The sequence below is a fragment of the Ranitomeya imitator genome, chromosome 1 (assembly GCF_032444005.1).
Source record: "Ranitomeya imitator isolate aRanImi1 chromosome 1, aRanImi1.pri, whole genome shotgun sequence".
Lineage (NCBI taxonomy): Eukaryota > Metazoa > Chordata > Amphibia > Anura > Dendrobatidae > Ranitomeya > Ranitomeya imitator.
In genome coordinates, this window is record NC_091282.1 from 977467812 (window position 1) to 977756169 (window position 288358).

Here is a 288358-nt window from a genome sequence, read left to right on the forward strand (position 1 = left end):
TCTCTATGCAACTCGACACAGCCTAAGAAACTAGCTAGCCCTAAAGAGGAAAATAAAGCCTACCTTGCCTAAGAGAAATTCCCCAAAGGAAAAGGCAGCCCCCACATATATTGACTGTGAGTAAGATGAAATCACAAACACAGAGATGAAATAGATATAGCAAAGTGAGGCCCGACTTACTGAACAGACAGAGGATAGGAAAGGCAACTTTGCAGTCAGCACAAAAACCTACAAAAAGCCACGCAGAGAGTGCAGGGAAAAAAAAACCTTCCGCACCGACTCACGGTGCGGAGGCGCCTCTCTGCGTCCCAGAGCTTCCAGCAAGCAAGGCAATATTCACAATAGCAAGCTGGACAGAAAAAATAGCAAACAAGAAAATAGCAAAGAGGAACTTAGCTTCTGCTGGAAATAACAGGTAACCAGAACGATCCAGGAGCGAACTAGACCAATAGTACAACATTGACAGCTGGCATGGGGCAAAGATCCAAGTGGAGTTAAATAGAGCAGCCCACTAACGACTTAGCCTCGTCACCTGTGGAAGGAAACTCAGAAACACCCACAGCCACCAGAGGAAGTCCATGGACAGAACCAGCCGAAGTACCATTCATGACCACAGGAGGGAGCCCGACAACAGAATTCACAACAGCTGGCATTGTACGGAGTCTGCATTATTACCTGTACACTGATACTGTATACAGAGTTACTGTGTATAATGTCACTGGTAATCATTGTATTACTTGTACACTATACATGATATACAGAGCTCCTGTGTATGATGTCATCGGTAATCAATGTATTACCTATACCAGGACACTGCATACTGAGTACAGATCTCCTGTGTATAATGGCACTTATGGTGATATTAGTATTGTTTTTTATTAATGATCAGTAGTTTAGCATTCAGTCACTATGTGGTGGTAATATGTTGTCCGGCCGTGGTGTGGCGGTATTTGTTCCTTGTATGTGCTGTTATTTGGTCACTATGTGGTGGTAATAAGTTGTCCGGTCGTGGTGTGGCGGTATTTGTTCCTTGTATGTGCTGTTATTTCTTCACTATGTGGTGGTAGTATGTAGTATGGTCATGGTGTGGTGGTATTTGTTCCTTGTATGTGGTATTATTGGTCACCATGTGGTAGTAATATGTGGTCTGGACATGGTGAGGTGGTATTTTTCCCTTGTATGTGATATTTTCCAGTCATTGTAGTGGTAATATGTGGTCTGGACATGGTGTGGCGGTATTTGATCCTTGTATGTGGTATTATAGGTCACTATATGGTGGTAACCTGGTGTCTGGTCATGGTGCAATGGTATTTTGTATTTGTATGTGATATTATTGGTCATTTTAAAAATTGAAAAATAGATTAAAATATACCTAAATTGTATTGCATATTTTAACAAATGTTTAATAGGTTAGAGTAGAGTAGGGCCCGGCCCAAAGAGTTTGCCTTGATGTGGCGGCGTCTTAAAAAATCTTTTGGCCAAAGCAAAAGCTGCTGGCTATATGTGTGATCTGGTGATGGGAACTGTTAATGTGTGATTGGTGAGGATGTGGTGCAGATGTGGAGTTTTTCTATGAGTGAGCGGTGGGACTGTGTAATGTTTGAGGGGTGGAGGCGGGACTGGGGTGGAGCCTGGGTGGAGTCTCAATGAGGCCCTGAAAATGTTGCCAGTATGGGGCTCCGAAATTCCTAGTGGCAGCCCTGTGTGCCACCCTCCACCAGGGCACATAGTCCGGTATTACAGTGGCGGCATTGTATGGAGCCTGCAGTGTGCCACCCTCACACCAGGGCACATAGTCCGTTATTATATTGGTGGCATTGTGCGGTGTAAGGCTGTGACTGGTGTTACATGTGAGGGTCACTGTATGTTCCCCTCAGGATGGGCACGGAGGCTTATTGAGGCCATGAGAGTGCATTGCAGTCACAGGCGTAGCTGTGGTTGCAATGCAGACTAAAGTGAGTATACTTGTCCCTGCAACTCCCCCTGAAGTCCCCCTGGGCCTCCGGCATTTTCTTCCAGGAGAAAGTGGCAGGCGCATGCTCAGTGCACCCGCTGAGATCTGCCGGCTAGCACCCGGCAACAATAGGAACTTTTTCCTATTAGTTCATTCTGATCACTTTGATAGAACCTATCACAGTGATCAAATAAAAAAAAAAAGTAAATAAAAGCCCCTTTATCACTCCCTTAGTTAGGGAAAAATAATAAAATAAAAAAATGTATTTATTTCCATTAGGGATAGGGTTGAGTTAAAGTTAGGGTTGAGGTTATGGTTGGAATTACGGTTAGGGTTGGAATTACGGTTAGGGGTGTGTTGGGGTTATGGTTAGGGTTGAGATTAGGGATAGGGGTGTGTTAGAATTATTGTTGTGGTTAGGGTTATGGTTAGGGTTGGCATTAGAGTTAGGGGTGTGTAGGGGTTAGGGTTGGAGTTTGAATTGTAGGGGGTTCCACTGCTTAGGCTGGGTTCACATTTCTTCTGTGGCGTCCGTTAGATGGACTACGTTACACCGCGGCATAACGCGGTGTAACGCAGTCCGTTAACGGCGCCATTAAGTCCTATGGTGGACACATCGCTAGTGGGCGTGCGCTAGCGATGTGCCATCATTGAGTGACGGACCCTGGGACAGGGGCTGCAGCGTTTCCGGGTCCGTCACTTCTAGCGCAGAAAGAGCATCTGCTAGCTCTATCTGCGCTAGGGCGCTGACATATCGGCACTTGCGTTAACAGCAGCCCGTTAATGCATGTGTTGAACGGGCTGCTGTTAATGCAATGTGAACCCGGCCTTAAATACATCAGGGGGTCTCCAAACGCGACATGGCGCCACCATTGATTCCAGCCAATTTTGTGTTCAAAAAGTCAAAACGTTGATCCCTCCCTTCTGAGCCCTGCCATGCGCCCAAACAGTGGCTTTCCCCAACATACGGGGCATTGTCGTACTCAGGAGAAATTGCACAACAAATTTTGTGGTTCATTTTCTCCTGATGCTCTTGTGAAAATAAAAAAATTGGGTCCAAAGTAATTTTTTGGGTGAAAAAAGTAAAATGTTAATTTTTTTCCTTCCACATTGCTTTAGTACTCGGGACACACCTGAAGAGTTAATAAATGTCTTGAATGTGGTTTTGCACATCTCGAGGGGTGCAGTTTTTAAAATGGTGTCACTTTTGGGCATTTTCTGTTATATTGACCTTAAGTTTGGGGACTCATTTCAAAAATGGTTTTGTAAATTTTGTTGGAAAAATGAGAAATCGCTGGTCAACTTTTAACCCTTATAACGTCGTAACAAAAAAATGATGTTTCCAAAATTGTGCTGATGTAAAGTAGACATGTGGGAAATGTTATTTATTAACTATTTAGTGTGACGCCACTCTCTGATTTAAGTGTACAAAAATTAAAAGTTTGAAAATTGCTAAATTTTCAAAATTCTTTGCCAAATTTCCATTTTTTTCATAAATAAACACAAGTCATAGCGAAGAAATTTTACCACTAACATGAAGAATAATATTTCACGAAAAAAACAATCTCAAAATCAGTGGGATCCGTTGAAGCGTTCCAGAGCTATAACCTCATAAAGTGACAGTGGTCAGAATTGTAAAAATTGGCCTGGTCATTAAGTACCAAATTGGCTCTGTCACTAAGGGGTTAATTGGAATGAACAAGAGGAAGCGGTTACAAATACTGACAAGCAGATAGTGACATAAGATAATACATTTAGCAGGTAACAAACAAATGCAGAACTTACATAGTTAGTAAGGCCGAAAAAAGACATTTGTCCATCCAGTTCAGCCTATATTCCATCATAATAAATCCCCAGATCTACATCCTTCTACAGAACCTAATAATTGTATGATACAATATTGTTCTGCTCCAGGAAGACATCCAGGCCTCTCTTGAACCCCTCGACTGAGTTCGCCATCACCACCTCCTCAGGCAAGCAATTCCAGATTCTCACTGCCCTAACAGTAAAGAATCCTCTTCTATGTTGGTGGAAAAACCTTCTCTCCTCCAGACGCAAAGAATGCCCCCTTGTGCCCGTCACCTTCCTTGGTATAAACAGATCCTCAGCGAGATATTTGTATTGTCCCCTTATATACTTATACATGGTTATTAGATCGCCCCTCAGTCGTCTTTTTTCTAGACTAAATAATCCTAATTTCGCTAATCTATCTGGGTATTGTAGTTCTCCCATCCCTTTTATTAATTTTGTTGCCCTCCTTTGTACTCTCTCTAGTTCCATTATATCCTTCCTGAGCACCGGTGCCCAAAACTGGACACAGTACTCCATGTGCGGTCTAACTAGGGATTTGTACAGAGGCAGTATAATGCTCTCATCATGTGTATCCAGACCTCTTTTAATGCACCCCATGATCCTGTTTGCCTTGGCAGCTGCTGCCTGGCACTGGCTGCTCCAGGTAAGTTTATCATTAACTAGGATCCCCAAGTCCTTCTCCCTGTCAGATTTACCCAGTGGTTTCCCGTTCAGTGTGTAATGGTGATATTGATTCCTTCCTCCCATGTGTATAACCTTACATTTATCATTGTTAAACCTCATCTGCCACCTTTCAGCCCGTTTCCAACTTATCCAGATCCATCTGTAGCAGAATACTATCTTCTCTTGTATTAACTGCTTTACATAGTTTTGTATCATCTGCAAATATCGATATTTTACTGTGTAAACCTTCTACCAGATCATTAATGAATATGTTGAAGAGAACAGGTCCCAATACTGACCCCTGCGGTACCCCACTGGTCACAGCGACCCAGTTAGAGACTATACCATTTATAACCACCATCTGCTTTCTATCACTAAGCCAGTTACTAACCCATTTACACACATTTTCCCCCAAGTAGTTATTTTCCACGATATGCAAACTGAACAGCTGAATAGTAATTCTATCTGGGGGAGCGGCATAACATGTCCGGTATTATACTGGCGACATTATTTGGAGCCTGCTATGTGCCAACCTCAGACCTGAGCACATATGTCTGTTGTCAAGGATAACAGCCGAGAGATCACGCACATCCCAACATTGCCACCACTTTTTCAGGGACACAACAGGAGAAATCACACAGATCTCCCTGCTGGTACCAAGTAGCAATATGTCAGGAAACAACACTTTGCTGCCTGCAATTGTTAGGACAATTACGCAATTGACTAAGGGGAGATGGACGAGGCCACGGCTGTTTTCACTACAAGATCAGTTATTGGGAAACTCACAGAGTATAGTATATATACACGTCCAATTCCAACACATGGAACTGATATATATAGTATGTACCCCGGTCACTGACAAACTCCACAACAGCAAAAAGGATCTAGCTTTCACCACCAATCGTTTATATAGGCCGATTGGACACCCGTTACAGATTGCATATTGCTTCAGGGGTGCGGTTTATAGAGCAAGAGGACTGAAGCTATTACAGTTTTATATATCTAATCCAAAAAGTAGGCAGTGTTTTTAAAAATATGCAAAGAGGTTACAAAATTGACAAAACAGTACAGCATATACAGTTACATAAAATGAAAAGGATAAACAGAAGAAATGTACTAAACCTGATGTGGCAGGATTGTCTTTGTCTCTTATGAAGGGGAGCTTTTCTTTTTTGGAGGGTAATTGTACAGAACCACAGTGCACTGTGTCTCCCAGGACCAACACTGATCATAGTTCGGTATCTGCTTTTCATAACATAAGTCGTGCCCACATACTGTAACGCTCGAGCCGAGACTGGTTGGCGCGGGCGTCTGGGGGCGTGGCCCCACTGGACCACAGACCAAACTTCCCTGGAAGGGGCGTAACTAAGTAGCTTCCTAGGTGTTCGCTGGAGCCTCTGATGGTGAGGTCAGACTTGTGCAATAGGAAGCTACCAGGTGCCACTCCAGGGTAGAGTCTGACTGTGGATGCTGATCCCACCGGGGATGAGACACAGGCAGGCACAGATGTGACACTGGCTGATGGATGGGCACGGCAGAGGCCCTGACGGGCAGACTGACGGGCACGGCTGGCACTCAGGCAGACAGGCGGGCACGGCTGGCACTCAGGCAGACAGGGTTGATACTCTGGTAGGAACTGGTATACAGACGGGTGTATGGAAACATGTAAGAACCTGTTCAGACTGGAGAGTATATGGAGACATGTAGGAACCTGTACGGCAAGTTGCTGAACAGAGGTAGAGCAAGAACGGGTGCAAAGCAGAACCACAGGAGGTGGAGCAAAGAGCAGAGAATGAGAGGGCGGAGCTAAGAGCAGAGAATGAGAAGGTGGAGCTAAGAGCAGAGAACGCGGAGATAAGAGCAGAGAAGGAAAAGGCGGAGCTAAGAGCAGAGAAGGAGAAGCTGGAGCTAAGCAGAGAAGGAGAAGGCGGAGCTAAGAGCAGAGAAGGAGAAGGCGGAGCTAAGAGCAGAGAAGGAGAAGGCGGAGCTAAGAACAAAGAAGGAGAAGGCAGAGCTAAGAGCAAAGAGGTGGAGCCACGTGCAGGAACACAGGAGGCGGAGCCAGGTAGAACCGCATGGAGCGGAACCGCAGAGCGAGAGCTGAGCGGCGCCGCTGAGCAAAGCCACAGAGTGCAGAGCCGAGAGCAAAGCTGAGAGGCACAGAACTGTTGTGAATTCTGTTGTCAAGCTCCCTCCTGTGGTCATGAATGGTACTTCGGCTGGTTCTGTTCATGGGCTTCCTCTGGTGGTTGTGAGTGGAGCTGCAGCTTCTGAGTTTCCTTCTACAGGTGACGAAGTTAATTCGTTAGCTGGCTGCTCTATTTAACTCCACTTAGATCATTGCTCCATGCCACCTGTCTATGTTCCAGTATTGGTCTAGTTCTCTCCTGGATCGTTCTTGTGACCTGTCTTCCCAGCTGAAGCTAAGTTCCTGCTTGTTTTTCTCTGGTTTGCTATTTTTCTGTCCAGCTTGCTATTTTGATTTTTGTCTTGCTTGCTGGAAGCTCTGGGACGCAGAGGGAGCGCCTCCGCACCGTGAGTCGGTGCGGAGGGTCTTTTTGCGCCCTCTGCGTGGTCTTTTTTGTAGGTTTTTGTGCTGACCGCAAAGTTACCTTTCCTATCCTCTGTCTGTTCAGTAAGTCGGGCCTCACTGTGCTAAATCTATTTCATCTCTGTGTTTGTAATTTTCATCTTTACTCACAGTCATTATATGTGGGGGGCTGCCTTTTCCTTTGGGGAATTTCTCTGAGGCAAGGTAGGTTTTATTTTTCCATCTCTAGGGCTAGCTAGTTTCTTAGGCTGTGTCGAGTTGCATAGGGAGCTATTGTGAATTCTGTGGTCAAGCTCCCTCCTGTGGTCATGAGTGGTACTTCGGCTGGTTCTGTCTATGAGCTTCCGCTGGTGGATGTGAGTGGGGCTGCGGCTTCTGAGTTTCCTTCCTCAGGTGACGAGGTTAAGTCGTTAGGTGCTGCTCTATTTAACTCCACCTAGTTCTTTGTTCCTGGCCTCCAGTCAATGTTCCAGTATTGGTCTGGCTCTCTCCTGGATCGTTCTTGTGGCCTGTCTGCCCTGCATAAGCTAAGTTCTGCTTGTGTTACTTTTGTTTGCTATATTTTCTGTCCAGCTTGCCATATTGGTTTTTCTTGCTTGCTGGAAGCTCTGAGACGCAGAGGGAGCACCTCCGTACCGTTAGTTGGTGCGGAGGGTCTTTTTGCCCCCTCTGCGTGGTTGTTTGTAGGTTTTTGTGCTGACCGCAAAGCTATCTTTCCGATCCTCGGTCTATTCAGTAAGTCGGGCCTCACTTTGCTAAAATCTATTTCATCTCTGTGTTTGTATTTTCATCTTAACTCACAGTCATTATATGTGGGGGGCTGCCTTTTCCTTTGGGGAATTTCTCTGAGGCAAGGTAGGCTTATTTTTCTATCTTCAGGGCTAGTTAGTTTCTCAGGCTGTGCCGAGTTGCATAGGGAGCGTTAGGCGCAATCCACGGCTACCTCTAGTGTGGTATGATAGGATTAGGGATTGCGGTCAGCAGAGTTCCCACGTCTCAGAGCTCGTCCTATGTTAGTAACTATCAGGTCACTTTGTGTGCTCTTAACCACTAGGTCCATTGTGGTTCTGAATCACCTGTTCATAACAGTACTGGAGGCCTTAAGTACTAATGCTTCTCAATAGAGGGAAAAGAGAAGTTCTGAGACCATTTTTTTTTCTTTGCACTGTGTTTTGTCTTTCTTTTCCCCTTTACATCAGGGTGGTTCAGAACACAGGTGTAGACATAGACATTCAAGGTCTGTCCTCTTTGATGGATAATCTCGCTATAAGTGTTCAGAACATTCAAGATTTAGTGGTTCAGAATCCTATGTTAGAACCTAAAATTCCTATTCCTGAGCTATTTTCTGGAGATAGAGATAAGTTTCTGAATTTCAAAAATAATTGTAAACTATTTCTGGCTTTGAAACCCCGCTCCTCTGGTGACCCAGTTCAACAAGTAAAGATCATTATTTCTTTATTACGTGGCGACCCTCAAGACTGGGCATTTTCCCTTGCGCCAGGAGATCCTGCATTATGTGATATTGATGCGTTTTTTCTGGCGCTCGGGTTGCTTTATGATGAACCTAATTCAGTGGATCAGGCAGAGAAAATCTTGCTGGCTCTTTGTCAGGGTCAGGATGAGGTAGAGATATATTGTCAGAAATTTAGGAAGTGGTCTGTGCTCACTCAATGGAATGAATGTGCTCTGGCAGCAATTTTCAGAAAGGGTCTCTCTGAAGCCATTAAGGATGTCATGGTGGGATTTCCTATGCCTGCTGGTCTGAATGAGTCTATGTCTTTGGCCATTCAGATCGATCGACGCTTACGTGAGCGTAAAACTGTGCACCATTTGGCGGTATTATCTGAGCATAAACCTGAGCCTATGCAATGCAATAGGACTTTGACCAGAGCTGAACGGCAAGAACACAGACGACGGAATGGGCTGTGTTTTTACTGAGGTGATTCCACTCATGCTATCTCCGATTGTCCTAAGCACACTAAGCGGTTCGCTAGGTCTGCCACCATTGGTACGGTACAGTCGAAATTTCTTTTGTCCGTTACTTTGATCTGCTCTTTGTCATCCTATTCTGTCATGGCATTTGTGGATTCAGGTGCTGCCCTGAATTTGATGGACTTGGAGTATGCTAGGCGCTGTGGGTTTTTCTTGGAGCCCTTGCAGTATCCTATTCCATTGAGAGGAATTGATGCTACGCCTTTGGCCAAGAATAAGCCTCAGTACTGGACCCAGCTGACCATGTGCATGGCTCCTGCGCATCAGGAGGATATTCGCTTTTTGGTGTTGCATAATCTGCATGATGTGGTCGTGTTGGGGTTGCCATGGCTACAAGTCAATAACCCAGTATTGGATTGGAAATCAATGTCTGTGTCCAGCTGGGGTTGTCAGGGGGTACATGGTGATGTTCCATTTCTGTCTATTTCATCATCCACCCCTTCTGAGGTCCCAGAGTTCTTGTCGGATTACCGGGATGTATTTGATGAGCCCAAGTCCAGTGCCCTACCTCCGCATAGGGATTGTGATTGTGCTATCGATTTGATTCCTGGTAGTAAGTTTCCTAAAGGTCGACTGTTTAATTTGTCTGTGCCTGAGCACGCCGCTATGCGGAGTTACGTAAAGGAATCATTGGAGAAGGGTCATATTCGCCCGTCGTCGTCGCCATTGGGAGCAGGGTTCTTTTTTGTGGCCAAGAAGGATGGTTCGCTGAGACCTTGTATTGATTACCGCCTTCTAAATAAAATCACGGTCAAATTTCAGTACCCCTTGCCGCTGCTGCCTGATTTGTTTGCTCGGATTAAGGGGGCTAGTTGGTTCACCAAGATAGATCTTCGTGGTGCGTATAATCTTGTGCGCATTAAACAGGGCGATTAATGGAAAACAGCATTTAATACGCCCGAGGGCCATTTTGAGTACCTGGCTATGCCATTCGGGCTTTCTAATGCTCCATCAGTGTTTCAGTCCTTTATGCATGACATCTTCCGAGAGTACCTGGATAAATTCCTGATTGTATACTTGGATGATATTTTGGTCTTCTCGGATGATTGGGAGTCTCACGTGAAGCAGGTCAGAATGGTGTTCCAGGTCCTGCGTGCGAATTCTTTGTTTGTGAAGGGGTCAAAGTGTCTCTTTGGTGTTCAGAAGGTTTCATTTTTGGGTTTAATTTTTTCCCCTTCTACTATCGAGATGGACCCTGTTAAATTTCAGGCCATTTATGATTGGACTCAGCCGACATCTCTGAAGAGTCTGCAAAAGTTCCTGGGCTTTGCTAATTTTTATCGTCGCTTCATCAATAATTTTTCTAGTATTGCTAAACCGTTGACTGATTTAACCAAGAAGGGTGCTGATGTGGTCAATTGGTCTTCTGCTGCTGTGGAAGCTTTTCAAGAGTTGAAGCGTCGTTTTTCTTCTGCCCCTGTGTTGTGTCAACCAGATGTTTCGCTCCCGTTCCAGTTCGAGGTTGATGCTTCTGAGATTGGAGCAGGGGCTGTTTTGTCGCAAAGAAGTTCTGATGGCTCGGTGATGAAACCATGCGCCTTCTTTTCCAGGAAGTTTTCGCCTGCTGAGCGTAATTATGATGTTGGCAATCGAGAGTTGCTGGCCATGAAGTGGGCATTCGAGGAGTGGCGTCATTGGCTTGAAGGAGCTAAGCATCGCGTGGTGGTCTTGACTGATCACAAGAACTTGACTTATCTCGAGTCTGCCAAACGGTTGAATCCTAGACAGGCTCGTTGGTCGCTGTTTTTCTCCCGTTTTGACTTTGTGGTTTCGTACCTTCCGGGCTCTAAAAATGTGAAGGCGGATGCCCTGTCTAGGAGTTTTGTGCCCGACTCTCCGGGTTTGTCTGAGCCGGCGGGTATTCTCAAAGAGGGGGTAATTTTGTCTGCCATCTCCCCTGATTTGCGGCGGGTGCTGCAAAAATTTCAGGCTAATAGACCTGACCGTTGCCCAGCGGAGAAACTGTTTGTCCCTGATAAATGGACGAGTAGAGTTATCTCTGAGGTTCATTGTTCGGTGTTGGCTGGTCATCCTGGAATCTTTGGTACCAGAGATTTGGTGGCTAGATCCTTTTGGTGGCCGTCTCTGTCGCGGGATGTGCGTTCGTTTGTGCAGTCCTGTGGGATTTGTGCTCGGGCTAAGCCCTGCTGTTCTCGTGCCAGTGGGTTGCTTTTGCCCTTGCCAGTCCCGAAGAGGCCCTGGACACATATCTTTATGGATTTTATTTCGGATCTCCCCGTCTCTCAAAAAATGTCGGTCATTTGGGTTGTTTGTGATCGCTTCTCGAAGATGGTCCATTTGGTACCCTTGTCTAAATTGCCTTCCTCCTCTGATTTGGTACCCTTGTTCTTCCAGCATGTGGTTCGTTTACATGGCATTCCGGAGAACATCGTTTCTGACAGAGGTTCCCAGTTTGTATCGAGGTTTTGGCGAGCCTTTTGTGCTAGGATGGGCATTGATTTGTCTTTTTCCTCGGCTTTCCATCCTCAGACAAATGGCCAGACTGAACGAACCAATCAGACCTTGGAAACATATCTGAGATGTTTTGTTTCTGCCGATCAGGATGATTGGGTGTCTTTTTTGCCTTTGACTGAGTTCGCCCTTAATAATCGGGCCAGCTCGGCTACTTTGGTTTCGCCGTTTTTCTGCAATTCTGGTTTCCATCCTCGTTTCTCTTCAGGGCACGTTGAGTCTTCTGACTGTCCTGGTGTGGATACTGTGGTGGATAGGTTGCAGCAGATTTGGACTCATGTGGTGGACAATTTGACATTGTCTCAGGAGAAGGCTCAACGTTTCGCTAACCGCAGGCGCTGTGTGGGTCCCCGACTTCGTGTTGGGGATTTGGTTTGGTTGTCAAATCGTTATATTCCTATGAAAGTTTCCTCTTCTAAGTTTAAGCCTCGTTTCATTGGTCCGTATAGGATTTCTGAGGTTCTTAATCCTGTGTCTTTTCGTTTGACCCTTCCAGCTTCTTTTTCCATCCATAACGTATTCCATAGGTCATTGTTGCGGAGATACGTGGCACCTGTGGTTCCATCCGTTGATCCTCCTGCCCCGGTTTTGGTTGAGGGGGAGTTGGAGTATATAGTGGAGAAGATTTTGGATTCTCGTATTTCGAAACGGAAACTTCAGTACCTGGTTAAGTGGAAGGGTTATGGTCAGGAAGATAATTCCTGGGTCTTTGCCTTTGATGTTTATGCTGCCGATCTGGTTCGTGCCTTTCATTTGGCTCATCCTGGTCGGCCTGGGGGTTCTGGTGAGGGTTCGGTGACCCCTCCTCAAGGGGGGGGGGTACTGTTGTGAATTCTGTGGTCAAGCTCCCTCCTGTGGTCATGAGTGGTATTTCGGCTGGTTCTGTATATGAGCTTCCGCTGGTGGATGTGAGTGGGGCTGCGGCTTCTGAGTTTCCTTCCTCAGGTGACGAGGTTAAGTCGTTAGGTGCTGCTCTATTTAACTCCACCTAGTTCTTTGTTCCTGGCCTCCAGTCAATGTTCCAGTATTGGTCTGGCTCTCTCCTGGATCGTTCTTGTGGCCTGTCTGCCCTGCATAAGCTAAGTTCTGCTTGTGTTACTTTTGTTTGCTATATTTTCTGTCCAGCTTGCTATATTGGTTTTTCTTGCTTGCTGGAAGCTCTGAGACGCAGAGGGAGCACCTCCGTACCGTTAGTCGGTGCGGAGGGTCTTTTTGCCCCCTCTGCGTGGTTGTTTGTAGGTTTTTGTGCTGACCGCAAAGCTATCTTTCCTATCCTCGGTCTATTCAGTAAGTCGGGCCTCACTTTGCTAAAATCTATTTCATCTCTGTGTTTGTATTTTCATCTTAACTCACAGTCATTATATGTGGGGGGCTGCCTTTTCCTTTGGGGAATTTCTCTGAGGCAAGGTAGGCTTATTTTTCTATCTTCAGGGCTAGTTAGTTTCTCAGGCTGTGCCGAGTTGCATAGGGAGCGTTAGGCGCAATCCACGGCTATCTCTAGTGTGGTATGATAGGATTAGGGATTGCGGTCAGCAGAGTTCCCACGTCTCAGAGCTCGTCCTATGTTAGTAACTATCAGGTCACTTTGTGTGCTCTTAACCACTAGGTCCATTGTGGTTCTGAATCACCTGTTCATAACAGTACTGGAGGCCTTAAGTACTAATGCTTCTCAATAGAGGGAAAAGAGAAGTTCTGAGACCATTTTTTTTTCTTTGCACTGTGTTTTGTCTTTCTTTTCCCCTTTACATCAGGGTGGTTCAGAACACAGGTGTAGACATGGACATTCAAGGTCTGTCCTCTTTGATGGATAATCTCGCTATAAGTGTTCAGAACATTCAAGATTTAGTGGTTCAGAATCCACTAGGTCCATTGTGGTTCTGAATCACCTGTTCATAACAGGGAGCGTTAGGAGCAATCCACGGCTATTTCTAGTGTGTGTGATAGGATTAGGGATTGCGGTCAGCAGAGTTCCCACGTCTCAGAGCTCGTCCTATATTATTAGTAACTATCAGGTCATTCCGTGTGCTCTTAACCACTAGGTCCATTATTGTCCTTACCACCATGTCATTACACAGAACCACAGGTTGTGGCAGAACTGAGCAGAGAGAAACAGAGCCACAGACAGTGGTGAACAGAGCAGAAAGATAAGGCGGAGGTACACACAGCAGAGTGGGAAATGACTAATGACAAAGGAGGAACAGGAACAGACATAGACCAGAGTTCAGACAGGAACGGACACGGATACACAAACAGAACACAGATGAAGGCCTGCTAATTGCAGCCCTCTGAGACAGGTAACAGACACGACCTGGCAGCTCAGTAGCAAGTGCCTAACTGAGGGAAATAGTTTGCTCAGGCATCCTCCAATGGGTGAGGATGCCTTAAGTATCAGAGGCCTCAAGGCTATTGGCCAGGAGCACCTAAGGGGAGGTGCACACAGTCTCAATAAGAATCCAGAGTTGCTGGCGCCGCCTCCCTATGCACACAGCCAGGAAGTGTACACAGAGTAAGCGGCCATGGAGCACATGGCATGGAGCCGGCAGCAGACAGATCTCACAGCTTGGCACTGGGTGAGTGAGTTGATGTAACAGGCAGGTGGGGAATGGAAGGCCATGCAGTGATGCCAGCGGAGTTGTTACACATACTTCACATTCGGTGACCCGTAACAGGACTGGGGAAGGATGTGGCTAGTTCCTTAGAAAATTATGGGATCACCAACTTCCACAATATCTTCGCCCCTGAATGGCCCAAGCAGGAGATATTACTGTCATATTTCCTATCCCAATTTTATCTATTCACAGACAGCAAACATGGCATACATATTGTCATCACTCTGCCAGATATTAATTTGGCAGTGTTACCAAAACCGCCCAGTGACATAAGACAATGCAATACATTTGCCATTTCGTCACAACTCCAATAATATGACCTTCATATCTGTAGGATACTGGTTGTTCGTAAAAAAGCAATATTCATAGCTTGAACGGAACAAAGGAGCTCACATCAGTCTGTTTGCAGTTCTGTGCAGTTATGAAGGCAAGGGCATAAATCTGTCACCTATTGCATTCTTAGGCAAGCTGAATGGTGGATTTTATGTCTGTGATCTATCAGATGACCAACTTTAATCACTTGTTTGCAGGAGAGGGAGGTACGGAGTCTCAATGTATTTAAGGGTCATCTGAAGGTCATGGAGTCAGACATTGCTCCATTCAATTCATGATTCAATGTTCATAGGATAACTCCATAGATTTTACAATTATATCTATAATAGGTATAACTATGTCTCATTAATGGACATACACAGGAATTGTGCCCATGCCATTCACAGCAGGAGCCATCTGTTACACACAGCAATGCTAATGCTGCAAGTGCTGAGACAGGACACAGTGCTGATCTCAGCACTTTAACTCCTCATATTCCTCTGTCTATATTGACAGCCGCATATGAGGAATCTGACAAAAGGAGATTGCTCTCTCCTTGTCATTCTATTGGCACCCCCACATCGTGATCACGGGGTGCCTATGGGTGCTATGGCAACAGGGATGCCTGACAACAGTCTCCTTGTCTGTCATACCCATAAGCCATTCAGATTTTGAAATACACTACGTTCAAAAGTTTAGGGTCACTTAGAAATTTACTTATTTTTGAAAGAAAGAAAGAAAGAAAGAAAGAAAGAAAGAAAAGCACAGTTTTTTCCAATGAAGCTAACAATAAATGATTCAGAAATACACTCTATACATTGTTAATGTGGTAAATGACTATTCTAGCTGCAAACATCTGGTTTGTAATGCAATATCTTCGTAGGTGTATAGAGGCCCATTTCCAGCAACAACCATCACTCCAGTGTTCTTATGGTACTTTGTGTTTGCCAACTGTGTAAGAAGGCTAATGGATGGTTAGAATACCCTTGAAAACCCTTGTGCAAGTATGTTAGCACAGCTGAAAACAGTTTGGCTGAATAGAGAACCTATAAACCTGACCTTCCTTTGAGCTAGTTGAGAATCTGGAGCATTATATTTGTTGGTTCCATTAAACTCTCAAAATGGCCAGAGAAAAAGACCTTTCATGTGAAACTCGACAGTCTATTCTTGTTCGTAGAAATGAAAGCTATTCCATGCGAGAAATTGCCAAGAAACTGAAGATTTCCTACAACGGTATGTACTACTCCCTTCAGAGGAGAGCACAAACCGGCTCTAACCAGAGTAGAAAGAGAAGTGGGAAGCCCCGCTGCACAACTGAGTAACAAGACAAGTACATTAGAGTCTGTAGTTTGATAAATCAATGCCCCACAGGTCCTCAACTGGCAGGTTCATTAAATAGTACACGCAAAATGCCAGTGTCAACGTCTACAGTGAAGAGGTGACTCCGAGATGCTGGCCTTCAGGGCAGAGTGGCAAAGAAAAAGCCATATCTGAGACTGGCTAATAAAAGGAAAAGATTAATATGGGCAAAAGAACACAGACATTGGACAGAGGAAGATTGAGAAAAAGTGTTTTGGACAGACGAATCCAATTTTGAGGTGTTTGGATCACACAGAAGAACATTTGTGAGACGCAGAACAACTAAAAAGATTCTGGAAGAGAAATATTTAGGGAAGAAGCAGGCAGCTGCCATTTTTGCCAGCGCAGTCACCAGATCTCAACCCCATTGAGCTGTTGTGGGAGCAGCTTGACCATATGGTATGCAAAAAGTGCCCATCAAGCCAAACCAACCTGTGGGAGGGGCTTCTGGAAGCATGGGGTGAAATTTCTCCAGATTACCTCAGCAAATTAACTGATAGGATGCCAAAAGTCTGCAATGCTGTAATTGCTGCAAAGGGAGCATTCTTTGACAAAAGCAAAGTTTGAAGGAGAAAATTATTATTTCAAATAAAAATCTTTTTGTTGAACCTTGTCAATGTCTGGACTAGATTTGAAATTCATTTGGCAACTCATTTGATTAATAAAAGTATGAGTTTTCATGGAAAACACAAAATTGTCTGGGTGACCCTAAACTTTTGACCAGTAGTGTGTATAACTACTACAGTGTATTATTAATGCTATTAAAGGGAACCTGTCACCCCGTTTTTTGAGATTGAGCTATAAATACTGTTAAATAGGGCCTGCGCTGTGTGTTCCTATAGTGTATGTAGTGTACCCCGATTCCCCACCTATGCTGAGAAATAACTTACCAAAGTCGCCGTTTTCGCCTGTCAATCAGGCTGGTCAGGTCGGGAGGGCGTGGTGACATCGCTGGTTCTTCCTCAGCTTTACGTTGGTGGCGTAGTGGCGTAGTGGTGAACAAGCAGCGCGCAAACTCGGCTTTGGGAAAATGGCCGCCGCGATCTCTAATGCGCACGCGCGGCATCCCGCGGCCATTTTCCTGAAGCCCCGTGCAGCAGAGCACTCGATCTGCGCACGCGCGGCCCCAGGAAGATGGCCGCCCCCACCGATGCAAGGGATTACAGCGCAGATCGCGCGCTGCTTGTTCACCACTACGCCACTACGCCACCAACGTAAAGCTGAGGAAGAACCAGCGATGTCACCACGCCCTCCCGACCTGACCAGCCTGATTGACAGGCGAAAACGGCGACTTTGGTAAGTTATTTCTCAGCATAGGTGGGGAATCGGAGTACACTACATACACTATAGGAACACACAGCGCAGGCCCTATTTAACAGTATTTATAGCTCAATCTCAAAAAACGGGGTGACAGGTTCCCTTTAAGAAGTCGCAGGTCAAAGTCCCTTTATGGGACTAGTGCGTATTATAAAAAGAACATAAAATGTTGTTAATTGTTATAAAAATGTAAAAATAAAAATCATGGAATCACAGATTCAATAATAAAAAATGGTTTAAAAAACCCTATGAAAGCAGTCATATATTTGGTATCACCGCTTTAGCAATAACCTGTATGTCAAGAATTTAATCACAGCTTCACAATATCACAGGCCTGGAAGGTCACGAGAACCACCCGCTGTGATCTTTGGAGCAAACTGCTCTCTGCTGCCTCCTATCGTTTAGACAATTACACAATTGGCCAACAAATAATGGAGGAGGGCGCAGGCTGTTTGCACTAACAGGCCATTTATCAGGAAACTAACAGTGAGCGTATGGTATATACAACTCCGGATTCCAACACATGAAATATATATATACCCCTGTACAGTCACCGTTAACTCCATGATAACCCCAGACTTCTCACTGCCACCATCCATATTTTATACAGGCCGATTTATAGGTAGTGTATGGCTTTGAGGCGCGGCTTACAAAACAAAAAGAACACACGGAGCTTACAAAAGCATAAGTACATCGTGAGTGGATAAAGGGTAGGAAATGAATGAGGTGGGGGAATATATAATACTACATAGGTACACTGGGTTAACATGGCTATTTATAAAGCTTGTGAGATATTCCTTTAATCCGCTCAAAATTTTTCGTGTCTAAACTATTTGCCCAGTCTGTACCCTTTGTCAATGCCAATATACATCCTCGCTCAGTCACCTGGAGATAACTTCAACTTCATGCATTTTAATTAAGATGGTTCATATCTCTTTGTACGCTGCCATTTTACTTAACAGCAGCTTGGAGTGCTAGCTCCTATTTCCTTATTGCAAATGGGAGAGGGGAAAAAAAGAGAGGGATGGGCATATGGGGGACCTCAGAGATTTTTTATATTTTCTATGCCACCTCCCCCTTTTTCAGGTAGAGATTTATTTACAGATTGCCCCTTACGGCCCACTCATGATACCCTCTTCTTTGGGGATTCGGAGATAGGCTTGTCTGGGGGGATACTCAGTGTCAACCGACAGATCTGGTACTACTGGCTAGAAGTATTATAAAACTGTATTAATTTATCACATACAAAGAATGCTATAAAAAGGATGAAAAATGATGCCTCAATCGCTATTTTTGTTAATCTTGACTCAAACAAATAAAGAAAAAGTGATCAAAAAATCATATGCTTTCAAAAAGGTACCAGAAAAAAGTACAGCTCATTAGAGAAAATACAAGCCCTCAGTTCAGTTTTATAAACAGACAAATAAAAACTTTTGTGCTCTTACGATATGAATACCAATAGAAAACCACAAGAACACCTTGAATTTAGAAAAATGCATTGTGCCTACTGTGAAACATGGTGGTGGCAGTGTTCTCATGTTGGGCTACGTAAGTACTGCTGGTGTCAAGGAGCTACATTTCATTGATGGTATCATGAATTCACAGATCTTCTGCTCTATGTTGAAAGAGAAGATATTGCCATCACTCTGTGCTCTTGGAGGACATGTACTTTTCCAACACTATGATACAAAACACATCTTATGCATTTCTGAAGAAAAACATGGTAAAAGTGATTTAGTGGCCAAGCATTTCTCCTGGTCTGAACCCAATCAAACACTTATAGGGAATTCGGAAGAGACGAGTTGAGCATCACTCTCCATCCAGTATCCAAAAGAGATAGTTCTTGAAGAATGGACAAAGATAAATATTGTAATATGTGGCCAACTTGTTCATTCCATACCTAGAAGACTTGGCACTGTCCTTAAAAATGGAGGTCATACAATATACTAGATGCAGTAGTTTTATATATGGGGTGTATTCATTTTTGCATTAACTAATTTTAGTAAAGCTGAAGATTTTGTAATGAAAATTATATTATTATCCTTACTTTCATGTTATTGGTTAAAAAAATTATGTATGAAACTCAATCTTGTCAAAATTTTGGAAATTGTTTTTGTATTCAGTGAGGTCTGCGGTCTGTGAGGAAGGTGCAGGCGGAGATGTTATGTTGCCTTGATCATAATGTGGTGTCGATGTCGGAGAGCGCTCAACACCAGCAGGTGTTTCCACTAGCAAATGTCCTGACGACCTGCCAATCACACTGGCTGTTACGGGTAAAGAGGTGGAAAGTCTGCATCCAAAACCATGTGCGACTTGTTAGGTGTCGAGTTCCCGCCTCTGCACAGGGGGAATCTCGAACAATTCAAAAAAAAATTATGTATGAAACTCAATCTTTTCAAAATTTTGGAAATTGTTTTTGTATTCAGTGAGGTCTGTGGTCTGTGAGGAAGGTGCAGGCGGAGATGTTATGTTGCCTTGATCATAATGTGGTGTCGATGTCGGAGAGCGCTCAACACCAGCAGGTGTTTCCACTAGCAAATGTCCTGACGACCTGCCAATCACACTGGCTGTTACGGGTAAAGAGGTGGAAGGTCTGCATCCAAAACCATGTGCGACTTGTTAGGTGTCGAGTTCCCGCCTCTGCACAGGGGGAATCTCGAACAATTCGAAAAAAAAATTATGTATGAAACTCAATCTTGTCAAAATTTTGGAAATTGTTCTTGTATTCAGTGAGCTATTGCTTAAAATCGTACTTTTCAACTGGGGTATACTCATTTATGCTGAGCTCTGGAAATACATATATATTCAACATATACACAGTATATCACAAAAGTGAGCACACCCATTACATTTTTGTAAATATTTTCTTATATCTTTTCATGGGATAACACTGAAGAGCTGACACTTTAATACAATGTAAAGTAGTCAGTGTACAGCTTGTATAAGTGTAAATTTGGTGTGCCACCTAATTACTCAACACACAGCCCCAATACACAGTACACACTTTTTGCAACAAAAGTGAGTACACCCCTAAGTCAAAGTTGTGCCCAATTAGCCATTTTCCCTCCCTGGTGTCATGTGACTCAGTAGTGTTGAGCCACTTCCCTAGTGTTCGGTTCGGTTTGTCGAACAGGGAGGTGGTCGCCGAACTGTTCGTCGAACGTGCGACGAACACCGTCGAACCCCATTAAAACCAATGGCAGGCAAACACAAACACATGGAAAACACATAGAAAACACCTTAAAAGGTGTATAAAAGCTGAGAAACTGCTCAGAAGACACAACAAACATGGAAAAGTCACAACTACATATAGTCATATGAAAAGAAAAGAGGTGGAGGAGTAAAAGGAGGAGGAGACACAGATATAGGCATGTCATGCCCTTCTAAAATCAAGAAAGGCTGGAGTAAAAATCTAAACTCACTATACCAACACCCAGACGTCGTGACAAAAAAAGAAAAAAAAGAAATATCTTTAGGTAGAATGGAGGCGGGTCCTTTCAGAACACTTTCCTTAGAAGATGTAGTGATGTAGTGATAACCCCATTGGGAGTTGTGCCAAAAAATGAACCCAATACATTCAGACTAATCCACCATTTGTCATATCCAAGGTCAGTAAACGACAACATCGACGTGGAACCAAGTACAGTACTATGTACTGTACCTCCTTTGATAAGGCAATCAGGCGGGTCAAGAAGTTGGGAAGGGGCACCGTAATGGACAACACAGACATTGAGGGGGCGTTTCGGTTACTACCTGTGCCTCCGAATAGTGTCCTCCCATTGGGCTGCTTCTCTGAAGGAGCATACTACATAGATCGCTGTTTGCCCATGGGGTGCTCCATATTCTGCTCACTATTTGAGGCGAGTAGTTGCTTCCTCGAATGTGTCGTCATGGACGTTTGTAAGGCGGCACATATTATCCATTACCTCGACGACTTCTTATGCCTGGGCCCAAAAGATTCGCCACAGTGTGAAAACACGCGATAGTCCACCTGTGAGAAGGAGAGAGCTGGAGGGAGAGTGGACACCCCATAGCTGAGGGGTTAGATTGAGAAAGAAAGAAGGTGGTGTAGCTTGCTTCATGGGTGGGGTACTCTGCTGAGTAGCAGAAATTGCTGCTAGGCCCAAAAGGATTTCTTGGGCCAGATGCCGTTAAAAAATAGTACTTAGGTAAACAGGCGGTGTAGCTCGCTTCATGGGTGGGGTACGCTGCTGAGTAGCACTAAATTCTACTAGGCCCAAAAGAATTTCCTGTGCTAGATGCCGTTAGAAAATAGTAGTTAGGTAAACAGGCGGTGTAGCTTGCTTCATGGGTGGGGTACGCTGCTGAGTTGCACCAAATTCTACTAGGCCCAAAAGGATTTCCTGGGCTAGATGCCATTAAAAAATAGTACTTAGGTAAACAGGCGGTGTAGCTTGCATCATGGCTGGGGTACGCTGCTGAGTTGCACCAAATTCTACTAGGTCCAAAAGGATTTCCTGGGCTAGATGCCATTGCAAAATAGTAGTTAGGTAAACAGGCGGTGTAGCTTGCTTCATGGGTGGGGTACGCTGCTGAGTAGCACTAAATTCTACTAGGCCCAAAAGGATTTTCTGTGCTAGATGCCATTACAAAATAGTAGTTAGGTAAACAGGCGGTGTAGCTTGCTTCATGGGTGGGGTACGCTGCTGAGTAGCACCAAATTCTACTAGGCCCAAAAGGATTTCCTGGGCTAGATGCCGTTACAAAATAGTAGTTAGGTAAATGCGGTGTAGCTTGCTTCATGGGTGGGGTACGCTACTGAGTAGCACCAAATTCTACTAGGCCCAAAAGGATTTCCTGGGCCAGATGCCATTAAAAATAGTACTTAAGTAAACAGGCGGTGGGTGGCTGGGCTACTCTGCTGACTAGCAGACACTGAAGCTTTGGAGCAGACCTCTGAATCCCAGACCATAGTATGAGTAAACAACTCTGCAGACAACCCCACCCACCTGGAATTGACAATGGCAACGTCATGTAAAACTCAGCAAGGGGACTAAATAAAGAATCTCCATTTTTTCCATAAATTCGGCAACAGACACCACTTAAGTGGCATCAATTTCACCAGAGTTTTTTAAAACGGTGAGGTGATTTTCAAAAATCATCAAGCTTTTAGTCTCCCCAAGATGACACAGGGGTAGAAAAGTCCTTGCGGATCCAGGATTTTTTCATCTTGATGAACGTTAGTCTGTCTACATTGTCGCTGGACAGCCGTGTGCGCTTATCTGTCAGCACACCACCAGCAGCGCTGAACACACGTCCAGAGAGAACGCTGGCTGCGGGGCACGACAAGATCTCCAAGGCGTGAGTGGTGAGCTCAGGCCATTTTTCAAGATTGGAAGCCCAAAATGAGCAAGGGTCCAGTTCCACAGTCATGGCATCGATGTTAACTTGGAGATACTCTTGTACCATCCTCTCTAGGCGTTGGCTGTGCGTCAGACTTCTTGTCTCCTGTGGCCTTGCAGAGGATGGTCTAAAAATAATCTTGAAACGATTGGAAAAATTGCTGTTACCACCAGATACAATGTTGCTTTTACGGTTTGAGTGATGACTCGATAGTCCCACGGTTGGCAAGTTAGAACTCAGAGATTCACTTCGTGCACCACTGGTGTTTTGTTGAAAAGCAGATATAAGATTCTGTAACAGTCTCTGCTGATACTCCTGCATGCGTGAATCCCTTTCTATGGCAGGAATTATTTCGCCAAATTTGCTTTTGTACCAGGGATCTAAGAGTGTGGCAACCCAGTAGTCGGAATTACTTCGGATTCTGACAATCCGAGGGTCATGTTGCAGGTAGTGCAGCAAGAAGGCACTCATGTGTCTTGCGCATCCAGGAGGACCAAGTCCTTGTTGTCTTGGTGGTGGCGAGGTGAGAATCATGCTTCCTTTGTCTGCCCTCTCCCCCCAACCTTGCACAACAGAAATTTGATCAAGGTCTCCCTCATCTGATGAGTCTTCCATGCCCAGCGCCAGTTTGTCCTCCACTTCTTCCTCGCCTACTGCACCTTCCTCAACAGTTTGGCTGCTACCATGCGCCCTAGGTAATCCCTCTCAGCCAGCCTCCAATGCCAGCCGCCTTGGTGCTGCCAACCTTTTTGACCTTGGAGATATGATCCCTTCCGCATATGACTCCTCCTCTTCCCCCTCCTCCTCCTCCTCTTGTTCCACCACCTGACTCCGAACACTGTAAGGTGTGCTCCAGCATGTAAATCACCGGAATGGTCATGCTGATAATGGCATCGTCAGCACTAAACATCTTCGTCGCTATTTCAAAACTGTGCAGAAGGGTGCATAGGTCCCTGATCTGAGACCACTCCTGCAGCGTGATTTGCCCCATCTCTTGATCTTGTTGGCCCAGGCTATACGTCATAACGTATTGCCCCAGGGCTCGTCGGTGCTGCCACAGTCGCTGCAACATGTGCAGAGTTGAATTCCACCTTGTGGGCACATCGCATTTCAGCCGGTGAACTGGCAGGCCCAACGACTTCTGTAGCGATGCAAGTCATCGATCTGCGGGATGCGAACGGCAGAAGTGAGCACACAGCGACCGTGCCCTCTGCAGAAGCCCATCTAGTCCGGGATAGTGGGATAAAAATTGCTGGACAACCAGGTTCAAAACGTGAGCCATACAAGGCACATGTGTGACATTGTCCCGACATAGGGCCGCACCCAGGTTTGCAGCTTTGTTGCACACAGCCTTCCCTGGCTGCAGGTTGAGTGGAGACAACCATTGATGGAACTCGGTCTCCAGTGCTGACCACAACTCCTCAGCTGTGTGACATTTCCCAGACATTTCAATGTAAACACTGCCTGATGCCATTGAGCCCTGGTGACAGCATAGTGAGGAGGTGTGCAGGATTCCTTCTGCCCAGTTACAATGTGGGTGGCATTACCAGACAGGCTTTGGGTGCAGGTGGAGGACCGAGAGGAGGTTGAGGAGGCAGAAGCAGTGGAGGAACTTCTAGATACAGAGGATCAACGAGCAACTCGGGACGGCAAGACTCTGACAGCAGCCCCTTCTCCTGATGTCGCCGTAGTTACCCAGTGCCCAGTCACCGACATGTAACGCCCCTGTCCATGTCTACTCGCCCAAGTGTCTGTGGTGAAATGCACCCTGTCACACACAGAGTTTCTCAAGGAAGCAGTGCTGTTGTGTGCGACATGCTGGTGTAGCGCAGGCACAGCTTTCTTTGAGAAGTAGTGGTGACTGGGCATCTGGTACTGGGCGCTGTGACGGACATAAGGTCTCGAAAATCCTCTGTGTCCACCAGGCGGAAAGGCAGCATTTCTGTAGCCAACAGCTTGCAGATGGAGAAATTCAACCTCTTAGCTTTGTCATGGCTTGGAGGAAATGGTCTTTTACTTGTCCACATCTGAGGGACTGAGGGCTGGCTGCCGTGCTTAAACGGAGTTGAGTAGGGTGTCCCCGGCAAACTGCTGGTCTGTGAGGAAGGTGCAGGCGGAGATGTTATGTTGCCTTGATCATAATGTGGTGTCGATGTCGGAGAGCGCTCAACACCAGCAGGTGTTTCCACTAGCAAATGTCCTGACGACCTGCCAATCACACTGGTTGTTGCGGGTAAAGAGGTGGAAGGCCTGCATCCAAAACCATGTGCGACTTGTTAGGTGTCGAGTTCCCGCCTCTGCACAGGGGAAATCTCGAACCTTCTCCAGCCGCAGTGGAGTCTGCTCAGCGGAGACATCGGTCCCAGCGTCTTGCTCTGTCTCACTCTGTGCATAGGGTTACTGCTGCTTTTCCAGCTTCTGCCATTGAGGCCAGTGCTGGGCAGCGGCGAGCAGATGCTTTTGGGACTAAGTCCTGCTTTTTCCCTTCTGAGCATGCCCGGGGTGAGATCTCCCATTGGAGATCGAGGGTCACATGCTCAGATGCTGCAGCGGTTCCCATTTGTCCTCCACTAAGGTCTTGAAGGTGCTAAACTTCTGTGGCAGCTTCCCATTGGTCCTTTATTGGAAGTTCCTGAACGTGCTGCAGCTATATAAGCTGCGCATGACCGCACGGCCATGCGCTAGTGTTGATTTGTAAACGTGTGTGTTGTGAGTGAAAGTCGCTCTTTAAAAAACCCTCCCTATTGGATGACTGTTCGCGGAAGGTGTATGATTGCTGTCTAGCGCCCGACTTACCCAACAGCACGTTACACACCAATACAGCATCTAGTTGCTGTGTCTGCCAGTGCGGCGCTGTGCGCTTTCACAGCGCTTTCCTGACCCAAGCCTGGGTGGTTAGTGGCGTCTGCCAGTGCGGCACCGCACGCACTCTCGTGCATTCTTTAGTTATTATTTTGGTTTCGCTGACACCTCAGTTGCGGTGTTGACCGCAAGTTGTCTACACAGACTCGGATCCCAAGTCTTAGGACTGAGCTCGGAGACTCCTTGTTTGTTCACTTGTGTGCGGTACCGCGGCCCTGTGACTTAACAGGGTTTGCTTCCTTCACACAGGGTGAAGTTAACCCGTGTGTGTATTCACATTGTACCGCCATATAGTCCGTTATTACTTACATTACAGGTTCCATCTCTGCACGGTGGACCCCGGGCTGCGAACGCACCTTATTCTACCTATCTTATTATTTGGTGCGTTCCGCTAGCCCTAAAACGACTGCTGTCCCCACAGTCACAGAGGATGAAGAGGACGTGGATGCACTTGATGGCGCAGATGGTGGTTAACTAGGCCGCATTGTAGCACAGTGAGCTTCCCACTGCAACTCATGCCTCATATCCATGTGACGGTTCATGCATGAAGTACTCAAGCTAGAGATTTTTTGGCCTCTACTGAGATTTTGTTGACAAATCTTACAGACAACATGAGTTGGTTCATCCTTTGCGATGTCAAAAAATGCCCAGGCTATGCAAGGCTTAGAGCCCGTATGACCTGAAGAGCCACCACGACTTCTGGTCTGAGGCACAGTTGGGGTTGAGGATGCAGTTGTTGACGTGCTTCCAGTACTCTGTCTCTGTCCAGGAAGGCGCACCGTTACCTCGTCATCTGACTCATCACTAGCATCCTCCTCCACCTCCTCTGCTGACTTCATGGACTGGCGGACTGGGGGTTGACAGTAAGTGGGGTCTACAAACTCGTCATCATCATCCTTTGTGTTCTCACGCCCGTCCTCAGAGCCAACCTCTTCTTGCCCCGACCGAAAAGTCAAGTTTTCGTTCCAATCAGGTATCTCAGTCTCATCATCATCTTCTTCATTGTCTCCACCAACAGGAGTTACAGTTTGGGAACGAGGGTCTACATTATGCTCAGAACCTTCTTCATCTGGGCCTGGATCCGACTCACAAAGATTCTGGGCATCAGTGCAGATCACTTCCTCGTCTGGATTCACAGAAGCTCTGGAGCTGACCTCTGATTCCCATTCTATAGTATGCGTAAACAGCTCTACAGACTCTACCATGTGTGTTGCTGCAGCGCGCCCCCAAGGGCTGTGGGGTACTCGGTACCGGGCCCCCTTCGGTTCTCGGTGGGGATGTCACGGTGGCGGACCGGTCCATGGCCCTCAGGAGGTCCGTTGAAGATGTGGGGAAGGGTCTTTAAAAGGATAATGCTTGTGACGCCACCTGTGGTATTCGGTCAGGGTGACCGACGCTGCTTAGGGGTCTGCTGGGGTGATGTTATGGCAGCTAGATGGTATACCTTCCCACAGTTGAAGTGTATCCCCAGGGCTTCCCAGAGTGTAGATGGTGGATGATGTAAGGCGCGGTGAATAACGAGGACACACGGTTGCAGTCTCTTTATTTTTACTGAAGGCTTCAGAATCCACAGTCCAGGGTAGGGACCGCGGGGTAGGCAGAGTCTGGCCGGTCTGAAGGCAAATCCAGAGTCTCTTTATCCAGGTGGAATTCAATAGCCTTCCTCTAGCGCCTGGGCGTTGTAGTACCTCCCTGCTGAGCAACTTGATAAGGTCCTCACAACTATTGTAGATGTTAAGTCTCTTCTCTCTGTCCCCCTGACGGATAGGACAAACACATATGACTGGTGGCCTGAGGCTTTTTATAGGGACCCTAGAGATGCCCCGGCCCCCACAAGTTGCCACCCTGCCTCCTGGGTATATGGTCGGGCAGTTAACGTGGAATCAACTGTCCTGCCAGTCTCTGAAGTAACGGCATAGAGATCCTTACTCCCTTGGTGTTCTGGCTACCCTTAGTGCGCTTCTGAAGGAGGCAGCCTGCTTCTAGCTGGTTTCCCTCTGATGTTCCTCTCATTTTTGCTAAGACTTCGTTGCTCACTCACTGCAACACAATTCCTTTTGTGTCCTTGCTTAGGATGCTGCCACATGGGATGCAGGCCGCAGTCTGGAGCTGGCTGGAACCCACTCCAATCAGCCTCTGCCAAACTCGGTCAGGACTCACTGACTATCTCCTTCTCCTTCCAGTCAGCTTCTGTCTAACTTCCTAACCAACCCACCAGTTTTACCTAAGTGTGAGGAGTGCCCTAATAGATAGAAGCATGGCTCCCCCTGGCGGACTGGAGTGTGAAGTGTGTTTTGTGGTTGTGATACCTGGACAGAAGATCTCCTTCATTGCCCTCAGACGTAACATCACTCCTCCTGGTGGAAGAATAACATTACTGCAACAACAAGGACTCTGGGGCGCTGCATTACCCCATGCTCAGACGGGCAGCTGGAGACTTGGGAGCTGTGAGGAAGAAAGTGCGATTGGGGTGACAACTCTGAGGACTGGAGTAGTTGTGATGTTGAAGTTGACATGGAGGAGAGCCCACTTGAATGAGCACTAGATATCCGTTCAAGCACCTGCTGTTTTTGTGCCTCATCTGGAATTTTTGGCAATGTTTGTAGCGATGGTCGTAAGAAAGGGATCATATCAGATTGTCCACGAAAAGAAGTTTTTCTCAAAGTCTTACTTTGGCTGGAAGATGGTCTTTCTTCTGCAGATGTTACTGTTGCTTGACCACCTACCCCACGGACACAACCTTTTTTTCCCTTTCCAACACGCCTATTCCCCTTTCCACCAGCAGCAGGCCTTTTGCCACTCATTTTAGTGCTTAACTAATTGGCAACTCTGTATCTGTAGCTGTTGGCACAACAACCGATGGATGAAAACCGAGCAGAACTGAGTGGCCAAACTGTGGTACTAGGCCCAAAACTATTAACTGGATTAGATGCAGTGAAAATAGAGATACACAGGCGGTATAGTTAGTTTCACAGGCGGGCTATTCTGCTGACGTGCAGACACTGCTCCTAGGCCCTAAACTATCAACTGAATTAGCTGCAGTGAAAATTGAGATACACAGGCAGTATAGTTTGTTTCCCAGGCAGGCTACTCTGCTGACGTGCAGACACTGCTCCTAGGCCCTAAACTATCAACTGGATTGGATGCAGTGAAAATTGAGATACACAGGCGATAGTTTGTTTCACAGGCGGGCTACTCTGCTGACGTGCAGACACTGCTCCTAGGCCCTAAACTATCAACCGGATTAGATGCAGTGAAAATTAAGATACACAGGCGGTGTAGCTAGTTTCACAGGCGGGCTACTCAAATGACTATCAGACAATGCTACTAGCCCAAAAGGATTGGCTGAGCTAGATTACACCAAATGCTGTGACAAACACTTGCACAGCACTGGCACAGACCTGCCTGGCAAACAGTGCTATGAACTGCTGTAACCTACCCTGAAAAGGGCTGATATTACAACTAGTCCCGACTCCTCCCGACTCCCTAAACCTATCTCTCTGACAATTCGCTCCAAAAAAACCCTATTAGGCTGGCCTCACACTAGCGAGTTTTACGGACGTAAGAGAGGTGCAGAAAATACGGATTGCACACGGTACAATGCATCTCTATGGCCAAGCTTCTACCTGCCGTATTTTACGGATCCGTATTATACGGGCTTCTACGGCCGTAGAAAATCGCAGCATGCTGCATTTGTCACCGTATTGCGCAAAAAAATCGCCAATGAAAGTCTATGGGGGCAAGAAATATACGGATTACACACGGACCAACAGTGTGACTTGCGTGAAATACGCCAGACATCTCCAGATATCGCCAGGTGCAAGGAATTGAGACAAGCCCTCAATCATGAATCTCAGACATGCTAATTAGCTCAAAAAGCCACACAGACATCCCGGAAGTCTGGTGCTCGCCTCCACAGAGTTCCAAGCAGCATGGCATCCATCATTAACGTGGATATGCTCCTCATCCTGGTCCAAGAAAGGCCAGAAATATGGGACCAGCGGGATCCCAACTACTCCAACCGGGCCAGGAAAGAGGCAGCTTGGAGGGCCATCTGTGGGCTCCTATTCCCCAATTATGCCCAACGGCCACGTGCGGAGCAGACAAGTCTATGTAAGTACACTCATGTATTCACAAGATTGAACTTTACAAGATGCTTTCCCTACATGATTACTTGAGCAATCATTTTTATCTTTCTATGTCATTTATGGCCATTTTTGGCAATTTCTAAAGCTGAGTAACATGCCAAAGTGTTTCTGGACATAGTTAATCTTGATCTTGCCCTGCTAAATATTTTCTTGGCCTCATACCCCGTCCAGAGGGGTGTTGTCCCTTGTCTTATTTTGACATAATTTCGCACATTAGGCTCATTATTGCACAAGGCATTTTCCTTTCCTATCCTATCCTATCTTACCTAATGTATGTTTGCAAGAACAGGGTTCTCTCCCCTCTCTACCAGTCTGTTACTGTCAAGTTATTAACTGTGGGCGATATATAGACCTCTGCATGTAACCCCTTTATCATCTGCATCACCATGGAAATTATGGTGCTATACCAAATTTTTACACAAAAATACAAAATATGACTGACAACTGGAATAAGCTATGTTCAGAATGATATTGAGCCATATTTCTGACCATGTAATTGCAGTGGATGATGTTATGACACGATGGCGCAGCATCCGGGACCAATACCGGCGGGAAAGACAGCAGCGGGCTAGAAGTGGGTCAGCAGCCCCACTGAAGAAGCGCAAATATATTTATTATGACCGTCTTTCCTTTTTGGATGTCAGTATGGATCTTAGGCAGTAAGTAAAAACCACTCAACACATTTGTAATGAAACTAAATCTTAGTCTGTTTTGTGGTTTAGGGTTATTACATTGCGAATTACATGCAAGGATGTGTCAATATAGTGCAAACAATAATGTAAACAAGCATAAATTCCAAAAGGGTCCTGGAGGAGAGAGGACCCTGGCCGCAAAGCATCCCAAGCTTCAACAAGGGATGGGTGAGAATGTAGTATGCGAGTTTAGAGATGTTCAGGCAGTGTTTTGTTGGATGGGTTGTTACTGCATGTTATCTGATTGTTTGAAGAGGTGGGTCTTCATGGTTTTGGTCTAGCTTGAAATGGTATGCCACATTATGATGTGTTGTGATAGTGTTTGGTACATTTGTGGGGATCCACAAGACAAATCTTGTATATTCTTGTGTGAATATGAGATAAGAGGGGAGTAGAGAAGGAGATGTTGTGCTGATCTGAGGTTGTGTTTTTTTTGTGGTAATATTGCTCACAGATGTGTAATTAAACAATGGCCACAAAATAATTACCTTTTATTGTTTTATTAACAGAACACAGTCTAACCTCACAGAGAGGGAAACCGGATCTGAATCTGAGGCCCTCATAGATCCTGTAAATGTGGATGAAGAGGTTGCAGGACCATCTTTGGCTTCATCAGCATCCATCCTTGAGGACCCATCAGCATCATCATCACTGCAGGCAGCAAGTGAGGAAGATGCAGCACCACCACCCTCAGCAGCACATGATGCAGAAAGGCTTGAGGAACATGGCCAGAGCAGCAGCCCTACAGGCCCACTGGTGTCATCCCCACAGGCAGCTGGGCCTTTACGGAGATCCCGCCGAAGGAGAGAGCTGGAAGCCAGAAGAAGTGATGTTGATGCTGGGGTCCTCAATTATTTGGCCAGGGCAGCCACAGATGATGGAGAGGAGGCCTTTGCCCGCAGCCTTGCCCGTTACCTTAGACCCCTTCCCCGTGAGGTGAGGCTATGTGTGAGAGGGTGTATGCAAATCCTGATTGATTTAAGCACCCCTCCAAATAACCCCTATGAGGTTTTTGAATATCTGGAGCGAAGGCAGCTTGGCCAAACCAACCTCTTGCGCCTTCAATTCCCTCAACAGGAGCACAATCAATCAGGATTTGCAGCACCTACTCCACGTATGCCTCCACCTCAACCCCTCCCACCCCAAAATCTACAAAGGCCATCAGACTACCAAATGGCAGGCTACAACCCCCAATCCCAATATGGCCACTTTTCCAGACCCAGTGATGTTGGCTGGTCCCAACCTGGGTTTGGACAACATGGCCATTTTGGGTTGGGGTATGATGCAAGCCAATATGTACGTCAGCAGGATGCACAGAGACAATTGGCTTATGGTCACCACACAACTGGCCAATATGGACAAGGCCAGTATTCTGGCCCACAAGCCACTGCATCCTCACAGGATGAACTCCCATCGGCCCAACAAAGGCCCCCTGACCAGGACCCAGAGCTGTCAACATCTCCCCCACCAACTTACAGGGATCTGTAATTGTTTTGTGTTTTTGCTGCTTTTTTTTTTATTTTGGTAGCTGGCTACCATGTTAATTTTGTGTTTGCCCACCATTTCCACTTTGTCGTGGATCCTTGTTAGAAAGCCACCCAAAAAAAAGGGTTATACAAACCATATGCCAAAAATATGGTTTAAAGATACAAAAAAAGGGTTGCTATGTTAGTAAAAAGTTTTCACTAAAGCCAATTGATGTTTGTGGATTAATCATTTTTGCATCACACACATATTCAGAAAACATAAACATATGGTCAGTAAGGAAACAAACACACACAGTACTGTTTCAGTGGATGAAAATAGTATATTTCCCAAACATATCTTTAAAATAATGAAATCACAACTGAGAAACAGCATAATCTTGCCAGGGAGTAGAACCCTGAGGAGAAACAAAAAAATTGGTCAATACATCCCTAACTTTAAGGCCAGAAAGGGGACTGCGCGGAGGAGGGCCATGTGGTGTTGGCCTAATTACACTACGCAACATGTGTTCATCATTACCATCTGAGAAGCAATCATGTATGCGGGTATAGTTGTGCAAAATTACTGATGCTTTGATTAATTCATTTACTGTAGCCTCACTGAGCTGTATGGCAGTCTGTAGGACACGCCATTTGGCCACCAGAATACCAAAGGCGCACTCCACCAGTCTGCGCGCCTTAGAAAGGCGCAAATTAAATATCCTCCGACGGTGGTCCAGGTTGCGCCGGGGATAAGGCCTCATGACATGTCTGGTGAGTTGGAAGGCCTCATCTCCAACCAAAAAAAAGGCAGTGCTTCTGCAGTGGAGCCTGGGAGTTGTTGTGGTGTTGGGAGGTCTAACTAGTTGTCACGTAGCCGCCGACCCATTATAGACGAATTGAAGACCCTAGAGTCTCCAGTTCGGCCATAGGCCCCAATGTCTACAATTATAAACCTGTAGTTACTGTCAACTACATCTAACAGAACTACAGAGAAAAACTGCTTATAGTTGTAGAATTGGGAGCCAGAGTTCGGCGGCTTACGTACCCTAATATGTTTCCCATCCACCGCTCCAATGCAGTTTGGGAAGTCACAATTGACCTGGAACCCACGGGCTATTTTGAGCCAATCAGCCTGTTTTGGCTCAGGCATCTGTTGTGAATTCTGTGGCTGAGTTCACTTCTGTGGTCACAAGTGGTATTGCAGTCTCTGGGCTTCCTCCCTCAGGTGTTTTGGTGAGCTCGTTGGCTGCCTTGCTATTTAGCTCCACCTGAGTCTGTCTTCCTTGCTCCTTGTCAATGTTCCAGTGTTGGATCTGAGCTACTGCATCTTTCCTTGGGCCTGCTGCTCTGCTAGATAAGTGCTTCTAGTTTGTTTTCTGTTTTTTCTGTCCAGCTTGCTATTAACTTTTGCTGGAAGCTCTGAGAAGCAAAGGGGTGCACCGCCGTGCTGTTAGTTCGGCACGGTGGGTCTTTTTGCCCCTTTGCGTGGTTTTCGTTTTAGGGTTTTTTGTAGACTGCATAGTTCTCTTTGCTATCCTCGCTCTGTCTAGAATATCGGGCCTCACTTTGCTGAATCTATTTCATTCCTACGTTTGTCTTTTCATCTTGCTAACAGTCATTATATGTGGGGGGCTGCCTATTCCTTTGGGGTATTTCTCTGAGGTAAGTCAGGCTTGTATTTCTATCTTCAGGCTAGTCAGCTCCTCAGGCAGTGTCGAGTTGCATAGGTAGTTATAGGCGCAATCCACTGCTGCTTATAGTTGTGTGAGGATAGATCAGGTACTGCAGTCTACAGAGATTCCACGTCTCAGAGCTCGTCCTATTGTTTTTGGTTATTGCCAGATCTCTGTATGTGCGCTGATTACTGCACGCTGTGTTGCCTGATTGCCGGCCATAACAGGCATCACAAGGTCCTTGAGTCTATCCCATATTTGGCGACAGGTTAACCGCACAATGCCAGAAATGGTGGAGCGGCCAATCAAAAATTCAAGGTGGAGACACGCAAAGGACAATCCAGTGGACAGGAATCTGTAAGTGAAAAACAAAAAAAAAATAAGGTATGTTTCAAGAGTGAACACAAAACATGAATAAGCACAATCATATTTGCATTTGTCTGATACTAGATTAACGCTGGAAAGGGAAAAATGTCCTTAAGGGGCTTAACTATAACAGTTACGTCACTTTGTCACATCTGCTTGGGACATAATGTACACATATTCCGGCAAAAAACAGATTAAAACAAAAAAAAAATGAAAAGAAAAAAGATCATCAACATACAGTATGTGAGGATGTAGAATACATACCGTAAAGTGAGGAGAAGACGCTCCTCAGCGGAGATGGCTTTGCGCATCCTTGTGTCCTGAAATGTTATTCCTGGGCGTAATATCTCCAACAATCTGGCAAATGTTTGGATTGTCATGCGACAGTAGAGATAAAACTTTTCAGGATGTTCCTGCAGAGCTGTATATAGCCGATGAAAATGGCCTTTAGTGAGGCGTTTAGTCAGAAGAGGATGCACCCACATTCTTCTGTTCCTCCTTCGTGGATCCACAATCACAGGGTATGGGTGCCCAAACCGACGAGACAATAGCCAATTAAACAAAACCCGCTGCGTTGGGGTGAACTGCAGGTGGTCAGACATGGTAAAAATGTTACCACAACACTACAACAGTTGACAAACCAGAAAATGACCATATGGGAGTGAGCCACCTGTTGTAGAGGCCTTAACCCTGCTGTTCTGTTGGTCAAAAATGACCGACTTTGAACTTCAATATTCTTTAAAATATTCAAGATGCGGCTCTGAAACCCGTGGCCGACCGACCCATCCTCATTTAAGTCAATCAACCACAAGTTTCAGAACCGCATCTTGAACACCCCAAAAAATACCAAAGTTCAAAATAGGTCTCCCCAGACCGAACAGAACAGCAGGGTTAAATAGGGTTGATGAGGGTAATTTAAATCAATTTCACCCTCCAAAACAGTTAAATGTCCATTTTGTCAGGTTGCGTGAAAAATACGCATTACGGTGGGCATACGGATTACATACGCAACACTACATGCGCAAAATACGTGACCACACCTTGCCTACGGAGTTCTTACGGATCACCGTATTTCTAATTTTGAGGCGTATTACGGCCGTAAAATACGGACCGTATTTTTCAACGCTGAGTGTGAGGCCGGCCTTAGTCTGTATAGTGCCCACAGCAGCAGCGGTGCCGTCTAACAGTAAGCTGCAGCAGTGAGGAAATTGTTATGAACTGGTGATTCAGAAACACAATGGACCTGGTGGTTAAGAGCACACAAAGTGCCCTGATAGTTACTAATAACATAGGACGAGCTCTGAGACGTGGGAACTCTGCTGACCGCAATCCCTAATCCTATCACACCACACTAGAGGTAGCCGTGGAGCGCTCCTGACCAGACCTAGGCGCCTCGGGCACAGCCTGAGAAACTAGCTAGCCCTGAAGATAGAAAAATAAGCCTACCTTGCCTCAGAGAAATTCCCCAAAGGAAAAGGCAGCCCCCCACATGTAATGACTGTGAGTAAAGATGAAAATGCAAACACAGAGATGAAATAGATTTTAGCAAAGTGAGGCCCGACTTACTGAATAGACCGAGGATAGGAAAGATAGCTTTGCGGTCAGCACAAAACCCTACAAACAACCACGCAGAGGGCGCAAAAAGACCCTCCGCACCGACTAACGGTACGGAGGTGCTCCCTCTGCGTCCCAGAGCTTCCAGCAAGCAAGAAAAACCAATATAGCAAGCTGGACAGAAAAAATAGCAAACAAAAGTAACACAAGCAGAACTTAGCTTATGCAGGGCAGACAGGCCACAAGAACGATCCAGGAGAGAGCAAGACCAATACTGGAACATTGACTGGAGGCCAGGAACAAAGAACTAGGTGGAGTTAAATAGAGCAGCACCTAACGACTTAACCTCGTCACCTGAGGAAGGAAACTCAGAAGCCGCAGCCCCACTCACATCCAACAAAGGAAGCTCATGGACAGAACCAGCCGAAGTACCACTCATGACCACAGGAGGGAGCCTGACCACAGAATTCACAACAGTACCCCCCCTTGAGGAGGGGTCACCGAACCCTCACCAGAGCCCCCAGGCCGACCAGGATGAGCCAAATGAAAGGCACGAACCAGATCGGCAGCATGAACATCAGAGGCAAAGACCCAGGAATTATCTTCCTGACCATAACCCTTCCACTTAACCAGGTACTGGAGTTTCCTGTCTCGAAATACGAGAATCCAAAATCTTCTCCACTATATACTCCAACTCCCCCTCAACCAAAACCGGGGCAGGAGGATCAACGGATGGAACCACAGGTGCCACGTATCTCCGCAACAATGACCTATGGAATACATTATGGATGGAAATGGAAGCTGGGAGGGTCAAACGAAAAGACACAGGATTAAGAACCTCAGAAATCCTATACAGACCAATGAAACGAGGCTTAAACTTAGGAGAGGAAACTTTCATAGGAATATGACGAAACGACAACCAAACCAAATCCCCAACACGAAGTCGGGGACCCACACAGCGCCTGCGGTTAGCGAAACGTTGAGCCTTCTCCTGGGACAATGTCAAATTGTCCACTACATGAGTCCAAATCTGCTGCAACCTATCCACCACAGTATCCACACCAGGACAGTCCGAAGACTCAACCTGCCCTGAAGAGAAACGAGGATGGAAACCAGAATTGCAGAAAAACGGCGAAACCAAAGTAGCCGAGCTGGCCCGATTATTAAGGGCGAACTCAGCCAAAGGCAAAAAGGACACCCAATCATCCTGATCAGCAGAAATAAAACATCTCAGATATGTTTCCAAGGTCTGATTGGTTCGTTCAGTTTGGCCATTTGTCTGAGGATGGAAAGCCGAGGAAAAAGACAAATCAATGCCCATCCTAGCACAAAAGGCTCGCCAAAACCTCGAAACAAACTGGGAACCTCTGTCAGAAACGATGTTCTCCGGAATGCCATGTAAACGAACCACATGCTGGAAAAACAATGGCACCAAATCAGAGGAGGAAGGCAATTTAGACAAGGGTACCAAATGGACCATCTTAGAGAAGCGATCACAAACCACCCAGATGACCGACATCTTTTGAGAGACGGGGAGATCCGAAATAAAATCCATAGAGATATGTGTCCAGGGCCTCTTCGGGACCGGCAAGGGCAAAAGCAACCCACTGGCACGAGAACAGCAGGGCTTAGCCCGAGCACAAATCCCACAGGACTGCACAAACGAACGCACATCCCGCGACAGAGACGGCCACCAAAAGGATCTAGCCACCAAATCTCTGGTACCAAAGATTCCAGGATGACCAGCCAACACCGAACAATGAACCTCAGAGATATCTCTACTCGTCCATTTATCAGGGACAAACAGTTTCTCCGCTGGGCAACGGTCAGGTCTATCAGCCTGAAACTTTTGCAGCACCCGCCGCAAATCAGGGGAGATGGCAGACAAAATTACCCCCTCTTTGAGAATACCCGCCGGCTCAGGCAAACCCGGAGAGTCGGGCACAAAACTCCTAGACAGGGCATCCGTCTTCACATTCTTAGAGCCCGGAAGGTACGAAACCACAAAGTCAAAACGGGAGAAAAACAGCGACCAACGAGCCTGTCTAGGATTCAACCGTTTGGCAGACTCGAGATAAGTCAAGTTCTTGTGATCCGTCAAGACCACCACGCGATGCTTAGCTCCTTCAAGCCAATGACGCCACTCCTCGAATGCCCACTTCATGGCCAACAACTCTCGATTGCCAACATCATAATTACGCTCAGCAGGCGAAAACTTCCTGGAAAAGAAGGCACATGGTTTCATCACCGAGCCATCAGAACTTCTTTGCGACAAAACAGCCCTTGCTCCAATCTCAGAAGCATCAACCTCGATCTGGAACGGGAGCGAAACATCTGGCTGGCACAACACAGGGGCAGAAGAAAAACGACGCTTCAACTCCTGAAAAGCTTCCACAGCAGCAGAAGACCAATTGACCACATCAGCACCCTTCTTGGTTAAATCAGTCAACGGTTTAGCAATACTAGAAAAATTATTGATGAAGCGACGATAAAAATTAGCAAAGCCCAGGAACTTTTGCAGACTCTTCAGAGATGTCGGCTGAGTCCAATCATAAATGGCCTGAACTTTAACAGGGTCCATCTCGATAGTAGAAGGGGAAAAAATGAAACCCAAAAATGAAACCTTCTGAACACCAAAGAGACACTTTGACCCCTTCACAAACAAAGAATTCGCACGCAGGACCTGGAACACCATTCTAACCTGCTTCACATGAGATTCCCAATCATCCGAGAAGACCAAAATATCATCCAAGTATACAATCAGGAATTTATCCAGGTACTCTCGGAAGATGTCATGCATAAAGGACTGAAATACTGATGGAGCATTGGAAAGCCCGAATGGCATAACCAGGTACTCAAAATGGCCCTCGGGCGTATTAAATGCTGTTTTCCATTCATCGCCCTGTTTAATACGCACAAGATTATACGCACCACGAAGATCTATCTTGGTGAACCAACTAGCCCCCTTAATCCGAGCAAACAAATCAGACAGCAGCGGCAAGGGGTACTGAAATTTGACCGTGATTTTATTTAGAAGGCGGTAATCAATACAAGGTCTCAACGAACCATCCTTCTTGGCCACAAAAAAAAACCCTGCTCCCAATGGCGACGACGACGGGCGAATATGACCCTTCTCCAAGGATTCTTTTACGTAACTGCGCATAGCGGCGTACTCAGGCACAGACAAATTAAACAGTCGTCCTTTAGGAAATTTACTACCAGGAATCAAATCGATAGCACAATCGCAATCCCTATGCGGAGGTAGGGCACTGGACTTGGGCTCATCAAATACATCCCGGTAATCTGACAAGAACTCTGGGACCTCAGAAGGGGTGGATGATGAAATAGACAGGAATGGAACATCACCATGTACCCCCTGACAACCCCAGCTGGACACAGACATTGATTTCCAATCCAATACTGGGTTATGGACTTGTAGCCATGGTAACCCCAACACGACCACATCATGCAGATTATGCAACACCAAAAAGCGAATATCCTCCTGATGCGTAGGAGCCATGCACATGGTCAGTTGGGTGCAGTACTGAGGTTTATTCTTGGCCAAAGGCGTAGCATCAATTCCTCTCAATGGAATAGGATACTGCAAAGGCTCCAAGAAAAACCCACAGCGCCTAGCATACTCCAAGTCCATCAAATTCAGGGCAGCGCCTGAATCCACAAATGTCATGACAGAATAGGATGACAAAGAGCAGATCAAAGTAACGGACAAAAGAAATTTCGACTGTACCATACCAATGGTGGCAGACCTAGCGAACCGCTTAGTGCGCTTAGGACAATCGGAGATAGCATGAGTGGAATCACCTCAGTAAAAACACAGCCCATTCTGACGTCTGTGTTCTTGCCGTTCAGCTCTGGTCAAAGTCCTATCACATTGCATAGGCTCAGGCTTATGCTCAGATAATACCGCCAAATGGTGCACAGTTTTACGCTCACGTAAGCATCGACCGATCTGAATGGCCAAAGACATAAACTCATTCAGACCAGCAGGCATAGGAAATCCCACCATGACATCCTTAAGGGCTTCAGAGAGACCCTTTCTGAAAATTGCTGCCAGCGCACATTCATTCCATTGAGTGAGCACAGACCACTTCCTAAACTTCTGACAATATATCTCTACCTCATCCTGACCCTGACACAGAGCCAGCAAGATTTTCTCTGCCTGATCCACTGAATTAGGTTCATCATACAGCAACCCGAGTGCCAGAAAAAACGCATCAGTATCACATAATGCAGGATCTCCTGGCGCAAGGGAAAATGCCCAGTCTTGAGGGTCGCCACGTAATAAAGAAATAGTGATCTTAACTTGTTGAACTGGGTCACCAGAGGAGCGGGGTTTCAAAGCCAGAAATAGTTTACAATTATTTTTGAAATTCAGAAACTTAGCTCTATCTCCAGAAAATAAATCAGGAATAGGAATTCTAGGTTCTAACATAGGATTCTGAACCACTAAATCTTGAATGTTCTGAACACTTATAGCGAGATTATCCATCAAAGAGGACAGACCTTGAATGTCTATGTCTACACCTGTGTTCTGAACCACCCTGATGTAAAGGGGAAAAGAAAGACAAAACACAGTGCAAAGAAAAAAAAATGGTCTCAGAACTTCTCTTTTCCCTCTATTGAGAAGCATTAGTACTTAAGGCCTCCAGTACTGTTATGAACAGGTGATTCAGAACCACAATGGACCTAGTGGTTAAGAGCACACAAAGTGACCTGATAGTTACTAACATAGGACGAGCTCTGAGACGTGGGAACTCTGCTGACCGCAATCCCTAATCCTATCATACCACACTAGAGGTAGCCGTGGATTGCGCCTAACGCTCCCTATGCAACTCGGCACAGCCTGAGAAACTAACTAGCCCTGAAGATAGAAAAATAAGCCTACCTTGCCTCAGAGAAATTCCCCAAAGGAAAAGGCAGCCCCCCACATATAATGACTGTGAGTTAAGATGAAAATACAAACACAGAGATGAAATAGATTTTAGCAAAGTGAGGCCCGACTTACTGAATAGACCGAGGATAGGAAAGATAGCTTTGCGGTCAGCACAAAACCCTACAAACAACCACGCAGAGGGCGCAAAAAGACCCTCCGCACCGACTAACGGTACGGAGGTGCTCCCTCTGCGTCCCAGAGCTTCCAGCAAGCAAGAAAAACCAATATAGCAAGCTGGACAGAAAAAATAGCAAACAAAAGTAACACAAGCAGAACTTAGCTTATGCAGGGCAGACAGGCCACAAGAACGATCCAGGAGAGAGCAAGACCAATACTGGAACATAGACTGGAGGCCAGGAACAAAGAACTAGGTGGAGTTAAATAGAGCAGCACCTAACAACTTAGCCTCGTCACCTGAGGAAGGAAACTCAGAAGCCGCAGCCCCACTCACATCCACCAACGGAAGCTTATGGACAGAACCAGCCGAAGTACCACTCATGACCACAGGAGGGAGCCTGACCACAGAATTCACAACAGGAAATGGTGGCGACGGGGCAACTGGCTGGATCTTATAGGGCAAGGAGGACATGTGACATACACAGCCAATGACACATGCCCTTGCTTGTGTGCATCACATGCACATTGCTGTGTGTGTGTGCACTGCTGATAGGCTGAGAGACTGCACCACCCCACTGTAAATGCGGGAAAGTAAAAAAATGGAGATCGGCGTTATTTCAGCACAGACCTATCCCCCGCCCCCTCCCCGCCCACTATACACTGAAACAGTCTATTAACAAAGCACAGTTTTAATGTGCAAATCAAGCGAGGCTTTTGCTGAACGAACAGTTATCGAACAGAAACTCGAACAGCCGAATATTAAGCAAATTGTTCGGGTTCGTCGAACGACTCGAACACCGCCCCTCGGCTCCCTCGCAGCGTTCTGTCCTCGCCGCACCTTCGCCTGTATGAGCGGTCACGTGGGGCTGCCCATTACAGTCATGAATATGCGGCTCCACCCCTATGGGAGGTGGAGCCGCATATTCATCACTGTAATCGGCGTCCCCACGTGACCGCTCATACAGGAGAAGCTGCGGCCAGGAGAGGATGCTGCGAGGGAGCCGGGTGAGTATTTTATTAACAGCGGGCGGGTACACAGGGGGTGGGAGGGGGGTGGGGACAGGGATCTTTATTTTAAACACGAAAAACAAAAAAAAAAGGATTTTTCATATCTTCTCTCAAGCGAACACTGCTGGAGAGAAGATATGAATGGCGGCTTCAGCACCACGTGGGAGGGACAGTGCTTACTGTAGCGCTGTCTCCTGCACCGCACACGGACTGCACACGGACAGCGTCCGTGTGCGGTACGTGTTTTGCACGGACCCATTGACTTTAATTGGTCCGTGTAATCCATGCGCTCCCACGAACACTGACATGTCTCCGTGTTTTGCACACGGACACACGGTCCGCGAAAACACGCTGACATGTGCAGAGACACATTGATTTCAATGTGTCTACGTGAGTCAGTGTCTCCGGTATGTGAGGAAACTGTCACCTCACGTACCGGAGCAACTGACGTGTGAAACCGGCCTTAGGAGGCAGCGTATTTTGGCTGAGCTCTAATCACGCAGGTAAATTCGTATGTGTTCGCTGAACCGTGTGCAGCGCCCCAGAGATCTGGTCGTTGCAGTAGTGTCGCTCTGCCACTAAGGGGAGTGATGGTACGTCTGATGGAGCTAAAGGAGTTCTACTGACCAGGTATCACCAAGCACACATTACACTTCACACTCCGGCCACTAGGGGGAGCAAAAGGCTTATTTATTGGGCCACTTCTCACATTGGTAAAACTAGGGGTCGGACAGGAAGTTAGGCAGAACGAGACCTGGGAGAGCTCCAGGGAGGACCGGTCAGAACTGGGAAATCTGGCAGGTACCTAGCGAAAGGACAGATTGTTACGGAACCGCACCTGCACTACCTTGCGGCGGTATTCTAAGACAGAGACAAGAAAGGAAGGATATTGTGGAAGTAGGAGTCGTGCCCCGAGAACGGCAACATCTTACTGAGGCGCATAGTCGGTGGCCGGAGCACCGAAGAAGTAACAGTCTCCACGCATTACTTCAAACAGCGGCAGGACAGTTAATTACAGTTTGGCTATCTACCATACAACACCTAAGAAGGACATAGGAGGCAATCGAAGGAGAGGGGCGACACTAGGGTTCCAGAATATCTCCAGGCCTACCTGTCATAAAGGTGCGTCCTAGCCATAACATACCTGGGGGATGGAGAAGAGAAAGATCTAGAACGAACGAGAACAGAAGTTGTGAGGACTATCCTGAATGCTCAGCAGGTAAGCACTACAACACACAGGCGCTAGTGGGTAGACACTGATTTCCACCTGCAAAGGGAACTCTGGATGTGCCTTCGGACCGGCCAGTCTCAGAAAGCCCTGTTGAAAGTGCCCTGGATTGAGGATCCTGAAACCTTCAGTAAAAGGTAAAGAAACTGAACTCTGTGTCCTCGTTATTCCTCGCACTATGCCCCATCACTCTTTATTGGACGCCCCTTAGCAGGGTCACGGACCGGGTCCAGCCACCGTGACAACCCCAGAACTGAGACAGAAAGGACCGGTACCAAGTAACCTGTGGCCCTGCGTCTGGGGGTGATCCAACTTGGCGTCACGAACAGGATTGTACTTAAGCCTGAAGAATCAGGTAATGTGTGCTTTGGAACTGTGATAGAACTGTGATTTACTGCAAAGACTGTGTACCGCTTTTTGCCGCCAAAAATCTGCCATTGCCGCGCCGTGTGGAGCGCGAAGGGAGGAGCCATAGCTTCGTGGGTGGAGCCGGCTGGAAAAGCGCGCGGAGCTGAAGACGCGGTGAGGCGCCGACCCCGGAAGGAGAACCCTGACCGATTAGCAAGGGGGAGGAACGGCCATGTCGGACCCCGGAGGAGTGGAGGCGGCGGCCACAGCTGCAGACTCGGGAGCACTTCCGGATTCCGCGGTAAGCGCAGCCACAAACCCGGTATCACCGCTAGAGGCCACGGGGCTTACCGCTCCCACCAACCAGCCGAATAGTGCCGCCGCTACAGCAGCCATACTGCCCTTCTCTATGCCATACCTACCAGGGGCCGCCTGGTTCCCGCGATACTTTGGAGAAGCTCATATGTTAACTGACTTTAAAGAAGGGATTTGTAGCCTGCTCGAGTTTTATCCCTTGACGGAGCCTCAGAAGGTTCATATGATAATCGGCCAACTCTTTGGAGCGGCATTGAGGGAAGTAAAGTCCTGGCCCGCTTCGGACAAGAAAACTGCGCAACAATTATTTGCCAAGCTTAAAGCCACCTTTGACACCCGCACCGCTATGGAAATTAAATTGACGTTCTATGGGTGCAAGCAGCGGCCGCAGGATAGCTTACCGGACTATGCCCTTAATCTGCAGGAGGCGCTGCAGGCCATCAAGCAAAGTGACCCAAACAGCATGCAAGATGAAGATAAACTCCTGAAAGAGCGGTTCATCAAAGGGCTCCTGTGCAGTAACCAAAGGACCCAGCTACACTTCCTGGCCATGCAGAATCCAGATCTGACTTTCGTGCAATTCAAAGATAAAGCTATCCAGGCGCTACCGGAGCGGCAGCCCAGCCGTGCCACACTTCCCAGGCGGCAAGCCCTCACAGACCACCAGGAGGTGGCGCCGGACGCACCTGTCTCCGCCGAGGCCGATGCACAGATCCTGGACGACGACTCCCCTGCAAGACTGCGCCTCCAGGTACAGGAACTGACCAGGAGCGTTGCTGCCCTAGCCCGGACCGTCCAGTCCCTACAGGAGGCCCCCAAGGAGAAGATCCAGCTGGCTTCCAGACCGGAGGATGTCCCCTGGCAACGACCAAGGAGGGTTCCATCGACCAGAGGCAGAGACGATGATCGTTTTCATCAGGACGGACGACCTATCTGTCGCCGCTGCCATCAGGTGGGACATCTTGCAAGGTACTGTCAGTTAAACGAGCAACCCTGGGGCCAAGGGCCAACCCCCAGGAGTAGATCGCCCAGGCCCGAAAAATTGGAGAGACAAATACGTCGGTGGGCGTCCTGTTATCCCCATCGTGATCGACGGTATCCCCATGAACGCTTTGCTGGACACCGGTTCCCAGGTGACAACTATGCCCTACATTCTTTACAGGCGTTATTAGGAGGACACTGACATCACCCGTGCCCCTGATGATGATTTCACCATAATAGCTAGCAATGGTCAGCCACTGCCGCAAGTGGGATATAAAGAGGTCACTATTAAGGTGGGGCGGGTAGAATTGGAGGCCTAAGGAATTGTCATTGTTGATATTGACCGGCGTGAACGTAACCCCATGATGACCATCGGTACTAATGTCAAAGAAAATTGTCTTGCAGAAGTTATTGTTTTGTTGCAGCAAGTAGCAGAGACAGCTGGTCACAGTGAACAACGTGCCTTACAGAAAGAAATCAGAGCCCTGATGCAGAGGCAGCAAGTGGAGCTGACTGGTGGTGAAATTGGCCGGGTCACAGTGAGTGATTCGAACCCCATTGCAATACCCCCCAGGAGTGAAATGTTAATATGGTGTCGGGCAGCCATAGGTCTCGGGGGTAAAGACTATCAGGCCCTGGTAGAACCTGTGTATTCGGAGAATAGGCCTACCCTCCTGACAGCCAGAGGGGTGGTTGATGTCCGCAAGGGGAGGGTGCCGGTACGTGTTCTTAACTGCGGGGAGGAGGAAGTCCACCTAACTAAATATGTCACACTTGCCAAGCTGTTTACTGTTAATAATAGTGTGATACAGGCACCCGGGCCCTTGGCTCCGTCCAAGTCGGCGGAGTACAATGGCTCTGCAGAGCAATCAAAAGATTGGTGCCAAGAATTACATGTGGGCACTGATGCTCATCCATCTCACCAGATAAGGGGGCCTACAGGGTGGTTCACGAGTATGAACGGGTATTCAGCAAACACTCCCTTGATTTCGGGCGGGTAAAAGGGATTCAATGTCACATCCCCACAGGAGATCACCCGCCCGTAAAAGAAAGATACCGTCCTGTACCTCCAGCTCATTATCAGTGTGCCAAGGACATGTTGCGAGAGATGAAGGAGGCTGGGGTAGTGAGAGACAGCTGTAGCCCCTGGGCAGCTCCATTAGTCCTCGTTAGAAAGAAAGATGGCACCATGAGGATGTGTGTGGATTATAGGCAATTAAACCGCATTACACATAAGGACGCATACCCCCTGCCTAGGATAGAGGAGTCTTTGGCTGCGTTAAAGTCTGCTAATTACTTCTCTACTTTAGATCTCACCAGTGGGTATTGGCAGGTTCCCGTGGCAGAGGCGGACAAAGAAAAGACAGCCTTCACGACGCCGATGGGTCTCTGCGAGTTCAACTACATGCCCTTCGGATTGTGCAACGCCCCGGGGACGTTCCAGAGGATGAAGGAGTGCTGTTTGGGACACAAGAACTTTGAGACCGTGCTGCTGTATCTGGACGATGTCATTGTCTTCTCTAAGACCTATGAAGACCATCTGAAGCACTTGGCCGAGGTCTTTGAAGCGCTGTCCAACTTTGGCCTAAATGTGAAACCGTCCAAATGCCATCTGCTCAAACCCAAAGTACAGTACCTGGGCCATGTGGTGAGTGCCGAAGGAGTGGCCCCAGACCCCGACAAGGTCACGGTGATCAGGGACTGGCCGCAGCCCAGTAACATTCATGAGGTCCGGCAGTTCCTCGGGTTGGTGGGTTACTACCGGAGGTTTATCAAGGACTTCACCAAGAAGGCCGCACCGTTGCAAGACCTGCTGGTGGGCCAGCCCAAGAAACCCAAGGGTAAGAATACCCCGTTGGATTGGAACGACGGACTGGAAGGATCGTTCACTTGCTTAAAATCGGCATTAACGGGAGAGGAAGTACTAGCCTACCCGGAATACGACCAACCATTTGTATTGTACACGGACGCCAGCAACGTGGGGCTGGGAGCGGTGCTGTCCCAGGTCCAGAAGGTCAAGGAACGAGTAATCGCTTATGCCAGCAGGAAGCTTCGCTCCACTGAAGGGAACCCAGACAACTACAGTTCCTTTAAGCTGGAGTTCCTTGCAGTCGTTTCGGCCGTGACGGAGAGGTTCAAGCACTATCTGGCCTCAGCGAAATTCACCGTCTTCACGGATAATAATCCACTTACACACTTGGACACAGCAAAACTCGGCGCCTTGGAGCAGCGGTGGATGGCCCAGTTGTCCAATTACGACTTCACCATCAAGTACCGGGCGGGGCACAAGAATGCGAATGCCGATGCACTGTCCCGAATGCCTCACCTACCCGAAACGGAGGAAGACCCAGAAGCATTTGAAGAGGTGGAGCTGCCTGCTTTCCATCGTCCCAAGGCAACTCAGTGTTCCCATCAGGTGGAGAACAGGCGCAGAAACAAACAGGGCGCCCTGTTGAATTTGAATCCCCTGCCCCACCACAGGTGGACAGAGAACCAGGATGGTGACCCTGCGGTCCGCCGGGTGAAGGAGCTCCTGACGCAGGCAGGTTTGCATCCTGGCCCGGATGATCCACCGGAGACATTACAGTTGTGGAAGGAGAGGGGCAAACTGTTTCTTCACGATGGCAAGCTGTGCCGAAGGAACATCGACCCTCGCACCCATGAATTAGTGTGGCAGATTGTGGTTCCCAGACCAAATGTGCCCATGGTCCTGGGAGCGGACCACGATGGGGCAGGACACTTCGGCACTTCGGATGGAGGAAGCTGGAAAGGCTACTCCGTGGGAGGTTCTACTGGGTCGGCATGAAGAAGGCCATCGAGAAGTGGTGTCGAGAGTGTGGCCCCTGTAGCCTACGCCGGAAGGATCGTGACAGCCAACGGGCTCCCTTGCAGCCCATCATCACCAAACGGCCGCTCGAGTTGGTCGCACTGGATCACGTAAAGCTAACTCCTAGCCGGTCAGGGTATATCTACGCTCTCACCATTGTGGACCACTATTCCAGATTCCTGGTAGTCATACCAGTCAAAGATCTGACAGCTAGGACGGCTGCCAAAACCTTCCAGCAGTACTTCTGTCGACCCCATGGGTACCCAGAGAAGGTGTTGACCGATCAAGGGCCGGCATTTGAGGCGGAGGTGTTCCAGGAGTTCTGCAATGTGTACGGGTGTAAGAAGATCAGAACCACGCCGTACCATCCACAGACCAATGGGATGTGTGAGAAGATGAACCAAGTGATGATTGACTTACTGAAAACCTTACCTGTAGAGGAGCTGAACTTGTGGCCTACAAAGTTACCAGACTTGGTGGACATGTACAACCACATCCCGGTGAATTCCACCAACTGCACCCTAGCGTACCTCATGCGAGGAAAGTCTAGCAAGTTACCCGTCGATCTGGACATGGGGGTTCTGACCACCGAAGATATATCACCAGATGCAGATTGGGATACCGAGAGGCAGCAGAGGTACCGCAAAGTACAGGAATGTGTGGAAAAGAGTCTCGCTCAGGCCAGACAGAAGCAAGAGAGGGACTACAACCAGCATGTGTTCCCGCGGCTCCATTGGCACCTGGTGAGCAAGTACTCAAAAGAAAGAGGAGACTACACAAGCTTGATGATCAATGGGAAGCGGAACCGTATACCATTCTCCCCTCCGACTTCGACAATACAAAGGTCTGTCTCATCAGTAAGGACGGAGGAGAGACCTCAGCGGCCATATCCAGAGACCACCTGAAAATATGCCCTGATAAGCTGAAAGATGGGGAAACAAATCCCAGGATTTCTCCGCCCGTGGAAGAAGAGAAGATGATACACACTGTTCTTGGCAATTTTCCCCAGTCCTGGACTCAAATAAATCAGGCCATTGTGGTACCTGTCCTAACGTTCCGTCAACCGAGACCGCCAGAACTAAATGTGGTGCCAGGGCAGCTGGACCCGCCAGCGCAGCCGACCCCACCAGAAGATGCGATGCCAACGGTCGAACCAGCGGGTCCTCCCTCTGTCATCGGTGAATCTGCCATGCCCACAACTAATAGTGGTAGCACTGAGGACGCCAGTATGCCAGTGCTGCCCAGACTCACTAGAAGTGTAGCTAGAAGACAGTGCACTACACTAGCGATAGCAAGCGTAGCGGGTCCTGTCAGGCCAGTAGCAACCCCTGCGCTGCGGAGGTCCACACGTAGGACCAAGAACCAGACTCCACTTCGTTATAGACCTTGGCGATATTAACGATAGTTGTTATTTGGTTGAAAATGCTTGTGTAAATATTTGTGTTATAGGTTAAAAGTGGACAATGGTGTGATGGACAGTGAATCACTCCAAAACTTTCACAGGGGCCCCTTTGTTTACCTGGGGTCCCTGTTGTTCTATGGTTACACCTACAGAACTGGGAGTCATGGACTGTGCATGACCAATCTTTTGCAACGTTCAAGTGTCCTTACCTTCCATAACCGAAAGCACTGTTATGTTTATTTGTTCATAGTATATGTATAAGAATTTTTGTGTGTTTTCTATTAACATGTATTGTTGTTCTTCTTTTCCCAGTCCGGGAGTACTGGATTTAACCGGGGGGGAGTGTAGCGCCCCAGAGATCTGGTCGTTGCAGTAGTGTCGCTCTGCCACTAAGGGGAGTGATGGTACATCTGATGGCACTAAAGGAGTTCTACTGACCAGGTATCACCAAGCACACATTACACTTCACACTCCGGCCACTAGGGGGAGCAAAAGGCTTATTTATTGGGCCACTTCTCACATTGATTCCTGATAGGATTCTAGTATTCTTAGGGTTTAGTCCCTTATACTATTATATGCAGCCCTTATCCTTATGTCATTGATGCTTGCAAGGGTATTTATATTTAGAACTATGTATATGGGAGAATCTCCCTTTTAGACACGCTCATTCACATGCCCTTTACCACCTTTGTGGATATAGACTATATGGAGCCAATTTTTGGCATATCTTCTATGTATGGGTGACACGTGACCTGGTGTTCATGATCGGAGGCATTTTTTGTCATTTTCTGTCTTTAAGATGTATTATAGCCTAAGGGTGTTTTATTGTTATTAACCTAATAAATTTATATACTGTTTGAACTATACATTCATTGTGACCTGTCTTGATTTTTGGGAGGTCTTTGCTTTAATTGTACACGAATGTGTTCTTGCTATTTATATATGGACTAATATGTATGCATGTACCCTAAGGGGCATAATGTGGCGCAACAGGACCAGGGCATTGTGCAAATTTTGAACAAGGGAGTAGTAAATGTAATTCAGGAAAGGTGTAACTGAACACACTTTGTTGCACCCGGAAGTCTAAGACTATGTGCACATGTTCCGGTTTCCTGCGGATCCGCAACGTTTTTACTGGGCAGAAACGCTGCAGATCCGCAAGTGATTACAGTACAATGGAAATCAATGAAGAAAAAAAAATGCTGTGCCTATGGTGCGGAAAATTCAGAGCGGAAACGCTGCAAATTAAGGCTACTTTCACACTAACGTCATACGATGCACGTCGCAATGCGTCATTTTGCAGAAAAAACGCATCCTGCAAAGTTGTCTGCAGGATGCGTTTTTTCTCCATAGGCTTGTATTAGCGACGCATTGCAATGCATTGCCACACGTCGCAACCGTCGTGCGACAGTTGCGTCGTGTTGTGGCGGACCGTCGGCACCAAAAAACGTTGCATGTAACGTTTTTTGGTGCGTTGTGGCCGCCATTTCGGACCGCGCATGCGCGGCCGGAACTCCGACCCCTCCTCCACGGAGCTCACAATGGGGCAGCGGATGCATTGTAAAACTGCATACGCTGCCCCCGTTGTGCTGCGCTTTCACAGCATGCGTCAGTACGTCGCCACGACTCATTGCCTAAAAGAAGGAGCATGTCACTTCTTTTGTGCGGATCTGCAGCGTTTTTGTACCTATTCCATTATAGAAATCCGCAGGGGTAAAAAACGCAAGAAATCCGCACAAAATCCGCAGTAAATCCACATCAAATCCGCACCTACGTTTTCTGCCAAGAGAAAAAATTCCAGAGGCAATTCCGCAACGTGTGCACATAGCCTTAGGCAAAGTTCACACAGGGTGTTTTTATTTATTTTTTAATGCTATTTTTCAGCTGCTTTTTACAGTACCAGCAAAGCCTATGACACTTCAGAAATATCATGCACACTTATTTTTTTTTTTTTGTCATCAGTATTTTGTGTTTATCTTTCAGTATTTAACCCCTTTCTGCCATTGGACGTACTATTCCGTCCATGTGGGGTGGGCCCTACTTCCCAAGGACGGAATAGTACGTCCAGCGCGATCGGCCGCGCTCACGGGGGGAGCGCGGCCGATCGCGGCCGGGTGTCAGCTGCTTATTGCAGCTGACATCCGGCACTATGTGCCAGGAGCGGTCACGGACCGCCCCTGGCACATTAACCCCCGGCACACCGCGATCAAACATGATCGCGATGTGCCGGCGGTGCAGGGAAGCATCGTGCAGGGAGGGGGCTCCCTGCGGGCTTCCCTGAGATCCCCGCAGCAACGCGATGCGATCGCATTGCTGCGAGGGTCTACTACCTTCCTCCCTGCAGCAAGGCCCGGATCCAATATGGCCGCGGCATCCGGGTCCTGCAGGGAGGGAGGTGGCTTACGAAGTGCCTGCTCAGAGCAGGCACTTGGTAACGCTGCAGCGCTCTTTAACAGATCAGTGATCTGACAGAGTGCTGTGCAAACTGTCAGATCACCGATCTGTATTGTCCCCCCCTGGGACAAAGTAAAAACGTTAAAAAATTTTTTTCCAAGTGTGTAAAAAAAAAAAAAAATCCTAAATAATAAAAAAAAAAATTATTATTCCCATAAATACATTTCTTTATCTAAATAGAAAAAGAAAACAATAAAAAGTAGACATATTTAGTATCGCCGCGTCCGTAACGACCACAACTATAAAGCTGTCCCACTAGTTAACCCCTTCAGTAAACACCGTAAGAAAAAAAAAAAAAATGAGGCAAAAAACAACGCTTTATTATCATACCGCTGAACAAAAAGTGGAATAATACGCGATCAAAAAGACGGATATAAATAACCATGGTACCGCTGAAAGCGTCATCTTGTCCCGCAAAAAACGAGCCGCCATACAGCAACATCAGCAAAAAAATTATAGTCCTCAGAATAAAGCGATGCAAAAATAATTATTTTTTCTATAAAATAGTTTTTATCGTATAAAAGCGCCAAAACATTAAAAAAATGATATAAATGAGGTGTCGCTGTAATCGTACTGACCCGAAGAATAAAACTGCTTTATCAATTTTACCAAATGCGGAACGGTATAAACGCCTCCCCCAAAAGAAATTCATGAATAGCTGGTTTTTGGTCATTCTGCCTCACAAAAATCGGAATAAAAAGCGATCAAAAAATGTCACGTGCCCGAAAATGTTACCAATAAAAACGTCAACTCGTCCCGCAAAAAACAAGACCTCACATGACTCTGTGGACTCAAATATGGAAAAATTAAAGCTCTCAAAATGTGGTAACGCAAAAAATATTTTTTGCAATAAAAAGCGTCTTTCAGTGTGTGATGGCTGCCAATCATAAAAATCCGCTAAAAAACCCGCTATAAAAGTAAATCAAACCCCCCTTTATCACCCCCTTAGTTAGGGAAAAATTAAAAAAATGTATTTATTTCCATTTTCCCATTAGGGTTAGGGCTAGGGTTAGGGTTAGGGCTAGGGTTAGGCCTAGGGTTAGGGCTAGGGTTAAGGCTAGAGCTAGGGTTAGGGTTAGGGCTAGGGTTAGGGTTAGGGTTAGGGCTAGGGCTAGGGCTAGGGTTAGGGCTAGGGCTAGGGTTAGGGTTAGGGCTAGGGTTAGGGTTAGAGCTAGGGTTAGGGTTAGGGCTAGGGTTAGGGCTAGGGTTAGGGTTAGGGCTAGGGTTAGGGCTAGGGTTAGGGCTAGGGTTAGGGCTAGGGCTAGGGTTAGGGCTAGGGTTAGGGTTAGGGCTAGGGTTGGGGCTAGGGTTAGGGTTGGGGCTAGGGTTAGGGCTAGGGTTAAGGCTACAGTTAGGGTTAAGGCTACAGTTAGGGTTGGGGCTAAAGTTAGGGTTAGGGTTTGGATTACATTTGCGGTTGGGAATAGGGTTGGGATTAGGATTACGGGGTGTGTCTGGGTTAGAGGTGTGGTTAGGGTTACCGTTGGGATCAGGGTTAGGGGTGTGTTTAGATTAGGGTTTCAGTTATAATTGGGGGGTTTCCACTGTTTAGACACATCAGGGGCTCTCCAAACGCGACATGGCGTCCGATCTCAATTCCAGCCAATTCTGCGTTGAAAAAGTAAAACAGTGCTCCTTCCCTTCCGAGCTCTCCCGTGTGCCCAAACAGGAGTTTACCCCAACATATGGGGTATCAGCGTACTCAGGACAAATTGGACAACAACTTTTGGCGTCCAATTTCTCCTGTTACCCTTGGGAAAATACAAAACTGGGGACTAAAAAATAATTTTTGTAGGAAAAAAAAGATTTTTTATTTTCATGGCTCTGCGTTATAAACTGTAGTGAAACACTTGGGGGCTCAAAGTTCTCACAACACATCTAGATAAGTTCCTTGGGGGGTCTAGTTTCCAATATGGGGTCACTTGTGGGGGGTTTCTACTGTTTAGGTACATTAGGGGCTCTGCAAACACAATGTGACGCCTGCAGACCATTCCATCTAAGTCTGTATTCCAAATGCGCTCCTTCCCTTCCGAGCCCTCCCATGCGCCCAAACGCTGGTTCCCCCCCACATATAGAGCATCAGCGCACTCAGGACAAATTGCACAATAACTTTTGGGGTCCAATTTCTCCTGTTACCCTCAGGAAAATACAAAACTGGGGGCTAAAAAATAATTTTTGTGGGAAAATTTTTGTTTTATTTTTACGGCTCTGCATTATAAACTTCTGTGAAGCTCTTGGTGGGTCAAAGTGCTCACCACACATCTAGATAAGTTCCTTAGGGGGTCTACTTTTCAAAATGGTGTCACTTGTGGGGGGTTTCAATGTTTAGGCACATCAGTGGCTCTCCAAACGCAACATGGCGTCCCATCTCAATTCCTGTCAATTTTGCATTGAAAAGTCAAACGGCGCTCCTTCCCTTCCGAGCTCTCCCATGCGCCCAAACAGTGCTTCACCCCCATATATGGGGTATCAGCGTACTCAGGACAAATTGTACAATAACTTTTTTGTTCCAATTTCTTCTCTTACCATTGGGAAAATAAAAAATTGGGGGCGAAAAGATAATTTTTGTGAAAAAAAACGATTTTTTATTTTTACGGTTCTGCATTATAAACTTCTGTGAAGCACTTGGTGGGTCTACTTTCCAAAATGGTGTCACTTGTGGGGGGTTTCAATGTATAGGCACATCAGTCGCTCTCCAAACGCAACATGGCGTCCCATCTCAATTCCAGTCAATTTTGCATTGAAAAGTCAAATGGCGCTCCTTCCCTTCCGAGCTCTGCCATGCGGCCAAACTGTGGTTAACCCCCACATATGGGGAATCGGCGTACTCAGGACAAATTGTACAACAACGTCCATTTTCTCCTGTTACCCTTGGTAAAATAAAACAAATTGAAGCTGAAGTACATTTTTTGTGAAAAAAAGTTAAATGTTAATTTTTATTTAAACATTCCAAAAATTTCTGTGAAGCACCTGAAGGGTTAATAAACTTCTTGAATGTGGTTTTGAGAACGTTGAGGGGTGCAGTTTTTAGAATGGTGTCACACTTGGGTATTTTCTATCATATAGACCCCTCAATATGACTTCAAATGAGATGTGGTCCCTAAAAAAAATGGTGTTGTAAAAATGAGAAATTGCTGGTCAACTTTTAACTCCCTAACAAAAAAAAAAATTGGTTCCAAAATTGTGCTGATGTAAAGTAGACATGTGGGAAATGTTACTTATTAAGTATTTTGTGTGACATATCTCTGGGATTTAATTGCATAAAAATTCAAAGTTGGAAAATTGCAAAATTTTCAAAATTTTCGCCAAATTTCCGTTTTTTTCACAAATAAACGCAGGTAATATCAAAGAAATTTTACCACTATCATGAAGTAGAATATGTCACAAGAAAACAATGTCAGAATCACCGGGATCCGTTGAAGCGTTCTAGAGTTATAACCTCATAAAGGGACAGTGGTCAGAATTGTAAAAATTGGCCCGGTCCATAACGTGCAAACCACCCTTGGGGGTAAAGGTGTTAAAAAAAAAAAAAAAAGCTGAAAAAATGCCTAATGTGAATTTACCCTAAAGGAGGATTAGGTAAAGAATAGGTGTACAAAAGGGTTTATACCGCCAGTGTGGGTAAGGCACTGTACATAGAGTCCGAGCCTTATGTTTTTTATGAAACCAAATAAGTTAATAATCATATACGGCCACCGAAAGCTATTATGAAATATCAAATGGCCTTTGGCAGAAAAAAGGTTCCCCACCCCTGCACTATATAAACCATCTGTGTATAGATGTGATCAGGAAAAAATATAGATGCTGTGGTTCCATCTAGTGGTTGTCTGCAAAATTGCAAAATAGAGGTAAATCTATCCTACAATGATGTCCCTATCAAAATAAAGTGGAAATGCAAAAGACAGTAATGCGCCAAGGAATAGGACAACCCCGCACAGAGTGGAATCTGACTTGTTTCAAGTGCGGGGACACTGGACACTATGCCCGAGATGGGGGCCGCCCCTAGCTTGACGTCCGTTAAACTACTGGGCTCCGTGAGTGAGGGACACTGCCCGGAGTCTGAGAGGCCAAGGAGGAGAGAAGGCAGTCCCAGAAGTTTAATTTCCATGAGTTCCCTTGTATGGGCTGAGATGAATGGACGAGCCGTTCGCTGTCTAGTCGATACCGTATCGCAAGTGACCACTATGACGGAAACGTACTTCAGATGCCATTTTCCTGAGGTGACGCGGCCAGAATGGGGCCCAGTAATCAAGCTGACGGCAGCAAATCAGTTGTTCATCCCGTTCGCAGGGGTAGTCTGGATGCAGATCACGGTGTGCGGCAAAGATGTGAGCCGAAAAGGAGTTGTGTTAGTCGCCGGAGACACTGGCAGGAACTGAAGGGACTCGGAAACCTCTTGATCAGCGAGTCACATGATGCTTTTCTGGATTGATGGAGTCTATGTACCCCTAAACCCCCCCCCCCTGGAAGGTGTTGCAACAATTGATACGGGTTGCCCAGGCCCAGGAAACGTCAAGTGAAGAGAAGTACCCAGGAGAGGTGATAGTCCATGCAGCCGCTAAATCCGTTCTACCGCCTGGTCAGACCGTGCTCACGTTGCCAGTACAGGTTTGTATGCCTCTCAAAAGGGTGGAGGTGCAGATCAAGCCAACCACAGTGGATCAGATACCCTCTGGACTCCTCGTCGCTCGGACCTTAGCCACAGTCCATGATGGTAATGTGGTAGTGCGGTGCATTAATCTAGGGGAAGAAGATCTCACCCTCTCCCCTAAAAGTGAAGTGTCCCACGTGTTGGGAATGCCGGAAGAGCTGATACAACCGGAGGTCGTACAATTGACAGCCATGCAAGGGGACCCCTGGATCCTAGCAGTCATGACGATGACAGAACATCCGCCTGGAGGCCTGAAGGAGGGCCACCAAATTCTGGAACACATGCAGGCCGAACTGCCGGGACTCTCCCTGCAACAGGTACAACAGGTGGAAGGTGTACTGGAGCGCTACCGGGAGGTCTTGTCACAAAGATGTCTTTGGGTGCACCATGTCTATAGCCCATGAAAACTCTACAGGAAGTGCTGCCTCAATCCGAGAGAGATATCGGCAGATTCCGCCTCAGATGTACAAAGGAGATGCTGGTTCACATGCTGCAGAGTGGAGTCATACGGGAGAGTCAGCGCCCGTGGGCGGCTCCCATTGTTTTAGTCCAGAAAAAGGATGGAACCTTATGCTTCTGTGTCGATTACAAACGATCGAATGCCTGTACGGTGTGAGACTCGAAAAATGTCACCTTTTCCATAAGCAAATCAAGTACCTGGGGCACATCGCATCCGCTGAAGGAGTGAGACCTGCACGTGAGAAGATAGCGATGGTATAAGACTGGCCCACCCCGAAGACATTGAAAGACGCTTGGGCCTTTCTGGGGCTTACTGGGTACAACCGAAGGTTCATGAAGAATTTCACCTGCATCTCTAATCCGCTGCTGGAACTACTAAAGGGAGTGTCGTCGGGTTCAAAGTATCCAATGGGGAGGAAGCCAGGAAGAAGCTTTCCAAGCCTTGAAGATGGCCTTGACTGAGGCCCCCATACTCACCTATGCGAACTTCTCACAGCCCTTCATTTTTCACACCGATGGAAGTCTACAGTCTGGGGGCTGTGCTATCGAAGATGTAGGAAGGGAAGGAATGAGTGATTGCTTATGCAAGCCAGTCTCTCCACGACACGGAACGGAACCCGGACAATTACAGCTCCTTCAAGCTAGAACTGCTGGCAATAGTGTGGGTGATGACCTAAAAGTTTGCCGATAACCTGTTGGGGTCAAAAGTCTTGGTGCACACTGACAACAATCCCCTAGCTCACCTGGAAAATGCAAAATTGAGGGCCTTGGAACAGCGATGGGTGGCCAGCATGGCGAAGTATCAGTACAAGATCGCATATCAGGCTGGAGCCGGGAACACGCATTCTGATGCTCTGTCGAGAGTGACCCATGAGCTGCCTGGACACGACCGAGATGAAGAGCTAGAGACAGAGGAGATTCCTGGTTTCCGGGAACTTGCTAGGTCGTTGATGATGACACAGGGACAGATTGGAGAGGTGTCGAGGGAACAGGTGCTGGGACGACTTCGGGATGAGTGGGTGCAACTTCAGCAAGAAAATAAGGAACTTGCCCAGTTGAGACAGTGGGTGGCTCTGAAGCAACTCCCCAGCCGGAGTGAAAGAGACGCACTGTCCCTGGGAACTCTGCAGATTCTAAAGCAGTAGGAGAGACTTCAGTTGGAGGACGGCTTGCTGTATAGAAAAGTGCAGTTGGTGCTAGAGTTGGTGGTCACCTGGCAAGTGGTGCTCCCAGAGAAATTGATCCGTGTAGTGGCTACAGCGGCCCATGAGAGAGGGGCTCGCTTTGGTCCGGAGAAGACGTTTCAGTGGTTGCAGAAGCTGGTATATCATCACCAATTGAAGACTGCAGTAGAGGAGGCCTGTCATCGATGTCGGAGCTGTGAACTAGCCAAACCTCCAGACGAGAGAACCCCAACGCAGACCATCGTGACTTCTGCCCCCTTAGAGTTGTTGATGATCGACTACTTGACCGTGGGCCCAGGTCATCTTGTGTATGAACATTGTCTGGTGATGACTGACCCCTTTACCAAGTTCACTGTGGTGACTCCAACTCGGGATCAGACTGCTGAATCAGCAGCGCAGGCCATCTGCCGAGACTTCATCCGGGTGTTCGGTTGCCCGAAGAGGATCCATTCTGACCAAGGCGCTTGTTTCCAAGTGAAACAAGTGATGGAGGAGTTACCACGAGTGATGGAGGAGTTGCATCCTCTGTACCAGATCGAGAAGTCAAGGATGACGCCCTATCATCCTCAGGGTTTCTCCCCCCCATTTTTGACAACCAGCTTTACTAAAGCAGACAGTGGGGGCTGTACATTGGCCCCCCACAGTCTAAAAATAGCAGCCTGCCGCCATCCAGAAAAGGCACATCTATTAGATGCGCCAATTCTGGTTCTTTGCCTGGCTCTTCCCACCTGCCCTGTAGTTGTGGCAAGTGGGGTTAATATTTTTGGATATTGCCAGGTGACATCAAGCACACAGCTTAGTAATGGAGAGGCGTCTATAAGGCACATATCCATTACTAATCCTATAGTTGTATAGTAAATAAAGACACAGCAAGAATAAAGTCCTTTCTTAGAAATAAAACAAAATGCACTTTTACTGTTTTATTTAAAAATAACAAAAACAGTTATACTCACCAAACGCCTATTCCACCCAAGTACTCGTCTTCTGTAAGGCTACGTTCACATTTGCGTTCCTATATTTAACATGGGGGCGCATGGACATGCGTTTTGCGATGTATGCGTCTTTTTTGCCGCAAGCGTTAGGGCGCAGAGGACGCAGCAAGATGCATTTTTTTGCGTCCAAAATACGGCAAAAAAAGGACACATGCGTCGCAAAACTATGCGTTTTGCATGCGTTCTTGTTTGCGTTGTGCGTTGCGTCGCCGACGCAGCAGCGCACAACACAAATGTGAACGTAGCCTTAGAAAACAAAAATAAAAAACAACAATATCCCTCACCTCTCAGTCATTCTGTCCCATGCCGTAATCCATTTCAACCTGGACGTAGTCAAAATGCGACCATACAGGCTGAGAACCACTGGTGAATGAGCTGCTGCGAGCGCAGCCTCAGGAACCGGCGGTGACATCATCAAGATTACCTCTGGTCACTGAGGCAGCGTTCCCAGCTGGTCTGAACTGCCGCGACCTCGGTGAGATCCCTGCTAGCACAGTAAGAAAAACTATTATGATTATAAAAAGAAAAAGAACTCTCAAAATGGTGCCGACTGCGCCTCTGCAGTAGCATCCATCAGCGATCCAATAGATGCTACTGCGCAGGTGTCGCTGGCGCCATCTTTGTAAAGACAATTTTTTCCCTAACATCTAATCAGAGCACCATATGAAGACTCCCCCACAGGCCACCCTGGAGCACTGGCATATCATTAACTAAAAAGATTAAAGATTAAACAACAACCACAAGACGGATTTCATCAACCAAGGTATCATTTTAATCAGTATAACGGCACCGACCTGACACTATCTGTAGGTTACGCAGCACAATCCTGCTGACAGGTTCCCTTTAAATCATGGCTTCTATGTTGTAAAAATACCCATCTAATTGTTGGTATTCGGTTATTGCATAACCACACGTGTCTTGAGAATGTGTTTTCTTACTGCATGTAATTCAATGTGATAATTGCCCTGCTATACAGCATGCAGTGCAAAACTCTGTCAATGCATGACTGCTTGGGCAAAAACTGCATGCATCACGGCCGCGCTGTCTGCCCGAACAATCACACAGCGTAAAACAAAGCATTTTGGGTGAAATTTATGAAGACAGGCTGTTCATGAAATAAGGTGCGACAAATTCATTAAGATGCACAGATTCTCAATTTTGGCACATCTTTGTGCTAGAGAAAATGTATGGCAGCTACAATTTACACCAGTTTTCTGCTCTGCATATAGGTAAATTTGTTGCTCTGGCATTAACCCCGCCCCTCTACTAAACCACACCCATTTTTCAGTAGCGTCAGTGAAAAAAAGGGCTCATTAATTTTTTGGAACCAGAAAGCTGGCACAGGAGAATGGTTTCCCCATGTGCTGTTTTCCTTATGTCCTGCCAGCTGCATGACAATGGGTTAATTATTATTCCTTACAATATGGATAGATCTTTATCTGTTTTGTAATGTGGAAATGTTGCCGTCTCCCTGTATTATGTGATGTATTAATAAAGAAGAATATACTTTTTGCTACTGTGGATGCTGTAGTCGCTCTCTTCACCTTATGGAGGATTGGGGGTCATCCTCTTTTTGGCATACTTACCACTAGAGTTGAGTGACTTTTACTTTTTTCGGATTGAGTTGGGTTTTGCGAAACCCGACTTTGTCAAAAGTCGGGTCGGGTGAAATCGGCCGATTATTGCGAAAAGTCGGGGGCCGACTGAAACACGAAACCCAATGCAAGTCAATGGGGAATCAAAGTCGGCAGTGAGTGGAGGACAGGAAAACACCTACAGTGCCCATTTTAATGCCAAAAACATCAATTCTTATTACTTAAACTTGTCAATCTTAATTTACTTTGTAATAATAGGTAGGCATTGAAGACTGGGGGTCATTTGGCTAAAGTTGTGGGGGGGTAGGGCTGGCTCAAGATTTTCGTGAGCCCAGGAAACGCGGAATACGTCACGGCGGTGGAGCAGGGAGAGGTAAGTATTTCAACTTTGCAAGTGCTGTTGCAGTGCCCCAGAGTCCTGGTCGTTGCAGTAATGTCGCTCTGCCACTAAGGGGAGTGATGTTATGTCTGATTGCACTAAAGGAGTTCACCTGACCAGGTATCACAGTCACACATTACACTTCACACTCCGGCCACCAGGGGGAGCAAAAGGCTCTATGTATTAGGCCACTCCTCACACTCGGGTAAAACTGGGGGTTGGACAGGAAGTTAGGCAGAAAGGAGCCCGAGAGAGTTCGAGAGAGGACCTGTCAGAAGTGGGATCCTGGCAGGTACCTAGCAGAAAGGACAGATTGTTACGGAGCCGCGCCTGCACTACCTTGCGGCAGCATCTTAAGGAAGGATACGAAGCGAACTATATTGTGGAGAAGTGAGAAGCGGGATCATAGTACGAAGGAGATAGAACCAGAAGGAGTTGTGCCCCTAAGACCGTGGCAACATCCTTCTGAGGCGCGTAGCCAGTGGCCGGAGCACCAAGGAAGTAACAGACTCTACGCATTACTTCAAACAGTGGCAGAACAGTTAATTATAGGTTGGCTGTCTGACCTAAATCACCTAAAAAGACATAGGAGGCAATCGTGGGAGAGGGGCGTCTCTAGGGTCCCATAATAACTCCAGGCCTACCTGTCATACGGGGGCGTCCTAGCCATATTATCTGGGGGACGGAGAGAGAAAGAACAGATATGACAGTTGTGAGGACTATCCCGTGGTGCTCAGCAGGGAAGGACTACAATACACAGGCGCCAGAAGGTAGGCACTGATTTCCACCTGCAAAGGGAACTCTGGATGTGGCTTCGGACCGGCCGGTCTCAGCCAGCCCTGTTAGCAGTGCTCTGGATTGCGAACCCCGAAGCCTTCAGTAAAAAGGTAAAAAGACTGCAACCCTGCGTCGTTATTCCTCGCGTCTTGCCCCACGCACCATCACCCTTCATTGGACGCCCCTTAGCAGGGTCACGGACCGGGTCTAGCCACCGTGACAACCCCGGACCGAGTACCCCGCGGCCCTGCGTCTGGGGGCGCTCCACTGTGATCCTGAGCAAGCAGGGGGGGCCCACTCGTTGCACTGGCACAGGGCCCCTCATAGTACGGTGGTGTGTTTGACGGCGGGCAGCGCCTCCCACTGGCAGAGACACTTTTGCATACTATGAAGGGCCCTGTGCCAGTGACATCGCCAACAAGTATGCCCCCCTACCTGATTAAGGAACCTGCACTTTCATCTGCACCTTCCTCTTTGTCCCCGTGTATGGTGGTATAGTATGCGGGAAGGGGAACCTGACTTTCAGCAGGGTCAGATTCTGGCTGTGTAGAGTGCAAGGGGAATGTAGTGGTCTGAGTCACTGTACCAGCAGACTCATCTAGCAGTGGCTGGGCAATGGGCAGGATGAGGTGGAAACACAGATATAGGCCCAAATAATAAAGTAGGCTAAATGCAGTTCAAAATTAGTAACAGGACTAAACAGGCGGCATTGCTTTGTTCAGTGTAGGACAACTGTAATGAGTGGCAGACACAGTTAGTAGGCCCAAATATTAAAGTGGGCTAAATGTCTGCCAAAAAATTGTTCATAAATAAACAGGCGACATTGCTTTGCTCAGTGTCGGAAAATTGTAATGAGTAGCAGACTAAGTTAGTAGGCCCAAATAATAATAAAGTGGGCTAAATGTCTGCCAAAAAATTGTTCATAAATAAACAGGTGGCATAGCTAGGTACAGGGGTGGGCTCCTCTGCTGAGTAGCAGACAGTGGTAGTAGGCGCAAAGTATTAACTGGTCTAAATGGAGGCCAGGGCCCCTGTATATTTTAACTATCATCTATCATTTTAACAAATTTGTATTGGCAGTGCCATTGAAGGATTTAACAGCACAGACTACACTGTGGTGGAGCAGGGAGAGGTAAGTATTGCAAGTGGTAGAGCACTGTTCGAGCTGGGGGGAACACTCTCTCGTGGGCGGCGGTACTGGCACAGGGCCCCTCATATTACGACGGTGTATCTGACGTTGGTTGTGCACCACCACCGTCAGAGACACTTCATTGTACTTTGAGGGACCCTGTGCCAGTGCCGTCGCCCAAGAGTGGGCCCACCCACCTGTCCAGGCAAACGGCACTCGCACGGGTGCTTGCGCCAGGTGGTGACCACGGCCCTGTGGGGGGAGTCAGCCCATTTAGGGAGGTATAAAAATGGCCTATGGTGGACATTCAGCAGCTGCAAATGGAGGAATTGGTTTGGGTGAAGGACACAAGGAAACGTCTTGTTCCTGACCGGGAGCATCCACTGACAACTCGCTGCTTTTATATTTGGAACTTTCTGAAGAGAAGGCGAAAGAGCTAGAGGCTGAGTCAGCAAGGAAAGCCAAGACTTTTTCCAGCTGCTTCGGCTTTAAAAGCTGTTTTCCTACTCCCAGATAAGGGAGCCTTCGAGGCCTTGTGTAGCCAGAAGATGACGCTGGCTCAACACCTCCAGCCTTAGGTGCTATTGTGCTTTTGCCACTACCACCAGATGCACCACCACCACCACCATCAGTACCAGCTGGCAACCACCGCCCACGGGCTCTTCCACCAGACTTCCTCATTTTTTGGAAAATCTAACCAAAATAACAACCGTTATATGGTACTGTAAAACAAGGTAGAAGGTGTATATAAACTTGTTGAGAATTTAAATCTCCCTTTTTTTGGGAGACTGAACCAAAACTCAGGCCCTGTGTATATAACAACGCAATCTGAGTGGCAGAAAGTGGCTGGCTGACATACGACAAACTAACAGGACTGAAGTATATCCACTTTGTGAGAATTTGAATCTCACTTTTTTTCGGGGAGACTGAACCAAAACTCAGGCCCAGTGTATAAAACAACACAATGTAAGTGGCAGAAAGTGGCTGGAAGATATATGAAAAAATGCAAGGATTGTAGTACAATTTCAATCTCCCTACAATGATCTCAGGAAAAGTTTGGCAGCAATAAAAAGGACTGCTGCACACAAAAGTGTGGACAAATAAACAAGAAAACTGAGCAGAAAGGAGCAACAGGATTTTTGCTTTTAAAAAAGCAGTTGGTTTGCACAGCAGCGTGCAAACAGCAATGCAGATATCAGGGAGCCTTATAAGGCAGCCTAATAAGCTACAGAGATGATGCACAAAAATATAGCCTCCACTGTCCCTGCAAACAAAAGGTGGTTGGACAGTGGAAATCGCTACAGCACAAGCAGTTTGGGGGTTAATCTTTCCTCCCTAACTATATCCCTTTTTCTCATGAAGCTGCAGCAACCTCTCCCTATGCTAAGATCGGTAGAAGTAAGATGGCGGCCGGCGTGCACGCCCCTTTATAGCCCCTGTGACACCGCAGAAAGCAAGCCAATCACTGTCATGCCCTTCTCTAAGATGGTGGGGACCGAAACCTGTTATCACGCTGCCCACACTCTGCATCCTCTTTCATTGGCTGAAAAATGGCACTGAAGGCATCATACGAAACGCGACTTTTGCGCGCAGATCACCGACCTCATGGCCGATCCCACACTAGGATCGGGTCGGGTTTCATGAAACCCGACTTTGCCGAAAGTCGGCGATTTTTGAATTTGTCCGATCCGTTTCGCTCAACCCTACTTACCACCACTACCTACATATCAATTTATTTGTGGTGAAGTGCGGTCCTAAACTTGCTATTTTTCAGACTTAAATCCCATTGATAATCTGTGGAAAGACTTGAAAATTGCTGTTCACGGAGGTCTCCATCCAATCTCACTGAGCTAGAGCTAGTTTTCAAAGAGGAATGGGCAAAAGTTTTACCCTCTAGATGTGCAAAGCCGGTAGATATACACTGCTCAAAAAAATAAAGGGAACCCTAAAATCCCACATCCTAGATATCACTGAATGAAATATTCCAGCTGTAAATCCTTATTCATTACATAGTGGAATGTGTTGAGAACAATAAAACCTAAAAATGATCAACGTAAATCACAACTAATATCCCACAGAGGTCTAGATTTGGAATGATGCTCAAAATCAAAGTGGAAAATGAAGTTACAGGCTGATCTAACTTCAGTGGAAATGCCTCAAGACAAGGAAATGATGCTCAGTAGTGTGTGTGGCCTCCACGTGCCTGTATGATCTCCATACAATGCCTGGGCATGCTCCTGATGAGGCAGCAGATGGTCTCCTGAGGGATCTCCTCCCAGACCTGGACTAAAGCATCCGCCAACTCCTGGACAATCTGTGGTGTAACGTGATGTTGGTGGATGGTGCGAGACCTGATGTCCCAGATGTGTTCAATCGGATTCAGGTTTGGGGAGCGGGCGGGCTAGTCCATAGCTTCAATGCCTTCATCTTGCAGGAACTGCTGACACACTCTAGCCACATGAGGTCTGGCATTGTCCTGCATTAGGAGGAACCCAGGGCCAACCACACTAGCATATGGTCTCACAAGGGGTCTGAGGATCTCATCTCGGTACCTAATGGCAGTCAGGCTACCTCTGGCGAGCACATGGAGGGCTGTGCAGCCCTCCAAAGAAATGCCACCCCACACCATTACTGACCCACTGCCAAACCGGTCATGCTGAAGGATGTTGCAGGCAGCAGATCGCTCTCCATGGCGTCTCCAGACTGTCACATCTGTCACATGTGCTCAGTGTGAACCTGCTTTCATCTGTGAAGAACACAGGGCACCAGTGGTGAATTTGCCAATCCTGGTGTTGTGTGCCAAATGCCAAGCATCCTACAAATGTGTTGGGCTGTGAGAACAACCCCCATCTGTGATCACTGGGCACTCAGACCATCCTCATGGAGTTGGTTTCTAAGACACATGCACATTTGTGGCCTGCTGGAGGTCATTTTGCAGGGCTCTGGCAGTGCTCCTCCTGTTCCTCCTTGCACAAACTGTAAATGACGAAAGCTAGCACTCGACAGTAGTGAGTCACGGTGCTAGTGAACGGGTCATAAAAGTCCCATAAACCATAGAATGAAGAAATCACTGCACTCGTATGTTGAAGTTGCTTGAACAAGTGTAAAGTTTTATTCACAAGTGAAAGTTCATGTTGAAGCGATAGGCAAAATAACGTTTTGGCCAACTCGTGGCCTTGTTCACAATATCGCCAGAGAATATACTTGTGGTGAATTGTTTAGAGTACTGGATGGCTAGGATAATTTTGGTGGGGGACCCAGTCAGAGGTACCTGTCAAGGTACTGCGAACGTTGTCCCGGCTTGGGAATAGTAATTGCATACAGCTGTTTAAATCTATGAACGTGTCAGGTAACAAGGTCCCTGTGTAATATAAGGTGTCCCGAGGAGATCAGCAGATAATAGCGATCCTTGCGGTAGCAGATCCTGGGAAGCAAAGGCTGAGGTAGCGGTCCTGCTGCTGGGTTGTTGCTCTCCTACGGCCCCCTCCATGTCTCCTGGTGTACTGGCCTGTCTCCTGGTATCGCCTCCAGCCCCTGGACACTACGCTGACAGACACAGCAAACCTTCTTGCCACAGCTCGCATTGATGTGCCATCCTGGATGAGCTGCACTGCCTGAGCCACTTGTGTGGGTTATAGAGTCCGTCTCATGCTATCACGAGTGTGAAAGCACAACCAACATTCAAAAGTGACCACAACATCAGCCAGAAAGCATTGGTACTGAGATGTGGCCTGTGGTCCCCATCTGCAGAACCACTCCTTTATTGAGTGTGTCTTGATAATTGCCAATAATTTCCATCTGTTATCTAGTCCGTTTGCACAACAGCATGTGAAATTGATTGTCAAACAGTGCAGTTTCCTAAGTGGACAGTTTGATTTCACAGAAGTTTGATTTACTTGGAGTTATATTCTGTTGTTTAAGTGTTCCCTTTATTTTTTTGAGCAGTGTATATTTCAAAGACTTGCAGTAGTAACTGCAGCAAAAGGTGGTCCTACAAAGTATTTACTCAGGGGGGCTGATCACAAATGCACATCACAATTTTCAGATTTATATTTTTAAAATATCTAGAAAGCCATGTATTATTTCCTTTACGCTTAGTTGATACTTGTTACTTAGTGTTTGTGAGTGTAACGTGAAAAAATGTGGAAAAGTTCACAGGGTACTTTTTCAATGCACTGTATATATCCCTATTAAAGCCCACTAGTGTTCTCACCAGCAATTTTAGGGCCATTTTAGAGTATGATGTTCCCAAAAATGTGTCCACCCACATACAAACTACATATTGTATCCCTACAATGATTTCTCCCTCCCCCCCCCCCCCCACATATACTGTATGTGTGGTGTGAAACTGTGTTGGGGGGAATAGTACAGTATAGTGCCTATCAGTGTGACGCTTCCACTCAGTGTGAGGTCCTCCACAGCCCATCACACAGAAGGGAACTCCAACTTATTATGGGATCCCCCACAGTTCCTCTCTCAGTATGGGAGTCCCCCACTTAGTATTGGATGCCCATAGCCCCCACATCAGTATAAAAGCCCCCATTCAGTATAATAGCTCCCACAGCTCATAGTAACATAGTTATTAAGGTTGAAGGAAGACTTTAAGTCCATCTAGTTCAACCCATAGCCCTAACATGTTGAACTAGAGGAAGGCAAAAAAAAACCCATGTGGCAAAGAGTAAGCTCCACACTGGGGAAAAAATTCCTTCCCGACTCCACATACGGCAATCAGACTAATTCCCTGGATCCATAACAAAAAAAGAAGACAGCGCCACACCGGTCAGTGAAAAAAGACTTACAGATTTAATCTGCCATCTGCGGCGACGTTTCGGTACAATGACCTTTATCAAGACCTATTTTTTTTTTTTTATGTGTTGTAATTCCCTGGATCAACACCCTAACAAGGAATCTTAGTGTATATATCCTGTAACATTATACTTTTTAAGAAAGGCATCCAGTCACCTCTTAAATTTTTAGTAATGAATCACTCATTACAACATCATACGGCAGAGAGTTCCATAGTCTCACTGCTCTTACAGTAAAGAATGCACATCTGTTATTATGCTTAAACCTTCTTTCCTCCAGACTTTGAGGATGCCCCCTTGTCCTTGTCTCAGGTCTATGATTAAAACGATCATCAGAAAGGTCTTTGTACTGTCTGTTATGATCTGGTGGTTTAGGAGCAACATGGGACGAGCTCTGAAGGAAGTGGTACCTGTACTGACCGCAGTCCCTAAGCTCAACACAACACTAGAAGTAGCCGTGGGATGCTCCTAACACTCCCTAGGCACCTCGTCACAGCCTGAGAACTAACTACCCCTAAAGATAGAAACAGGAAAACTATCTTGCCTCAGAGAAATCCCCAAAGGATAGATAGCCCCCCACAAGTAATGACTGTGAGTGGAGAGGGAAAAGACATACACAGAATGAAACCAGGATGAGCACAGGAGGCCAGTCTAGCTAGATAGATAGGACAGGATGGAATACTGTGCGGTCAGTATAAAACACTACAAAAAATCCACACAGAGTTTACAAAAATCTCCACACCTGACTAAAGGTGTGGAGGGTAAATCTGCTTCCCAGAGCTTCCATTATATCTGAATTAATTCATACTGACAAGCTGGACAAACATAGAAAGCACAGAACGGATAAGTCCACAACCTGTGGACAGAAAAGAGCAAGCAAGGACTTAGCTTTGCTGAACTGGTCAGGATAACAGGGAAATCCAAAGAGATGTGAATCCAACCAGGAACCATTGACAAGTGGCACAAGCTGAAGGAAAGAGCCAGGCTAAATAGCCGAGCAGAATAGACAATAAGTGGAAGCAGCTGCTGACAGCTAAATCCAAGGAGCAGCCATACCACTTAAAACCACCGGAGGGAGCCCAAGAGCAGAACTCACAACAGTACCCCTACCTTGAGGAGGGGTCACCGAACCCTCACCAGAGCCCCCAGGCCGATCAGGACGAGCCAAGTGAAAAGCACGAACCAAATCGGTGGCATGGACATCGGAGGCAACAACCCAAGAATTATCCTCCTGGCCATAACCCTTCCACTTGACAAGATACTGAAGCCTCCGACCCCTAAAAACAAGAATCCAAAATTTTCTCAACCTCATATTCCAACTCTCCCTCAACCAACAGCGGTGCAGGAGGATCAACTGAGGGAACAACGGGCACCATATATCTCCGCAACAAAGATCTATGGAAAACATTATGAATGGCAAAAGAGGCTGGAAGAGTCAAACGAAAAGACACCGGATTAATAATTTCAGAAATTTTATAAGGACCAATAAACCGAGGCTTAAACTTAGGGGAAGAAACCTTCATATGAACATGACGAGAAGACAACCAAACCAAATCCCCCACACGAAGCCGGGGACCAACACACCGACGGCGGTTAGCAAAACGTTGAGCCCTTTCCTGAGACAACGTCAAATTGTCCACCACATGAGTCCAAATCTGCTGCAGCCTGTCCACCACAGAATCCACACCAGGACAATCAGAAGGCTCAACCTGCCCAGAAGAAAAACGAGGATGAAAACCAAAATTACAAAAGAAAGGTGAAACCAAAGTAGCCGAACTAGCCTGATTATTAAGGGCAAACTCGGCCAACGGCAAGAAAGCCACCCAATCATCCTGATCAGCAGACACAAAGCATCTCAAATAGGTCTCCAAGGTCTGATTAGTTCGCTCAGTTTGGCCATTAGTCTGAGGATGAAACGCCGAAGAAAAAGGCAAATCAATGCCCATCCTAGCACAAAAGCCCGCCAAAACCTAGAGAGAAACTGAGAACCTCTGTCAGCCCAAGAGCAGAACTCACAAAAGTGCCACTTACAACCACCGGAGGGAGCCCAAGAGCGGAATTCACAACAACTGTCCCCTCATATATTTATACATTAACATAAGATCACCCCTTAGTCTTCGTTTTTCCAAACTAAATAGCCCCAAGTGTAACCTATCTTGGTATTGCAGACCCCCCAGCACTCTAATAACCTTGGTCGTTCTTCTCTGCACCCTCTCTAGTTCAGCTATGTCTTTCTTATACACCAGAGATCAGAACTGTACACAGTATTCTAAGTGTGGTCGAACTAGTGACTTGTATAGAGGTAAAATTATGTTCTCCTCATGAGCATCTATGCCTCTTTTAATGCATCCCTCATCACATTAAAATCGCCCCCCATAACTCCACACTGAGTATAATGGACCCCACTGCACATCACTCATGATTAGGGCCCCAACAGTTCCTAACTCAGTACGGTGGCCCTCACAGTTCTCTATAGCCCCTCACATTATTATGTCCCCCACAGACCCCATCTACTATATAACTGTCTAAGGGTCACTTCCGTCTTTCTGTCTGTCTGTCTGTCACGGAAATCTGAAGTCGCTGATCGTTTGTCCACGACCAATCAGTGACGGGCACAGTGCGGCCCCGAAATGGCCGCTCCCTACTCCCCTGCCGTCAGTGCCCGCTCCATACTCCCCTCCAGTCAGCGCTCAAACAGGGTTAATGGCAGCGTTAATGGACTGCGTTATGCCGCGGTGTAACACAGTCCGTTAACGCTGCTATTAACCCTGTGTGACCAACTTGTTACTACAGTATTGATGCTGCCTATGCATCATAAATAGTAAAGAGATCTAATGTTAAAAATAATAAAAAAATAAAAAATCATTATATACTCACCTTCTGTCGGCCCCTGGATACAGCCCAGGCCTTTCCTGCTCCTCGCAACGGTCCGGTCCATGCATTACGGTCTCGCGAGATGATAACGTAGCGGTCTCGCAAAACCTCTACGTCATCATCTCGCAAGACCGCAATGCACTCTTGGGACAAGAGTGTCGCAAGGAGCATCGGTAAATGCCTGGGCCGGATCCGGGGGCCGACGGAAGGTGAGTATATAACTATTTTTTATTTTAATTCTTTTTTTTAACAGGGATATGGTGCCCACATTGATATATACTACGTGGGCTGTGTTATATACTATGTGGGCTGTGCAATATAATACGTGGCTGTGCAATATACTACGTGGCTGTGCTATATATTACGTGGCTGGGCAATATACTACATGTCTGTGCTATATACTACGTGTCTGGGCAATATACTACGTGGCTGGGCAATATACTACGTGGGCTGTGTTATATACTATGTGGGCTGTGTTATATACTACGTGGGCTGTGGAATATACTACGTGGGCTGTGTTATAGCCTTGTGGATGCCTGCTGCATCCTGCTAAGTGTGCATTTGTCATTAGACAGGGTTTTGGGAAGGCCGTATCTCTTGGTATGTATTTTTTCTGAGTTTTTTCTATGTTAGCCGTTTTTTGATATTAGTGGTAGGACTCACAAGATTATGAGGACCCTTGACGTTGGGTTGTGAGCTTACTTTACTTTGGCCAAAATATTAAACCAATACCTCATATAATGTATGTGTTTATCATATGCATTAATTTTTTGCACTATATCATATCTTTTTTTTTTTTGCAGGATGTGGCCAGGCCTCTTTTTGTTGGTTAGGTTTTTCTGGGGCGTCTGCCACTGTGTGCTGCATACTATAGTGCTGGGCAGTCCGCCTGTTAATACAGTGGCGTCATTAATAGGCTGCAAACCAGACACTGTACATCACTCTTATCTGTGTGACTGGCGTCCTATGCGAGTTATATCATTGTGCATTTTTTCTACTAGGCAGCCAACCCCTGCAATGTCTGGCTGGTGCGGGGGTGGCTGTTTTTATCAAGTAGTTTGCACCTGTGCTGCCCCTAGCCTTTATCAGAGGAGGCCTGCTGCATCCTGCTAAGTGTGCATTTGTCATCAGACAGGGTTTTGGAAAGGCCGTATCTCATGGTATGTATTTTTTCTGAATTTTTTCTATGTTAGCTCATATGTTTACCCCCTTAACCCCCAAGGGTGATTTGCCCGTTAATGACTGGGCCAATTTTTACAATTCTGACCACTGTCCCATTATGAGGTTATAACTCTGGAACACTGCAATGGATCCTGATGATTCTGAGACTGTTTTCTTGTGACATAGTGGTAAAATTATAGTGGTAGTGGTAGTGGTATAGTGGTAGTGGTAGTGATAAAATTTATTTTATATTACCTGCGTTTATTTGTGGAAAAAAAATGGAAATTTGGCGAAAATTTTGCAATTTTCCAACACTGAATTTTTATGCCCTTAAATCACACAGATATGCCACACAAAATACTTAATAAGTAACATTTCCCACATGTCTATTTTACATCAGCACAATTTTGGAACCAACATTTCTTTTTGTTAGAGAGTTATAAGGGTTAAAAGTTGACCAGCAATTTCTCATTTTTACAACACCATTTTTTTAGGGACTACATCACATTTGAAGTTACTTTGAGGGGTCTATATGATAGACGATACCCAAGTGTAATACCATTCTAAAAACTGCACTCCTCAAGGTGCTCAAAACCACATTCAAGAAGTTTATTAACCCTTCAGGTATTTCACAGGAATTTTTGGAATGTTTAAAAAAAAATGAACATTTAATTTTTTTTCACAAAAAATTTACTTCAGCTCCAGTTTGTTTTATTTTACCAAGAGTAACAGGAAAAATTGGACCCCAAAAGCTGTTGTAAAATTTGCTCTGAGTATGCTGATACCCCATATGTGGGGGTTAACCACTGTTTGGGCGCATAGCAGAGCTCGGATGGGATGGAGCGCCATTTGACTTTTCAATGCAAAATTTACTGGAATTGAGATGGGACGCCATGTCGCGTTTGGAGTGCCCCTGATGTGCCTAAACATTGAAACCCCCCACAAGTGACACCATTTTGGAAAGTAGACCCTCTAAGGAACTTATCTAGATGCGTGGTGAGCACTTTGACACACCAAGTGGTTCACAGAAGTTTATAATGTAGAGCCCTAAAAATAAAAAATCATATTTTTTCACAAAAATGATCTTTTCGCCCACAATTTTTTATTTTCCCAAGGGTAACAGAAGAAATTGGACCCCAAAATTTGTTGTGCAATTTATCCTGAGTATGCTGAAACCCCATATGTGGGGGTAAACCACTGTTTGGGAGCATGGCAGAGCTCGGAAGGGAAGGAGCGCTGGTTGACTTTTCAATGCAAAATTGACTGGAATTGAGATAGGACACCATGTCGCATTTGGAGAGCACCTGATGTGCCTAAACATTGAAACCCCCCACAATTGACACCATTTTGGAAAGTAGACCCCCTAAGGAACTTATCTAGATGTGTTGTGAGAGCTTTGAACCCCCAAGTGAAGTGTTTTACTACAGTTTATAACGCAGAGCCGTGAAAATAAAAATGCTTTCTTTTTTCCACAAAAATTATTTTTTAGCCCCTAGTTTTGTATTTTCCCAAGGGTAACAGGAGAAATTGGACCCCAAAAGTTGTTGTCCAGTTTGTCCTGAGTATGCTGATACCCCATATGTGGGGGGAACCACCGTTTAGGCGCATGGCAGCGCTCGGAAGGGAAGGAGCGCCGTTTGGAATGCATTGGTCTGCAGGCGTCACATTGCATTTGCAGAGCCCCTGATGTACCTAAAAAGTAGAAACCCCCCACAAATGACCCCATATTGGAAACTAGACCCCCCAAGGAACTTATCTAGATGTGTTGTGAGAACTTTGAACCCCCAAGTGTTTCACTACAGTTTATAACGCAGAGCCGTGAAAATAAAAATAATTTTTTCCCACAAAAATTTTTTAGCCCCCCAAATTTTTATTTTCCCAAAGGTAACCAGAGAAATTAGACCCCAAAAGTTGTTGTCCAATTTGTCCTGAGTACGCTGATTCCCCATATGTTGGGGTAAACCCCTGTTTTGGCGCACGGGAGAGCTCGGAAGGGAAGGAGCACTGTTTTACTTATTCAACGCAGAATTGGCTGGAATTGAGATCAGACGCCATGTCGCGTTTGGAGAGCCCCTGATGTGCCTAAGCAGTGGAGACCCCCCAATTCTAACTGAAACCCTAACCCAAACACACTCCTAACCCTAATACCAACCCTAACCATAACCCTAACCCGAACATGCCCCTAACCTTAATCCCAACCACACCCCTAACCCCAACACACCCCTAACCCTAATCCCAACCCTAACCACACCCCTGACTCCAACACACCCCTAACCCCAACCATAACCCTAACCACACCACTAACCCTGATGCACCCCTAACCCTAATCCCAACCGTAAATGTAATCCAAACCCTAACCCTAACTTTAGCCCCAACCCTATCCCTAACTGTAGCCCCGACCCTAACTGTAGCCCCAACCCTAACTGTAGCCCTAACCCTAACTTTAGCCCCAACCCTAACCCTAACTTTAGCCCCAACTCTAACTTTATGTCCAACCCTAACCCTAATTTTAGCCCCCAACCCTAACTCTAACTGTAGCCCCAACCCTAACTGTAGCCCCAATCCTAACTGTAGCCCTAACCCTAACTTTAGCCCCAACCCTAACTTTAGCCCCAGCCCTAACCCTAACTTTAGCCCCAACCCTAACCCTTACATTAGCCCCAACCGTAACCCTAACCCTAATGGGAAAATGGAATAAAAATGGGAAAATGGAATATAATAATAAAACATTTTTTTTGCCTTTTTTTTTTATACGATGTTCACTGAAGGGGTTAACTAGTGGGACAGTTTTATAGCTCGGGTCGTTACGGACGCGGCAATACTAAATATGTCTACATTTATTGTTTTGTTTTTTATATCATCATGTTATAGTGTCAGATCGCTGATCTGACACTTTGCACAGCACAGCACTGTGTCAGATCAGCAATCTGAGAGGCAGTGCTGCAGGCTTGCCGGCGCCTACTCTGAGCAGGCCCTTGCAAGCCACCTCCTTGCAGGACCCGGAAGGAGCCCCGCGGCCATTTTGGATCCGGGGCCTGCAGGGAGGAGGACGTAGGAGACCCTCTGAACAACGCGGTCACATCGCGGTGTTCTGAGGGTCTTAGGGAAGCACGCAGGGAGCCCCCTCCCTGCGCGATGCTTCCCTATGCCGCGGAATGCTGCGATCATGTTTGATCGCAGTGTTCCGGGGGTTAATGTGTCCTGGCACATAGTGCCAGATGTCAGCTGTGATAATCAGCTGACACCTGGCGGCAATCGCCTATGACGTACTATCCCGTCCCTGGGAATTAAGTCCCAGGTCACCTCGACGGGATAGTATGTCATATGGGGATTAAGGGGTTAAATGTGAAAACTCCTGGTTGGGTGTTGATCTGCTGGATTTGGTTTAGTGGAAAACCTATCATTCCCTATTATACTATTTCAGCTGTGGTGAAATCGATGCCACTTTTGTGGTCTCTGCCAATAATTTTTGGAAATGTGAACACTCCTGGTTGTGTCTCCTTCATGCGTGTTGCCTGTAGCACTAGGCCTTCAAGACCGTCAGGCCTCCACTTCCTTGGACTCAACTACCCGTGTTACTATCCTTAAATTTTTCTGACAATGGTAGTCTACAAAACTGATATTTGTGCCACCTGAGTGTGACTCAGTATGAATACATGTAGAGGTGTTGCATGTGGTATTAGGGCTCCCAGCAAAGGGGGCCTACACCGATTCCTCACCCACCTTGCCTTACTGTGACGTTCAATTGAAAGCTGTACGTGCTGTCCCAGACCCCGATACCTCATGCCTGGCTAATTGCTACAGTGCCATGCTAGTGCAGCGCCCCAGAGTCCTGGTCGTTGCAGTAATGTCGTTCTTCCACCAGGGGGAGCGATGTTACGTCTGATGGCACCAAAGGAGTTCACCCTGCCAGGTATCACAGCCACACACACACTTCACACGCCGGCCACCAGGGGGAGCTAAGGGTTCTATCTATTAGGCCACTCCTCACACTTGGGTAAAACTGGGGGTTTTAGTTAGGCAGAAGCTGACTGGAGGGAGAAGGAGACAGTCAGGAGGAGAGGAGAGGAGCAGACTGGGCTCGGCCCAGGAAGGGAAAGAAGGACACGGAGTTGCGCCTGCAACCCATGCGGCAGCCTCCTAAGAAAGGACAAGAAAGGAAGTGTGCCGTAGTGAGTGAGCACAGAAGTCGTAGCAACAGGAGTAAAACACCAGTGGGAGACCAGCTAGGAGCAGGCTGCCTCCCACTGAGCGCAGATCCGGTAGCCGGAACACCGAGGGAGTAATAGACTCTACGCTTTACTTCAGAGACCGGCAGGTCAGTCGATTTCAAGTTGGCTGCCCGACCTAAGAACCAAAGCAGACAAGGTGGCAACGCAGAGGAGGGGTGACGCTAGGTTCCCTATAAAATAGCCTCAGGCCACCACCGTCAAACGGGTTTGTCCTATCCATCTGGGGGACAGACAGAAGAGTAAAAAGAGTGAGGACCCTATGGGAGCTAACGCACGTAGGGACCTACTACGTTACTGTGCGCTAGGGGAAGGCTACTGATTTCCACCTGGATAGGAGAACTCTGGAATTGCCATCAGACCGGCTGGACTCTGCCTACCCTGTCATCCGGCACTCTGGACTGTGGATGCTGAAGCCTTCAGTAAAGGTAAAGAGACTGCACCCATTGTGTCCTTGTTATTCACTGCACCTTGCACCATCCACCATCACCGTCTACACTTCTGGGAAGCCCTGGGGATATACTTCACCTGTGGGAAGGTATACCATCTAGCTGCCATTCCATCACCCCAGCGGACCCCTAAGCAGCGTCGGTCACCATGACCGAATACCACAGGTGGCGTCACGAACACTACCGTTATCTACAAACTTTACCCTTTTATTGGGCGCCCCTCATAGGGCCACGGTCCGGGTCGGGCCACCGTGACATCCCAGCTGAGGGAACTGAAGGACCCGGTAACGAGTACCCCATTGCCCTTACATGGGGGCGATCCACTACAATTAGTACTGTGGGTGAATTTAGGCCACTTTCCTGGTGTCTGCCCCTAATTTTATATGTTTTGGCAACATTTGGGGCCGTTATAAGGTGTTGTGCATGCATTTGTTTTTGCCTCCCATTGACGTGAATGATGTTCGGTTATGTTCTGCGAATATTCGTCTAATTAATCGGCGAACATTGCAAATTCGGCGAATGTTATCCAAACTGAACATTGAAATACTCGCTCATCTCTACTGGTCATATTCATCAGAGGTTTCGTCACTACTGAAAAGTTCTTGATGAACTTAAGGTAGTAATTGGTGAAACCTAAAAACCTCTGGAAAGCTTTTAAATATTCAGGATGATCCTAATCCATTACCACTCAGACTTTTGCTGGATCCATGCGAAAACTGGTGGATGATAAGTAATAACCAAGAAAAAGGATCTCCTTAACCGAGAACATACATTTCTCTGCTTTGACAAATAATTTATTATCTCTGAGCATCTGTAAGACATGTCTGACATGCACCTGATAGGTCACAACAAATCTTTCTGCCAGGTGACAAAAAAATATAATTTACAAAGTGCTAAAAGACTGCGGTAGCATTAACCCAAATAAGGTCACAAAGTTTTCATACTAGCCCTCAGGTAAATTAAAGCCTGGCTTCCACTCATCCCCTTCCTTAATTCAAATGAGATTATCACCCGTGGTTGAGTTTAGAAAACCATTTTGACCTGATGATCTGGTTTAAGAGGTCCAGAATGAGAGAAAGAGGAAATGGATCCTGGACCGTGATCCGATTAAATTTGCTGAAATCTAGGTATGGGCATAACCCCCATATTTTTTATTAAAGAAATAACCTGCTGCATCGGGAGATGAGGAAGGTCTGATATAACCCTTTGCCAGAATTTCTGCAATATAGTGCTTCATGGCCTACCTGATCGGACCAAAAATATCATATAACCTGCTCTTAGGCAGCTTGGCCCCAGCAATAAGATTAATGGCATTAACACAAAGACAATGAGGAGAGAGTTCTTGACACCCTGTTCTGAAAACACATCCCCAAGTCCGAAAGGTATTCCGTCAGAGACCAGGTATACACCCTGGCTAACCGGGTACCCAAGCAGTGTCCTTGACAATACTTGCTCCACCTTACCACCTCCTGAGTCTTGCAGTCCACTACGAGATTGTGCAACATAAGCCAAGGTAATCCAAGTACCACAGGAGAGAGCAAGCCCTTTAGCACATAACAATCCATTAATTTTGAGTGCATGGCCCCTACTTGCAGATGTATCACTCGACCAACTTGAGTAAAATACCCTTGGCTCAAGGGTGCAGAGTCAATGGTGATTATGGGTATAGGTCTAGACAATGTATGTGGCTTCTTGCACAAACCTGGCGTCAATCAGATTAAACTCCACCCCACTGTTCAAAAAGGCTGAAATAACCTTCTTACTTTTGCCAAAATGGATCTCTGCTGGTAAAAAAAATTGTGACCTACCCACAGAGGAAATATGTACACCTGGTTTGTCAACCTCCCTGTAACCCAGGCTCTGCAGTTTTCTGGTGGCTGTTTGTGGTCATGTATGGAGGAACAAGTACCCACACATATGTATTTGATCCCCATGTATGTGATAAAGGTATTATACCAACTGAGGGGGCAGTTAGTTGGGACAGAGAAAACTGTAGTGGCCGGCCCAGTTTCAGAGGGGGACCTGAGTGTTAGTGGCAAGTGCAAAACGAGACAGTCAGTCAATGTAGCAGTAACGTAGCAGTACTGAGGCTGCTAGGGAAAGCATGAACCTAAGGCCGGGGTCACACCTAACGTATAAAATACGGTCTGTTTTTTACGGCCGAGATACGCAGAAAAGTTCCTGAACAGTGATCCGTATTCAATGTGAGGATGCGATTTTTTTCTCCAAAAAATATCTGTGTGTCATTTGTATGGCATCCGTACGGCGAAAATTTTCTCGCCGGCTTGCAAAATGGACATATAATGGATCCATGGGCTCAAATATTCATGAAAACATATATACAGTATATATATATATATATATATATATATATATATATTTATATTTCATACAGAGCTAGATAGTATGTAAACTATGTCTCATATCCGGACGGGTTTGGTAGGACTTAGTAAAAAAACAAAAAAAAGTTAAATTAATTGAGACATCAGTAGGTTAAGTGTTTTTGAATATCCTTATTGAATCAGGAGCCCCATATAATGCTCCATACAGTTCATTATGGCCCCATAAGATGCTCCATATTTAAATATGCCCCATATAATGCTCCATACAGTTCATTATGGCCCCATAAGATGCTCCATATTTAAATATGCCCCATATAATGCTCCATGCAGTTCATTATGACCCCATAGGATGCTTCATATTAAAATATGCCCTATATAATCCTCCATACAGTTCTTTATCTACTATATAATTGTCTAAGGGTCACTTCCGTCTTTCTGTCTGTCTGTTTATCTGTCTGTAACGGAAATCCCAAGTCGCTGATTGGTCACGGCAAAACAGCCACGACCAATCAGCGAAGGGCACAGTCCAGCAGCAAAATGGCCGCTCCTTACTCCCCGCAGTCAGTGCCCGCTCCATAATCCCCTCCAGTCAGCGCTCACACAGGGTTAATGGCAGCGTTAATGGACTGCGTTATGCCGCGGTGTAACACACTCCATTAACGCTGCTATTAACCCTGTGTGACCAACTTTTTACTATTGATGCTGCCTATGCAGCATCAATAGTAAAAAGATGTAATGTTAAAAATAATAAAAAATAAATAAAAAATAGTTATATACTCACCCTCCGTCGGCCCTTTGGATCCAGAACAGGCCTTTGCCGCTCCTCGCGACACCCCGGTGACTGCTCCATGCATTGCGGTCTCGCGAGATGATGACATAGCGGTCTCGTGAGACCGCTACGTCATCATCTCACGAGACCCCAATGCACTCTTGGGACCAGAGCACGCGAGGAGCACCGGTAAATGCTTTGCCTGGATCCGGGGCCCATCGGAAGGTGAGTATATAACTTTTTTATTCTAATTCTTTTTTTTAACAGGGATATGATGCCCACATTGCTATATACTATGTGGGCTGTGCAATATACTACGTGGGCTGTGTTATATACTACGTGGGCTGTGCAATATACTATGTGGGGTGTGTTATATACTAGGTGGGCTTTGCAATATACTACGTGGGCTGTGCTATATACTACATGGCCTGTGTTATACACTACGTGGGCTGTGTTATACACTGCATGCAGGGGCTGTTATATACTACGCAAGCTGTGTTATATGCTACATGGGCTGTTATATACTACGTGGGCTGTGCTATAATAATAATAATAATCTTTATTTTTATATAGCGCTAACATATTCCGCAGCGCTTTACAGTTTTGCACACATTATCATCACTGTCCCCGATGGGGCTCACAATCTAGAACCGATGGGGCTCACAATCTAGAATATACTCCATGGGCTGTGTTATATACTACGTGGCTCTGCTATATACTCCATGGGCTGTGCTATATACTACGTGGCTGTGCTATGTACTAGATGCTGTGCTATTTGCTTCGTGGGTTGTTATATACTACATAGCTGTGCTATATACTACGTGGCTGGCCACGAACAATCAGCGACAGGCGCAGTCCAGGCCGCGAATTGGCACGGGATTTGAACCACGCTTCGCTAATTGGTCACGCCCGGCCGGCCGAATCTTGTGTATTCAATGCATTATTCTAAAATCTTCATAAATAAACTGCATACATATTCTAGAATACCCGATGCGTTAGAATCGGGCTACCATCTAGTGGCCCCATAAGCTGCTCCATATACAAATATGCCCCATATAATGCTCCAATGTAGTTCTTTATGGCCCCATAGATGCCCCATATAATGCTCCATGCAGTTCTTTATGGCCCCATAGATGCCCCATATAATGCTCCATCCAGTTCATTATGGCCCCATAGATGCTCCATATAACATTGTGCCACATGTAATGCTTCATACAGTTCATTATGGCCCCATAGATGCCCCATATAATGCTCCATGCAGTTCTTTATTGCCCCAAATAATGCTCCATGCAGTTCATTATGGCCCCATAAGATGCTCCATATAACATTGTGCCGTATGTAATGCTGCTGTTGCACTAAAAAAAAAAAAAAAACATACTCACCTCTCGTCGCTGCCCCTCAGGGTCCCGTCTCTCCGCACTGACTGTTCAGGCAGAGGCGGCGCGCACACTAGTGCGTCATCACGCCCTCTGACCTGAACAGTCACTGCAGAGGATGCGGGAGACAGCGCGCCGTGGAACGCGGAAAGGTGAATATGAATTACTCACCTACTCCCGGCGCTCCTGACGCGGTCCTTGCATGTCCCACGGTCTCCGGGCGTGGCAGCGTCTTCCTGTAGTGAGCGGTCACATGGTACCGCTCATTACAGTAATGAATATGCAGCTCCACCCCTATGGGAGTGGAGTCCATATTCATTACTTCAATGAGCGGTACCAGTAACCGCTGAACAGGGGAAGAAGCTGCAGTGCCCGAAGACCGTGAGACATGCAGGGACAGCGTTAGGAGTGCCAGGAGCAGGTGAGTATGCGACATTCGACGATCGCCCTCACCAGCCGACCATGACTTGAGTATAAGCTGAGAGGGGCACTTTCAGCCCATTTTTTGGGGGCTTATATATATATATATATATATATATATATATACACATATATGTCCATGTGTAGACATTTATTTTATCTACGGTATTCTATTCTAACCTGTCAGTGTGATTTTACTGTACACCGCACTGAATTACCGACTTTTCTATAGGACATTTCTCGCAAGGCAGATGTGTGGTCCATGTGTAATCCATATTTTTCTCGCCCCCATAGACTTGCATTGGCGTATTTTTGTAGGAATACACGGATATTCGCAGCATGCTGTGATTTTCTCAGCCTTTTAAATACAGCCGAGAAATATACGGCTGGTGGAAGCTGCTCCATAGAAAAACATTGGTCTGAGTGCAATGCATTATTTTTGCGCCTTTCACTCGTCCGTATTTCTCTCTAGTGTGACCCCGGCCTAATACTCGGGGTAGTGGATTGCTGCAAATATTCTTCAGTGTGATTCCACCTAAATGGCCTGGGGCAAGCTCGAGATGGACGACGGTGGCCAGAGGCACACTCAGCTTGTGAAGCTACAGGGAAAGATGGACTCAGACTACATGGGGTGGAAGGTAGTGCAATCTGGATATACTGCTAGAGGTAAGGAAGATTCCCTAGGGCTAGGAAAGTCAGCAACGGGGACATTCCACCTATACTGAGAACCAGGGCTGAAGTTGTATCCAGTACCTGTGGGAAAGATGACAACCTATTGGGCCTTATCCTTTGCACCTGCTTGTATATACTGTACAGACTGCCATTCACAAAATAAAAGTTTGTTTTTTATGAAATAGGTGTCTCCTGGATTAATTGTTGACCTGGTTCCAGAAGAACGATTCCTGGAGTCAGAAGAGGCCTGCAGGCCAGAAGTAAGTGGAAAGCACCACATGCTTAGCGGCACACCGGGACTGAGACACAACCTGTCTGTCCGAAGCTCACCCACAACTCTCTCATTTGGGCATCTTACACAGCAGTTGCATGTCCCAACAATATCAAATGACTATCAGGAGTCAAAAAGGCAATATTGCAGGAGCAACATAGGTCCGTGAGGCAAGTATATGATTAGGAAGGGGTTGTCCAGTAATTGACAACCCCTTTAAAGTAATTTCACAATTGTTTAAAGCCTAGTACGACATTCAGTTTTTACTGTCAGTTTAACCAAATAGACAATGATGTCAACGCTACAAAACTATACCACCCACAATCACAGTTGCACAACATCCAAAAATAGGAACCTTCGCGTGAGCTGCAGCATATACCATAGTTCATTCACCAGTCGATACTATAGCCATTAACAAAGAGCTGTGCTTAGTGTTCTGCTCATGCTAAGTGATGTGCATTTAAACCAAATATTTTTTGTCTCTTCACATCAAGACGTAAGATACAGTATGAATACAGCACACAGTTAAATGGATTATCAAATTACATTAACGGCAAAATAGCAAGAAAGAAGATTCTCCTTGTCATTTCGCTGCAATTACCTTCATGATAAATGTGGTGTGTTGCTTAAGACTTGATCATGGTGAGCTGAGGCCATTCAGTGATACTCAAGGCTCTGAAAGCGCTGGAAGACATAGAACATCCAATGTCTGTTTTCTACACTTCATTAATCTTTTTGTACAGCCTGATTGCAGTGACTCTCATTCTGGATCACAAAATGTACCATATAGAGCGTCATTTTTACAGCTAGAGCATAAAGTTTCATGTACTTCTCACTAAATTAGAATATGATAAAAAAACAAAAATTTTTCAGTTCTTCGATACAAAAAGTAAAACTCATTATATAGAGTCATTACAAACAGAGTGATCTATTTCAAGTGTTTATTTCTGTTAATGTTGATGATTATGGCTTACCGTCAATGAAAACCCAAAAGTCATTATCTCAGTAAATTAGAATACTTTATAACACCAGCTTGAAAAACTATTTTAAAATCCAAAATTTTGGCCTACTGAAATGTATGTTCAGTAAATGCACTCAATACTTGGTTGGGGCTCCTTTGGCATCAGTTACTGCATCAATGCAACGTGGCATGTGGACTGCTGAGGTGTTATGGAAGCCCAGGTTGCTTTGATAGCAGCCTTCAGCTCGTCTGCATTGTTGGGTCTGGCGTCTCTTATCTTCCTCTCTACAATACCCCATAGATTCTCTATGAAGTTAAGGCCAGGCGTGTTTGCTGGCCAATCAAGCACAGTGATTCTATTGTTTTTAAACCAGGTATTAGTACTTTTGGCAGTGTGGACAGGTGCCGAGTCCTGCTGGAGAATGAAATTTCCATCTCCAAAAAGATTGTCGGCAGACAGAAGCATGAAGTGCTCCAAAACCTCCTATCTATTGGTCATTAGTGGCTTGACACAAGGAATGCGACACTTGTAGCCCATGTACTGGATACGTCTGTGTGTGGTGGCTCTTGAAGCAATGACCCCAGCAGCAGTCCACTCCTTGTGAATCTTCTCCAAATTTTTGAATGGCCTTTTCTTAACAATCCATTTAAGGCTGCGGTTATTCCGATTGCTTGTGCACCTTTTTCTACCATACTTTTTCCTTCCACTTAAAGGGAACCTGTCACCTGAATTTGGCGGGACTGGTTTTGGGTCATATGGGCGGAGTTTTCGGGTGTTTGATTCACCCTTTCCTTACCCGCTGGCTGCATGCTGGCTGCAATATTGGATTGAAGTTCATTCTCTGTCCTCCATAGTACACACCTGCACAAGGCAAGATTGCTTTGCGCAGGTGTGTACTATGGAGGACAGAGAATGAACTTCAATCCAATATTGCAGCCAGCATGCAGCCAGCGGGTAAGGAAAGGGTGAATCAAACACCCGAAAACTCCGCCCATCTGACCCAAAACCAGTCCCGCCAAATTCGGGTGACAGAGTCCCTTTAACTTTCCATTAATATGCTTGGATACAGCAGTCTGTGAACAGCCAGATTCTTTAGCAGTGACCAAGTCAGCAGTGTTCCCCATGATTGTGGAGCCTACTGAAACAGGTTAAGGGACTTTTTTAAACACTTAGGAAGTCTTTGCAAGTGTTTATTGTTAATTATTCTAATTTACTGAGATAATGACTTTTGGGTTTTCATTGGCTGTAAGCCATAATCATCAACATGAGCAGAAACCGTTTTTTACGTACCGGTAATAGGATTTTACGGAGCAACGACAGCACCCCTACGAGAGAGGGGATCCGCCCACCTTCCGGACAGGAACCTACAGGATTTAAAGGGGCGGTCCCCCTCACCACTCCAGTTTGTGTTTCAGAGTATAAGGGACACCGCCATTGAGTTAGTACATAACATATATACTTAAACATTACTAAATACCATCACCTTCTAAAGAGTGATTTTTTAACAAGCACACTTTCCCCAAAGGGTGCAGAAACCAGTGAATAACTACGGGGGGGAATGTGCGGGTGCTGTCGTGGCTCCGTAAAATCCTATTACCGGTACGTAAAAAACGGTTTTCCTATCGCCACGACAGCACCCCTACGAGAGACTTTCAAAGATCAATCACCTGGGAGGGACTACAGCACTAAGTACTGTACGGCCAAAAACTAAATTGGCCTCTGAAGATAAGTCAAGACGATAATGTCTATAAAAGGTGGAAGGAGATGACCACGTTGCCGCCTTACATATTATGTCTATGGAGACATCCGCTCTTTCCGCCCAGGATGAGGCCATGGCTCGAGTGGAGTGGGCCCTGATGCCATCTGGTGGTGTCTGGCCTTTAGCAGTATAAGCAAGATATATGGCATCTCTTATCCATCTGGCGATAGACGCTTTTGTTACACTCGCCCCTTTCCTTGGATTCTGAAAGGAAACAAACAGAGCCCTACTCTGCTTCCATGGTTCTGTTTTGTGTAGGTACTCTAATAGAGTTCTTCTGACATCTAACATGTGATATTTCTGCTCGTCAGCTGAATTCGGATTGTCACAGAAAGATGGTGAAATTATTTCCTGACTTCTATGAAATTTGGAAGCTACTTTTGGTAGGTATGCTGGATCAGGTTTTAACACTACCCTGTCCTGAAAGACCATTAAATAAGGAGGATCTATCGACAAAGCTTGTAAGTCACTCACTCTCCTAGCAGAGGTCAGGGCTACTAGGAAGGCTGTTTTTAAAGTTAGATTTTTTATGGAGACAGAATCTAATGGCTCAAAGGGGGGTTCTGTTAAGGCGTCCAAAACCAAATTTAAATCCCATGGTGGTAATCTAGGAATATACACTGGGTTACTACGTTCAGTGGCCCTGATAAATCGGGAAACCCATCTATTTCCCGCCACATCGCTGTTATATAACGCTCCCAAAGCTGATACTTGGACTCTAAGGGTATTTACCGCCAAGCCCAATTCTCGGCCTTTCTGTAAAAACTCAGGAATAGCCGGAATTGGGACCTTGCCAGAAAAGGGATTTTGGTAGAAGGCAAGGAACTTTTTCCAAGTTTTAGCATAGATTTTAGTGGTAACTTCTTTCCGGCTATTTAAAAGGGTAGATATGAGAGCCTCTGAAAACCCTCTTCTCAATAACTCCCTCTCAAATTCCACGCCGTCAGATGCAGGGATTCCACATTGGGGTAACGGAATGGACCCTGAGAAAGAAGCTCCGGGCTGGTCGGCAGTACCCAGGGGTCAGACACAGACATTGCCCTGAGTAACGAGAACCATGCCCTCCTGGGCCAAAAGGGGGCAATCAGGATCACTCTCACTCTTTCCTCCCTGATCTTCCTGAGGACTATAGGGATCAGACACATTGGGGGAAATGCATAAGCCAGAGAGAAATCCCAGTGTATTTGAAGGGAGTCTATTATACAGGGCTTGTCCGCCACCTGAAGAGAAGTGAACTTCCTGGTCTGTCTGTTCTCTCTCGTTGCAAATAGATCGATAACGGGCAACCCCCATAGGTCTACTATCTGATTGAACACCCGTCGATTCAGAACCCATTCTCCCTGACGTAGAGAATGACGGCTGAGGTAATCTGCTTCTGTGTTGAGCTCTCCCCGAATGTGAACAGCTGATAGAGAGCGAAAGTGGGCTTCGGCTACTTTGAGTATGTCTGTGGCGGTGTTCATTAGGGATCTTGACCTTGTACCCCCTTGATGGTTGAGATACGCCACTACTGTTGTGTTGTCTGTCTGGACTCTTACATGTGAATCCTGCAGAGATGGAAGCAACCTGAGTAAGGCCTTTTTTACTGCTGTGAGCTCTTTCCAATTTGAGGACTCTTGAGCCTCTAAGAGAGACCATTGCCCTTGAGTCCAATCATCTCCTATATGAGCTCCCCAACCTATTGGACTGGCATCGGTTGTGACCGTGTAGTCTGGTACTACACTCCAGCGTACTCCTTTTTCTAAATGTCTCCTGTTTAACCACCATCTCAGACTGTGTAGAGTGGCGGTGGACAGCCTGAGTCTTCCGCCTAATTGCCCTTGAAGACTCCTCTCTGCATCCAAGACTTGGGCCTGCAACACCCGAGTGTGGAATTGAGCCCACTGGACGGCTGGTATGCAAGACGTTAGGGATCCCAGAAGGGACATAGCGTCTCTTAAAGTCAGATCTGGCTTCCTTGTTACCGTACTGACTTTGTGCACAATCCTCTGCTTTTTGTCTTCAGGAAGGAAACATTGTTGCTCTTCCGAATTTAGCAGAATACCCAGGAAGGTCTGAGTTGTTGATGGTTCCAATCTCGATTTTTCCATATTGACTATCCACCCCAAGTCCTGTAAGGAAGATATTACATGATTTAGGTGAGTACTACACTGAAAAAACGAATTTCCCACTATCAGGAAGTCATCCAAGTAGGGTACAATTAATGTATCCTGTTCTCTGACATGGGCCATTACTTCCGCCATGACTTTAGTAAACACCCTCAGTGCCATAGATAGACCAAATGGCATTGCAGCAAACTGAGTGTCTGACCTGGTCATTTAAGCGCACCGCCATTCTGAGGAATTGTTGATGATCCTGGTGAATGGGCAGACTGTCATATAACATCTGGGAAAAAGAAGTTTAGTCGCCGTTTTAATAGATTCCATCTTAAAGGCATGATACTCTAGATGTTTGTTCAATCTCCGTAAATTTATGATGGTTCGAAAGGATCCATCTGGCTTGGAGATTAAAAATAAAGGGGAATAGAACCCTTTCCCATGCTGTTTTGGAACCTCCACTATAACTTCCTTCCGTCTTAAAATATGGACCTCTTTTTCAAGGGCCTTTTGTTGGTCTAAGGAATCAGGGGCAGTTAAGGTATAAAAATCAGAAGGTTTTTCCCGAAACTCTAATTTTAACCCTGAATCAATTATACCTAAAACCCAATTACTCGCAGTTATTTTAGCCCACTGCGCATAGAAATATTTTAACCTGCCCCCTACTGGAAGATCTTTACTAGCGATAATTTATTCTTCTTCTTGAGGAAGATGATGAGGCATTAAAGTCCGAACCTTTCTTTTTCGGGTCTGTTGGTTCCCAGTCTCGGTTGTGGTAAGGTCTTCGGTATTGGAAGCGTCTCCTGAAGGTATTCCTAAAGGTAGGATTGAAAGCTTTAGGAAAACCTTTCTTCCTATCTTCCGCCTTAGCTAGGATATCATCCAATACCGGGCCAAACAGGTCCTCACCCCTACACGGTATTGTACACAGTTTAGCTCTCGCCTGGGCATCTCCTTTCCAGGTCTTAAGCCATAAGGCTCGGCGAGCAGCGTTTGAGAGGCCTGCTGATCTTGCCGCTAGTTTTAAAGAATCCACTGATGCATCCGCTAAATACGCCACCCCTTCCCGTATTTGCGAAAGGGAGTTCAGCATCTTGTCTCTGGGCACCTTGGATTTTAGCTGTTCCTCCAGCTGAGATATCCACACCATGACGGATCTAGCCGTACACGTGCTAGAGATGGCAGGTTTGAACGACCCTGCAGATGACTCCCATACTTTTTTCAAATACATATCCGCCTTCCTATCTGACGGATCTTTCAGAAGGCCCACGTCCTCCAGCGGCAAAGCACCGGCTTTATACGTAGAAGCCACCGCTGCATCCACTTTTGGAACTTTCATCCATTCCGCCAGATCATTGTCGTCAAAGGGATATCTTCTCTTGGCTGATGACGGCAGGAAACCTTTATCCTGCTTATCCCATTCCCGCTTTATAAGGGACTTAACTGTATCCACAACCGGGAATGCCTTACGACTCCTCTGGCACAAGCCTGCAAACATTATGTCCTGTGCGGACCTTGGTTCCTTGCTCTCTGCAACACCCATGGTAGCTCGGACTCCCTTAACTAACATATCCATGTTATCCACGAGAAACAAGGCCTTCCCTCTTCATCTGAGGAGGATGGAGATGAGGAGCGGGAACATTCCCCTTCTTGCAGGGACAGACTAGATCCTGGAGATAAGTCCCTGCCCGACCTTTCCTGGCGGCTGCCTCTAAGGGAATAACTTATTTCCTCCCTGATGACCGCTCTAAGGTCTGATGACCGAAGGGGAGCTTCCTCTTCTAAGGTCTGACAGATGCAAGCCTGACAAAGCCACTTGGTATAACTGTCAGGCATTGGAGTCATGCATAGAGCACATTGCTTGTGCTTAGATTTAGTTGTTTTTTTCCCCTAAAACAAAGCACAAATAACAGACCATATCAGCACCAGGTGTTTAGTTAACACTCACCATTAAGGCTGACTCTGTGAATACCGGTTCTGGAGGAGTGGGATCCAAATGTGACTCTGGGGAGCTCGCACGCTGCTGCCCCCGTACCATGCTGCTGCTGCTTCTCCTTGAGCGGCCGCTACCGCTCTTACTGCGCTGCTCCATTCCCTCTCCATGAGGGTGCTCGGCGTCCCCTACTCAGGACATGGCTGCACAACTCATTCCATAGGCGCCGCTCTTTTACAGCGCTGCAGCGCTCCTCCCCCGGATTACCCCGGAAGTGTACTAACTACTTCCGGGTTCACCAGCGCCGGTGAGGACGCTGCACACCGCGCTCAACTGCGGACCAGGATGGCACTGCCCGACTCCTGGGACGCGCTCCGTATGGCCAGACGAGGGGGGGGTCTGCGCGCAGGACACCCCCGACGCTGCTTCCGAGCCCCCGATTCTGCCATTCCCACAGATACCGCGCTGAGGCATGGAGGCCCGGGTAAGACTGCTGCTGCAGGCTCCCGCCGTCCGGACAGGAACCCAAACTGGAGTGGTGAGGGGGACCGCCCCTTTAAATCCTGTAGGTTCCTGTCCGGAAGGTGGGCGGATCCCCTCTCTCGTAGGGGTGCTGTCGTGGCGATAGGAAAATAAACACTTTAAATGTATCACTTTGTAATGACTATATAAAATATATGAGATTCACTTTTTGTATTGAAGAACTGAAATAAATTAACTTTTTGATGATATTCTAATATTGCGAGAAGCACTTGCACATATATCAATAGTACATCACCTGCATATTGATTCTTACCTAAAAGTTTCAGAAGATCTTACATACAGGTAAGATGGCAAGAGGCTCTAGCCATTGTATCTACCTGTGCTAGTTTTATACTGTCCAGTTTTTGCCCCTTAACGACCGCCGATAATAGATTAAAACAACATTTCCTAAGGAGCCTTATTCCGTTTTAAAATGGTGATTGGAAATAAATCTATAGCATCCCCCAGAGTCCAAAAACCTCTGGGGTCCCTGCTACTGGGGATAGCTGAGACCCTGGAGAACACAATAAAGGCCGGTTTTTCCGGTCCCTGATCACGTGATTCCAGTTATTCCATGAATAATGGTGATCATGCAAAAAAAAAAGTTTGGCAGCTATAAAAATAATTTCTATCTCTTCTGACATGTCAGAGGAGAAATTATGCCTTCAAGCCTCGCCCTCAGTACATCCACCATCCCCCTGCCTCTTCTTCATGAAGACAAATGGTGGACGCATGGACTGTGCGCCCACCGAGATCTTCTTGCAGGCACCTGGCAAAAGCAAGGGATTTTCCCATTTGTTCCAGACTTTTTATCACTGTAATACCCCCCCCCACATATCAAACATATTATATTTCTTTATTTATTGCAGTTAGGGATGGGCTTAAAAAAGTAAAAAAAATTATGACAATATTACGACGAATGTTAAGCGTGCTTACTACTCGAGTTTGCATCGGTTGCTCGAGTATGCACAGAGTATCACGGGTGCTCGAGTGACTTGTTTTGCAGCTGTTAGAGACCACAAAAAAATGAAGGGGATTGCCTGCCATGCATAGGCAATCCCTGCATGGATTTTTTTGGTGTCTAACAGCAGCGAAACATGTGGGCTGGGGACTCATGCACCTGCGGTACTCGGTGAAAAACCGAGCACCCGATGCTAACTTGAGTAGCAAGCACTTGCGCTCAACACTAATGACGATATATTCAATATGACAACCTAATGTTATCAAATCCTGTGTGGTACATTTAAGTTCAAAATCCTCACTATACCCCTTAATAAAATCCTTTAGGGGTGTGGTTTCTAAAATATTGTTATGTTTTTTTTCACTGTTTAGGCACCTTAGGGGCCCTGCAAATGTGACATGTACCCGCCGCCATCTCTTTCAGCCATTTTGTGTTCCAGTATTCAAATATTGCTCCTTCCGCTTTGAGCTCTGCTGTTTGTCCAAACAGAACTTTTTGACTACGTGTGGGGAATCACTGTGCTCGAGAAAAATTGGGTAACTGTGGGGTCCAATTTTTTGTGTTACCTTTTGCAAAAGTGAACAAATTGGGGCTAAAGCAACATTTTAGAGGTCAATTTTTTTTCTAAATTGCATGAACTCCTTTGTAGCACAAGAAGGGTTTAAAACTTTTGTGAGAACAGTTTTGAAGTATTTGAGGGGTGCAGTTTTTAAAATGGTATAACTTTTGGGGAATTTGCAAAATATAGGCCCCTCAAAGAAACCAGAATAGGTCCCTAAAGAAACAGGTTTTGTAAATTTGTTGAGAAATTGCTGCTAAGTTTTAAGCCCTCTAACATTCTAACCTAACAAAATAAAATGACATTTGAAAAATGAAGCAAATGTAAAGCAGACATATGGAAAATGTATTTATTATTTATTTTATACAGCAAGACTAACTGGTTTAAGGATATGAAGATTGAAAGTGGTGATTTTTCCAAATTATCGCAAAAATTCCTGTATTTTGACAAACGCAAGTCATAAGCGAACAAATTTTACCACTACCATAAAGTACTGTACAATATGTAACTAAAAACTTTCAGAATGGGACACTGCTCAGATTTCTGAAATTTGACCTGGTCATTAAGGTCAAAATTAGCTCGGTCACTAAGGCGTTGATGTGTATCTGTTGCTTCAGCATGTGCACATGTGGAATTATCATACATGGTTTCTGTCTCCTATATGATAAATCTTGCATTCTCTATCTCTAATTGGATGAGCTGTTTGATGGAGACTAGCTGAATTTAAATCTCCTGGTCCAGATTAATTACATCCTAGGGTACAAAAAGAGTTAGCAGACGAAATTGCAGAACCACAAGCCAGAACCTTTGAAAAATCCTGGAAAGTAGGAGGAGTTCCAGAAGATTGAAGAAGGACAAATGAAAGAAGATGGAGCCAGGAAGTTACAGGCCAGTGAGCCTTACTTCTATACTAGTAAAGACCTTTGAAAAAATTATTCAACAACAAGTATGCAAGTACTTGGATAAGAATACAGTAATTAACCAGAGCTAGCATGGGTTTGCAGCAAACAAATCATGCCAGACTAATCTAATTTCCTTCTATCATGGAATCACTGACAGGGTGGATCAGAGAACTGCAGTAGATATATTATATCTCAATTTTAGCAACGCATATGATAAAGTATCTCATTCTATCCCTGTTGAAAAAATTACCTGGGATTGATAAGGCTATTATTAGGTGGATTCATAACTGGATCATTGATCATACTCCAAGAGTGGTAATAAATGGATTCACATCCAGTTAGAAGAGTGTTTCAATTGGGGTACCACAAGGCTCTGCCATTGCCCCAGTGTTGCTCAACACTTTTATAAATGGATCTAGATAAGGGAACTGAAGGTAAACTGATCAAATTTGCAGACAATGCGAATCTAGGAGGAATAACTTACACTAGAAAAGACCGAGAAAGGATTCAGAGAGATCTAGATAAGCTTGAAAAGGCAGCCACTAATAGAATGGTATTTAACAGGGAGAAATGCAATATTCAACATCTGGGCAAGAAAAATTAAAATTACATCTACAGAAAGGGAGGAATAGAACTAAGCAACAGCATGCATGAAAAATACGTAAGTATACTAATAGATCACAGACTGCATGAGTCAACAGTGTGATGCAGCAGCAAAAAGGCAGACAGTTCTAGGATGTATTAAGAGAAGCATAGAGTCTAGAGCATGTGAAGTAATTATCCCACTCTACTCCTCTTTGGTCAGGCCATATCTGGAATACTGTGTCCAGTTCTTTTAAAAAAGACATTGACAAACTTGAGCAAGTTCAGAGAAGAGCTACCAGGATGGTGAGCAGACTGGAAAGTATACCCTATAAGGAACGATTAAAGCATCTGGGAATGGTTAGCTTGCAAAAAAGGCTAAGAGGAGTCTTAATAGCGGTCTACAAATATCTGAAGGGATGTCACAGTGTAGAGGGATCATCCTTATTCTCATTTAAACATGGAAACACAAGAAGCAATGGAATTAAACTGAAAGGGATCAGATACAGATTAGATATTAGAAAAACTTTGACAGTGAGGATGATCAATGAGTGGAACAGGCTGTCACAAGAGGTGGTGAGTTCTCCTTCAATGAAAGTCTTCAGAGGCTGCACAGACATCTGTCTGAGATGGTTTAGTGAATCCTGAACTATGCAAGGGTTGGACACGTTGACCCTGGAGGTCCCTTCCAACTCTAACATTCTATGATTCTATGCACTGCACAGACACATGAAGCATTTCTGCTCTCATGTAAATATGCAGAACAATTTTAGAAGCAGCAGTAGCATGGAGGGCATTATATAACAGTACTGAGCAGTGTGGTTGTCATTTTAGAAACTATAATAATATCCCATATTCTGTGATATTTTATTGTTTAGAAACCTTGACGAGTTAGCTGGAGGGTACATGGGAAACTATAGTCTCTGATTTATAATGCTGTTCTCATGATTACTCTTCAGTAGCGCACGGATACACAGGTTCCCAAATTCTTGCTGGTCTGGCCGATACATTCCTGAATGACTGACAGTTTGGTCCACCGGTATTCTCTATCCTGACCCAAAATTTGTGCTCTCCCATGCTGCTAGCAGAGACAGCTTTGCCTTTGCATTGTTAGGGACATTCAGTCACACTGAGTCAGGCCAGCTCCAACCATCTTCGGTTCAGCACTTGCAAGCTTTATATCAAACTGCAGATGTTACAAGCAACCTAAGTGCTGAGCAATAAACAACATAATTAAAAGAGGCCATCTTCTACTTCGAAAACCCCTTCTCAATTGCTATATTCCCCATTATAAAATATAAGCAGCCTATACTTAGGTCCGGTTCTGGTGTCGATCAATCGATAACTTGTAATGCGTTTCCCGGGCTTGCGTGATTTTATGTGATGACTCGGCTTGCAGCCGATTAGCAGTCACTTAATGCTGACTTTGTTCGGACATAAGTGACATTCAGAAGAAATCAGAGAGCAGCAGCAGTGCTCACTTCTTCCAGAAGAGCCAGTGCCGCCATCACTCGAATGGAACCAGCACCTAAAGTGTGTGTAGGCTGTTTGTGGTCAACCAGTTTAAAAACCCTTGGTTCTTGAGAACAGCAAGGTAATAACAGGTAAGTTGTAAAGTTTCTTGGTTTTGATAGCACTTTGCAATTCTACCCATTTAAGGTGACTTTTTTTTTTTTTGTAGGAAAGGAATTGTATGAGATACTTGCCAGTCCTTGGATTATTCAGAGAAAAAGTAGCATGTCCATTATTGTCAGAGATGGACTTTGTATAACTAACTCTCAACCATTAGAAGAACTAGTATACTTTAGCCTAAACCAGATATGGGCCTTGTACTTTATCACCATCATTTATATAGGGTCTATATTACTTTTTGTTACTATGGCAGCTTCTCAGCAGCTTTGATTTACAGAAAACATACATTTTTAATGAAAGTTATATACATTTGTCAAAGATTGTCTAAGAAGCAAGAACAGCAACATTTGAGGAAGTGGTATAAAATGTGTTATCAGTATGAAAACTCCTTAGCAGTAGATTAATGGATAAACTGAGTGATGGCAGGAAAACATTAACAGCTATACACCTTGTATCAGTCAGCAATGTCTGAAAAACAGCTAAAAATTCTGCTAACCATGCTGTGCAGCACTTAAGAGCCATACTACAGCTCATTCATCAAATAGGTACAGTACAAGGCTCATATTACGATTTGCCTTAAAGTACTCCATGGAATATCTTACAAACACCCAATCTATTTATGCATTTTCTTGAAATACCTATATCTCGGGGTCTAACAAATTAAGGTTCTTTTCAATATCAGCTTTTTTTTTTTTTTTAACAGCTGGTGTTATGTTTGTATCAAGAATTTGTTTAAATTTCCCTGATGTGAATACTTTTCTGCCCAATGATGACAGAAGTATTCTGGGAGTGATACCTTTATTGGCTAACCAGAAAATAATATGTTTGCAAGCTTTCAGAGCACAGAGGCTCCTTCTTGAGGCAAGATTACAGATTGCCTGAAGAAGGAGCCCCTGTGCTCTGAAAGCTTGCAAACATATTTTCTGGTTAGCCAATAAAGGTATCACTCCCAGATTGCTTCTGTCATCATTGGGCAGAAAAGTATTCACATCGATTTTTCTGGCTAACACGGTACCACAATACAATTTGTTATTGTACATCATTTAAATTTCCTTTAATTGATTCTCCCCTCTACTTATGAAATGTTCCTGTGCCATTGGCTACAACACAGTCCCAAAGTATGATTGATCTACCCCCATGCTTAATGGTTGGCGAGATGTTCTTTTCTGAAATTCTGTGCCCTTTTTTCTCCACACATTCCTTTGATCATTGTGGCCAAAAAGTTCTATTTTAACCTCATCGGCCCACAAAATTTGTTTCCAAAATGCATATGGCTTATTTAGATATTCTTTTGCATACTTCTGATGCTGAAGTTTATAATGAGGACACATGAGGGGTTTTCTTCTAATGACTCTTCCATGAAGGCCATATTTGTGCAGGTGTCTCTTGTAGAATAATGTACCACAACTACAAAGTCTGTTAGATCTTTCTGAAGGTCTTTTGCAGTCAAGTGGAGGTTCTGATTTGCCTCTCTAGCAATCCTATGAGCAGCTCTCACTGAAATTTTGCTTGATCTTCCAGAACTTATCTTTACCTCCACTGTTCCTGTTAACTACCATTTCTTAACATTGAAATGAGGAAAGGGAAACTTGAAAATGCTTTGCCATCCACTCACAAGCTTCTCCTGCGTTGTAGACCTCTATGATTTTCACTGTACAAGGCAGCTGTTGAGAAGAACCCATGGCTACTTTTGATTTTGGCACAAGGTTAAAGGAGGATGGGTTTTTGTATAGCTGGGAAATTTTCATTGCATGCCATTTCCTAACGATGATAGTTAACAAGCCCTAACATGCTAATTAAGGTCTGAAACCTTGGTCAAAGTCGTCTGATCACACAAATCTCCAAGGGCTCCCAAATTTTTGCATTGGCCATTTTCCTTTTTTGTACTTTTTAAAGTATAAAAAGGTGAAAATATATAAAAAGACACATATGCATGTTTTTCTCAGTATCTGACATGAAATCAGAATAAACCTTTCACATTTTAGGGAAATTAGGATTACCATAATTATTAATATTTGCCAAATGCCACAATAATGAGAGAATGTTTTAATGCAAGTTTATTACTTACTGCAAAGTCAAAAGTTTACATACATTAAGATTACTATGCCTTTAAACTGTTCTGGACTGCCCATATGATAGTTATGTGTTTGGAAGTTTCTCATAGGTTTTTTGCCAACATTTTAGTTAATTAGAGACACACCAGTGGAAGTATTTTAATGCACACCTGAAACACACTGCTTCTTTGTGTAGCATCATGGGAAAAGCTCAAGAAATCAGCCAAGATGACAGGAAGATAATTATGAAGTACTGGTGCACTTAAAAAAATAGATGGCATATGTGGCAATACTGAAGCAACATCTCAAGACATCAACCAGGAAGTTAAAGCTTGGGCAGAAATGGGTCTTCCAAATGGACAATGACCCGAAGCATACTGCCAAGATGGTATCAAAGTGGCTTAAGGATAACAAAGTCAATGTTTGGTGTGGCCATCATAAAGCCCTGATCTCAACCCTATTGAAAATTTATGGGTAAAGCTGAAAAAGGCAAGTGCAAGCAAGGCGACCTATAAAACCTGGATAAGTTACACCAGTTTTGTCAGGAGGAATGGGCCCAAATTCCGACCAACTATTGAGAGACGCTTGTGAAAGGATATCCCATTTAAGAGCAATGGTACCAAATACAAATAAAATGTATCTAAACTTTTGACTTTGCAGTAATGAAAATGCCTTAAAACATTCTCTCATTATTGTGGCATTTGGCAAATATGATTAACTAGATGGTGGCCCGATTCTAACGCATCAGGTATTCTAGAATATGCATGTGCACGTAGTATATTGCACAGCCCACGTAGTATATTGCACAGCCCACATAGTATATTGCACAGCCCACGTAGTATATTGCCCAGCCACGTAGTATATTGCCCAGTTACGCAGTATATTGCCCAGTCTATAATCTTTATAATCTTTAATAATCTTTATTTTTTATATAGCGCTAACATATTCCACAGCGCTTTACAGTTTGCACACAATATCATCACTGTCCCAGTTGGGGCTCACAATCTAAATTCCCTATCAGTATGTCTTTGGAATGTGGGAGGAAACCGGAGTACCCGGAGGAAACCCACGCAAACACGGAGAGAACATACAAACTCTGCAGATGTTGTCCTTGGTGAGATTTCAACCCAGAACTCCAGCGCTGCAAGGCTGCTGTGCTAACCACTGCGCCACCGTGCTACCCCGTCACGTAGTATATTGCCCATCCACGTGTCACAGGTTTAAAAAAAACAAAAAAAAAACATATACTCACCTTCCGAGGGCCAGTTGTAGTTCGATCACATGACCGTGACGTCATGGCAGGTCCTTGTCGCGCAGGACCTGTGATGACGTCGTGGTCACATGACCATGACGTCATGGAAGGTCCTTCTCGCGCAGGGCCTGTGATGATGTCGCAGTCACATGACCGTGACGTCATGGCAGGTCCTTCTCAAATACCACCTGAACCTGCCGCTTGCATGGAGCGGTCACCGGACCGTAGCCAGGAGCGGGAAAGGCGGCGGAAGGTGAGTATATAATGATTTTTAATTTTTTTAATTATTTTTAACATTAGATGTTTTTACTATTGACGCTGCATAGGCAGCATCAATTGTAAAAACTTGGTCACACAGGGTTAATAGCGGCGGTAATGGAGTGAGTTACCCGCGACATAACGCGGTCCGTTACCGCTGGCAATAACCCTGTGTGAGCGGTGACTGCGGGGAGTATGGAGCGGGCGCCGGGTGCTGACTGCAGGGGAGGGACTATTCGGACTGTGGCCGCCGCTGATTGGTCGCGGCAGCCATGACAGGCAGCTGGCGAGACCAATCAGCGACTTGGATTCCATGACAGACAGAGGCCGCGACCAATGAATATCTGTGACAGACAGAAGGACAGACAGAAAGACGGAAGTGACCCTTAGACAATTATATAGTAGATCATGGTAACCCTAATTGACCTAAAACGGTAAAGGTTTATTCCGATTTCATGTAAGATATTGAGAAAAACATGCATGTTTTTTTTGTATGGTGTATGTAAACTTCTAGTTTCAACTGTATATTTTTTGCCTAAAATACAAAATGAAATGTTCCATCTTTACACCTTTTAGAGATCATTTCATCTTCACCTTGCTTAACTGTTCACAATAACAGTAATTTTTACCAGGTATGCCCAAACTTTTACATGCAACGATAGGTTACAGGTTGGAATGTAGGTCACCCTAGATGGGATATTGCTGACCCCAACAAATATTAGGGTGCTATACACATGACCATATGACAAATTTGTCTTGTATGGATACATAATACACTCTTAAGTACATGCCTTTGGGCCACTCCACACTAAATCCTGTCTTGTAAGGTGATGGAGAGCAGAACATATGGATCATTAACGTGCTATTGCACTCACTACCAAATATCGCCATCTGGTGATTGAATGGATTAGGCTGGAACTAAAAGATGTGGGAAGTATTTCCAGAGGGAAGAATTTGAAGGGAACACTGGGTCAGGTGGTACCTGAGGCACAGTTATCAAATATAAAGGTCCGGAGTGTTAAGGCAGGAAGCAAGTTGGCGACAGCGGGCGAGAAAGAGAGGGTGAGTGAGTGGTAGAACGCTGAAGTAGAGTGACAAAACAGTGGATGGAGACCGGGGCAGGCAAGACGTCATTGATCAAGACCCGAAGCCCAATCTTCATCAGTCAAGCATCGAAGGTCGGACACCGATCGTTGGGTGAGGTCGGATGTCTGCTGTAGTGACAAAGATTCAAGTGAACAGGGCTGTTACTTCCAGCGTAGATGTAGAGTACAGTGTGTAGGTTGTGGCCACACTTCAGAAGAGATCGAACAAGGTTAGTGTGATGAACACATAAGGAACTAAGTGATTCACATATGAGGGACTTCTAGCCTAGTGGGATGTACTAGCGACCCCCAATAGTGCCAGCTTAACAAGTAAAGGTGCTTGCATAGCATATTACGATGATGGTCCTATCATTGAGCGTGACGCCCATTAAGTTAGGACAGAAAGCTTTTAATAGTCGTTTATCTGAGAAATAGCCGGTAAGAAATTAGAATAATATATTGCATTTGTTATACAACGGTTATGGTCATTACAGCTAGGATTAATAACCATCAGTTCCTAGAATTAGACTTTCATTCTGTGGTAAGAAAATAAATAGCTTTGGTAGACTACTTCCGTATCATCATTATCTGCGTTGTTGCATCCCAGTAACCTGTTCAGTCTCTTAGATTTTAAGTATTGCATGTTTCATTTGCATGCTGTATTATCTTGCTACCATTTGAGGGAACATTAAGCCCCTTTGGTTCTATAATATGGAACCGTAGGAGAGGAATAAGGCCTAAGGCTTCTCGGCTATATGGTGGCAAAATGTACCCAGTGCTCCATCAATTACAATTTCAGTGAGAAAATACAAGATTGCTATTGACATCAAACCCTTTTGCCAAGTAACAATTTTGTTTTTCATCAAAGTTTGTAAAGAAACTGACATTGAAGAGTTGGATCATGTGACAAAAACATGACAGCACCATCTTCGTTTATTTCATATTAACAATTTTATCAAAATCCGTATCCATGTGCACATTCATGGAACATTAAAAAAAAACAAAAAAAACTTCTCATACTGTGTAGAAAAATATGCTATTTATACACTTACCGGCCTTTGAATAAAAGCTCAGTTTTAAGTCACTTTTTGGTATCAAGAAACTAGAAAATGAGGCTACATTAACACTGTGCTTGAAGTATTTATATGAAGGAGGATTGCCAGAAGCTTACCTCTGATGTATGCCACTGTACAGCAATACAGTGACATCCCTCAACCATCGGCTTCCGTGTTAAAAATAAAAACAATGTGAGGTATACTTTTTGCATAATGCCTTTGCATCTAATAGAACAGCAGAATGCACTAGTCTATACAAGAAAAAAGTAAACCAGCCTGGTAGCAACCAAAAATACATGTTTTATCGCCACCTACACGAAACTGGCTCTGCAAACGCAGTGTGAATGCAGCCTTCATTAAAACACTGGTACAAGTTGGCGTTTTCTGTGCATGGCAGACAATATACTAAAGGAATGACAACATAATCTACGCTATATCTTCAAGGTGAAAAATAACAGTACATATAAAGAGCACACAATACATACAAACACACAATGATGAAATGATGGGTCAAGAAAAACTTAATATTCAGTGAAGTGTCAGGATGAAAGTTACATATTTTACTATTTTTTTTGCTTAAGGAAAATATTTTCTCTTAGTAGAGGTTAAAACTTGTACATGTCTCAAATCAACCTAAGTATTCAAACATTTTGGCCCCAAAAATTCTATAGATTGATTGCTGAATCTGCAAGAAATAAAAAAAAAAATAAGACCGTGAGATTTCTTCTAGAGTCAATCCTAATATTAAGCAAGGGTCCTAATCTTTTCCGAAACAAGAAATCTCTATTGTGCTGACTTCATTCATCCACATTTCAGAGTGCGTGTGCAGACCACAATTTCCATAGTGACAGCGATGCTCCTGATCCAAATTATCAGCCTCACATATGCATATGAGGCTATTAGTTCCCACCATGAAATCCAGCAGTCATAGTTCCAGCCAGTGACTCTATTGGTCAACATATTCACGAGTGGTAAACACCTTAAAAAAAACCTGGGGAAAAAGGAAGAGACTATGGGACACATTTATGCAAGACCTGGTCTAAGCTGATATTAATGAAAAACGACCGTTAAATATGACAAATGTATTAAATGGCAATAATTAAGTTTGCTGCATATTTTCTGTTCATGTGCGAGCATAGCAATGCTACATAGGCTGGTGTAGATTTACTTTATTATTTTCAATTTCTCCAGGTGTAAATTACACCAATTTTGTTGGGCCACGGAATGCTCCACACCTCTAGCTAAGCCCTGGACACTTTTTTTTAATTTTTTTTAAAGGGCTGAGAGCAGAGTAAAATGAAAAAGTCACACATTCTCGAGCAAATCAAGTGTGCTCCAAAATATGCCACTTTTTTTCTAACAGAACTCTGGCTCAAGTGACAGAATAAACATCCCCTTATTCTCTTTGAAGGGGATTTTGAAGAATCTCCATGTGTTATTTGCATACATCCAAAAGTATTTGTTTATTAGTCCATTTCTTAAAAGTCAAAAAGGTGGGTGGTCTGAAACTGTGCAACCATTTGTAAAAATGACAAGTGCTAAATAAAAGTTAAACAATGTACACCACAGTAAGAAAACAAACAGTGGGGAAAATGAGTATTTTTTACTTTGCTGATTTTTCAAGTTTTTCCCACCTACAAAGAATGGAAAGGTCTGTAATATTTATCGTAGGTACACTTCAAATGTGAGAGACAGAATCTAAAAGTAAAAACCAGATATCACATTGTATGATTATTACATAATTAAATTGCAGTTTATTGCATGAAATAAGTATTTGATCACCTACCAACCAGCAAGAATTCTGGCTCTCACAGACCTGTTAGGGTTTCTTAAATAAAAACTCGTACTCTGCACTCATTACCTGTATTGATTTCACCTGTTTGAACAGGTTACCTGTAGAAAAGACACCTGTCCACACTCTCAATCACACTCCAATCTCTCCACCATGGCCGAGACCAAAGAGTTGTCTAAGGACACCAGGGACAAAATTGTAGACCTGCATAAGGCAGGGATAAGCTATAGGACAATAAGCAAGAAGTTTGTTGAGAAGGCAACAAATGTTGGCACAATTATTAGAAAATGGAAATAACCCAAGATGAATGTCAATCTTCCTCGGTCTGGGGTTCCATTCAAGATCTGGTCTCGTGGGGTAAGGAGGATTCTGAGGAGGGTCAGAAATCAGCCCAGAACTACATGGGAGGACCTGGTCAATGACCTGAAGAGATCTGGGACCACAGTCTCAAACATTACTGTTAGTAACACTACACCGCCATGGATTAAAATCCTGCAGGGCACGCAAGGTCCCACCCTGCTCATGCCAGCATATATCGAGGCCCATTTGAAGTTCGCCAATGACCATCTGGATGATCCAAAGGAGGCATGGGAGAAGGTCATGTGGTCAGATGAGACAAAATAGAATTTTTTGGTATCAACTCCACTTGTCATGTTTGGAGGAAGAAGAAGGATGACGACAACCCCAAGAACACCATCCAGTGAAGCATCGTAGGTAGGAGAAACATCATACTTTGGGGGAGCTTTTCGGCAAAGGGGATAAGACTACTGCACCATATTGAAGGGAGGATCATATATCGCAAAATTTTGGTCAACAACCTCCTTCCATCTGTAAGGACAGTGAAGTTGGGTCGGGCTGGGTCATCCAGCATGACAATGACCTGAAACACACAGTCAGGGTAACTAAGGAGTGGCTCCGTAAGAAAAATTTCAAGGTCCTGGAGTTTACATTCTCCAGACCTGAACCAAATAGAAAATCTTTGGAGGGATCTGAAACACAATCTTGCTCAGCGACCGCCCCAAAAACTGAAAGATTCGTATGGAGGAGTGGGCCAAAATCCCTTCTGCAGTGTGTGAAAACTTGGCCAAGAACTACAGAAAACGTCTGATCACCGTAATTGCAAACAAAGGTTTCTGTACCAAATATTGAGCAATGTTTTTCTATTGTATCAAATAAAATGCACATTAAACATGTAAATTAAACATGTAAAAATCATACAATGTGATTTTCTGGATTTTGTTTTAGATTCTGTCTTTCACAGTTGAAGTGTACCCACGATAAAAATTACAGATCTCCATTCTTTGTAGGTGGGAAAACTTGCAAAATCAACAGTGTATTAAATACTTACTTTCCCCACTGTAGTAAAGGACACCCTGCCACTTCCGTCATCCTCTTCTTGTATGACAGGAAGTAACCTGGATATTTGGGTGGCGTGGATTACACGAGGTCTTACTTCTTAAAGCATATTAACCTTATACTAATTTATGGTAAAAATTATATATATATAAAAAAAATCTATATACACGCATATATATATATATATATATATATATAGGCATCATTCAGCCATACTCCTACATAACAATATGTGATAACAGAACTATAATATAGTGATAGTCTTTTCATTTAATTTTTAGTACCTTTAAAAATATGTAAACCTTAGAAGCTAAAAGTAAATGTTCACCTTAGTACACCATTCTACAATTTTACATATGAAATCAAAATTTGGGTAACTTTGTAAATACATTGCATTACATATATTGTGATTATCTGAAGAAGAAAAAACTGGCATTAGAGGTGCAGAGCTGCTGTTACAATTCCATGGGCTTCGGAGCTGAAATCCTACAGAAGACTCTGCTGAATCAGTTCATGGACTGCATCCTTTCTAGTGATTTATATCCTGAGAAATCTAATCTTTACACTAGGTACTGTACAGTAATCTTCTGTAAAAAGAATTAACTTTTGCCACTTCATTAAAGATTAGCAAAGCCCTTTTCCTGCACTTGTGTCTTCTGTTGGTGGTATACATTAGGAGGATTGCCTGACCTATATCTGATAGACTACTACGATACATGCCACTGGATAGGCACTGCGAGTAGGTTCCCATTCTCGCTTAGGCTAGGTTCACACTGCGTTAACAGCAGCCCGTTCAACACATGCGTTAAATGGGCTGCGTTAACGCAATTGCCAACATGCCATTGCGCTAGCGCAGATAAAGCTAGCAGATGCTCTATCTGCGCTAGCGGTGACAGACCCGGAAACGCTGCAGCCTGCGTCCCAGGGTCTGTCACTCAATGACGGCACATCGCTAGCGATGCGCCCAAAACTGAGATTAATGTCAGCGTTAACGGATTGCCAGAACGCAGTATGAACCCTGCCTAAGATGGAAAACCACCAATTGTCTGCAGTGATTACGTGACACTGTTTATGTCATGAGACTGGCAGATGACACAGGGCTGAGAGTGGAGGAATGACAATTGTCCAGGAGATAAGTATAGATTTTAATAGATTTTTTTTCTTAATTATCATTATCATCCAGTAGTGGATAACCCTTCAAACTAGAACAGAATAAAAAAAAAAGCACGTTTTATTCATATTTTAGCCTGAGACTGGTACAGTAGCAATAGTATTATTTTCTACTTGGTCAGCCTTTTGGCACAAGCTGGGCAAACTGGGCCCTGTATACACTCTTGGCAGTTACTGGTATGTCTATTGAAAAGTTTGTTAACAATTTTCAATAGAAAGCAGCAGAATTATGAATACAGCTCTCGACACAGGGTGTAACGGAGGATTAGCGATGAAATGTACTGACAAAGTCACACAACCTTATGTGTCCATTATTTTTCTAAACAAACTTCAGAAATATTTAAAAGGTGAACATCTGCTTTAATGCCCAATACTGATAAATCAGAAAACTGTCTCTGTGACTGAAGGTGGTACAGTAAAACATTTGCCTCTTAAGAAAAGTTCATATTTTGGAGGCAAATTTTATAATGTGAATCTTTTTGTGAAGTTCTGGTAATCTTTTAGTATATGTAACTCATACACTGTAAATTTTTTTTTGTTAACGACCCTCAAATATTCCACCAACCTCCAAATGAGACATAGGGAATAAAAGCCAATAGCCCATAGAGAGATGAAATATTTTGTATGAACACATTCTTATATAACAGCATTTTATAAAAATTCCCAACAGGACTCTCAGACATTTCCATAGACTACACTAGTCTTGCCTGACACGGATCCAAAAATGTAGTGCAAATGTAAAAGAATGTGATAAAATACACGGAGCGCGATACTTATGTATCTGGTGGCAACCACCTTTGTAATCAAAGATATGTTTGGTCCAGTTCATTATTTACAGTAGCATCTTCTTAAGATAAGAAGGTATTCCTTTGGTTGAGAATTTTTTTTTATCTTTTTGGTCTTTTTTTATGCATTTAGGTGCATTTTTCAACATCTTCCCCCGTCTTCTGAACTCTGGAATAGGTTTTACACGAAGATTTGAAGCAACTAGGAGGCCAAGAAATGGGCCAGGAGAAGCTACATGGGATGCAACCCTGAACGTTCTTCTCAAAGAAGGCAAATACAGGAAACCACCACGTTCGAGAAAGAAGATTGGTTGCGGTTGAGGTCTTCAATCCCTGAAACAAGGAAAAATTCACATTATTCTTTATCAAAACAGTTTTTTTCCCTCTAACATGATGCCAAAACAATGGTGGCGTGTTCATCTGCATTCTGTATTATAAATCTAATCTCCCTATAAAGCTTGCTTTGATCTAGACAAGTGGGCAGGTCAAGACGCTTGATTACTATACAGAGCATACATTTTACCAGCAATGGAAGTTTTGAGGAATGGAAATTTGTGCAATCACTGGGCCTTGTTATCCATGCCTTTAGTAATAGGCTGCAAATATTGCAATTTTTGTTTTTGAACATACTGTATAATAAAACTACAAAATGCTTTTGTCCTGCTGTGTATGAAACTGTTCTCCGAACAATAAATTAGAACTTTCAGATTCAGGACTAAAGTACAAACAGATGCTAACACATGTTGTGACAATGTTCCAGAGTAATGTCAACGCTGCAGCCAATATAAAATAGTGGGAGCAAAAGTGGAGAGGCAGGGAATATAAAGTAACTGAAACAGGACAACCTTTCTTTCACTCGAAGGCTGAAAAACCTAGTAATATTCACAGATTAATATTTGTCACAATATACAAATGTAAATAAGAAAAAAAAAGAGGGACAGGGTGCAAGACAACTGTGAATGATAAATGTGTGATTTAATTAATCAACTAAAAAAAAAGAAACAATCATACAATACCAAAAACATGGGTCAGTCAGAACAAACAATAGGTGATATCAGGAGTAAAAATAGATGACAACAAACAAGGGATATGGACTATTTGCATGAATGGATGAGGTATAAGTGGCTAATATATAAATAAAATGATTTAAAAAGACTTAAAATCATCATCATAATCCATCTTGAACATGGTTTCCGTCTTTTGTTTTTATTAAAGTGTCAATTAAAAACTATTTTAGGGTATAATTTGATTAATGTATCAGCATAGGCAGGCAATTTCATATGGGAAGAACAGGGGGAAAAAAAATAAATAAAAGAACTTCTGTCCCTAAGAGGTCTTCTGCAGCGTTAAAAATGCAGCATCTTACTGTTGCTGTCAAGTGGATATGATTTATAGAGATTTCATGCCTACTGTGCTTTTTTTATTTTTTTATTTCTACGTTGTGTAAACTGACCTGCGGTGCATTTGTGACATCCGCAACATGTCAATTTCTCTTGTGGATATGCTGAGTTTTATGTGCAGAGTTTCCGATAGAATTGCATTAGATGTGGAAAATCAGCAGGTAAAAAACATATATACAATTTTAGTATGTGCATGTAATCCACCCAACTGTAGCAAAGTTGTCAACAGTAAATACTAGGAAAAATAAAAACAAATCAGCTTTATTTTAAAGCATGATGCATCAAAAAGAGAAAAAACTGCAGTATAAATGTGATAAGAACACATGAAAGAAGGACTAAAAAAATGTAAAGAAAAAAAGCACGTACTTAATTTATATTATGGGTGCAGAAAGGAAGCAGAAAATATGCAACATCAAAAACTCACCAAAAGCTCATCGTGAGAAGGTAGCCTAAAGATATGGTAAGGTAAATGGGGTTTCCACTCATTGACAAATGGGATCTGGAAAGTGTTGACAAACTAAACAAAAAACATATTTGTAGTACATGTCTTCTTACCTTCTCGTTAGCCATGGCATGATACCACCAGAAGAGTCTAGTGGTTATAAAGTAAGCCACAATTACATCCACGGTGTAGTGCTCTCGTGCTACCAAAACGCAGATGACTCCTGAAGCGCTCAGCAGCCAGCAGAATATGTGAAACCACCAGAAGTGCCGGGGAGAATCTGTAAAACAAAACCAGCATGAAAACTACCAAGTCTAAAGGCTTCAACTTCAAGTCTGTGCCACATTAAGAGTTCACCCATTTACATCCCCAAATGCGGAGACGATTTGCATAATGGGTTAGACACTTTAGGTTGTCTACATGAGTGAATTGACTTCAGAATAACTTGTTTAACTATCAAACTCCACATCCAAGAAAAAATGAGGTCCCAGCTCTCCCCTGCTCACACCATCCGCGGCGCTGCCAGCTTCGGTCATGAATTTTATGTGAAGATTTTCTCAATAAAGTTTTGAATCCTGTGAAGACTGGTGAGTGCCCTCATTTTTTCTTGGATGTGGACTATATTATATTCTGATTGAGAGGTGCACCCTGGTCAGGATCTCGGCAGCTGCAGTAGTCAGAGTCTGATCAGCACGTAACTGATACTGGTGGATATATTACCGTTGATGAGCAGTGCCACCCACTCCTTTCTATATATTTTAACTATCAAACTGTCACGCTGGGTGAGGGAGAAGCCAAGTGCACAACGGAAAGAGGGAAGGGGAGCCCAAACACTAGGAAAGGGGAGGGGGGGAAGTAGATCTACCTAGAGGTCTCCAACTACACCATGTCTGGCTTAACGCCCCAAAATAGGTTCCGCACCAAACGCCGAGCAGGAACCTAATCCCTCACAGCAACTAGCAATAGATCTTTAATAGGGAGGGGATGGGGTATGGACTAGTCAGCCCCCAATACCACTAAAGACAAAGCAGGAAGACAAACAAGGGAATACATTTCACTTTAGACGACACAAGAGAGCTCACACCAGCAATCCTCCAACAAGCTCAAAGAAGAAACTAGTCAACTTCAAGCACTTTCGAGAGAGGTAAATAGAACTAACACCAGCACATTGCTGAAGGGTTTTTAAACATCCAGCAAGGGTGTGTCAATAAGCAGCAGAAGGTGGAGGTCGCTGCTAGGTCCTAGAGGGAGAAGGATATCACTCCATACAGAGATGAAAATGAAAAAGGTGCTTGCAAAGACAAGCGCAATAACTCTACAGCCAGATCCAAAATAACTGTCTGTTACACCTAGCAAACCCGTGACACAAACCCTTAGGTTCATTAACCCCTTTCTGACATTAGACGTACTATCCCGTCGAGGTGGGGTGGGCCCCTATGACCACCGACGGGATAGTACGTCATATGCGATCGGCAGTGCTCACGGGGGGAGCGCCGCCGATCGCGGCAGGGTGTCAGCTGCCTATCGCAGCTGACATCCGGCACTATGTGCCAGGAGCGGTCACGGACCGCCCCCGGCACATTAACCCCTGGCACACCACGATCAAAGATGATCGCGATGTGCCGGCGGTATAGGGAAGCTTCCCGCAGGGAGGGGACTCCCTGCGGGCTTCCCTGAGCCCCCCGCAGCAACGCGATGTGATCGCGTTGCTGCGAGGGTCTTACCTCCCTCCCTGCCTGCTCCAGCCCCGGATCCAAGATGGCCGCGGATCCAGGGAGGGAGGTAGCTTCACAGAGCCTGCTCAGAGCAGGCACTGTGAAGCCTGCAGTGCTGCATGTCAGATCGGTGATCTGACAGAGTGCTGTGCAAACTGTCAGATCACCGATCTGTGATGTCCCCCCCTGGGACAAAATAAAAAAGTTAAAAAAATTTTTCCAAATGTGTAAAAAAAAATTAAAAAAAAATATTCCTAAGTAATGAAAAAAAAATATTATTCCCATAAATACATTTCTTCATCTAAATAAAAAAACAAAAATAATAAAAGTACACATATTTAGTATCGCCGCGTCTGTAACAACCCAACCTATAAAACTGGCCCACTAGTTAACCCCTTCAGTAAACACCGTAAGAAAAAAAAAGAGGCAAAAAACAACGCTTTATTATCATACCGCCGAACAAAAAGTGGAATAACACGCGATCATAAAGACAGATATAAATAACCATGGTACCGCTGAAAGCGTCATCTTGTCCCGCAAAAAACAAGCTGCCATACAGCATCATCAGCAAAAAAATAAAAAAGTTATAGTCCTGAGAATAAAACGATGCAAAAATAATTATTGTTTCTGTAAAATAGTTTTTATTGTATAAAAGCGCCAAAACATAAAAAAATGATATAAATGAGGTGACGCTGTAATCGTACTGACCCAAAGAATAAAACTGCTTTATCAATTTTACCAAACACAAAACAGTATAAACGCCTCCCTCAAAAGAAATTCATGAATAGCTGGTTTTTGGTAATTCTTCCTCACAAAAATCGGAATAAAAAGCGATCAAAAAATGTCACGTGCCCGAAAATGTTACCAATAAAAACGTCAACTCGTCCTGCAAAAAACAAGACGTCACATGACTCTGTGGACCAAAATATGGAAAAATTATAGCTCTCAAAATGTGGTAACGCAAAAAATATTTTTTGCAATAAAAAGCGTTTTTCAGTGTGTGACGGCTGCCAATCATAAAAATCCGCTAAAAAACTCGCTATAAAAGTAAATCAAACCCCCCTTCATCACCCCCTTAGTTAGGGAAAAATTAAAAAAATGTATTTATTTCCATTTTCCCATTAGGGCTAGGGTTAGGGTTGGGGCTAGGGTTAGGGTTAGGGTTGGGGCTACGGTTAGGGTTGGGGCTACGGTTAGGGTTGGGGCTAAAGTTAGGGTTTAGATTACATTTACAGTTGGGAATAGGGTCGGGATTAGGGTTAGGGGTGTGTCAGGGTTAGAGGTGTGGTTAGGGTTACTGTTGGGATTAGGGTTAGGGGTGTTGTTGGATTAGGGTTTCAGTTATAATTGGGGGGTTTCCACTGTTTAGACACATCAGGGGCTCTCCAAACACGACATAGCGTCCGATCTCAATTCCAGCCAATTCTGCGTTGAAAAGGTAAAACACTGCTCCTTCCCTTTCCGAGCTCTCCCATGCGCCCAAACAGGGGTTTATCCCAACATATGGGGTATCAGCGTACTCAGGACAAATAGGACAACAACTTTTGGGGTCCAATTTCTCCTGTTACCTTTGGGAAAATATAAAACTGGGGGCTAAAAAATAATTTTTGTGGGAAAAAAAATATTTTTTATTTTCACGGCTCTGTGTTATAAACTGTAGTGAAACACTTGGGAGTTCAAAGTTCTCACAACACATCTAGATGAGTTCCCTGGGGGGTCTAGTTTCCAATATGGGGTCACTTGTGGGGGGTTTCTACTGTTTAGGTACATTACGGGCTCTGCAAACGCAATGTGACGCCTCCAGACTATTCCATCTAAGTCTGCATTCCAAATGGCACTCCTTCCCTTCAGAGCCCTCCCATGCGCCCAAACGGTGGTTCCCCCCACATATGGGGTATCAGCGTACTCTGGACAAATTGGACAACAACTTTTGGGGTCGAATTTCTCCTCTTTCCCTCGGGAAAATACAAAACTGGGGGCTAAAAAATAATTTTTTGGGGAAAGTTTTTTATTTTTTATTTTCACGGCTCTGCGTTACAAACTGTAGTGAAACACTTGGGGGTTCAAAGCTCTAACAACACATCTAGATGAGTTCCTTAGGGTGTCTAGTTTCCAAAATGGTGTCACTTGTGGGGGGTTTCTACTGTTTAGGCACATTAGGGGCTCTGCAAACGCAATGTGACACCTGCAGACCATTCCATCTAAGTCTGCATTCCAAATGGCGCTCCTTCCCTTCTGAGCCCTCCCATGCGCCCAAACAGTGGTTCCCCCCACATATTGTGTATATTCGCACTCAGGACAAATTGGGCAACAAATTTTGGGGTCCAATTTCTCCTGTTATCCTCGGGAAAATACAAAACTGGGGGCTAAAAAATAATTTTGGTGGGAAAAAACTTTTGTTTTATTTTTACGGCTCTGTATTATAAACTTCTGTGAAGCCCTTGGTGGGTCAAAGCGCTCAAAACACATCTAGATAAGTTCCTTAGGAGGTCTACTTTCCAAAATGGGTCACTTGTGGGGGGTTTCAATGTTTAGGCACGTCAGTGGCTCTCTAAACGCAACATGGCGTCCCATCTCAATTCCTGTCAATTTTGCATTGAAAAGTCAAACGGCGCTCATTCCCTTCCGAGCTCTCCCATGCGCCCAAACAGTGGTTTACCCCCACATATGGGGTATCAGCGTACTCAGGACAAATTGTACAACAACTTTTGTGGTCCAATTTCTTCTCTTACCCTTAGGAAAATAAAACATTGGGGGCAAAAAGATAATTTTTGTAATAAAATATGATTTTTTATTTTTACGGTTCTGCATTATAAACTTCTGTGAAGCACTTGGTGGGTCAAAGTGCTCACCACACCTCTAGATAAGTTCCTTAGGGGGTCTACTTTCCAAAATGGTGTCACTTGTGGGGGGTTTCAATGTTTAGGCACATCAGGGGCTCTCCAAACGCAACATGGTGTCCCATCTCGATTCCAGTCAATTTTGCATTGAAAAGTCAAATGGCGCTCCTTCGCTTCCGAGCTCTGTCATGCGCCCAAACAGTGGTTTACCCCCACATATGGGGTATCGATGTACTCAGAACAAATTGTACAACAACTTTTGTGGTCCATTTTCTCCTGTTACCCTTGGTAAAATAAAACAAATTGGAGCTGAAGTAAATTTGTGAAAAAAAGTTAAATGTTCATATTTTTTTTTAAACATTCCAAAAATTCCTGTGAAGCACCAGAAGGGTTAATAAACTTCTTGAATATGGTTTTGAGCACCATGAGGGGTGCAGTTTTTAGAATGATGTCACACTTGGGTATTTTCTATCATATAGACCCCTCAAAATGACTTCAAATGAGATGTGGTCCCTAAAAAAAAAATGGTGTTGTAAAAATAAGAAATTGCTGGTTAACTTTTAACCCTTATAACTCCCTAACAAAAAAAAATTTTGGTTCCAAAATTGTGCTGATGTAAAGTAGACATGTGAGAAATGTTACTTAAGTATTTTGTGTGACATATCTCTGTGATTTAATTGCATAAAAATTCAAAGTTGGAAAATTGCGAAATTTTCACAATGTTTGCCAAATTTCCGTTTTTTTCACAAATAAACGCAGGTACTATCAAAGAATTTTTACCACTATCATGAAGTACAATATGTCACGAGAAAACAATGTCAGAATCACTGGGATCCGTTGAAGCGTTCCAGAGTTATAACCTCATAAAGGGACAGTGGTCAGAATTGTAAAAATTGGCCCGGTCATTAACGTGCAAACCACCCTTGGGGGTAAAGGGGTTAATAACATTTCTTGCTACATTGTCTGGCTATTATGTTCAGTCAAGTAGTAATGCAGAAACGATATAATATCACAAGATGTTTTATCTTCTGTAGTGATACTTGGCCAACAACACAACTGTGTCTACTATTATAGATTTCTGTACACACATTACATCATCTTCATCTATGCCCATAAAATGTTCTCTCATAAATCACACTTTATAATCCTCTTGTAATGGCTTACATTCTATACTCACTGGCACATAAAATAAAATGCAAACTCAGTCATTCAGTAATATAACACACCTTTAGTGGAAACTCCGGTTTGATGGTAGACAAAATTGTCAGTCAATTATCCTTGCTGGATAATTGCATTAAAGAACTGGTTCTGTGACCCATGTGTTTGTAGCAAGCACTGCATTGTGAGATGGTAATGAGTACACATTATTGTAATATTGGACTCCGCCCACCAGAGGTCACTGTTGCCCCTTGAATAGACTCTGCAACAGACATCATGTTTATGGAAAGAAGTGAGAGGACAGAGTTCAATCCACTGTGATCCTGGAAGCTGAGACTTCACTGTGGTCTAGAAGCGGATCAGAGTACTGGAGAAAAGTAGACCTGTTTGTGTAACTACTGTTTGTAAGGAAGAATTACTTTGGGGGGATGACTACGGTTGGATGCAGAGTTGGATTCCACCCAAGGCATCTGCTGTGAAGTGGAGGGCACCCCTCTAACTGATCGGGTTGAAACGACACTCGAGGTCACAGGTCCAGGATCCACTCCTCAGCTCTCCAGCTAACAGGTGAACGGACTATGAGCTACATCAGAAAAAGGCTCAGGCCCCAACACAGGGATCCCGATGGAAGCTTGCACGCAGACTTTAGAGAGAGTTTGGTGTAACAGATTCTCAGAGACATTGTTTACCTGTAGGACTGTGGGAACCAGAGCTAGATACTCACCATATTAGGGGGGAGCTTGTGTACAGCGAGCCTAACAATTGTAATCAGAATTGTTAAGTTGGTGAATCTCTGCACTGCACCACTGCAGGGGCCGCCTCTTGCACCCATCTAAACACCCTTGCTCCTGGGTAACTCTCGGTTGCCCCATTAGGCAGGACTACAGGTAGGCAAATTATAGTGTAACGTTAGATTATTCTGGGGCTATCAGTTGTGCAGCGCAAGGGTATTAGCTGACCCAGGCTAGGTGTGTGCGAAATGCAACTGTTCTTTCTTGAGTTGTCGGGGTACTCCGGTTCCGTTGTAGTTGACAAATTATCTGGATGTATTCTTTGTCCTTGGCCCGCTGTATTCTGCGAGAGACCACCCCAGTACACTGTCTACAGCATCATAGGAAATAAACTATGGTCACTTGTGAATTTATTTCCCTAACAGAATAGTTGCTTTGTATCACAAAGAAGTCAAGCACACATGAAGGGGGGCCAATTCATGAAACGGTTTTCACCAGAATTCTGACATAAAACTTCTTAAAGTGTGGCAAACTCATGGTTAGCCCCAAATTTTGCGACTTATCAAATTTACTCTCGCACTGGCCAGCTCTACCCAATTTTTGGCAAGTAGGCAGAGCTACATTGGATGGATGTTTTCAAGTGCTTCCCACAAATTCATCATAATTTTGCATAATTATATGGATCAGGACAGGACTGGAGTAACATTTTTGGCAGCGGCACACCAGCTGAAACATACAAATTCATTAAGAGGCCCAAACCTCCTAATGAATTTAGTTAATCTTACTTCAGTGCACTGTCCATCAAGGCTGGAGTAAAAAAAAAAATAAAACCAAGTCTTGATGAATCAAGGCCTACATGCGCAAAAGTTTGTGAGTATCGTAGCAGCAGCATGCACAACTACCTTTGCCCGTTCACCAGCATTTGCATATTGGCTCACGTGGCAGTAATCGCAGTCAGAGGAGTGGAAGGTCGCAGGACTCCTCGGTATCCTGGAGGGACGTTGTATGCACCCCTAATCAGCCTACGAATCTGCTAACCCTGATGTGACAGCGGGTGGTGAGTGATCTACGTGAATTACACCTTTTTTAATATAGCCATTTTTCTTGCCTAAATCACTAGGGGCCTAGGAAGGCTCTCACAAAGAAGAAAAATAGAGAGAGTGTGCTCTATGTAAGACATTGCTGACAGTGTAATGGCAGAAGTGTCTCTGCTCAGACTGCATCCAGAAAACTATCATGGATGAGACCCCTGACTTTGCCGCAAGCCTTAAGTCTGTGATCAAGGCTGAGGCGGAAGGTTCTTTAAAGACCCTGTTAAAGAAGAGGAAGAAAAGAGCTAAGGGGGTCGCTATGGAGTCTGATGTTTCTCCAGTCGGAGGGAGAATATCATAGTTAATCCACATCCTCATCAGACAGTTATATAGGGGGCTGGCCATATTTTCCTGCTGAGGATACGGATAGGCTAGCCAGAGCTGTTAGGTCGACAATGGGCCTGAAGGAGGAGAGAACATCCAAGTCCCTGAAGGATATAATGTTTGGAGGGTTGGAAGAAAGAAAAAGGCGCACCTTTACAGTTAACAGAAAGACAAGAGCTCAGAATTAAGGAGTACAAAAGGTACAAAGGTCTGGTACCTTGCCCTCATTCTCAAAGAGGAGATACCCCTTTGAGGAAAAGGACTCCGAGATCTGGCATAAAGTCCCTAAGATTGATGGAGCTGTGGCTAAATCTTGAGAGATTGGCTCTGCCCAAAAAAGCACACCTGGGAGGCAGCTGCTGGGGGTCTGAAGCCGACAATAGCTGGAACCTGTACTGCCCGCTCCCTTATGTTCTGGCTGCAACAAATCGAAGCACAGCTTAAAGACAAAACAAGAGACCAAGAGATAGAATTCTTGCCAATACATTTCTGTTACACAGAGCGGCAGATTTTCTTGCGGACACTTCTGCAGACTCGGTGAGACTAGCTGCTAGGTCAGCGGGCCTATCAAATGCGACCAGACGGGCCTTATGGCTTAAGGGATGTTTGAGGGCTCTTCAGTCAAAAAATAAACTTTGCTCCATTCCATGACCAATTTCTATTTGGACAGAAATTAGATGACATCTTGGAAAAAGCTGGTGATAAAAAGAAGAGATCTCTTGGATTCCCTGCGGAGGCTAGAAAACCTTCCTTTCGAGGAGAAAATTTAATAGGGGTCGTCTCCCGGGAGACGGAAAGGAAGTGGAAGTTCAAGGACAGAAAGGAGTCCGGGTTTATTTTCGGCAGGCCCTCTACATCTTCCAAAAAGACCTCCAAATGATGTCAAGTCAGCGGTAAGGGGAAGGTTCTCCCTCTTTCTCCCTGACTGGCTGAACATCTTCCCCAGTTGCTGGTCTTGAGTATTGTGAAGGATGGTTTGAAGATAGACTTTGCCCGTCTGCCTCGTTTGATGTTCATAATAACACCCCTCAAGAAGTCACCAAAAGAACAACTTGCTTTGGAAACAGAGATCATGGGACGGTTAGAAAAACCAGGTTCTGTGCGAGATGCCGGAGGAAGAAAAAGGAAGGGATTTATTCCCCTTTCTTTTTGATAAAAAAAAAAACGGATGGTTCCTTCAGAACTATTATCAATCTGAGGAAACTGAACCGATGGATAGTAAAATTGCTCCTTCAAGATGAAATTGGTGAACACAGCTATAAAGTTGTTATACCACAATTCTTTCATGTCAGTCATCGATTTCAGGGATGCGTATTATCACATCCCAATCCATCCGGACCATCAAAAGTTTGTGAGGGTGGCTCTGTATGTCCAGGGACAGGTCACGCATTACCAGTACATAGCTCTTCTGTTCGGGCTGTCAGTAGCTCCGAGAGTTTTCACCAAAGTAATATCAGAGGTAATAGCCTGCCTTCGAACTTGGAACTTCGTTATCGTCCCTTACCTGGACGACTTTTTTATAGTAGGAAGATCAGAACACCACTGTGCAGAGCAGCTGAGGGATGTAACAGTGGTCCTGGAGGAGCTCGACTAGATGGTGAATGCCCTCAAGTTGAGACTAACACCAGAAAGTATACAATCCTTCCTAGACCTGGTCTTGAACTCCGAACGCCAAGTCTGTCTCTTACCAGAGGACAAAATAAAAACAACAATGAATCTGGCACTGTTAGCAATAGATTATCCAAGGATAACCTTTAGAAGAGCAATGTCTTTGCTAGGATCCCTGACATCCTGCCTCCCGGCAGGGCCCAATTCCACCTTAGGCAGCTCCAGTGGGAAATTCTGTCTGCACTAAAGTCATTAAGAGGACATTTACTACTACTTTCAAGACCACACTGGCCACAGCAAAACAAACCTACTTCTCATCTCTCACATCCTCCCTGTCTCACAACCCTAAACAGTTATTCAACACCTTCAATTCTCTCCTCCGTCCCCCAGCACCTCCTCCCTCCCCACTCATCTCAGCTGAAGACTTTGCCTCATTTTTCAAGCAGAAGATTGAGAACAGAGACAGTTTTAGTGGACAACCCCCAGAGCCCTTCCTCCCAACTACCCAGCCGTCCACCTCACAACTTCTCCGCCATTACAGAAGATTGACTCTCCACTCTACTCTCAAGATCACATCTCACCACCTGTGCACTTGACCCGATCCCATCCCACTTCATCCCAAACCTCGCCACAGTCTTCATCCCAACCCCAACCCATCTCTTCAACCTATCACTAACAACTGTTTTCCCCTTAAGCTTTAAACATGCCTCAATCACACCTATCCTCAAAAAGCCCTCTCTTGACCCATCATCTTTATCTAGCTATCACCCTATATCACTTCTCCCCTATGCCTCAAAACTACTGGAACAACACGTCCATCTTGAACTGTCCTCCCGTCTATCTAACTGCTTCCTCTTCGACCGCTTACAATCAGGCTTCCGGTCATACCACTCCACTGACACTGCCTTAACTAAGTACAAAGGGGCTGACAGCGCTCACTCTATTGAGGCGTCAGTTCCATGTCCAGTTAAGGCAGTCCAATATTCAATGAACAGCGCTCCACTCGGGTGTAGAAATCTCCAAAAAGTGCTTTATTTAGCCATGATACAGCAGCAACGTTTCGACCAACACTTGGTCCAACACTTGGTCTTTATCAAGCATGCTTGATTTCTACACCAGAGTGGAGCACTGTTCATTGAATATTGGACTGCCTTAACTAAAGTCACCAATGACCTATTAACCGCCAAGAGCAAGCGACACTACTCTATCCTCCTCCTCCTGGACCTGTCCTCTGCCTTTGACACAGTGGACCATTCCCTGTTGCTGCGGACCCTCTCATCCCTTGGCATCACAGACTTGGCCGTATCCTGGATCTCATCATACCTAATTGACTGGACATTCAGCGTCTCCCACACACACCACCTCCTCACCTCGCCCCCTATCTGTCGGAGTCCCGCAAGATTCAGTTCTAGGGCCCCTGCTCTTCTCTATCTACACCTTTGGCCTGGGACAGCTCATAGAGAATCTCACTACTTTCAGTATCATCTCTATGCTGACAACACACAGATTTACATCTCTGGACCAGATATCACCACCCTACTAACCAGAATCCCTCATTGTCTGTCCGCTATTTCATCCTTCTTCTCTGCTAGTTTTCTAAAACTTAATATGGACAAAACAGAATTCATCGTCTTTCCCCCATCTCACGCGATCCCCCCAACGGACCTATCCATTACAGTAAACGGCCCACTCTTCTCAGTCCCACAAGCTCGCTGTCTTGGGGTGATCCATGACACTGATCTCTCCTTCAAAGCAGATATCCAAGCCCTTTCCACTTCCTGCCGCCTTTAACTCAAAAATATTTCAAGGATCCGTACATTCCTAAACCAAGAATCTGCAAAACCCTAGTCCATGCCCTCATCATCTCCCGCCTCGACTACTGTAACCTCCTGCTCTGTGGCCTCTCCTCTAACACTCTCGCACCCCTCCAATCTATTCTAAACTCTGCTGCCCGACTAATCCATCTGTCCCCCCGCTATTCCCCGGCCTCTCCCCTCTGTCAATCACTTCACTGGCTCCCCATTACCCAGAGACTCCAGTAGAAAAGCCTAACCATGACATACAAAGCCATCCACAACCTGTCTCCTCCATACATGTGTGACCTCGTCTCCCGATACAATCCTGCACGCAACCTCCGATCCTCACAAGATCTCCTTCTCTACTCCCCTCTTATCTCCTCCTCCCACAATCGCATACAAGATTTCTCTCACGCATCACCCCTACTCTGGAACACTCTACCACAACACATCAGACTCTCGCCTACCATCGAAACCTTCAAAAAGAACCTGAAGACCCACCTCTTCCAACAAGCCTACAACCTGCAGTAACCACCGATCGACCAAACCGCTGCACGACCAGCTCTACCCTCACCTACTGTATCCTCACCCATCCCTTGCAGATTGTGAGCCATCGCGGGAAGGGTCCTCTCTCCTCCCGTACCAGTTGTGACTTGTATTGTTCAAGATTATTGTACTTGTTTTTATTATGTGTACCCCTCCTCACATTTAAAGCGCCATGGAATAAATGGCGCTATAATAATAAATAATAATAATATAGAAGGAAGGATACATCTTTCTATGGCAGTCAGGGATTCCCTTTCTTGGGGGACAGGGAAAACTTGTCATGGGGGGTTCAGTGGTTAAGAATAATGATGAGTGAGTATGCTCGTTGCTCGGGTTTTCCTGAGCACACTCGGGTGGTCTCCGAGTATTTGTTAGTGCTCGGAGATTTAGTTTTCGTCCACGCAGCTGCATGATTTACTGCTGCTAGACAGGCTGAATACATGTAAGGATTCCCTAGCAACCCCCACATGTATGCAGGCAGCAGCCCTAAATCATGCAGCTGAGGTGACGAAAACTAAATCTCCGAGAACTAACAAATACTCAGAGATCACCCGAACATGCTCGGGAAAACCTGAGCAATGAGTATACTCGCTCATCACTAGTTAACTGTACAGGACAATCACAACAGACGCAAGCAACACTAGTTGGGGGGCACACCTGGGGAATCATGCAGTTTAGGGGACCTAATCTTCTCTAGAATGAAGCCATGGATCAAACCTGAAAGAGCTGTGGGCTGTGGAAAGGGCTTTAAGAGATTTTCTTCCGTTTATCTTGGGTCGCGATGTCGGACAAACGAGCAACCCTGGCTTATATCAACCACCTAGGGGGAACAAGGTCCCATACCTTAGGGTACCGTCACACAGTGGCATTTTGATCGCTACGACGGCACGATCCGTGATGCTCCAGCATCGTAACAATATTGCTCCAGCGTCGTAGACTGCTGTCACACTTTACAATGTACGACGCTGGAGCGATAATTTCATGACGTATGTGCGATGTAGAATCTGTTGGTTACTATGCGCACATCATATACAATATCGTGCACACCTTTGTTACACCATGCAATCATGCCGCCACAGCGGGACACTAGACGACGAAAGAAAGTTTCAAACGATCTGCTACGACGTACGATTCTCAACGGGGTCCCTGATCGCAGGAGCGTGTCAGACACAGCGAGATCGCTGGAACGTCACGGATATATCGCTGGAACGTCACGAATCGTGTCATCGTAGCGATCAAAATGCCACTGTGTGACGGTACCCTAAATGATGGCAGCAGATAATTACTCCAGATAGCAGAAAAACATCTGTTGTCCCTTACAGCACTTCACATAAGGGGAGTAGAGAATACAAAAGCAGACTTCCTGAGCCGTGAGAGATAAACAGGAAGAATGGTCTTTAAATTATTTATTATTTTATTATTATACATATTTCCCATAAATTCCCAGATAGTTCATGTATGAGGCAGCCGGAGATAGATCTATTTGCCAGACTACACAACAGGAAAGTGAGGAACTTCTGTTCGTTAAACCCAAGGAAAAAAAACATTTGTGGTGGATGCTCTTCAGATTCCCTGAAAATTCAGAATTGCCCATGCATTCCTTCCAATAGTGATGATCCCAACAGTTGTGAGGAAGATCAGCGAGGATCAGGCATGGGTGATTCTCATTGCTCCGTTTTGGCCAATGAAACAATGGTTTTCCCTTCTAATGTCATTGTCAGATCCATGGATCCTGCTGGAGATTCCAAACCTTCCAACACAGGGGCCAGTGTGCCACTGATGTGAAGGGCTTACATCTAGCAACATGGATTTTGAGAGGGCTTTACTGAGTCAGAAAGGTTTCTCTCCAAGGTTAGTTTCCACCCTATTAAAAAGTAGGAAATCAATAACATCAAAGATTTATGGCAGGACATGGAAAACATTTCTGGAATTTTCAGGGCAGCCTCTTGAAGGATAGGGCTCCAGTGGGATCCATTATAGAGTTCCTGCAATCAGGACTGGAGCTGGGGTTAGCAACTAACACCCTCAAGATACTGGTATCGGCCTTGGGCACCCTATATAAGTGCAATCTGGCAGCAAATACAGTAGAAGGGTGTCATGATTTAGAAAATCCTGTGGTAGGTCGACACCGGTTATAGTCCCAAAAATTCCACCATAGGATCTAAATCTAGTACTAGAGGTGCTAACTAAAGACCCTTTTGAGCCCTTACAGGATTTATCTGACAAGTTCCTCACACATAAGACCAATTTACTAGTGGCTCTGACATCGGCTGGCAGGGTAAGCGATATACAGGCCCTGTCCATATGTCCCCCCCTATACGCATGTATAATGAAACTGCCTGAAACACTGAGGTCAAGCTATGATTGGTGATATAACAGAACCAATTATAGGCTGGAGCTCAGCAATGGCAGCATCACTAGTCCCAGTGCTGACTGGAGCGATCGAACAATGACCAATCAGTGAGCAGAGAGAGACTCAATTTGACCCTGCATTGAGATCTGACAGCAGAATATCAGAATGACCCTCCCCCCTGTAATGTCTCCAAGCTGAGATGAAGAAGTGCAGGGCGGTCATTCTGATATTCTCCTGTCGGATCTGCTGGGACTTATGGTGCTACATACTATTTTAGCCTTTGCCATCACTGCAGTTGAAAAACCTGTAAGAAGAAAGACGTTCCTTCTCTGTTCCTGTCCCCTACTTTTTCCTAATCCACCTCACTTACTCCTTTCCCCTTCTCCTTGCCACCCCCTTCCCGCCACCGAGCGCTGATCAGTACTTGATAGTACTGACGCACATCACTGGTAAGCACCCATGCTCCCTTTTGCCGTCGAGCTCAAATCACATGCATTTTGTATGAAAAAAACTATCAAATAAAAATAATTTAGATTAGTTGATATGACTATATTAGGGACTGTAAACGTATACTATATTTATCAGTGTCTGCTACAGTATTTTATACTGAACATAGTCAGGGTTAGAAATTAAACTGACATCAAGTTTTACACCAAACACTCGCACACCTGAATAAAATTTGATACACACACACGAAAAAATGTCTCGCTCATCCCCATCACAGTATTCAACCAAGGAGGCATACACCTTCCTTTCCACCGACACAGACAGTCAAGGGAGAGGATGCCTTCCTTTATTTTTCCTCCTCCTCAAGTGATACAAAACAGCCACACCACACAGATACTCCAGGACAGAAAATGTACCAGTGCCCACCATTCGTAACCCAGTATGGACGTAAGCTCCTGAAGAATATGAGCTACAGATCCTTGATTTTGTGACACAATCAGAAATCAAATTTGACACGTACCGGCCTCACAAAAATCAACTTTGTCAAAGTTTTTTTCTCTGAGGATTTTTGTAAACCTCATAGTGAGCCAGACAATTTTTGGACCAAAACCTCACTTCATCATTTTCTAACTGGACCCCTGTAGACCTAGTAGAAATTATGAAGTTTTGGGGCCTTCTCCTTTACATGGCGTTAGTGAAGAAGAGAGAACTTCGGAAATACTGGAATGTTGACATTTTATACAACACTCCGGTGTTAAGCATGGCTATGAGCTGTAAACGCATTGAGGCAATCCAAGAATTTTTGCATTGCAACTATAATGCACAATGTCCTCCCTGAGATGACCCCAACTTTGACCGATTTTTCAAAGTTTGGCCGGACATTGATCAATTCAGCAACAAGTTTGCTGAGGTGTACATTACCCAAAGGGACATCGGAGTGGATAAGCCACTAATACAGTTCAACATGAGGCTCAAATTCTGGCAATACCTGCCCAGTAAGAGGCCAGGTATGGTATCAAACTCTACAAGCTATGTGAGTACCTCAGGGTACATATATAGATTTAGAGTTTATGAAGGGAAGGACATCCGGAATAGAGCCCCCTGAATGCCCCCCTGTCCTGCGAGTGAGTAGAAAAATTGTGTGGGATTTGGTGCATCCCACTGCTGGATCAAGGTTATCACCTCTACGTAGATCACTTTTACACCAGCGTCCCTCTCTTCAAATCCTTCTCTGCCAGAGCTACCGAAGCCTGCTGCTTGGGTAGCTGCTCAGAAAGAGTGAAAGAAGAACCTAATGTAGCGAAAACATGCTGGTGGCCAAGTACAAGAGGGATGTCCTTTTCTTGACCATCATACATTTGTGATGGCAGCACTCCCACTGTTGTATGAGGTTCCTCAACAGATGTCCACAAAACCGCCTGGTCCACAAAACCGACTGGTCCACAACAGTTTGGTCCACAAACCAGAGAATTAATCTCTCTGATCAATTACTCCAGCCCTACAATTCCATGTAAAAAGCTAAGGTGTGGTACAAGAATCTGACCATGCAAATTGTGCAGATGGCATTGTACAACTTTTTCGTGCTATCACGATGTGCAGCCCAGAATGGTACATTCTTTCAGTTCCAGGAGGTAGTGATTACCCTAATATTTTGAAGTCAGGAAGGAGCGGGTTCCAGCATATCTGAAACTGAAGGTGCCCGTATCCTACCCGGGCAACATTTTCCAGTTGAGGTCTCTCAAACTTCAAAGAAAGGAAGGTCACAAAAAAGTGCTGAGTGCGTTATAAAAGGGGGATACGAAAGCACAGCACTTGCAACACCAGGCTTGACAAACATGGCCTGTGTATATAAGAATGCTTCAAACTGTGCCAAACATCTATGGAGCACTGAATTTATTTCTGGCTAAGAGTGCTTTCACATTGCTTTCTGTGTCCCCTTCGGGGCATACATCAGAAGTTCCCCTGCAAAACAGGGTCAATGGGGCCACAGACTTAAAATGGTGATAGAGTGAACGGTAGCACTGCCATGCACTTTTTTTGGGAGTGTATGACTACAAGAGGTGGACACCCAGATGCAGTCTACTACATCTGAGTGTCCACTTCCTGTAGGAGTACACTCCTGAAAATGATGCATGGCAGAGTACATGCTCTGCTGTCACCATTATGTTCTATGGCCCAGTCATCACACGCATCCGGACCCAGTTTTGTTCTATAGGGATATAAAGGTTTCTTCTATAGGTTTCTCATATATATTGGGGCCTCACTGACTCCAACACATGTAGAAAAATCTCACTGACTACAAAAAGCCCGAGGGAAACAGTCCCCAAATAAGAAGAAAATGCAAACATTGCTGCCAAAGAAGTCTGGCTAGACATTTCTATTATAGTGTCTATGCACCATAAACTTTAGGTTTTGAAATGGATCAAAGTCATCAATATTACAAACCTGTCAATCTATCTGGGTCTACGAAACGATACGATACACTTTATTGATCCCGTGGGAAATTATGGTATCACAGCAGCACAACTTAAATCATAAAAATCGTAAAGGAATTACATAGTTGACATGACAGTGGAGTTGACAGAAGAACATTATACATTAGAATAGGACATACACAACAAGTGAACTGAAATGTAGAGAAATAAGTAGACATTCACCTTGGTGGTTTAACCCCAATGTTATTATTGTACATTCCCATAGCAGTTGGCACAAACGATTTCCTATATTTTTCCTTCTTACACCTCAGAAGTATTAGCCGGTTACTAAAGGTGCTCTTCTGTCTCATGAATAGCTCATATAATGGATGTGCATTATTGTTCATAATTTCCAAACACTTTTTCAGAGTTCTTTTCTCCACTACCTCCCCAAAAGAGTCCAGCTTGCAGCCCACAGCAGAACTTGCCTTCTTAATAATCTTATTCAGCCTATTAGCATCAGAGGCCTGCACACTACTACCCCAGCACGTGATTGCAAAAAAGATGGTACTTGCCACCACCGACTGGTAGAACATTTCTAACATTTTGCTACACACATTAAAAGACCTCAGTTTCCTTAGGAAATACAATCTGCTCATCCCCTTCTTGTAGACAAACTCAGAGTGGCATCTCCAATCCAGTTTGCTATCCAAATGGACCCCCAAATATTTGTAACTCTCCACCTGCTCTACCTCCTGACCAGCAATAGTGATCGGTAAGCATTCCATCTTTATCCTGCTATAGTTAGCCACCAACTCCTTAGTTTTCTTAACATTTAGTTGTAGATAGTTACCATTGCACCAATCCACGAAATTCGACACCACCCTTCTGTATTCCTCATCCCCCTGATCTCCCCTAATGCATCCCACAACCACAGAGTCATCCGAAAATTTTTGAAGGTGGCAAAGTTCAGATTTATACTGAAAGTCTGAAGTATACAGTGTGAATAGAAAGGGCGCAAGCACCGTTCCCTGGGGGGGCACCTACACTGCTCAATAATCTGCTTGACACAGCTGCTCCCATCTGTACAAACTGTGGCCGATCTGATAGGTATAAAGGCACAGATGATTGGCCTCGGGGAGACCAAAACATCCAACACCGCGGAGACACCACCACGTGTTTCTCAACGCAGCGATTCCAGAACACTGCCCCCATCCCTTATGGGAAATATGCAGATGCATGTAAAGAAGCTGCGGAGATACCATCACGTGTTTCTCGACGCAAGCAGTGAATAGCCAGGCCTTTCCCCGGGAAGGAACAACCACGGGAAGGGCAGCATCCTATGAAGGAAAGCCACCTATGCCAAGCATGGTATCCATCCACTGCTTGCGTCGAGAAACACGTGATGGTGTCTCCGCAGCTTCTTTACATGCATCTGCATATTTCCCATAAGGGATGGGGGCAGTGTTCTGGAATCACTGCGTTGAGAAACACGAGGTGGTGTCTCCGCGGTGTTGGATGTTTTGGTCTCCCCGAGGCCAATCATCTGTGCCTTTATAGCCTTTTTACTAGGCACTGCTCCTAATAGCCAGATTCCTACTCCACACTGATGAGGGGCAAAAACCCCGAAACAGCTGTCTGTGGATGGATACCATGCTTGGCATAGGTGGCTTTCCTTCATAGGATGCTGCCCTTCCCGTGGTTGTTCCTTCCCGGGGAAAGGCCTGGCTATTCACTGCTTGCGTCGAGAAACACGTGATGGTGTCTCCGCAGCTTCTTTACATGCATCTGCATATTTCCTGTAAGGGATGGGGGCAGTGTTCTGGAATCACTGCGTTGAGAAACACGTGGTGGTGTCTCCGCGGTGTTGGATGTTTTGGTCTCCCCGAGGCCAATCATCTGTGCCTTTATAGCCTTTTTACTAGGCACTGCTCCTAATAGCCAGATTCCTACTCCACACTGATGAGGGGCAAAAACCCTGAAACAGCTGTCTGTGGATGGATACCATGCTTGGCATAGGTGGCTTTCCTTCATAGGATGCTGCCCTTCCCGTGGTTGTTCCTTCCCGGGGAAAGGCCTGGCTATTCACTGCTTGCGTCGAGAAACACGTGATGGTGTCTCCGCAGCTTCTTTACATGCATCTGCATATTTCCCATTAGGGATGGGGGCAGTGTTCTGGAATCACTGCGTTGAGAAACACGAGGTGGTGTCTCCGCGGTGTTGGATGTTTTGGTCTCCCCGAGGCCAATCATCTGTGCCTTTATAGCCTTTTTACTAGGCACTGCTCCTAATAGCCAGATTCCTACTCCACACTGATGAGGGGCAAAAACCCCGAAACAGCTGTCTGTGGATGGATACCATGCTTGGCATAGGTGGCTTTCCTTCATAGGATGCTGCCCTTCCCGTGGTTGTTCCTTCCCGGGGAAAGGCCTGGCTACGATCTGATAGGTAGTCCGTTATCCAATTTCTCATCCCTTCCTCAACCTTCATATCAGTCATCTTTTAGTGTAGTAAAAGTGGCTGCAGGGAGTTAAATGCACTCGAGAAATCGAAGAACATCGCTTGCACCATGGTACCGTCGGTCTCCAGAAATGAATGTACCCTATGTAACAGAGAAAGAATAGCATCATCCACCCCCAATCTATGTCGGTAGGCAAACTGAAGGGGATCGATAAAAGCATTGACCCTTGGTCTTAAGTGAGCAAGCACTAATCTTTCCAAGGTCTTCATAGCATGAGATGTTAACCCCTTCATGACCCAGCCTATTTTGACCTTAAAGACCTTGCCGTTTTTTGCAATTCTGACCAGTGTCCCTTTATGAGGTAATAACTCAGGAACGCTTCAACGGATCCTAGCGGTTCTGAGATTGTTTTTTCGTGACATATTGGGCTTCATGTTAGTGGTAAATTTAGGTCAATAAATTCTGCGTTTATTTGTGATAAAAACGGAAATTTGGCGAAAAATTTGAAAATTTCGCAATTTTCACAGTTTGAATTTTTATTCTGTTAAACCAGAGAGATATGTGACACAAAATAGTTAATAAATAACATTTCCCACATGTTTACTTTACATCAGCACAATTTTGGAAACAACATTTTTTTTTGCTAGGAAGTTATAAGGGTTAAAATTTGACCAGCGATTTCTCATTTTTACAATGAAATTTACAAAACCATTTTTTTTAGGGACCACCTCACATTTGAAGTCAGTTTGAGGGGTCTATATGGCTGAAAATACCCAAAAGTGACACCATTCTAAAAACTGCACCCCTCAAGGTGCACAAAACCACATTCAAGAAGTTTATTAACCCTTCAGGTGCTTCACAGCAGCAGAAGCAACATGGAAGGAAAAAATGAACATTTAACTTTTTAGTCACAAAAATTATCTTTTAGCAACAATTTTTTTTATTTTCCCAATGGTAAAAGGAGAAACTGAACCACGAAAGTTGTTGTCCAATTTGTCCGGAGTACGCTGATACCTCATATGTGGGGGTAAACCACTGTTTGGGCGCACGGCAGGGCTTGGAAAGGAAGGAGCGCCACTTGACTTTTTGAATCAAAAATTGGCTCCACTCTTTAGCGGACACCATGTCACGTTTGGAGAGCCCCCGTGTGCCTAAAAATAGGAGCTCCCCCACAAGTGACCCCATTTTGGAAACTAGACACCCCAAGGAACTTATCTAGATGCATAGTGAGCACTTTGAACCCTCAGGTGCTTCACAAATTGATCTGTAAAAATGAAAAAGTACTTTTTTTTCACAAAAAAATTCTTTTCGCCTCAATTTTTTCATTTTCACATGGGCAATAGGATAAAATGGATCATAAAATTTGTTGGGCAATTTCTCCCGAGTACGCCGATACCTCATATGTGGGGGTAAACCACTGTTTGGGCACTCGGCAGGGCAAGGAAGGGAAGGCGCGCCATTTGACTTTTTGAATGGAAAATTAGCTCCAATTGTTAGCGGACACCATGTTGGGTTTGGAGAGCCCCTGTGTGCCTAAACATTGGAGCTTCCCCACAAGTGACCCCATTTTGGAAACTAGACCCCCCAAGGAACTTATCTAGATGCATATTGAGCACTTTAAACCCCCAGGTGCTTCACAGAAGTTTATAACGCAGAGCCATGAAAATAAAAAATAATTTTTCTTTCCTCAAAAATGATTTTTTAGCCTGGAATTTCCTATTTTGCCAAGGGTAATAGGAGAAATTGGACCATAAATGTTGTTGTCCAGTTTGTCCTGAGTACGCTGATACCCCATATGTGGGGGTAAACCACTGTTTGGGCGCACGGCAGGGCTCGGAAGGGAAGGCACGCCATTTGGCTTTTTAAATGGAAAATTAGCTCCAATCATTAGCGGACACCATGTCACGTTTGGAGAGCCCCTGTGTGCCTAAACATTGGAGATCCCCCACAAATGACCCCATTTTGGAAACTAGTCCACCAAAGGAACTAATCTAGATGTGTGGTGAGGACTTTGAACCCCCAAGTGCTTCACAGAAGTTTATAACGCAGAGCCATGAAAATAAAAATAAAAAATTATTTTCTCTAAAATGATCTTTTAGCCTGCAATTTTTTATTTTCCCAAGGGTAACAGGAGAAATTTGACCCCAAAAGTTGTTGTCCAGTTTCTCCTGAGTACGCTGATACCCCAAATGTGGGGGTAAACCACTGTTTGGGCACATGTCGGGGCTCGGAAGTGAAGTAGTGACGTTTTGAAATGCAGACTTTGATGGAATGCTCTGCGGGCGTCACGTTGCGTTTGCAGAGCCCCTGATGTGGCTAAACAGTAGAAACCCCCCACAAGTGACCCCATTTTGGAAACTAGACCCCGAAAGGAACTTATCTAGATGTGTGGTGAGCACTTTGAACCCCCAAGTGCTTCATAGAAGTTTATAATGCAGAGCCGTGAAAATAATAAATACGTTTTCTTTCCTCAAAAATAATTATTTAGCCCAGAATTTTTTATTTTCCCAAGGGTTACAGGAGAAATTGGACCCCAAAAGTTGTTGTCCAGTGTCTCCTGAGTACGCTGATACCCCATGTGTGGAGGTAAACCACTGTTTGGGCACACGTCGGGGCTCAGAAGGGAAGTAGTGACTTTTGAAATGCAGACTTTGATGGAATGGTCTGCGGGCGTCACGTTGCGTTTGCAGAGCCCCTGGTGTGCCTAAACAGTAGAAACCCCCCACAAGTGACCCCATTTTAGAAACTTGACCCCCCAAGGAACTTATCTAGATATGTGGTGAGCACTTTGAACCCCCAAGTGCTTCACAGACGTTTACAACGCAGAGCCGTGAAAATAAAAAATCATTTTTCTTTCCTCAAAAATGATGTTTTAGCAAGCATTTTTTTATTTTCACAAGGGTAACAGGAGAAATTGGACCCCAGTAATTGTTGCGCAGTTTATCCTGAGTATGCTGGTACCCCATATGTGGGGGTAAACCACTGTTTGGGCACACGTCGGGGCTCGGAAGTGAGGGAGCACCATTTGACTTTTTGAATACGAGATTGGCTGGAATCAATGGTGGCGCCATGTTGCGTTTGGAGACCCCTGATGTGCCTAAACAGTGGAAACCCCTCAATTCTACCTCCAACACTAACCCCAACACACCCCTAACTCTAATCCCAACTGTAGCCATAACCCTAATCACACCCCTAACCACAACCCCAATTCCAACCATAACCCTAAGGCTATGTGCCCACGTTGCGGATTCGTGTGAGATTTTTCAGCATCATTTTTGAAAAATCCGCGGGTAAAAGGCACTGCGTTTTACCTGCGAATTTTCCGCGGATTTCCAGTATTTTTTGTGCAGATTTCACCTGCGGATTCCTATTGAGGAACAGGTGTAAAACGCTGCGGAATCCGCACAAAGAATTGACATGCTGCGGAAAATACAACGCAGCGTTTCCGCGCGGTATTTTCCGCACCATGGGCACAGCGGATTTGGTTTCGATATGTTTACATGGAACTGTAAACCTGATGGAACACTGCTGTGAATCCGCAGCGGCCAGTCCGCACCGTGTGAACATAGCCTAATTCTAAAGGTATGTGCACACGCTGCGGAAAACGCTGCGGATCCGCAACAGTTTCCCATGAGTTTACAGTTCAATGTAAACCTATGGCAAACAAAAATCGCTGTACACATGCTGCGGAAAAACTGCACGGAAACGCAGCGGTTTACATTCCGCAGCATGTCACTTCTTTGTGCGGATTCCGCAGCGGTTTTACAACTGCTCAAATAGAAAATCGCAGTTGTAAAACCGCAGTGAAATGCGCAGAAAAAACGCGGTAAATCCGCCATAAATACGCAGCGGTTTAGCACTGCGGATTTATCAAATCCGCAGCGGAAAAATCTGCAGAGGACCAGAATACGTGTGCACATACCGAAACCCTAACCCTAGCCCTAACCCTACCCCTAACCGTAACCCTACCCCTAACCCTATTCTAACATTAGTGGGAAAAAAAAAAAAATCTTTATTTTTTATTGTCCCTACCTATGGGGGTGACAAAGGGGGGGGGGGGGGGTTGTCATTTATTATTTTTTTTATTTTGATCACTGAGATATAATCTATCTCAGTGATCAAAATGCACTATGGAACGAATGCACCCGCCATTTTGGAAGATGGCGGCGCCCGGGGAGAAGACGGACGGACCCTGGCAGGATCGGTAAGTATGATGGGGTGGGGTGGAGCACGGGGGGGGGGGGGGGATCGGAGCATGGGGGGGTGGATCGGAGCACGGGGGGGTGGAACGGAGCACGGTGGGGGGTGGATCGGAGTGCAGGGGGGGTGATTGGAGCACGGGGAGGGTGATTGGAGCACGGGGGGAGCGGACAAAAGCACGGGGGGAGCCGAAGCACAGGACGGAGGGGAGCCGGAGCAGTGTACCGGCCAGATCGGAGGGCTGGGGGGGCGATCGGTGGGGTGGGGTGGGGGCACATTAGTGTTTCCAGCCATGGCCGATGATATTGCAGCATCGGCCTTGGCTGGATTGTAATATTTCACCAGTTATAATAGGTGAAATATTACAAATCGCTCTGATTGGCAGTTTCACTTTCAACAGCCAATCAGAGCGATCGTAGCCACAGGGGGTGAAGCCACCCCCCCTGGGCTAAACTACCACTCCCCCTGTCCCTGCAGATCGGGTGAAATGGGAGTTAACCCTTTCACCCGGCCTGCAGGGACGCGATCTTTCCATGACGCCACATAGGCGTCATGGGTCGGATTGGCACCGACTTTCATGATGCCTACGTGGCGTCAAAGGTCGGGAAGGGGTTAAGGCTACAGGACGATAGTCATTTAGGGTTGCAGGAGAAGAAGTCTTGGGTACCGGCACCAGACAGGAAGTTTTCCATAACACAGGTACCCTCTGTGTATGTATACTTCCATTAAATAGGCGTGTAAAGACAGTACACAGCTGGTCTGCACAAACTTTAAGGATACGTGAGCTGAGTCCATCAGGTCCTGCAGCTTTACCAATGTTAAGCGACTTAAACTGCCTCCTCACATCATTTTCGGATGCTCATCCTCCAATATCGATGTTGCAGAATTTGCACCCAATTCCCATCCACTATCAGTTGGCGGTACACATGTACTACTAAACCTGTTGAAATACTCATTCATCTCATTAGCCTTGTCTAGATTTCCACCATGATTTTCAGGCCTCAGCTTAAGCCCAGTCAGTAATTTCATTCCTGACCTCCCTGGTATTATTGTGGGACAGTTTATTTTCAAGTTTAATTCTGAAGGCTTCCTGGGCCTTCTTTATTTTATGTTTCAATTCATGCTGTATCATTTTAATTTCCTCTTTGTCACCTAGTTTAAATGCTTTTTTTCCTGTTGAGCAAATGCTTCAATTCCTTTGTTATCCATGGCTTGTTGTTTGCAAAACACCTAATCTTTTTAGTCGGCACCAACATAATAGTGCAGAAGGGTCTACTAATACACCAATTAAAGGAAGTTTTCTACCTTTGGGGACAAATTTTTTTTCTGCAATTTTCAAGCTAAAAATGATTTTTGCAATTGGCTTTCATTAAAAATGTAGCATTGTTTGGCAGAAAAAGACAGATTAAAGTTACCGTATATACACCTTACTTCCAGTTATTCCATTATAGCCTGAAGACTGATGATTTCTCAGTGAATGAATTCTGCTGTCAACAAAAGGCAGTGCAACATAGATGCTATAAAAAGCACAAATTTTTTTAATGACATCCAATTGCTAAAATAATTGATAAAACTAAATACACGCATTTAGAGAAAAAAAATGTCTTCAAAAAGGTGGACAATAGAGATCAGCGAATATGTTAGGGAAACGATTGCCGAATTCGAATTTGCCATATGCGTACCATATTTGTGACGAAGTTATGCTTGACGATTGTTTCCGAACATATTTGCGCATCTGTACTCCCATTGACTCCAATGGCATTCGGCTATGTTCGGCAAATATTGAAAATAAGGTGATCGTAATCCAAACAAAATATTCGCTCATCTCTATTGGACAACCCCCTTTGAGTTTACAGTATACCATCCAAATGTAGAAGCGGGAAATAAAAGCTGTTAGACTCTAAATACTGCACTCCAATAAAATAAGTGGTTCGCCAGCATTCCATGACTCCAGGTAGATTTTATTGGATTTCCATGGAATACATGTAACGTGACACAGAGCAGTAGCCGTGTGGGCTTTACTATGTCCTGGAACACCAGGACCCCCATTTTCCTGCAGCTGGGTGTGTAGGCTGTAACTAAAAGGGGCACTGCACCTTGCAGACCGCATGATGCTGGTGACTTTGGCTGGCTAGGACCAGGTGTTTAATAATGAAGACCGCCACTCAAGTACAAACTGAGAAAAAAACAAGCAGCATCCAGTCCAGGTGAAAAAAGTAGAAATTCTTTATTCTGCCATCAAAGCCATACAACACTTCGACAAAACATTGTCTTTATCAAGCAAGATAAAGACCATGTTTGGTCGAAACGTTGTATGACTTTGATGGCAGAATAAAGAATTTCTACTTTTTTCACCTGGACTGGATGCTGCTTGTTTTTTCCTCTATTTGTGAGCATCTATCCAATTGGGTCAATGGGTTTTGAGCGTGCATCCTGAAATCATCTGATGTGCTATCGGCTGCTGTTATTTCTACACTCAACAACAAACTGTATTTTACTAACCAAGAGCTTGAGGAGGGGTATGTACAGTGGATCGCGGGTACAACACTTTCTGGATCTTTCTCTTAAAACAATATCACATCTTTATATGCATTCCGTTCCTTTCTAAGCTCACTCCGCTCTCTGTCCGTTAACCTCTGTCTGGATTCACCTCCAGCCAGCACAACACTTCGGGATTTCTCCTAGCCTCCAACAATAGCACCACTAACCAGTAGGGGACAGTCAAATTCGTCAACTGACAAGTCTGCAAACTTTTCCCCTTAGAGGAGCTACTTGCGCCACTATGGTCATTACTTAGCTTCTCTGCTTGCCAACACCTTGGAACTACCTCACGAGGCACTCTCGCTTCATCCCCGCTTTCCTTCTCGGTGCTACTTCGTCACTTGACGGTTTGATAGCTCCATTCAGTCTTACTAAACTTCCTGCCCCAGACCTAGTCTCCAGAGAATCACCCACTCCTTCTAATGCTTTTCCTCGTCTCCCCTCTGGATCTCGCTATCTGTTATCTCTTTCTCCGCTCATTTTTGGGAAACCCAATCCATGCGGCTCTGCTAAGTACTCAGGCCAAAGGTCTGCTCTAGCTGCTGGCTAGAACCCATCGTCCTGACCGGAAACGCCCTCTGGCCCTTCACTTTACCTACTCCCACTCTGACCTAGCCCCAACCATTAACTCTACCTATCTTTAGCAACTACCTGTGGCTGGACAGGACACAACCTTTCACTACTGTCTTTTTTTTTGCCATTTACTCTGGATTTGGTGTGGTGTCGTTTGCCTGTGCATCCTGGCACATGTGGGCCTTTCTGTTGGTGTTGTCCCAAGCCTCTTTGCTAACATATAGTGATGATGCAATTGTTTATAAAGAAATAAAGAAAAAAATCATCTAATCATCAAGACATCACTCCAGCTTCTCAAGAACATGTGCCTATAAAAAGAAATTATTACCTCATTTAACATCCTGAATTTCATAGCACTGATAAGTGACTTGGCTTGGAAGCTAATATTCATCTAATGGTACAGGATGCTACATAAATGGTGTTCTGGTTCTTAGAAATAGCATTTTGAAAGAAATCAGATACAATCATTCCTGTGATGACTACAGCCTCATAATCATTAGCACCAGGAGGGCATGACTGCTAATGTGTGCACCATAGCTCAGCTATTACACCTGCCCCAATGTGTCCATTGCGCTGTCCCAGGGGGGACTTATTAAGGGGGAATTTGGCTTTAGGACAGTTCATTATAATCCAATTTTTGTGGGGAAAAATGGTTAGGTGGGGTTAAATTGAATCTGCCAGCAGATGTTTGCTATATAATCTCAGTACAGCATAATACAGGGCAAGAAAGCCTGATTCCAGGGATGTTTCACTAACTATTCTGCTTGGTGTAATTTTCATAGAATCCTCATTTTAACTGATGGAAATGTAGTAGAGCTAAGCGTTAAACTATTAAAAACTGTGTAAACCCGGCCCACAGCCATAACTGGAAGGTTTACACAAGAAGCTACCAATGTGAACATACTGCTACTGAGTGATGGAGGTGGGGTTACACAGATTAGCTGGACTGGGCTGCCCTGAGACCAAGTCCTGCACTGTTATCTTCCTGCTGATAAAATGCTAACTGCATTGAATCTACAATACAGAGACTAATAAATGACATCACTGGATTTAGGCTCTCCTGCTCTATGTTATGCTGCTCTCAGAATAAACAGAATAAGGCTACTTTCACACTAGCGTTTTCTGCAATCCGTCACAATGCGTCGTTTTGCAGAAAAAACGCATCCTGCAAAAGTGCTTGCAGGATGCGTTTTTTCCCCATAGACTTGTATTGACGACGCATTTGCGACGGATTGCCACACGTCGCATCCGTCGAGCGACGGATGCGTCGTGCTTCTGCGGACCGTCAGGAGCAAAAAACGCTACATGTAACGTTTTTTGCTCCTGACGGACCGCTTTTTCCGACCGCGTATGTGCGGCCGGAACTCCGCCCCCACCTCCCCGCACCTTACAATGGGGCAGCGGATGCGCCGGAGAAATGCATCCGCTGCCTCCATTGTGCAATGCGCTAAACGCTAGCGTCGGAATCTCTCCCCGACGCATTGCGACGGGGAGATTCCGACGCTAGTGTGAAAGTAGCCTAAACAGCAAAAAACTGCTGACAGACTCCCTTTTAGAGTTAGATGGTTTGACCAACTGGAGTCCAACAGATTTAGTATAATTTATGGCAAAAATGTGGTGTAATTATATAGTGCTAATTCATGACTTCTCATAGCAAGCGTATATTTAAAATTCTCGAACTCCTAAGATTTCCCTAGGCTTCACATAGACGTACAGTAATTTTGGACTTTTGAGACATCAAAATTATTTTTAATTAAAATAAATGACTTGCAGTAGGTGGGAATAACCCATTGTAAAGCCCACAACTTACACTCTTTGATGAATAGGTAAGTGAGCGTGAGAATGACAGTATGACCGCTATACAGATAGTCTCCACATAAGACGTGAGATCCTGTTATCGTCAATCCTCCTCCTGTTATTAATCGAATGATTCTTTGTAATTTAGCATAGGAGTCTCCATTCAACTAAGAACGAAAAAGAAAAAAGTCAGATCATAAAGGAAAGGTCTACAGACCACACAAAGCTGTAACGAAAAGCGATATGGCTCAAGCAGTAGTCTATTATATAACCAATTAAAGCAGATGAGAAGAAATCAACACATATATAATAGATCATTTTACCAACCTTCAGCCGTGGCCAAAAGTTTTGAGACGGACACAATTTTGGTTTTCAGAAAGTTTGCAGCTTCAGTTGTGTTTTTAGGTCTTTAGTTATTTTAGTTTGTATGGTTCCTGAAGTACAATTATCAGCATTTATACATTGTTAAACCTTTATTGACAAATGCATCATGTTTCTGAAAAGATTTAATATTTACAAAGTTGACCCTTATTTTTCAAGGCTTTTTGCTGGGCCAAATCCTGACTGAGGACAACCTGTTCTTGTGTAATCAGCGCTTGAAATTTATCTCAATGTTATTATTTGTCAATCTGCTTTATGAGGACTGATCACAAGTTTTCAGTGGGATTAATGTGGGGAGTTTCTTGGCTATGGACCCAAAATGCCAAGGTTTTGTTCCCAGAACCACTTAGTTATCACTTTTGCCTTATGATATGGTGCTGGAGAAAAGAATTGTTCATCACCAAATTGCTGCTAGAATTTTGGGAGAAGTTGCTCTTGCAGTATATTTAGACACCATTGTTTATTCACAGCAGTGTTCTTAGGCAGGATTGTGAGCGAGTCCACTCTCTAGAAGGGGGGCTGTAATGGGCGCAGCTGGATGAAAGCCCCCACATGACTGCGTTGCCAAGAAGGGAGTTTTAGAGTTTTGAATAAAAAAAGGGATCTTATAGGTGATTGGTGGAAATTTTTGAATAAGGGGTGGACCTAGTGGGGAAAGGAGGCAGGGGCTGGAGAAGTGCGGGAAGGATCACTTGTGAGGTGAATCATCAGGAGAGAAGAAGTGTGCAGCTACTCACCATGGCCTCCATAGACAGCCTCGTGGAGCAGCTGCGCAGGGAATCCAGGTCCAGGAGCGATGGATGGCTGGAAGAGCAGCTCACCAGGCTGCTGGGCGACTGCGGGAGCCGGGGCAGCAGGACCAGGAGAACCCGGCCCCCAGAAAGATTGTCCCCCGACATGTCACCGCGCGGCAGGCGCAGGCCGCGGAGCCCCTCCGGGGACCCTGCGGGGGCTGCGGGACGCGGCGCGACCATCCTGCCCGTCCCCCCCTCCGGCAGGAATCCACCCGGCGGCTCTGCCGGCGCGAGGCGGCGACGTGGAGCGGCGACCAGCCAGGCACGGCCCGATGCCAGGGCCGCAGCGGAAGCCAGGGCCGCAACGGAAGTGCGGCCTAGTCCGGGAGCGAGCGGCGGTGCGGCGCCCTCTAGCGGTGCCAGAAGCAGCCGGAGCACAGCGCGGGCAGCGGCGGCAGAGTCAGGAGGAGAAGGGAGCACAGCGACGTCAGCGGTGAGGGCCGCACAGGTAGTGCGGCCTAGTCCGGGATCGAGGGGAAGTGCGGCGCCCCCCAGCGGCGCCAGGAACAGCAGACTTACAGCACAGTCAGCGGCGGCGACAACAGGAGGAGCCAGGAGTCCAGCGACGGCAGCAGTGAGGGGGAGCCATGGAGCAGCGGTGACAGCGGCGGGCTCACCTCCCCTAGGTGGGCCTGGCAGCGGCACGAGACGACAGAGTAGGGCGACGGGCAGGCTGGCATCGGTGGTTCAGCTGGGCCCGGGACGCGTTGGTCGTGGGGCAGGTGCCGGTCGGGCAAGTAGGCCAGGAGGCCGAGGTGGATTGCAAACAGCCGTCAGGTCAAGATCCGCCAGGAGGTCCAGCGACAGGAGTGTATCGCCAGTCTCGGTCCCCCCTGGTGACGTGGAGGCCAGGGGCGCGGGCCTGGGGCAATTCAGCGGCAGCGACTACCCCGGATCTGAGAGCGAACATCCAGAAGATGGCGAACAGCGGGATTCCGGAGACACGGCTGGTGGGGACACAGCACCTGCGCAGCCTCGTGAGTACATGTCTATTCCTATTTCGGTGCCGGGTACGGTGGGGTTAGTGGAGGGGGTAGGGGACGCTGGTTCTGGGCTTCCTGGCGTTAGAGAGCTTTTGGCAGGTATGTCGCATATTTTGAGGCGATTGGACGCGGGGCCAGCAAGTAATATGGGAGGGTCACCTGCTGGGGCTTGGTTGGTGGATCCTGTTAGTACAGCCGGGGGAGGGGGCTCCGGTGAATTAGTGAGGTCTGGGGCGGCCGCGTCGGCCCAGGCAGCTGGGGTGTCAGTGTCGGTTCAAACGGAGACGGGTAAGAAGGATGAGATAAAGTTGGATGATCGGGCAAAAGGGGAGGTCTTTGTGTGCTTTGAGGGTCCCCTCGGTGCCCATTTAAAGAAGGAGGTGAAGGAGAAGATCTGGAAGGATGAATTTGTCGAGATTTTCTCCCTCCTCCCTTTGGAAAAATTTAATCTGGACAAAGGGAAAAAAGATGATAGCAAAAAGGAAGAGGAGGAAAAAAGGCGTTGGCGCCTGATTCCGCAAACGTTTGTTAATTGGCAACAGGCTTTTGCTATCTTGGCCAGTGTGATAGGAGAAAAATTCCCGGAAAATTGCTCGGGTCTTTTCTGTTACTTTGATTCTATTGGTGAGGCACATCGTACGTATGGGGGCCAGGCTTGGCAGCGTTACGATGAACAATTCAGGCAGCGGAAGGCGGTTAGGCCTGAGATAAAATGGGAGCATAAGGACATTGGATTGTGGCTGAAGGTGATGGCCCCTGTGAGGTACGGGCAGTCCTTTCAAGGGGGCGCGGGGAGTAGTAGTCAGCAATCAGGACAAGGGGGAGGAGGAGGACAGGGGTATCAAGGGGCGAAGGAAAAAACGGGAACGTGCTGGCAGTTCAATGACGGCCAGTGCAAGTATGGCAATACCTGCAGGTTTAAGCACGTGTGTTCCCATTGTAGCGGAGCTTCACACGGGGCTTCAAAATGTTTCAGAAAAGCAAGGGGCAAGCCAGCAGGGGGTAGCGGTCATGGGGGTGACGCCGGTGAGGCTTCAAAAGATGGCCCCTTATCTAAGTAGATATCCGGACCGGTTGAAGGCGGTGGTGATTAGGGACGGTTTTGCTGAAGGTTTTAGGATTCCTCACCCGAATCATACGGTCCCCTTTTCTACAAAAAATCTGAGGTCAGCAAGTTTACATGCGGATGTTGTTTCGAGTAAGTTAGCAAAAGAGGTGGAGTTAGGAAGAATGGCGGGCCCGTTTAGTTCGCTGCCTATGGAAGGGGTGATCGTTTCTCCATTGGGGGTGGTGCCCAAGAAGGAGCCAAATAAGTTTCGTTTAATCCAGCACCTATCGTACCCAAAAGGTTGTTCTGTTAACGATGGCATTGCGGAGGAATTATGCTCGGTTGTATACACGTCGTTCGATGCGGCAGTGCAATGGGTTCGTATGTACGGAGCGGGGGCCTTGATGGCGAAGACAGACATCGAGTCTGCCTTTCGGCTTCTGCCGGTACATCCGGAGAGCATTCCGTTACTAGGTTGTTTTTGGAATGGAGAATTTTATTTAGACAGGTGTTTGCCGATGGGCTGTTCCATTTCTTGCTCGTTGTTTGAAACTTTCAGTACTTTTTTGGAATGGGTTGTTAGAGACGTTTCTGATGTTGCTTCGGTCATTCATTATTTGGATGACTTCATGTTTGTGGGCCCCCCGGACTCTGCGGTTTGCGGTAATTTATTGGCCACCATGGAATGGGTGTCCGGGCATTTCGGGGTCCCTTTGGCGCAGGAGAAAACAGAGGGTCCCTGTACGGTCTTAAGTTTTCTCGGGATTCTTATCGATTCTAGAAAGATGGAATGCAGGTTGCCCGACGACAAATTGTTGTTGCTGAAGCAGGAGGTGTCCAGAATCGGAAAATTGAGGAAAGTGACGTTGAAGGAGTTACAGTCGTTGCTAGGGCGCTTAAATTTTGCGTGCCGGATCATGCCTATGGGCCGGATTTTTTGCCGAAGGTTGTCCAGAGCTACGGCGGGAGTCCGTGCAGCTCATCATTTCATACGTTTGAGCCGGGAGCACAAGGACGATCTGTTGGTTTGGCAGCGTTTCTTGGAAAATTATAATGGCAGATCATTGATTCAGCAGGAGGATTTGAACGCCTTTGATTGTGAAATTTATACGGACGCAGCAGGGGGAGCCGGTTATGGCGCCTACTGTGCAGGCAAATGGAGTGTCGGAGTGTGGCCGGAAGAATGGCGGCAAAACGGGCTAACCAAAAATTTGGCATTGTTGGAGTTGTTCCCAATTGTAGTGGCAGCGTTTATTTGGGGCGAGAATTTTAAGGATCGTCGGGTACGATTCCATTGTGATAACTTGAGTGTCGTGTCAGTTATCAACAGTTTATCTTCCTCTTCTCCCCCCGTGATTAGGTTGGTTAGGGAATTGGTGTTGAGGTGTTTGGAATTGAATTCGTGGATTTCGGCGGTGCATGTACCAGGTGTCCAAAACAATATAGCTGATGCTTTATCTCGTTTTCAGTGGGACCGATTCCGGGAACTGGCGCCAGATTCGGAACCTACAGGAGCGGGATGTCCTTCGCATCTGTGGCAGATTGTTGCGGAAGGGGAGGTCGCTTGATACAGGCCTCACTGTCGAGCAGGACATGGTCGGATTATGCAGCGGCGTGGGAGATGTGGGAAGGTTGGTTGGTCCAATGCGGCCCAGTGGAATCCGACGGCGATAAGATTATGGCTCTGCTGGCTTTGATGGGTAAGGCGGCCGAATGGGGATGGTCCGTTTCGAGGTTAAACAAAGTTGTTGCGGGTCTGGCCTTTGGTTTTCGGTTGCAAGGTTCAGCTGATCTGACAAAAGATTTTTTGATAAGGCAGGCTTTGAAGGGTTTTCGGAAGGGCAATGTGTCTTTTGATAAGCGTAGGCCGATTTCTTTTGGTATGCTGGAACGGCTTGGGGAGGCTTTGGGCGGTATTTGTAGTTCGCAGTTTGAGGTTGTATTGTTTAGGTTAGCCTTCTCTTTAGCGTTCTTTGGCGCTTTGCGCCTGGGGGAGCTGGTGTCCCCAAATAAAAATAAGGTGGGTGGTCTGTTAGCGGAAGATGTTGACTTTTGGGCAGGAGGTATTGTATTTTGGATCAGGCGTTCTAAGACTGATCAGCTTGGTAGGGGTAGGCGAGTGGTGCTGGGGAGAGTTGACGGTAGCGGGATGTGCCCGCAGCACTGTTTGGAATCTTATTGGCGTCTGTCGGCACTGAGGGCAGGCCCTTTGTTACGACATCAGAACGGGGAATTTTTGTCGCGCTACCAATTTACGGCGCTGTTGAAGAGGGGTTTGGGATCGTTGGGTGTTGACCCGAAGAATTTCGGGTCGCATTCATTTCGAATTGGTGCTGCGTCCGAGGCGGATGGTCTGGGCCTAGGCGTTGATGTTATCAAAAGAATAGGCAGATGGAGTTCGGATCGATATCTGTCTTATATTAGGAATTAGGTCTGTGGGGGAGAGAGCCTTGTTATGGTGTTAATCATTGTTGTGTTTTTTCAGGTCGAACCTCCCTCCTGGCATGGATTATCGGACATTCATTTGTTCATTGGGGTGCGCTTCGTGCGGATGTCAGGCGAAATGGTAGGCAATTAGGCTTTGTAAGGGATTCGGTGGTTATTAGATGGTTGGGATTCCGGGGTATGTTATGGCGGAGTTTGTTGCCGGCAGTTGCCAACGCCGCTAGATTGGATCGACCCCCGGACATTTTGGTGGTTCACCTTGGAGGAAATGATTTGGGAGTTAGGCCAGTGAGGGAGTTGATCAGAGACATTCGTTTTGATTTTTTACGGTTGTGGGTATCTTTCCCGGGTGTTGTGACGGTGTGGTCGGACATTGTACCAAGGCGGAAGTGGCGTGATGTACGGTCCCATAGAGGGATCAATAGAGCCCGGGTGAAGCTGAATAGGGCGGTGGCAGGATTTGTGTCTCGGAACGGGGGTATTGCCGTTAGACATTTGGAGCTGGAGGATGGGATTGGCAATTATTGGAGGGATGATGGAGTGCATCTTAATGATGTTGGTATGGATTTATGGGCACTCGGGCTACAGGAAGGAGTCGAGAGAGCTTTGGTGGCGGTGGGGCACTCACGAGCCTGAGGTGGTCAGGGCTGTTCGTGTGTGGCGGGGGGTGGGGTTCTTGGAGGTGGTGATGACGTTTTTACGGGGTTGATCTGGCTTTTGTTTACGGGCTCTGGACGGGGAATTTACCTCGGGAGCTTTGGGGTTTTGGTTTGCCCGAAATGGGTTACATGGTGCCCTTGAGCTGGTGGTCACGGCTGAGGGTAAAGAAGTGTTTGGTTTTAAAGTTGGTGGTGGCTTTATGCCTATTTTTGAGCCAGATTTCTTACCCCCAAGAACCCTCCCCTCCAGGTTTTTTACATATGGTATATATGTTGTTATTTATGTTATTGTTTGTTTAATAAAATGGCCGCTGTGGCCAAAATTATCCAAAGAAATTTACGTGTTGGTGTTTAATTTAAATTTACAGGAGAAGGGGAGAATGGCCCCCTGGGGATGGGGTGGGGGTCAGGAAGATTGAGTACGGGAAAGACCCTGTTTTGGCGATACGCGGTCAAGAAGGGGGGCTGTAATGGGCGCAGCTGGATGAAAGCCCCCACATGACTGCGTTGCCAAGAAGGGAGTTTTAGAGTTTTGAATAAAAAAAGGGATCTTATAGGTGATTGGTGGAAATTTTTGAATAAGGGGTGGACCTAGTGGGGAAAGGAGGCAGGGGCTGGAGAAGTGCGGGAAGGATCACTTGTGAGGTGAATCATCAGGAGAGAAGCCCACCCTCCCTCCCTTTATTGTGGATTAGTTTAAGTGAACAGTTTGATGGAGGGGTAGCCGGGGAGTTGGGTTTTTTCTCATCTCGGTTTTTTAATCAGTTATTGCCAGAGGGGAGTTTTCGTTATCATTGTCACAGTGGCAGTTTTGGCGGGGGGTGGGGTTCTTGGAGGTGGTGATGACGTTTTTACGGGGTTGATCTGGCTTTTGTTTACGGGCTCTGGACGGGGAATTTACCTCGGGAGCTTTGGGGTTTTGGTTTGCCCGAAATGGGTTACATGGTGCCCTTGAGCTGGTGGTCACGGCTGAGGGTAAAGAAGTGTTTGGTTTTAAAGTTGGTGGTGGCTTTATGCCTATTTTTGAGCCAGATTTCTTACCCCCAAGAACCCTCCCCTCCAGGTTTTTTACATATGGTATATATGTTGTTATTTATGTTATTGTTTGTTTAATAAAATGGCCGCTGTGGCCAAAATTATCCAAAGAAATTTACGTGTTGGTGTTTAATTTAAATTTACAGGAGAAGGGGAGAATGGCCCCCTGGGGATGGGGTGGGGGTCAGGAAGATTGAGTACGGGAAAGACCCTGTTTTGGCGATACGCGGTCATGGATGAAGCCCACACGTGAATGGTCTCAGGATGCTTTACTGTTAGCATGACACAAGACTCAGGGTAGCGCTCACCTTTTCTGCTCTGGACACATTCTTACACATGACCCAACCAGTCTGAAGGGGGCTTTATCTGAGAGACTGATCAACCGCCGCTCCATTTTCCCTATGGTGTTGTCTGCCCCATAAAGAATCAATGAATCGGCCGTTGTGCGTATGTACCTCCATTCCAGTTTGTAATGGGGATAAACATTCAATAATCTGTCAGTCCCAGCAGTCGGACACCCACCGATCAGCTAATCCACAGGATAGGTGATAACTTACTTTCACTGGACAACCCCTCTAAGGCCAAGTTCACATTAGCGTTCGGGGGGCTTTGCGGAGGGCTGCGTACTTCCACCATTAAGCTCCGCCTACTTCCGCATGCGTCCTGCGTACCTATCTTTAATATTGGGTACGCAGGACATGAGGATGTATTGTTTTGACGCGCCCGCCGACCACACGGGAACGCAGCAAATTGCTTTTTGTGCAGACGGCGGCAGAGTCAAAACGACGCATTCGCATGTCCTGCGTACCCAATGTTAAAGATAGGTACGCAGAACACATGCAGAAGTATGCGGAAGGAGGCGGAGCTTAACAGAGAAAGTACGCAGCCCTCCGCAAAGCCCCGAAAGCTAATGTGAACATAGCCTAAGCCTTAATCCAAGCAAAAGCAGAAACCAAGAGTGCATCTGTGTGGCCAGAAGCACCCGTACACACCGAGGTCTTCCCGATATGCACACGAACAAGCCTAGAATGTATGTGATTTGTGAAGGAACTGAAAATTGATGTTATGTGTGACTGTTTTCAATAAAACGTATCTGACAATGTGTCCTCATGCCAAAAACGCTGTTTAACACTGATTTATGGGTATGTAACTTAGCAATACAAGCAAAAGTCTGTCAAGTCTTCTCATTTCAGCCCCAATGGCCTTTTTATTTCAGGGTAACAACGAATTATCTAACATCGACCTTCAAGGAGCAGACAGCAGATCTGAGCAGGACAGCGGTGGGTTCTGCGGAGACACTGTTATAGAGGCTGAAATTTGACTCAAGTCAGGAATGGATAACATACAGTAAATTCCCATATATGTTAATCAAAAACCTAAGAATGGCAATAGAAAACATCTGTCTGAGCGATATAGGTGGTTCACATGGTGTGGTCATATTGCATTGATTTCTGTGATTTTCACAAAATTGCAGAATAAAACCATTATATCACTGCAATGCATAAATTCCCTCTGTTACTAAGCAGAAACCAGACACCATCCCAGCTCAAAAACTGATAGGAGACTATCACAAGTGCTTTTCAGATGTTTCAGTCTATGCTGTTCTAATACTACATGATGATCTTCTATTACAATGTCTCATGTACACATCGAATGACATGTCTGTACCAGACCAGGCCAACCCTGCCTGTGGGGACATAGCAAGCACCTACTTTCAGCTAAGCAAGTTCTATCTCTAAAGAAAATGTAATGGAAACAAGAAAATGTGTATTTCCGAAAAGATGTATCGCCAATTTGTGAACACATCATGCCCTATTACACGTCTTTCCTACCATTCTAAGGATAATTACATGCCACAGTAAACCAAGATACAGCTCTCGCAGTCATGTTAGCGGACCAGTTCTACAGGTAATGAATTAGGTAGATGTAATGATCCAGATAATCATCTTTAGACCTCCCATGCAAGAGGCTGTAAAGAGACACGCAACAGTTACTTGATTCTAAGCTGCAAAACAATAGGGCATGCCATGCGCCACTATGGTTCTCCGCACTGCGCCATATTGCAGAGTTATTCTCCGCAAGAGGTATAAAAAGTCAAAAAGTCATAGCGTGACAACTGAAGTGAATTTGGGGGTATTGCAGATCATATAGAAATCTTTGGATCACCCTTTAAGACTCAGATTGTACAGTGCATAATATAAAACTGTGACAATTGAATGTAGATATAACAAAATAAGACCTCTGGGGATGTGAAAGTCCTCACCTTTGGGGCACATTGGATGTGCATTCCAGGCACAGGAAGGGTAGTAACATACATTGTAATACACCTGTACAAGTACAAAGTCCCAACAATAAAAAAGTATCTGCGGCCCACAATCGATCTGTAAACAAAAAAAGGAAGAAAGTCTTATGAGCCGCAACAGGCAAAAATATATGATGTGCAACCTTCATAAACATTGCTGAGTATGATAATTTACTTGTACTGTTTAAAGGAATGTGTCACCATGTTTTTTTCTATGCAATCTAAGAGCTGCACGATGTAGGGGCAGAGACTCTGATACCAGTGATGGGTCACTGTTTCCTCTGCTGGAGATCTAGCAATGGTCAGAATGCTGAGCCCTGTATAAGGCTACTTTCACACTAGCGTCGGAATCTCCCCGTCGCAATGCGTCGGGCAGAGATTCCGACGCTAGCGTTTGACGCACTGCACAACGGGTGCAGCGGATGCATTTCTCCGGCGCATCCGCTGCCCCATTGTGAGGTGCGGGGAGGTGGGGGCGGAGTTCCGGCCGCACATGCGCGGTCGGAAAAAGCGGTCCGTCAGGAGCAAAAAACGTTACATGTAACGTTTTTTGCTCCCGGCAGTCCGCCACAACACGGCGCAACCGTCGCACGACGGTTGCGACGTGTGGCAAAGCGTCACAATGCGTCGCTAATGTTAATCTATGAGGCAAAAACGCATCCTGCAAACAACTTTGCAGGATGCGTTTTTTGCAATAAACGACGCATTGCGACGTCTGGCAAAAAACGCCAGTGTGAAAGTAGCCTAACCCCGCCCTACCACCGGATTGCAGCTTTCTGCCTTTGCACAGTGTACACAAAAGCTGCCAGTGGTGAGGGCATGGTATTAGGAGGACTACATGGCATCAGACGTCTAGCTCTCTAGTGAGAATATCTTGCTGATAAAACACCAATTTTATTGAAAAAGCAACACACAGACTAGTAAGTGACATCACTGGAATCCGGATCTGAGCACATACTTCATGCTGCTCTCAGATTACATAGTAAAAAAAACTTTAGTTTTAAAGCGCCATTCCAGCTTTTGCTTGTTTTTTATTTTACTGCTGGAGTGGTTCTTCTAATCTAAGGTCCCTGCCCCTACTCTCATACTTGCATAAAGCCGTCGTACTACTGTAGGCCTTCAGCAGTTTGTGACCTACCGTATTTTTCGGACTATAAGATGCACCGGACCATAAGACGCATCTTGGTTTTAAAGGAGAAATAAGGAAAAAAAAAACTGAAGCAAAAAAATGTGGTTAATTCGGTACTTATGATCACCTACCTGGTAAATATGGTCCCCTCATCCCTATCCTGGTATGCATGGCCCTCATCCCATCCTGTTATGCATGCCCCTCATCCCCATCCTGGTATGCCTGGTCTCTTCATCCCTATCCTGGTATGCCTGGTCCCCTCATCCCTATCCTGGTATGCCTGGTCTCCTCATCCCTATCCTGGTATGCCTGGTCTCCTCATCCCTATACTGGTATGCCTGGTCTCCTCATCCCTATCCTGGTATGCATGGTCTCTTCATCCTAATTCTCTTATGCATGGCCCCATCCTTATTCTGGTATGATTGGCCCCATCCCAGTCCTGGCATGCATGGTTCCATTCTTATTCTGATATGATTGACTGACCCCATCCAGTTCCTGGTATGATGGATTGGCCCCATCCTGTTCCTGGTATGATGGATTGGCCCCATCCTGTTCCTGGTATGATGGATTGGCCCCATCCCGTTCCTGGTATGATGGATTGGCCCCATCCCGTTCCTGGTATGATGGATTGGCCCCATCCCGTTCCTGGTATGATGGATTGGCCCCATCCCGTTCCTGGTATGATGGATTGGCCCCATCCCATTCTTGGTACGATGGATTGGCCCCATCCCGTTCCTGGTATGATTGGCCCCATCAGAAAAGATTAAAAAAACAAACCTTTACTCTTACCTTCCTCCGCTCCCTCGCAGTTGCAGCATCCTGGTCCAGTGCCAGCAGCTGCTTAATGCTTGTAAGCAGCGCATGGCAGGGACATCATGCGCTGCTCACAAGCAGAGCACAGCTGCCGGAATACTCACCGGGTGTTCAGAGATTGCGGGGAGTATCCATTCCTCTTCAGTAGCGCGCACTGTCAGTCGCCTGCTTCCTGCTGCTTCCATACCAGCAAGGGGATGGGGCCAATCAATTATACCAAGAAGAAACGAATATTCATTGCCCTCCACGCCCATGGGCGTGGAATCCAGTGCATATTCATTTCTCTTTAGCAGCGGGCACAGTAGTTAGCCGGAGCCGCCGACTCCTGCCTCTGTGACCCGCTGTTCCTCCGATACCGCTCCCCCACCTCCACACCACAGTCGGAGCCAATATATCCAAACTATAAGATGCACCCCCATTTTCCTCCACATTTTGGGAGGAAAAAAGTGTGTCTTATAATCCGTAAAATACAGTAACTGATAGCTCCAGTTTTTGCTGGAGAAAACTTGGTCACTTTTCAATGTAAGTCTATGAGAGTCTTGTTCTGGCTCTTATGGACTTGCACTGGGAGCTCACGATCGTTATCTCTGACTTCTGGTCAATCAGAAGTTGTGGTCACAAGATGGTGCAGATAAAAGGTGAAGATGGCGACAGGCAAGTATGACATTAAACACTGGAGTGGTGCTTTAAAGGGAATCAGTGATTAAAAAAAGCATTTATCTGCAGCCATTGTGCATTTGTATGGATGACATAGCAGAAAATTATCTTTAGATAAAATGAGTTTCTGTCCATTTATTAAAGCTCTCTGTATTAATCTGACCATTCTATGAAACATTACATTAACCACCTGACAGGAGAACAAATATCCTATAAAAAAGACGACAGGAGGCTCCTTCATATATCAACTATATAGTTGGCTTAAAGCAAATCATCCATTTCTATTTATTACGTATACTTCAAGTTTAATTACTTAAGCAGTTGACAACAGTCCTTAAAAAAGTGTCTAAGATTAATTTCACATTAAGTATTTTTGGGGTTGCACACATTCAGCAAAGCATCGCATTAGCTAAGCATCAAGCTAAAAGGCAGTTACTCCATGGCAAGGAATTAACATTAGTGATGAGCGAGTGTACTCCTTGATCGGGTTTTCCTGCGCACGCTCGGGTGACCTCCGAGTATTTGTTATTGCTCGGAGTTATAGTTTTCATCGCCTCAGTTGCATGATTTACGGCTTCCAGATACGCTGAATACATGTGGGAATTCCCTAACAAATAGGCATTCCTCACATGTATTCAGCGTAACTGGAAGCCGTAAATCATGCAACTGAGGCGATTAAAACTATAACTCCGAGCAATAACAAATACTCGGAGGTCACCCGAGCGTGCGCGGGAAAACCCGAGCAACGAGTACACTCGCTCATCACTAATTAACATCCACATTCTCTCTTCACACAGGTAATCATGTAATTCAACCCCTGAACTGAACTATCTTGCATGTCTTATTACTCCATTCAATGTCAGCAAGCATCCTGAATGGTAATGATGTCATTCAACTCCTTTGCTAGAATTCATCGGTTGCATGGTTCCCAGTATTTACTGTTGTAGCTCCAGGGGGGATCTCTGTAGATGTTTATCTCAGGAGAGGTGCTATAGTATAGAGATGTAATCAGGACTGCATCTGATCACCTTCTCCACACCAGGATGTGTTGAGCAGATGTCCTTAATTTATAACTAACCAGCTCCCATAATCCCGCTCTCCTCTCCCTGTACTGTAATTTAGATTCATTCTTAGGGGTGCACGCATGTGTGGGGTCGCACGCATTCAGCAAAGCATCGCGTAAGCTTGCGAGCAGGGCCCTCACTCCTCCTGGTATCTGTTTTGAACTGTATTTCTGTTATGCTGTAATGTCTATTGTCTGTACAAGTCCCCTCTATAATTTGTAAAGCGCTGCGGAATAGGTTGGCGCTATATAAATAAAAATTATTATTATTATATTATTATTAGTTAAGCATCAAGCTAAAGGGCAGTTACTCCATGGCAGTTAGTCAGGGCAGGAGTCAGGTAACCCAAACTCTGCTCTCCCTTCTATCCATGTGCTTTATTCCTATCCTCCTATGTTCCCTTGCCATCCACATTCACAACCCCATCCCCCCTCTATCACGACTCATACACATCAACCCCTCTATACTTCGCTCTCCCATGTACAGCTCTCATGCACTTCTCACCTTCCTGAAAAACCTCAGTCCATCTTGCCCAAACACACAGCACAAAAAAATCTTCAAAACCATACTAACCTTATTTATATTACTTGCACTCCCTCATCTCTCTCTTTCAATTGTACCCTTTGGAATCCACGGTTTGTATGTAACAAGCTTCCTTTCCTGCACAACTACTTTCAGAACAACTCTCTAAATCTGTTGGCCCTAACTGAAACCTGGATCCTCTAACACTGACACCCTTGCTGCCATTTCCCATGGTGGCTTACAATTCTCCTATTCCCCCGAGACCCACAAACAGACCTGGTGGTGGGGTCGGCATACTCCTGTCCGCACAATGCACCTTCCAGGTCATCCCCCCAGTTACATCACTCTCATTCCCTTCTTTTGAGATCCACACCATCAAGCTCTTTAGATCCCCTCTCCCTCAGAGTAGAGATCATATATTGGCCCCCAGGCTCACCCACCCAATTCCTGGACCATTTCTCAGCCTGGTTGCTGCACTTCATGTCCTCAGAACTCCCAACCCTTATCCTGGGAGACTTCAACATCCCCACTTCCACATCTGCATCCCAGCTTCTATCACTAACCACTTCTCTAGGCCTCTCACAGCTCTCAACCCCTGAGACACACAAGGACGGTAACACCCTTGACCTGGTCTTTGTCTGGCTCTGTTCAATCTCCTACCTAAATAACTCACCGCTTCCCCTCTCTGACCACAACATTCGCTCCTTCATGCTCACAAATCCTAGCCCACCCCAGCACACTCCTACCTACCATTCAGACAGAAATCTACATGCTATTAATAGTGATGAGCGAATATACTCGTTACTTGAGATTTCCCGAGCACGCTTGGGTGTCCTCAGAGTATTTTTTAGTGCTCAGAGATTTAGTTTTCATCGCTGCAGCTGAATAATTTACATCTCTTAGCCAGCTTGATTACATGTGGGGATTCCCTAGCAACCAGGCAACCCCCACATGTACTTATGCTGGCTAACAGATGTAAATCATTCAGCTGCGGCGATGAAAACTAAATCTCCGAGCACTAAAAAATACTCGGAGGACACCCGAGCGTGCTTGGGAAATCTCGAGTAACGAGTATATTCACTCATCACTAGCTATTAACCCTCATACACTTTCAGACTCCTTACACTCATCATTGTCCCCAATCTCCTCTTTTTCCTGTCCTGATCTGGCTGTACATCACTTCAATGACACTCTTAGGGTACGTGTCCACGTTCAGGATGGCCGGCGGTTTTGACGGAACGGCAAACTCGCTCCGCCCCCTTCTGGAGACGCGATGATGCCAGATGTGTTCATTGCACACATCCGGAATCATCACACCCCACACATAGGGCCCTGTGTTATACCTTGTGGGGCGCAGCGTCGCCGCAAGGTAAACGGAGATGCTGCGATCTAAAAAGACGCGCCGCATATCCTGGAATTGCAGGGCCGCCGGATGCATGTTACCACGCATAGAGGAGACGGGATTTCATGAAATCCCCTCCACTATGCTGTAACATCTGGACGCTGCATGTTTGATGCTGCGTCTCTATGCAGCGTCAAACACGCAGCGTTTCCTGAACGTGGAAACATACCCTTAGAAGCACCCTGAACCAAGTAGCCCCCCTCACCCTCAGAACCTCCAAACAGAGTAAAATGGGTATTATACCTACCGATAATTCGGTTTCCAGGAGTCCATCCTGACAGCACATTGGAGGACGTCCTCCTCCTCTTTGCAGGGACAGGAAACACAAAATGAGAGGTTAAAAGGTTCCACTCCACCCCCTTTTCCTCAGTGTTTTGACAAGTACCACACCATGGATAGATATACTTTTGAAAACTTTATTAACCAAACATATTACAGCATATGAACTGGCATACATAGGGGGGACCATAGGTGCTGTCAGGATGGACTCCTGGAAACCGAATTATCGGTAGGTTTAATACCCATTTTCCAGGACGTCCCCCTGACAGCACATTGGAGAATACCAAAGAAAAAAACCTCGTTTAGGGTGGGACAACTGCTTGGGGAACTTTTCTCCCATAAGACGTCTGCTGAGCTGCTACTACATCTATTTTATAGTGCTTACAGAACGTATTTACCCTGGCCCAAGTTGCGGCCTTGCAAATCTGATCTAGGGACGCTCCTGCTCGTTCAGCCCATGATGCTGAAACAGCCCTAGTAGAGTGTGCTTGAATCCCTGTTGGGCAAGCTATCCCTTCTGATGAGTAGGCTTTTGAAATTATAGTCGTGATCCATCTAGCTATTGAGGCCTTGGAAGCTTTTTTACCTTTATTCTTACCCCCAAATAGAATAAAAAGATTAGAATCTTTCCTCCAGGAGCTAGTGGCCTCTAGATAGTTTAATACTGCCTGTCTAAGGGTACCGTCACACTATACGATTTACCTACGATCACGACCAGCGATACGACCTGGCCGTGATCGTTGGTAAGTCGTAGTGTGGTCGCTGGAGAGCTGTCACACAGACAGCTCTCCAGCGACCAACGATGCCGAGGTCCCCGGGTAACCAGGGTAAACATCGGGTTACTAAGCGCAGGACCGCGCTTAGTAACCCGATGTTTACCCTGGTTACCAGCGTAAAAAAAACCCAAACAGTACATACTTATATTCCGGTGTCTGTCCCTTGCCGTCTGCTTCCCGCACTCACTGACTGCCGGCCGTAAAGTGAAAGCACAGCACAGCGGTGACGTCACCGCTGTGCTCTGCTTTCACTTTACGGCCGGCAGTCAGTGAGTGCGATAAGCAGACGGCAAGGGACCTGACGGACACCGGAATGTAAGTATGTACTGTTTGTTTGTTTTTACATTTACGCTGGTAACCAGGGTAAACCTCGGGTTACTAAGCGCGGTCCTGCGCTTAGTAACCCGATGTTTACCCTCGTTACAAGCGAACGCATCGCTAGATCGGTGTCACACATACCGATCTAGCAATGACAGCGGGAGATCCAGCGACGAAAGAAAGTTCCAAACGATCTGCTACGACGTACGATTCTCAGCAGGATCCCTGATCGCTGCTGCGTGTCAGACACAGCGATATCGTATGGATATCGCTGGAACGTCACGAATCGTACCGTCGTAGAGACAAAAGTGCCACTGTGTGACGGTACCCTAACATCCAGGGAGTGTAAAGCCTGTTCTTTTTCATTAGAAGGGTTCTCACAAAAGGAAGGTAAAATTATTTCCTGATCTCGATTTTTAGCTGAGGCTATTTTAGGCGTAAAAGCTGGATCTAATTTTAGAATTATATCGTCCTCTCGAACCTGAAGATATGGATCCTTAATTGATAGGGCCTGAATTTCCCCTAAGCGTTTAGCTGTTGTAATCGCTACTAAGAAGGCCGTCTTCCAGATACGTATTGAAATGGGCATGTCTTCCTCAAGAATATAAGGATCTTTACATAGAGCCCTAAGGACCAGATTTAAGTCCCATGTAGGAGCTAACTGTCTTAAAGCAGGTCTTAATCTCTGGACAGCTTTTACAAATCTAATTATCCAGGGGTGGGAGGCCAATGGATAATCCAAGAAAGTACTGAGGGCCGAGATTTGGACTTTAATCGTACTTGGCCTGAGCCCCAAGTTAAAGCCCGCCTGTAAAAAATTTAAGACTCTAGGAACATCTAAGGCTCCCGGAATGACGGCTGACCCGCCACTTTCCATACAAAAGTTTTTCCAGATCTTGTGGTAGATGGCTGATGTCACAGGTTTTCTACTAGCCTGGATGGTTGTAATTACTTCATCTGAAAGACCTCTGGATTTCAAGATGTCCCTCTCAGGATCCATGCCGATAGATGTAATCTCTCCAGGTCTTGGTGTAGAACGGGCCCCTGATGGATGATATCCTTCCATAACGGGAGTTTGATAGGGTCTTCCGTCGTCATGGCTCCCAACAATGGGAACCAACTTCTCTTTGGCCAAAATGGTACAATCGTCAGTACTGTTGCCTGGTCTTCTTGAATCTTCCTGAGCACTACTGGAATAAGTGCTATTGGTGGAAACGCATAAGACAGAGGCTCGTTCCATGTTTGACTTAAGGCGTCGACTGCTTCCGGCATGTCTAAAGGGTTGAGGGAATAAAATCTGGGCACCTTTGAATTTTTCCTTGTGGCAAATAAGTCTATCCTGGGAGTTCCCCAACGGTGGCAAAGTATTTGGAACGTTTCTTAATTTAGTTCCCATTTGGTTGGACAAACTTTTCTTCTGCTTAGATAGTCGGCTAGTATGTTCTGTGATCCTTCTAGATGCACTGCTGTTATAGACAGGACCACGTTTTCTGCTCAGGCAAATATTCTCTGCGCTAGACCCTGAAGCGCTTTGTGTCTGGAACCTCCCTGATGTCTCAAAAAGGATACCGCCGTCACATTGTCGGATAGGACTTTTACATGTTTGTCCTTTAGGTGTGAACGGTTTCTTCTGAGAGCTTCCCAAACTGCGTATAATTCTCTGTAATTTGACGACATCTGACTGATCTCTTCGGGCCATTTGTCCTGAAAGAATCTTCCTCCCAAGTGTGCTCCCCATCCCCACTGACGTGCGTCTGTGGTGATTACCACCCAAGGGGTTGATATCCAAGGGACGCCCTTTTTTAGATTGTAGTGAACTTCTTGACTTCATTGATAGCTGTAGCTTCTTGTCTAATGACGAACGACGCCGATCCCATACCGTGAGTACTTGTTCTTGTAATGGTCTTGAGTGAGCCTGAGCCCATCTGACACACGGCATGCAAGCTGTCATCTTCCCCAAGACTTTCATGGCCTCTCTTATCGTAACTGAACTTCTTTGGAACTCTAAAATTATCTTCTTTATTGAAGTTCATTTGTCCCTTGGTAAGAAGGATTGTCTGGTTGTAGAATCCAAGAGTACTCCTAGAAATATTTTCCGGGATTCTGGCTTTAGATGTGACTTTTCCCGATTGACCACCCATCCTAGTTGTTCTAATACTGCTATGACTCGATCTCTGTGTTGCAGCAGAATGACCCTTGTTTGCGCCACAACCAGAAAATCATCCAAGTATGGAATTATTGTTATTCCTTGGTTTCTTAGGACAGCCACCACCGCTGCTACCAATTTTGTGAAAATTCTTGGGGCAGATGCTAGATCGAATGGGAGGCATTGAAATTGGAAGTGGCAGGTTTGGTCCGGGAAGCTCACCGAGAATCTCAGTAGCTCCTGAGATGAGGGATGTATCGGAACCTGATAATACGCACTCTTCAGATCGAGAGTGCACATTACCGAATCCTTGTTTATAAGGTGAATGGTTGACCTGATCGACTCCATTCTGAATCGTTTGTATTTGACGAATACGTTCAGAGGTTTTAAATTTATTATTGTACGGGATTCCCCTGACTGTTTTGGAATTGAAAATAGTGAGGAATAGTGACCTGTTCCTATTTCTGGAGTAGGAACCCGAACTATGACCCCGGAGTCGAACAGATTTTGTAGGTCTGAGAACATAGGGGAATTTGTAGCTACCACTGTTGGTGCGATAATTTCCCGCGTACCGCAAAGGTGTAACTCTATTCTGTAACCCTCTGAGATTATCTTTGAGGACATAACAGTTGTCTGAGATCCGACTCCAGTGTTTTAGAAAGAGGCTTAGTCTCCCGCCTATACCTATGGCGTCATTGTTTCCTTGGTCTATATAGCCAGAACCGAACAAGGAATTTCTTCCCCTTCTGTTCTGAGCGTAGGAACCCCTGAAGGATCCTCTACCTGATCTCCATTGCTCTCTATACTCCGGTTGCAAGAGGGGGGGGGGGGGAGGGGGTGGGAAGAGGCCTCCTCCGAAAGGGCTGAAATTTCCTGGGTTTATCCTCGGGGAACCCTCTTTTACTGTCAGCTGCTGACTCTAGAATGTCATCTAAAGCCTGACCAAATATTCTGGAACCTGAGAATGGAATGGCACATAATTTATTTTTGGATACATTATCCCCCGACCAAGATCTAAGCCAAATAGCCCTTCGGGTTGCATTGGACAAGGAGCTATTCCTAGCCGCAAATCTAACAGATTCAGCTGATGTGTCCGCCATAAAGGCCGTGGCTGACTTAATGATAGGCAGAGAAGCAATTATATCCACCCGTGGAGTTTTATTAATTAAATGTTCTTCCAATTGTTCCATCCATAGGAACATGGATCTTGCTACGGACGTGGCTGCGATGTTAGTCTTTATTAAAGCTGCTGATGTCTCCCAGGCTCGACGTAAAAGCATATCCGCCTTGCGATCCATTGCATCCTTGAGACTGGATGAATCCTCAGAAGGTATGGATGTTTTCTTAGCCACCTTGGCTATAGGAACATCCACTTTAGGAATTTCTTCACGTCTTGATCTCCTCGAATGGGAGACGATTTTTAAACTCTCTGGACATCACCAATCTTCATTCCGCATCTTTCCATTCTTGTGAAATCATCTGACGTATATGCTCACTCACCAGGAACACAGTCCGTTCCTGATATGTGAGCCCTCCAAACATCTGGTCTTGTCTAGATCTCGGACGTGGATCTTCTTTCATTTGCATAGTACGTCTGACCGCCTGGACCAGCTCTTCTGTCTCTTCGACTGGAAAGGAATACCTTTTCCCTTCCTGTTCTTCCATTGGCAATTCTCCTCCTTCTTGATCAGAACCTCTGTATTCTGATTCCGCTTCTGATGAATCCTCCTGATCCTCGTGTTCTGGATCCCTTCTTGGTCTCTTACGAGCCGGACCTGGACTGTACACTTCCCGTTGAGACATTGAGGCCAAGGAATTTTGGACCTCCTCCCGGATTTTACTCCTCATCTCCGAGAACATTGATGGTTGTTCATCTCTGACAATCTTCTTAATACAAGAGCTGTAGAGAGCTTTCTTGTATGTTTCTGAAAGCTTCACATTACATATAGAGCACCTCTTAGATTTTGTTAACACCTTGCCAGACTTTTTAGTCTGAGGGAGGGGAGTCTGACTGGCCTCTTTATCCTAAATATAAGAATAAGGACAAGAACGGCTCAGTGTGTGTGCAGGCATATATATATGTACTCTGCGCACTGCGCACTTACCCCCGTCTCCTCATTCCTGTTCTCCATATCTTCTGTGGAGAAATGCCATTATAAATATGTGATCTCCTATACACATAAGGGATATAGCAGCATCAGCTGCACTCACCCTTAGTCTCCGGCATGTTTGCAGCAGCCTGCTAGCACGGACCCCACGAACTTCTGTGTCCTGCCGCAAAATATTCTCCAGGGATTCACTCCGGCGCTCTCTTACCACCAGAAGAAGCGCTGGATACTAATCTGCGAGTACCCTGAGCTTTTGCGCTCTTAATAACACTTGCTTCCGCGTTCCACAAGGTGGAACGCACGCCGAGATGCCCCCGCCCCCGGATCTGACGTCACCTTACCTGCGCCTGACACCTGAAGTACTGCTCTGGTCTAATGATCTTACTTCCGCGTTCCACACTGTGGAACGCACGCTGCTGCTGCTGGCGCCGGATCTCTTGCGGCGCCTCTTCTCCTGGTGCCCGAACCGAGAGCCCCCCCCCCCCCCGGGAGGAAGCGGTTCGACCCAGGAGCTCGTCCACTCGACTGGTCTCTTGGCAGAGGGACTCCCCACCGGGAAGTTTCTGCCTTGGGTCTAGTGTTGCGGGGGAAGGTTATTGGCGTTAGCCGCACTATACCCCAAGCCCTCCGGACTGGTGAGTCTTCACGCTTGAATAGCGCTGCATCCTCTCGTGTGTCCCTGCATGCAGGGACAGGAAAAACACTGAGGAAAAGGGGGTGGAGTGGGACCTTTTAACCTCTAGTGTTGTGTTTCCTGTCCCTGCAAGGAGGAGGAGGACGTCCTCCAATGTGCTGTCAGGGGGACATCCTGGAAAACAGCCCTGCTGTTCCCCTGGCTCACTCTCCACATTCAATCCCATCACAGAAGAAGTCTCCAAGCTCCTCTCTTCTTCTTGTTCGACTACATGCACTACTGACCCCATTCCCTCACATCTTCTCCAGTCTCTCTCTCCAGTCGTCACAACTCACCTAACTACAATCTTTAATGTCTCTCTCTTCAGGCATTTTTCCATCCTCCTTCAAACATTATCATTACTCCATTATTAAAGAAACCAGCCCTCGAGTCATCCTGCACAAATAACTACCGACCAGTCTCCAAGCTCCCCTTCATCTCTAAACTCTTGGAGCGCCTGGTCTACTCCCGCCTTACCAGTTACCTCTCCACTCACTCCCTCCCAGACCCTTCACAATCCGGCTTCCGCCCTATACATTCGATAGAAACTGCACTCATCAAGGTGACCAATGACCACTCTCTGCTCATTCTTCTTGACCTTTCTGCAGCTTTCGACACTGTTGACCACCCTCTCCTACTCTCTAAGCTCCAGTCACTAGGCATTAAGGACACTGCTCTCTCCTGGTTCTCTTCCTATCTTTCTGTCCGCTCCTTCAGTATTCAGTTTACTGGTTCTGCTTCATCTCCTCTTCCTCTCACTGTCAGGGGAACCTCAGGGCTCAGTCATTGGCCCCCTTCTCTTCTCTCTCCCAATTGGACAGACCATTAGCAGATTTGGCTTTCAGTACCATCTTTATGCCGATGACACACAACTATACAGGTCATCCCATGACTTTACCCCCGCTGTACTACAGAACACCAGTGACTGCCCGCAGTCTCCAACATCATGTCCACTCTCGATCTGAAACTCAACTTCTCCAAAACTGAACTTCTTTTGCTCCCGCCATCTACGATCCTCCCTAAATCTGACATCTCCGTTCTCGTGGGTGGCACCATAATAACATCCCGGCAGCAGGTGTGCTGTCTGGGTGTTATGTTTGACTGCGATCTCTCCTTCACATCCCATATACAATCTCTTGCCCGCTCTTGACACTTACACCTAAAGACATCTCTAAAATCTGCCCTTTTCTCACCATGGAAACAACAAAATCCCTCACTGTCGCCTTGATCCACTCCTGCCTGGACTACTGCAATGCTCTATTAATTGGCCTCCCCCTTACTCGACTTTCCCCTCTCCAGTCTATCCTTAAGGCAGCAGCCAGGGTTGTCCACCTAGCTAATCGGTATTCAGATGTGGTCGCTCTTCGCCAGTCGTTACACTGGCTGCTCATTCATTATAGAATCCAATTCAAATTACTTGTTCTCACCCACAACGCTCTCCACAGTGCAGCACCCCCTTATATCTCCTCCCTCATTTCGGTCTATCGGCCTAACCGACTCCTGCGCTCTGGAAACGACTTTTGACTAACCTCTGCACTAATCCGTACCTCCCACTCCCGACTCCAAGACTTCTCCCGCACTGTGCAAATCCTTTGGAATGCTCTACCCCAAGATATTAGGACCATCCACAATTTGCATAGTATTAGGCTCTCCCTCAAAACACATTTGTTCAGAGCGGCCTATCACGTTCCCTAATCAAAGTCATTTTATGTTTGTGTGTGTAGCCCATTCACTACTTCCATCTATCCCCCACCCCCTGAAGATGGCTGAATCATCATTGTAAATACATCATTGTAAATACGGGAATATGCGCTATATAAATAAAGATTATTATTATTTGCTGCGTTTTTGACACTGCATATCACAGGTACAGCAAAATGAATTGGCTGTGCTCCGGTTTACGCTGCGGAAGCTGACTTGCGGTGCGTTTTCTGATAGGTTGATTCTGAGAAATCAACCTTTTGCTTACATACAAATGAGTTAAGATCTATGGGCCGGACACTGATCTACATGAGAATCTGCCTCCAGAACTTACTATAACTGAATGAAGATGTTACCAGTTTGATGTGTAACGGCCGTCTCTGCTCTCCTGATCTGAGCAGAGCAGTGTGTGATTATAACTGACACATCTGCAGGTTCCTCTTTGCTTTCATCTCACAGGCAGACAGGGTTGTAATATTGTTGCAGTACAACAGAGCTGTGAGAGCTGCAGCTGCAAAGTGTTTGTTATGACTGAGTAAAAGTTCAGTTTTACTATTCTGTGTTAGTTACATGTCTCACACTGGTAACTCTCCCGTTCATTTATAATAATCTCTGGAGGCAGATTCTCAGGGAGATCTGTGTCTGGCCCATACTCCTGAACAGCTCATTTACATATAGGAAAAACATATTTCTCTGTAAAAAGACATTGGATTGCAGATATCGAGGTATCATTTTAGTTAGCTTTCTATGACCTACATGCCATATAGATGGCTTAAGAGGGGTGATCCTACCGACAGATTCCTTTTAAAAGTAACATAGTAACATAGTTAGTAAGGCCGAAAAAAGACATTTGTCCATCCAGTTCAGCCTATATTCCATCATAATAAATCCCCAGATCTACGTCCTTCTACAGAACCTAATAGTTGTATGATACAATATTGTTCTGCTCCAGGAAGACATCCAGGCCTCTCTTGAACCCCTCGACTGAGTTCGCCATCACCACCTCCTCAGGCAAGCAATTCCAGATTCTCACTGCCCTAACAGTAAAGAATCCTCTTCTATGTTGGTGGAAAAACCTTCTATCCTCCAGACGCAAAGAATGCCCTCTTGTGCCCGTCACCTTCCTTGGTATAAACAGATCCTCAGCGAGATATTTGTATTGTCCCCTTATATACTTATACATGGTTATTAGATCGCCCCTCAGTCGTCTTTTTTCTAGACTAAATAATCCTAATTTCCCTAATCTATCTGGGTATTGTAGTTCTCCCATCCCCTTTATTAATTTTGTTGCTCTCCTTTGTACTCTCTCTAGTTCCATTATATCCTTCCTGAGCACCGGTGCCCAAAACTGGACACAGTACTCCATGTGCGGTCTAACTAGGGATTTGTACAGAGGCAGTATAATGCTCTCATCATGTGTATCCAGACCTCTTTTAATGCACCCCATGATCCTGTTTGCCTTGGCAGCTGCTGCCTGGCACTGGCTGCTCCAGGTAAGTTTATCATTAACTAGGATCCCCAAGTCCTTCTCCCTGTCAGATTTACCCAGTGTTTTCCCGTTCAGTGTGTAATGGTGATATTGATTCCTTCTTCGCATGTGTATAACCTTACATTTATCATTGTTAAACCTCATCTGCCACCTTTCAGCCCAAGTTTCCAACTTATCCAGATCCATCTGTAGCAGAATACTATCTTCTCTTGTATTAACTGCTTTACATAGTTTTGTATCATCTGCAAATATCGATATTTTACTGTGTAAACCTTCTACCAGATCATTAATGAATATGTTGAAGAGAACAGGTCCCAATACCGACCCCTGCGGTACCCCACTGGTCACAGCGACCCAGTTAGAGACTATACCATTTATAACCACCCTCTGCTTTCTATCACTAAGCCAGTTACTAACCCATTTACACACATTTTCCCCCAAGTAGTTGTGTCTAAACAAAAAATTCTAGATTCTAAGTTTTCCCTGTTTCAGAAAGAACTAGACAATAAAAAATGTTGACCCTTGGTTCACATTCAATATTTGTAACAAAGGAAAGGTTTCACAAAACCCTGTTCACACATGGTAGGAAAAAGCTGCATGAAAATTTGATGACTTTGCTAAAGATTTAACTAAATTCTGCTTCAATAATTCTCTGCCTTTGCTGCCACACCATAAGTGGTTTTACCGGTGAACAATGAAGCCAGACAGTTTGGTGTATTGGGATTGCTATCTGGACAATCCTAAATTCTGGCTTTGCAAACCAACCCTAGTTGATTGTTTGCACTAAAACCCACAAATTTCAGCATTCCATCTTTTTGAACATCAAAGAATTTACATATTATTTGGTTCATTATAAAAAAAACCCTCAAAAACGATAGAAAAAATATATTATTTTAAGCCATAATTTAAAAGATGTTATGTTCCTGAAATAAATCACCATTACTTACTTATATCTTAGAAAAAGCCATTGGATAAACCATATTCCAACCAAAACCATTCCATTTATCTCCGAGACAGTAAATGCCCAAGGTGCTCGATCAATGTAGTCAAAGAACTTGTCCGGTAAAGGTGGGCTCACCTCTTTAGGAGGAACTCTTTCATTAACAACTGTGATCATTACGGTGGTGAGGATCATATTGAAGAGCGCATAGACAAAGGCAACTCCGGTTTTCCACCATTCTAGAGGATATTTGTTTTTGGCGCCTTCTGGCAGACTTATCTGAATATAGTCTGCATACTTCTTTGTACCTTTACGTAGACCATTGGGTAACGATTTGGGTTTGGTTTTAATATTTTTGTCATCTTCACTGTTTGAGGAGACAGATCTTGGAAAGCCGTTGAGTGCTTCGCTGCCTGTAGCTTCTTTATGTAGTTCAATAACTGCAGGCTCAATAGTATCCATTGGGACAACAGAAATTATATAAGATCACCTATAATGAGAACAAAAAAAATTACAAATCTGACTGTCAGTGATTTGCTACATCTTCCTAAACAAGTCATGTACCACATTCATATTTGCACAGAGATTGAGGAATACTTTAGTTTAAAGGAACAGTCATGGGCACCACACATTACAGCGGTGTGGCGGGTTAAAATTGGTTGTCCTATCAAGAGAAATTGATGACCTTAACATGGAGATAAGTGATCAGTATCAGATTAGCGGGGGTCTGACAACCCGCCCCCTCACGATCATCTGGTATTAGCTCCGGACGGAGGACAGATGTGAACACATTACAGAGATGCACAGCTCCATACAATGTGTAGTGGCTGCTGTGGGGTGATGCAGAACAGCTCCTACACAAGAGAAGTCAGTATAAACAGGAATTAATGGGCAGTACCAGTCAGCGGCACAGTTCAATGTGCTTACATCTGGCTGCCACCACATCTTATAAAAGCTGATCAGAGGGGGTGCTGGATGTCAGATCCCCACGGATATCCTATCCAAAAGGATAAATCATCAATAATCTGTGACTGCACACCCTATTAATAGGTCACACCCATGGACAGGGCATGTATGGTAAATCCATAGCAATGAAAAAATGTGTGGATACTCCAGCTCCGATAAATGATGAAAGTCTTTATTAATCCAAAGGTAAAAAGGATAATCCAATACACGTAGTGGACATGTAGATGAAAGCGAATGTTACGGCAACGCGTTTCGATCCATAAGGATCTTACTCATGCCTTAGGGCTTTCCAGACAGAGTGCTACACATATAATACTAATTATCCAATCACAGTGCTCAGCACAAACATGTGATTAGTCCGGAAAGGTCCTAAACATGTAAAACAATGACATAAAATACTAGTGCAATATATTACAAAAATTTGACACAGAAACAACTTTAAAATATCAGCAATAATGATATAGTATTTCATTTCTTTTGTTTTAACCTGCGGGAAAGCGAGTATTGAGACTATATATCCAGAACGCCTCTCTGGTAAGAAGACGTCTTTTAATATCGCCACCGCGACTTTGCGGATATACCTTCTCAATACCATGCACTCTTAAATCTGAAATATCACCGTTATGTTTTGTGCCAAAATGTCTTGACACCATGGAAATATTTTTGTGTGATATGTTACATTTATTGACATCTCTCAAATGTTCAGTAACTCGCGTTTTTAATTTTCTTGATGTACATCCTACATAGGAGATACCACAAGTTATGCAATCTATCTTGTAAACCACGTTTTTAGTATGACAATTAATGAAACTTTTGATAGTATAACTAATCGTATTATCAGAGTTTTGGAACGTATTTCCCAGCTGTCAATGTGCACAGGTGCTACACGCTATTGTACCGCATCTGAAAAAGCCTCTACATTCAAGCCAAGTTCTGGATTTATGTTTAGGAGGCTGGGAGTTAGGGGTAATAAAATCTCCAATGGTTTGCGCTCTTCTAGCTACCACACTAACACCATCCTTGAGAATGTGCATGAGCGTGCAGTCCTCATAGAGGACAGGTAACCTTTTATTGATAATTTCTCGAATTTGATTAAATTGAGGACTAAACTGTAAAGAAACATACGGCTTGTTATCGTATTTATTATTATTAGTGCTATTTCTTCTATCAGAAGTTAATAAATCCTCTAGTTTTTTTTATTTACTATAGCATCGGCTCTGTCTAAAGACCAGTGTGGATATTTACGAGCCCTGAGTTTCTTCCTCAGACCATCAAACTCTTTTACTCTGTCTTCTTCTCTGCTACAGTTTCGTTTGAGTCTCGTAAATTCACCAATAGGTAGCGATTTAATTGTATGCGCTGGATGACCATTAGCCGCTTGTAGAATCGCATTGCCACTTATTGGTTTAACATGTATTCTGCTGGCAATACGCTCTTCAACATTACCTAATAAATCAAGATCCAAAAAAGAAATATTGTGCGGATCCCCATTTTTGGACCACATCTCCTGGTATGGCAGATACATCGATGACACCCTCATTATCTGGGGTGGGGGGGTGGGGGTGATGTGTCTGCCATACCGGGATTTGTGGAATACATTAATGCCAATGACTTTGGAATCAAATTCACGTATGTCTCCGATCCGCACAATATTTCTTATGGCTGTAAAGAGTTAATCAGAGTCTCTGTATACAGACAGCGCACACTAAGGACAACCTGGGATAGGATCGCAGTTGCAGTTTCTAGTCTTCTCCTCTAGTGGTATCTTCCAGCTGTCATATGGGTGAACAGCAGACACCCCACTTCAGCCAATTTTACCTGCTCTCTTAAAAAAAAACTCACAACTACCATCCCCACATTTCAAAGTTTTCCTAATTACTGTATATACAGTATATTTGAAGATTTTATATTTTAGTCTCCTCTTATATCATTAAGCTTTTCATGGGATTACATGTGCTCTATAAAGGGGGTCTGCCACCCCACAACCTCAAACTGAACTATTTCATTTATTTATTCATTTAGGAGACTTATAAAAATCATACATGTACTGTAGATTTTAGTAATTTTATTTTGTAGAAAAAAGTTGTATTAGATATGTGAATGACGGGTCTTAGGTGCACACCAGTGGCATGGCCAAAGGCTCGATGCACCGTTCTGACCCTTTACGTACTATCCTTCATCCCTCCCCTTATGATGGTTGACGAAGCTAACTTTGGAGCACCCATTCAGATTAGATACTTGCATTTTTCAAAAACATACATCAAAAACTTATCATGGGAACGTAGCCTAAGTGGAGGAGAAGAGGATGGTAATTGAGAGATTGGATGGTGCTCCGTGCCGTTGGCCATGCCAAGGGTCCACTAAGCCCCTCATTTACATATCTAATAAAACTTTGTATATGAAGCAAACTAACTAAAATCTACAGTTACAGTGTGATTTTCATAGGTTCTAAGTCCACTATATGAACGACTAAATAGATCAATTTCGTGCTGCTTGACATCCAATCAGAACTGGTGTCACTGTCCCCACCTTCGTACAAATTAAACATGAAGAGAAAGTCAGATCAGCTGCAGCCCTGTCTTCCTCTTCATGTTATTTTAATGGGGCCAAACAGATCTCCTTCTGTTACAGGAGTCTTTGACATGGATACTTGACTTCCCGATTCAAAGATTTACCTTGATAAAGGCCAGAATGGCTGAAACGTTGCCTTGTTTGTTTTTCTGTGAACACATGAATCTTTTTTAATAAATCTCATACTTTGTCTGCAGAAGTATTATTTGAATATCATTGAGAAGTACGTCTTGCTTCAAAGCACCATCTATTGTTAACAGTTGAGCACAAACCTATTTCGTACTATTTTAAAAGGGCCAAACACTTTAGAAACAGACGCTCTGCTTTACAGCCGGCGCTGACACAGTCAGTGCGGGAAGCTGACGGTGGGGGACGTGACAGACATCGGAATGTGAGTATGTAGTGTTTTGTTTTTTTACTTTTACAATGGTAACCAGGGTAAATATCGGGTTACTAAGCGAGGCCCTGCACTTAGTAACCCGATGTTTACCCTGGTTACCTGGGGACTTCGGCATCGTTGAAGACAGTTTCAACGATGCCGAAGTCGTTCCCCTGATCGTTGGTCGCTGGAGAGAGCTGTCTGTGTGACAGCTCCCCAGCGACCACACAACGATTTACCAATGATCATGGCCAGGTCGTATCGCTAGTCGTGATCGTTGGTAAGTCGTTTAGTGTAACGGTACCCTTTAACCTGTCTCCTTCCCCAATACTTGCAGCCACGAGCTATAATGTAATTAAGCTTTGTCAACACCAGTAGTGAAGGAATAGCCATTCTTCCTCACAGCAGGTGTTTAGTCAAATGCACATACTGGATAGACTAAGCGGAGCCGACCAGTCTAGAATCTTCTGGTGGACCCAACCATTGAATAGAAGGTGTGACCCCTACCCCCTTCATGGGCTGATCCCAGGAGCTCAGACCATCCATTCATATTTTTGAGATCAGATGTGAGTTGACCCTTGAAGTCTCCTTCTTAGCCGAGGCAAGACCCCACGTCCATCTGTGACTGTTGAAGCGAACGGGGCGAGACTTGAGCTGAGGACATATCTGGTCGTTCGTGGGATTGTTTTGGAATCCCTTGGACTTGTGTGGACTATTGCTTTGTTAGCTGGCACAAGGATTATCGGGAGGTGCCCCCGAATCTGTTCCCTTGGACTCGTGTGGACTATTGCTTAGTTAGCTGGCACAAGGATTATCGGGAGGTGCCCCCGAATCTGTTCCGTTGGACTAATTGTGGACTATTGCTTTGTTAGCTGGCACAAGTATTATCGGGAGGTGCCCCCGAATCTGTTCCGTTGAACTAATTGTGGACTCTGTAGATCTACCTGCATGTGTTGTTCCAGCGTTCTTGATAATAAATCTGTTGAATCATCCCTCGGCCTGTTGTCCCTTCTTGCTCTGCCGTACACCCCGTCACAGTAGATATTCTACTAGATGAACTGATACAGATTTGCATTATAGTAGGTCTCAATGTGCAAGCGCAGGATTACAAGCTCCTTACTATTGAGCATGTTTTAAAGCTAGCCAGGATAGCTGGAGCACACAGTTGCCTCCTAATCCCGGTCAGCTTCAGCACATTGCTTAGAAGCTGGACAGCAGTGGTAGTCTGTCTCTTAGGGGAGCGGAATAGAAAAAAATGTTAATCTCTCAATAAGCTGCAAAAGTACGTGTTCATACAATCACTATCTGACATTATTCATCTATGAAGATGGGAAAAACTCTTTAATGATTTATTAATTTTCAAGATCTTTGCTTGTAGTCATTAATATTTTTTTTTCTTGATCTTGAAGCAGAAGAGTTTGTAATGATCACATGCTGAGTGTACACTACATTACAAATTCCATCATAGCAAATACTTATAATGGTATGAGCTGTTTATGTAATAAGCAAATCGACATTTAAATGACCAGAGCCTCACGGAAGTAAGATGGTTTATTCACGTGTCCTGGGGCTCAGCTTTCTCTGAATAACTGAACGTATTACCAGATAGTAAACATTTGATGGCTGTCTATGGGTTGGTGCATATATTTAGAAAAAGAATGCCATACACAATATCTGTATTTTCTTGTAAATGTAAATCAATAAAAGAAGAAACAAGACATCACTAATACAACAATGACAATTCCCTTATTCACAGCAGACGGAGCCAGACAAACCATTTGGCCCTATGTTTTCCCACCAGAGTTTGAAAGCAAACAGTAAAAATTTACTAATGGAACATTATTCTAGTGCGATCTTTACAAATAAATCATGTTTTCCCTTCTACTTCCCTGCTATTAATCATTACATTTGGCGCATGCTTTCTCTATGTGTACAATATAGTAAAAAAAGGGTCCAGCACTCGTTTTCTGTTGCTTCTTTCCCACCACTCTTGCAACCGATAATTTTTCAGTGGCATCTTATGAAAACACATATTTGGTAGACACCTTGCTACACTCATCAGGAGAGCTTTAAACTAGAGCAAAATGTGATGGTAAAAAATAGGCAGCTAATGAATTCTTTTGAGAACCCTGCGATTAGAAGTGGAAATAAAAAACAAAGTGAAAAAACTCTGAATGAAAATAGAGGAGCAAGAGAAACCAACTACAAACTAAAATGTGTCTATACAAATGCACAGAGCATGGGAAACAAACAATGAGAATTGGAGCTGCTAACACAGGAACACAGATATGATGTCAGAGGCTTCACTGAAACTTGGTGGGATGATCTACATGATTGGAATACAAACCTTGTAGGCTACAACTTATTTATTAGAAACAAGATTAACAAGAGGGGAAGAGGTATCGCATTGCATGTTAGGAAAATGTATATTTTCACAGAGATCCAAGCTTCAGAGAATGGTAGCTCTGTATGGTATGGTAGCTCTGTAGAAATTATTTGAGTTAGAATACAAGGAGAGAAGAACAAAAAGGACATTATTGTGTTTACTAAATGCCACCTGGACAGACTGAAGATATGGATGAACTCGTTTTACATCAAATGTCTCTATTCTCAAAAACGTATCACAGTGACGATGGGAGATTTTAGCTATCCAGATATTTGCTGGAAATCTCTCTGAGGCAAAAGGTAATGTATCACGAATATTCTTATCTCTTGATGACAACTTTATCTTTCAAAAGGTAGAGAGAGCAAGAAGATCTGCAATCTTGGACCTAATTCTCACCAACAGGGAGGAAGACAAGTTGCCTGGGAATTTAGGAAGCAGCGATCATGCTTTCCTTGCATTTTGTATTACAAGAGGAGAAAGACCAGTGAGAACTTTTATAAAGTTGGACTTTGTAAAGGCAGATTTTAATGGACTCAGAAAGAGGGTAGGAAAGGTCCAGGCTGAATGTTCTAAAGGACAGACATGTCCAAGAAGGATGGCGCATTTTGCTAAATAAAATTTTCACTGCACAATTAGTAACAATGCCAAAAAGAAGGAAGATTTGATTGTATTTAAAGAGACCAGAATGGATGAACACAGAACTTAATCACTGGTTAAAAGGGGAAAAAAAGTGTGCATTAAATGGAAAGTGGGGGGCAAATCTAAAGAAAAATATAATGCTGTTTGTAGGGAATGCATGGCAAGTGTTAGAAGAGCTAAAGCCAGTAATGAAGTGAGGCTTGCAAGGGATACCAAAACCAGTAAAAAAGGATTTGGGGAGTATGTCAAAAGCAAAAGAAAAGTCAAAGATGCTGTAGGATTTTTGCAGGATGAAAAAAGGTGAAGTGGTCAATAATAATGTTAAGAATGTCGAACTTTTATATTCCTATTTTGCATCTGTGTTTGTAGTATCAAAGGAATACAAGAATCCACACTATCTATAAACAGAGATGGTAAGGGAACACTTAGCTCATTTAAATCTCCTGGTCCAGATGAATTACATCCTAGGGTACTGAAAGAGGAAATTGCAGAACCAATAGCTAGAAATCTATTAAAAATCCTGGAAGACAGGGGAAGTCCCAGAAAATTGGAGAAGATTGGAGATTCTTCAAAAAAGGAAAGCATACGGAGCCAGAAAATTGCAGGCCAATGAGCCTTATTTTTACACCAGGAAAGATCTTTGAACAAATTATTAAACAGCATGTATATAAGTACCTGGATAAGAATACAATAATTAACCAGAGCCAGCAACCATCCTTATTAAAAAAAATGACCAAGTATGGGAGTGACAAGGCTAAGTTTAGGTGGATTCATAATTGGCTTAGTGATCGTACTCAAAGAGTGGAAATAAATAGGGTGCACATCCAATTGGAAGTGTGTTACAAGTGGGGTACCACAAGGCTCTGGAAGAATGATATATGTTCCAGCTCCTTAAAATCGATTAGTTTTTATTCATGCATAATAGATTAAAATCTGTAGAAAAATCCTTGCAGACATCGGATGCAAAACAGTTCCATGCTCTGGTAGTTGTCGGTGAGCTGGCTGTGGCTCTTGCAGTCCACACATTTTCTTTATATATACCACAAGGCTCTGTCCTTGCCCTAGGGTTGTTCAACACTTTTTATAAATGATCCAGATAAGGGAACTGAAGGTAAACTAATCAAATTTGCAGACGATGCAAAGCTAGGAGGGATAGCTAGCACAAGAGAAAACAGAGGAAGGCTTCAGAAGGATCTGGATAAGCTTGAACAATGGGCAGTGACTAATAGAATGGTATTTAACTGGAAGAAAGAAATGCAAGATTCTACATCTTGGCAACAAAAACAAAAATTACATCAACAGAATTGAAGGAATAGAACAAAGCAACAGCATGTGTGAAAAAGACTTGGAAATACCAATAGATCACAGACTACACGAGTCAACAGTGTGATGAAGCAGCAAAAAAGGCAAACAGTTCTAGGATGTATTAAGAGAAGCATAGAATCTAGATCACAAAGTAACTATCCCCCTCTACCTCTTGGTCAGGACTCATCTGGACTACTGTGTCTAGTTCTGGGCACCAAATTTTCAAAGACTTTTAAAACCTGGAGCAAGTTCAGAGAAGAGATACAAGGATGGTGAGCGGACTGCAAAGTATGTCATAGGAGGAATGGTGAAAGGATCTGGGAATGTTTAGCATGCAAAAAAGAAGGCCAAGAGTAGACTACAAATAACTGAAGGGACGTCACAGTATAGAGAGATCATCCTTATTCTCAGGTGCACATAGAAACACAAGAGACAAGGGAATAAAACTGAAGAGGAGAAGATACAGATTAGATATTAGAAAAAACTGTTTTGACAGGGAAGGTGATCAATGAGTGGAACAGGCTGCCACGAGAGGTGGCAAGTGAGGCTTCAATGGAAGCCTTCAAACAGAGGCTGGACAGACTTTTCTGAGATTTAGGAAATCTTGCACTACACTGATCAGGGGGTTTGACACTGTGACCCTTGATGTCCCTTCCAACTGTAACATTCTATTCTATGTTTATCTGGGAATACATACAAGGGGAAGAGAAGCCCTCGACCACATGGATGATTTTATTTGTGGCCCATGGGCTGTCCATGAAATACAAGTTTTATTCAAAAGTATTTTTTTTGTCAAGGGATCAGCTTCTCCAGGTCCCCCAAACTGACACCATATTTTTATTGATCCCTTTAGGTACTTCATAACAAGCCCCTTTCCGTGGCCAATTGATTCTTAAATATGGATAAAATTAAACACATCAGTAGCGCTTCAGTAACTCTGAATCCTGCAGCGGATACAAATACAGTGCCACCCCTCTGTATTAGTGGCTATAAACAAATATATATAAACAATCCGCGCTGGGTTCTGTAGTTTTATGACCCCTAAATCCCTCCAAAAAAGAAAAAAAGAGGAAAAAAAAAACTGAGTGTTTGCACCTTTTATATGGCTTTAAAAACTATTTAAAAATAAATATGTGTTTGTTTAACCCCTTAGCGACCGCCGATACGCCTTTTAACGGCGGCCGCTAAGGGTACTTAAACCACAGCGCCGTTAATTAACGGCGCTGTGGAAAAAGTGTATAGCGCCCCCCACAGGCCGATTTTCTCCGGGGTCACGGCTGCCGAGGGTAGCCGAGACCCCAGAGAACATGATTCGGGGGGTTTTTAACCCTCCCCGCATTTGCGATCGCCGGTAATTAACCGTTTACCGGCGATCGCAAAAAAAAAAAAAAAAAAAAAAAAAAAGCGATCTCTTTTTAATTTCTCTGTCCTCCGATGTGATCGCACATCGGAGGACAGAGAAAAGGGGTCCCAGGTGGCCCCCCAATACTCACCTAGCTCCCCCGATGCTCCTCGTGTCTCCCGGTGGGCGCCGCCATCTTCAAAATGGCGGGCGCATGCGCAGTGCGCCCGCCGGCCGGCACCGGGAGAATCTTTGGGGTCTCGGCTGCCTGGGGTAGCCGAGACCCCAAAGAGCATGATCGGGGGTCGGTTTTAGCGACCCCTGTTTTGCGATCGCCGGTAATTAACTGTTTACCGGCGACCGCAAAAAAAAAAAAAAAAGTAAAGTGTAATTCTCTGTCCTCTGATGTGATCGCACATCAGAGGACAGAGAAATAGGGGGATTCGGGGACCCTAGCATACTCGCCTAGGTCCCTGGATCCTCTTGCTGCTCCTCCTGGCCGCCGGCAGAAGAACATGGCGGACGCATGCCCAGTGCGCCCGCCATCTGTCTCCATCTGCCGGCCGGCAGGAGAACAGCGGTTAGGGCTAAAATTAGGGTTAGGGTTAGGGGTAGGGTTAGGGGTAGGGTTAGGGTTAGGGGTAGGGTTAGGGGTAGGGTTAGGGTTAGGGGTAGGGTTAGGGTTAGGATAGGGGTAGGGTTAGGGCTAGGGTTAGGGGTAGGGTTAGGTTAGGGTTAGGGGTAGGGTTACGGCTAGGGTTAGGTTAGGGGTAGGGTTAGGGGTAGGGTTAGGGGTAGGGTTAGGGGTAGGGTTAGGGTTAGGTTAGGGGTAGGGCTAGGGTTAGGGGTAGGGTTAGGGCTAGGGTTGGGGCTAAATTTAGGGTTAGGGTTGGGGCTAAATTTAGGGTTAGGGTTGGGGCTAAATTTAGGGTTAGGCTTCTTTCACACTTACGTCGGTACGGGGCCGTCGCAATGCGTCGGCCCGACATACCGACGCACGTTGTGAAAATTGTGCACAACGTGGGCAGCAGCTGTAGTTTTTCAACGCATCCGCTGCCCAATCTATGTCCTGGGGAGGAGGGGGCGGAGTTACGGCCACGCATGCGCGGTCAGAAATGGCGGATGCGACGTACAAAAAAACGTTTCATTGAACGTTTTTTGTGCCGACGCTCCGCCAAAACACAACTGATCCAGTGCACGACGGACGCGACGTGTGGCCATCCGTCACGATCCGTCGGCAATACTATGGGCAAAAAACGCATCTTGCGGGCACATTTGCAGGATCCGTTTCTTGTCCAAAACGACGGATTGCGACGGAATGCCAAACAACGCAAGTGTGAAAGTAGCCTTAGGGCTAGGGTTAGGGTTTGGGCTAAAGTTAGGGCTAGGGTTGGGGCTAAAGTTAGGGTTAGAGCTGGGATTAGGTTTAGGGTTTGGATTAGGGTTGGTATTAGGGTTAGGGTTGGCATTAGGGTTACGCTTGGGATTAGGGTTAGGTTTGGGATTAGGGTTAAGGTTAGGGTTGTGATTAGGGGTGTATTGGGATTAGGGTTAGGTTTGAGGTTAGGGTTGAGATTAGGATTAGGGGTGTGTTGGATTTAGGGTTTTGATTAGGGTTATGGTTAGGGTTGACATTAGGGTTGTTTTGGGGTAAGGGTTGTGATTATGGTTAGGGTTAGTGATTAGGATTATGGATCAGGTTGGGATTAGGGTTAGGGGTTGGAGCTAGAATTGGGGGGTTTCCACTGTTTAGGTACATCAGGGGGTCTCCAAACACGACAGCCAATTTTGCGCTCAAAAAGTCAAATGGTGCTCCCTCCCTTCTGAGCTCTGCCGTGCGCCCAAACAGTGGGTTACCCCCACATATGGGGCATCAGCGTACTCGGGATAAATTGGACAACAACTTCTGGGGTCCAATTTCTCTTGTTACCCTTGTGAAAATAAAAACTTGGGGGCTACAAAATCTTTTTTGTGAAAAAAAAAAATATTTTTTATTTTCACGACTCTGCATTCTAAACTTCTGTGAAGCACTTGGGCATTCAAAGTTCTCACCACACATCTAGATAAGTTCCTTGGGGGGTCTAGTTTCCAAAATGGGGTCACTTGTGGGGGGTTACTACAGTTTAGGTATATCAGGGGCTCTGCAATCGCAACATAATGCCCACAGACCATTCTATCAAAGTCTGCATTCCAAAAAGGCGCTCCTTCCCTTCCGAGCTCTGCCGTGCGCCCAAACAGTGGTTTACCCCCACATATGGCACATCAGCGTACTCGGGATAAATTGGACAACAACTATTGCAGTCCAATTTCTCCTGTTACCCTTGTGAAAATAAAAACTTGGGGGCTACAAAATCTTTTTTGTGAAAAAAAAAATATTTTTTATTTTCACGACTCTGCATTCTAAACTTCTGTGAAGCACTTGGGCATTCAAAGTTCTCACCACACATCTAGATAAGTTCCTTGGGGGGTCTAGTTTCCAAAATGGGGTCACTTGTGGAGGGTTTCTACTGGTTAGGTACATCAGGGGCTCTGCAAATGCAACATAATACCCGCAGACCATTCTATCAAAGTCTGCATTCCAAAACGGCGCTCCTTCCTTCCGAGCTCTGCCGTGCGCCCAAACAGTGGTTTACCCCCACATATGGGGTACCAGCATACTCAAGACAAATTGGACAACAACTTTTGGGTTCCAATTTCTCTTGTTACCCTTGTAAAAATAAAAACTTGGGGGCTACAATATCTTTTTTGTGGAAAAAAAAAATATTTTTTATTTTCACGGCTCTGCATTATAAACTTCTGTGAAGCACTTGGGCATTCAAGGTTCTCACCACACATCTAGATAAGTTCCATGGGGGGTCTAGTTTCCAAAATGGGGTCACTTGTGGGGGATTTCTACTGTTTAGGCACATCAGGGGCTCTCCAAACGCGACATGGCGTCCGATCTCAATTCCAGCCAATTCTACATTGAAAAAGTAAAACGGCACTCCTTCTCTTCCAAGCTCTGCGGTGCGCCCTAACAGTGGTTTACCCCCACATATTGGGTATCAGCGTACTCAGGAGAAATTGCACAACAACTTTTGTGGTCTAATTTCTCCTGTTACCCTTGTGAAAATAAAAATTTGTGGGCAAAAAGATCATTTTTGTAGAAAAAATGCGATTTTTTTTTTTCACGGCTCTACGTTATAAACTTCTGTGAAGCACATGGGGGTTCAAAGTGCTCGCCACACATCTAGATAAGTTCCTTAAGGGGTCTAGTTTCCAAAATGGTGTCACTTGTGGGGGGTTTCCACTGTTTAGGCACATCAGGGGCTCTCCAAACGCGACATGGCGTCCAATCTCAATTCCAGCCAATTCTACATTGAAAAAGTAAAACGGCGCTCCTTCACTTCCAAGCTCTGCGGTGCGCCCAAACAGTGGTTTACCCTCACATATGGGGTATCGACGTATTCAGGAGAAATCGCACAACAACTTTTTTGGTCTAATTTCTCCTGTTACCCTTGTGAAAATAAGAATTTGTGGGCAAAAAGATCATTTTTGTGTAAACAAAAGCGATTTTTTTATTTTCACGGCTCTACGTTATAAACTTCTGTGAAGCACTTGGGGGTTCAAAGTGCTCACCACACATCTAGATAAGTTCCTTAAGGGGTCTAGTTTCCAAAATGGTGTCACTTGTGGGGGGTTTCCACTGTTTAGGCACATCAGGGGCTCTCCAAACGCGACATGGCATCCAATCTCAATTCCAGCCAATTCAACATTGAAAAAGTAAAACGGCGCTCCTTCACTTCTAAGTTCTGCGGTGCGCCCTAACAGTGGTTTACCCCCACATGTGGGGTATTGGAGTATTCAGGAGAAATTGCATAACAAAATTTATGGTTACATTTCTGTTTTTACACTTGTGAAAATAAAAAAAATGGTTCTGAATTAAGATGTTTGCAAAAAAAAGTTAAATGTTCATTTTTTCCTTCCACATTGTTTCAGTTCCTGTGAAGCACGTAAAGGGTTAATAAACTTCTTGAATGTGGTTTTGAGAACCTTGAGGGGTGTAGTTTTTAGAATGGTGTCACACTTCATTATTTTCTATCATATAGACCCCTCAAAATGACTTCAAATGTGATGTGGTCCCTAATAAAAAATGGTGTTGTAAAAATGAGAAATTGCTGGTCAACTTTTAACCCTTATAACTCCCTAACAAAAAAAAATTTTGTTTCCAAAATTGTGCTGATGTAAAGTAGACATGTGGGAAATGTTATTTATTAACTATTTTTCGTGACATATCTCTCTGATTTAAGGGCATAAAAATACAAAGTTTGAAAATTGCAAAATTTTAAAAATTTTCGCCATATTTCCGTTTTTTTCATAAATAATCGCAAGTAATATCGAAGAAATGTTACCACTAACATGAAGTACAATATGTCACGAAAAAACAATCTCAGAATCAGCGGGATCCGTTGAAGCGTTCCAGAGTTATAACCTCATAAAGTGACAGTGGTCAGAATTGCAAAAATTGGCTCGGTCATTAAGTACCAAATTGGCTCTGTCACTAAGGGGTTAAAATAGCTCCGCCAGCCATGGAGCACAACATTGTCCAAATAACAAAAGAGGTTCTGAGCGATGTAAACTGTCCGTTAGAAAGACTTTAGATTTTTACCTGGTGCAGTATAAATGGTAAGGTCCTCAGTTCCCTTTAGTCAATCTTTATACAAGTCCAAATGTGGAAGAGTGCGGCTTCAGTGGAGTTTATTTCTTCTTCCGCTGGAGCCCGCTCACGGGAAAGCGGAAGAAGAAATAAACTCCACTGAAGCCGCACTCTTCCACATTTGGACTTGTATAAAGATTGACTAAAGGGAACTGAGGACCTTACCATTTATACTGCACCAAGTAAAAATCTCAAGTTTTTCTAACGGACAGTTTACAATCGCTCAGAACCTCTTTTGTTATTTGGACAATGTTGTGCTCCATGGCGGAGCTATTTTAAACAAACATTTATTTTTAAATAGTTTTTAAAGCCATATAAAAGGTGCAAACACTCAGTTTTTTTTTCCTCTTTTTTTTCTTTTTTGGAGGGATTTAAGGGTCGTAAAACTACAGAACCCAGCGCGGATTGTTTATATATATTTGATTCTTAAATATGCCTGAAATCAATTTTATAACTGTAGTGATAATAAACTAATTAGTGAATGACTAGTCACGGGTATGTGCGCAGCGGATTGGCGGCTGCGGATTCGCAGCAGTTTTCCATGAGTTTACAGTACCATGTAAACCTATGGAAAACAAAATCCGCAGGGAACATGCTACTGAAAAAAACGAGAGGAAACGCTGTGTTGTTTTTCGGCAGCATGTCAATTCTTTGTGCGGATTCCGCAGTGGTTTACACCTGCTCCTCATTAGGAATCCACAGGTGTAAAACCGCAGGTGAAACCCGCACAAAAAACGTGAATTTCCTGCGGATTTACCAAAATCAGTGCGGAAAAATCCGCACACCTTTCCACAACATATGCACATACTCTAATTGCCGCACTAATTATGTGATCACACCCCTGGGAGCATGAGTGACATGATTTGAAAGAGCAGCATCACCACCAGCTCTTTGCAAGTCTTTCCTTCCCATCCTCCTTCCAAGTGATACAAGACTCAACCAGAAACCACTACCAGCTCTTTTGCAAATCTTGCAGCTGGTTGAGTCTTGAGTCAATGCTGCCTCCCTGGCCATATGTAGTGCCCTGATGAGGCATGAGAGTATACAAAGCTTTTGTTCCTCATTGTTCCTCAACTAACATGATCTAAGGCAGTGTTTTTCAACCAGTGTGCCGCGGCACACTAGTGTGCCGCGACACATGGTCGGGTGTGCCGCGGGGAACGGGAGTCAGCTGTTCTCTGTGCCGACTGTCAAGCTGACAGCCGGCACAGAGAAGCTGCAGCGCGCCGGCTCCCGGAGATCAATTGTACTCGCAGACATCTACCAGCTGCGAGTACAATTGAGGCTCTGACCGCTGGGTCAGAGCGACGCCAGCAGCGTGATCAAGTCATGTGATCACGCTGCTGACGTCACTATCCGGCGCGCAGGAGAAAGAAGAGACTTGGTGGTAAGTGCTCCTGTAGTTGTGGAGCTGAAGACACCGAAGATTCAGCGTGGGGTGGGTTTATGGGGAGTATGTGGGGGGGATTTATAAAGTGTGTGGGGGGATTTATTAAGTGTGTGGGGGAATTTATTAAGTGTGTGGGGGAATTTATTAAGTGTGTGAGGGAATTTATTAAGTGTGTGGGGGGATTTATTAAGTGTGGGGGGATTTATTCAGTGTGTGGGGGGGGTTTATTCAGTGTGTGGGGGGGATTTATTCAGTGTGTGGGGGGGATTTATTCAGTGTGTACGTGGGGGGGGCTGGAATTTATTTAGCATGTGTGGGGCAGGGTGCATTTATTCTGTGGAAGGGGATGGATTTATTCTATCAGAAGGGCAGTGGATATATTCTGTGGGGGTGAGTGGGGAGATGGGGGTGGACACAGTAGCGAGGGGAAAAATGTGTGCTGACAGTACTGGGAGCAACGGTGATGGGATGTGTGAGGACAGTATGGGGAGTCGGGGGAATGTGTGAGGGGGGAATGTGTGAGGAGGAAATATGGAGAGAGCAAAGGGGTATGTTAGCAGGGGGGGATGTACAGGAGGAGGCTATTAGAAATGTGTGCAGACAGTATGGGGGGATGAAAGTGTGAGTGGACACATAATAGATACTGAGTAGTGTGAGGGTAACAGCCAGGAGGAGACAGTATGCCAAGTAGGAGGAGTGTAATGAAGGGGCACAGTAGAGAGACTGGGCTCTCTATGAGGGACACCGTATGAGAAGGCAGTGTGAAGTATGGAAAAGAGAGAGAGGGTAGTGTGGATGGCATGTACCATAAGAGGGACAGTGAGGGTCATATTATGTGCTGGGAATAAAGTGAGGGGCAATTATTTACTCAGGGGCTCAGCCTAGGGCAGATATTTTTATTCCGGAGCATTATAATAACACTGCTATCTTTAAGGGTGTTGTGTCGGGATGTGCTGCAGAAGACAGGAGAAGATGGAAGTCTGCAGAAACGAGCTCTGCCGGTGGATGAGAAGAGTCATCATGGCATCTGGACAAGGTGAAGATGAAAAGAAAGAGGCGACTCCACAAACAACGTCATCTATCAGGTACCTGGATGTAAATGTGTTTTTTTTGTGATACTAATTCTCATTTTTATTTGTTAGGAACATTAAAGGGGATGTCCAAGGTTGTGATGAGTCTGCAGTCATACTATGTGACTGCAGACTTCTGAATTCTCATAGTGCACACTGCTATCATAATTCTCTGATGTTGGTGATTTACATACATGTGGTCACGTGCTGACTAGACATGTGTGGCCTCATTCAATGAAAATGAATTGACTGAGGCCAGACACGTCTAGTTAGAATGTGGCCAGAAGTATCCAAATCACATACTTGTGCCGTCATGACCGTCCACTCTGGCCACCGGCAAGGGAGAATCCTGAAAGTGTGCAGTGCTTGCGCTGTGAGAATTCAGAAGCCTGCAGTCACATAGAATGACTGCAGACTTTCATCTCAAACCTGGACGCACCATTTTGTGCCATTTTGGTTGGTGGTGTGCCTCGGGATTTTTTAAGTATAAAAAGTGTGCCGCGGCTCAAAAAAGGTTGAAAATCACTGATCTAAGGGACGATTAGTCTAGGGAAAGCAGTACACAATATAAACGGCACGCCAAAATAGATCATCCAGCCTATTTTGACCTTAAAGACCTTGCCGTTTTTTGCAATTCTGACCAGTGTCCCTTTATGAGGTAATAACTCAGGAACGCTTCAACGGATCCTAGCGGTTCTGAGATTGTTTTTTCGTGACATATTGGGCTTCATGTTAGTAGTAAATATAGGTCGCTCATTTTTGCGTTTATTTGTGAAAAAAATGGAAATTTGGCTAAAATTTTAAAATTTTGAATATTTATTGTTAAACGTGACAGTTATGTGACACAAAATAGTTAATAAATAACATTACCCACATGTCTACTTTACATCAACACAATTTTGGAAACAAAATTTTTTTTTGCTAGGAAGTTATAAGGGTTAAAATTTGATCAGCGATTTCTCATTTTTACAACGAAATGTACAAAACCATTTTTTTAGGGACCACCTCACAATTGAAGTCAGTTTGAGGGGTCTATATGGCTGAAAATACCCAAAAGTGACACCATTCTAAAAACTGCATCCCTCAAGGTACTCAAAACCACATTCAAGAAGTTTATTAACCCTTCAGGTGCTTTACAGCAGCAGAAGCAACACGGAAGGAAAAAATGAACATTTAACTTTTTAGTCACAAAAATGATCTTTTAGCAACAATTTTTTTATTTTCCCAAGGGTAAAAAGAGAAACTGCACCCCAAAAGTTATTGTAAAATTTGTCCTGAGTACACTGATACCTCATATGTGGTCACAAACCACTGTTTGTGCACACGGCAAGACTCGGAAAGGAAGGAGCGCCATTTGACTTTTGAATGAAAAATTTGCTCCAATCGCTAGCGGACACCATGTCGCGTTTGGAGAGCCCCTGTGTGCCTAAACATTGGAGCTCCGCCACATGTGACCCTATTTTGGAAACTAGACTCCCCAAGGAACTTATCTAGATGCATAGTGAGCACTTTGAACCCCCAGGTGCTTCACAAATTGATCCGTAAAGATTAAAATACTTTTTTTTTTTTTCACAAAATATTTCTTTTAGCCTCAATTTTTTCATTTCCACATGGGCAACAGGATAAAATGGATCCTAAAATTTATTGGGCAATTTCTCCTGAGTACACTGATACCTCTAATGTGGGGGTAAACCACTGTTTGGGCACACGGCAGGGCTCGGAAGGGAAGGAGCGCCATTTGACTTTTTGAATTAAAAATTAGCTCCAATCGTTAGCGGACACCATGTCGCGTTTGGAGAGCCCGAGTGCCTAAACATTGGAGCTCCCCCACAAGTGACCCCAATTTGGAAACTAGACCTCCCATGGAACTAATCTAGATGTGCGGTGACCACTTTAAACCCCCAAGTGCTTCACAGAAGTTTATAACGCAGAGCCCTGAAAATAAAAAAAATCATTTTTCTTTCCTCAAATTATTTTTTAGCCCGCAAACAGGAGAAATTGGACCACAAAAGCTGTTGTCCAGTTTGTCCTGAGTACGCCGATACCCCATATTTGGACATTCTGTAAACCCTCATAAGTTTGCATGGGTAATTGCCTCTCAGGTGGGCTAGTGTGTCCTATATACCTGACTAATGGATTAGGAGGTTAATCCGATATTGATAGGTGACAGCATGCACATAGGGTTTTTCACCATTTTTCCCACTGTATGTTCGCATACCATTATCGGCATTATTAGTTGTTATTAGACTCTCCAATGCTTTCTTAGTATTGTACTTTGTATTATATGGACCCTCATCTCCCATTGTTTGTGGGAGTTTTAAATTGTTTTTATTACAGTTGTTTGTGTGGTGTGGTCTAAATAAAATTTGTTGTATATTTTTGAACTTTATATGTGGTGATCCCATTTCTATGATGCTGTCTCCTTTTCTTGTGTAGTGTTACATTTACATGCATCAGGTGATCCCCTTTTAGTAATGGTGCCCGCTCAAGCTATGTTGCTTTACCCCATATGTGGGGGGGAACCACTGTTTGGGCACACGTCGGGGCTCGGAAGGGAAGTAGTGACGTTTTGGAATGCAGACTTTGATGGAATGGTCTGCGGGCATCATGTTACATTTGCAGAGCCCCTGATATGCCTAAACAGTAGAAACCCCCACAAGTGACCCCATTTTGGAAACTAGACCCCCCAAGGAACTTATCTAGATATGTGGTGAGCACTTTGAACCCCCAAGTGCTTCACAGACGTTTACAACGCAGAGCCGTGAAAATAAAAAATCATTTTTCTTTCCTCAAAAATTATGTTTTAGCAAGCAATTTTTTATTTTCACAAGGGCAACAGGAGAAATTGGACCCCAATAGTTGTTGCTCAGTTTGTCCTGAGTATGCTGGTACCCCATATGTGGGGGTAAACCACTGTTTGGGTGCACGTCAGGGCAGGGAGGGAGCACCATTTGACTTTTTCAACGCAAGATTGGCTGGAATCAATGGTGGCGCCATGTTGCGTTTGGAGACCCCTGATGTGCCTAAACAGTGGAAACCCCTCAATTCTAACTCCAACACTAACCCCAACACACCCCTAACCCTAATCCCAAGTCTAGCCATAACCCTAATCACAACTCTAACCCCAACACACCCCCTAACCCTAATCCCAATCCTAACCCTAATCCCAACCCTAACCACAACCCTAACCCCAACACACCCCTAACCCTAACCACAAGCCTAATCTTAACCCTATTTCCAACCCTAGCCCTAAGGCTATGTACCCACGTTGCGTATTCGTGTGAGATTTTTCCGCACCATTTTTTAAAAATCCGCAGGTAAAAGGCACTGGATTTCCAGTGTTTTTTGTGTGGATTTCACCTGCGGATTCCTATTGAGGAACAGGTGTAAAACGCTGCGGAATCCGCACAAAGAATTGACATGCTGCGGAAAATACAACACAGCGTTTCCGCGCGGTATTTTCTGCACCATGGGCACAGCGGATTTGGTTTTCCATAGGTTTACATGGTACTGTAAACCTGATAGAAAACGGCTACGAATCTGCAGTGGCCAATCCGCTGCGGATCCGCAGCCAAATCCGCACCCTGTGCACATAGCCTAATTCTAACCCTACCCCTAGTTCTAACCCTAGCCCTAACCCTAGTGGAAAAATAAAAGTAAATATATTTTCTTTATTTTATTATTGTCCCTACTTATGGGGGTGATAAAGGGGGGGGTTCATTTACTATTTTTTTTATTTTGATCACTGTGCGCCCATGGAGAAGACGGACACTGGGAGGCTCGGTAAGTATGAGGGGGTGGGATCGGAGCACGGGGGAGCGGACAGGAGGATAGGGGGAGCGGACAGGAGGACGGAGGGGAGCGGACCACAGTACGGGACAGAACGGAGGACTGGGGAGGAGATTGGTGGTGGTGGCGGCGGGGGGCAGATCAGGGTTTCCAGCCATGGCTGATGTTATTGCAGCATCGGCCATGGCTGGATTGTAATATTTCACCACTTTTCATAGGTGAAATATTACAAATTGCTCCGATTGGCTGTTTCACTTTCAACAGCCACGGGGAGGGGGGGGAGCCACCCCCCCTGGGCTGAAGTACCACTCCCCCTGTCCCTGCAGATCGGGTGAAATTGGAGTTAACCCTTTCACCCGATCTGCAGGGACGCGATCCCTCCATGATGCGACATAGGCGTCACAGGTCGGATTGGCACTGACTTTCATGACGCCTATGTGGCGTCACAGGTCGGGAAGGGGTTAATAGGGTTCCAATCCGTAGGAGTAGTGAAGCTTGGCACTCATATGGATGTGTTGCATAACGAGGTGAATTTATTTACAGTGAATCAGTCCATGGATCAACAGCTAGTAGATAACGTTTCGGTCCGTATGGACCTTCATCAGATAAATGTGGTGTAGTTCAGAGTGGTCAAGGGGGTTGGCATTAGTACAGACTGAAATTGGTAAGCGATAAGTCTGTGCTGAGGTATGGTGGCTAAAAGCCACAGTCAGTAAGAGGACAAAAACGTAACCTACTACCTGTTGATCAATTGACTAAATTCACCATGCTATGCAACACATCCATGTGAGTACAAAGTTTTACTACTGCTAGTCTAGGGAAAGCAACGCACCCCCAAGACTAGCATATCGTCACTGCAGTAATGAAATTGATTTTAGGTGTAATCAAAGATCAATAAGCTGCAAAAAGGGGTTGTTAAGCATATAAAGGGATCAATAAATAAATGGTGGCTGTATGGTGGGGGGTAGGGGAAGCCTACAGGTTCCCTTTAAAAACGGATTTAACCCCTTAATGACCGTCAATACGTCTTTTAACTGACCTGAGATATAAGAGAATAGCCTCCCCATACAGATGACAATCCAGCATCTGTCGGTTGTACACTATAGCTGACAACTTGCTGTACCAGCCACGATCAGTATTTGCACCATCTAAATCTGTTTAACCCCTTAGATGCTGCTGTCAATAGTGACTACATCATTATAAATGGTTAACAGAGTGTGGGGGCTACTTCTTTGTCACAATTGGTGCCCTCATATCATGATTCTGTTGTCCTGATGTTTGCCATAGCAATTCATGACCAAATAGCGGCCTTAGAGTCTGACGGCTGTAGTAATCTGTTTAGAAGTTAGAGGCATTTAGGTGGTAAAAATGCACATTTTCATTTCGGTCATGCCACTTTGCATTAATTCCTGTAAAGCACCTGAAGCGTTAATAAACTACCTGACAGCAGTTTTCAATATGTCAGGGGGTGCTGTTTTTAAAATGGTATCACGTTTGTGGGTTTCCCAATATATGGGACCCCTAAAGTCACTTCAAACATGAATAAGTCCCTAAAAAAATAAATTTTGTAAATTTCTTCGAAAAAATGAAAAATTGCTGCTACATTTTTAAACCTCCTAAAATGCTAACAAAATGAAATAACATTTTACAAATGGTCCTGATGTAAAGCAGACATGTGGGAAATGTTATTTATTAATGGTTTGCTGTTGTATGACTATCTGGATTAAAGGGATAATCATTAAAATTTAGAAAATTGCAAATTTTTTAACATTTTTCTCAAATTTTTGATATTTTTATAAATAAACACAAAAAATGTTGAACAAAATTTACCATTATCATAAAGTATAATGTGTCACGAAAAAACAATCTCAAAATCACTGGGATTTGTTGAAGCGTTGCAGAGTTATTACCACATAAAGTGACACTGGTCAGATTTAAAAAATTTGGCTCGGTCAGTAAGGGGTTAAAAGGGTCGTTCACTTTATCTTTAATATGTTGAAGACATGATTTTGTAGCAGTGACTAAAATACAAGTATTATAGGCTCTCCTCCTTTGTGAAGCACCTCCCACTTGTTAGTGCAGCCTCCCTCCAGACCATACAGCTTTCCTGTTCTCAAAATGGCCATTGTTGGACCAAACGTGTCCATCTTCTAAAAATCGAAAAAAAACTGTACATCAGAAAGTTGTTTTTCAAATGCAGGACTCTGACGGACAGGACTGGTCATATTCCTGTCCACCGGCAGTCATTTTGAGAACAGAGACTGAAGAAAACCTTTTTCTTGCTTTATATGATGTGTAAATCAAGCTTTAGAGAGACATATCATTATGGTAGGAGGAGCAATGTGTAATGAATTGACAAAAAAGTCTCTATACAAAATGAGGGGCTTTTTATAGAAGGCAATGATTCATGTCCAGTGGAATCAACAAATGACAAATCGTTTATTGGTTGTTAAAGGTGAATTTAACGTAAAATGTAAAATGCAATCGAATATGTTGACGCTATAGAAATAAAAATTATTTTTATTTCCATTACTCTAGGAGTGCTTGCCTCATACATACATTGTTTCGCAGTGCATTAGGGGTTATGGCCGTCCCATCAGCACACAGCCTATATGTCTCCAGCTTTTAATTACCGTAATGCAAAATCCGACCCTATCCCTCGCCCAGGACATATGAGGCTTTTAGGCTCAGAGAGAGATGAATCAGAAGGGCTAGGGTCGATCCTTGAGGCACACCTTGTCGCTGTTGGATGGCCGATATACTTTTTCATCAAAAACTGTTAACTAAGTAGCTCACATTTTTATGTGTGTAGTAATAGTGGAGTATATGTATTCATTGAATAGCACCAATATGTTATTCGAATATATGTAAATAGGGGATGTGTCATGGATAATAATGAAATCTGTGTGGGAAAGGGGATGAAAAAAAAAACTTGATAATTGTGATATGTAAATGGGAGAAATCAAATGTCAGTCAACTTTCGAAATCGTTGTATAAGGGATGGAAATTCTGAGTTTACATGGCACGATCCATGCAGCCGATTAGCAGTCCGATGAATGCTCTGTGCTCACATCATACGTCACCTTTAAGGAAACCTGTTGGCGCTCAAATGAACTTCATAGTACAACCCCTACTCCAAGAAAGTGGAGAAGTGCGTTTTACAAGAAATTATGCAATTTTTTGCGAAACTCAAGTCGGTCGCAGTGGGACCCTGGTTGTCTGTCTTGCTCTTGTATGACACTTGTCAATTTGGGTATTTATTACTCTATTGCTTATTTTGTTTTTGCTTCCCATCATCCACTGTCATTACTGTGCATGCCTGCATCCTCTTTTGGTGGCTTACTTTGACAAGTCCTTGTTTCTTCCTGACTAAGTGCATATATTTGTCAGTTATACATCTAATTTTTTTTATTTGCCGAATACATGCATCCATACATACCCTACATATATTTCATTTTAGAAAACTCGGATAATGGAAATGCAAGCAAAAGTGTTGGCAAACAAATATAGTTAAGAAATCCAAAATTCCATATGTACATAACATAGCACTTACAGTATCTATATTCTATGGCAGTAATGCAGTTCCAATGTTCTACATTTACCATTCTAAACAATCCAGAGCGCAGCTTTGTATTTTCTTGGAATCATTGTGTTAGCTGGCACCTGTTCACGCTAGTTGGGATGTGCTGGTCAGTTTTTCTTTTTCTATGCTCTTCTTGTTGTCATGCCTCTTAGGTGAAAATGGACTCTGAGCTGTTTTTCAATAGTATCACTTGCTTTTCCAGTGTTTTGTTAACCCTTTCCCAACTTTTTGGAAATGTGTTGTCATCAATGTCTAACTTTCACCTTCTGATGTCAGCTTTATGCTTTGTTTTGAATAAAATTTGACAATAAGATTTCCAAATCATCGCATTCTTGTTTTCTTAACATTTTATGTAGAATTCCAATTTTTATAGAAGTGGGTTTGCACTTTTGACAAGCTTTGTAATGTCAGGCAATTGTCTGGGACACAGTGTATTTAGAGTATACAGAAATGGTGGCACTAGCAGACTTAATCCTAGTTGACTTTTTCATTGGTATGTTGATGAGCTAGATTCCCTTATGTAACTGTACACCATCTCTACTATCACATGTAGCACATACAATCCTGCTAAAAACAACACATCAGACCTGTTTTTCCATAATGTGCGAGATAAACCTTTATATAATTAGGTAGGCATAATTTCATGGTGACCATAACAACCAAATCCAGAGCAAGGATGCTACTCCCTAATGTCTGCTTCTAGCCCAGGTCAGTCTCATAGGAGAAAGACTGACATCCTTGTCTTATTACATAGGAAAAAAATCACTATATTGTCATACTGGATGCTCACTTTCTTCTTATTGGAACTTAAGTAAAAAGAAGGTCCCATACATTTACTATGCATCCTGTTAAGAGAACTAAATGTGTGTCTAAGTATTTGACATCTTAGGCTGTGTTCACACGTTGCGTTTTTTTTGCGGTTTTTCCCGATAAAAACGCTATAAAACCGCAAAAAAAACGCATACAATAAGCATCCCATCATTTAAAATGAATTCCGCATGTTTTGTGCACATGATGCGTTTTTTTCCGCAAAAAAAAACGCATACCGCACAAAATCCGGACATGCTCTATCTTTTTGCGTTTTTTTTGCGGATTTCCCACTCCAAAATGCATTGGGAAGTGTCCGGAAAAAACCGCGTCAAAACCGCAGCAAAACCGCGTCAAAACCGCGGCAAAAACGCATGCGGTTTTCTTGCGGATTTCATGCAGAAAATGTCCGGAATTCTCAGGAATTTTCTGCATGAATTCCTGAACGTGTGCACATAGCCTTAGAGAAGCCAAAGTGGTAGGTAATAAAGTTTAAGGAATACTCCAAGCACAGGCAAAACTCCGAATTATCAGCATTTTTCCTATAAAGAGGACCTTTTGCTAGATTTTTAAAATTTAAGCTTAATACCTGTAAGGGGGTAACAAAGACTGATGTGCGCCTCTATCCCTTTAAGTAAATGGGAACTATCATGATTGTATACATATTGTTTAGCACAGTGGATGTTATTTATATGTGACTAGTGTATTTATTTAGAGTATTATAACTGCTGCTGCACCATGTATATTGTTTTACTAGATGGTGGCCCGATTCTAACGCATCGGGTATTCTAGAATATGTATGTCCACGTAGTATATTGCACAGTCCACGTAGTATATTGCACAGCCCACGTAGTATATTGCCCAGCCAAGTAGTATATTGCCCAGTCACGTACTATGTTGCCCAGTCACGTACTATGTTGCCCAGTCACGTAGTATGTTGCCCAGCCACGTACTATATTGCCCAGCCACGTACTATATTGCCCAGCCATGTACTATATTGCCCAGTCACGTACTATATTGCCCAGTCACGTACTATATTGCCCAGTCACGTACTATATTGCCCAGTCACGTACTATATTGCACAGCGACGTAGTATATTGCCCAGTCATGTAGTATATTGCCCAGCCACGTAGTATATTGCCCAACCACGTACTATACTGCCCAATCACATAGTATATTGCCCAGCCACGTAGTATACTGCCCAACCCGCGTAGTATATAGCACAGCCCACGTATTATATAGCAATATGGGTATCATATCCCTGTTTAAAAAGACAGCATCAATAGTAAAACAGTTGGTCACACAGGGTTAATAGCAGCGTTAATGGAGTGCGTTACACCGCGGCATAACGCCGTCCATTAGCGCTGCCATTAACCCTGTGTAAGCGCTGACTGGAGGGGAGTATGGAGCGGGCACTGACTGCGGGGAGGAAGGAGCAGCCATGTCGCTGCCGGACTGCGCCTGTCGCTGATTGGTCGCGGCAATGGTCGTGGGCGTTTTGCCACGACCAATCAGCAACTTGGATTTCCATGACAGACAGAGGCCGCGACCAATGAATATCCGTGACAGAAAGACAGACAGAAAGACGGAAGTGACCCTTAGACAATTATATAGTAGATTATAGGGAAAGTGCAGTACTTAGTTCAGCCACAGGATGGGTCACAGAGATACTGTATATAGTATAATAGGAAAAACCACATGGCGTTTCAGATCGCGAATAGTTAAACATAGGTGGGGCACAGTGGATAAGACAGGGAGGACTTCCTGATAGATCTCAGTTGGGGCCAGGGCGCCCGAGCAGCTAACTTGGGCTAGCCAGCCCGGGCAATAACGTGCCACGCAACATTTAAAGAAGAATAACATCCCTGGTCTGGACCACGTCAGGAGAAGCAACAGAGATAGCAGTGCAGTATTAGTGGGCCTGCAGTTGCTAGAAAAAGCTAAGCAGTACGGGCAGGTCGCTCATCATGTGGCAGCTTATTGTGTGGGCTACTGCCCTCAGAACCAGGGCAAAACGGCTGAGGGAGTCCCCAAACGGAGTAAGGCTGAGCAGAAAAGACGCTGAGGGATCGAAAAGTACAGTCCGTCCCGGAAGAAAGCTTAGCAACAGAGAGAAAAGGACAGGGACAGAATAGGTATTGCCTGTTGTGAAAGTTGATGTGGAAGCTGGAAATAACTTGGGTGTGCTGTTTAAAGAACCAAGTAAGGCTACGTTCACACTAGCGTTATGCTAGTTTGCGTCGGGCGACGCAGCGGCGACGCATGCGTCATGCGCCCCTATATTTAACAAGGGGGACGCATGCGTTTTTGTTTGTTGCGTTGTGCGACGCATGCGTCTTTTTTGCCGCAAGCGTCGGACCAAGAAAACGCAACAAGTTGCATTTTTCTTGCATCTGAATTTTGGCAAAAAACGACGCATGCGTCGCAAAATGCGTTTTTGCGTGCGTTTTGGTGCGTTTTTGCGTGCGTTGTGTCGCCGACGCAGCGGCGCACAACGCTAATGTGAACATAGCCTTAAGCAGTTGTTGTTAAAGTTGAGCTGGACTGTCTCTCTCTTTGTGTGATACCGACGACAAGGTGCTTTCAGCAGCCCAAAGAGGAACCTGATGGCGCAGAGATCCAGAATACAGGTATGCCGAAGGAAAGACACTATTGTACTGTGAGGAGAGGCCTGAGTGTGATACAGGGATTGCTCTCAGCCACGACTACCACTCTGGCCGACCCTCACATACCCTCTCCAGTTAGCACTGCTCGACTGATTCTGAAATAAATGTTTTTTTATTTTTCTTCTGCACCTCTCTGTTCTAAAGTTCATTCAATTGCAATAAAAAGTAAATTTCCCTAAAATCTCAGCACATAGAATTTGCATCTCATATTAGGATGACACTCAGCCATGAAAGTCAATGAGTTTGTGAAAAAAAAAAAAAAAAGACAGACTGCACTCTCAAAATCTAATTGTGGTCCGATTTTCAGAAACTGACAGTGAGGAAGATGGAAAAATGTTTTCCTCATCCGAAAAAAAATTAAATCACACTCCGATCATACTCTGATCAGAGTGTGATTAGCATATATCAGACTGATTTTCTCATATGAGAGGATATATACAGTTGTGTGACCCTAGCCCAACGCTGACCGAACAAAACTCAACCGCATCCACAGAAGTTCGGTGGTACACGTCCATTTGATTTTTTTTATGGGAAAATATGGATCCCTATTACAAAGGAGCAAAACCTTTGAATGTATGGACATGTTTAAAAAAAAAAAAATTATAAATGTTTTCAGTTATTTTGACTTTGGGTATGTGCAGACGATCAGTAAACGCTGTGCGTTGGACGCTGCGTACTTGTGCAGCGTCCAGATGTTACAGTAAAGTGGATGGGATTTCAAGAAATACTATGCATGCACAGACGCCCACAGTTCACCAACAGAGATGAGCATGCTGCACGCGTCTTTCCAGACCGCAGCATATCAATTTCTCTTGCAGAGACTAGCATCACAGCAAGAGAAATTACTTCCATACAATGTATGAATCTGCATGGTTCAGTGAAGACATGAGGATTCACCTGCGTTCCATAGATGGTAGCGCTTTGAAAGCAGCAAACATGCGCTGTGTCCAAAGCGCTGTCAGTTCCGGATCGTCTGCACATACCCATACTCTTGTTAAAATCTAAACTTGGTCATTAAATCTACAGTAGATATTATAAAGACATAGCTGTATCCCACTCCAGAACAAAAAAATTCTATCTACATGGAACTCAAAACCATTTTCCATAAGGGACCTTCTTCAGAAGCCACACAATAACTTGTGAGGTGGTTGAAACCATGTCATATGAAAACCTCAAAAGAAAAATTCAGTTTGTGACACTTATGGCAATAATTAAGTCTTCAGTACTTTTTTTTTTCTTATCTGAATAGATGGCATATACAGTTATGGCCGAAAGTGTTGGCACTAGTGATGAGCGGCGGCGATGAAAACTAAATCTCCGAGCACTAAAAAATACTCGGAAGACACCCGAGCGTGCTCGAGAAATCTTGAGTAATGAGTATATTCGCTCATCACTAGTTGGCACCATTGAAATTGTTTCAGAAAATGAAGTACGGTATTTCTCCCAGAAAATTATAGCAATTATACGTGTTTTTTTGTTATACAGTTTTATTTCATTTGTGTGTACTGGAACCACGCGAGAGGAAAAAAAAAAAGGGCAAATTGGACAGAATTTCACACAAAACCCCCAAAATCGGACAGACCGAATTGTTGGCACCTTTCTAAAAATGTGGGTAGACAACTTTGTTCCAAGCACATGATGCTTGTTCAGTCTCACATGTGGCAAGTAAGAGGTGTGGAAAATATGAAAATAACACCTGAAAACAGATAAAAAGGAAAGCATTTGACTCAATCGTGTGTGTCACACTAAGCATGGAGAACAGAAAGGGGAGAAGAGAACTGTTTGAAGACCAAAATTGTTTAAAAATATCAACAATCTCAAGGTTGCACGTCCACCTCCAGAGATCTTGATGTTCCTTTGCCCATGGTGGCAACATTAATTAAGAAGTTTACAACCCATGGCACTGTAGCTAATCTCCTTGGACATGGATGGGAAAAATGCATGAAAGGTTGCAACGCAGGATAGTCTAGATGGTGGATAACCTGCCCCAATCAAGTTTCATATTAATTCAAGCTGTCCTGCAGGCTCAGGGTACATCAGTGCGATCAGTCGACATCTGAATAAAATGAAACATTATAGCAGGAGACGCAGGAGAATCCCTCTGCTGGGACAGACATAAAAAAGCCTGAAAGCATTGTCAAGATTTGCTGTTGGGAGATGGCACGCTTCAAATATAAGAGACCTGGAGCAGTTAGCAAAAGTAGAGCAATGGAAAATTCCAGTTGAGAGGTGTAAAGCTTGGTGATGGTTATAGGAAGAGATTGATTGAAGTTATTTATTCCAATGGGTGCGCAACCAAATATTTACCAAATCTAAAGGTGCCAAAAATTTTACCTGGCTGATTTTTGCAGGTTGTGTGTGAAATGGTGTCCAATTGCCTTTTTCCTCTTTTTTGTGTGTTGTTCCAATACACACAAAGGAAATATACACGTGTAATTGCAATTATATTCATGGAGAAAATTATTTTTCTGGAACAATTTCAAGGGTGCCGACACTTTTGACCATGAATGTAGAACAAAGGCAGTCAAGTATTTGCCTACTAAGAATAGTACTGTCTTAGGCTACTTTCACACTAGCGTTAACTGCAATCCGTCACAATGCGTCGTTTTGCAGAAAAAACACATCCTGCAAAAGTGCTTGCAGGATGCGTTTTTTCCCCATAGACTTGTATTGACTACGCATTGCCACATGTTGCATCCGTCGTGCGACGGATGCGTCGTGCTTTGGCAGACCGTCGGGAGCAAAAAACGCTACATGTAACGTTTTTTGCTGCCGACGGACCGCTTTTTCCGACCGCGCATGCGCGGCCGGAACTCCTCTCCCACCTCCCCGCACCTCACAATGGGGCAGCGGATGCGATGAAAATCTGCATCCGCTGCACCCGTTGTGCGGCGCAAACAACGCTAGCGTCGCCCGACGCTAGTGTGAAAGTAGCCTTAGCTACATAATGGTCGTTGGCCATAACATGAGACACATCAAACCACATTCATAATAATAATAATCTTTATTTTTTATATAGCGCTAACATATTCCGCAGAGCTTTACAGGTTGCACACATTATCGTCGCTGTCCCTGTTGGGGCTCACAATCTAAATTTCCTATCAGTATGTCTTTGGAATGTGGGAGGAAACCCATGCAAACACAGAGAGAACATACAAACTCTTTGCAGATGTTGTCCTTAGCGGGGCTTGAACCCAGGACTCCAGCGCTGCAAGGCTGCTGTGCTAACCACTGTGCCACCCTGAACATGTATCACTGCCAGAAGTTGTAAAGTAAATATTAACCTCGTTCCTTTAGAATGAGAGACCGAAGTTGACCTCTCAGGTTCTTATCAATTTCGATACCATTGGATGTGACTAATGTCACTACATGTGAATGAAGCTATTCATGTCCAGCCTAAGTAACTACCATGTCATCAGCAAACAATTCACGTCTTTGGATCCTGTAACTATTTTACAATGTAGAACGCATGCCCTCTCCTCAACATCAAACCAAGTCAAACATGTTTACTCAAAGAAACTCGTCATTATTACTGTATATCGATTTAACACTTAGCATATTACATAAAAGACCCTATATTGGTGGCCACGTGGGTTGTCACCCACCCAAGAAACAGACACATTGGTAAATGAAGCTACAAAGCAGATCAGGCCTTCAGAAGATATTCTCGCTTCATTGGAATAGTGAACTTTGGGACAAGGCCACCTTATTTGTCATTCCCACAATCCCTGACCGATTACTCATTCTGACATGTAATAGACAAAATCCAATTTATATTACTTTACAGCTTAGATTAGCAACGACATACATAATGTAAGGTGTGCTCACACTGCTGCTACTCATAATGCTTTTAATAACCTCAAGGCAGGATCAGCAAAGAATACAGCAGATAAAAGTCTACATGAGAGCGAGGTGAATCACTGGCCAAAGATTAACCACCTATTGGTATTTCCTCAAACATAAATCCACAGAAAGAAACGTTTTTACCAGCACATCTAAATGAAGCGAAATCACATTTAGATCAAAGGAATTTGAAGGACATATCAATGCCTTAAACTCTGTGTCATGTTCCTTAAAAGGACTCACATTGGCTCACAATGATGTTACATGTCAAAAGTACATTCACATAAATTCAAGGTTTTACATCAGAACATTGTCCAGAGCACTACACTACATCCACCGGCTCATCTGCGTCCCATAATGAATCCTAGCGATAGCTCTTCCCCTGGTAACAACACACACCATACATCCACATGGTATAATAGAAGTCACAATTCATGAGACCAGGCCATCTTCCATTGCTTTATGGTCCAGGTCTGATAATCAAGCGTCCATACTGGGGCCATTTGGTGATGGAAAGGTGCCATCATAGCTCTCTGACTGGTCTGCGGCTACATAGACAGCAGTGGAATGTTCTAACACCTTTATTTTATAGCTAGCATTCCATTTCCTTCAGTTTGTACATGACATGATAGGCTCAGATCCCACAAAATAGATAGTGAAGGCTAAGCTAAGAACTGACCCTGTTGCTGGTTCACCAGTAATCCTTCTTTGGACCACTTATGGAGGGTACTAAACACAGAATAGCAAGAACACCCCAAAAAAACTACTGTTTGCATGCTCCTTGCACTGAAGACTTATTGAGCCGAGGACGCAACAATCTGATCACTACAAACTAGAAATGTAATGTGCTGTTCAGCTAATCGGCTGCAAAGGCTTTCAGCCACTACAGGGACATTTGCCTAATGTTTTACTTCATTCATTATCATATGTAGATATGATGGTCACAGTATTTGTTGTGCTTTGCTGTCATCTTCTGGCCATTGTTAGAATATGTTGCTCATGTATTACTACTCATCATCATCCCTTCGTCTTCCCTGACATCTTACCTCATCTCACCAAGGTACTGTGAATAAAACCTGTTAAAATTCATCACTGCATCGTCCTTCCCGGATAAAACCAAGTGCAGCTGGTCAAGCATAGTAGGTAAGGCTAGCGAGTAACGCTACCTGCCATTGATTGTACAGAGGTCCGTGCTCACATCTTTTAGACACATTTCACCTACGTACATTGGTGGCAGAATATGTAATGTTAATTAATTTGGAAATAGCGCCATGTAAAAACACAATCGTGGATTTTACATCTGCTACAACAATGTCATTTTTTAATAGAAGCTCTATGAACATTTAGGTTGGATCTTGACATGTGCAACTATTGTAACACGCTAACTTTCAGGAGTTACATCTTTGCAAACATTATTACAGAAGTAACACAAAAAAGCCTTTAACTAAAATTCTTCCTGTAATACAAACTAAAGTATGAAAACACTGCATTGTATCTACTATATAATTGTCTAAGGGTCACTTCCGTCTTTCTGTCTGTCCCAGATATTCATTGGTCGCGGCCTCTGTCTGTCATGGAATCCAAGTCGCTGATTGGTCGTGGCAACATGGCCGCTCCTTCCTCCCCGCAGTCAGTGCCCGCTCCGTACTCCCCTCCAGTCAGCCCTCACACAGGGTTAATGCCAGCGTTACCGCAGCACGGTGTAACGCACTCCGGTTACGCAGCTATTAACCCAGTGTGACCAACTTTTTACTATTGATGATGCGTATGCAGCATCAATAGTAAAAAGATCTACTGTTACAAATAATAATAAAAGAAAAAAACGTTATTCTCACCCTCCGACGTGTCGTCCTTTCCTCGGCAGTGCAAGCGGCAGGTTCCGGTGCTAAGGATGCTATGCGAGAAGGACCTGCCATGACGTCACGGTCATGTACTGCAACGTCATCACAGGTCCTGCGCTCATACCAAACCTGGGACCGGAAGCTGTCGCGTGCACCTCACACAGGCGACAGGACTACAAGGGCCCTTCAGAAGGTGAGTATGTTTATTTTTTATTTTTTAACCTGTTACATACGTGGCTGGGAAATATACTACGTAGGTGGGCAATATACTACGTAGCTAGGCAATATACTACGTGACTGGCCAATATACTACGTGGCTCTGTGCTATATACGTGGCTCTGTGCTGTATACTACGTGACTGGGCAATATACTACGTGACTGGGCAATATACTACATCACTGGGCAATATACTATGAGGCTGGGCAATATACTACATCACTGGGCAATATACTACGTGGCTGGGCAATATACTACGTGGCTGGGCAATATACTACGTGGCTGGGCAATATACTACGTGGCTCTGTGCTGTATACTACGTGGCTGGGCAATATACTACGTGGCTGGGCAATATGCTACGTGACTGGCCAATATACTACGTGACTGGCCAATATACTACGTGGACATGCATATTCTAGAATACCCGATGCGTTAGAATCGGGCCACCATCTAGTATTCTTATAAGCAGTCTGAGGTTTTCCAGGAAACTATGGTTTATTTTCTTTCTGAGGACCCTCCCTAATAGTGGAACTGACTCTAGCCATGTTCTATATCACATATCCAAGATACTAGCCTATTATTTATCATCTCACGTCAGCGTTTTGACATCCGTCAGGATCTGCTTGGAGCCACAATGGGGTCTGCCTCAGTTTGTTACACTGGGGAACTCCCAGTACAGGGAATTACTTGTCAAGTACACAGCATGTGGCTGACCAGTTCAGCCTTGATCTCTAAAAGAAACCGCATGTCTCCAACATGTCTTCTGACAAACACCCAGAGGACCAATGTATTATAGACAAATTTCAGCCAGAGTACAGTGTTGGGAGGTGAAGACACTTCAGCTACTTGTTATAGTGATCACAGACCCTCATCTCTAAGTGAGGGTAGGCCACCACATGAGAGGCCACCACAATTACAGATCTACAAATAAACATACGCACTCTGCAATAAAGACTGCATAAAATGATGAGGTAAATATCTGTGCTATATATTATATTTCCTGACCGTCTGACCATAAAAGACAAGTGATTAGCGGTGCGGACAAGAATAAAACTTCAGAGAAAAGCAAAACGGTCATCCAAACTTCCACATATAAATCAGTTTATTACAGAAGCAACCATTTACACATTGGTAATAGGCTGCAACAGCAATCCGTGGTACAGATAATAGTGTGAAAAATGTTCTCAGGTCCTTTAACAACAGTGATCTAACAAAAAAAAAAAATAGAGCCCCTTTACCGTAATTTCAGAAATCTGTCTGTACCAGAGCTAATTCAATAAGAATATGTCACCATATCAATTTAATTTACAGTGGGTACGGAAAGTATTCAGACCCCTTTATTTTTTCACTCTGTTTCATTGCAGCCATTTGGTAAATTCAAAGAAGTTCATGTTTTTCACATTAATGTACACTCTGCAACCTCACTTCGACTGAAAAAAAAAAAAAATGTATACATTTTTGCAAATTTAATCAAGAAAAACTGAAATATCACAAGGTCATAAGTATTCAGACCCTTTGCTCAGACACTCATATTTAAGTCAAATGCTGTCCATTTCATTGTGATCTTCCTTGAGATGGTTTTACTCCTTCATTGGAGTCCAGCTGTCTTTAACTAAACTGATAGGACTTGATTTGGAAAGGCACCCATCTATCTATATAAGACCTAACCGTGCAAGTCAGACCTAATGAGAACCATGAGGTCAAAGGAACTGACCAAAGGAGCTCAGAGACAGAATTGTGGCAAGGCACAGATCTGGCCAAGGTTACAACAGAATTTCGCAGTGGTCAAGGTTCCTAAGAGCACAGTGGCCTCCCTAATCCTTAAATGGAAGAAGTTTGGGACCATCAGAAGTCTTCCTAGACCTGGCCGTCCAGCCAAACTGAGCAATCGTGGGAGAAGAGCCTTGGTGAGAGAGGTAAAGAAGAACCCCAAGATCATTGTGGCTGAGATTTAGAGATGCAGTAGGGAGATGGGAGAAAGTTCCACAAAGTCAACTATCACTGCAGCCCTCCACCTGTCGGGCCTTTATGGCAGAGTGGTCCGACGGAAGCAGGCTTTCATGTCTTGCACTGAGGAGAGGCTCAGTGCAAGACATGAAAGTCTGTGTTTCCTAAAAAACACATGAAGGACTCCCAGACTATGAGAAATAAGATTCTGTGGTCTGATGACACTAAGATAGACCTTTTGGTGATACTTCTAAGCGCTGTGTGTGGAGAAAACCAGGCACTGCTCATCACTGCCCAATACAATCCCAATAGTGAAACACGGTGGTGGCAGCATCATGCTATGGGGGTGTTTTTCAGCTGCAGGGACAGGACGACTGGCTGTCATTGAAGGAAACATGAATGCAGCCAAGTACAGAGATATCCTGAATGAAAACCTCTTCCAGAGTGCTCTGGACCTCAGACTTGGCTGAAGGTTCACCTTCCAACAAAACAATACCCCTAAAGCACACAGCTAAAATAACAAAGGAATGGCTTCAGAACAACTCTCTGACCATTCTTGACTGGCCCAGCCAGAGCCCTGACCTAAAGCCAACTGAGCATCTCTGGAGAGACCTGAAAATAGCTGTCCACCAATGTTCACCATCCAACCTGAAGGAACTGGAGAGGATCTGCAAGGAGGAATGGCCGAGGATCCCCAAATCCAGGTGTGAAAAACTTGTTGCATCATTCCCAAGATGATTTTTTGAATTTACCAAATGGCTGCAGTGAAACAAAGAGTGAAAAATGTAAAGGGGTCTGATACTTTCCGTACCCACTGTATGCCCACACTGCAATAGTGAAACTGGCATATATGGCATTTGTATTCTGCAAATAGATGGGGGGCTCAAGTAACATAAGGGAACTATATGACCTAATACCCAAATATAATCTTTACTAGATGGTGGCCCGATTCTAACGCATCGGGTTTTCTAGAATATGCATGTCCACGTAGTATATTGCCCAGCCACGTACTATATTGCCCAGCGACATAGTATATTGCCCAGCAACGTAGTATACAGCACAGAGCCACGTAGTATATTGCCCAGCCACGTACTGTATATTGCCCAGTTACATAGTATATTGCCCAGTGACGTAGTATACAGCACAGAGCCACAAAGTATATTGCACAGCCCACGAAGTATATTGCCCAGTCACGTAGTATATTGCCCAGTCACGTAGTATACAGCACAGAGCCACGTAGTATATTGCCCAGCCACGTAGTATATTGCCCAGTGACGTAGTATACAGCACAGAGCTACGTAGTATATTGCACAGCCCACGTAGTATATTGCCCAGCCACGTAGTATATTGTCCAGCCACGTAGTATACTGCCCAGAGCATATTGCTCAGCCACGTAGTATATTGCCCAGTTACGCAGTATATTGCCCAGCCACATAGTATATTGCCCAGTGACGTAGTATACAGCACAGAGCCACGTAGCATATTGCACAGCGATGTAGTATATTGCACAGCGCCACGTAGTATATTGCACAGCGACGTAGTATATTGCCCAGCTACGTAGTATATTGCCCAGCCACGTATGTCACAGTTTAAAAAAATAAAAATAAACATAGTCACCTTCCGATCCGAGGGCCCCTTGTAGTTCGGTCGGCAGCTTCCAGTCCCAGGGTGTGATGACGTCGCGGTCACATGACCGTGACGTCATGGCAGGTCCTTCTCGCGCAGGACCTGTGATGACGTCGCGGTCACATGACCGTGACGTCATGGCAGGTCCTTCTCGCACAGGCCCTGTGATAACGTCGCGGTTACATGACCGTGACGTCATGGCAGGTCCTTCTCCCATACCATCGTTGCCTCCAGAACTTGCCGCTTGCATGGAGCGGTTACCGGAGCGTAGCGAGGAGCGGGAAAGGCGGCGGAAGGTGAGTATATAATGATTTTTTATTTTTTTTAAATTATTTTTAACATTAGATCTTTTTACTATTGACGCTGCATAGGCAGCATCAATAGTAAAAACTTGGTCACACAGGGTTAATAGCGGCGGTAACGGAGTGAGTTACCCGCGGCATAACGCGGTCCGTTACCGCTGGCATTAACCCTGTGTGAGCAGTGACTGCGGGGAGTATGGAGCGGGCGCTGACTGAAGGGGAGTAGGGAGGGACTAATCGGACTGTGGCCGTCGATGATTGGTCGTGGCAGCCATGACAGGTAGCTGGCGAGACCAATCAGCGACTTGGATTCCATAACAGACAGAGGCCGCGACCAATGAATATCCGTGACAGACAGAAGGACAGACAGAAAGACGGAAGTGACCCTTAGACAATTATATACGGTAGTAGATAGTGGCTCCAATGGTGTAGCTTTGTACGCAGGTTACTGGGCTGCAACACGCAGACAAGGACAAGGCAGAAGTAACCAACTTAACTATGGTATTTATTTATTCTACGGGTATGAATATAGGAAAGGGGTGATTTGCATGAAAAAGTAGTTCATGGATAACAGGGTTAAAACAGAGTACAATATTTAATATACATTAACATCAGTTATCAACACAATATAACTCTTGCAGAGGGATACATTACATAAATCCTATTTCTAACTGGAGCAATGACAACAGTAATAAGGGTACCACTATAAAAATCCCCTTCATAGAGTAGGCCCTAGCGGGGGTCTCTTGTTTCTTCCCGCTAGGCTGCAAGTCCTTTTGGCAAAGTCTATCACTGCTCTCTGTGCCTCTTGCATTCTGGACGGTATCCACCCTGCCTGTTGCACCACCCCTGACTGACCCCTGTACCGTACCTCAATGTTGGGAGTAACGGCCTGGCTCATTTGCTCCTCATGACCACCGCAGTGGACATCCACTTCCAGATTAGAGTCAGCACATTGTCTTGGGTGCTTGACCTGTGTCTGGTGGGCCAGGACAGATGACGCCTGGGCCTCGGGTCTTGACCGCTGCAGGTCTAGGCCTCAGATCTTGACAGGTGTGGTCTGGTGCACACCAGAACCCACCGGTTCAGGTCTCTAGGCTCATTCTGGAATCTCGGCCACCGCGTCCCTCTCAGCACACGTCCTGCTGGTCTCCTTCATTGGCGCCATACTGCTTCCTGCCTTGTCACTCTGTTTTGTTTAGTTTTTTTTATATCGGAGACATGTGTCACAGAAATCACCCCGACCCGGTGCCCTCTTTGAACCCGTCCTCCCTACAACACTTCCTTTCTTCTGGTTCTGCAGGGTTCTGTTTGAGCAGTAGACGGCAGTCTATAAATCACAAATGGAGCACACTGCTGGGGAATCTCATCTTGCACTGTACACAACTTACTTACATCTTCTATTATGAGATAGATCTTCAACACAGCTCTTCAGTTTTTGAAAAACTACAACTACATCTAATATTATCAAACAGAAAAAATAACGTTATACCTCAAAAATAAAACAATTCATTGGTTGTCCTCCTATCAAAAGTGCACAGGAGTAGAAATTTGACTTGTTTAGAAGTAGGAAAAAAACGACTGTAATTAAGATCAGTGACAAACTCCAGAGTCCTCACCAGTCCCTTCCAAGGAATCATGTCTGAGTATCCAGGACTAATGAACAAGACCTGCACAACATCTCCACTAAAAGAAGACCAGGGCCGTTTCTGGACCCCAATAATCTGACTTGTATGATACATCTGAATGAATTAAAGGATTTCATAAAAAACAAGAAAAATGATATACCAAACATTATAAAGGGGATTAAAAAGAACAAAAAAAAAAAAAAAACTGTATTGTCTACAAATACCCAATAAGGGAAAATTGTGAGCGATCTAAAAGGAAGCTAATTACATCTATGGAATTTTTCCATAAAGGAAAAACCACAAAATGCTTAAGGTTATGTTAATTATACTCAATTCTATCATCTAGTACAGGGGTGGGCAATTATTTTTGCCATGGGGCCGCATGAGAAATTTGGATGGTTTCAGAGGGCCGGACAAATATAATTAACTCATTTGTACCCAATACTGTAGTATACATATGCTATCTTTTCATAAACAAACAGTATGTTAAACAATGCAGACATTTACATTTCATTTGTGCCCCCATAATGTCCAGATTTCATTCATTTGTGCCCCCATAATGTCCAGATTTCATTTGTGCCCCCATAATGTCCAGATTTCATTTGTGCCCTGCCCCATAATGTCCAGATTGCATTTGTGCCCCCATAATGTCCAGATTTCATTCATTTGTGCCCCCATAATGTCCAGATTTCATTCATTTGTGCCCCCATAATGTCCAGATTTCATTCATTTGTGCCCCCATAATGTCCAGATTTCATTCATTTGTGCCCCCATAATGTCCAGATTTCATTCATTTGTGCCCCCATAATGTCCAGATTTCATTCATTTGTGCCCCCATAATGCCCAGATTTCATTCATTTGTGCCCCCATAATGTCCAGATTTCGTTCATTTGTGCCCCCATAATGTCCAGATTTAATTTGTGCCCCCATAATATCCAGATTTCATTTGTGCCCCCATAATGTCCAGATTTCATTCATTTGTGCCCCCATACTGTCCTGATTTGTCACTTGTGCCCCCATACTGTCCTGATTTGTCACTTGTGCCCCCATAGTGACAAATCAGGACAGTATGGGGGCACAAGTAACAAATCAGGACAGTATGGGCCCCATACTGTCCTGATTTGTCACTTGTGCCCCCATACTGTCCTGATTTGTCACTTGTGCCCCCATACTGTCCTGATTTGTCACTTGTGCCCCCATAGTGACAAATCAGGACAGTATGGGGGCACAAGTGACAAATCAGGACAGTATGGGGCCCATACTGTCCTGATTTGTCACTTGTGCCCCCATACTGTCCTTATATGTCACTTGTGCCCCCATAGTATGGGGGCACAAGTGACAAATCAGGACAGTATGGGGCCCATACTGTCCTGATTTGTCACCTGTGCCCCCATCATACTGTCCTGACTCCTGATAATTGTGCCCCACAGCCCCATAATGTCCTGTTTGTGCTGCCCCCATCCGCATCCCCCCAGGGCTGGCCGCTGCTCCCTCCCCCTCCCCCCCTATCATGCATGCAGGTAGGCAGGTGCCAGGCAGCTCCATTACCCGGTCCCCGCGGCCGCGGTATGGAGCACTTACCACCGACCACCGGCACCGTCTGACCCCACAAGTTACCACAGTACAGCCGCACAGAACACTGGCGTCCGGCGCAACGGATGAAGGAGCAGCGCAGCAACCTGTGTCACGCTCAGTGACGTCACCCGCTGCTGGCGCTTCCCTGATGCGGAAGTGTCAGCGTCTCTCAGCGGACAGGGGTTTCAATGCAAGGCGCACAGGTGCAGGCGCTGGAGTGGCTGAAGAGAAGGGGAACCTGGCTGGTAGCGCTGTAGCGACGCGCAGCAGCTGCACTGTCTCTGGCGGCTGGCCGAGCAGTGCCGCGGGCCGTTTAAAATCATCAGGCGGGCCGGATGCGGCCCGCAGGCTTCATCTTGCCCAGGTCTGATCTAGTAGATGAAAAGTGCTTGCACTCATATTATATGGATGAATCATCCTATGGACAGCTTGTATATAGTCTATATGTTACAACATACCTTAAAATATTTCTAAACATTTTGCTTTGGAAAAACAATATTATCTATAATATTTATATTTCTATCTCTGTTCTCCGCATCTATTAATGCATGTATATAACCAAATACTGCACCCTTTCTTTTACTGCATCAGAGTTTTGCCACCTAATCTGAGAGCAGCTTAATGAAGAGACAGAGACCCTGATTCCAGTGGTGTCATATACTCAGACCCTTGCAGTAGTTTTGATAAAATTACAGTTTTATCAGCAGATGATTATCTTTTGAAGACCAGTAAACCTACTGCCAGGTAGCCCTCCATATTCATGAGCTCTGTATAACCCTGCCCCCATTACTGATTGACAGCTTTCTGCCTATGCACAGAGTACACAGAAAGCTGTCAATCAGAGGTGTGGGTTGTGTTATAAAGGGCTCAGCATTCAGATCTGGTGGATCTGCAGCAGATAAAATAGGCAGCAAACTGCCAAGTAAATGACATGGCTGGAATCAAGGTCTCTGCCCTTGCATCATGCTCTCATATAGGATAGCAAAAGCTTGGTGACAAACTCTATTTAAGGTGGATTTATATGTGACAAGTATTGTTGCAGAAATGTTTACTTCACATATACTTGCAGAAATCTATGTGCTCACAGCCACATACCAAAAAGAGACTGAAACCGCAGCGACAAAAATGTGATTGAAGAAAACACACTCAAAATGCAATAAAAAAAACTGCAACTCCATATAAATATGGAAAGCCAAACTGACCTCTCCCCCTTGCACTCGGGAAAGGCAGGGTCCCAGATCCCCAACAATCACATCAAATCTTTTTAAGGTGGTAATAGCCATGGACTCGAGTTGTGGGAATTTTGCGCACCCGCCTGCCCGTAATTTCTAGGGGCTATAATATGAAAGGAGCGCTTTAACTTCAGCTCTTCTACTAAGGCTGAACAACACATTTCTTATTCTAAGAAAAGGCACATTGATCAAAAAACTGAAAATAAGCGCTGAAAGGAAGACAGATATTGACAGAATGACTTCACACAAAGTACAACACAAATATAGAGTGTCTAAAAATATCAGCCAGGAGCAGCGAACACTGGGAGAAATGCCTGCACTCCTATTATAGAGCGCCATTCACACCTTCCTCACTGCAGAAAGCTCAAAGTGACCACCAAGCCAACAGCAATGCTTCCAATATGGGAATACTGGGCTCTGCCAGGGAAGGGCAACCTCACCACCTGCAAACCGCATCCAACTGGGTCCCACCAGGGTCCAGCCAAGGCCTGTACCATACAACATGGCTTTTTAGACTCCACACCCTGGGAGAACCCTTTGCACTTTGGCATCCCATACTAATAGTGTGTACTTACGCACGTCCTGCAAGGTTACACTAACATGCTTCCTACGTCGGATACCCCTGGGTCCACCTCCTGTAGGTGTACACTCCCCAAAAAAGTGCACGGCAGAGCTCACATTCACGCTGCCATCACCATTACAGTCTACGGGCCCCATCTGTTCATGCGTCCGAACCCAGAGTTGAGGGGGAATTTGGGACGTATGCCCCGACGGGGACACTGAACGCAACATGAAAGCATCCGGATAGAGACTCACTTTTATGATTTTTCCACTTGTAGAAATATTCTGTTGACCCAGAACAAGAATCAGCATCCACCAGAGCAGATTAGGATTATGGAACGTTTGAGATTTTACACATCGGGTCAACTAAGAACCAGATCTACAACTCTAAAACCCATAGATGTTTAGGTTTTCCAAAGTGAACCCCAACATGCTTGATCTTTTTCCACCTGACATTATGATGGGGGCAGAGTACGGCCCCACCCCCACATACATATTAGATAGCCCTCTCCCTCCGTCATCTATGGAAAGACTGACATTATGGAACGGAGGTATCCAGAGAGGCAGACGTGGTGAAAGCTCTGCTGTCCGCCAATGGGCAAGGCAAGAACATAACGTGCAGAACTGACAGAAATCGCGCCCCAGGCCATTTCCTTCCTACACCCGCTCTTGACCCCACTGCACAACAATTTTTACTTGACAACGTCAATGCATATAGAATCCCCCAAAGTGAAATCCCGTCATGGAGTGCGGCTTCTATTTCATTTTGATGAAAGGGTAATCGTCACATGAATGGAAAGTTATACCTCTTCCGTCCTCCTTCAGATCAGCCACACTTTATTAAAGGGGCTTCACAGATGGCGCTCCTGCTGGTTTGTGATCACGTGCGGCACGGACTCATGGCCGAAGCGGCTAATCACAAGCTATGCCTGACCCTGGTTGTTATGCTGCAATCACCAGCGAGGTTGTGGGGTTTTTGTGTTTTTTTTTTAATATACCTGCAAAATCCCTTTAAGTTTCATTCCAATGAACCCTTAAAAAAAAAAAAAAATTGCATTCACGTCAGTTCCTTAAAATAAGAAAGCTACTGTCACCAGCTACCATCCAGATGTCAATACCGTACACAGGAGTATTTAAAGGGCCTTTATTTGTGTCTACAGCTAGTAAAGGGAGGATTTCGGGCAATAAATCTGCATTATGAGATTGTTAGTTTAGCAATTACCTAACTTCAAACTGGAGTTTCTTGTATAATTACACAGAGCTATAGGGGCGAACTACAGTAACCTATGTGCGTAGCAACTGTGATAGTGCGACACTCCCAGCCAGGCGCCGCCACATACCAGGGCAGGACGCAGTACACACACATGCTGCACTTTACCCTGCAGGATCTCACTGGATAGTATGCATCGTCTTCACTTATCGCCTGGTCTGACCGTCCATTGTTGGTCACTTTCAGCTAATTATTACTTTTTATAGATTATAATACCACTCTGGTAGATCGGCACAGGACCAGAAATATGAACACAGAAAAAGAAGACTCCTTGGAGGGGACTTTTCCCAAAATTTCCTCCAATCTATAAAGTTAGAGTTTTTATGGCTGCTCTATGAAGGATATGGCAGGAGAGGAGAACGCACCTGGTGTAAGATATGGCAGCTATACCCTCATAATTATCTGCCCTGTGCCCCTCAGGAGGGCAGCTTTATCAGTTACAGGGCAGACTGGCACAGTGCCATGTAGTCCTCATGCTATATTGTATGTGGGTCACAGTTGCCATATCGCAGGTGCGCAGGGGGACCATATCGCAGGTGCGCAGGGGGACCATATCGCAGGGGGACCATATCGCAGGGGGACCATATCGCAGGTGCGCAGGGGGACCATATCGCAGGTGCACAGGGGGACCATATCGCAGGGGGACCATATCGCAGGTGCGCAGGGGGACCATATCGCAGGTGCGCAGGGGGACCATATCGCAGGTGCGCAGGGGGACCATATCGCAGGTGCGCAGGGGGACCATATCGCAGGTGCGCAGGGGGACCATATCGCAGGTGCGCAGGGGGACCATATCGCAGGTGCGCAGGGGGACCATGTCGCATGTGTGCAGGGTCGGATGCCATATTGTATGTGGGTGACTGTTGCCATATTGCAGGAGTGCAGGGGGGCCATAACGCAGGTGCGCAGGGGGACCATATCGCAGGTGCGCAGGGGGACCATATCGCAGGTGCGCAGGGGGACCATATCGCATGTGTGCAGGGGGACCATGTCGCATGTGTGCAGGGTCGGATGCCATATTGTATGTGGGTGACTGTTGCCATATTGCAGGAGTGCAGGGGGGTCATGTCGCAGGTGCGCAGGGGGGTCATGTCGCAGGTGCGCAGGGGGTTCATGTCGCAGGTGCGCAGGGGGTTCATGTCGCAGGTGCGCAGGGGGGTCATGTCGCAGGTGCGCAGGGGGGCCATGTCGCAGGTGCGCAGGGGGACCATGTCGCAGGTGCGCAGGGGGGCCATGTCGCAGGTGGGCAGGGGGGCCATGTCGCAGGTGGGCAGGGGGACCATGTCGCAGGTGCGCAGGGGGACCATGTCGCAGGTGCGCAGGGTGGGATGCCATATTGTATGTGGGTGACTGTTGCCATATTGCAGGAGTGCAGGGGGGCCATAACGCAGGTGCGCAGGGGGGTCATGTCGCAGGTGCGCAGGGGGGTCATGTCGCAGGTGCGCAGGGGGGTCATGTCGCAGGTGCGCAGGGGGACCATGTGGCAGGTGCGCAGGGGGACCATGTCGCAGGTGGGCAGGGGGACCATGTCGCAGGTGAGCAGGGGGACCATGTCGCAGGTGAGCAGGGGGACCATGTCGCAGGTGAGCAGGGGGACCATGTCGCAGGTGAGCAGGGGGACCATGTGGCAGGTGCGCAGGGGGACTATATCGCAGGTGCGCAGGGGGATGCCATATTGTATGTTGGTGACTGTTGCCATATTGCAGGAGTGCAGGGGGACCATATAGCAACATCACATGGCACAATATGCAACAGTGACTGCAATGTGCCAACTAGTGGCATGGCAGCAGCCTTCACTAGTGGCTCCTGGGATGCAGGTAGTATGGAGACAGATAAATAGGTGATGGAGAAAGATACAGAATAATATATAGATATAAGAGAAAGACTGGATAAATGAACGCTCAGCATTGAGCTCCTAGAAGCTGGTACCTACCCGGCTGCTCCTCCTCTCACTGGCAAACTTTGCGGCCGGCAGCACTCTCCTGGCGGGTCGGCTGGGGTGCAGACAGTGCCGGCGGGCAGACACTCCGCTCCCGAGTGCGGCTCTCTGCGCGTTTCCAATCGTCTTCATGGTCCTGCCCGACCCCTTTTCCCGGTGTACCAGCCTCAGCGCTCTCCTCCTCCACCTGACATCACAGTCCGCTCCCAGTGCTCACACTCACCGCCCACTCCGTGACCAAACCCTGACGACTCACTGCCGGCTCCTGTCAGGCGGGGGGGGGGGCAGGACCGGTGCCGGCTCCATTCTCCTGTCAGGCGGGGGGCAGGACCGGTGCCGGCTCCGTTCTCCTGTCAGGCGGGGGGACAGGACCGGTGCCGGCTGCGTTCTCCTGTCAGGCGGGGGGCAGGACCAGTCGATGCTGCTGATTCATGCAGAATATCGATCACTCGCTGCCGTCATTGGATACTGGATCCGTCTTACGATCTGATCTGCCACGTGTGATCACAGCCCTAAACTTTCTAATCTGCAGAGGGAAAACTGCGCTGAATAACTGGCAACAAGGATTTCCCATTACAAACAACCAGAAGTGTTTTGTGCAAGTTTTCACAGATTTTGCAAAAAACAGTGTGAACAATCCCTAAGGCTAGGTTCACATTAGGGTTTCTGTGCGCAGCGTATCATCTGCATGAGCAAACGCATGTCAAAACCCATGCAAAAGCATGCTCACGCCTCCGCATCATCTTACGCATTACACAAAAAACCCGCTCTGTGTGCATGCGTTTAAATGCATTTTGGCATGCGTTAGCATTTATGCGCATGGTGGAGGTGGTGACATCATTTCCTGGACATGCACAGTCTGAAGTATGCATGCGTATTGAACGCATGCGTATGCATGTCCTTGCGTATCAATGCGTTCCCATAGACAGTGATGCGTTTTATTGATGCACTCATCCGCATGCGCATGATTGCGCAATATTTGACCCCTCAAAAAATGCAACATGCGTTCGCCGCACTCCGGGAAACGAAGCATGCGAACCGCATCCGCATGTAAACGCATGTCTCTGCGTACACCATGTTAAAGATATGTATGCGTGATGCATTCGGATGTATACGGATCATGCGCTGCGCACAGAAACACTAATGTGAACCCGGCCTAACAGTCACATTCTATTAGGGCAGGTGCAGACGACCACATTGTAGGTGTGAGTGCGAACCAACAAGACATGGGATAGCGCTCGGAGCAGTGTTAGCCTGTGAGGCCGTGCACATGTCCGAGTTTTTGATACATGCCCATGTTGGATCGGATATTAAAGGGAATCTGTCACCCCAAAATTCGCCTATAAGCTAAGACCACCACCATCAGGGGCGGTCCGGTCCGATAGGCGTCGCAGTCTGGTCCAGGGCCTCCTATCTTCATACGATGTCGTCCTCTTCTTTTCTTCCTGCCGCGGCTCCAGCGCAGGTGTACTTTGTCTGCCCTGTTGAGGGCATAGCAAAGTACTGCAGTGGGCAGGTGCCAGGAAAGCTCACAGAGGCCCAGTGCCTGCGCACTGCAGTACTTTGCTCTGCCCTCAACAGGGCAAATCAGTATGCCTGTGCTGGAGCGCGATGCCGGGAGCAATGAAGAAGCAGGAGGGCAGCGATCATAAGATGGGAGGCGCTGGACCCGGACATGCGACACCCATCGGACCGGACCGCCCCCCGGGTGAGTATAATAAAACTTATTTTTATTATCTATTAAGTTGGACCGGGGGCTTATCTACAGCTTTATAGAATGCTGTAGATAAGCCAAGAAAGGCCGTGGCCGTATCTTATATTGGCCAAAACTGCTGACAGGTTCCCTTTAAGTGGTGAAAAAAATCCAAAGTTTCTTAACCCCTTTCTGACATCGGACGTACTATCCCGTCCATGTGGGGTGGGCCCCTATGACCATGGACGGGATAGTACGTCCAGCGCGATCGGCGGCGCTCACGGGGGGAGCGCCGCCGATCGCGGCCGGGTGTCAGCTGCCTATCGCAGCTGACATCCGGCACTATGTGCCAGGAGCGGTCACGGACCGCCCCCGGCACATTAACCCCTGGCACACCGCGATCAAAGATGATCGCGATGTGCCGGCGGTGCAGGGAAGCACCGCGCAGGGAGGGGGCTCCCTGCGGGCTTCCCTGAGCCCCCCGCAGCAACGCGATGTGATCGCGTTGCTCCGGGGGTCTCCTACCTCCCTCCCTCCCTGCTCGAGCCCCGGATCCAAGATGGCCGCGGATTCGGGTCCTGCAGGGAGGGAGGTGGCTTCACAGAGCCTGCTCAGAGCAGGCACTGTGAAGCAGCCTGCACTCCTATCAGATCGGTGATCTGACAGAGTGCTGTGCAAACTGTCAGATCACTGATCTGTGATGTCCCCCCCTGGGACAAAGTAAAAAAGTTAAAAAAAAAAATTTCAAATGTGTAAAAAAAAATAAAAAAAAATATTCCAAAATAATGAAAAAAAAAAAAATATTATTCCCATAAATACATTTCTTTATCTAAATAAAAAAAACAAAACAATAAAAGTACATATATTTAGTATCGCCGCGTCCGTAACGACCCGACCTATAAAACTGTCCCACTAGTTAACCCCTTCAGTAAACACCGTAAGAAAAAAAAAAAAGCGAGGCAAAAAACAACGCTTTATTATACCGCCGAACAAAAAGTGGAATAACACGCGATCAAAAAGACAGATATAAATAACCATGGTACCGCTGAAAACGTCATCTTGTCCCGCAAAAAACGAGCCGCCATACAGCATCATCAGCAAAAAAATAAAAAAGTTATAGTCCTGAGAATAAAGCGATGCAAAAATTATTATTTTTTCTATAAAATAGTTTTTATCGTATAAAAACGCCAAAACATAAAAAAATGATATAAATGAGGTGTCGCTGTAATCGTACTGACCCGAAGAATATAACGGCTTTATCAATTTTACCAAACGCGGACGGTATAGACGCCTCCCCCAAAAGAAATTCATGAATAGCTGGTTTTTGGTCATTCTGCCTCACAAAAATCGGAATAAAAAGCGATCAAAAAATGTCATGTGCCCGAAAATGTTACCAATGAAAACGTCAACTCGTCCCGCAAAAAACAAGACCTCACATGACTATGTGGACCAAAATATAGAAAAATTATAGCTCTCAAAATGTGGTAACGCAAAAAATATTTTTTGCAATAAAAAGCGTCTTTCAGTGTGTGACGGCTGCCAATCATAAAAATCCGCTAAAAAACCCGCTATAAAAGTAAATCAAACCCCCCTTCATCACCCCCTTAGTTAGGGAAAAATTAAAAAAATGTATTTATTTCCATTTTCCCATTAGGGCTAGGGTTAGAGTTAGGGCTAGGGTTAGAGTTAGGGTTAGGGCTAGGGTTAGGGCTAGGGTTAGGGTTAGGGCTAGGGTTAGGGCTAGGGATAGGGCTAGGGTTAGGGCTAGGGTTAGGATTAGGGTTAGGGCTAGGGTTCGGGCTAGGGTTAGGGCTAGGGCTACAGTTTGGGTTGGAGCTAAAGTTACAGTTAGGGTTTAGATTACATTTACGGTTGGGAATAGGGTTGGGATTAGGGTTAGGGGTGTGTCAGGGTTAGGGGTGTGGTTAGGGTTACTGTTGGGATTAGGGTTAGGGATGTGTTTGGATTAGGGTTTCAGTTATAATTTGGGGGTTTCCACTGTTTAGGCACATCAGGGGCTCTCCAAACGCGACATGGCATCCGATCTCAATTCCAGCCAATTCTGCGTTGAAAAAGTAAAACAGTGCTTCTTCCCTTCCAAGCTCTCCCGTGTGCCCAAACAGGGGTTTACCCCAACATATGGGGTATCAGCGTACTCAGGACAAATAGGACAACAACTTTTGGGGTCCAATTTCTCCTGCTACCCTTGGGAAAATACAAAACTCGGGGCTAAAACATATTTTTTGTGGGGAAAAAAAGGATTTTTTATTTTCACGGCTCTGCGTTATAAACTGTAGTGAAACACTTGGGGGTTCAAAGTTCTCACAACACATCTATATTAGTTCCCTGGGGGGTCTAGTTTCCAATATGGGGTCACTTGTGGGGGGTTTCTACTGTTTAGGTACATTAGGGGTTCTGCAAACGCAATGTGACGTCTGCAGACCATTCCATCTAAGTCTGCATTCCAAATGGCGCTCCTTCCCTTCCGAGCTCTGCCATGCGCTCAAACGGTGGTTTCCCCCAACATACGGGGTATCAGCGTACTCAGGACAAATTGGACAACAACTTTTGGGGTCGAATTTCTCCTCTTACCCTCGGGAAAATACAAAACTGGGGGCTAAAAAATAATTTTGGGGGAAAAGATTTTTTTTTTTAATTTTCACGGCTCTGCGTTACAAACTGTAGTGAAACACTTGGGGGTTCAAAGCTATCACAACACATCTAGATGAGTTCTATAGGGGGTCTAGTTTCCAAAATGGTGTCACTTGTGGGAGGTTTCTACTGTTTAGGTACATTAGGGGCTCTGCAAATGCAATGTGACACCTGCAGACCATTCCATCTAAGTCCTCATTCCAAATGGAGCTCCTTCCCTTCCGAGCCCTCCCATGCACCCAAACAGTGGTTCCCCCCCACATATGGGGTATCAGCGCACTCAGGACAAATTGGACAACAAATTGTGGGGTCGAATTTCTCCTGTTACCCTCGGGAAAATATAAAACTGGGGGCTAAAAAATAATTTTTGTGGGAAAAAAATTTTGTTTTATTTTTACGGCTCTCCATTATAAACTTCTGTGAAGCCCTTGGTGGGTCAAAGCACTCAGCACACATCTAGATAAGTTCCTAAGGGGGTCTACTTTCCAAAATGGTGTCACTTGTGGGGGGTTTCTACTGTTTAGGTATATTAGGGGCTCTGCAAACGCAATGTGACACCTGCAGACCATTCCATCTAAGTCTGCATTCAAATGGCACTCCTTCCCTTCTGAGCCCTCCCATCCGCTTAAACAGTGGTTTACCCCCACATATGAGCTATCAGCGTACTCAGGACAAATTGTACAACAACTTTTGGTGTCCAATTTCTTCTCTTACCCTTGGGAAAATAAAAAATTGGGGGCGAAAAGATAATTTTTGTGAAAAAATATGATTTTTTATTTTTACGGTTCTACATTATAAACTTCTGTGAAGCACTTGGTGGGTCAAAGTGCTCACCACACCTCTAGATAAGTTCCTTATGGGGTCTACTTTCCAATATGGTGTCACTTGTGGGGGGTTTCAATGTTTAGCCACATCAGGGGCTCTCCAAACGAAACATGGCGTCCCATCTCAATTCCAGTCAATTTTGCATTGAAAAGTCAAATGGCGCTCCTTCGCTTCCGAGCTCTGCCATGCGCCCAAACAGTGGTTTACCCCCACATGTGGGGTATTGGCATACTCAGGACAAATTGTACAACAATGTTTGTGGTCCATTTTCTCCTGTTACCCTTGGTAAAATAAAACAAATTGGAGCTGAATTAAATTTTTTGTGAAAAAAAGTTAAATGTTCATTTTTATTTAAACATTCAAAAAATTCCTGTGAAGCACGAGAAGGGTTAATAAACTTCTTGAATATGGTTTTGAGCACCTTGAGGGGTGTAGTTTTTAGAATGGTGTCACACTTGGGTATTTTCTATCATATAGACCCCTCAAAATGACTTCAAATGAGATGTGGTCCCTAAAATAAAATGGTGTTGTAGAAATGAGAAATTGCTGGTCAACTTTTAACCCTTATAACTCCCTAACAAAAAAAAATTTTGGTTCCAAAATTGTGCTGATGTAAAGTAGACATGTGGGAAATGTTACTTATTAAGTATTTTGTGTGACATATCTCTGTGATTTAATTGCATAAAAATTCAAAGTTGGAAAATTGAGAAATTTTCATAATTTTCACCAAATTTCCGTTTTTTTCACAAATAAACGCAGGTACTATCAAAAAATTTTTACCATTGTCATGAAGTTCAATATGTCACGAGAAAACAATGTCAGAATCACCGGGATCCATTGAAGCGTTCCAGAGTTATAACCTCATAAAGGGACAGTGGTCAGAATTGTAAAAATTGGCCCGGTCATTAACGTTGAAACCACCCTTGGGGGGGTTAAAAAAAAAAATTGTGCCATTTTCCAAGACCTGTAGCGTCTCCATTTTTCGCGACCTCAGGTTGGGTGAGGGCTTATTTTTTGGGTGCCGAGTTGACGTTTATAAAGATACTATTTTGGTGCAGATAAGATCTTTTGATCGCCTGTTATTTCATTTTAATGCAATGTTGCGTCAACTAGTGATGGGCAGTCCGGCTCTTTTTCGTTATTCGGCTCCGCTCACTATAAAGAGTAGGCTCTTTCGGCTCACGAACCGGCAATTTAAAAAAAAAAAAATACGTTTTACACTGTCATCGTTCCAGGTCTTTGCCTGTACAGTGAGAGCCTCATTATACACATGTATAAGTATCTAGTGAAGCAGTAAAGACTTTTTTTTAGCATTGCTGTTTCCTCAGATCGTTAGCTCTTGTGAACAGGCCCCCGCTACTCGGTTGTAGTCTTAACATGTGTAACGGGGTCTACTGTGCTGTAGTACCTCTTTGAGCACCCCCCGTGTTTCAGGAGGTCCACCCTGCTTTTGCTGGATTCCGAATGAAGGACGCTGGCTGGAATTCCTTTATTACGTGAGAGCATATAAAAAATGACTGCTACTCCACGTATTTCCAGTCTAAAAGAACATACTTTATTCACAGCACACAGAATATATAACACAGATACAGAGGGCAGGCCAATAGAAAAAGCAGGCCAGACATAAATTACAATAGCCGCAGGTGGCCGGAGCCTGCTGATATTTACTGTGGGAATTACAAAGGTGGGGGAGGTCAGAAGGAGAATATCTTTTCCCCTCTGACCAGGGGCGCAGCCTGTGGACTGATGCATTTCACATGGAACCTATTATACATAATATATACTGCATAACATATTCTTGGTGCTGGGGGTTCTGTAACAACATGTATTACTTTCTAATCTGTGGCGGTTTTTGTACATTGCTGTAGTCATTCCCTCTTGGACACAATTTATCTGCATCCGTATTTTTTTCTGCAAACGCACGGAACTGCATCCTGATCAGGATTTGGTTGGAAATGTGAAATTCTGACTTCTGGGGCAGAGGGGAAAGACGATGTTACCAATGCCGCTTCTCGGCATCGTCGCTCCTCCGCTGCTCTGCCTGGGGTCCGCGGCTCTCATCGCTCTGTCTCTGGGTCTGCTTCCGCCCGTCCTGCTCCTGGTCCTGTTGGTGCCGGATCCTCCTCTGCTGCAGCGCGCTCCCGGCGTTCTACTTCCGGGTCCGTGCGCTTCTGTGGTCCCTCAGCACTTCCGGTGTCCGGGTCCCCGGCTGGTGCGCTCTCTTTGCGCAGGCGCTCTAGGTTTCCTCAGGGGCGCAGGCGCAGGTTCTCTGTTACCTCTTCCTGAGGTCATGAGGTCAGTCTTCTCTTACCCAATCCTGTTCCTGCCTCTACTATAAGAGGTAGGCTCCCCGGTTCTCTGGTGCCAGATTGTTTTAGCTCTTTAGCTATTGCCTTTGGCTCTCTTAGGTTCCCTCTCCTACGTGCTCTCCGTTTTCGTCTGTGTTTTCGCTTCCCTTCTGTTCCTGCCCTCTCTTGGTTTTGTTCCTTTCGTTTGCTGGCCGCCCTGCCTTTGGTTCTTATCCTCCTTTGTTCTTTTGTTTGTTTCCTCAGCCTCCTCTTCGCTTCAGCTTCCCAGTGTTCCAGATTTGTCCTCGGATTCCTGTTTGTTTTCTCGTATCCAGCCTTCTCCTTTCCCTTCTTCCTGGAGCCGTCCCTCCTGGTATCTTCACCGTGGGTAAGTTACCTCTGAGCCTGCCCCTAGCGGTCCCTGTATAGGGGTCGTTTTCCATCTTAGGTCGCTCGCCCAGGGGTAGGTCTCCCCACGGTCCAGAGGGTCCACTCTTGTTCTTCTCGAATCGCTATAGACGAGAGGAGAGGGGTGAGAATGGTGATAGTGAAAGAAAAAAAAATGGGGCTCCGAGCCTGCGCTGTATGACATCCACATGCAGATTGGACGCAGACATCCTGATTCGGGGGTGTCTACATTGACAATCAGGTGTTTGTTGGATGCGCTGCCACATATCAGGATGTCTGCAGATTTTTTTAACCCGCAAAATTCGCAACAAGCTGCGTTTTGGGAGCACATGAAAAATCCTGATGCAAACGCAGGTCCATGCATCCCTATGTTAAGTGTAGGGATGCAATCTGGATCGGGATGCATCAGGATTGCTGCACATCACAACGCACCGTCCCAAAGCGCTAGTGTGAAAGCAGACCCACTCGTGCAGCCCCTAACCAGGTGCCCCCATGTTATATACATGCTCCCAATGCATTTTATTAACACACTATAACATAGGGCACAAGCCGTTCACTGTATGACAGCACAGCATGCAGAGTCTACATTATGTCTGCATCCTGCTCCCATACAGTTTCATCACTTCCCATACAGCACATACCTTGCTTCTGACCATGCTCAGTTCCGCATAAGGTTACTTTCACATTTGCGTTTAAATCCGCAGCTTTTAATCTGCATCCGCAAGTGGTAGAAAAAACGCATACAAACGCGGTGTTTTTTAAACGCATGCGTTAACGCATGCGGTTAAAAAAAATGCCGCGTTCATATGCGTTTTTTATTGCGTTTGCGTTTTTTGTACACATGATGAGAAATTTCCTAAGAGAAAAATCTAGATAACCAGACACCGCCAATGGGACAGGAAATGGTCTTTCTTTATATAGACCCCTGAACAGCTGTAATATTCAGATTTTGCTCCTGTATCCTGTGTCATGATGGATCTTCGCATGGAGAGCTTTTATTTCAACCTGGATTTAAGCATCTAACTGTTTCTTGCCTGTGCTTTTGCTTGGGAGCAAGACAGAAATCATGAAAGATGGAGAAAGAGACAACGTCGGCGTTTTTGGAGACACCCCATAATCGAACTACGTGAGAGCCGGGGAGCCTATCACACGCTGTATGGCGAGCTTAATGCCAACCCAGAGAAATTCCATGACTATACAAGGATGTCGCAAGACTCGTTCTGGGATTTGCTTGCTCGTGTCCAAGGAACCATACGGAGACAGGACACCCAGCTCCGTAGAGCGATTCCACTGGAGGAACGTCTGCTGGTTACATTAAGATACGTTACAAATCTAGACCAATGACAGTCCAAATTTTGTGTTTTCAGACATGTATGTTTTGGCTATTTAACTATCTTTCTTTAGCGTAAACACACCATCAATAGAATAGATTGTAATTTTTTTTGTTTCTGTTTTCCTTACAGATTTCTGGCAACCGGAGAGAGTTTATCATCCCTCCACTTCCAATACCGGCTTGGAATATCCACCCTGTCCGGAATAGTTGCGGACACCTGCCGGGCTTTGTGGAATGTACTACGGGATGAGTTTATACCCCTACCCACCGTGGACATGTGGCTTGAAATAGCTGAAAAATTCTGTAGTGTGTGGGATTTCCCCAACTGTTTAGGAGCGGTGGATGGAATAAATAGATAAATGGAGGGCACCGCAAAAATACACCAAAGATTGGAAGGTTCGCTGTGGGCTTGTGATTAAACATGAAGAAAGAGCAAAAAAAAGATCATGCCCACATAAACAGGAACACCTCCATATATAATCCACTATCAAAAATAGTTTTTATTAAATTGGCAAAAAACTCAAGACTGCATATAAGTACATACACAAAACAACACAAAAACCATTAAAACACTTAAAAAATGCAAACATGCAAGAAAACATGTGTATATATATATATATATATATATAATACAGAGGCTGGCTGGCACTTTTCAGCCTGGGGGGCAATCACAAGGCGGTGGCCCTCCTTTTCCCTGCTTATATCTGGCCACTGCAATAAAGTAGCAGAGATAATAGGATTTGAAAACAGGCTGGTACATAGATATGGGAACGGAACGGAGCTTGCTGCATAGATATGGTAGCAGAACCAAGCTTACTCCAGAGATATGGGAGCAGAATCGAGCTTACTCCAGAGATATGGGAACAGAACGGAGCTTACTACAGAGATATGTGAGCAGAACAGAGCTTACTACAGAGATATGGGAGCAGAACAGAGCTTACTCCGGAGATAAGGGAACAGAACAGAGCTTACTATAGAGATATGGGAGCAGAACCGAGCTTACTGCAGAGATATGGGAGCAGAACCGAGCTTACTGCAGAGATATGGGAGCAGAACCAAGCTTACTCCAGAGATATGGGAGCAGAACCGAGCTTACTACAAAGATATGGGAGCAGAACTGAGCTTACTGCAGAGATATGTTAGCAGAACCGAGCTTACTGCAGAGATATGGGCTCAGAACCGAGCTTACTACAGAGATATGGGAGCAGAACCGAGCTTACTGCAGAGATGTGGGAGCAGAACCAAGCTAACTACAGACATAAGGGAGCAGAACCAAGCTTAATAAGTCTACTACATGGAACCAAGCCTGCTACATAGAAACTGGAGCAGAACCGAGATTACGACATACATACAGTACCATAATCTAGATTACTACATTGATACAGTACCAGAACCAAGCTTACTGCTTAGATATGGTGCCATAACGGAGCATACTTACCAACACACATACAACAATACGGCTACGCAGTGCCTAGTACTATCACCACTACACAGCGAATACATAATATTATAATATCACCATTAATTCTACATGAAACTACATTCTATACAAAGACCAATGATGCCACCATACACTCCCTGACAGGAGTTATGTCGCTTATCCATGTTATGTAAATAAAAGCTTATAACCTGACATTAAATTCATCCATTGGTTGTATAAATTATTATTTTGAAAGCTGAAACCCTCCAAAATGTGGTTTAGGTTAAGAAAATAAATTGTCATCAGTGCAGAAATATTGATCAGTTAATGGACACAGAATGGTCAGATTTTGGCAAGACAACAGTTTTGACGCCCACAGAAAGTAATGTGATATTCAAACAAATAATTAACTTAAAATACAAATATATGTTGCATAACATTGGTGAATGAAGTTGTGGTGCTATTAGAGTCATATTTAATATTTTGTGTGACTTCCATGAGCTTGAAAGACTGCATCCATGCGGTTCAACAATGATTCATACAATTTATTAATGAAGTCATCAGGAATAGCAAAGAATGCAGTCTTACATGCCTCCCAGAGTTCACCCAGATTCTTTGGTTTTGTCTTCCAAGCTTCATCTTTCATCCTACCCCAAACATGCTCAATGATGTTCATGTCTGGGTCTGGTGACTGGGCTGGCCAGTCCTTGAGCACCTTGATCTTTTTTGCCTGGAGGAACTTTGTTGTAGAGATGGATGTATGAGATGGAGCACCATCCTGCTGCAGAATCTGAGCCCCATACGGGCTCCAGTAGGTCTCCTGCAGTATTTGCGGCTGCTGTGGTGTAATTCTACTGAAGATTCATCAGAGAAATCCATCTTCTGCCACTTTTCCAGCGTCCATCTGTTTAGCAGGCTGTGGGGCTTTGCAAATGTCACACGGTTTTTTATTTGCCTTTTGTTTAGTGCTGGCTTCTGGGCACTAATACGACCATGGAGGCCATTTCGAGACAGAATCATACAAACTGTTCTAGTTGACACAGGGACTTGAAGTGACCAGGCCTGTTGGAGTTCTGCTGCATTGGAAGAGGGGCTTGCTTTGGATTTTCTAACCAAAAAACATTCCTCCTGAGCAGTTGTCTTGCGGGGTCTGCTGGACCTCGGCTTATCAAACACATCTCCAGTCTCTTCAAATCTTTTTTTAATTCTTTGTACTTGACGCTGAGACACATTAAAGGTGCCCGCCACCTCTGCAGTGGATCTGGTCTCTTGATAATCCAGGCTTTGGTCGCAGGGTGGATTTTTGGCATGTTGTCAGAGCCTAAGTTGCAGTACAAGTGAAGGTCTGGGGTGCTGGGTTTCTTTTTATACACACACACTAATTAACCGATCATTTACTGAGCACACATGAGGATGTAAACTCGGATTGGGTGCATTATATGACCAGGCGACAAAACTTTTTTCTTGCTAAAATCTGACCATTCTGTGTCCATTAACTGATCAATATTTCTGCATTGATGCCAATTTATTTTCTTAACCTAAACCACATTTTGGAGGGTTTCAACTTTCAAAAGAATAATTTATACAACCAATGGATGAATTTAACATCAGGTTATAAGCTTTTATTTACATGACATGGATAAGCGACATAACTTCTGTCAGGGAGTGTACACCTTTTACTACAACAAACCAAAAAAATGAAGTATAACAACTCACAAAGTACATATAAAATTCAATATTTACTAATGCTCATCTAGCAACATTAAAATTTGTTAGAGACAAAGAGTCCAGTTATATGATCACAACAATAAACATAAGACAGAAATATGAGAATATTGAGAATGGGTGCAATAAAAAAACCATGTTGCACCATGGATGTAGCAAAAGGGGAAGTATATAAAGGCTCGGTGGCACAAGAACAGTAACTGCCAATGGGGTAAAATAAAGTGCCCAGTGCTAAACAGTATCCCTAGCAGCTATATGGAGTGCAAGCATCCTAATCAAATAAAGGGTAAGTACCCTATAGTTCAGCCACCCCACATTAATAAGAATATAGGAGGACTAGTCCCATATCCACACCTTACCCTTTTCCTTCTCCATAGTCCACAACACGCGCCCCTACGCGCGTTTCGCCCTCAGCTTCGTCGGGGGGCCCGCATATATATATGTGCGGGCCCCCCGACGAAGCTGAGGGCGAAACGCGCATGGTTTTTATATTGCACCCATTCTCAATATTCTCATATTTCTGTCTTATGTTTATTGTTGTGATCATATAACTGGACTCTTTGTCTCTAACAAATTTTAATGTTGCTAGATGAGCATTAATAAATATTGAATTTTATATGTACTTTGTGAGTTGTTATACTTCATTTTTTTGGTTTGTGATATTTGAGGAAGTATTTCAGGGTATTTACCCCACTGGTCCCGTGTAATCCAGACGGGACTGCTTTTTGGCAATGGTATCTGTTTCCGAGATTGTGTTTCTTTTTTTTTTCTACCTTTTACTACAATACTGATCATTATTTTTTTTTTAAATCACAATACTAAGTGCCATTGTATACAGGAACTCTGTATTTACTGTCAGTGTAAAGATAATACAGTGATCACTGGTGACATTATACACAGGAGATCTGTATAAGGTGTCGGTGTACAGGTAATACAGTGATCACTGATCACCACTGCCAGTGACATTATACACAAGAGCTTTGTATATAATATACAGTGTATAGTGTCAGTGCATAGGTAATACACTGACTCACTAGTGACGTCTCTAGCTGAAGTCCTTCATCTTTGCTTTTTCATTTTCATCCAGCACAGATCGCCGTCACTTCTTCCAGCCAGGACTCGTCTCTGCACAAAATAACACAGTTACCTAGAGCACGGCTTCCAGAGCACATTCCCCACTTTTTCCCTTTCTTCTACACTACACATCTGAATACAGAGGTGCACCCACAATCAATATATAATTGGTTATTATGCAACCTCATAGATTGTAAGCTTGCAAGAAGGGCCCTCATTCCTTTTGGTATCTGTTGATCTATGTGTTTATTGTTATGCTTAATGTCCATTGTCTGTACAAGTCCCCTCTAAAATGTAAAGTGTTGCGGAATATGTTGGCACTATAGAAATAAATTATAATTATTATTATTTATTATTATTAACCCACCATTCCAAATATAAATTATAATCCACCACTGTGCACCCACTAACTATAAATAGCCACTTTCCCCATTTAATATATAAAGTAATTAGCACCTGTACTCTTTCCCCCAATTCATTACCAGTCACTTCATCCTCAACGCCCCCACTATGTACCTACCACTCTAACCCTAACACCAATTCATTATAGTTACATGCCCCTCCCCCAATTCATTGTCATGTCTTTCTCTCCCACCCTCTATTCATTATCAACTGCTCTACCCCACATTCAATACATCATTTACTCCCCCAGCATTAAAATTCATTATTTGTTCTTCCCCTAGATCATCATTTGCTCTCCCCACCCCCTCTTCAATTGATCATTTGCTCTCCCCACCACCACCTTCAATTAAATTGCTGTCCCCTGTCCCTCACACTGAATTCATCATTTGCAGTCACCGCTCTTTAATTTGAAGTCCCCTTACTTCATTCATTGCAGTCCCCTATCACCCCCTCACTTCACCTGCAGTGCCCCTTCATCATTTGCAGCCCCCTACCCCCCTTCCATTTAATCATGAGCAGTCCCACCTCAGACACACTTCATCATGTGCAGTCTTGCAGTCCCCATTACTCACCCACTTCATCATGTGCAGTCCTCATTACCCCCCACTTCATGTGTAGTTCACCTTACCCCCCCCACTTCATCATGTGCAGTCCCCCTTACCCCCCACTTCATCATGTGCAGCCCCACTCCCCCATTTCATCATGTGCAGTCCCCCTTACTCCCTCTTCATCATGTGCAGTCCCCCTTACTCCCCACTTCATGTGCAGCCCCACTCTCCCTTCATCATGCGCAATCCCCCTTACCCCCACATCATCATGTGCGGCCCCATTCCACCATGTACAGCCCCACTCTCCCCACTTCATCATGTGCAGTCTCCTTTATCCACTAAACTCCATCATGTCCAGCCCCACTCCCCCTTCATCATGTGCAGCCCCACTCCATCATGTACAGCCCCACTCAACCTTCATCATGTGCAGCCCCACTTACCCCCTCACTCCATCATGTGCAGTCTCCTTTAACCCCCAAATTCCATCATGTGCAGTCTCCTTACACCCCCCCACTTAATCACTTGCAGTTACCCACCATTAAATTTATTTTATAAAGAAAACAAAAAAGTTTTTCATACTTACCTCACCAGTTGCTCCCCTGCAGCACCTCTCTGCTTCTAGCTTTCGGGACATGTTAGCGCATGCATAAGGATGCCATCGCGCATGTTCGACACCTAACCTGGAAGTATAGAGAACATGAAGGGAGCAGAAGCTGTGCAGCCGTCAAGGTGACCGCCAAGCATAGCTCCTGGCCCCAGCACAGACATGTGCGCTAACTATGATGCGGCTGTGTCTGCTGCCGACCGCGTCACAGTACAGCGGACATGGCTGCGCGCAATTTGCTGTGTGGCTGTAGCCACCACCATGCAGCCGGCCCTGAACAGCTGCTGGGGGAGTGGCCCGGGGGGCATTTGCCTCTTTGCCACCTGGGCCAGTCAGCCCCTGTATATATATGTCATATCCTAGAATGAGGAAAATGACAGCCCACAAAACATGTGCTTCCCACAATAAGGTTATCACAAGAATCTGACTGCACAAGCGAAAATAATGCAAGAAAAAATGACCACTCCATGAAATGGGTGTGAAGATGTTAATATTGTAATACCATACATCCCTATAATAAGGCACATAATATGCGTGCAGGATACTTCAATAATATAGAAACTTTAGTCATATGGCAAAAAGAAAAAAGAAAAAATGTAACTGATGAAAAAAGGCGTACAACAAAAATGGTGAAGAATGAGACAGTAGAAAAAAAATAGAAAAGCATAAGAGATGTTAATATATGAAATGTCTCAGTAATAGTACGCATAGGACCTGCGGGAGGGAGAAGAGAGGGGGAAATAGACAATGCAAGAGCCCAAAACCTCAATCCCATGGGGGGGGAAAAAAAACCCCGTCATACCCACAGTCCAAAGCCATAGAGAAAGATCTTGTGAAGTGGGGAAGCAGAATGTGGGATAGGCTCCCACGCGTATCGCCGCCTGAGTAGCAGCTTCCTCAGGGAAAAGATATCATGTAGTGTGAGGCATCCCATGTGGTAAGATATATACATATCCCTAATGGTACTAAAGGTTTTCACCTGTGTGGAGAGATCTCAAGGAGCACATGCATGCAATACAGCATGGTCGCGGCCATCTTGTTTATGTTAAAATCCTGAATGAAGCAATAAAGTTTGATCACATAGCCAGTGCGCATACATAGAGGCGATGTGCACCGAAACCTCAGATATAAAGCGTCTAGCCATTGCTGCGCAAACCCAAGGGGGAAGTATCTGCGCATGCACACTGCATGGCACTGCCTAAGTATCACAGTACATGCTACAATTATTCCGCACATACCAAATAGCGAATCGGAGCAATTGTACCTGCGACAATTAATAAAAACAAAGCATGACCCAATTTTGTAACATTGATGGGGGAAAAAAAAAAATAAAAAGAAGAAAACAGCTTATGCGTGTGCGCATAGACATGGATGTCATATGCCAGTAACATGAAACTGACTGACATGGTGGTAATTGCTGCACAGATAAATGGAAATGGTACCTACGCATGCGCTATGTGCCACACAACACCCATGCAAGACCACTCGCTGTGGGTATAGGCGCAAAAGATGCTGAGGCTTATTGGTGTAAGGCCGGGGACACACACAACGTATAAAAAAACGGTCTGTTTTTGACGGACGAGAATCGCACAAATGTTCCCAAAACAGTGATCCGTGTGCAGTGCGAGGATGCGATTTTCTCGCATCAAATGATCCGTGTGACATCCGTGTGACATCCGTATGGCCTCCGTATGGTGAGATTTTCTCACACACTTGCAAAATGAGCAAATAATGGCTGAGCCATTCCTGTCACCTGCCCAATGCCTGAGAATTTCTCGCAAGTCACACTGATGGTCCGTGTGCTGTGCTATTTTTTCTCACCCCCATAGACTTTCATTGGCGATTCTCGGCCGAGAAACGCTGACAATCGCAGCATGCTGCGATTTCACTCGGATCCTGAATACGGCCGAGAAAATATCGGATGATGGGAGCTGCCCCATAGATTAACATTGGGACGAGTGCTATGCGATTTTTTATCGCCTTGCACTCGTCCGTATTACGGTCTAGTGTGACCCCGGCCTAATAGAGAGAATATCAACATATATAAAAGCACATGCACAGCACCCAAGAGGATAAACGAATGAAAACACGCTCATTACATGGGGCTAAGTAGCCTGTACTGAAAATGAAAAAAGGCAAGTAAATGAAGAAATAATAATAAATAAAAAATAAAATAGATAATAATAAAAAAGAAAATTAAAAAGAAATAATGAAACCCAAAGAATATATGTACAGAGTTTTTTAACTATAAAAATATTTTTCTGTTGTGCTCATGGCAATAGCTGATGCGGACTGTTCTGCCCATCTTAATGTGCAGCAGGGGCTGACTGGCCCAGGTGGCAAAGAGGCAAATGCCCCCCGGGCCACTCCCCCAGCAGCTGTTCAGGGCCGGCTGCCTGGTGGTGGCTACAGCCACACAGCAAATTGCGCGCAGCCATGTCCGCTGTACTGTGACGCGGTCGGCAGCAGACACAGCCGCATCATAGTTAGCGCACATGTCTGTGCTGGGGCCAGGAGCTATGCTTGGCGGTCACCTTGACGGCTGCACAGCTTCTGCTCCCTTCATGTTCTCTATACTTCCAGGTTAGGTGTCGAACATGCGCGATGGCATCCTTACGCATGCGCTAACATGTCCCGAAAGCTAGAAGCAGAGAGGTGCTGCAGGGGAGCAACTGGTGAGGTAAGTATGAAAAACTTTTTTGTTTTCTTTATAAAATAAATTTAATGGTGGGTAACTGCAAGTGATTAAGTGGGGGGGGGTGTAATGAGACTGCACATGATGGAATTTGGGGGTTAAAGGAGACTGCACATGATGGAGTGAGGGGGTAAGTGGGGCTGCACATGATGAAGGTTGAGTGGGGCTGTACATGATGGAGTGGGGCTGCACATGATGAAGGGGGAGTGGGGCTGGACATGATGGAGTTTAGTGGATAAAGGAGACTGCACATGATGAAGTGGGGAGAGTGGGGCTGTACATGGTGGAATGGGGCCGCACATGATGATGTGGGGGTAAGGGGGATTGCGCATGATGAAGGGAGAGTGGGGCTGCACATGAAGTGGGGAGTAAGGGGGACTGCACATGATGAAGAGGGAGTAAGGGGGACTGCACATGATGAAATGGGGGAGTGGGGCTGCACATGATGAAGTGGGGGTAAGGGGGACTGCACATGATGAAGTGGGGGGGGTAAGGTGAACTACACATGAAGTGGGGGGTAATGGGGACTGCACATGATAAAGTGAGGGGTAAGATGGACTGCACATGAAGTGGGGGGGTAAGGGGACTGCACATGATGAAGTGGGTGAGTAATGGGGACTGCAAGACTGCACATGATGAAGTGTGTCTGAGGTGGGACTGCTCATGATTAAATGGAAGGGGGGTAGGGGGCTGCAAATGATGAAGGGGCACTGCAGGTGAAGTGAGGGGGTGATAGGGGACTGCAATGAATGAAGTAAGGGGACTTCAAATTAAAGAGCGGTGACTGCAAATGATGAATTCAGTGTGAGGGACAGGGGACAGCAATTTAATTGAAGGTGGTGGTGGGGAGAGCAAATGATCAATTGAAGAGGGGGTGGGGAGAGCAAATGATGATCTAGGGGAAGAACAAATAATGAATTTTAATGCTGGGGGAGTAAATGATGTATTGAATGTGGGGTAGAGCAGTTGATAATGAATAGAGGGTGGGAGAGAAAGACATGACAATGAATTGGGGGAGGGGCATGTAACTATAATGAATTGGTGTTAGGGTTAGAGTGGTAGGTACATAGTGGGGGCGTTGAGGATGAAGTGACTGGTAATGAATTGGGGGAAAGAGTACAGGTGCTAATTACTTTATATATTAAATGGGGAAAGTGGCTATTTATAGTTAGTGGGTGCACAGTGGTGGATTATAATTTATATTTGGAATGGTGGGTTAATAATAATAAATAATAATAATTATAATTTATTTCTATAGTGCCAACATATTCCGCAACACTTTACATTTTAGAGGGGACTTGTACAGACAATGGACATTAAGCATAACAATAAACACATAGATCAACAGATACCAAAAGGAATGAGGGCCCTTCTTGCAAGCTTACAATCTATGAGGTTGCATAATAACCAATTATATATTGATTGTGGGTGCACCTCTGTATTCAGATGTGTAGTGTAGAAGAAAGGGAAAAAGTGGGGAATGTGCTCTGGAAGCCGTGCTCTAGGTAACTATGTTATTTTGTGCAGAGACGAGTCCTGGCTGGAAGAAGTGACGGCGATCTGTGCTGGATGAAAATGAAAAAGCAAAGATGAAGGACTTCAGCTAGAGACGTCACTAGTGAGTCAGTGTATTACCTATACACTGTATATTATATACAAAGCTCTTGTGTATAATGTCACTGGCAGTGGTGATCAGTGATCACTGTATTACCTGTACACCGACACCTTATACAGATCTCCTGTGTATAATGTCACCAGTGATCACTGTATTATCTTTACACTGACAGTAAATACAGAGTTCCTGTATACAATGGCACTTCGTATTGTGATTTAAAAAAAAAATAATGATCAGTATTGTAGTATACAAGTAGTAAAAGGTGTACACTCCCTGACAGAAGTTATGTCGCTTATCCATTTTATGTAAATAAAAGCTTATAACCTGACGTTAAATTCATCCATTGGTTGTATAAATTATTCTTTTAAAAGTTGAAACCCTCCAAAATGTGGTTTAGGTTAAGAAAATAAATTGGCATCAATGCAGAAATATTGATCAGTTACTGGACACAGAATGGTCAGATTTTAGCAAGACAAAAGTTTTGTCGCCTTGTCATATAATGCACCCAATCCGAGTTTACATCCTCACATGTGCTCCGTAAATGATCGGTTAATTAGTGTGTGTGTATAAAAAGAAACCCAGCACCCCAGACCTTCACTTGTACTGCAACTTAGGCTCTGACAACATGCCAAAAATCCACCCTGCGACCAAAGCCTGGATTATCAAGAGACCAGATCCACTGCAGAGGTGGCGGGCACCTTTAATGTGTCTCAGCGTCAAGTACAAAGAATTAAAAAAAGATTTGAAGAGACTGGAGATGTGTTTGATAAGCCGAGGTCCAGCAGACCCCGCAAGACAACTGCTCAGGAGGAATGTTTTTTGGTTAGAAAATCCAAAGCAAGCCCCTCTTCCAATGCAGCAGAACTCCAACAGGCCTGGTCACTTCAAGTCCCTGTGTCAACTAGAACAGTTTGTATGATTCTGTCTCGAAATGGCCTCCATGGTCGTATTAGTGCCCAGAAGCCAGCACTAAACAAAAGGCAAATAAAAAACCGTGTGACATTTGCAAAGCCCCACAGCCTGCTAAACAGATGGACGCTGGAAAAGTGGCAGAAGATGGATTTCTCTGATGAATCTTCAGTAGAATTACACCACAGCAGCCGCAAATACTGCAGGAGACCTACTGGAGCCCGTATGGGGCTCAGATTCTGCAGCAGGATGGTGCTCCATCTCATACATCCATCTCTACAACAAAGTTCCTCCAGGCAAAAAAGATCAAGGTGCTCAAGGACTGGCCAGCCCAGTCACCAGACCCAGACATGAACATCATTGAGCATGTTTGGGGTAGGATGAAAGATGAAGCTTGGAAGACAAAACCAAAGAATCTGGGTGAACTCTGGGAGGCATGTAAGACTGCATTCTTTGCTATTCTTGATGACTTCATTAATAAATTGTATGAATCATTGTTGAACCGCATGGATGCAGTCTTTTAAGCTCATGGAAGTCACACAAAATATTAAATATGACTCTAATAGCACCACAACTTCATTCACCAATGTTATGCAACATATATTTGTATTTTAAGTTAATTATTTGTTTGAATATCACATTACTTTCTGTGGGCGTCAAAACTGTTGTCTTGCCAAAATCTGACCATTCTGTGTCCATTAACTGATCAATATTTCTGCACTGATGACAATTTATTTTCTTAACCTAAACCACATTTAGGAGGGTTTCAGCTTTCAAAATAATAATTTATACAACCAATGGATGAATTTAATGTCAGGTTATAAGCTTTTATTTACATAACATGGATAAGCGACATAACTCCTGTCAGGGAGTGTATGGTGGCATCATTGGTCTTTGTATAGAATGTAGTTTCATGTAGAATTAATGGTGATATTATAATATTATGTATTCGCTGTGTAGTGGTGATAGTACTAGGCACTGCGTAGCCGTATTGTTGTATGTGTGTTGGTAAGTATGCTCCGTTATGGCACCATATCTAAGCAGTAAGCTTGGTTCTGGTACTGTATCAATGTAGTAATCTAGATTATGGTACTGTATGTATGTCGTAATCTCGGTTCTGCTCCAGTTTCTATGTAGCAGGCTTGGTTCCATGTAGTAGACTTATTAAGCTTGGTTCTGCTCCCTTATGTCTGTAGTTAGCTTGGTTCTGCTCCCACATCTCTGCAGTAAGCTCGGTTCTGCTCCCATATCTCTGTAGTAAGCTCGGTTCTGAGCCCATATCTCTGCAGTAAGCTCGGTTCTGCTAACATATCTCTGCAGTAAGCTCAGTTCTGCTCCCATATCTTTGTAGTAAGCTCGGTTCTGCTCCCATATCTCTGTAGTAAGCTCGGTTCTGCTCCCATATCTCTGTAGTAAGCTTGGTTCTGCTCCCATATCTCTATAGTAAGCTCTGTTCTGCTCCCATTTTTCTGTAGTAAGCTCTGTTCTGCTCACATATCTCTGTAGTAAGCTCTGTTCTGTTCCCAAATCTCTGGAGTAAGCTCGGTTCTGCTCCCATATCTCTGGAGTAAGCTCGGTTCTGCTCCCATATCTCTGCAGTAAGCTCGGTTCTGCTCCCATATCTCTGCAGTAAGCTCGGTTCTGCTCCCTCCCATATCTCTATAGTAAGCTCTGTTCTGTTCCCTTATCTCCGGAGTAAGCTCTGTTCTGCTCCCATATCTCTGTAGTAAGCTCTGTTCTGCTCACATATCTCTATAGTAAGCTCCGTTCTGTTCCCATATCTCTGGAGTAAGCTCGATTCTGCTCCCATATCTCTGGAGTAAGCTTGGTTCTGCTACCATATCTATGCAGCAAGCTCCGTTCCATTCCCATATCTATGTACCAGCCTGTTTTCAAATCCTATTATCTCTGCTACTTTATTGCAGTGGCCAGATATAAGCAGGGAAAAGGAGGGCCACCGCCTTGTGATTGCCCCCCAGGCTGAAAAGTGCCAGCCAGCCTCTGATGTGCAGAAAGTTAAGTATCTTGTTATTCAAGTTGTGGCCACTGGAGGTCATCAGTTGCCTACTTTTCATGTTGTTTACCAACCTTTCCCTCCTAAGAGCAATGTCTTATGGGTTAGTTCCGCCCACATTCGTCTTGTGAAGACAAGCTTCAGTAGCCATTTTTCCTTAGATCTGAACAGAGGCACACGTGCTCCTGTCTCGCTTACTTCCTTACCCCTGTCCTAACGGATCTCGGTACGTTTATAAAGGTTTAACCCCTTAGTGACAGAGCCAATTTGGTACTTAATGACCGAGCCAATTTTTGCAATTCTGACCACTGTCACTTTATGAGGTTATAACTCTGGAACGCTTCAACAGATCCCGCTGATTCTGAGATTGTTTTTTCGTGACATATTGTACTTCATGTTAGTGGTAACATTTCTTCAATATTACTTGCGATTATTTATGAAAAAAACGGAAATATGGCGAAAATTATTAAAATTTTGCAATTTTCAAACTTTGTATTTTTATGCCCTTAAATCAGAGAGATATGTCACAAAAAATAGTTAATAAATAACATTTCACACATGTCTACTTTACATCAGCACAATTTTGGAAACAAATTTTTTTTTTGTTAGGGAGTTATAAGGGTTAAAAGTTGACCAGCAATTTCTCATTTTTACAACACCATTTTTTTTTAGGGACCACATCACATTTGAAGTCATTTTGAGGGGTCTATATGATAGAAAATACACAAGTGTGACACCATTCTAAAAACTACACCCCTCAAGGTTCTCAAAACCACATTCAAGAAGTTTATTAACCCTTTACGTGCTTCACAGGAACTGAAACAATGTGGAAGGAAAAAATGAACATTTAACTTTTTTTTGCAAACATCTTAATTCAGAACCATTTTTTTTATTTTCACAAGTGTAAAAACAGAAATGTAACCATAAATTTTGTTATGCAATTTCTCCTGAATACGCCAATACCCCATATGTGGGGGTAAACCACTTTTTGGGCGCACCGCAGAACTTAGAAGTGAAGGAGCGCCGTTTGACTTTTTCAATGCAGAATTGGCTGGAATTGAGATCGGACGCCATGTCACGTTTAGAGAGCCCCTGATGTGCCTAAACAGTGGAAACTCCCCAAAAGTGACACCATTTTGGAAACTAGACCCCTTAAGGAACTTATCTAGATGTGTGGTGAGCACTTTGAACCCCCAAGTGCTTCACAGAAGTTTATAACGTAGAGCCGTGAAAATAAAAAATCGCTTTTGTTTACACAAAAATGATCTTTTCGCCCACAAATTCTTATTTTCACAAGGGTAACAGTAGAAATTAGACCACAAAAGTTGTTGTGCGATTTCTCCTGAATACGTCGATACCCCATATGTGAGGGTAAACGACTGTTTGGGCGCACCGCAGAGCTTGGAAGTGAAGGAGCGCCGTTTTACTTTTTCAATGTAGAATTGGCTGGAATTGAGATTGGACGCCATGTCGCGTTTGGAGAGCCTCTGATGTGCCTAAACAGTGGAAACCCCCCACAAGTGACCCCATTTTGGAAACTAGACCCCTTAAGGAACATATCTAGATGTGTTGAGCACTTTGAACCCCCATGTGCTTCACAGAAGTTTATAATGTAGAGCCGTGAAAAAAAAAAATCGCATTTTTTCTACAAAAATGATTTTTACCCACAAATTTTTATTTTCACAAGGGTAACAGGAGAAATTAGACCACGAAAGTTGTTGTGCAATTTCTCCTGAGTACGCTGATACCCAATATGTGGGGGTAAACCACTGTTTGGGCGCACCGCAGAGCTTGGAAGAGAAGGAGCGCCGTTTTACTTTTTCAATGTAGAATTGGCTGGAATTGAGATCGGACGCCATGTCGCGTTTGGAGAGCCCCTGATGTGCCTAAACAGTGGAAACCCCCCACAAGTGACACCATTTTGGAAACTAGACCCCTTAAGGAACTTATCTAGATGTGTGGCGAGCACTTTGAACCCCCATGTGCTTCACAGAAGTTTATAACGTAGAGCCGTGAAAAAAAAAATTGCATTTTTTTCTACAAAAATGATCTTTTTGCCCACAAATTTTTATTTTCACAAGGGTAACAGGAGAAATTAGACCACGAAAGTTGTTGTGCAATTTCTCCTGAGTATGTCGATACCCAATATGTGGGGGTAAACCACTGTTTGGGCGCACCGCAGAGCTTGGAAGAGAAAGAGTGCCGTTTTACTTTTTCAATGTAGAATTGGCTGGAATTGAGATCGGACGCCATGTCGCGTTTGGAGAGCCCCTGATGTGCCTAAACAGTAGAAATCCCCCACAAGTGACCCCATTTTGGAAACTAGACCCCCCATGGAACTTATCTAGATGTGTGGTGAGAACCTTGAATGCCCAAGTGCTTCACAGAAGTTTATAATGCAGAGCCGTGAAAATAAAAAAAAAAAATTTTTTCCACAAAAAAATTTTTTTAGCCCCCAAGTTTTTATTTTCACAAGGGTATCAAGAGAAATTAAACCCCAAAAGTTGTTGTCCAATTTGTCCTGAGTATGCTGGTACCCCATATGTGGGGGTAAACCACTGTTTGGGCGCACGGCAGAGCTCGGAAGGGAAGGAGCGCCTTTTTGGAATGCAGACTTTGATAGAATGGTGTGTGGGTATTATGTTGCGATTGCAGAGCCCCTGATGTACCTAAACTGTAGTAACCCCCCACAAGTGACCCCATTTTGGAAACTAGACCCCCCAAGGAACTTATCTAGATGTGTGGTGAGAACTTTGAATGCCCAAGTGCTTCACAGAAGTTTAGAATGCAGAGTCGTGAAAATAAAAAATATATTTTTTTTCCACAAAAAAGATATTGTAGCCCCCAAGTTTTTATTTTCACAAAGGTAACAGGAGAAATTGGACTGCAATAGTTGTTGTCCAATTTATCCCGAGTACGCTGATGTGCCATATGTGGGGGTAAACCACTGTTTGGGCGCACGGCAGAGCTCGGAAGGGAAGGAGCGCCTTTTTGGAATGCAGACTTTGATAGAATGGTCTGCGGGTATTATGTTGCGATTGCAGAGCCCCTGATGTACCTAAACTGTAGTAACCCCCCACAAGTGACCCCATTTTGGAAACTATACCCCCCAAGGAACTTATCTAGATGTGTGGTGAGAACTTTGAATGCACAAGTGCTTCACAGAAGTTTAGAATGCAGAGTCGTGAAAATAAAAAATATATTTTTTTTTCACAAAAAAGATATTGTAGCCCCCAAGTTTTTATTTTCACAAGGGTAACAAGAGAAATTGGACCCCAGAAGTTGTTGTCCAATTTATCCCGAGTACGCTGATGCCCCATATATGGGGGTAACCCACTGTTTGGGCGCACGGCAGAGCTCAGAAGGGAGGGAGCACCATTTGACTTTTTGAGCGCAAAATTGGCTGTCGTGTTTGGAGCCCCCTGATGTACCTAAACAGTGGAAACCCCCCAATTCTAGCTCCAACCCTAACCCCAACACACCCCTAACCCTAATCCCAACCTGATCCATAATCCTAATCACTAACCCTAAGCATAATCACAACCCTTACCCCAAAACAACCCTAATGTCAACCCTAACCATAACCCTAATCAAAACCCTAAATCCAACACACCCCTAATCCTAATCTCAACCCTAACCTCAAACCTAACCCTAATCCCAATACACCCCTAATCACAACCCTAACCCTAATCCCAAACCTAACCCTAATCCCAAGCGTAACCCTAATGCCAACCCTAACCCTAATACCAACCCTAATCCAAACCCTAACCCTAATCCCAGCTCTAACCCTAACTTTAGCCACAACCCTAGCCCTAACTTTAGCCCCAACCCTAACCCTAGCCCTAAGGCTACTTTCACACTTGCGTCGTTTGGCATTCCGTCGCAATCCGTCGTTTTGGACAAGAAACGGATCCTGCAAATGTGCCCGCAGGATGCGTTTTTTTCCCATAGACTTGTATTGCCGACGGATCGTGACGGATGGCCACACGTCGCGTCCGTCGTGCACTGGATCAGTTGTGTTTTGGCGGAGCGTCGGCACAAAAAAACGTTCAATGAAACTTTTTTTGTACGTCGCATCCGCCATTTCTGACCGCGCATGCGTGGCCGTAACTCCGCCCCCTCCTCCCCAGGACATAGATTGGGCAGCGGCTGCGTTGAAAAACTACAGCTGCTGCCCACGTTGTGCACAATTTTCACAACGTGCGTCGGTATGTCGGGCCGACGCATTGCGACGGCCCCGTACCGACGTAAGTGTGAAAGAAGCCTAACCCTAAATTTAGCCCCAACCCTAACCCTAAATTTAGCCCCAACCCTAGCCATAACCTTAGCCCTAACCCTAGCCCTAACCCTAGCCCTAACCCTAACCCTACCCCTAACCTAACCCTACCCCTAACCCTACCCCTAACCCTAACCCTACCCCTAACCCTACCCCTAACCCTACCCCTAACCCTAACCTAACCCTACCCCTAACTCTACCCCTAACCCTAACCTAACCCTACCCCTAACCCTACCCCTACCCCTAACCCTACCCCTAACCCTACCCCTAACCCTAACCCTACCCCTAACCCTAATTTTAGCCCCAACTGCTGTTCTCCTGCCAGCCGGCAGATGGAGACAGATTGCGGGCGCACTGGGCATGCGTCCGCCATGTTCTTCTGCCGGCGGCCAGGAGGAGCAGCAAGAGGATCCAGGGACACAGGTGAGTATTGTAGGGTCCCCGAATCCCCCTATTTCTCTGTCCTCTGATGTGCGATCACATCAGAGGACAGAGAATTACACTTTACTTTTTTTTTTTTTTTTGCGGTCGCCGGTAAACAGTTAATTACCGGCGATCGCAAAACAGGGGTCGGTAAAACCGACCCCGATCATGCTCTTTGGGGTCTCGGCTACCCCCGGCAGCCGAGACCCCAAAGATTCACCCGGTGCCGGCCGGCGGGCGCACTGCGCATGCGCCCGCCATTTTGAAGATGGTGGCGCCCACCGGGAGACATGAGGAGCATCGGGGGAGCTAGGTGAGTATTGGGGGGCCACCTGGGACCCCTTTTCTCTGTCCTCCGATGTGCGATCACATCGGAGGACAGAGAAATTAAAAAGAGATCGCGTTTTTTTTTTTTTTGCGATCGCCGGTAAACGGTTAATTACCGGCGATCGCAAATGCGGGGTGGGTTAAAAAAACCCCGAATCATGTTCTCTGGGGTCTTGGCTACCCCCGGCAGCCGAGACCCCGGAGAAAATCGGCCTCTGGGGGGCGCTATTGACTTTTTCCACAGCGCCGTTAATTAACGGCGCTGTGGTTTAAGTACCCTTAGCGGCCGCCGTTAAAAGGCGTATCGGTGGTCGCTAAGGGGTTAATGCATCTTATGTTTTGTGTTAAGTATTTAAGCCTTATGCAGCTCCTATAGTCAGATATAGTGAGGCAGATGTGCTTTGCAGCTTGCAGTTAGGTTCAGGTGTACTCTGCATGTAGATAGATGCATTCTTGTATAGAATAGGGCAGTGCTGTTAGAATTACTGTGTAATGCACTCTGTATAATTCTTGCTGTAATGTCCCAGTTATTTATGTGATTGCACCCTGTATGTGCATATACTGAAATGCTGTTATTCTTTACAGTTTTTCACCAGTCATCCACTATGATCAGTCATCCACTATGATTATTCACTGAACATCCACTTTGTACATCAACATCATTCACTATTCGATCATCTACTATGAATACTGTCCACCATTGTTGTTCAACGTTATAGTTTTGGTTATCATCACCCTAATAAATAATGGAAACAGAAACACATGGGCTACTTGCACAGTGAACAAGTGAACTGTAGGAACATGTTCACACACCACCAAGAAACCTGAAGACACAAAAGAGAATAGTAAAATCAAAAACACTCAGTTTGAAAAAAATTGCAGTAATCCGCAAGTGCTAGTAAAAGATGTAAAAAACAGGGTATTTGGTTGATACGTTTTTTTGCAAAAAATGTATACTAAGCTGCTCTACCAAACTTCACGGTATACCCATATCAGAGCAGTCCTAACTAATGTATGCAATCCCTATCTGATGTATTTAAAAACCTGATCATCTGTATGTTACCTGTGTGAACAGGGTTCAGAGAGGAAAAATCCAATCTTAAGCATCAACACAGTCTGTTTACTGGGATGTGGATGAAGGTTTAGCCGTATGTTGGAATCCACACAGCATCCTACGTGGAGGAAGACAGAACACGGACTGTCGCTTCATCGCCGTGGACATTGGAGCTTTTGGCCGTGGCAACGATTCCCAGACTTTCAAGAACTTGGATATGGGCCGGCGTGTGTATGGCAAAAATTTCAATTTTTCCCCGCCACAGCCTCTCCCCAACACTCAAGGTCCACCGCTGCCATATGTTATGGTTGGGGATGATGCCTTCCAGATGTGTGAAAACCTGCTGACGCCATATTCCAGTCGGGACTTGAACCACACTAGAAAGATCTTTAACTACAGACTGACCAGGGCCCGAAGAACAGTAGAGTGTTCCTTTGGCATTCTGGTCTCTAAATGACGCATTCTTGCATCAGCCATAAATCTAAAAGTGAAAACAGTCGACGAGGTGGTCAAAGCCTGTGTGGTTCTTCACAATTATATAATGGCTAAGGAGCGACCCAACATTGAACTGGATGAACCAGTTACACACCCACTGCCCGATTTCCATCATCACCCGCTGTGGTCAACTGCAGCAATTGGTCACATGCGGGACCAATTTGCTGCATTTTTTGATTCAGATATTGGACAAGTGTCATGGCAGGACAATGTTGTGTAAATGTCCTGTTGTAATTAGATCTGTACAAGCAATTTTCTGAAATGATAATTATATTTCTCATTAATTAACTTCAGTTTTGGTTGTGTTGACCGTGTCTCCTATGTTTTTCCTCTACAAACCAAGGCTGTCCTAAAATTAGCAGTATTTGGTCTGTATTTAATTTCAGTATTTGTAATGCAAAACTAGGAGTGGGTGTTAAAGGCAGAGGTGCTAGTTGTTATGTTAATATCATAATTTACATCTAAGGCCGGCGTCACACTAGCGAGTTTTACGGACGTATGAGCGCATAAAATACGTCCGTAAAACTCGCCTAACAAACGTCCCAATTATTCTCTATGCCCCTGCTCCTATCTGCCGTATTTTACTGATCAGTATTATACGGCATTCTACGGCCGTAGAAAATCGCAGCATGCTGCGTTTGTCACCTTATTGCGCAAAAAAAACACCAATGAAAGTCTGTGGAAGCCCCAAAAATACGGATTACACACGGACCAGCAGTGTGACTTGCGAGAAATACGCAGCGGTGTTAGAGAGAAAAGCTGGCAATTCTGTGCGGTGTACAGTAAAATCACACTGACAGCTTACAATAGAATAGGTGGAATAAATGTGTACACATAGAATAGGTATATATATATATATGTCAGTGAGACACATATATATATATATATATATATTAATATTTCATACAGCGCTAGATAGCTTTAAAGCCGGCGGTAATTCAATTACCGGCTTTTGCTATCTCCTTCCTAAACTCGACATGATATGAGACATGGTTTACATACAGTAAACCATCTCATATCCCCATTTTTTTTGCATATTCCACACTACTAATGTTAGTAGTGTGTATATGCAAAATTTGGCCGTTCTAGCTATTAAATTAAAGGGTTAAATGGCGGAAAAAATTGGCGTGGGCTCCCGCGCAATTTTCTCCGCCAGAGTAGTAAAGCCAGTGACTGAGGGCAGATATTAATAGCCTGGAGAGGGTCCACGGTTATTGGCCCCCCCCTGGCTAAAAACATCTGCCCCCAGCCACACCAGAAAAGGCACATCTGGAAGATGGGATATGGGGTAATGAAGGGTTAATGTCACCTTGCTATTGTAAGGTGACATTAAGCCAGATTAATAATGGAGAGGCGTCAATTATGACACCTATCCATTATTAATCCAATACTAGTAAAGGGTTAAAAAAAAAACACACACACAATAAAAATTATTTTAATGAAATAAAATCAAAGGTTGTTGTAATAATTCATTCTTCGCTCAATCCTTCTGAAGACCCTCGCTCTGTAACAAAGTAAAAATAATAAACCAACAATATACATACCTTCCGAAGATCTTTAACGTCCCACGATGTAAATCCATCTGAAGGGGTTAAAATATTTTGCAGCCAGGAGCTCTGCTAATGCAGCTGCTCCTGGCTGCAAAACCCCGGGGAATGAAGGTAATGTAGGTCAATGACCTATATTTACCTTCATTTGCGGGGAGGGCGCCCTCTGCTGGCTGTTCCTGGAGCGTGGGAACTTTCCTAGAAAGCTCCCAGGCTCGAGTTCATATGAGGACAACCAGCAGAGGGCGGGGTTTTGCAGCCACGAGCACCGCTGCATTAGCAGAGCTCCTGGCTGCAACATTTTTTAACCCCTTCAGATGGATTTACATCGTGGGACGTTACAGATCTTCGGAAGGTATGTATATTGTTGGTTTATTATTTTTACTTTGTTACAGAGCGAGGGTCTTCAGAAGGATTGAGCGTAGAATAAATTATTACAACAACCTTTGTTTTTATTTCATTAAAATAATTTTTAATAATGTGTGTGTGTTTTTTTTAACCCTTTACTAGTATTGGATTAATAATGGATAGGTGTCATAATTGACGCCTCTCTATTATTAATTTGGCTTAATGTCACCTTACAATAGCAAGGTGGCATTAACCCTTCATTACCCCATATCCCACCGCTACACGGGAATGGGAAGAGAGTGGCCAAGTGCCAGAATAGGCGCATCTTCCAGATGTGCCTTTTCTGGGGTGGCTGGGGGTAGATGTTTTTAGCCAGGGGGGGCAATAACCGTGGACCCTCTCCGGGCTATTAATATCTGCCCTCAGTCACTGGCTTTACTACTCTGGCGGAGAAAATTGCGCGGGAGCCCACGCCAATTTTTTCCGCCATTTAACCCTTTAATTTAATAGCTAGAACGGCCAAATTTTGCACATACACACTACTATCATTAGTAGTGTGGAATATGCAAAAAAATGGTGATATGAGATGGTTTACTGTATGTAAACCATGTCTCATATCATGTCGGGTTTAGGAAGGAGATAGCAAAAGCCGGCAAACCATGTCTCATATCATGTCGGGTTTAGGAAGGAGATAGCAAAAGCCGGCAATTGAATTACCGGCTTTAAAGCTATCTAGCACTGTATGAAGTAATAATATATATACATATATGTGTCTACTGACATATATATATATATATATATATATATATATACAGTATATATGTTTTTTCTTAAACATGGATCCCTTGTATAGCCGTATGTCGGTTTTGCAAGCCTGCGAGAAAAACACGCAGTACGGATGCCATACGGATTACATACGGAGGATGCCATGCGCAAAATACGCTGACACACCCTGCCTACGGAGGAGCTACGGACCACTATTTTGGGGACTTTTCAGCGTATTACGGCTGTAATATACGGACCGTATTGTCTTACGCTGAGTGTGACTCCAGCCTAATTGCTCCACTCCTTGTTTTGGCTTACAAATACTGATATAAAACACTAACCACATACTGCTTGTGTTATGGCAGCCATGTTGCTCTACACTTGGTGACGTCATTGCGTCCTGATTCTGTTCTGCAGTATCCATTGGACACAGACTGAAGAGACAATGACTGTCACGTTCAAGAGATCTATACTCATCAAGTCAGGTGTCAGAAATAATGAATTCATGATGCACATATAATAGCCTCATGAATTCACTATTTCTGTCACCTGTGCATGTGAGCATAGATATGCCGTGTGACCACCATTGTCCCTTGTATTTGTGTGTAATAGATTATGTACACAGAAGAGAAAATGGAGGTTATACAAGGCAGTTCTCTACTCACCAGGTCAGGTTTCAGAACTAATTTTTTTTTTAATGACACCTGACCAGTTTAGTAGAGTTCTGCACTGTATTTCCGCCATTTTCTCTTCAGACTGCAACTGAAGTCACAGCAGAAAGAAGAGATTATGGAGATAATACATCTCTTATTTTTGGGCCCACCTCATGTCTTTATACTAAAGACACACAAAGGTGCATTTTTTTTCTAATAACTACTGGAGATATGATGTGGCCCAAAAATTAAGTGTGGCGAAGTTTCTTGGCGCACGGTGTGTGTTGCCGGCGGCAATAGACACAATAAACCAAACATAATTGTGGCCTATCAAATTGTATTTATTTTTTTAACAACCAAAAAAAAGTATTTGACTGCGCCGACTTGGGGTAGAGTGATGTAAATGGGGGGAGGTGAAGCACTGAGGCCTGGCTAACCGTGGACGACGCAGAGGTGACAGGAGAAGGGGCAATGAAACTAGTGGGGTCTGGTAGTTCGGGGATGGGGCTTGACACATGAGAGACTTGAGATGCACTGGAAGGGTGAGACAAACCTAACATTACAGACACATTGGGAGGTGAAGGGGGAGGAATGCTAAGCGTTCTCTTTTTTTGTGTTTTTTTTTTAGTTTGACGGGTTCTGGGAGGCACTGGTGGGCTCATATGGCGTGGCGTGGTGGTGGGTGACCTATCAGGGTCCAGCTGCACCGTGTCAGAGTCCATAGCGGTCGTAGAGCGTGCAGCCATGCCAGAGTCCATAGTGCTCATAGAGCGTGCAGCCATGCCAGAGTCCATAGTGCTCGTAGAGCGTGCAGCCAAGCCAGAGTCCATAGTGCTCGTAGAGCGTGCAGCCATGCCAGAGTCCATAGTGCTCGTAGAGCGTGCAGCCATGCCAGAGTCCATAGTGCTCGTAGAGCGTGCAGCCATGCCAGAGTCCATAGTGCTCGTAGAGCGTGCAGCCATGCCAGAGTCCATAGTGCTCGTAGAGCGTGCAGCCAAGCCAGAGTCCATAGTGCTCGTAGAGCGTGCAGCCATGCCAGAGTCCATAGTGCTCGTAGAGCGTGCAGCCAAGCCAGAGTCCATAGTGCTCGTAGAGCGTGCAGCCATGCCAGAGTCCATAGTGCTCGTAGAGCGTGCAGCCATGCCAGAGTCCATAGTGCTCGTAGAGCGTGCAGCCAAGCCAGAGTCCATAGTGCTCGTAGAGCGTGCAGCCATGCCAGAGTCCATAGTGCTCGTAGAGCGTGCAGCCATGCCAGAGTCCATAGTGCTCGTAGAGCGTGCAGCCAAGCCAGAGTCCATAGTGCTCGTAGAGCGTGCAGCCATGCCAGAGTCCATAGTGCTCGTAGAGCGTGCAGCCATGCCAGAGTCCATAGTGTTCATAGAGCGGGCAGCCATGCCAGAGTCCATAGCACTTGTAGAGCGGAAGGCCATGCCAGGGTCCTGCTGCATCGTGGTGTCAATGGAGGTCCAAGCAGGAGCAGCGCTTGTCACGGTGGTGGCGGTGGGATGTCCAACTGCACTTGTCATGGTGCTGGCACTGTAGTGGTGTCCGCCTGTGGAAGGAATTGAGGTGGCCGTGCAGTGGTATGCAGCAGAGGTCGGCATTGAAGTTAATCGTGACAGTGAAGGCACAGTTGGATATGCCGCCACTGTCTGCTGGAAATACTGACTCTGCTGCATAGCCTGCACGTAAGCAGCATTGCAGGCCTGCATGACACTCAGCTGGAGATCAGGAGTAAGGTGTTCCGACATGCCCTGCTCAATTTGGTTAAAAAAATGATGAGCTGGCCTCTGGAGGTAGGCTTTCACTTGATCAAGGCTTTTGGTGACTTCCTGGATACGTGCATTCAAGAGGTTATGTGAAACATCCATTCGGTCACCTAAAGCCTTCATTGCTTCGTGTAAAACCGAGCTCAAGTGCAAAAACTCGGGCATGAGTGACCTGTCCGAAGCCCTCTGTCGCTGCCGGGAGGAGCCCCAAAAAAAAGGGGCAGTGGAAGGGACTGCAAAAGGGGAAGACCTGATTGACCAGCTCCCTGATCTCCAGTTAGTGTGGAAGGCCCACTTGCTGCTGCGCTGCTGGATGGCTGGGACGGGTCCGCGGCTGTCGGATGAAGGACCGCTCCAGAACCTGGGCCAACAGTAGTGCTCCATGTGCTGTGAAAAAAGGAAAAAGAAAATTACTACCAAATATTAACAAGATGCCAAATCCTGTGGAATATAAACATACATAGTATGGCAATGCAATACAACCAAATGCACATGCTAAATACTTACGCTCTCTGGGCAACGACCGGTCTTAAAAATGCCAGAACGCGATGATATTTGTACGTTCGGATCCTTGCTCCTGAACCACTGGGAACACGGCTCTCTTGACGCAGGTCCTTGTTGAAGCGGTCCTTAATCGAATGCCAACGTGTTTTGAATTTGCCACTGTTAAAAAAAAAAATTTGGGTCAGAAAAAGGACTTTGGGCCGTGCTCACACAACTCCTGAGAGTTTCTCTCATCACACACAGTTGAGTGAGCACGGCCAAGGTCTCTGCTGCTTCACGCTGCAGTGCAATACTTACCAAATGCACTTCGGACCCGAGTCGGGGCGTTGTCCCAGCCATCCCACAGCTCTTTGGCCACCTCATTCCATAGGCGCTGCAATGTGACGTTGTTTGAGTGCAGTGGATCCCGGGTGTTCCACAACGGGACTTGCTCCTGGACCAGGGCGATGAGGAGTTCATTCTCTATGAGATCGTCCTCCCGTTGTGAAACCTAAAAAATAAATAAAGTCATTAAAGTTTGGTCAATTAACATAAGGAAAAGAAAGAAAAAGATGCAGAGAAATTGCATGAATAGGAAAGTCAACAAACAAAAGCATTCCAGAAGAAAAAAGTAAAGAAATACGAATGGAAAGAAAGGAAGATTCAAGAGTATGACACTGAGGACACATAAAAAAACAGTCAGCCTTACCGGTGGGCGTGACCTGGATGGTCCCGGTGTCCTCCTCTGTTGACGCCCTTCTGTGTTTCCCTGGCAACATTCGCATCGAGTGCGCAGGCGCTGCGGCGCCACTGTCTTTCTGCTAGACGGGACCTGATTGGTCTTTTCCTGTTGATTGCGCTATAGCGTGCCACTGTGTGCGCAAGCGCAATTAGCACATAGCAATGCGACATTTTAGTAGGGGCGTCAGGATTGGATGACATTATGTTTAAATACCCTATGTGTTTGGAGTATGCCACACCCCCGGAAGAAGGCACCGCGCCGAAACACGCATTGGGGCCCGTGGCAGTTGTGTTTTCCCCGCAGGTATTATGATCGTGTTATCTCAAGTCTGTTCACTCCTTTCTCTTTTAGATTCCAGCTCTGCCTTGCATGTTTTGGTAATGTTTTGCACTTTTGGCTGTCTACTTATTTATATTCCCATGCATTGGTAGGGGCTGTTATATTTATTGCCCTTTATACGGAGCGCATTTGCACTTTTTTAGGAGTGTTTAATAGTCTATGTTATACTGTGTATTACTTACCTGCGGGTCTCCACACTGTCTGTTTTTGGTGATCATTTGTCATGTCCTGGACTCTCCCTTTTGTTATTTGTATGTTTTTATTTGTTCTTCAATAAAGACTGTTATCTTTTACTTGGTTCTTTGTAGTGCTGTTCTTGTAGTTTTCTATATAGCCTTGTATACGTACCCGCTGCCGTCTTTCCACCGGACCTTGACTCCGCTGCTCCTGGCCAGTATCTGCCGCAGATGAAGAAGAGCTCTAAAAAAATGAAAAACAAAAATTGCCCCATGTGTGGATGTGACAGTGAATACTTACAAATCGGACGAGGCAAGTACTCACCTAACTCACATGCTCGACTTCTGACGGCCCAGGTAGAAACTCCTCATGAGATGATGAAGAAGAAGACATTCTGATGCATGTAGAAAGAAAGAAAGGCAAGAAATTGGGACATGTAGAGACAGAAAATAGAAAATAAAGGTAATGGCTGGGATATACTCACATTGTTCAGAGTCTGGTTTCCTCCAAGGTGCTTGCGTCTGTCTGCTCTGCTTCAGTGTCTGCTGAGTAGTGACCTGCAAATGTCCACTACCTCCCTTTATCACCTACTATGTGGGGGGTGGCTTATCAGTGTCTAGACATGTTGTTTTCAATTGAAACGCATGCGTCCGCAAACGCAACCAAAAGCATGTGCTTGTGAACACATGCGTTCATATAGACAGCAATGCGTTTTTTTTGTGCAAACCTTGCGCAATCAACCGCATGTGTTACCAGGCGGCAAATTGACGCCTCTAAAAATTACTACATGTTGCATTTCCGCGCCAAGCCGCAAACGACGAAACGACGCATGCGTCGTCGAACGCGGTAAAACGCGGACAATCACAAACTCATGCGTTCCTAATGTTAAATATAGGAATACACAACGCATGCGGATATATGCTGTAGAAACGCTGCGGACACAAACGCAAATGTGAAACCGGCCTAACAGATCCCTGCACATGGAGGCACACGGGTCCATGTTGTCCTGGATCCGTGCTCCATGGTAATTCCAGACGTGTAGCCACGGGTCCGCCTGCGTGTTTTTCAGACGACACAAAAAACTGCAACAAGTTGCGTTTTTGTGCATCTGGTAAAATATAAAGGGTTTGGAGGTGGTTCGAGGAGTTACAGGTGGGGGGGTTCTTCTTGTAACCCACCAGACAAGAGGAGCCCTCCTGCCTGCTCCCTCTGTAGCATCTCCCCTTTAAGAGGCGGGACTACCTGGGTAAAATATGCAGACACACGGATCCGTGGGAAAATGGTGACAACTAGATGCACACGCAAGGCCCATCTGTTACCACTGAAAGTCAATGGAGACAAAAACGGATCCATGTGCAGCCATTGTCACACAGATGGCAAATAATGCAAGTGTGAAACCAGCGTAACTCTATGTAAAGATTGGAGCTGAGCTAGATCTCGACACAGGTTTTACTTAAATCACTTTATATTATCCTCAGCAGCAACAACTGATCCATCCTCCTCCCTGTAGTGTTCCTATCCTGAATCCTCCTCAGTCCACAATCTGCTGAGTCTCTCCTCCTACACACACTATATATGTATATGCCATGCATGACGCCATGACGCGCACACTAATACGTCATCGCACCCTCTTACCTGCACAGTCACTGCAAGAGGACGGGAAGACGGAGCGGTGCCCGGCGGATGGAACGCGGACAGATGAATATTAAATTCTCACCTGCTCCTGACGCTGTCCCTGCCTGTTCCATGGTACCGCAGCTTCTTCGCGCCTGCGCGAGAAGGACCTGCCATGACGTAACGGTCACATGATCCTTGTCGCATACCATCCTTAGCACCGGAACGTCGTGAAGAGCGGGAAAGGCGCCGGAGGGTGAGTATATGATGATTTTTTATTATTTTTAACATTAGATCTTTTTACTATTGACGCTGCATAGGCAGCATCAATAGTAAAAACTTGGTCACACAGGGTTAATAGCGGCGGTAACGGAGTGAGTTACCCGCGGCATAACGCGGTCCGTTACCGCCGGCATTAACCCTATGTGAGCGGTGACTGGAGGGGAGTATGCGGGCGCCGGGCAGTGACTGCGGGGAGGAAGAAGCAGCCATTTTCTTCCGGACTGTGCCCGTCGCTGATTGGTCATGGCTGTTTTGCCACGACCAATCAGCGACTTGGATTCCATGACAGACAGAGGCCGCGACAAATGAATATCCGTGACAGAAAGACAGACAGACAGACGGAAGTGACCCTTAGACAATTATATTGTAGATATATATATTATTATTATTTATTATAGCACCATTTATTCCATGGCGCTTTACATGTGAGGAGGGGTATACATAATAAAAACAGGTACAATAATCTTGAACAATACAAGTCACAACTGGTACAGGAGGAGAGAGGACCCTGCCCGCGAGGGCTCACAATCTACAAGGGATAGGTCAGGATACCGTAGGTGAGGATAGACCTGGTCGTGCAGTGGTTTGGTCGATCGGTGGTTACTGCAGGTTGTAGGCTTGCCGGAAGAGGTAGGTCTTCAGGTTCTTTTTGAAGGTTTCGATGGTAGGTGAGATTCTGATATGTTGTGGTAGAGAGTTCCAGAGTAGGGGTGATGCGCGAGAGAAATCTTGTATGCGATTGTGGGAAGAGGAGATAAGAGGGGAGTAGAGAAGGAGATCTTGTGAGGATCGGAGGTTGCGTGCAGGAAAGTACCGGGAGACGAGGTCACAGATGTATGGAGGAGACAGGTTGTGGATGGCTTTGTATGTCATGGTTAGGCTTTTGTACTGGAGTCTCTGGGTAACGGGGAGCCAGTGAAGGGATTGACAGAGGGGAGAGGCCGGGGAATAGCGGGGGGACAGGTGGATTAGTCGGGCAGCAAAGTTTAGAATAGATTGGAGGGGTGCGAGAGTGTTAAAGGGGAGGCCATAGAGCTGGAGGTTACAGTAGTCGAGGCTGGAGATGATGAGGGCATGGACTAGGGTTTTTGCAGATTCTTGGTTTAGGAATGTACGGATCCATGAAATATTTTTGAGGTGAAGGCAGCAGGAAGTGGAAAGGGCTTGGATATGCGGTTTGAAGGAGAGATCAGTGTCAAGGATTACCCCGAGACAGCGAGCTTGTGGGACTGGGGAGAGTGGGCAGCCGTTTACTGTAATGGATAGGTTCTTTGGGGGGGTCGCATGAGATGGGGGAAAGACAATGAATTCTGTTTTGTCCATATTAAGTTTTAGAAATCTAGCGGAGAAGAAGGATGAAATAGCGGATAGACATTGAGGGATTCTGGTTAGTAGGGTGGTGATATCTGGTCCAGAGATGTAGATCTGTGTGTCATCAGCATAGAGATGATACTGAAAACCGTGAGATTCTATGAGCTGTCCCAGGCCAAAAGTGTAAATGTACTATGTGTTATGATTAGGTAATTCAGTACCACAATGGACATAGAAGTCAGAGCACATACAGTGAACTGACAATAACCCAAAAACATAGAACGAGCTCAGAGACGTGGGAAATCTGCTGACCGCAATCCCTAATCCTCTCCAACCACACTAGAGGCAGCCGTGGATTGCGCCTAACGCTCCCTATGCAACTCGGCACAGCCTGAGAAACTAGCTAGACTGAAGATAGAAAATAAGCCTACCTTGCCTCAGAGAAATACCCCAAAGGAAAAGGCAGCCCCCCACATATAATGACTGTGAGTAAGATGAAAAGACAAACGTAGAGATGAAAATAGATTTAGCAAAGTGAGGCCCGACTTTCTGAACAGAGCGAGGATAGGAAAGGTAACTTTGCGGTCAACACAAAGCCCTACAAACAACCACGCAAAGGGGGCAAAAAGACCCTCCGTACCGACTAACGGCACGGAGGTACACCCTCTGCGTCCCAGAGCTTCCAGCAAGCAAGAAAAACCAAATAAACAAGCTGGACAGAAAAAACAGCAAACAAAAATAACACAAGAGCAACTTAGCTATGCAGAGCAGCAGGCCACAGGAACGATCCAGGAGGAAGCAAGTCCAATACTAGAACATTGACTGGAGGCCAGGATCAAAGCACTAGGTGGAGTTAAATAGAGCAGCACCTAACGACTTCACCACATCACCTGAGGAAGGAAACTCAGAAGCCGCAGTACCACTTTCCTCCACCAACGGAAGCTCATAGAGAGAATCAGCCGAAGTACCACTTGTGACCACAGGAGGGAGCTCTGCCACAGAATTCACAACAACTATGTGCACTTCAGAGACAGACAGGGCAGGAGAGCAGGCTGGAGAGCTGGGTGCATGAACATACCATGAGAATGCTAGGATATATACCGTATATCTTTATTTGGGACTAAGGTAACTCAAATCCTGACTCCAGCACTGAAGGATGTTGTATCACTAATACTTGCAGTCTGGGGGCACTTAAGGGTTAACAATAGGAAGCCTTTTTTTTTCTTTTCCCATCCACCCTGTCCTGTGCTTGTCTGCACCATTCCTCCAGTACTCACATGCATTTACTAAGGATATGTTTCCACGTTCAGGAAACGCTGCGTAGAGCCGCAGCGTCAAACACGCAGCGTCCAGATGTTACAGCATAGTGGAGGGGATTTCATGAAATCCCGTCTCCACTATGCATTACAAGACGCATGCGGCAGACCCGCGGAAACGGACATGCGGCGCGTCTTTTAAGAACGCAGCATGTCCTTACAATGCTGAAACAACGCAAGGACAATGCAAGTGACCTGCCAGTGACCTCAGGTGCAGATTTGGTCAGGATTTTACCTAAGTAAAATCCTGACCAAATCCTGATGCAATCCTGAATGTGAACACATACCCTGAGGCCGGGATCACACACAGCGAGATACGGCCGAGTCTCGCAGGTTAAAACCAAGCTCTGGCACCGGCACTCCAGAGTGGAGTGTGCGGCCGCATAGCAATACATGGAGCTGCACGCTCCGCTCCGGAGTGCCGGTGCCAGAGCTTGTTTTTAACCTGCGAGACTCGGCAGTATCTCGCTGTAGTGTGACTCCGGCCTAACAGTCCACATCTACCTCTCTCCTCACTGCTCCTCCCAGATGAGTCACAGTCAGGGTTCAATAAACTGAATCTGATAAGCTCCAGGCACCAGCCAAGAAAGGAAAAAAAAAACTGGGGTCCGCTTATAACGCACATCACTCGGATGATATCCGAGTGGTGTGCGCTGTCTCACTCGCACCCATAGGCTTATATGGGTGCAAATGAGCCGAGAGTTTTCCTCGGTCCGAGGCAATCGCAGCATGCTGCATGCTGTCTCGGACCGAGGAAAATGGCCGACAAAAAGTCGGCTGGTGGGAGCTGCCCCACAGCTTAACATTGGTCCGAGTGCAATGCGATTTTTTTATCTCATTGCACTCGGCTGTTTAAAAGGCCAGTGTGACGCTGGCCTAAATGTCCGAGTTTTACAGCAGCATTTAACGGGTTAATAGCCGCGGGTGGATTGCAATTCCACCAGCGGCTGTTCCAGGCACATGTCAGCTATTCAAAACAGCTCACATGTGCCGGAAAAGATGTGGGCTCAGCGTCAGAGCCAACATCAAGGGGGAGACACGACATGCATAGTACTAGTGTGGTGCATGTCATGAAGGGGTTAAGATTGCACTCGGCCATGCAAATCGGTGAGTGCATGGGAAACATCGGGCTGCACTCGAATGATAGAATGGAGAAGATGGAGACATTTTTTTCTTCATCTTGTCATCCGAGAGATTCGGATCGCACCATCTCACACTCTGATCAGCGGTTTCCCCTGGATGAGAGAATCTACGGCCGTCTGTCCCTGCCCTTATATTATGAATGGCCCTGCATGGCTTCATTCATTGTCTATGGGACTGATGAAGATAGCCGAGTGCAGCTCTCAGCTTTTTCCACCAGTCCAGTGGAGAATAAACAGTAGGGCACATTTCTGTTTCTTCTGTTCGGGATCAGTGGGTTCACTGCAGTTGGATCCCACCGATGTGCAATTGATCAAATATATATATAGGTGATAACTTTTAAGCTACGTTCCCACAGTGAGCTATTGGTGGGTTTTTGATGTTGCAGACTTTCTACACCAATTAAGGAAATTACCGTAGGTTACTTGTGTGTTGTCATGGAACTTGTTTAGTGTGTTTTTACAAGCAATTTTACTGAATTTTCAACACTGCTTTTTGACTTTTGTTTGTTTGTCGTGTTTTAAATAAAGCTACTTTGTTGTTGATACTTTTTGGTGTTTGGCTTTATACAGTCATGTGCTGATTACATGTGTTTTTTATGCATTTCCTCTACGGAAATGCACTAAAGATGCACATTTTTTCCTGCGGATTTTCCACATCCAATACAAGTCTATGGGTAAAATTTGCACATAAAATTCAGTGGAACATGACATGCTGCGGATTTGAAACACACAAAGCAGGTCAGTCCGCAGCATTTCCACAACTCCCTGCCGCTGGTAAAACGTATGCAGAATTTTCATGCATTTTCCCGCAAAACACAAGCGTTTTGCAAGCGTTTTTAGCTTGCAGAATGCTCGCGTTTTCCAAACGATTTGAAGCATCGCTTGGAAAAGTGATTGACAGGTTGGTCACACTTGTGAAGCATAGTGCTTGACAAGTGTGGCCAGCTTTTTACTATTGATGCTGCCTATGCAGCATCAATATTAAAAGATACAATGTTAAAAATAATAAAAAATATGGTTATTCTCAACTTCCGACAGCCCCCGATCTCCTCAGCGGTGCTCCCAGTACGTTCCCTTCCTAGTGATGTTTTGCGCGAAGGAGCTTTAGTGACGTCACGGTCGCGTGACCGTGACGTCATCCCAGGTCCTTCGTGCGATGCATCCCTGGGAACGGAAGCCGCCGCGTGCACCACTGAGAGGCGGGAGGACACCGGGGGCTATCAGAAGGTAAGTATATCCCTATTTTCTATTTTAATTCTTTTTTTTACAGGGATATTGTACCCAAGGCCTGAAGGAGAGTCTCCTCTCCTCCAGACCCGGGTACCATCCGCACATGAAGCCCCCACTTTACGCATTGTGGGCATAGCCACATGTGTAAAGTGAGCGTATCAATACAATCCTATGGCGGCGGAATCACCGCGATTCCGCAGAAATAATGAACATGCTGTGGATTTTACCGCTATGCGATTCTGCAGTGGGTAATTCCACAGCATGGGCACAGCAACATAGGATTGCATGGGAATGAGTTTTTAAGCGTTTTTTAAGCATTTCCACTGCAGCAAAAAAGCAGCAGAAACGCATAAAAACGCAACGTGGGAACACAGCCTTAGAGGATACGTTTTTGATGCAGCTAAAATATGTAGTATCAAAAACTCTTCATGGGCACACAGCGTTAAAGGAGTGGTCCAAAACTAAAATTGATTTTTATCCTATATGTTTGACTTTCCAAAGCAAAATTGACTGGAATTGAGATGGGACGCCATGTCGCGTTTGGACAGCCCCTGATGTGCCTAAACATTGAAACCCGCCACAAGTGACACAATTTTGAAAAGTAGAGCCCCTAAGGAACTTATCTAGTTGTGTGGTGAGCTCTTTTAACCCCCAAGTGTTTATAACGCAGAGCCATGAAAATAATTTTTTTTCCACAAAAATTATTTTTTAGCCCCCAGTTTTGTATTTTCCCAAGGGTATCAGGAGAAATTGGACCCCAAAAGTTGTTGTCCAATTTGTCCTGAGTACGCTGATGCCCTATATGTGGGTGAAAACTACTGTTTGGGCACATGGCAGAGCTTGGAAGGGAAGGAGCGCCGTTTGGAATGCTGACTTAGATGGAATGGTCTGCAGGCGTCCCATTGCGTTTGCAGAGCCCCTGATGTACCTAAACAGTAGAAGCCCCCCCACAAGTGACCCCATATTGGAAACTAGACCCCAAAAGGAACTTATCTTGATGTATTGTGAGAACTTTGAACCCCCAAGTGTTAAACTGCAGTTTATAACGCAGAGCCGTAAAAATAAAAATTATTTTTTTTCCACAAAAATTATTTTTTAGCCCCTAGTTTTGTATTTTCCCAAGGGTAACAGGAGAAATTGGACCCCAAAAGTTGTTGTCCAATTTGTCCTGAGTACACTAATACCCCATATCTGGGAGAAAACTACTGTTTGGGCGCATGGCAGAGCTTGGAAGGGAAGGAGCGCCGTTTGGAATGCAGACTTAGATGGAATGGTCTCCAGGCGTCACATTGCGTTTGCAGAACCCCAGATGTACCTAAACAGTAGAAACCCCCCACAAGTGACCCCATATTGGAAACTAGACCCCCCCAAGGAACTTATCTAGATGTGTTGTGAGAACTTTGAACCCCCAAGTGTTTCACTGTAGTTTATAACGCAGCGCAGTGAAAATAAAAAACATTTTTTTCCCACAAAAATGATTTTTTTAGCCCCCCAAATTTTAATTTTCCCAAGGGTAACCAGAGAAATTGGACCCCAAAAGTTGTTGTCCAATTTGTCCTGAATATACTGCTACCCCATATGTTGGGGTAAACCCCTGTTTTGGCGCACGGGAGAGTTCGGAAGGGAAGGAGCACTGTTTTACTTTTTCAACGCAGAATTGGCTGGAATTGAGATCGGATGCCATGTCGCGTTTGGAGAGCCCCTGATGTGTCTAAACAGTGGAAACCCCCCAATTCTAACTGAAACCCCATCATAAACACACCCCTAATCCTAATCCCAACCTTAACTCTAACCACACCTTTAACCCTAATCCCAACCCTAACCACAACCCTAACCACACCCCTAACCCGAACATGCCCCTAACCCTAATTCCAACCACATCCCTAACCCCAACACACCGCTAACCCTAATCCCAACCCTAACCACACCCCTAACTCCAACACACCCCTAATCCTATTCCCAACCATAACCCTAACCACACCCCTAACACACCCCTAACCCTAATCCCAACCCTAATCCCAACCATAAATGTAAATCTTAACCCTAACTGTAGCCCCAAACCTAACCCTAACTATAGCCCTAAAACTAACCATAACTTTAGCCCTTTTATAGCGGGTTTTTCTGCGGATTTTTATGATTGGCAGCTGTCACACCCTAAACACACTTTTTATTGCAAAAAATAGTTTTTGCGTCTCCACATTTTGAGAGCTATAAATTTTCCATATTTTGGTCCACAGAGTCATGCGAGGTCTTGTTTTTTGCGGGATGAGTTGACATTTTTATTGGTACCATTTTCGGGCACATGATTTTTTGATCACTTTTTATTCCAATTTTTGTGAGGCAGAATGAACAAAGACCAGCAATTCGTGAATTTCTTTTGGGGTGGGGAAGGCGTTTATACTGTTCCAGGTTTGATAAAATTGATAAAGCAGTTTTACTCTCCGGGTCAGTACAATTACAGCAATACCTTATTTATATTTTTTTTATGTTTTGGCGCTTTTATACAATAAAATCTATTTTATATAAAAAATAATTATTTTTGCATCGCTTTATTCTGAGGACTATAACTTTTTTATTTTTTCGCTTATGATGCTGTATGGCTGCTCAATTTTTGCGGGTCAAGATGACGTTTTCAGCGGTACCATGTTTTTTTATATCCCTCTTTTTGATCGCGTGTTATTCCACGTGTTATTTTTGTTCGGTGGTATGATGATAAAGCGTTGTTTTTTGCTTTTTTTTTTTAACGGTGATCACTGAAGGGGTTAACTAGTGTGACAGTTCTATAGGTCGGGTCATTACCGATGCGGCGATACTAAATATGTGTACTTTTATTGTTTTTTTTTATTTAGATGTGAATACTTTTCTGCCCAATGATGACAGAAGTATTCTAGGAGTGATACCTTTATTGGCTAACCAGAAGATTTTCTGGTTAGCCAATAAAGGTATCACTCCTAGAATACTTCTGTCATCATTGGGCAGAAAAGTATTCACATCGATTTTTCTGGCTACCACGGTGCCACAATACAATTTGTTATTGTACATCTTTTTTTATTATTTAGACAAAGAAATGTATTTATTGGAACAATATATATATATATATATACCGTATATACTCGAGTATAAGCCGAGATTTTCAGCCCAAATTTTAGGGCTGAAAGTGCCCCCCTCGGCTTATACTCGAGTCACGGTAGCGGTGGGGTCGGCAGGTGAGGGGCTGAGGACGCTGAGGTATACTTACCTAGTCCCAGCGATCCTCGCGCTGTCCCTGCCGTCCCACGGGCTTCGGCGCTGCAGCGTCTTCCTCTCTTCAGCGGTCACGTGGGACCGCTCATTACAGAAATGAATAAGCGGCTCCACCTCCCATAGGGGTGGAGCCGCTTATTCATTTCTCTAATCAGCGGTGCCGGTGACCGCTGATAGAGAAAGAAGCTGCAGCGCCGAAGACAGGAGGGGACAGCGCGAGGATCGCCAGGACTAGGTGAGTATGTTATATTCACCTGTCCTCGTTCCAGCCGCCGGGCGTCGCTCCATCTTCCCGGCCGGCGCCTCCATCTCCCCGGCGTCTGCGCTCTCTGACTGATCAGGCAGAGGGCGCGATGACGCATATAGTGTGCGCGGCGCCCTCTGCCTGATCAGTCAGAGCAGAGACGCCGGGAAGATGGAGGCGCCGGAACGAGACGCCGGGAGCTGCAATCAAGGGAGGTGAGTATGTGATTTTTTTTTTTTATTGCAGCAGTAGCAGCGGCAGCACAGATTAATGTGGAGCATCTATGGGGCACAGTGAACGGTGCAGAGCACCGTATAAGGCACAGCTAGGGGGCACAATGAACGGTACAGAGCACCGTATATGGCACATCTATGGGGCACAGTGAACGGTACAGAGCACCGTATATGGCACAGCTAGGGGGCACAATGAACGGTGCAGAGCACCATATATGGCACAGCTAGGGGGCACAATGAACGGTGCAGAGCACCGTATATGGCACAGCTAGGGGGCACAATGAACGGTACAGAGCACCGTATATGGCACATCTATGGGGCACAGTGAACGGTACAGAGCACCGTATATGGCACAGCTAGGGGGCACAATGAACGGTGCAGAGCACCGTATATGGCACATCTATGGGGCACAGTGAACGGTACAGAGCACCGTATATGGCACAGCTAGGGGGCACAATGAACGGTGCAGAGCACCGTATAAGGCACAGCTAGGGGGCACAATGAACGGTGCAGAGCACCGTATAAGGCACAGCTAGGGGGCACAGTGAACGGTGCAGAGCACCGTATATGGCACAGCTAGGGGGCACAATGAACGGTGCAGAGCACCGTATATGGCACAGCTATGGGGCACAGTGAACGGTGCAGAGCACTGTATATGGCACAGCTATGGGGCACAGTGAACGGTGCAGAGCACTGTATATGGCACAGCTAGGGGGCACAGTGAACGGTGCAGAGCACTATATGGGGCACAGCTATGGGGAAATATGAATGGTGTAGAGCACTATATGGCACAGCTATGGGGAAATAATGATCTATTTTTATTTTTGAAATTCACCGGTAGTTGCTGCATTTCCACCCTAGGCTTATACTCGAGTCAATAAGTTTTCCCAGTTTTTTGTGGCAAAATTAGGGGGGTCGGCTTATACTCGGGTCGGCTTATACTCGAGTATATACGGTATATATATATATATATATACATATATATATGTGTGTATATATATATGTGTGTGTATATATATATATATATATATACTGTATATATATATATATATATATTTCTTTAATTTCTTTATTTAAACGTGTAAATATTTTTCTTTTTACTTTGTAACATTGCCCCAGGGGGGACATCACATTATAGTGTCAAATCGCTGATCTGACACTACAGTGCACTATGTCAGATCAGTGATCACACAGGCACGGAAGGAGGCTTGCAATCCAACTCACTGCAGGACCCGGAAGGCCCCCCGCGGCCATTTTGGATCCGGGCCTGCAGGAAGGAGGAGGTAGGAGACCCTCGGAGCAACGCAATCACATCACGTTGCTCTGAGGGTCTCAGGGAAGCATGCAGGGAGCCCCCTCCCTGCGCGATGCTTCCCTATGCCGCCAGAATGCTGCGATCATGTTTGATCGCAGTGTTCCAGGGGTTAATGTGCCAGGAGCGGTCTGTGACTGCTCCTGGCACATAGTGCCGGATGTCAGCTGCGCTAGTCAGTTGACACCCGGCCCCGATCGGCCGCGCTCCCCCTGTGAGCGCGGCTGATCGGTGATGACGTACTATCCCATCGGTGGTCATACGGGCCCATACCACCGCGAAGGGGTAGTACGTCAGATGTCAGAAATGGGTTAATCAGTGATGTCTTTTTCAGGGGCTGGTCTGGTACCCGCTGTACTGTGAATGCATTAGTTGTAATTTCAATGTATGCGCAGCATGAGCTCCCTTCTTACTGTGAGATATTCTTCTCAGTGCACAATGACAGTGTGCTTCTTCCCCAACTCTCATGAGAAGTTAAGAGCTGGCAAGAGAGTGCACTGTCAGTGCACATTGTACGGAGATTATCTGGGAAGCAGAGATCAGCCCTGCCCCCGAAACAGATGTCACTTTCGGAGGCAGGTCTGATCTCTGTTTTCCCCACTTGACGGGTAATCTCCTTATAATGTGCACCGACAATGCGCTCTATTGTCCGCTCGTCACTTCTAATTAGAACTGGCGATGGAGTGCACTGTCACTATGCACAGAGAGGAATAATGTACAGTGAGTTTGTACTGAGCAGGCATCAGATATTGACAACCGACAAATGCTCTGTAAAGCACGGACTAGCCCAGCCCCTGAAACAGACATTAATGATGATGCTTCTTTTCAGGGTGGGGTCAGAGGCTGGAGCAGAGGCTGCGGGCAGTGAAGACTATTTGCATCTTTTTAAAAAAAATGTATTATGTACTTTCAAAAATGTTTTTAAGTGGTATTCCAGAAAAAGTGACTTACACCAAGAATAAAGCTCGTACCCTAGTGCTGCGGTGCTTCTCCACCGCCGTTCTGGTGATTGTTCACAGGCTTCAGTGGTGACGACACTACTGTAAAATTCATGTACACAATGGATGTCACTGCTGCAGTCTATCACTGAGAACAACGGCTCTGCCCTCTACACCTGCAGAGCCACCGAGCCCAGTGACTGGCTGCAGCGGTGATGTGTGCTGTGTACGTAGAATCAATGCTGTAACCTGTAAACAATCACTTGAACAGCAGTGATTTTTACCTTACCTAATATCACAGCTCAGATTATTATTATTTTTATTATTATTTATCTTTAGAGAACCATTGATTCCATAGTGCTGTACGTAGGAAAGGGGATTTACATACAAAAAAAACAAATAGAAATTACAATGAACAAAATAACAATGACACACTGGTACAGAGGGTAAAGGGCCCTGCAGGTCAGGAGGGTTGCGGAAGCTTTGGTGGTGGTGAGGTGTCAGCAGGGTCATTTCAGGATGTAAGCTTTCTTGAAGTGATGGGTTTTCCAGTTCTGTCGGAACTATGTCAGAGTGTGACAGAATTGGACGTGTTGAGGCACAGAATTCCAGTGGATGAGGGAAATTTGGGAGAGGTCTTGGCCAGTGGATGAGGAACAGGTCATGCTGCCACGGGACGGGCTTACTCTGGAGGGGCGTAACTAAGCAGCTACCTGTCTTCACTAGCGCCTCTGATGGTGAGGTGAGGCTTGAGCTGCAGGTAGGCGCCAAAAACCACTTCAGATCAGCATTTGACCCCAAGGTCACATCTGTAGCTTTGTCACCAAAAAGGAGGCACAGACACAGTTCTTGCACAGGGGCCGCAAGCTGTCAGTGTCTGCCCCTGAAGTACACATGCGTAGCGCTTGATCTTAAAATGATAGTGAACTATTATATTCATTTTACTATAACAGCAATAAATTGCTTAGTACCCAATTAGTTATTGGAGACCCTCAGACTTGCTATCTTCTTACTACTTTCCTTATGTGCTAGGCCAGAAGGGAGTTAAGAAGAATGATGTACAATTAACCAGTCTTGTATAAAATGGCGATGCTAGGGCAGCATTTTATGAAACGCTCCCATGTCTCTGGGATTCTGGAGGTCAGCCAATATGCTACTGCATTATAGCGCATCTAACCAGGTGGCTGAATAGCTTTGTTCTTTGATGGCTTCTTTGTCTCTAAACAGTCTCTTTAACTATTTATACTTATTGTTTTTCTGATAAATGACTCATTTTACATTTACTTAAGGTCTTAAAATTGTCATTAATTTCCCAACGTTCTGCAATTACTACATTTTATTTATAGATATTGTGAAATAACAGTGTCTTTATTAAAGGGGTTGTCTACCTTATGGACATTTTCTTAATTACCGTAAGTAAAGCAAGACTGCCACCTGATTGATGTGGCCTAAGCTACCTCAGAGGAAATCTACTTTAAAGATTTTGCCGGGGTCAATAACCGGAAACGAGACTAGATCAGCTGTGCACTCAGCCACCTCTTCTGAGCGCTGTCGCAGGTGACTGACAGGTCTGTACCTCATGTGTACATAAGAAGAGATGGCCAGTTTAGGCAGCATGTATCAGATGACAGATGACTACCATGAATATGGCTCCTTAGCCAAACCGCGTTGGTCAGTGTGCCGCTGGTGACTCCATCTTTGTCTTTGAATTTTATCCATTTTTGATAATAAAGTTTTTTCTGAATTTCATAACATATGCCTCACTGGATTTCCAATCCCTTTCATATTGAATACTAAATCAGATGACAGGTTCCTTTTAAGTGCATGTATTTTTTACTTTAATTAATTTTTACAATTTGGCTTCATTAACCCCTTAGTGACCGGGCCATTTAAAAAAAAAAAATCTGACCAGTGTCACTTTATGTGGTAATAACTCTAGAACACTTCAACGGATCGCATTGATTTTGATAATGTTTTTTCGTGACACATTGTAGTTTATGTTAATGGTAAATTTATATCAATATTTTCTACGTTTATTTATAAAAATATCATGAATTTGTCAAAAAATTCCCCAAATTAGCAATTTTCAAACTTTGATTATCCCTTTAATCCAGATAGTTAGGAAGGTTTAAATCCAGGAAGTTAGAAGGTTTAAAACAACTGTAGCAGTAATTTTTCTTTTTTTTTTTTTCAAGGAAAAGTACAAAACTTATTTTTTTAGTGACCTATTCAGTTTTCAAGTGGCTTTTGCGGACCTATGTCTCATAAGATACCCAAAAATGAGACCATTTTAAAAACAGCTCCCCTCAAGGTATTCAAAACTGCTGTCAAGTAGTTTTATTAACCATTTGGTTGCTTTTCAGCAATTAATGCAAAGTGACATAACAGGAAGGAAAAATGTTATACTTATCATCTAAATGTTGCTAACTTCTGAAGAGGTCACTGTAGCCAGAAGACTCTAAGACTGTTATTTGGCTGTGAATTGCCATGGCAAATATCAGAACCACATAATCATGATCTCAGGGTGCCGATGGGAGTTAAAGAGGGAGCCCCCACACGCTGTTAACCATTTACATGCCATAGTCACTTTTGACAGCAGCATCTAAGGGGTTAAAAAGCCATGGTTGGTGCCAACACTAATCAAGTCTGATACAGTAAGGTGTTAGCTATAGTATACAGTTAACAGCTGATGAATTTTCACTAGTTGGGGGATGCTATTGTCTGAAATGTGAGGTCGGTAAAAAAATGTATTGGTGGTCACAAAGGGATTAAACATCTTGCACAGTTTGGCTTTTATAGAATCATATAATGTTAGAGTTGGAATGGACCTCAAGGGTCATCGTGTCCAACCCCTGCTCAATGCAGAATTCACTAAGCCATCTCAGACAGATGTCTGTCCAACTTCTGTTTGAAGACTTTCATTGAAGGAGAACTCACCACCTCTCGTGGCAGCCTGTTACACTCATTGATCACATTCACTGTTAAAAAGTTTTTCTAATATCTAATGTCTATTCTCCCTTTCGGTTTCATTCTGTTGCTTCTCATGTTTCCATGTGCAAGTGAGAATAAGGATGATCCCTCTACACTGTGACATCCCTTCAGATATTTGTAGACAGCTATTAAGTCTACTATTAGCCTTCTTTTTTGCAAGCTAAACATTCCCAGATCCTTTAACCAGTCTTTGTAGGCCATAATCTCACGCAACAGCGTAGGAAGATTAAGTGCAACAAGAGGGAAAGGAAGCCCAAACACTAGGGAAAGGTGGAGTGGAGACCCCTAGGCAAATTTAATAGCACCCTGCCTCCCCTACCGTCGCAATATTGATTCCCCACCAATCGCTGAGTAGGAACCTAAGCTTGTATATCAACATATATAGAAGAAAGAGTGACCGCACTACCGCTCACAACTATCGCTGAGCACATTTAACCTGCATCCGGAGTCTAGCCGCCTGATCATGGGTGCTGAGCCTCTGTAGACAGACAATAAATCCAGCGCTGAAGAGTAAGAAAAGGCTGCACTCACCGATCTTCCAAAGCAGTTTCTTTATTAACTCACATAAAAGTCTTCACGGCCGGGGGTACATTCGCAGAGTGCTGCAGGCCTGACGACGGCCGTTTCACGCCTACCTGGCGCTTCTACGGGTAAGCACTACCTGAGCCACTTGTGTGGCTTGTAGAGTCCGTCTCATGATACCAAGAGTGTGAAAGCACAACCAACATTCAAAAGTGATCAAAATATCAGCCAGAAAGCATTGGTACTGAGATGTGGTCTGTGGTCCCCACCTGCAGAACCACTCCTTTATTGAATGTGTCTTGATAATTGCCAATAATTTCCATCTGTTGTCTATTCCATTTGCACAACAGCATGTGAAATTGATTGTCAAACAGTGTTGCTTCCTAAGTGGACAGTTTGATTTCACAGAAGTTTGACTTACTTGAAGTTATATTCTGTTGTTTAAGTGTTCCCTTTATTTTTTTGAGCAATGTATGTACAGTCATGGCCAAAATTTTTGAGAATGACACCAAAATTATATTTTCACATGATCTGCTGCTCTCTGGTTTTTATTAGTGTTTGTCTGATGTTTATATCACATACAGAAATATAATTGCAATCATATTATGAGTACCAATAGCTTATATTGACAGTTAGAATGAGTTAATGCAGCAAGTCAATATTTGCAGTGTTGACCCTTCTTCTTCAAGACCTCTGTAATTCTCCCTGGGATGCTCTCAATCAACTTCTGGACCAAATCCTGACTGATAGCAGTCCATTCTTGCATAATCAATGCTTGCATTTTGCCAGAATTTGTTGGTTTTTGTTTGTCCACCCGTCTCTTGATGATTGACCACAAGTTCTCATTGGGATTAAGATCTGGGGAGTTTCCAGGCCATGGACCCAAAATCTCTATGTTTTGTTCCATGAGCCATTTAGTTATCACCTTTGCTTTATGGCAAGGTGCTCCATCATGCTGGAAAAGGCATTGTTGGGCGCCAAACTGCTCTTGGACGGTTGGGAGAAGTTGCTCTTGGAGGACATTCTGGTACCATTCTTTATTCATGGCTGTGTTTTTAGGCAAGACTGTGAGTGAGCCGATTCCCTTGGCTGAGAAGCAACCCCACACATGAATGGTTTCAGGATGCTTTACAGTTGGCATGACACAAGACTGGTGGTATCGCTCACCTCTTCGTCTCCGAATAAGCTGTTTTCCAGATGTCCCAAACAATCGAAAAGGGGATTCATCAGAGAAAATGACATTGCCCCAGTCCTCAGCAGTCCACTCCCTGTACCTTTTGCAGAATATCAGTCGGTCCCTGATGTTTTTTCTGGAGAGAAGTGGCTTCTTTGCTGCCCTCCTTGAAAACAGGCCTTGCTGAAAGAGTCTCCGCCTCACAGTGCGTGCAGAAGCACTCACACCAGCCTGCTGCCATTCCTGAGCAAGCTCGGCACTGCTGGTAGTCCGATCCCGCAGCTGAAACAGTTTGAAGATACGGTCCTGGCGCTTGCTGGTCTTTCTTGGGCGCCCTGGAGCCTTTTTGACAACAATGGAAGCTCTCTCCTTGAAGTTCTTGATGATGCGATAGATTGTTGACTGAGGTGCAATCTTTGTAGCTGCGATACTCTTCCCTGTTAGGCCATTTTTGTGCAGTGCAATGATGGCTGCACGTGTTTCTTTAGAGATAACCATGGTTAACTGAAGAGAAACACCAGCCTCCTTTTAAAGTGTCCAGTGATGTCATTCTTACTTAATCATGACTGATTGATCGCCAGCCCTGTCCTCATCAACACCCACACCTGTGTTAATGGATCAATCACTAAAACGATGATAGCTGCTCCTTTTAAGGCAGGACTGCAATGATGTTAAAATGTGTTTTGGGGGTTAAAGTTCATTTTCTGGGCAAATATTGACTTTGCAAGTACAGTAATTGCTGTTAAGCTGATCACTCTGACATTCAGGAGTATATGCAAATTGCCATTAGAAAAAATGAAGCAGTAGACTTTGGAAAAATTAATGCTCTACCCCAAGATATTAGGACCATCCATAATTTGCATAGTTTTAGGCGCTCGCTCAAAACACATTTGTTCAGAGCGGCCTATCACGTTCACTAATCAAAGTTATGTTATGTTTGTGTGTGTGTAGCCCATTCACTATCCCCATCTATTCCCCAACCCCTGAAGATGGCTGGACCATGATTGTAAATACATCATTGTAAATACACACCTGTACTTTGCATCTCCCCCTCCTCATTGTAGATTGTAAGCTCTCACGAGCAGGGTTGTCTTATTTTGCTTTAATTATTGTATTGTTAACGTTGTTACTTATGACTTTTGTGTTTGAAACTGTTAAACTGTAAAGCGCTGCGGAATATGTTGGCGCTATATAAATAAAGATTATTATTATTACTAGATGGCAGCCCGATTCTAAAGAATCGGGAGTCTAGAATCCATATATACTTTATTTATTCAAATGTAAGAATAATACAATTAATAAATAATAGTAAGAAATAACAAAAATAATAGGCAGTATATGGAGAAAACACCAAACAAAAGTTCAAAATTGGTGTGAAAATGTCACTGAACCACTTCACAACTAAATATATATAGTTTTGGTAAATGGTATTATCATTTTTTTGACGAAATTCGGCAGGAGCTTGAAGAGCAACGTCACTGGGCCCGCCTCCACGCAGTAGAAACTTGCTGTGAGGTAAAAATTCAAAAATCACACCAAAATGGCGGGCGGAGTGTGTCACAGTACGGCACGTTTCTGATTGGTCGCTCGCAGCAGGCGGCAACCAATCAGACACTGGACACTGTTGACGTCACTTATCTCTGGACATTAGCTCCGGACATTAGCTCCGGACATTAGCTCCGGACAAAGCCACGGAAGTTGGCACAAATTGCAGGAAGTAGTATTCTAGGCAATTATATATTAGATTAATATTTGTCTCATTCTCAAAATTTTTGTCCATGACTGTAGTGTATATATATATATATATATATATATATATTTATTTATTTAAAAAAAAGTACACATGTTTGGTATCGCCCCGTCAAGAAAGGCCCAACCAATAAAACTGTCCCACTAGTTAACCCTTTCAGTGAACACCATAAACAGAAAAAGGAAAAAACAAGGCAAAAAATTATGCTTTTTTATTATACTGACAAACAAAAAGTAAAATAAAATTCAATAAAAAATGTAAATAAAAATGGTACTGCTGAAAATCTCACCTTGTCCCACAAAAAGCAAGCTGCCATACAGCTCTATCAGCGGAAAAATAAAAAAGTTAAGCTGCCTTATCAATTTTACCACACATGGATCGGCATTAAAAAAAAAAAAAAAAAAACAATTCCTGAATTGCTGGTGTTTGTTCATTCTGCCTCCCAAAGACTGAAAAAGAAAGCGATCAAAAAATGTTAGGTGCCTGAAAATGGTACCGATAAAAATGTCAACTCACCTTGCAAGAAAAAAGCCCTCACATGACTCGCCAAAATATGTAAAAATTATAGGTTTCAAAATGTGGTGAAGCAAAAACTTGGTTATGCAAAAAAAAAAAAGTGTCTTTAAGTGTGTGACAGCTGCCAAACATAAAAATACATAAATCTGGTATCGCTGTAATTGCACCGACCCAAAGAATAAAGTCATCTAATCACTTATACCGCACGAGGAATTGCGAAAAAAATAATTTACACCAATTCTTCACCTACTGTTAATTTGTTAACTCTGCCTCACAAAGATTATAGTAAGGCTCGGCACATAATTATCCTGTGCTCTACACTGAAAGCTTACACTAGGGTTTCCATGTAAATCTCTGAAATACGTGGATACAGAACCCCCGGGGGAAGATTCCCTAAAATGAGGCATTTGGAGTCACTGTGGACGCTGTCTGGCCTATGATCTGTCTTTTTAGGCGTGCATAAAAGTGCCATCAGCCACAGTTTTGAACACTTCTGATAAGAAGTCCTGGGTCCAGAGTAACTCTACTGTCTCATTATAGTGAACACATTTTTGGGTCCATTTTCTCCTGCTATCCTTGTGAAATTAAAAAAAATTGGGGGTAAAGCAACATTTTGGGGTGAAAAATATATATTTTTTTTCATTGCCACAGATCAATGTTGTAAAATTCTGTGAAGCACCTTTGGGTTCAAGGTGCTTACCACACCTCTTGACGGGTCTAGTTTCCAAAAAGCAGTCCCTTATGGAGGTTTTCCACTGATTAAACATATCAGGGGCTCTCCAAACGTGACATGGCATCTGCTAATTATTCCAGCAAATTTTGCATTCAAAAAGTCAAATCGCGCACCTTCCCTTCCAAGCCCTACTGTGCACCAAAATAGTAATTTTCCTCCACATGTTGAGAATGGGCATACTCGGGAGAAATTTCACAGCAAATTGTATGGTGCAATTTTTCCTGTCACCCTTATGAAAATGCAAAATTTGGAAATAAAAAACATTTTTATGGGAATTTTTTTTATTTTCACGGCTCAATGTTATAAACTTCTGAGAAGCTACTTGGGGTTCAAGGTGCTCATCACACATCTAGATAAGTTCCCTGAGGGGCATACTTTCCAAAATGGTGACACTTGAGGGGGGTTTCCACAATTTAAGCATATCAGGGGCTTTCCAAACGTGGCATCCGCTAATTATTCCAGCAAATTTTGCATTCAGAAAGTCAAATGGCGCTCCTTCCCTTCCTAACCCTTCCATACTGCCAAAAAAGTGGTTTTCCCCCACAAATGGGGTATCCGCATGCTCAGGAGAAATTGCACAACAAATTTTGGGATCCATTTTTTCCTCTTACCATTGTGAAAATTAAAAAAAAATGAGTCTAAGGTAACATTTTTGCAATAAAAAGTTAAATGTTAATTTTTTATTTGCACATTCCAAAAATTCCTGCTCCTGTGAAATATCGGAAGGGTTAATAAACTTTTTGAATGTGGTTTTGAGCACCTTGAGGGGGGCAATTTTTAGAATAGTGTCACTGTTGGGTATTTTCTGTCATATAGACCCCCTTCAAATCACTTTAAATTTAAAGTGCTCCCTAAAAAAATGCTTTTTTAAATTTTATCGAAAAACTGATAAATCGCTTGTCAACATTTAACCCTTATAACTTCCTAACAAAAAAATGGAGGTTTCAAAAATTGTGCTAATATAAAGTAGACATGTGGGAAATTTTATTTATTAATCAGTCTATGTGAGCTATCTCTCTGATTTAAGGGCATAAAATTAAAAAAAATTAAAAATGTTAAAAATTGACTACAAATTTCCATTTTTCTTCACAAATAAATGCAAGTGATATCGAAGAAATTTTACCAATGTCATGAAGTACAATACGTCACAAAAACAATCTAAAAATCACTGTGATCCATTGAAGTGTTCCAGATTTATTACCACATAAAATGACATTGATCAGAATTGGGGTAAAGTATTTTTTTTCGCCATTTTTATTATTTCCCCATCCATTAGCTATCATGTATTTTCAGTGCATGTATTAAAATACTTACTAGTCTTTTGCCATTTCCAGCACTACTCTGTTACCTCTTCTGCATAATGTAACCACAGCTGTTTCTTGCTGGCTTACAAAGCAAACCATTACTTCTTTTCTTAATGTAAGTCTATGAGAGCCTAATTGTGAGTCTTATAAACTTGCATTGAGAAATTGACCTCTGGTCCACACAGAAGATGCTGGTCACATCTGCAGTCACATAATCCAAGAGATTATGCTGGAAATGGCAGAAGACAGTGACTGGTAAGTATTTTATTGCATGCACTGAACTGATAGGGAAATACAAAAATTTTGGAATGACAATTTAACCCCTTCATGACCCAGCCTATTTTGACCTTAATGACCTGGCCGTTTTTTGCAATTCTGACCAGTGTCCCTTTATGAGGTAATAACTCAGGAACGCTTTAACAGATCCTAGCGGTTCTGAGACTGTTTTTTCGTGACATATTGGGCTTCATGTTAGTGGTAAATTTAGGTCAATAAATTCTGCGTTTATTTGTGATAAAAACTGAAATTTGGCGAAAATTTTGAAAATTTTGCAATTTTCACGTTTTGAATTTTTATTCTGTTAAACCAAAGAGTTATGTGACACAAAATAGTTAATAAATAACATTTCCCACATGTCTACTTTACATCAACACAATTTTAGAAACAAATTTTTTTTTTGCTAGGAAGTTATAAGGGTTAAAATTTGACCAGCGATTTCTCATTTTTACAACGAAATTTACAAAACCATTTTTTTTAGGGACCACCTCACATTTGAAGTCAGTTTGAGGGGTCTATATGGCTGAAAATACCCAAAAGTGACACCATTCTAAAAACTGCACCCCTCAAGGTGCACAAAACCACATTCAAGAAGTTTATTAACCCTTCAGGTGCTTCACAGCAGCAGAAGCAACATGGAAGGAAAAAATGAACATTTAACTTTTTAGTCACAAAAATGATCTTTTAGCAACAATTTTTTTATTTTCCCAATGGTAAAAGGAGAAACTGAACCATGAAAGTTGTCCAATTTGTCCTGAGTACGCTGATACCTCATATGTGGGGGTAAACCACTGTTTCGGCGCACGGCAGGGCTTGGAAGGGAAGGAGCGCCATTTGACTTTTTGAATGAAAAATTGGCTGCACTCTTTAGCGGACACCATGTCAAGTTTGGAGAGCCCCCGTGTGCCTAAAAATTGGGGATCCCCCACAAGTGACCCCATATTGGAAACTAGAGGCCCCAAGGAACTTATCTAGATGCATAGTGAGCACTTTAAACCCTCAGGTGCTTCACAAATTGATCCGTAAAAATGAAAAAGTACTTTTTTTTCACAAAAAAAATTCTTTTAGCCTCAATGTTTTCATTTTCACATGGGCAACAGGATAAAATGGATCCTAACATTTGTTGGGCAATTTCTCCCGAGTACGCCGATACCTCATATGTGGAGGTAAACCACTGTTTGGGCACACGGCAGGGCTCGGAAGGGAAGGCGCGCCATTTGACTTTTTGAATGGAAAATTAGCTTCAATTGTTAGCGGACACCATGTCACGTTTGGAGAGCCCCTGTGTGCCTAAACATTGGAGCTCCCCCACAAGTGACCCCATTTTGGAAACTAGACCCCCCAAGGAACTTATCTTATACTGAACACTTTAAACCCCCAGGTGCTTCACAGAAGTTTATAACGCAGAGCCATGAAAAAAAAAATAAAAAATTATTCTTTTCTCAAAAATGATTTTTTAGCTCACAATTTTATATTTTCCCAAGGGTAACAGGAGAAATTGGACCCCAAAAGTTGTTGTCCAGTTTCTCCTGAGTACGCTGATACCCCATATGTGGGTGTAAACCACTGTTTGGGCACACGTCGGGGCTCAGAAGGGAAGTAGTGACTTTTGAAATGCAGACTTTGATAGAATGCTCTGTGGGCATCACATTGCGTTTGCAGAGACCCTGATGTGGCTAAACAGTAGAAACCCCCCACAAGTGACCCCATTTTAGAAACTAGACCCTGAAGGGAACTTATCCAGATGTGTGGTGAGCACTTTGAACCCCCAAGTGCTTCACAGAAGTTTATAACGCAGAGCCGTGAAAATAATAAATACGTTTTCTTTCCTCAAAAATAATTTTTTAGCCCAGAATTTTTTATTTTCCCAAGGGTTACAGGAGAAATTGGACCCCAAAAGTTGTTGTCCAGTTTCTCCTGAGTGCGCCGATACCCCATGTGTGGGGGTAAACCACTGTTTGGGTACACGTCGGGGCTCAGAAGGGAAGTAGTGACTTTTGAAATGCAGACTTTGATGGAATGCTCTGTGGGTGTCACGTTGCGTTTGCAGAGACCTTGATGTGGCTAAACAGTAGAAACCCCCCACAAGTGACACCATTTTGGAAACTAGACCCCCCAAGGAACTTATCTAGATATGTGGTGAGCACTTGAACCCCCAAGTGCTTCACAGACGTTTACAACGCAGAGCCGTGAAAATAAAAAATAATTTTTCTTTCCTCAAAAATGATGTTTTAGCAAGCAATTTTTTATTTTCACAAGGGTAACTGGAGAAATTGGACGCCAATAATTGTTGCGCAGTTTGTCCTGAGTATGCTGGTACTCCATATGTGGGGGTAAACCACTGTTTGGGCACACGTCGGGGCTCAGAAGTGAGGGAGCACCATTTGACTTTTTGAATACAAGATTGGCTGGAATCAATGGTGGCGCCATGTTGCGTTTGGAGACCCCTGATGTGCCTAAACAGTGGAAACCCCTCAATTCTACCTCCGACACTAACCCCAACACACCCCTAACCCTAATCCCAACTGTAGCCATAACCCTAATCACAACCCTAACCACAACCCTAATTCCAACCCTAACCCTAAGGCTATGTGCCCACGTTGCGGATTCGTGTGAGATTTTTCAGCACCATTTTTGAAAAATCCATGGGTAAAAGGCACTGCATTTTACCTGTGGATTTACCACGGATTTCCAGTGTTTTTTGTGCGGATTTCACCTGCGGATTCCTATTGAGGAACAGGTGTAAAACGCTGCGGAATCCGCACAAAGAATTGACATGCTGCGGAAAATACAACGCAGCATTTCCGCGCAGTATTTTCTGCACCATGGGCACAGCGGATTTGGTTTTCCATAGGTTTACTTGGTACTGTAAACCTGATGGAACACTGCTGCGAATCCGCAGCGGCCAATCCGCTGCAGATCCGCAGCCAAATCTGCACAGTGTGCACATAGCCTAATTCTAAAGGTATGTGCACACACTGCGGAAAACGCTGCGGATCCGCAGCAGTTTCCCATGAGTTTACAGTTCAATGTAAACCTATGGGAAACAAAAATCGCTGTACACATGCTGCGGAAAAACTGCACGGAAACGCAGGGGTTTACATTCCGCAGCATGTCACTTCTTTCTGCGGATTCCGCAGCGGTTTTACAACTGCTCCAATAGTAAACTGCAGTTCTAAAACCGCAGCGAAATGCGCAGAAAAACCGCGGTAAATCCGCAATAAATCCGCAGCGGTTTAGCATTGCGGACTTATCAAATCCGCTGCGGAAAAATCCGCAGAGGACCAGAATACATGTGCACATAACGAAACCCTAACCCTAACCCTAGTTCTTACCCCAACCTTAGTGGAAGAAAAAAAAAAATTCTTTATTTTATTATTGTCCCTACCTATGGGGGTGACAAAGGGGGGGGGGGTCATTTAGTATTTTTTTTATTTTGATCACTGTGATAGCTTTTCACAGTGATCAAAATGCACTTGAAACGAATCTGCCGGCCGGCAGATTCGGCGGACGCACTGCGCATGCGCCCGCCATTTTGGAAGATGACAGCGCCCATGGAGAAGACGGACGGACCCCGGGAGGCTTGGTAAGTATGATGGGGTGGGGGGGAGCACGGGGTGGATCGGAGCATGGGGGGTGGATCGGAGCGCGGGGGGGGGTGGATCGGAGCGCGGGGGGGTGGATCGGAGCACGGGGGTGGATCGGAGCACGGGGGGTGGATTGGAGCACCGGGGGGTGGATTGGAGTGCAGGGGGGGTGGATTGGAGTACAGGGGTTGGGTTGGAGCACGGGGGGGAGCGGACAAGAGCACGGGGGAGCGGACAGGAGGACGGAGGGGAGCGGAGCTGTGTACAGGACTGATCGGAGGACTGGGGGGGGGGAGATCGGTGGCGGGGGGGGTGCAGACCAGTGTTTCCAGCCATGGCCGATGATATTGCAGCATCGGCCATGGCTGGATTGTAATATTTCACCAGTTTTAATAGGTGAAATCTTACAAATCGCTCTGATTGGCAGTTTCACTTTCAACAGCCAATCAGAGCGATCGTAGCCACGGGGGTTGAAGCCACCCCTTCCTGGGCTGTACTACCACTCCCCCTGTCCCTGCAGATCAGGTGAAATTGGAGTTAACCCTTTCACCCGATCTGCAGGGACGCGATCTTTCCATGACACCACATAGGCGTCATGGGTCGGATTGGCACCGACTTTCATGACGCCTACGTGGCGTCATGGGTCGGGAAGGGGTTAAAGCCCATTTAGACAAGTTGATAATAGGCAACAAGTTATCGGTAGATTGCTTATTCTTGATTATTGGTCTGTGTAAATCGAACACCCGCCAGGGCCGTGGTACCAGGTGCGGTACTTAAGGCGATGTGTGATGTGGCGGCGACCCGGTCCGTAGCCTTGGGCGCCCATGTAAAAGGGATATGAATAAAGTTTGTGTTCGTAACGCCACCTGTGGTATTCGGTCAGTGGGGACCGACGCTACTTAAAGGGGTCCTCTGGGTTGATGGTATGGCAACTAAGATGGTATAACTTACCACAGGTGAAGTTGGGTCCCCAGGGCTCTCGGTGTGTAGATGGAGATGGTGAGTGGCGCAATAAGAAACGGAGGACACAGGTTTGTAGTCTCTTTACCTGGTTTACTGAAGACTTCAGGCAACCACAGTCGCTTACTGTTATCCCTGCCTTTTCACCTGTCTGCTGGGCCAGCTCCCATGTTTCTGGGGTCTAACTGGAGGTAGCACCTGCGTCCCCTGGACCTGTTCGAGTGGTTTTACTACAGGTGTCTGGGGCACAGTCACACCCCCTTCAGAGCCCCCTGGTCCATGATCCTATGGTTCCACAAAAATAGCAATAAACGAATGTGTACTTCAACATGTGTGCCTCTGCTTCCATTCGTTACACCTATCTTGCCTATCCAAGCAGCGCTGTAATAGCAAAGAACATTTGCTATCATTTGTCATTAGCAGTAAGTAATTAAATATGCAGGTGGGTCATAAATGAAATGTAAACTCCACCAAAGTATTCAACTCTGCCCATGCCCTGGACACAGATAAAGTTAAAAAGAGCAGAATGAGGCCGTTATTGTCACAGGTTTATCATGACAGAGAGGAGCCAGAAAAGCGCAGCGTCTGATTTCTTCTACTAGAAGCACTTCATCTTCATATTAAACAGTGCAGATTTATTTTAGCAGTTCAGGGATTAATCTGCTCAGTTAAGAGCTCTTGAAAGCTTTCCTGCATTAGGCTCTTAGTTGTTCACTGTTAGCCACTCCCCCCTCCTATATATTTTGGCCCTGGCAAACACTCATTGCCAGAGTAGCTTCATGCTGCATAGTTTAGGAGATGGTGGTTTGTTGTTGTTGTTGTTGGAGAAGGCGTTTAGTGGATTTATCTGTGACTGTTGCAAGGTTTTGGTTGTGTGCTAATCCCCTTCTTTTCCTAGTTTGTTTTTTTCCCCATCCTCCACTCCCTGATGTTTACCTCTGTTGTTTGAGTGAGTATATTTGCATGATTGGTATTTTCCTTTATCATTGTTTATAGTACCTTGTTAGTCTGGTTGGTGTATTATCGGTACACTACTACTCCCCTTTTCCCTGGATGTGGGAGGATTCAGGAGCTAAGGCAAGGTACGTGGCCCTGGTGTCTTCACAATCAGAAGTAATCCAGGGAACAGGGCAAGCTAGGGTGCCCCTACTGGTAGGGACAGCCAAGGAGCCTCTGGTACTGGGATACCTGACAACAGAGTCATGACCCTTATGTGACCCTTATGACTGCTTAACCACCCCTTTGAATGTGCCGTTGGACCAAAAAGTACACTGAAAAAAAACATAAAATCCATTTTTCACGAGTTTAACTTAAAGATTGAAGGCTTTTTCTATGTACACAAAAGGCCTTTCTCTCTCAAATATTGTTCACAAATTTGACTAAATTTCCACTAGTGAGCTTTTCTCCTTTGCCAAGATAATCCATCCACCTCACAGGTGTGATATAACCATGCTGTCTATTCAGCATCCTGATATTACACAGGTGTGCCTTACACTGGCCACACTAAAATTTGTGAACAATATTTGTTGTGCACATAGAAAAAGTCTTAGGTCTTTGCGTTCAGCTTATGAAAAATGGGAGCAAAAACAAAAGTGTTACACTTATATTATTATTATTATTTGTTATTATAGGGCCATTTATTCCATGGCGCTTTACATGTGAGAAGGGGTATACATAATAAAAACAAGTACAGTAGTCTTAAACGATACAAGTCACAACTGGTTCAGGAGGAGAGAGGACCCTGAACGTAAGGGCTCACAATCTACAAGGGACGGGTGAGGATACAGTAGGCGAGGGTAGAGCTGGTTTTGCAGCGGTTTGGTCGATCGGTGGTTACTGCAGAGTGTAGGCTTGGCGGAAGAGGTAGATCTTCAGGTTCTTTTTGAAGGTTTCCATAGTAGGCGAGAGTCTGATATGTTGGGATAGAGAGTGTTAGGAGTCGAGTTTCCTCTGCTGCACAGGAGGAATCTCGAGACGTGTCTGCTGAGGTCTCCCATTCGGTATCGGCCGCAGTGGGCTCTGCTCAGCGGAGACGTCACTCCCAGCGTCTCGCTGGGGCTGATTCGGTGCATAGGGTCACTACTGCCTTTTCTGGCTTTCCTATGGTACCCTGCACTGATCTGCGGCGAGCGAGCCTCTCTGGGACTAAGTCCTTGTTTACTCACACTGAGCATGCCCAGGGCAGGGTCTCCCATTGGAGGTCGAGGGCCACATGTTCGGTCACATGCTCAGGTGCTGCAGTACATTCCATTGGTCCTTCTGGAAGGTCCTGAAAGGGCAAAACATGCTCAGGTACTGCAGCACTTTCCATTGGTCCTTCTGGAAGGTCCTGAAAGGGCAAAAACTTCAGTAGCAGCTTCCTGTGCTGCAACTATATAAACTGCGCATGACCGCACGGCCATGCGCTAGTATCGTCTTATGCTATATGCTTTGCGCCAATGTGGTCATGTGTTTGAATGTGTTCAGGGACCCGGCTGAAATAAGCCCCTAGAATGCTGGCACCTCCGGCGAGGAGATTGTGTTTAAGTGTGTTCAGGGACCCGGCTGAAATAAGCCCCTAGAATGCTGGCATCTCCGGCGAGGAGTTTTGTATGCATGCATGACCACTCTCTGCTCACATCTGGGTAGTTGGCCTGTGCCTCTGTGAAAGTCTAACAGGGCACAGAGCTTTCCTCTCGCGGTTACTCTGTGAAGCTAACAGAGTTGGTATATACCGCCATATAGAGCCGCCATTATTTAGCAGCAGGTGCTTTCCTGCACGGTGGATCCTGGGTTGCGAACGCACCAATTCCATTTAATAAATTATATATTTGGTGCGTTCCGCCAACCCTAACAGTATACTAGCGCCAGGATCTGGCTAAGTAATGGCGGATGAACAGCGATTGCAGGGGTACATCCAGCGGCTGGAGGGCCGGTTGGCGTCTCTTGAGCGTGCAACCTCGGCGGTGGATGTTACTGCAATAGCTGTTCAGGCTGCTAGCGTGGCTGCAGCAGCTTTACCCACTGCCACCTCTGTTCCGACCCTATCTCACCTTCCTTTGCCTGAGAGATACTCTGGGGACAGTAAGTCCTGTAGGGGTTTCGTGAGCCAATGTGGTATACACCTCGAGCTTCTGGCTGCACGTTTCCCTACTGAGCGGGCAAAGGTGGGATTCATAATCTCTCTCCTGTCGGACAGAGCGTTGGAGTGGGCTACGCCGCTGTGGGAGCGCAACGATCATGTGGTGCGGAGTGTTCCTAGGTTTCTGGACACTCTGAAACAGGTCTTTTTAGGACCTCAAGTCACCCATGATACAGCGCTCCAACTGCTGGCTTTGACTCAGGGTTCAACCATGGTCAGCCATTTTGCTGTTCACTTCCGGACATTAGCGTCTGAGTTGGAATGGCCAGATAAAACCCTCATTCCCGTATTTTGGAGGGGGCTGGCTGACCATGTAAAGGACGCTTTGACCACTAGGGAGATTCCCGCCACACTGGAGGAGCTCATAGCCGTATCTACTCGTATTGACCTCCGTTTTAACGAGCGGAGGTTGGAGCGAGCCCAGTGTAGGCAGAGGTTTCGGCTGGCTCCCACCTTCGCCAAACCTTTGGAATCTCCAGTCCAGGCATCCGAGTCACATGAGGCCTTAGAGGTGACACGAGCAGGATCCAAGTCTCAGTCTGCCCGTGCACATAAGGTCCGTCATGTTTGCCAGCAGTCAGGACACCTTGCCTCCAAGGGTCCTCAGCGGTCGGGGAAACGTCAGCGTCTAGTGGCAGTTGGAGGAGGTACACTAGACACGGCGACGTTTGCCTCAAAGTTGTCCTTCAAGGGGACAATTACCATAGGCCCATACACTCTTATGGTCGAGCTATGCGTGGATTCTGGGGCAGAGGGTAACTTTATGTCTTCCGCTTTTGCCCAGCGTCACGCAATACCCTTGGTGATGCTCGCCAAGCTGGTAACCGTTCGAGTGGTAAATGGGTCAACACTACCTTCACAGATTACCCACCAAACCATTCCTTTCATGCTATCTGTGTCTCCATCACATCAGGAGATAATCTCCCTATTAGTCATTCCTGAGGGAATTGATGAGGTCCTGTTGGGGATACCATGGCTTCGCTACCATTCTCCTCATATTGAGTGGTCCTCTGGGAGAATTTTGGGTTGGAGTAAATCTTGCGAGGGTAGATGTCTGAGGGAGTGCATTCAGGTTGCTACTACACAGGTACCCGCAGATCATTCCTCTCTCCCCAAGCACTATTGGCCCTATGCAGACGTGTTCTCCAAAAGAGCTGCGGAGACCCTTCCGCCTCACCGCCCCTATGACTGTCCTATTGACCTCTTGCCTGGTGCTGAGCCTCCCCGGGGTCGAGTCTATCCGTTATCTCTCCCGGAGACGGAGGCAATGTCCCAGTACATCCAGGAGAATCTGGCAAGAGGATTCATTAGGAAGTCAGTGTCACCGGCAGGGGCAGGGTTCTTCTTCGTACAGAAGAAGACTGGAGACTTATGTCCATGCATAGACTACAGGGGTCTTAACGCCATCACCGTTAAGAACAAGTACCCACTACCCCTGATATCTGAGCTGTTTGATAGGCTACGGGGAGCGAGGGTATTTACAAAGTTAGATCTGCGGGGTGCTTACAACCTGATTCGCATCCGTGAGGGGGATGAATGGAAGACGGCTTTTAACACCAGGGATGGGCACTATGAATATCTGGTGATGCCCTTCGGGCTCTGTAATGCCCCAGCCGTTTTCCAAGACTTTGTGAACGACATCTTCCGGGATATGCTCACCACCTCGGTCGTAGTCTATCTGGATGATATTCTCATCTTCTCTCCAGATATTGACTCCCATCGGAGAGATGTTCGCAAAGTCTTCGACCTCTTACGGGCAAACTCCCTCTACGCCAAGTTGGAGAAGTGTGTGTTTGAGCAGGAGTCCTTGCCTTTCCTTGGTTATATCATCTCTGCCCAGGGTTTGGCTATGGATCCTGCCAAGCTACAGGCTGTAATGGACTGGCAGGAACCCCATTCTCTTAAAGCGGTGCAGCGCTTTATGGGGTTCATTAATTACTATCGCCAGTTTATTCCACACTTCTCAACTTTGGTAGCTCCCTTGGTTGCCCTCACGAAGATGGGAGCAAATCCCAAGTTGTGGTCAGAGGAGGTCTCCAAAGCCTTTCTCTCGATCAAGTCACACTTCGCTAGCGCTCCCATCCTACATCGCCCCGATGTTGATAAGCCATTTATCTTGGAGGTGGATGCCTCATCCGTTGGTGCTGGAGCAGTCCTTTTCCAAAAGGATGCTCAAGGTCGGAAGCATCCTTGCTTCTTCTTCTCCAAGACCTTCACACCAGCGGAGAGGAATTATTCCATCGGGGACAGGGAGTTGCTGGCCATGAAGTTGGCTTTTTCGGAGTGGAGACATCTCTTTTGGAGGGAGCTCGCTTTCCCTTCCAAGTCTTCACTGACCACAAGAACTTGGTGTATCTGCAAACGGCCCAGCGGCTGAATTCTCGCCAGGCTAGATGGTCCCTGTTCTTCTCCCGGTTCCATTTTACTCTCCATTTCCTCTCCGGGGAGAAGAACGTTCGTGCTGATGCTCTCTCCCGGTCCGTGGTGTCATCGGAGGAGGAGGAGGAGCCTCGGCTTATTGTCCCTTCTGAGAGCCTGAGAACTGTAGCTCCGGTTTCGCTAGAGTCTGTGCCCCTAGGCAAGACTTTCGTACCAGCTAACTTGCGACCGGAGGTTCTCTCTTGGGCTCACTCCTCCAGAGTGGGTGGGCATTTTGGGACCAAGAGGACATCTGAGCTTCTGGCGAGAACATACTGGTGGCCGCATATGGCCCGAGATGTCAAGGACTATATTCAGGCTTGCGTTTCTTGCGCCCAGAATCGGTCTCCTCGGCAACGGCCTGCTGGGTTGCTTTACCCTCTACCGGTGGCAGACAGGCCCTGGGAGATGGTCGGGATGGACTTTGTGGTGGGTCTACCCAAGTCGTGTGGCTGCTCCATTATTTGGGTTGTCACCGACCATTTCTCCAAGATGGTGCATTTGGTGCCGCTTCCTCGGTTACCCTCAGCACGGGCCTTGGCGGTGTTGTTCATTAAACACGTTTTCCGTTTGCATGGTATGCCTGATAAGATTGTCAGCGATCGGGGTCCCCAGTTCGCATCTCGGTTTTGGAGAGAGCTCTGCCGTTTACTCAGCATAGAGTTAAACCTCTCCTCTGCATACCATCCCGAGACGAATGGGTTGGTGGAGAGAACCAACCAGACTCTGGTGACATATTTGCGACATTTCGTCTCTGCTAGGCAGGATGATTGGGCATCTTTGCTACCTTGGGCGGAATTTGCCCTGAACAACGCCGTAGCCGATTCCACTGGTCAAACTCCTTTTCTCCTTAATTACGGCCAGCATCCGCATGTCCCTGTGCCCATGTCCGTGTCATCCACCGATTCTAGGGTGGCAGACTGGGCGGTGGAGGCACGTGACATCTGGGACCGCACACAGGATGCCATCCGAGCCTCCAAGGAGAGAATGAGGGTTTCGGCTGATCCACACCGGCGCCCCGCTCCGGTCTTTGCTCCTGGCGACTTAGTGTGGCTCTCTGCCCGTAACATCAGGCTGCGAGTTGAGTCCACTAAGTTTGCTCCTCGCTACATTGGCCCGTTTAAGGTTCTGGAACAGGTCAACCCTTTGGTCTACCGTTTGGCTATTCCTCCACGCCTTGGTATCACCGATACTTTCCACGTTTCCCTCTTAAAGCCCGTTCATTTGTCCCGGTTTTCCGAGTCATCTGCTGGGACATCGGGTTCATCCACGGATGAGTTTGAGGTGAATGCTATTGTGGGGTGCAAGGTGGTACGTGGCAAGAAATTTTATCTGGTGGACTGGAAGGGTCACGGCCCAGAGGATAGAACCTGGGAGCCTGTGGAGCACATTCGGGCTCCGCTGCTTATCGCAGCTTTTGAGCGTAGTGAGGCTCAAGGAGGGGGGGGCCCTAGGAGGGGGGGTAATGTTAGGAGTCGAGTTTCCTCTGCTGCACAGGGGGAATCTCGATCCGTGTCTGCTGAGGTCTCCCATTCGGTATCGGCCGCAGTGGGCTCTGCTCAGCGGAGACGTCGCTCCCAGCGTCTCGCTGGGGCTGATGTTGTGAATTCTGTGGCTGAATTCACTCCTGTGGTCACAAGTGGTACTGCAGCTTCTGAGCTTCCTCCCTCAGGTGTTCTGGTGAGCTCGTTAACTGCTTCATTACTTAACTCCGCCTGATGCTGCTATCCTTGCTCCTTGTCAATGTTTCAGTGTTGGATCTGAGCTTCTCCTGATTGTTCCTGTGACCTGCTGCTCTGTATAGCTAAGTGCTTTTTGCTTTTTTTTGTTGCTTTTTTTCTGTCCAGCTTGTCTTTTGTTTTGCTGGAAGCTCTGAGACGCAAAGGGTGTACCGCCGTGCCGTTAGTTCGGCACGGTGGGTTTTTTTTGCCCCCTTTGCGTGGTTTTGCTTTAGGGTTTTTTGTAGACTGCAAAGTTCGCTTTACTGTGCTCGCTCTGTCCTAGAATATCGGGCCCCACTTTGCTGAATCTATTTCATCCCTACGTTTTGTCTTTTCATCTTACTCACAGTCATTATATGTGGGGGGCTGCCTTTTCCTTTGGGGAATTTCTCTGGGGCAAGTCAGGCCTATTTTTCTATCTTCAGGCTAGCTAGTTTCTTAGGCTGTGCCGAGTTGCCTAGGTAGTTGTTAGGCGCAATCCACAGCCGCTTTTAGTTGTGTTTAGGATAGGATCAGGTGTGCAGTCTACAGAGTTTCCACGTCTCAGAGCTCGTTCTTGTATTTTTGGGTATTTGTCAGATCACTGTGTGCGCTCTGATCGCTAAGCACACTGTGTTTCTGGATTGCCTTCATAACACCTGTCATTAGCAAACATAACAGTACAAGGAGCCTAACTAATGATTCTCAATAGAGGGAAAGAAAAAGTTCTGACATCATTTTTTTTTTTTTTTCTGCTCTGTGTTCACTTTTTTTTTTCCCCTAGACATTTGGGTGATTCTGGACACAGGTGTGGACATGGATATTCAGGGTCTGTGCTCTTCAATGGATAATCTCGTTATAAATGTACAAAAAATTCAAGATACTATTGATCAGAAATCTATGTTAGAACCAAGAATTCCTATTCCTGATTTGTTTTTTGGAGATAGAACTAAGTTTCTAAGTTTCAAAAATAATTGTAAGCTATTTCTGGCCTTGAAACCTCATTCTTCTGGTAATCCTATTCAACAGGTTTTGATTATTATTTCTTTTTTGCGTGGCGACCCTCAAGACTGGGCATTTTCTCTTGCGCCAGGAGACCCTGCATTGAGTAGTGTCGATGCGTTTTTCCTGGCGCTCGGATTGCTGTACGATGAGCCTAATTCAGTGGATCAGGCTGAGAAAAATTTGCTGGCTTTGTGCCAGGGTCAGGATGATATAGAAGTATATTGTCAGAAATTTAGGAAATGGTCAGTACTCACTCAGTGGAATGAATCTGCGCTGGCAGCTTTGTTCAGAAAGGGTCTCTCTGAGGCTCTTAAGGATGTCATGGTGGGATTTCCTATGCCTGCTGGTTTGAATGAGTCTTTGTCTTTGGCCATTCAGATCGGTCGACGCTTGCGCGAGCGTAAATCTGTGCACCATTTGGCGGAACTGCCTGAGGTTAAACCTGAGCCTATGCAGTGCGATAGGACTATGACTAGAGTTGAACGGCAGGAATACAGACGTCTGAATGGTCTGTGTTTCTACTGTGGTGATTCCACTCATGCTATTTCTGATTGTCCTAAGCGCACTAAGCGGTCCGCTAGGTCTGCCTCATTGGTACTGTACAGTCCAAATTCCTTCTGTCCATTACCTTGATATGCTCTTTGTCGTCGTTTTCTGTCATGGCGTTTGTGGATTCGGGCGCTGCCCTGAATCTGATGGATTTGGATTATGCTAAACGTTGTGGGTTTTTCTTGGAGCCTTTGCGGTGTCCTATTCCATTGAGAGGAATTGATGCTACACCTTTGGCCAAGAATAAACCTCAATACTGGGCCCAGCTGACCATGTGCATGGCTCCTGCACATCAGGAAGTTATTCGCTTTCTGGTGTTGCATAATCTGCATGATGTGGTCGTGTTGGGGTTGCCATGGCTACAAACCCATAATCCAGTATTGGATTGGAATTCCATGTCGGTATCCAGCTGGGGTTGTCAGGGGGTACATGGTGATGTTCCATTTTTGTCGATTTCGTCATCCACCCCTTCTGAGGTCCCAGAGTTCTTGTCTGATTATCAGGATGTATTTGAAGAGCCCAAGTCCGATGCTCTACCTCCGCATAGGGATTGTGATTGTGCTATCAATTTGATTCCTGGTAGTAAATTCCCTAAAGGTCGATTATTTAATTTATCCGTGCCCGAACACGCCGCTATGCGCAGTTATGTGAAGGAATCCCTGGAGAAGGGACATATTCGCCCATCGTCATCACCACTGGGAGCAGGGTTCTTCTTTGTAGCCAAGAAGGATGGTTCGCTGAGACCGTGTATTGATTACCGCCTTCTTAATAAGATCACTGTTAAATTTCAGTATCCCTTGCCATTGTTATCTGACTTGTTTGCTCGGATTAAGGGGGCTAGTTGGTTCACTAAGATAGATCTTCGTGGTGCGTATAATCTGGTGAGAATCAGGCAAGGAGATGAATGGAAAACTGCATTCAATACGCCCGAGGGTCATTTTGAGTATCTAGTGATGCCGTTCGGACTTGCCAATGCTCCATCTGTGTTTCAGTCTTTTATGCATGACATCTTCCGTGAGTATCTGGATAAATTCCTGATTGTTTACTTGGATGACATTTTGATCTTCTCAGATGATTGGGAGTCTCATGTGAAGCAGGTCAGAATGGTTTTTCAGGTCCTGCGTGCTAACTCTTTGTTTGTGAAGGGATCAAAGTGTCTCTTCGGTGTGCAGAAAGTTTCATTTTTGGGGTTCATCTTTACCCCTTCTACTATCGAGATGGATCCAGTTAAGGTCCAAGCCATCCAGGATTGGATTCAGCCGACATCTCTGAAAAGTCTGCAAAAGTTCCTGGGCTTTGCTAATTTTTATCGTCGCTTCATCTGTAATTTTTCTAGCATTGCCAAACCATTGACCGATTTGACCAAGAAGGGTGCTGATTTGGTTAATTGGTCTTCTGCTGCTGTGGAAGCTTTTCAGGAGTTGAAGCGTCTTTTTTGTTCTGCCCCTGTGTTGTGTCAGCCAGATGTTTCTCTTCCGTTCCAGGTCGAGGTTGATGCTTCTGAGATTGGAGCAGGGGCGGTTTTGTCACAGAGAGGTTCTGATTGCTCAGTGATGAAACCATGTGCTTTCTTTTCCAGGAAGTTTTCGCCCGCTGAGCGTAATTATGATGTGGGCAATCGAGAGTTGCTGGCCATGAAGTGGGCATTCGAGGAGTGGCGTCATTGGCTTGAAGGAGCTAAGCATCGCGTGGTGGTATTGACTGATCATAAGAACTTGACTTATCTCGAGTCTGCCAAGCGCTTGAATCCTAGACAGGCCCGTTGGTCGTTATTTTTTGCCCGCTTCGACTTTGTGATTTCGTACCTTCCGGGCTCTAAAAATGTGAAGGCGGATGCTCTGTCTAGGAGTTTTGTGCCCGACTCTCCGGGTTTATCTGAGCCAGCGGGTATCCTCAAGGAAGGAATCATTGTGTCTGCCATCTCCCCTGATTTGCGGCGGGTGCTGCAAAAATTTCAGGCGAATAAACCTGATCGTTGTCCAGCAGAGAAACTGTTCGTCCCTGATAGGTGGACTAATAAACTTATCTCTGAACTTCATTGTTCGGTGTTGGCTGGTCATCCTGGAATCTTTGGTACCAGAGAGTTAGTGGCTAGATCCTTCTGGTGGCCATCTCTGTCACGGGATGTACGTACTTTTGTGCAGTCCTGTGGGATTTGTGCTAGGGCTAAGCCCTGCTGTTCTCGTGCCAGTGGGTTGCTTTTGCCCTTGCCGGTCCCAAAGAGGCCTTGGACACATATTTCGATGGATTTCATTTCTGACCTTCCCGTTTCTCAAAAGATGTCAGTCATTTGGGTGGTCTGTGATCGCTTTTCTAAAATGGTCCATCTGGTGCCCTTGGCTAAATTGCCTTCCTCCTCTGATTTGGTACCTTTGTTCTTTCAGCATGTGGTTCGGTTGCATGGCATTCCTGAGAATATTGTTTCTGACAGAGGTTCCCAGTTTGTTTCAAGGTTTTGGCGAGCCTTTTGTGGTAGGATGGGCATTGACCTATCCTTTTCCTCGGCTTTCCATCCTCAGACTAATGGCCAGACCGAACGAACCAATCAGACCTTGGAAACATATCTGAGATGTTTTGTTTCTGCAGACCAGGATGATTGGGTGTCCTTTTTGCCGTTGGCTGAGTTCGCCCTTAATAATCGGGCCAGCTCGGCTACCTTGGTTTCTCCATTTTTTTGCAATTCTGGGTTCCATCCTCGTTTCTCTTCAGGACAGGTTGAGTCTTCGGACTGTCCTGGTGTGGATTCTGTGGTGGATAGGTTGCAGCAGATCTGGACTCAGGTAGTGGACAATTTGATCTTGTCCCAGGAGAAAGCTCAACTTTTCGCTAATCGCAGACGCCATGTGGGTCCCCGACTTCGTGTTGGGGATCTGGTTTGGTTATCTTCTCGTCATATTCCTATGAAGGTTTCCTCTCCTAAATTTAAACCTCGTTTTATTGGTCCGTATAGGATTTCTGAGGTTCTCAATCCTGTGTCTTTTCGTTTGACCCTCCCAGACTCCTTTTCCATACATAATGTATTCCATAGGTCGTTGTTGCGGAGATACGTGGCACCTATGGTTCCATCTGTTGAGCCTCCTGCCCCGGTTTTGGTGGAGGGGGAATTGGAGTATATTGTGGAGAAGATTTTGGATTCTCGTGTTTCTAGACGGAAACTCCAGTATCTGGTTAAATGGAAGGGTTATGCTCAGGAAGATAATTCCTGGGTTTTTGCCTCTGATGTTCATGCTTCCGATCTTGTTCGTGCCTTTCATGCGGCTCATCCTGGTCGGCCTGGGGGCTCTGGTGAGGGTTCGGTGACCCCTCCTCAAGGGGGGGGTACTGTTGTGAATTCTGTGGCTGAATTCACTCCTGTGGTCACAAGTGGTACTGCAGCTTCTGAGCTTCCTCCCTCAGGTGTTCTGGTGAGCTCGTTAACTGCTTCATTACTTAACTCCGCCTGATGCTGCTATCCTTGCTCCTTGTCAATGTTTCAGTGTTGGATCTGAGCTTCTCCTGATTGTTCCTGTGACCTGCTGCTCTGTATAGCTAAGTGCTTTTTGCTTTTTTTTGTTGCTCTTTTTCTGTCCAGCTTGTCTTTTGTTTTGCTGGAAGCTCTGAGACGCAAAGGGTGTACCGCCGTGCCGTTAGTTCGGCACGGTGGGTTTTTTTTGCCCCCTTTGCGTGGTTTTGCTTTAGGGTTTTTTGTAGACTGCAAAGTTCGCTTTACTGTCCTCGCTCTGTCCTAGAATATCGGGCCCCACTTTGCTGAATCTATTTCATCCCTACGTTTTGTCTTTTCATCTTACTCACAGTCATTATATGTGGGGGGCTGCCTTTTCCTTTGGGGAATTTCTCTGGGGCAAGTCAGGCCTATTTTTCTATCTTCAGGCTAGCTAGTTTCTTAGGCTGTGCCGAGTTGCCTAGGTAGTTGTTAGGCGCAATCCACAGCCGCTTTTAGTTGTGTTTAGGATAGGATCAGGTGTGCAGTCTACAGAGTTTCCACGTCTCAGAGCTCGTTCTTGTATTTTTGGGTATTTGTCAGATCACTGTGTGCGCTCTGATCGCTAAGCACACTGTGTTTCTGGATTGCCTTCATAACACCTGTCATTAGCAAACATAACAGTACAAGGAGCCTAACTAATGATTCTCAATAGAGGGAAAGAAAAAGTTCTGACATCATTTTTTTTTTTTTTTCTGCTCTGTGTTCACTTTTTTTTTCCCCCTAGACATTTGGGTGATTCTGGACACAGGTGTGGACATGTATATTCAGGGTCTGTGCTCTTCAATGGATAATCTCGTTATAAATGTACAAAAAATTCAAGATACTATTGATCAGAAATCTATGTTAGAACCAAGAATTCCTATTCCTGATTTGTTTTTTGGAGATAGAACTAAGTTTCTAAGTTTCAAAAATAATTGTAAGCTATTTCTGGCCTTGAAACCTCATTCTTCTGGTAATCCTATTCAACAGGTTTTGATTATTATTTCTTTTTTGCGTGGCGACCCTCAAGACTGGGCATTTTCTCTTGCGCCAGGAGACCCTGCATTGAGTAGTGTCGATGCGTTTTTCCTGGCGCTCGGATTGCTGTACGATGAGCCTAATTCAGTGGATCAGGCTGAGAAAAATTTGCTGGCTTTGTGCCAGGGTCAGGATGATATAGAAGTATATTGTCAGAAATTTAGGAAATGGTCAGTACTCACTCAGTGGAATGAATCTGCGCTGGCAGCTTTGTTCAGAAAGGGTCTCTCTGAGGCTCTTAAGGATGTCATGGTGGGATTTCCTATGCCTGCTGGTTTGAATGAGTCTTTGTCTTTGGCCATTCAGATCGGTCGACGCTTGCGCGAGCGTAAATCTGTGCACCATTTGGCGGAACTGCCTGAGGTTAAACCTGAGCCTATGCAGTGCGATAGGACTATGACTAGAGTTGAACGGCAGGAATACAGACGTCTGAATGGTCTGTGTTTCTACTGTGGTGATTCCACTCATGCTATTTCTGATTGTCCTAAGCGCACTAAGCGGTCCGCTAGGTCTGCCTCATTGGTACTGTACAGTCCAAATTCCTTCTGTCCATTACCTTGATATGCTCTTTGTCGTCGTTTTCTGTCATGGCGTTTGTGGATTCGGGCGCTGCCCTGAATCTGATGGATTTGGATTATGCTAAACGTTGTGGGTTTTTCTTGGAGCCTTTGCGGTGTCCTATTCCATTGAGAGGAATTGATGCTACACCTTTGGCCAAGAATAAACCTCAATACTGGGCCCAGCTGACCATGTGCATGGCTCCTGCACATCAGGAAGTTATTCGCTTTCTGGTGTTGCATAATCTGCATGATGTGGTCGTGTTGGGGTTGCCATGGCTACAAACCCATAATCCAGTATTGGATTGGAATTCCATGTCGGTATCCAGCTGGGGTTGTCAGGGGGTACATGGTGATGTTCCATTTTTGTCGATTTCGTCATCCACCCCTTCTGAGGTCCCAGAGTTCTTGTCTGATTATCAGGATGTATTTGAAGAGCCCAAGTCCGATGCTCTACCTCCGCATAGGGATTGTGATTGTGCTATCAATTTGATTCCTGGTAGTAAATTCCCTAAAGGTCGATTATTTAATTTATCCGTGCCCGAACACGCCGCTATGCGCAGTTATGTGAAGGAATCCCTGGAGAAGGGACATATTCGCCCATCGTCATCACCACTGGGAGCAGGGTTCTTCTTTGTAGCCAAGAAGGATGGTTCGCTGAGACCGTGTATTGATTACCGCCTTCTTAATAAGATCACTGTTAAATTTCAGTATCCCTTGCCATTGTTATCTGACTTGTTTGCTCGGATTAAGGGGGCTAGTTGGTTCACTAAGATAGATCTTCGTGGTGCGTATAATCTGGTGAGAATCAGGCAAGGAGATGAATGGAAAACTGCATTCAATACGCCCGAGGGTCATTTTGAGTATCTAGTGATGCCGTTCGGACTTGCCAATGCTCCATCTGTGTTTCAGTCTTTTATGCATGACATCTTCCGTGAGTATCTGGATAAATTCCTGATTGTTTACTTGGATGACATTTTGATCTTCTCAGATGATTGGGAGTCTCATGTGAAGCAGGTCAGAATGGTTTTTCAGGTCCTGCGTGCTAACTCTTTGTTTGTGAAGGGATCAAAGTGTCTCTTCGGTGTGCAGAAAGTTTCATTTTTGGGGTTCATCTTTACCCCTTCTACTATCGAGATGGATCCAGTTAAGGTCCAAGCCATCCAGGATTGGATTCAGCCGACATCTCTGAAAAGTCTGCAAAAGTTCCTGGGCTTTGCTAATTTTTATCGTCGCTTCATCTGTAATTTTTCTAGCATTGCCAAACCATTGACCGATTTGACCAAGAAGGGTGCTGATTTGGTTAATTGGTCTTCTGCTGCTGTGGAAGCTTTTCAGGAGTTGAAGCGTCTTTTTTGTTCTGCCCCTGTGTTGTGTCAGCCAGATGTTTCTCTTCCGTTCCAGGTCGAGGTTGATGCTTCTGAGATTGGAGCAGGGGCGGTTTTGTCACAGAGAGGTTCTGATTGCTCAGTGATGAAACCATGTGCTTTCTTTTCCAGGAAGTTTTCGCCCGCTGAGCGTAATTATGATGTGGGCAATCGAGAGTTGCTGGCCATGAAGTGGGCATTCGAGGAGTGGCGTCATTGGCTTGAAGGAGCTAAGCATCGCGTGGTGGTATTGACTGATCATAAGAACTTGACTTATCTCGAGTCTGCCAAGCGCTTGAATCCTAGACAGGCCCGTTGGTCGTTATTTTTTGCCCGCTTCGACTTTGTGATTTCGTACCTTCCGGGCTCTAAAAATGTGAAGGCGGATGCTCTGTCTAGGAGTTTTGTGCCCGACTCTCCGGGTTTATCTGAGCCAGCGGGTATCCTCAAGGAAGGAATCATTGTGTCTGCCATCTCCCCTGATTTGCGGCGGGTGCTGCAAAAATTTCAGGCGAATAAACCTGATCGTTGTCCAGCAGAGAAACTGTTCGTCCCTGATAGGTGGACTAATAAACTTATCTCTGAACTTCATTGTTCGGTGTTGGCTGGTCATCCTGGAATCTTTGGTACCAGAGAGTTAGTGGCTAGATCCTTCTGGTGGCCATCTCTGTCACGGGATGTACGTACTTTTGTGCAGTCCTGTGGGATTTGTGCTAGGGCTAAGCCCTGCTGTTCTCGTGCCAGTGGGTTGCTTTTGCCCTTGCCGGTCCCAAAGAGGCCTTGGACACATATTTCGATGGATTTCATTTCTGACCTTCCCGTTTCTCAAAAGATGTCAGTCATTTGGGTGGTCTGTGATCGCTTTTCTAAAATGGTCCATCTGGTGCCCTTGGCTAAATTGCCTTCCTGATTTGGTACCTTTGTTCTTTCAGCATGTGGTTCGGTTGCATGGCATTCCTGAGAATATTGTTTCTGACAGAGGTTCCCAGTTTGTTTCAAGGTTTTGGCGAGCCTTTTGTGGTAGGATGGGCATTGACCTATCCTTTTCCTCGGCTTTCCATCCTCAGACTAATGGCCAGACCGAACGAACCAATCAGACCTTGGAAACATATCTGAGATGTTTTGTTTCTGCAGACCAGGATGATTGGGTGTCCTTTTTGCCGTTGGCTGAGTTCGCCCTTAATAATCGGGCCAGCTCGGCTACCTTGGTTTCTCCATTTTTTTGCAATTCTGGGTTCCATCCTCGTTTCTCTTCAGGACAGGTTGAGTCTTCGGACTGTCCTGGTGTGGATTCTGTGGTGGATAGGTTGCAGCAGATCTGGACTCAGGTAGTGGACAATTTGATCTTGTCCCAGGAGAAAGCTCAACTTTTCGCTAATCGCAGACGCCATGTGGGTCCCCGACTTCGTGTTGGGGATCTGGTTTGGTTATCTTCTCGTCATATTCCTATGAAGGTTTCCTCTCCTAAATTTAAACCTCGTTTTATTGGTCCGTATAGGATTTCTGAGGTTCTCAATCCTGTGTCTTTTCGTTTGACCCTCCCAGACTCCTTTTCCATACATAATGTATTCCATAGGTCGTTGTTGCGGAGATACGTGGCACCTATGGTTCCATCTGTTGAGCCTCCTGCCCCGGTTTTGGTGGAGGGGGAATTGGAGTATATTGTGGAGAAGATTTTGGATTCTCGTGTTTCTAGACGGAAACTCCAGTATCTGGTTAAATGGAAGGGTTATGCTCAGGAAGATAATTCCTGGGTTTTTGCCTCTGATGTTCATGCTTCCGATCTTGTTCGTGCCTTTCATGCGGCTCATCCTGGTCGGCCTGGGGGCTCTGGTGAGGGTTCGGTGACCCCTCCTCAAGGGGGGGGTACTGTTGTGAATTCTGTGGCTGAATTCACTCCTGTGGTCACAAGTGGTACTGCAGCTTCTGAGCTTCCTCCCTCAGGTGTTCTGGTGAGCTCGTTAACTGCTTCATTACTTAACTCCGCCTGATGCTGCTATCCTTGCTCCTTGTCAATGTTTCAGTGTTGGATCTGAGCTTCTCCTGATTGTTCCTGTGACCTGCTGCTCTGTATAGCTAAGTGCTTTTTGCTTTTTTTTGTTGCTTTTTTTCTGTCCAGCTTGTCTTTTGTTTTGCTGGAAGCTCTGAGACGCAAAGGGTGTACCGCCGTGCCGTTAGTTCGGCACGGTGGTTTTTTTTTGCCCCCTTTGCGTGGTTTTGCTTTAGGGTTTTTTGTAGACTGCAAAGTTCGCTTTACTGTCCTCGCTCTGTCCTAGAATATCGGGCCCCACTTTGCTGAATCTATTTCATCCCTACGTTTTGTCTTTTCATCTTACTCACAGTCATTATATGTGGGGGGCTGCCTTTTCCTTTGGGGAATTTCTCTGGGGCAAGTCAGGCCTATTTTTCTATCTTCAGGCTAGCTAGTTTCTTAGGCTGTGCCGAGTTGCCTAGGTAGTTGTTAGGCGCAATCCACAGCCGCTTTTAGTTGTGTTTAGGATAGGATCAGGTGTGCAGTCTACAGAGTTTCCACGTCTCAGAGCTCGTTCTTGTATTTTTGGGTATTTGTCAGATCACTGTGTGCGCTCTGATCGCTAAGCACACTGTGTTTCTGGATTGCCTTCATAACACCTGTCATTAGCAAACATAACAGGCTGATTCGGTGCATAGGGTCACTACTGCCTTTTCTGGCTTTCCTATGGTACCCTGCAGTGATCTGCGGCGAGCGAGCCTCTCTGGGACTAAGTCCTTGTTTACTCACACTGAGCATGCCCAGGGCAGGGTCTCCCATTGGAGGTTGAGGGCCACATGTTCGGTCACATGCTCAGGTGCTGCAGTACATTCCATTGGTCCTTCTGGAAGGTCCTGAAAGGGCAAAACATGCTCAGGTACTGCAGCACTTTCCATTGGTCCTTCTGGAAGGTCCTGAAAGGGCAAAAACTTCAGTAGCAGCTTCCTGTGCTGCAACTATATAAACTGCGCATGACCGCACGGCCATGCGCTAGTATCGTCTTATGCTATATGCTTTGCGCCAATGTGGTCATGTGTTTGAATGTGTTCAGGGACCCGGCTGAAATAAGCCCCTAGAATGCTGGCACCTCCGGCGAGGAGATTGTGTTTAAGTGTGTTCAGGGACCCGGCTGAAATAAGCCCCCAGAATGCTGGCATCTCCGGCGAGGAGTTTTGTATGCATGCATGACCACTCTCTGCTCACATCTGGGTAGTTGGCCTGTGCCTCTGTGAAAGTCTAAAAGGGCACAGAGCTTTCCTCTCGCGGTTACTCTGTGAAGCTAACAGAGTTGGTATATACGCCATATAGAGCCGCCATTATTTAGCAGCAGGTGCTTTCCTGCACGGTGGATCCCGGGTTGCGAACGCACCAATTCCATTTAATAAATTATATATTTGGTGCGTTCCGCCAACCCTAACAGAGAGTTCCAGAGTAGGGGTGATGTGCGGGAGAAATCTTGTATGCGATTGTGGGAAGAGTAGATAAGAGGAGAGTAGAGAAGGAGATCTTGTGTGAATCGGAGGTTATGTGCAGGTAAGTACCGGGAGAGGAGGTCACAGATTTATGGAGGACACAGGTTGTCCATGGCTTGCATGTCATGGTTAGGGTTTTGAACTGAAGTCTTTTGGTAATGGGGAGCCAGTGCAGGGATTGACAGAAGGGAGAGGCTGGGGAATAGCGGGGGGAACAGGTGGATTAGTCAGGCAGCAGAGTTTAGAATAGATTAGAGGGGTGCGAGAGTGTTAGGGGGGAGGCCACAGAGCACGAGGTTGCAGTAGTCATGGCGGGAGATGATGAGCTCATGAACTAGGGTTTTTGCAGATTCTTGGTATATTTAAATGTATGAGTGTAGACAGGTAGGCAGGTTATAATATGAATTTCATAGAGTCTGAAAAAAAATGAAGGAATTGAGATTGTAGCCTAAAACATAATGTTCGTTTACTCAGACTGACCGTCAGCACTAAACTATCTCTATATCAGGATGAATGGTGTATTCACACATTTCAGGTTACATCAGTTCTGTGCTTTTACTGTGAATTACAGTGTTTCCAATGTCCTCTTTATTGATGGTAATTATTGGTTTGTATGTACAGATGAATATGAACTGGGAATCAGTGCTATTAGTTGTCAGAGGAAAGGCGTTACATTCTATTATTAACATGTAAATGTAGCTCTCTCAGACCAAAGGTCGATGACCATTGACTTATGTATTACGTAATTATATTTACGGCTTTATGGTTGCATTTATGATTCTCGTAAATAAATAACACACTTATGAAAATCCTTTTCCCTGCTGCTGCTGCTGTCTACAGCACTAAAATTAAATACAGGTGTGGTTTATCCTGTTAATGCTGCAAAGAAAAATAAAGGTGGAGGTTTGATCTCCCTCTACCTGCCCTCACTTGTTACCTTGGAATTCAGGTAATAGTGTGTCACATTTTTTGGTAATTAGCTCTTGGCATTGCCATCTGTTGGGTTAGATGTTTGGCACAAAAAGGACATTCACTCCATTATAATGTATTAGGTTCACAACTGGCCACAACCAGACATTATCTTTATACACAACAGTACATCACAGATTGAAAGTCAAAATACACCTAACTGACCTTCTGGCTACTAGGTACATCTCAGTGACCCTCACTGATTTAGGCTCTGAGTCTATTGCCCAGCACCTCAAAAGCTAAACATGAACCAACGACCCCCCCAACGAACCTATCAATTACAGTAAATGGCTGCCCACTCTCCCCAGTCCCACAATCTCGCTGCCTCGGGGTAATCCTTGACGCTGATCTCTCCTTCAAACCACATATCCAAGCCCTTTCCACTTCCTGCCGACTGCAACTCAAAAATATTTCACGAATCCGTTCATTCCTCAACCATGAATCTGCAAAAACCCTAGTCCATGCCCTCATCATCTCTCGCCTTGACTACTGCAACCTCCTGCTCTGTGGCCTCCCCGCTAACACTCTCGCACCCCTCCAATCTATTCTAAACTCTGCTGCCCGACTAATCCACCTGTCCCCCCGCTATTCCCCGGCCTCTCCCCTCTGTCAATCCCTTCACTGGCTCCCCATTGCCCAGAGACTCCACTACAAAACCCTAACCATGACGTACAAAGCCATCCACAAC

At 45.1% G+C, this 288358-nt stretch overlaps 1 protein-coding gene across 2 annotated transcripts; it reads right to left on the minus strand.

Annotated features, from left to right (window-relative positions):
* Positions 1-98790: 98790 nt before the first annotated feature.
* On the minus strand, positions 98791-205954 carry SGMS2 (sphingomyelin synthase 2). 2 transcript variants are annotated; one of them, XM_069743874.1, is made up of 6 exons: positions 205714-205954; positions 160158-160640; positions 144095-144212; positions 134500-134653; positions 106005-106171; positions 98791-104382 (listed from the first exon to the last, which is right to left on the minus strand). In XM_069743874.1, exons 2-6 carry the CDS (start codon positions 160610-160612, stop codon positions 104179-104181), a joined length of 1098 nt encoding a protein of 365 aa, XP_069599975.1. In that variant the 5' UTR covers positions 160613-160640; positions 205714-205954; the 3' UTR covers positions 98791-104178. The 2 variants fall into 2 exon arrangements, with proteins under 2 accessions (XP_069599975.1, XP_069599976.1); XM_069743875.1 differs by lacking the exon at positions 205714-205954 and having other exon boundaries at positions 160289-160458.
* Positions 205955-288358: the final 82404 nt, after the last annotated feature.

Bases quoted from the DNA above. Each gene is read 5' to 3' on its own strand.
- SGMS2 (XM_069743874.1), bottom strand. From the start codon at position 160,612: ATGGATACTATTGAGCCTGCAGTTATTGAACTACATAAAGAAGCTACA. The intron at 106,172-134,499 runs GTAAGTTGTGGG...TTTGTTTTACAG, and splicing joins TTACCTATTCATCAAAGAGT to ATTCTCCCCGGCACTTCTGG. The intron at 104,383-106,004 runs GTAAGAAGACAT...TCCTTGTTTCAG, and splicing joins ATGCCATGGCTAACGAGAAG to GGATTGAAGACCTCAACCGC.